Source organism: Mastigoproctus giganteus, chromosome 9 (genome assembly GCF_048544385.1).
Source record: "Mastigoproctus giganteus isolate SK-2022 chromosome 9, ASM4854438v1, whole genome shotgun sequence".
Taxonomy (NCBI): Eukaryota; Metazoa; Arthropoda; class Arachnida; order Uropygi; family Thelyphonidae; genus Mastigoproctus; species Mastigoproctus giganteus.
The window spans coordinates 183,682,252-183,937,379 of record NC_143583.1 but is presented as its reverse complement, the minus strand read 5'-3'; the positions used below and the strand labels follow the sequence as shown (position 1 = coordinate 183,937,379).

At 37.0% G+C, this 255,128-nt stretch overlaps 2 protein-coding genes across 2 annotated transcripts in view; one reads left to right on the top strand and one right to left on the bottom strand.

Annotated features, from left to right (window-relative positions):
* Window positions 1-22,679: 22,679 nt before the first annotated feature.
* RluA-2 (RluA pseudouridine synthase 2) lies at window positions 22,680-160,281 on the top strand. The gene is made up of 13 exons (XM_090381048.1): window positions 22,680-22,815; window positions 39,044-39,116; window positions 65,619-65,740; window positions 78,243-78,343; window positions 85,114-85,201; window positions 85,344-85,422; window positions 89,980-90,121; window positions 103,910-104,046; window positions 120,435-120,488; window positions 136,945-137,036; window positions 147,623-147,680; window positions 154,454-154,716; window positions 160,170-160,281. The coding sequence occupies exons 1-13, from the start codon at window positions 22,690-22,692 to the stop codon at window positions 160,233-160,235; spliced, it is 1,401 nt and encodes a 466-aa protein (XP_090237174.1). The 5' UTR covers window positions 22,680-22,689; the 3' UTR covers window positions 160,236-160,281.
* Window positions 160,282-179,224: 18,943 nt separating this feature from the next.
* Window positions 179,225-255,128, bottom strand: part of Pgi (glucose-6-phosphate isomerase) — a 251,466-nt gene continuing 175,562 nt past the window's right edge. The window contains exons 11-17 of the mRNA XM_090381526.1: window positions 248,766-248,849; window positions 236,425-236,587; window positions 218,584-218,660; window positions 198,513-198,641; window positions 198,207-198,282; window positions 184,476-184,542; window positions 179,225-179,382 (exon numbers count right to left, since the gene is read on the bottom strand). Coding sequence (XP_090237652.1) covers window positions 179,262-179,382; window positions 184,476-184,542; window positions 198,207-198,282; window positions 198,513-198,641; window positions 218,584-218,660; window positions 236,425-236,587; window positions 248,766-248,849 — 717 coding nt within the window. The 3' untranslated portion in view covers window positions 179,225-179,261. The remainder of the gene's footprint in view (window positions 179,383-184,475; window positions 184,543-198,206; window positions 198,283-198,512; window positions 198,642-218,583; window positions 218,661-236,424; window positions 236,588-248,765; window positions 248,850-255,128) is intronic.

Genomic DNA, 255,128 nt, shown 5'->3' with positions numbered 1-255,128 from the left:
ACGGCAGTTGAATGAATGAATAAATGAGGAAGATGAAAAGTTGGTTCTGTGAGTTTGAAGTTGGACAGTAAATGGATGTTGGCTGGTGTCGGCACGTGTTCGGACTATTTTGAAAGAGAGAGCAGGAATTATAGAAGCAAATTCGGAAGAGCAGTGCCATGCAGAAGAAACAGTATGTCTATGAGACAGGAAGTGGAGAGACTCTGTTAGACATGAATCATTAATTAACCTTACTGCCCTCTTCTGAATGGAATCAAGAAGCATCAGAGAGGTTTTGGGGGCACCACCCCAGAGGTGGAAACAATATTCCATGGCAGGGTGGATTTGCGATTTATACAGAGTCAGCAGCTGTTTGTAAGAAATGTAACGCCGAGAGTGAAAGAGAAAACCAAGTTTTTCAGATGTAGAGGAAGGATTTTTGGAATGTGCTTGTGCCAAGAGAGAGATTAGAAATCAGGGTAATCCCTAAAAGAGATATATCATTTTCCCTAGAAATCAGAGTGTCACTAAAGGTAAGCATAAGAGCAGAAGAATCCTTTTTGCGAGATATAAGACAAGACTGAGTTTTAGAAGGGTTGAAATCAACTAAGTTGTCTTTGCCCCACTGGAGAATTACTTGAAGATCGGCATTTAAGGAATTGGTAGCAGATTTTCGAGAAGTTAAAGCTGATTGAACAGGGTAAGGTTTCACAAAATGGAAAGTTGAATGCAATGTGCTATCATCGGCAAAACTATGGATAGCATTTCCAGTCAATGGAAGAAGGTCATTAATATACAAGTGGAAAAGAGTGAGGGAAAGAACTGAACCTTGGGGTACGGGCATTAGTGGAGAATTTAGAAGACAGAGAGCCATCTACCATCACCCTCAATGAGCGATCAGAAAGAAAACTGGATAACCAATTACTAAAAACAGTTGGCAAACCATAAGATGGAAGATTGTTTAGAAGACCTTTATGCCAAACACGATTGAAAGCCTTTGAGATGTCAAGAGCAACTACTTGTGTTTCACCGAACCTTTCCATTGAATTAGTCCATAAATGGGTAACATAAGCTAGAACATCACCAGTGGATCGACACTGACAGAATCCATACTGCCAATCGTTGATCAGACGGAAGGTTTCTAGGTAGTTTAAGAGTTGGCGGTTAATTGATTTCTCCATTACTTTAGAAAAAGTAGAAGTAATTGCAATGGGATGATAATTGGATGGGAGGAATTTATCACCCTTTTTAGAAACTGGCTGGATATGAGCAAATTTCCAAGCAGAAGTAAAAACACCTTTGGAATTAGAAAGTGAAAAAAGGCGGCAAAGAATAGGAATAAATTCAGGAGCACAGGTTTTAAGAACAAATGGAGAAATATCATCGGGACCTGGAGCTTTCTTAGCATCAAGATTCTTCAAAATCCTTCTGACGTCCTTTTGACGGAAGACCACAGGAGGCATTGAATGGAGCGTGTTGGGGGGGGGAGGTGTTTTACCAAGATCATTAATACATGAGTTAGAAGAAAAATGGGACGTTAGCAGGTCAGCTTTCTCCTTGGCTGAAGTGACAACAGAACCATCTGGTTTGGACACAGATAGGAGCAGAGATGGCAAAAGTTGCGGCCAATAGCTTTGACAAGGGACCAGAATGCTCGGCTGCCATTAGGGCAAGAAGCAAGTTTTCTTCTCTTAGCCTGTTCAAACTCTGGTTTGGACTGATCAATAACTGCTTTACAATGGTTGCAAGCTTTGGTGTAAGCAGAAAATGAAACTGAAGAATTAGAAACAAGCCAATAATGATATGCAACATTATTCTCTTGAACAGCCTTAGCACATTTATTGGACAACCAAGGTTTAGATAAAGGACGAGATTTTGAAGTGGAGTGTGGGATAAAGGGTTCCATTCCTGCAAGAATAATTTTACTGACACGATCTGAGCAAAAATTGACAGAAGTTCTGAAACAGTTATCCGACCGAGGAAAAGAATAAATCTTGCAGGTCATCCCATTTTGCATTCTTGTAATGCCAAACAAAACAAGGTTTGGAATAACTATGAGATAAAGGCTCCATTGGAGAAGAGAATCACCAAGTTGTGATCTGAAGGCCTAAAGGACCACTCACTTCAACCGTGTACTTAGAAGGGTTGTTTGTGAGAAAAAGATCAAGCGTCTTGGCTGTATGATTAGGATTGTCTGGTATTCTTGTAGGTAAATGAACAATCTGTGCAAGGTCATTAGTAACTGCAAAAGCCTCAGCATCTCGACCAGCTGGGTCGGTGTGACTAGAAAACGGAGGCCAGCTGGAGTTGTGAACATTAAAATCACCAAGGAAAATTACCTCACTGTTATGAAAGTTGGACTGGAGAAAGTCAAGTTGCAAAGAGAGGAAGTCAAAAAGTTCCAAGTGATTAGTGGAGTTGGGAGAACGGTAGAGACAACAGATGAATTTTACACAATGAGCTAGAGAGATTTTAAGCCAAAGAAGATCAAAGAGAGGAGATTCCAAATTAACAAGTCTTTAACGGAATATTAGAACGGACCTATGCACAAGTACAACCTTTGAGGCGAAAGGAATCATACAGCGAATAATTTGGGCATCGGAGATGAGCAGTAGTTGAATCAACCGATAACTGAGATTCTGTCAGAAAAAGTATATGGGGTTTGGCAGACTGAAAGTGGAAATGGACATCGTTAAGATTAGAATTGAGACCACGTGTATTTGTGAAATTAATTAGGATATGCCTGGGAGGTTTAGATCTTTTCACAGATAAGCTTGCTTTATAAGTTTGACAATTCATGGTGTATTCAATAGTAAGAAAAAGTGGGTGGGACATGCTGTATGAAGTAATGAAATTTTTGGATATGCCGTTCACATGGTAAGAATATACCCAGATCCTTGATATACCGTGGCTTCGACAATGCTCCCCGAATACACACTACTCGGACTCCCTCCAGTCACTATCTGGCAGAGTAGAGGTAGCAAGATTATACACTAACTGATCCAGAAGCCTCCTAGAGAGTTACCAATTGGTTCGGCCCGGTGTACTAACTAGCAGCCAGCCTGTGAATACTGTTTTAGAACTGTACCCTCGAAATGTAAGGAATATTGGATCTCGCCATGATCTTCATCATAACTTCAAAAGTCATCAATCATTACTGCATGATGGAAGAGATAGGGAAGGGTTGACCGGAACTTAGCTGTAGAAACTAAACATGAGCTGCTTTATGGACTGCATTAAGCCTGTTATACCTTTATCAATATCGTTAGTAAATAAAGAAAACAACAATGGACCCAACACTGCACCCTGGTCAACTCCACTAACATTAGTCCATGAAGAGCAGTGTCGATTGATTACCACTCTTTACCTTCTGCCATTCAACCATCCCTTTATCCATAGCAGCAACTTACCCTTAATGCGACACTGCTCCAATTTGTACTGCAGTGTTCCATGTGGAACAGTATCAAAGGCTTTCCTAAGATCCAAGTATATGATATAAAAATTATTTTTTGCATCCAGTTCCTTTTTGACCACATCACCACATTTGATAGTATCCAATCAAAGTGGTCAGACAAAACTTCTTAACAAACCCATGCTATGTCCGACTATAACTGAAGTCTTGTCTAGATGATCCTGCAGTGCTTCTTTAACCTGTGCCTCCATTAATTTCTCTGTAGCAGAACTTAAACTAGCAGGTCTGTGATTACTTGTGTAACCTTTTGAACCCCCTTTGTGAATTGGGTTACATTTGCACATCTCCAGTCTGTAGGTTCCTCCCCTGAGTCCAAGGAAGATTTCATAATTATGGCTAAAGGTTTGCTTACTTCTATTTTTGCATCCTTTAATATAACTGGATAGATCCTATCCACCACAGGTACCTTATGTTTATTTTCAACAATTTCTCCTCCACCTTACCCTCAGTTATTACAAAATCATTTGGCTTTCTGCTAGAGTTTGATAAGCTTTTGTCCTCCACTTCCCTAAAAACTTCCTTATGTGTGAATGTAGACTTAAAATACTCATTCAGTTTATCAGCAAATTCATCAACGATCGAACCATCAATATGAAGTGGACCAATCTGATTCATCCCCTTCTACAGTTGACATAAGTAATGAACTCTTTGCTCTTTTTCTTTGCAACCTTTGCCAAAGGTTTCTCATAATCTCACTTTACCTGCCTAACCTCCTTTGTGACTTGATTACAGACCAGCTTATATCTATCATAGGCTTCTGTGTCACCTGTTAATTTATATGTATCCCATGCATATTTCTTCTCTGCCACGTCTCATTAGTCCATCTGACATACACTTAAGCCTGAACCTTGAACAATATTTCTTAGTTGATAGGAAAAGCCTAGTAACTTCAGGGATTGATTCTTTGAATGCTTCCCAATTTGAATTTGCTATTGGTAACATCATCAGTTGGTCACTCTGTATAGAATTTAAAACCTGTCTTAGACCACCGTAGTCACGTTTTGAAAAGCAAAAACCCTTCCCTTTACCCCTGATGGTATTGACCTAAATCCCACGTGAGCACAGTGTGATCACTGCCACCTAGTGGTTCCTTTATCTGCAGATTCTTAATTCATGATGAATCACTATTGATGATCAGTTCAAGCGTATTACTCCCCTAGTTGCCTCCCGAACATGCTGCTGTAGAAAACGTAAAATAATGAACCAATGTATATTCTCCACCATGACTTATGGACAGAAGCGGATTAAGGTCGGTTGAGGCCCCAGGCGCAGAAGAAAATATTGGGCCCCTTAAAAACAAGAGAGAGACAGGGAAAATAAAAATACATGTTAACCATTTTTTAAAATAAGTAAAAAATATTATGTACTATTAATGTTTTATTTCCAATAAAAATTGAATATAATATATGTATTATATTATATTCGCGTCTTTTTTTTAATTTCTTTTTTCAGCCCATGATAGATGTCGTTTCATTTTTCTAGCTACCATTGGTAGCCTATCAATGAAAAGAAAAATATAAAATTTAATAGTCTGATGATTAGAATACTAGAGAAGAGATTTTTCGTTATAGTGCAATAAATTAATGATTAATTAAAATTCAAAAATTATTCATAAACTACGAAAATCCAGACGCTGATGTAACAACAGGAATTAATTTTATCTTAATATAATTTCAACAATATACGATATACGCAAATACGCGTATATCGTAAGTCTGTACTGCAGGAGAACCTTTGTAAGTACAAAGGAGCAAATACGATTCTATTCCTCTAATGAACTGTAGCGCAGCCGCGCGGGGCCTATGCAGCGTAGTAATGAAATAATGAAAATAAGCGAATATAAACGTACTATCAGGTTTTACCGCCGATTGTAAACTTGTACGTAATTAAAATTGCACATATGAAACCAAACTTGGTGTCATTAGAAAAAAGTGTAAAGTTGGGGTTTTGAGGGGTCCTTCAGAAGTCGGAGCCCAGGGCGCGCGCCCGGTGTTAAACCCGCCTCTGCTTATGGAAGTGGAACTTGGGCACTCACCAAAAGAATGGAAGAGAAGCTTAAAACTACACAGGAAAGAATGGAAAGAATTATATTAGAAATCAGACTGTTAGATAAGAGGAGAAACACATGGATCAGACAGCAAACTCAAGTAAAGGACATTCTTATCGAAACTAAAGACCTAAAACGGTCTTGGGGAGGACACACAGCTTGAAGACATGATGACAGATGGACTAAAAAAATAACAGAATGGTACCCAAGGAGCTAGAAGAAAACCTGGAAGACAACGACGGAGATGGACAGATGAAATTCACGAGTTTGTGAGTTTGTGAAATGGATGTCCATTGCACAAAACAGAAGGAAGTGGAAAGTTGCTGGAGAGGACTTCATCCTGCAGTGGATTGAAAATGGCCAATGATTATGATGATGAGCCACAATTCGAGCAGTTAATAAAACAATAATATTTTTGGTTTCTTCGGTAAATTTCTGAGAATTCCAAAGGGCAAGTTAAGAAAACACACTGCACATTTAGAAATTACACTTTCAGTTGCCAAAATCATTGAGGGCAACAAATTGGGCAAGTCTGTGAAGGTAGCAGATATTGATGGCCATATGCTAGTGGAGGAAATGGAAGTACTGAAACAATTCTTCCAGAATTGTGCTTTGAAAATCCTTTAAATATATTTATTCATATTGCTAAGAAAATTTTAATTATTACAGTGACTGTAGCATCAGGGGAAAGAATCTTTTTCCGATTAAAGTTAATTAAAACACATTTGAGGTTGCAGACACTTCAAGAGAGACTCGACAGCCTTGCAATTTTGTCCACTGAAAGTAAAGAAACAAGGAATTTAAATTTTGAGAGAGTCTTGAAAGATTTTGCCAATAAAAAGGGAAGAAAAATATCCTTCTGATTAGTTTTGTTTAAATTATCAAATGTCTGGTCAGTTGTTAACAAATTGTAATAAAATAAAAATAATAAAGAATTATTAATATAGTGAGTTTTTCATTATTTCAAAATATTGAGGGGTTAATATTGAATTTTTCAAGGGGCCCACCAATATGCTCCAATCAAGCCTCGCATTTGCTAAGGCCGGCCCTGGGTATAAATTGATCTGCAACCATACTTAAGTTGGCAAGAGTACATGATAAATCACTAGCTAAGAGAGCACAGAACAGGGGACAATGAGTTTTTCATATAAATGAATACAAAGAAGAGAAGGACGAATCAGACTGTATCCTTATGCAATGTGTGCAGAAAAGTCTTAGATAACTGTTTCTTGCTTTTTAATGATCTGGATAATAGAGTACAGGAGAAATTGTAAAAGTCTAGTAATGACTTAAAGATAGGAAGAGTGATTATGACCAAAACCAAGTAGTTTTGATTCAAAAATGACTTCGATCAGTTGCATAAATGGTCTGAAAAATGATATGAGTTTAATGCTTCTAAATGTACGATTTTGCACCTAAGGTACAGAAATCCAGGAGATACAAACTAGGCAGAGTACAGTTAAAATTGCTTTCGGACGAAAAAGACTTGCATTTACAATTTAGTTATACACGAAATTATCCATGCAGTGTAAACAAGCAATTAGGAAAGCAAGTGCTATCTTGTCTATGATATACAGAACCTTTGCAAGTAGGGAAAATGACGTCACTGTCTCTTTATATAAGACAAGGTGAGTTACTGCATTTGAAATACTGTGTTCAGGTCTAAAAGCAATACTTGTTAAGTAAGACACGGGTTCAAAGAAGGACAATCAATCTGGTAAGAAGTGCTAATCAATGTCGTGTCCATATGAAAAATGGCTTAGAAGGTGTAAAGTACAAAGCTTGGCCACTAAAGATCATGGGACAAGCTGACAAAGGTATCAAAAAGGTAAAGTGCAGCCATTATCAACCCACTGCAGGATGGAAGCCTCCTCAACAATTCATGCTGAGGGAAATGGACCATAATCTGCCACGCTGGTCCAGTGCGGGTTGGTAGATCGACCGTATTCAGCAGTCAGGGGCTTGAACCCCGGTCTTCTGAAAGTGCATGTGCTACTGCACTCCCGCTCCTGACCACTCGGCTACAGAGGCCTCCTTTTAATCAGATCAAGCGTATTACTCCCTCTAGTGCCTTCCGATCATGCAGCTGTGGAAAACCATCTAATAAATCTAAAAAAAAAAAAATGTGTGAGCGACTAACCCAGACATTCCAGTCAATATCTGGGAAATTAGAATCCTTAATTATTAGAAAATCTCATTTAGAGGCCCACTTTATTTCTCTGTACAGTTGTTCTATCGGGTAGTAGAATTTGGATGCCACTATGTCTATTACATCAAATATTTGCTTTTGGTGGCCCTGTTCACAATAAAATATTTATGAAAAACACTTTGTTCTGTTAATTTTATCGAGCATTGTAATAATAATGAAATTGTTCATTCTCTGCCTTCGAGTGGTGCCATGTCTCAGTTAACGTTTTTAGCCTTGGAGGACGTAACGAAAATTTCAAAGACATCTAATAAACACTGCGTTTCATCCAAGTAAATGCGTTGCACGTGTAGCGTAGTGGTTATTATTGCTACTCTACCTAGTCAGGTAGGAAAACGCAGGTGCGACTCACGTTAACGACGAAAGAAGTTTTATGCTTTTTTTTCGCTTTCTTTTTTCCTTTCATTCTGTGCTTGAGTTAGTTAGTCACAGACAGCAATGGAATTTACGTTTTTCAACATTCAAAACAGACAAATCAACCAGCGAAACGCATGCAATTTATAGACTTGTATGTGGGATTAGAATATGATAGTATAGAAATACAGTACATTGCCTTTCCCAAACTTGGTGGAAAAAGCCCGGAGGAATTTTTTGGGTTTTTCCACTCCATGGCTGTTAGTCGATCTACTGTCTTTCCCCATAAACTCTTTTTTTTTCTTTCTAGCAAGACAGGAAAATCAGCCAGAGAACACTCGAAATATAGACATAATACTAATTCTTATAAGAAACAATTCTCGGGTGACCAAAATATGACAATTTCTATGCAATTTGCTTTATGATTTTTCTGGGTTTTCTCATCCCTTGAAATTTAGGGAATCAGAAGCTGCTAAATTTCAGAAAAGCTGTTAGCAAGTCTCCCATTTTTAAATACGTTACGGATTCATTTGGAAATAAATAATTAATGCATTTAATTAAGAAGATATCAAATTTGGCAGAACCGTATAACGGTATTTTCTCAAAATTGAAATTATGCTGAAGCCTTATACGTATTTCGGAGTTATCAGCCACAGTCATAAGCATTAGTAGTAGTAGTAGTAGTGGCACATGATGCAAGAAAGCAAGTGTAGGAGCTTATGCCGCATCAGCCAAAAAAAAAAAAAAAAAAATCACACCATTCCCTCCAAATGCCTGTCCAGTTCCTCCTTTAATTTATTTAACCTATCAACTTCCACAACGACAGATGAAAGTTTGTTCCAGCAATTAACCACCCGCTGGCTAAAGGCAAATTTCCGCACATCTATTCCACATCTGTCTTTTCTTAATTTGAACTTATGTCCCCGTAGGTTCGTAATCTGAACAAGTGGAAGGATCCCATCAGAATTCAGCGTGCTCAACCCATTCAAGGCCTTATAGACCTCAATCATTGCGTCATAGTCATTGCGTTACAAGTAAACACATGGGTTGTGTTAGGGTAGCTAAGAATAGAAACAGGTGCATGTATACCTGCGTGTACACCAATGCTAGGAGTTTGGTAAATAAATTTGATGAATTTGAGGTATTGCTCAAAACATCAAAGGCAGATATTGTTGGGATATCAGAGACGTGGTGTCACACAGATATAAGTAATGCGGAACTGGAATTTGGGGAATACAATGTATATAGAAAGGATAGACAGGACAGGACAGGAGGGGAGGAGGGGTTATGCTATTAATTAAGAAACACATAAAGTCAAAGGAAGTGAAGCCAGTTGACATCGATGGACAGGGCAGTGTCGAGTCAGTTTGGTGTGACATAAGCATAGGGAAATCAAAATTGAGAGTAGGAGTGTGCTATAGGCCTAATGACTCTGATGAGTATAATAATATATTGTACAGGGAAATAGAGTGGGCCAGTAAATCAGAGAGTCTTATAATGGGGGATTTTATTTTCCCAGATATTGACTGGAATTTGTGGGTTGGTCACTCGCACACTAGCAAGGCTTTTGTGGATTTATTGGATGATTGTTTTCTACATCAGCATGTTCGTGAGGCAACAAGAGGGAGCAATACTCTTGATCTGATTATCAGTAGTGATTCTTCATGCATTAAGAACCTGCAGATAAATGAACCACTAGGTGGCAGTGATCACAGTGTGTTGAAGTGGGATTTACTCAAGGAGGTAACTACCATCAGAGGTAAAGGGAAGGGTTTTTGTTTTCGTAAAGGCGACTATGATGGTCTGAGACAGTATTTAAATTCTATACAGTGGGACCAACTGATGATGTTACCAACAGCAAACTCAAAATGGGAAGCATTCAAGGAACAAATCTTGGTGGCTACCAGGCTTTACATACCAACTAAGAAATATTGTTCAAGGTTTAGCCCTAAATGGTTGTCAGATGGCCTAATGAGACATGTGGCAGAGAAGAAAAATGCATGGGATACATACAAATTAATGGGTGACATGGACGCCTATGATAGATATAAGTTGGTCTGTAACCAAGTCACAAAGGAGATTAGGCAGGCAAAGGCAGACTACGAAAAATCCTTGGCAAAGGATGCAAAGAAAAACAGAAAGGAGTTCTTTACATACTTGAACTCGAGAAGGAAAGGGATGAATCAGATTGGTCCACTGGATATTGATGGTTCAACAGTTGTGGATCCTGCTCAGGTGGCTAACAATCTAAACGAGTATTTTGCATCTACATTCAAGCATGAGGAGTTATTCAGGAAGGAGAATGATGTAGGTAAAGTAAACATTGGCAGTGAGCTGGATGATTTTGTAATAACTGAGAGGAAAGTGGAGGAGAGATTGTTGAGGATAAACATAAAAAAGGCACCTGGGGTGGATGGGATCTATCCAGTTATATTAAAGGAGGCAGCAAAGGAAGTATGCAAACCCCTAGCCATAATTATGAGAGCTTCTTTGGACTCAGGGGAGGTACCCATAGACTGGAGATGTGCAAATGTAACCCCAATTCACAAAGGAGGATCAAAGGCTGACACAAGTAATTATAGACCTGTTAGTTTAACTTCTGTTCCAGGTAAATTAATGGAGGCACTAGTTAAAGAAGCACTGCAGGATCATCTAGACAAGAATTCAGTTATAGCTCAGACGCAGCATGGTTTTGTTAAGGGCAGGTCTTGCCTGACCAATTTGATTGGATACTATGATGTAGTCACAAAAGAACTGGATGCAGGGAATAACTTTGATATTATATATTTGGATCTTAGAAAGGCTTTTGATACTGTTGCACATGGAAGACTGCTACACAAATTGGAGCAGTGTGGCATTGGAGGCAAATTGCTGCTATGGATAAGGGGATGGTTGAGTGGCAGAAGACAGAGAGTGGTAATCAATGGACACTGCTCAACGTGGACTAATGTTATTAGTGGAGTTCCTCAAGGTTCAGTGTTGGGTCCATTGTTGTTTTCGGTGTTTATGAATGATATTGATGATGGGATATCAAGTTTAATGTCTAAGTTTGCAGATGATACAAAGGTTGGCAGGGTCGTTAAGGACACTACTGACGCTATGCTGCTGCAACAGGATCTGGAAAGGTTGACCAGATGGGCTGAGAGGTGGCAAATGAAGTTTAACATTGACAAATGTAAAGTACTACATATGGGTAACAGTAACCCCAGAGCAATGTATCAACTCTGCGGTACTACCCTGACAGTGGTGGAGAATGAAAAGGACCTGGGGGTAATTGTGCAGGCAGATATGAAGTTCTCTGAGCAGTGCAGACGAGCTGCAAGAGTAGCTCATGGTGTCTTGTCAATGATATACAGGAATTTTTCTAGCAGGGATAAGGAGGTGATTATTCCCTTGTATAAGGCAATGGTCAGGCCACATCTTGAGTACTGTATACAGGTCTGGAGGCCTCATTTCAAGAAGGATGTAGAGCTGCTGGAACGGGTACAGAGAAGGGCAGCAAGATTAGTAAATGGAACAAAGGGTTACTCTTACGAAGAAAGGCTTAAGTTTTGCAAATTACAGAGTCTGGAGACTAGGCACCGGCGAGGTGATCTGATAGAGGTGAATAAGCCTTTGAATGGTTTGAGCATGCTCAATGCCAATGGGATTCTTCATCTTTCTCAGAATAATCACCTCAGAGGGCATAAATTCAAATTGAGGGAGGATGGATGTCTGATAGATGTGCGGAAATTTGCCTTTGGCCAGCGGGTGGTTGGTTGGTGGAACCGACTTCCATCACTTGTTGTTGAAGTTGATAGCCTGAACAAATTTAAAGCTCAACTGGACAGGTATTTCGAACGAACGGAGGGGTGAAATGGGAGAGGTTTTTTTTTTTTTTTTTTTTTTGGCTGATGCTGAATAAGCTTGCTTTGTTGCATCATATGCCTCTACTAATGCTAATGCTAATCAGATCACCGCGCAGGTGCCTAGTCTCCAGCCACTGCAATTTGCAGAACTTAAGCCTCTCTTGGTAAGAGAATCCCTTCATTCCCCTCACCAATCGTGTTGCTCTTCTCTGTACACGCTCAAGCAAATCTACATCCTTCCTAAAATGAGGCCTCCAGACCTGTACGCATGTACTCAAGGCGTGGCCTGACCATTGCCTTATACAGAGGGACAATCACCTCCTTTTCCCTGCTAGCAAAATTCCTATATATCATTGACAAAACCCCATGACCCGCCCTAGCAGCCTGTCTGCACTGCTCAGAAAACTTCATATCTGACTGCACAATTACTCCCAGGTCTTTTTCATTTTCTACCACCTTAAGTGTAGTACCACACAGTTGGTACGTTTCTCTTGGGTTACTTCTACCCATATGCAGTACTTTGCATTTGTCAAGGTTAAACTTCAGTTGCCACTTCTTAGCCCATCTCCCCAAATTATCTAGATCCTGTTGCAGTAGCACACTGCCATTACTGTCATTAACAACCCTGCCAACCTTTGTGTCATCTGCAAACTTCGACATTAAGCCTGATATACCTTCATCAATATCATTGATAAATACACAAAACAACAGTGGACCCAACACCGAACCCTGTGGGACTCCACTAATAACATTAGTCCACGAAGAGCAGCACCCATTGATTACCACCCTCTGTCTTCTCCCACTTAACCATCCTTTTATCCATTGTAGCAACTTACCCTTAATACCATTCTGCTCCAATTTGTACAGTAGTCTTCCATGCGCAACAGTGTCAAAAGCTTTCCTGAAATCCAAGTATATGATATCAAAATTATTTTTTGCATCCAGTTCCTTTGTGAGCACATCATAATAACCAATCAAATTTGTCAGACAAGACTTTCCCTTAACAAACCCATGCTGTGTTTGAATTATTGCTGCAGTCTTGTCTAGATGATCCTGCAATGCATCTTTAACCAGTGACTCCATTATTTTACCCGGAACAGAAGTTAAACTAACTGGTCTGTAAGTACTTGTGTCACCCTTCGATCCACCTTTGTGAATTGGGGACACATTTGCACATCTCCAGTCCGTGGGAACCTCCCCTGAGTCCAAGGATGCTCTCATAAGTATGGCTAAGGGTTTGCTTAGTTGCTTTGCCGCCTCCTTTAAAATAACTGGATAGATCCCATCCACCCCAGGTGCCTTTCTTATGTTTAACTTCAACAATTTCTCCTCCACTTTGCTCTCAGATATTACAAAATCATTAAGCACACTGCTACAATTTGATAACCTTCTTCCATTTTCAAACTGTAATAATTCCTCACGTGTGAATGTAGATGGAAAATACTCATTCAGTTTGTTTGCTATCTGAGCAGGATTATCAACAGTCGAACCATCGATGTCAAGTGGACCAATCATATTCATCCCCTTCCTTTTAGAGTTTATATAAGTAAAGAAATCCTTTCTGTTTTTCTTAGCATCTTTTGCCAAAGATTTCTCGTAATCCGCCTTCGCCTGCCGAACCTCCTTTGTGACCTGATTACAGATTAACTTATATCTGCCATAGGCTTCTGAGTCGCTTGATAATTTATATGCATCCCATGCATTTTTCTTCTCTGTCACGAGTCTCATTAGTTCATTTGATAACCATTTAGGCCTAAACCTTGAACGATATTTCTTAATCGGTATATAAAGTCTAGTAGCTTCCACGATTAATTCCTTGAATGCTTCCCACTTAGAATTTACTGTTTGTAACATCGTCAGTTGATCCCACTGTACAGAATTTAAAAACTGTCTGAGACCACTGTACTCCCCTTTACGGAAGCAAAAACCCTTTCCTTTACCCCTGACGGTAGTTACCTCTTTGAGTAAATCCCACTTCAGCACACTGTGATCACTGCCACCTAGTGGTTCCTTTATCTGCAAATTCTTAATACACGAATAATTAGTAAAGGCATATGATACAAGAAAGCAAGCTTATACAGCATCAACCAAAAAGGAGAAAAAAAAAAAAAAAACAAACTCATTTCACCCATCCATTCGCTCCAAACACAGGGTGGCCACTGAAAGACTGAAAGGTTTGAAAAAGTCATAACTTGTTCATTTTTAATCTTTTGTATTTTCTTTTTTTACAGGTTATAGATCATCCCTTGGAGATTAAAATGGCTACGTATGATGTCCAGCAACGAGTAAAACTCGGTGGGTTTTTCTATTCCAGTGAAAGATCAATTATTGAAACTCAGAGAAAATACCGGCAACATTTTAAAGTCATAGGTATAACATGATTCGGAACCTAATCGCCCAGTTTGAAAGAACTGGATCAGTCGGCTATCTTCCGGGAAGAGGTCCTAAGCGCACTGACGCAGCAGTGGAAGCTGTACGGAAGAGTGTCCTTGAGGATCCATCTGCCTGTACTCGTCGTCGCTGTGTGAGCAGGTAGCACAGTGGTATCGTCACCGTCCCCCCCACACCGGGTGAAAAAGGCCTGGGTTCGAATCCCGTCGATGACGAGAGGAACGTTACTGAGCTTTTTTCACTCCGTGGCTGAGTTAGTCGGTCTCAGGCGTAGATAGCAAGATTTTTCTGCCCAGTAACTGGGTTTTTCCGTCCAGCAAAACAGGCAAATCGACCATAGAACATACGCAATTTACAGACACAAATACGGGTTAATGTATTTAATTACGGGCAACCCTAAAATAATAATAATAATAATACCCGTCGTCGCTCTGCTCAACTAGGCATCGCCAGAACATGGCTTCAGAAGATTCTGAAAGGGTGATCAGTCTTTCAGTGGCCACATTTTAATCTCCAACGGATGCTCTATAATCTGTAAAAAAACGAAAATAAAAAAGATTAAAAATGAACAAGTTATCACTTTTTCAAACCCTTCAGTCTTTCAGTGGACACCCTATATTTGTCTAGTTCCGCCTTGAACCTATTTAAGCTATCAACTTCTATGACAGACAGAAGTTTGTTTCAGCAATCAGCCACCAGCTGGTTAACGGCAAACGTCCGCACATCTGTTCTACAAATGTCTTTCGTCATTGTGAATTTATGCTCTCTCAGGCGATTATTCTGAACAAGAGGAAGAATCCCATCATCATTGAGCATGCTCAAACCATTAAACGCACCTATACACTTCAATCAGATCAACTCGCAGGTGCCTAGTTTCCAGACACTGTAATTTGCAAAACTTAATCATCTAGCTCACTGCAAGAGTTTAATACACCTCTGGCATTACTCTCCCTGAACAACTATTTAAATTCTATATGGTGGGTCCGACTGATGATGTTACCAACAGCAAATTCAAAATCGGAAGCCCTTAAAGAATTTATCTTGGAAGCTACTAGGCTTTACATACTAACTAAGAAATATTGTTCAAGGTTTAGGCCTAAATGGATGTCAGATGAACTAATGAGACATATGGCAGAGAAGAAAAATGCATGGGATACATATAAATTAACACGTGACACAGAAGCCTATGATAGATATAAGTTGATCTGTAACCAAGTTACAAAGGACGTTAGGCAGGCGAAGGCAGATTACAAGAAATCTTTGGCAAAGGATGCAAAGAAAAACAGAAAAGAGTTCTTTACTTATGTAAACTCTAGAAGGAAGGGGATGAATCAGATTGGTCCACTGGTGATTGATGGTTCAACTGTTGATGATCCTGCTCATGTGGCTAACAAACTAAATGAGTATTTTGCATCTACATTGACACATGAGGAATTATTCCGGTAGGGGAATGCCAGAGGTAAGTTAAACTCTGGCAGAGAGCTAGATGATTTTGTAATAACAGAGGAAAGTGGAGGAGAAATCGTTGAAGATGAACATAAAAAAGGCACCCGGGGTGGATGGGATCTATCCAGTTATATTAAAGGAGGCAGCAAAGGAAGTAAGCAAACCCTTAGCCATAATTATGAGAGCTTCTTTGGACATAGGGGAGGGTTCCCATGGACTGGATAAGTGCAATTGTGACCCCAATTCACAAAGGCGGTTCAAAAGGCAACACAAGTAATTATAGACCTGTTAGTTTAACTCCTGTTCCAGGAAAATTAAGGGAGGCACTGGTTAAAGAAGCACTGCATGATCATCTAGACAAGTCTTCAGTTATAATTCGGACACCGCATGGTTTTGTTAAGGAAAAGTCTTGCCTTAACAATTTGATTGGATACTATGATGTGGTCACAAAGGAACTGGATGCAGGGAATAAATTTGATATTATATATTTGGATCTTAGAAAGGCTTTTGATACTGTTGCACACGGAAGACTGCTGCATAAATTGGAGCAGTGTGGCATTGGAGGGAAATTACTGCTATGGATAAAGGGATGGTTGAGTTGGAGAAGACAAAGAGTGATATTAGCATTAGCATTAGCATTAGCAGAGGCATTTGATGCAAGAAAGCAAGCTTATGCAGCATCAGCCAAAAAAAAAAAAAAAAACCCCCACTTCCACTTCACCCCTCTGTTCGTTCAAAATACCTGTCCAGCTGAGCCTTAAACTTATTTAGGCTATCAACCTCCACCACAAGGGATGGGAGTCTCTTCCACCAACCAACCACCAGCTGGCTAAAGGCAAATTTCCGCACGTCTATCCTACATCTGTCTATCCTCAATTTGAATTTATGCCCTCTCAGGTGATTTTTCTGAGCTAGAGGAAGAATCCCATCAGCATTGAGCATACTTAAACCATTCAAGGCTTTATACACCTCTATCAGATCACCTCGCTGGTGCCTTGTCTCCAGACACTGTAATTTGCAAAACTTAAGCCTTTCTTCGTAAGAGCACCCCTTTGTTCCATTCACTAATCTTGTTGCCCTTCTCTGTACTCGTTCCAGCAGCTCTACATCCTTCTTGAAATGAGGCCTCCAGACCTGTATACAGTACTCTAGGTGTGGCCTGACCATTGCCTTATACAATGGAATAATCACCTCCTTATCCCTGCTGGAAAAATTCCTGTATATCATTGACAATACTCCATGAGCTACTCTTGCAGCCCGTCTGCACTGCTCAGAGAACTTCATATCTGCCTGCACAACCACCCCCAAGTCCCTTTCATTCTCTACGACTGTCAGTGTAGTACCACAGAGTTGATACGTTGCTCTGGGGTTGCTGTTTCCCATGTGTAGTACTTTACATTTGTCAATGTTAAACTTCATTTGCCACCTCTCAGCCCATCTGCTCAACCTTTCCAGATCCTGTTGCAGCAGCATAGTGTCAGTAGTGTCCTTGACAACCCTGCCAACCTTTGTATCATCTGCAAATTTGGACATTAAGCTTGATATACCATCATCAATATCATTTATAAATACAGAAAACAATAATGGACCCAACACTGAGCCCTGAGGGACTCCACTAATAACATTAGTCCACGATGAGCAGTGTCCATTGATTACCACTCTCTGTCTTCTCCCCCTCAACCACCCCTTTATCCATAGCAGCAATTTGCTTCCAATGTCACACTGCTCCAATTTGAGTAGCAGTCTTCCAAGTGCAACAGTATCAAAAGCCTTTCTAAGATCCACATATATAATATCAAAGTGGTAATGAATGGACACTGCTCATCGTGGACTAATGTTATTATGGAGTCCCTCAGAGTTTAGTATTGGGTCCATTGTTGTTTTCTGTATTTATAAATGATATTGATGATGGTATATCAAGCTTAATGTCCAAGTTTGCAGACGAATCGGAGGTTGGCAGGGTTCTTAAGGACACTAATGACAGTATGCTGCTGCAACAGGATCTAGAAAAGTTTCTGTTGCAGGAACCTTTCGAAGAAAGGCTTAAATTTTGCAAATTACAGTGTCTCGAGACCAGGCACCTGTGAAGTGATATGATTGAGGTGTATAAAGCCTTGAATGATTTGAGCATGCTGAATGCTGATGGAATTTTTCCTCTTGCTCAGAATAATCATTTGAGACCGTATAAATTTAAATTTAGGAAAGACAGATGTAGGGTAGATGTGCAGAAGTTTGCTTTTCGCCAGCGGGTGATTGGTTGGTGAAATAGAGTTTTATCCTTTGTTGTGGAAGTTGATAACCTAAATAAATTTAAGGCTGAGCTGGACAAAGTAATCTAATCTGAACTGGACTATTGTGATTGTTATTAAAATATGGAAGACTACGTGATACTTCAATCAAACGAAAACTGCTCCGTCTTACTAACTAATGGAATATTTGTGAGGAATCGCCTAGAGGATAGGTCAAATGTCACTTATTTTGCTTGTGGAAAACATCATGGGAGGGATCCAAGAGGTCACAGGAATATTTAGCAACTATGCATCGGTAAGTACAATATTTCATTCAATTTTTGTGTTTGCTTGTGTGGAGATTCCCTTGGCGTTTCCTATTAGAGATTGTATTGAAGTGATTTCATAGCATATTGTTTGAATTAGTTCTTGCCTTTTCGGAACTAGTTGGAACAATGCGAAGAATTGGGCTCTCTAAATATTACCATGCGAATGATCTAAAAGTAAATTTTGACAGTGAATTGAAATGTTGAATTGGTTGGCTTAGAATCCAGATCTCGACTCTTGTAAACACCGTTGTGACGAATTGGAGAGCCAGATTAGTCTTCTAACAAAATGGCCTTCTTCTTACCTGACTAATTGCAAACTTGTCGAGTCTGTACGAATACTTTTGGCCGTGTTTCTTAAGAATTAAAAAAAAAGAAAACATTAAACGTGTTTTACTTACTTGGATCTCTCAAATGGATAGATTTGATAGCTCCTAGTGAAATCAGAAATTAGTATTAATTGATCAAGAAAAACAAAAATAAAGTGTGCCCATTGCTCATTCTTTTCCTGATGCTTTACCTAAGAATAAAACACGATTTAAATTATAAAAGTCGCCGTACTAATTTTTTATTTATTTCTACCGATTTTCTTGTGGGTTGATCAAAACTAATCGTGATGGTGATCACGATTAGTTTTGATAATTGTTTTTTTTTTGAAATTGTAGACCTTTGGCACATGTAGAAATTTTCTTTGTGGTATTGGCTTTCACGTTTTACAAGATAGCTCTTACATGTTTCAACATATGACTGTGCAGTTAGGTAATTTAAAACAATATTCTTGTGTGATTTATATCCTTCATTCCCCACCACCGTTCAAGTGCACCTATGGTGTGAACAAGTCCAAGTTGGATTCTGTTTTCGAAAAGTTGGATTGGCTGGCTTAGAATCCATATCGTGATCTGGATTCTAAGCCAGATCGTGACTTTATGAACAGTGTTTCATGAAATGGAATGGAATTTTTATGAACCACTGTTGCTGAGTTAGTTCGTAATACGTAATTTTTTTTTCTTTGAGTCAGTTTTAGCTTCCAGATACATAAGAAAATGCACTGGACAATATATGTACCTTCTCGGTGGCACAGTGCCTATTATCACTATCCTCCCCACATAGGTTGGATAGGGTCAGAGCCGTTCCGAGGGTGAGGCGAAGGAGGCTCTTGCCTCAGATTAAAAGCTGGAAGGGGCGCCAAAAGAAAGATTAAATAATTGCCAACATTGCCATGATTAACAGAAGGGCGCAATTTTTCATTCTTGCCTCAGTTACTAAAACGGCTCGGCACGGTCGTATCATAGGGTTACCAGATCTCCTGGGCCAAGAAAGAGGACAGTTAGGAAAATTATAAGTATACATTATAAGCATTACAAATATACATTAAGCATTTATAACCATTAATAATGGTAACCAGATACTAGCATGAATACAAGACGAAACAAACTTGATTTTATTAATCACAAAAATTTTCACAATGTAAAAATAGCAGATTTCAATGTGTGGCAGTATAAGCTGGTATTAATAGAAATGGGCTTAAGTAAAAAATATAGTAGGAATGAATATTAGTATAAGGTAATACAGGCTGGCTTTATTTAAATTAATATTTCGCCTTACTACGCATTTCTAATAGTGGAATCTTATTTTGTGGACAAAATATAAAATTGCACACAGTCAAATTTTGATTAAAATTAAATTTTATCGCCAACAAACTTTTGAAGGTATTTAGGACAAGTATGTTTCTGTTTTCAGTTCCCTGGATCGTCATTAATCTGAAAACTCTCACCAAATTTGAGTTCTTAGACTGCACCTCAAAACAAAAATTATAATTTTTTAAAATTTCGGATGATGCCGCTTAGTTTTAGCTGTTCTTTCCCTAGTCCAGTGATTTTCAACCATTTTATAATAACGGCACCCCTAAGTAATTTATTTTATTTTGCGGCACTATTTTTAACAGGCACTCAATTTTCTGCCTGTTAGATCCGATTCTCTCGCTCTCTCTCTCTCTTTCTCTCTCTCTCTCTCTGTATGTATATACAGCAGACTCTCGATTAACCGGGATCGGATTAACCGGGAAACTTCAAGACTCAAATTTAAAAAAAAAACACCAAATATTCAGTTTGTTTCAGTGCGTCGCGTCGATTGTTGTGTTCCATTGCAGCGCAAAAGGACAAATTTTGTTTCGTTATTTATGTCAGGGATGTCAGAATTTTTTTTATAGTAATTTTTTTTTTGTTTTGTTTAGAAATCGCGAAAATGATGAGTAAACGCAGAAGAGTTGCGTTTTCAGTTAAACAAAAACTTGAAATTATTCAAAAGTTTGGAAACGGTGCATCTGTTAAATCTCTAAGGAACCATTATAATGTTGGTGACCAACATTATAATGGTTCCTTCCCTTTATTTTTTACGCAACATCGTAAAAAATAAAGGGCAGCATCGTATTGGATACGCGAGTAGTGCTGGTAAGTTTTTTTTTTTCGTTTTTCATCTATCGCCATATTTTTTACGCAGGTTGCTGAACATTTTTCGATACAATAAGTCCCCGACTTACGCAACTACGGATTTACGTAAATTTTTTTTCGCTCAATTTTTAATTTTTTTTTTTTACGATTATAAAATTTATAACAAACAAAAATAATAAACAGATAAAAAAGCAATCAATAACGACGATCACGGCACGTACAAATTGCTCAAGTGAGATACAGAGTAACAAGCAAAAAAATAGGAAAGAAGAGAAGATTCTTACAATTTATTTATGTTTTTTTTTTTTTTTTTTTTTCATATGACTGAAGATTTCAGTGAAGGGGACACATTTCACCATAATAACGTAAAAACCCACACAATTCCAGCTATCTGTATTATCTCAAATACAATAAGATCGAGTTTAGTATCTGTGCGTTTATAATTAGACGCACGAACAGAAAAGCCCAGTAACCCGGAAGGTGCAAATTGTTTAATGGCAGTGACCTCCAGAAATGTGCTTTAGTAAAATGTGAGTTGGCGTCAGCTGATGCGACTCTGTAGCCAGGAGCAGCAGTGCGTACCACACGCTTCATTAGACCAGGGTTCGAGCCCGTGACCACCAAATGCGGAGGATGCGGATAGGTCAGGGAATGACCACCGCATATCCCCAGAGCAACATGGCCTTAGTTGCTAATGCTCCTAAAATCCAAATAACAACAACAACGGCGTCAGCTGATAATAGTGTGATTTCCCCCTTAACTCTGTGAAGTTCTTTTTAGAAAATTCCATTTTGACCGTTATCATGGTGCCGACTAAGAGAATAAGTGACAGCGCTACTAGTAAAACAACCAAGAAAAGGAAAGCCATCGATTTGGATCAGAAAATTAGACTAATAAGGATGTATGAAAATGGCCAAACATTAACAAGTATCGCGCGGAATTCAGATTTGTCAATAATAATATAATAGCAATATGTTACTAGTCATTCCCGAGTTACGTAAAACTCGACTTTAGAAATCCTGGAACGTATCTCTTACGTATGTCGGGGAATTTGTATTTTTGGATTAACTGGGAAATCGATTATCCGGGAATTGTTTTTTACCATCTATCCCGGAAAATCGAGGTCTACTGTATATATATATATATATAAATATATATATATATAATATTAAAAATATATATGTTATATGATATTTATTACAATAATATAATTATAAAAATTACATTTCATAATACAAATTATATATATATATATACACAGTATATAATTTTATTCTTTATATAGAGATACAAAGCAAACACCAATTATAGATTATCAAAAAATTAAAAAGGTACTGTACACCTTTTTATAATGAAATAAACATATAAATTAAAAAATAATAATAAGTTTAAGTAAATTAAAACCAAATTACGTGGCACCCCTGGAATGTTGTTGCGGCTCCGTAAGGTGCCGCGGCACCCTGAGTGAAAACCACTGCACTAGTCTTTCGAATTCTAATTATATTTTCAATCAGTAAAGGTTATTTGTATGACATGAAATAGTTTTATTCGAATTTTGTTCCTAGATGGCGCCCAGTAGGTTCTGCACTTAAGTTGGTAATCAGTCTCAGCTGAACGAGTTTTAAACGTCTGATTTCTTCATGCGTGTTCTGTCTGTTGTGCTGTTTTTTTAATGGGTAATGCAGTGGACTTATTTTTAAATAGTGCATAATAGACCAGCTCTTCTGTTATTAAATCGTGTGTTTTGACATGCGGTTGATAGCAACTTCAATTTCTATCTGTTTTGGCATGGTGATAACAACAACAAAACAGCATGTTTTTTGTTAAATTATTAAGTTTATATGGTACGCTTGATGTTTAGTTTTTATTTCTATCTTTGACAGTCAGGGTAAATTTTAAACTTCCATTACATCACAAAAATTAAAAAAACAAAAAAAAAGACATGATTAGTTCCAGCAAAGAACACTTATGTGTGGAAGGTGTTGCTGTAGAACAGAGCAAGGATTTAGATACCTCTAAAAAGTGCTTAAAGAGAAAGTGTGAAGATGAAACTGAGATTTCTAAGAGAGTAAGTTCTAGATATTCAGTGTTAGTTAAGATCTAGATATTTACGCCAGGTTGTACACCGTTGTAATGGCGGGGGAGCAGAATTTGTATTTTCGTTTCCAGATGTTCATAGTAATTTGCATAATTATCAGTGTTATAAAAAGTGGTAAAACTTGGTTACTAGTCCATATTTCGACAGACGGACAGGAACAAAGCAGTGGTTGGCAGGTGCCACTCACAGCTTTCCCCCGCCCACTGACCTCCTAGGTTGATATGCCTAGGGTGTTTATTTCCCTACTTACCGCTGTTTTAAAGTCTGGAACTTGTTTTCCGATTTTAAAACAGCGGGATGGGGGGTATAAACATCCTGTCTAAGCTAAGCACCCCCTGATCGACACAAAACAATCAGAAACAAAACACCTTTACAATAATTACCCAATCACAGAACTTGACCCGGTAAATATTCTGTTCTTGGGTACAAGTCCATATTTCGACTAACAGACAGAAACAAAGCAGGGATTGGCAGGTGCCACTCACTGCTTTCCCGGCCCACGTGTAACACACCGAAAACGTTGTAATGCATCAAGGTCTAGATAAAGAGAAACAGCAATATGGAATTAAAATAAGTGAAAATAATTACAGATTTTCAAAAATAACCACATTTTTTGCTTAAATCCCTCCCGAAGTCACGTAAAAACTAATCTTTGTTAAAATATCTCTTACTTCTGTTTTCAAATAGGGAACTCGTTTTCTGTTATAAAAACAGTGGTAAGGCAAAGGATAAACATTCTAACTATAAAATTAATGATAGCGAGAGCTCGGAATAATCTTTGGTTAAAATATCCCTTGCCGCTATTTTTGAATAGGGAACTCGTTTTCTGCTAAAGAAACAGTAGTAAGGTAGGGAATAAACACACTAACTAAGATTAACTATAGTGAAGGCATTCACAATAATCACCCAATCGCAGAATTCGACTGTACAATATCTCTGTTTAAGACCATGCCCACTGCGCAGAGACAACTTGTATCCAAGATCTGGAATTTAGCCCCCGACTACCATCACTCCATTCTATGACCATGCCCACTGCGCAGAGACAAGTGGTACCCAAATAATAGATTTTAGCCAAACTTTGAAATGAAATGATCAAATGAAAATAGTATTGTTTTGGGAAAATGATGTGAGGAAGCTAATGTACATAGCTGGGGTTTGGGGGGATGGATGGCAGTTATTACAGAGGAACCTAAGAAATGTTTTCAGTAACCCAGAACTTTTTTTTTTTTTAAATGCACTGTTTTTTTGGCTACTTGTACAAAAATAAAATGCACTAAACCACATGAACCCTCAAAAAACCTAAAACAAGAACAACTGTACTGTGGTAATAAATTTATCTTTTCATCAGCATTTTTCTTAAATTTTGCCGTGCCAGCAATCCAATCTACCCTTGTATGCAGCACCAGTGAGGGGGGGGGGAGAGAGAGAGAGAGAGAGAGAATCCGATAACCGGTGCCACCTTCTTTCACTCCTTGTATCTATTTCTTTGTGTCATTTCTCCGAAGGGCAGCAAGATTGGTGAGGGGAGCAAAAGAATGCACTTACCAGGGAGGGCTTCATTCAGGTAGGGACTGGCTAATTTATAAACCAGTTATCTCCATGAATTGAAGGTTGCCTTTCCAGCGGTTAGTACCAGTCCAGATCCGGGTGGTGTAGTACCAGTTCATCTAAGAAACATCCCTTCAAAGATTCTTATTGATCTCTTCCATGTATTTTTATGGTCTGATTGTCTGCCAAGGTCAATGCGTGATGCATATACTATATTTATGCCTAAGAAATTGCATCAGTTAATCCTTCAGACTTTCGATCTATTACTGTGTCCCCAGTGTTACTTCAAACTTTTCACAAAATTTTGACTCTGAGGAAAATGACAGTGAATACTTTTGACCCACAACTGAAAGCCTTTCTTTCTGCTAATGGATGGCGTTGCCAAAAATGTTTTTCTGTTCCAGTCTTTGCTGATTCAAGCCCGTAGGAAGCTAAAACATTTCCACTTGGCTTCACTGGATCTGCAAAAGGCCTTTGACAAGTTATCTCAGAGGCATTTTTGCAAGAAGAAATTTCAGTAGTCCTTTATAAGTTATCTTTGCAGACTGCAGGATTGTTGTTACACCAGCATGAGGTTTTCAGGCAAATGTTTGAGACTGCACCCAGCACAAGGAGTTAGGCATGGGGACCTTTTGTCTCTCCTGCTGTTTAACATGGTGTTAGATATGTTTTGTGATTTGCCTAAGCATGTTGGCTTTAATATTAATACTCATAAAGTGAATAGTCTCGTATTTGCTGATGATCTCATCCTGGCAGCTAACACTACTACTGGTCTACAATGCTTGTTAGACCAGACGTATAGTTTTTTATGGAAGCGAGGATTGCTAATAAACTTAAACAAGTTATGGACCTTGTCCCTAGTACCATGTGGTAGGAAGATGAAGATTGAGTGCGGTAGCTTTTTAGTTGGTGACCAGAGATTACCATCAGGCAAGGTAGACAAAAAATGGGTTTACCGTGGTATTTAGTTCACTCCTTCTGGTAAGGTGCTCCCTAGTGCCTCCCTGAATGACCTGCTGGTGAGGCTTAGAAAAGCACCACTCAAGCCCTGCAGTGGCTGTTTATCCTCAGGACTTATCTTTTATCTAGGTTTTACCATCGTTTTGGGGAGAATAACAGCTGCCATACTTAAAAAAGTCATAGCCCATCTGGAGAAGGTACAGATAAGAGCAATAACATTAGTTAAAGCCACAAAGGGGTATTCTCATCAAGAGAAACAAGTTCTGGTAAGGCTTGATGCCAAGCAATAGTTGTGCTTTCCGAAGGATGTGTTTACTTAGTATTTTTGTGCAGTTATAACTGAAGGGGACTTGGTATCCCATTGTTAAGATGGATTATCCCTCTGATGAAAAAGAAACACCTTGAAGGGCTGTGAGACTTATATCTTCATCTTTAGTAAGATCTCTTGCAGAAATTCCATCTATCCAGCAAGAATTACATGGAGTTAATAAACTGTCAATAGATGAAAGAGTTATGCTTGAAACTAGGACATGTGTGAAGGAACAGTGGGCCATCTCTTACACACGTCCTTTGATGGCCCCAAGGAATTGTGCAACGTCCATCCCCAGCATTGGTGGGTGAGGGATGGTACCAAACTGTTATCTGGGCATGCATTCACTGACCTGATTAAAACCAGGATTAGTGCTCTACCTACCCTCTCCAGAACATTTAGAGGTTGAAGTACATATAAAAGTTGCAGGGCTGAGTGTTTGGCTACTGAGTCTCTCGCCCTGTGTGTTCTATGGCACAACGATGCCATAGAACACACGGGGGTGTGAGTTAAAAGACATTAGCATTAGTAGAGGCATATGATGCAACAAAGCAAGCTTATACAGCATCAGCCAGGAAAAAAAAAAAAAAAATCTCTTCCCATTTCACCCATCCATTCATTCCAGATGTTTGTCTAGTTCTGCCTTGAATTTATTTAAGCTGTCAACTTCCACAACGGCAGTTTTAAGTTTGTTCCAGCAATCAACTACCCGCTGGCTAAAGGAAAATTTCCGCACATCTATTCGACAGCTGAATTTCCTCAATTTCGGTTTATGCCTCCTCAGGTTAGTAATCTGAGCAAGAGGAAGAATCCAATCAACATGATGCCATAGTAAATATTATTGAAAATAAGCTCAGTCACAAAGGATGGGAGGTGCATAAGGAACCTCTATATCAGACTGAGGAAAGACTCAGAAAACTTGACCTCTGTCTAAGGAATTGCTCTCCATTCCTTCTGGATGTACAGGTGTGGGGCAGAGCTATGACCTGGAGAACTGTCATAGGCTCAAGACTCGATATTATAATGAGAACGATAGCCTTAAGAATTTAATTCAACAGGAGTATGGTAGGCTACCTTTGGTATCTTCTGTGACAGTGTCCAAGGGAGTCTGGTGCAAAACATCTGCTAGCTCTGCAAGGCACGTTTAGCTGGGTGTGGGGGTTCATCAGCAAATAACTTCTACCATAGGCCATTATGTAATACTATGGGAATAGAGAAATAAAAATAAATATAAAAATTTGCAAATTGCAGCATGTGAAGACTAGGCACATGCAAGGAGATCTGATTGAGCAATTTGAATAAATTCAAGAAAGAACTATATAAACTGTTAGAGGAGATGGACAGGTGAAATGGAAGTGTTGACTTTTTTTTTTTGCTGCTAATTCTGTATAAACTTGCTTTCCCATATCATATGCTGCTGCTACTACTTTTACTACTACTATTAATAATAGTAATATAATAATAAGAACCTAGCAGCAATAGACCTCCCAGAGAACATTACATGGAACTCCAGAAAGCCTTGATCCTGAACACCTGTAGGATAGTAAGAGAGTTCCTTGACCAACAGTAATAATAATGGTAACCAGACAAACCGACCACCCCATGCACTTAGTACTGGTACCTGATGCAGGGTGGAAATGATCTCGTAAAGGAGAAAAAGGTTTTTTTTTATATAATAATAATTTATCTCTAAATTTACATAAACTTTCATCCTCCATAAGAACACACAGAAGTCAATTTAGTTTTTGATTAAAGGAAAATATATCAGTGGACTATGCACTTCTTGTGGAAGTGTGTAGTGTTAATTTCAAAATGTGTATATTTGTAACTATATACAATACCTCAGGATAACAGCCAGCCCTAAGGGTACCTGCAGCACAGTTTATCCAACTGTTTCGAAGCCTCATAACAATGAGATTTTTCAGTCAGATTGCCCTGGAAGTGTTTGGATTTCAAACATTGAAACTTACAGAACTTGTTTCTCTTGATGAGAATACCCCTTTGTGGCTTTAACTAATGTTATTGCTCTTATCTGTACCTTCTCCAGATGGGCTATGACTTTTTTAAAAAGGTTTTTCAAAGGCTGTGTACAGTGTTTATATTATTAAATTGTAACCTGTGGTGGTCCATCGAGGTCCTTGAGAAGGTATGAACTCTACTTGTTATTTATGTCACAAACAAGTTATGTAGCAAAAAAGATACAGTAAAATAAAGATAAAGTAAGATAAAGATAAAGTAAGTTTAAATGCCTTACTAATTTTGAGAAATACGGTGTTAGCGTTTTTGTAGGCTACGGTATAAGCAATTGCTTATTGATTGGACTGCACACAAACAGGTGGATAGATTTTTAATTTTATTTTTAAAATTTGTATGCTTTGAAATGTGGAAGAAACAATTTTGAAGGTGAGTCTGAAATACTTTTTGTTCGTTGATCACAATGTTTTATTATTCAGAAGAGTAAAAGAAAATATTTTATTTTAGGCTTCACTGGCAGAGGCTTAAAATAAAGTTATATTTTATTTTAGGGGTCTGCCAGTAAAGCCAGCAATCAGAAGCAGTCCAAGGCTGTGCAAGTGTTCATGACACTGCTTTATATAATGGAATAGTAGTTTTCTGACCCACCTAACACTGCCTCGATTTCCTGTTGCTGAGGCAGTGTTAGGCAGGTCAGAAAACTGCTAGCTTGGGGGGGATACATGAACTAATAAATTAACAGTAGCTGCTGGCAGAGGTGAAAGTGATTCTTGCACTGCTTCTATTGGAATGAGCAGCAGCCTGGAAAACAAGGTGCTGGGGATTTCAAAGACTGCTGGGAGTCATTGCGGAACAAGTAAATACATGGGCTGTGTTAGGGTAGCTAAGAATGAGAACAGGTGCATGTATACTTGTATATACACCAATGCTAGGAGTGTAGTAAATAAAATTGATGAATTTGAGGTTCTGGTCATTGGCAGATATGATGAGAGCCTTGTCGAACAATTCGGCCCTGGAAAGATTGTGCAAGGCTCAAGGGGTAGAATTTTTTTCAGCCTGGACTGTACTTGTTAACAGGAGAGATTGCTTCTACAGGGATGGGATACACATAAATAGAAAGGGTGCAAGAATATTTGCTGATGCTATCGAGGCAGTGTTAGGTGGGTCGGAAAACTGCTAGCTTGGGGGGAGACAAAGACCAATAGATTGACAGTAGCCACTGGCAGAGGTGAAAGAGATTCTTGCACTGCTTCTATTAGAATGAGCAGAAGCCTGAAAAACAAGATGCATGGTATTTCAGAGACTGCTGGGAGCCATTGCGGTACAAGTAAACACATGGGTTGTGTTAGGGTAGCTAAGAATAGAAACAGGTGCAGGTATACTTGCGTGTACACCAATGCTAGGAGTTTAGTAAATAAATTTGATGAATTTGAGGTATTGCTCAAAACATCAAAGGCAGATATTGTTGGGATATCAGAGACGTGGTGTCACACATATATAAGGGTTGCAGAACTGCAATTTGGGGAGTACAACGTCTACAGAAAGGATAGACAGGATAGGAAGGGGGGAGGGGTTATGCTATTAGTTAAGAAACACATAAAAACCAAGGAAGTGAAGCCAGTCGACATCGCTGGACAGTGCAGTGTTGAGTCAGTTTGGTGTGACATAAGCATTGGGAGATCAAAATTGAGAGTAGGAGTGTGCTATAGGCCTAATGACTCTGATGAGTATAATAAGGAACTGTACAGGGAAATAGAGTGGGCCAGTAAATCAGAGAGTCTTATAATGGGAGATTTTAATTTCCGAGATATTGACTGGAATTTGGGGGCTGGTTACTCACACATTAGCAGGGCTTTTGTGGATTTATTGGATGATTGTTTTCTACATCAGCATGTTCGGGAGGCAACTAGAGGGAGTAATACTCTTGATTTGATTATCAGCAGTGATTCTTCATGCATTAAGAATCTGCGGAGAAATGAACCACTAGGTGGCAGTGATCACAGTGTTCTGCAGTGGGAGTTACTCAAAGAGGTAACTACCATTAGGGGTAAAGGGAAGGGTTATTGCTTCCGTAAAGGCGACTACGATGGACTGAGACGGTATTTAAATTCTATACAGTGGGACCAACTGATGATGTTACCAACAGCAAATTCAAAATGGGAAGCATTCAAAGAACTTATCTTGGAAGCTACTAGGCTTTACATACCAACTAAGAAATATTGTTCAAGGTTTAGGCCAAAATGGATGTCAGATGAACTAATGAGGCATATGGCAGAGAAGAAAAATGCATGGGATACTTACAAATTAACACATGACACAGAAGGCCTATGATAGATACAAGTTGATATGCAACCAAGTTACAAAGGAGGTTAGGCAGGCGAAGGCAGATTACGAGAAATCCTTGGCAAGGGATGCAAAGAAAAACAGCAAAGAGTTCTTTACTTATGTAAACTCTAGAAGGAAGGGGATGAATCAGATTGGTCCACTTGATATTGATGGGTCAACTGTTGATGATCCTGCTCAGGTAGCTAACAAACTAAATGAATATTTTGCATCTACATTCACACATGAGGAGTTATTCAGCAAGGGGAATGCCAGAGGTGTATTCAACTCTAGCAGTAAGCTACAGAATCTTGAAATAACTGGAGTAAAGTGAAGGAGAAACTGTTGAAGATAAACACAAGAAAGGCACCCGGGGTGGATGGGATCTATCCAGTTATATTAAAGGAGGCAGCAAAGGAAGTAAGCAAACCCTTAGGCATAATTATGAGAGCTTCCTTGGACTCACGGGAGGAGGTACCCATAGACTGGAAATGTGCAAATGTGACCCCAATTCACAAAGGAGGATCAAAGGCTGACACAAGTAATTATAGACCTGTGAGCTTAACTTCTGATCCAGAAAAATTAATGGAGGCACTGGTTAAAGAAGCATGGCAGGATCATTTAGACAAGACTTCAGTTATAGCTCAGACACAGCATGGTTTTGTTAAGGGGAAGTCTTGCCTGACCAACTTGATTGGATACTATGATGCAGTCACAAAAGAACTGGATGCAGGGAATAACTTTGATATTATATACTTGGATCTTAGAAAGGCTTTTGATACTGTTGCACATGGAAGACTGCTACACAAATTGGAGAAGTGTGACATTGGAGGCAAATTGCTGCTATGGATAAAGGGGTGGTTGAGGGGGAGAAGACAGAGAGTGGTATAATCAATGGACACTGCTCATCGTGGATTAATGTTATTAGTGGAGTCCCTCAGGGCTCAGTGTTGGGTCCATTATTGTTTTCTGTATTTATAAAGGATATTGATGATGGTATATCAAGCTTAATGTCCAAGTTTGCAGACGATACAAAGGTTGGCAGGGTTGTCAAGGGCACTACTGACACTATGCTGCTGCAACAGGATCTGGAAAGGTTGAGCAGATGGGCTGAGAGGTGGCAAATGAAGTTTAACATTGACAAATGTAAAGTACTACACATGGGAAACAGCAACCCCAGAGCAACGTATCAACTCTGTGGTACTACACTGATAGTGGTAGAGAATGAAAGGAACTTGGGGGTGGTTGTGCAGGCAGATATGAAGTTCTCTGAGCAGTGCAGATGGGCGGCAAGAGTAGCTCATGGAGTATTGTCAATGATATACAGGAATTTTTCCAGCAGGGATAAGGAGGTGATTATTCCATTGTATAAGGCAATGGTCAGGCCACACCTAGAGTACTGTATACAAGTCTGGAGGCCTCATTTCAAGAAGGATGTAGAGCTGCTGGAACGAGTACAGAGAAGGGCAACAAGATTAGTGAATGGAACAAAGGGGTGCTCTTACGAAGAAAGGCTTAAGTTTTACAAATTACAGTGTCTAGAGACTAGGCACCAGCGAGGTGATCTGATAGAGGTGTATAAAGCCTTGAATGGTTTAAGCATGCTCAATGCTGATGGGATTCTTCCTCTAGCTCAGAAAAATCACCTGAGAGGGCATAAATTCAAATTGAGGAAAGACAGATGTAGGATAGACATGTGGAAATTTGCCTTTAGCCAGCGGGTGGTTGGTTGGTGGAACAGACTTCCATCCCTTGTGGTGGAGGTTGATAGCCTAAATACGTTTAAGGCTCAGCTGGACAGGTATTTTGAACGAACAGAGGGGTGAAGTGGAAGTGGGTTTTTTTTTTTTTGGCTGATGCTGCATAAGCTTGCTTTCTTGCATCAAATGCCTCTACTAATGCTAATGCTAGATACTGTTGGGATATCAGAGACATGGTGTCACACAGATATAAAGAATGCAGAATTGGAATTTGGGGAGTACTATGTGTACAGCAGGAAGGGAAGGAGGGGTGGTTATGCTATTATTTAAGAAAAATAAAATCTAAGGAAGTGCATCCAGTTGACATGGGTGGACAGTGTAGTGTTGAGTCAGTTTGGTGTGACATAAGCACTGCAAAAGCAAAATTGAGAGTGCTATTGGCCTAAAGACTCTGATGAGTACAATGAACAGCTTTACACAGAAATAAAGTGGGCCTGTAAATCAGATTGTCTTATAATGGGGATTTTAATTTCCCAGATATTGACTGGAACTTGTGGGTTGGTCATTCGCACACTAGCAAGGCTTTCGTGGATTTATTGGATGGTTGTTTTATATACAGCAGCATTTTTTGGGAGGTAACCAAAGGGAGTAATACTCTTGATTTGATTATTAGTAGTGATTCTTAATACATTAAGAATCTGCAGATAAAGGAACCACTAGGTGGCAGTGATCACAGTGTGCTGATGTGAGATTTACTCAAAGAGGTAGCTACCGTCAGCGATGAAGGAAAAAGTTTTTGCTTTCGTAAAGGTGACTACAGAGGTCTCAGACAGTTTTTAAAGTTTATACAGTAGGACCAACTGATGATGTTACCAACAGCAAATTCTAAATGGGAAGCATTCAAAGATATGATTGAAAAGCATATTATCTTGGAAGATACTATGCTTTTCATACCAACTAAGAAATATTGTTTAAGGTTTAGGCCTAAATGGATGTCAGATGAACTAATGAGACATGTAGCAGAGAAGAAAAATGCATGGGATACATATAAATTAACAGGTGGCACAGAAGGCTATGGAAGATATAAGCTGGTCAGTAATCAAGTCACAAAGGAGGTTAGGCAGGCAAAGGTAGATTACAAGAAATTTTTGGCAAAGGATGCAAAGAAAAATAGCGAAGAATTCTTTACTTAAGTAAACTCTAGAAGGAAAGGGATGAATCAGATTGGTCCACTTGACATCGGCAGTTAAATTGTTGATGAGCCAGTAGGTAGCTGACAAAATGAATAGGTATTTTGTATCTACATTTACACATGAGGAGTTATTCAGGGAGGGGAATACCAGAGGTGTATTAAACTATGGGAGTGAAGTAAATGATTTTTTTAATAACTGAGAGAAAAATTGAGGAGGAATTGTTGAAGATAGATATAAAACAGACACCTAGGGTGGATGGGATCTATCCAGTATATTAGAGGTAGCAAAGGAAGTAAGCAAACCCTTAGCCATAATTATGAGAGTTTCTTTGGAATCAAGGAGATGTGCAAATGTAACCCAAATTCACAAAGGCAGATCAAACTGACACAATTAATTACAGATCTGTTAGTTTAACTTCTCTTCTGGGGAAATTAATGGAGGCACTGGTTAAAGAAGCACTGCAGGATCTGTAGACAAGACTTCAGTTATAGTTCTGCCACAGCATGGGTTGTTAAGGGGCAAGTCTTGTCTGACCAATTTGATTGGATACTATGATGTGGTCACAAAGGAACTGGATGCAAAAAATAATTATGATATCATATACTTGGATCTTAGGAAAGCCTTTGATACCGTTGCACATAAAAGACTACAAATTGGAGCAGTATGGCATTAAGGGCAAAATGCTGCTATGGATAAAGGGATGGTTGAGTGGAAGAAGACAGAGTGGTAATCAATGGACATTGCTATTCATGGACTAATATTATTAGTGGAGTCCCCCAGGGTTCGGGGTTGGGCCCACTGTTGTTTTGTATATTTAACAATGATATTGATGAAGGTATATCAAGCTTAGTGTCGAAGTCAGATAATACAAAGGTTGGCAGTGTGCTATTGCAATAGGATCTAAAAAATTTGGGCAGATGGGCTGAGAAGTGGCAACTGAAGTTTAACATTGACTTATGTGAAGTATTGCATATGGGTTGCAGTAATCCTAGAGTAACATATCAACTGTGTGGTATTACACTCAAGATGATACAGAATAAAAAGGACCTGGGGTAATTGTGCAGTCACATATGAAGTTTTCTGAGCAGTGCAGACCGTCTGCAAGAGTAGCTGATAGTGTCTTGTCAGTGATATATGGGAATTTTTCTAGCAGGGATAAGGAGGTGATTATCCCCTTGTATAAGGCAATGGTCAGGTCCCACCTTGAGTACTGTATACAGGTCTGGAGGCCTCATTTTAGGAAGGATGTAGAGCTGCTGGAATGAGTATAGAGAAGGGCAACAAGATTAGTGAATGGCACAAAGAGTTGCTCTTACGAAAAAAGGCTTAAGTTTTGCAAATTACAGTGTCTGGTGACTACACACCTGCGAGGTGATCTGTTTGAGGTGTATAAGGCCTTGAATGGTTTGAGCAAGCTCAATGCTGATGGGATCCTTCCTTTTTGCCCAGATTAATTGCCTGAGGGGACATAAATTCAAATTGAGTAAAAACATTTGTAGAATAGATGTGCAGCAATGTGCCTTTAGCCAGCGTGTGGTTTACTGCTGGAACAAACTTCCATTTGTCATTGTAGAAGTTGACAGCTTAAATAAATTCATGGCAGAACTAGACAAACATTTGGAGCGAATGGATGGGTGAAATGGGATGTTTTTTTTTTTTTTGGATGATTCTGTATAAGCTTGCTTTCTTGCATCATATGCCTCTACTAATGTCCTATATTTATCACTGACAATTACAGACCTGCTATTCTAACTTCTGTTCCAGGAAGTGATGCAGGAGCATCTAGACAAGACTGCAGTTATATTTTAGATGCAGCATGGGTTTGTTAAGAGGAAGTATTGTCTGACAAATTTGATTGGATACTATGATGTGATTAAAAGGAATTGGATGCAAAATTAGAAATAATTTTGATATCATATACTTGGATTTCAGGAAAGCTTTTGATAATGTGGCACATGGAAGACTAATGTACAAATTGGAGCAGTATGGCATTAAGGGCAAGTTGCTACAATGGATAAAAGGATGGTTGAGTGAGAGAAGACAGATAGTGGTTATCAATGGACACTGCTCTTCATGGACCAATGTTATTATTGGAATTCTCAAGGTTTCGGTTGTTGGGCCAATTGTTGTTTTCGGTATTAATGAAGATTAATGATATTAATGATGGTATATCAGGGTTAATGTGTAAGTCCACAGACAATACGAAGGTTGGCAGGTTTGTTAATGACAGTAATGATAGTATGCTACTGCAACAGGATCTGTAAAATTTGAGCATATGGGCTTAGAGGTGGCAACTGAAGAGTAATTGACAAATGTTAAGTACTGCTTATGAGTACCAGTAACCCCAGAGTAACGTACCAACCGGGTGGTACTACACTCAGGATAGTGGAGAATGAAAAGGACCTGGGGTTAATTGTGCAGTCAGACATGAAGTTTTCTGAGCAGTTCAAAAAAAGACTGAAAGAGTAACTCAGGTGTCTTTTCAATAATATACAGGAATTTTTCTAGCAGGGATAAGGGGGTGATTGTCCTTTTGTATAAGGTAATGGTTAGGCCACACCTTGAGTTCTGAAAGGCCTATAGGCCTCATTTTAATAAAGATGTAGAGCTGCTGGAATGAATACAGAGAAGGGCAATGAGATTGGTGAGTGGGACAAAGGGTTTTTGTTACCAAGAAAGGCTTAACCTTTCTTGCAAATTTCTGCAAGTTAACCGTTCTGCAAATTTCATCTTCTGGAGACGAGCCATGTGCGAGGTTATCTAATTGAGGTATATAAGGCCTTGAATGGATTGAGCAAGTTCAGTGCTGATGGGATTCTTCCTCTTGCTCAGATTATTAATCTGATGGGGTGTAAATTCAAATTAAGGAAAGACAATTGTAGAATAGGTGTGCTGAAATTTGGTTTTAGGCAGCGGGTGGTTGATAGTTGGAACAAACTTCCCTCTGTTATAGTGGAGGTCAACAACTTAAATAAGTTCAAGGCAGAAGTAGACAAACATTTGAAGTGAATGAATAGGTGAAATGGGAAGGTTTTTTTTTTGGCTGATGCTTTCTTTAATCATATGCCTTGCTAATGCTAATCATTTAACAACCTGTCACACAGTCAGAACTTCATATGAGATTATCATTAGCAGTGTCAAATGATACAAGGAAGAAAGTTCATATAGCATCAGCCAAAAAAATCAAAAAAAATCATCTGTCTCTCCTCTTCTAAAATATTTTTGTTTCCTTATTCAAACCATCTATTTCCTTTTTACTAGATGGGACTTTGTTCCGACAGTCAGTTACTCTCTGCCCAAAATCAAATTTCTTCACATCTGTCCTTTTTTTTTAGTTTAAGTTGTATGTTTTCTGGGATAGTTATGGATGCTATTAGCATATAATTTACTTAGTCCACTGAAAGCCTTAAATATTTCAATACGTCCCCTTGTAGGTGTCTAATTCCAAGTGCTTCAGTTTGCAAAACTGAAGTCTTAACCTTTTTCAAGTGAGGTATCCTGACCTGTTTGGATGCTTCAAAGGTATCTCCTAACCATTGCTGCCTACATTGGGGTAATCATCGCCTTGTCCCTGCTGATAAAATTTCTCTCTCATTGACAGAATCTCTTGAGTTGTCCTAGCCTGTCTGCACTGCTCAAAGAAATTCAGGTTGTACTATACAATGACCCTAGGTCTCTTTGTTCACCACCTTGAGTGCGGCATCACCCAAACATTACATCATTCTGAGATTACTGCTATCCATTCCCAAACCCTCAAAGCGAGAGATGGGCAGTTTGACCTTCCTACCAGATTTGACAAGACATGGACTTGACAACCATCACCGATGGAGACATACTGCAGCTTTGCTGCCAACATGCCATTTGGCGATCTGAACTGGGTACTCCAACCTGGTTCCATTTAAAACCCCATCCCCAGGTGCGGGGGGAGATAGGTTTCTGTCTCCTCCCTCCTTGCCTCCCCCATACCTCCCCTTGTGGGGCTTGTCCCACTGACCTCTTTGGGGATGCCTACTCTATTGTCCCCATCCTTCTACCTGTTTCCCCCCAGTCTCCAGTCTTCCCACACTCTAACTAAACTGACCGAGTACACACCCCTAACAATGCTGCCCAATTCAAATCACCATAAAAAAATTCAACTGCCTTCACATAAATCTCTTGCGGCCTTTCCAAATTCTAGTGTTCATCCCCCTTTTTTATATATATAGGTCTTGCCACTGAAATCCTTGGAAATTAGGTGGTGGAGCCTGCCAGAGTACTTAAATAATCTACTGGGTGCCTGACTTGCCTCCTTATGGCAAAGTGTGTGCAACGGTGGGCCCAACAGCTAAATGGTCAGAGAAACAACAGAACATAACACTACACAACAAACCACTCCCCACATACTTTTTAAATCTCTGGCCTCCACAGAGTTCTGTGTCACTTATAAAGAATAGAAAAATCACCTGAGAGGGCATAAATTCAAATTGAGGAAAGACAGATGTAGGATAGATGTGCAGAAATTTGCCTTTAGCCAGCGGGTGGTTGGTGGGTGGAACAGACTTCCATCCCTTGTCGTGGAAGTTGATAGCCTAAATAAGTTTAAGGCTCAGCTGGACAGGTATTTCGAACGAACAGAGGGGTGAAGTGGAAGTGGTTATTTTTATTTATTTATGTTACTTTTTTTTTTTTTTTTTTTTTTTTTGGCTGATGCTGCATAAGCTTGCTTTCTTGCATCAAATGCCTCTACTAATGCTAATGCTAATGCTAATATGACACAGAGATGTCACCACCAAATACTGAGGATGCGGAAAGGTCAGGGAATGACCACCGCATATCCTGGAGCAATATGGCCTTAGTTGCTAATGCTCCTAAAAACCAAAATAACAATAACAATGCAGAGATAGGGGAAACCCCCAGTGCCATCAAACAACTAACACACTTGTCCATTTGCAGTACTTTGCATCTATTAGTTTTATCTAAGTTTAACATAGATTAACCTTCATTAATTAACCACCGTGTTAACTGCTGTGTCATCTTCATATTTAGACATTTGGTTTGATATTCTTTCATCTTTCACCCACTGCAGGATGGAAGCCACCTCAATAATTCATGCTGAGGGAAATGGACCATAATCTGCCACACTGGTCCAGTGTGGATTGGCAGATCGACCGTATTTAGCAGTCAGAGGCTTGAACCCTGGTCTACTCAAAGAGCGTGTGCTACTGCACTCCCGCTCCTGACCACTCGGCTACGGAGGCCGGTTCTTTCATCGTTATTGGTAATAAATATTGAAAATGGTAAGGGGCCCTGCTCCGAACCCTGGAGATTTATCGAATAATATTAGTCCAAGAAGGGCAGCACCCACTTTTAACCACCCTGTCTTCTGCTACTGAACTACCCTTTTATCCATAGCAGTAACTTGCTGCTAATGCCACACTGCTCCAATTTGTATAGCAGTCTTTCATGCAAAATCAAAATTGGTGTCAATCTTTACAGAAACCTAAGTTAAGAACAGGAAATACAACATTTCACTGTAACAAATCCATGATGTGATTTTCTTGTGAGTATTCCTGTCAAGGTGATCCTGCATTATTTCTTTAACCAATAACTCCATTATTTTCCCTGGAACTTGACTTCTGTTCCAGGTACATATTGCCCACATCATCCTTTGATCACATGGTGTATAGGACTTAGGAATTACAGAGGTTTTGGGGACACCACCTCAGATGTGGGAACGATATTCCACGTTAGAACATATTTCTAATTTGAATGGGAGGTGATTAGAAGGAAAGAATGCTGAGAGTGAAAGATCATAGTTATTTTGGTGCAGAAGAAGGCAATATTTGTAATATGATTATGTTAAGAAAGTTAAAGTTAGTTATTCTTAGTAATTAAGTTTTGTTGAAGTAGAAAGCAGATGTAGAAAGAAAAGTAGAAAGCCCTCAGTAAAGGGCGCCGAAAAATAATTCTGCCCATGGTGCAGAAATACCTTGGTCCAGCACTGAATACCTCTTATAGTGGATAGGATTTCCAGTCAGTAGAAGGTCACTAACATACTGGAGGGAAAAAATCTTGGGGGTTCTGCAGCAATAGAGTGAAGTTAGAAGACAGAGCAAGTAATAATTTAAGTTTTGTGTTCATAAAACTGTAATTTATTCTTTTGGCTAGCTGGAATTTTATGGTTATAAGTGTGACTTCTGTTTGCTTTTCAGGTAAAGAAGAGGATACGCCCTTCAGGATTTGGGGAATATTGTTTTTCTGAAAGTACTTACTATTTTCAAAATGGTAATCTTAGAAATTAGATACAGATAATTTCATTTATTTTCTTTGCCTTTCTTCCTTCTCCCTTTTGAAGTTAATTGCTGAATACAATTTTAAGGATCATGTTTTGTTGTTTGTTTACATGTTCTAGAAATTTACCAGGGAATATTATTAAATTGGAAGTAATATTTTAAACATAATACATTGTTTTTTAAACTAGTATTTTTATTTATGCATATTTTACTTATAATTGTTCATAATTTACTGAAAATTGTGCTTAATTTACTTAATTATGCATAATTTTAAATTTACTTTTATTGATACATAATTTACTTGATTTACTTTTATTGATACATAATTTACTCGATTCACTTTTATTGATACATAATTTACTTGATTTACTTAAAATATCAGTAGTGCACAGATTGCAGTATATAGAATAGTTGGTGAAAATTATTCTCCTTAACGGTAGTTATCACTTATTTAGGGAGGTTTCGGTTTGAGTCTCATTGATGATTGGAGGAATTACTTAAGGCCTCTCTGATTGGAGCTGTAGTTAGCCAGTCTCACGTGGGGGTGTATGCTTTTTCTTTAAGTTTTTCTGGGTTTTTCACCTATTCAACCTGTGAACACACTAAGTGATGTAATACACAATGCTGCAGTATGGTTTAAGTCACTGATGTGCATAAAATCCATCAGTAGTATCAGGTGCTAGCTCTTGGTAATATATGTGTTCATGTATTGCCAAAAACATGTGAAATACATGTATTTTATATATCAAAATTCTGTCTTTTAATAAAATCGTTAAAAGCTGTCCTACACAACACTGTTATTGTATTACTTATTTCCACTTTGGGATTAACACAACACAGTATTTTGGATGCCCATAAAATTTTAATACATTGAAATTTAAAGTCAATGTGGGCTGCTTAATCAGTGGTATTCTAATGCAGTAGTTGTCCCAGGATTTTCTAAGTGGGGGGAAATCATAGCCTTTTGTCCTTTCTTGAGACCTCCACATGACTTTGTACTGTCAATGTGCTTTGTACTGTCAATTGCAAGTTAAGAGCAAGAATTGTGTTTATGTGGACCTAGTAAAAAAAAGGGCAGCAAGAAAGGTCATCAATTCTCAGAACTCATAAATTGTGGCTTCAGCAGATCACAAATAATTAGCTACATTAGGCAGTAGACACTACTTCATGGTGCATGTGTTTTTCATTGTAGAATACAGTGGGGCCTCGACTTACGATGACATCGACATCTGATGTTCTCAGGAATCGATATACCTTCCATATGATCGTTTATTTTAAGGCCCAATGATATTTGCGGGTACCAATGGCTTTCCGATGTAGCTGGAATGATACATGCGTGAAAATTTTCAGACACGTGGCACACAGAACATCACTCATACGATTGTTCTCAACCAATTAGTCTTTTTTTTATTGTTCAACAACGTTATTGTTCAACATGTGGCGTGCGGAACATCACTCATACGATTGTTTCAGATCTACGATGATCAATCATAGATCTGAAATTTAAAGCTCCATCAACCAGTGGCAGTGCTGTGCACTTTGAAGACTTTAAAGCCAGCAGAGGCTGGTTCGAGCGCTTCAAAAAAAAGAGCAAATATCAAAAGTGTTGAAAGGTATGGAGAGGCATCCAGTGCTGATAAAAAAGCAGCTGAAACCTTAAAATTGAATTCCAAGAGTTTGTTGATCAGGAGGGTATCTTTCCCAGCAAGTTTTTAACATTGATGAAACCGGCCCCTTCTGGAAGCAAATGTCCAGGAGAATGTACATCACTAAGGACGAGGCTAGTTTACCCGGCATAAACCTATGAAAAATAGACTCGCTCTCCTGTTGGGTGCCAATGCGTCTTGAGATTTTAAGCTGAAGCCTTTGCTTGTGTATCACTCTAGCATCCCCAGAGTATTTTTAGCATTAGCATTAGTAGAGGCATTTGATGCAAGAAAGCAAGCTTATGCAGCATCAGCCAAAAAAAAAAAAAAAACCCACTTCCACTTCACCCCTCTGTTTGTTCAAAATACCTGTCCAGCTGAGCCTTAAACTTATTTAGGCTATCAACCTCCACCACAAGGGATGGAAGTCTGTTCCACCAACCAACCACCCGCTGGCTAAAGGCAAATTTCCGCATGTCTATCCTACATCTGTCTTTCCTCAATTTGAATTTATGCCCTCTCAGGTGATTTTTCTGAGCTAGAGGAAGAATCCCATCAGCATTGAGCATGCTTAAACCATTCAAGGCTTTATACACCTCTATCAGATCACCTCGCTGGTGCCTAGTCTCCAGACACTGTAATTTGCAAAACTTAAGCTTTTCTTCCTAAGAGCAACCCATTGTTCCATTCACTAATCTTGTTGCCCTTCTCTGTACTCGTTCCAGCAGCTCTACATCCTTCTTGAAATGAGGCCTCCAGACCTGTATACAGTACTCTAGGTGTGGCCTGACCATTGCCTTATACAATGGAATAATCACCTCCTTATTCCTGCTGGAAAAATTCCTGTATATCATTGACAATACTCCATGAGCTACTCTTGCAGCCCATCTGCACTGCTTAGAGAACTTCATATCTGCCTGCACAACCACCCCCAAGTCCCTTTCATTCTCTACCACTGTCAGTGTAGTACCACAGAGTTGATACGTTGCTCTGGGGTTGCTGTTTCCCATGTATAGTACTTTACATTTGTCAATGTTAAACTTCATTTGCCACCTCTCAGCCCATCTGCTCAACCTTTCCAGATCCTGTTGCAGCAGCATAGTGTCAGTAGTGTCCTTGACAACAATCCAACCTTTGTATCATCTGCAAACTTGGACATTAAGCTTGATATACCATCATCAATATCATTTATAAATACAGAAAACAATAATGGACCCAACACTGAGCCCTGAGGGACTCCACTAATAAAATTAGTCCACGATGAGCAGTGTCCATTGATTACCACTCTCTGTCTTCTCCCCCTCAACCACCCCTTTATCCATAGCAGCAATTTGCCTCCAATGTCACACTGCTCCAATTTGTGTAGCAGTCTTCCATGTGCAACAGTATCAAAAGCCTTTCTAAGATCCAAGTATATAATATCAAAGTTATTCCCTGCATCCAGTTCTTTTGTGACTGCATCATAGTATCCAATCAAGTTGGTCAGGCAAGACTTCCCCTTAACAAAACCATGCTGTGTCTGAGCTATAACTGAAGTCTTGTCTAAATGATCCTGCAGTGCTTCTTTAACCAGTGCCTCCATTAATTTTCCTGGAACAGAAGTTAAGCTCACAGGTCTATAATTACTTGTGTCAGCCTTTGATCCTCCTTTGTGAATTGGGGTCACATTTGCACATTTCCAGTCTATGGGTACCTCCCCTGAGTCCAAGGAAGCTCTCATAATTAGGGCTAAGGGTTTGCTTACTTCCTTTGCTGCCTCCTTTAATATAACTGGATAGATCCCATCCACCCCGGGTGCCTTTCTTGTGTTTATCTTCAACAGTTTCTCCTCCACTTTACTCCCAGTTATTTCAAGATTCTGTAGCTTACTGCTAGAGTTGAATACACCTCTGGTATTCCCCTTGCTGAATAACTCCTCATGTGTGAATGTCGATGCAAAATATTCATTTAGTTTGTTAGCAACCTGAGCAGGATCATCAACAGTTGACCCATCAATATCAAGTGGACCAATCTGATTCATCCCCTTCCTTCTAGAGTTTACATAAGTAAAGAACTCTTTGCTGTTTTTCTTTGCATCCCTTGCCAAGGATTTCTCGTAATCTGCCTTCGCCTGCCTAACCTCCTTTGTAACTTGGTTGCATATCAACTTGTATCTATTATAGGCTTCTGTGTCATGTGTTAATTTGTAAGTATCCCATGCATTTTTCTTCTCTGCCATATGCCTCATTAGTTCATCTGACATCCATTTTGGCCTAAACCTTGAACAATATTTCTTAGTTGGTATGTAAAGCCTAGTAGCTTCCAAGATAAGTTCTTTGAATGCTTCCCATTTTGAATTTGCTGTTGGTAACATCATCAGTTGGTCCCACTGTATAGAATTTAAATACTGTCTCAGTCCATCGTAGTTGCCTTTACGGAAGCAATAACCCTTCCCTTTGCCCCTAATGGTAGTTACCTCTTTGAGTAAATCCCACTTCAGCACACTGTGATCACTGCCACCTAGTGGTTCATTTATCTGCAGATTCTTAATGCATGAAGAATCACTGCTGATAATCAAATCAAGAATATTACTCCCTCTAGTTGCCTCCCGAACATGCTGATGTAGAAAACAATCATCCAATAAATCCACAAAAGCCCTGCTAGTGCGTGAGTAACCAGCCCCCAAATTCCAGTCAATATCTGGGAAATTAAAATCTCCCATTATAAGACTCTCTGATTTACTGGCCCACTCTATTTCCCTGTACAGTTCCTTATTATACTCATCAGAGTCATTAGGCCTATAGCACACTCCTACTCTCAATTTTGATCTCCCAATGCTTATGTCACACCAAACTGACTCAACACTGCACTGTCCAGCGATGTCGACTGGCTTCACTTCCTTGGTTTTTATGTGTTTCTTAACTAATAGCATAACCCCTCCCCCCTTCCTATCCTGTCTATCCTTTCTGTAGACGTTGTACTCCCCAAATTGCAGTTCTGCATCCCTTATATCCCAGATATAAGGGATGCAGATCCACGTCTCTGATATCCCAACAATATCTGCCTTTGTTTTGAGCAATACCTCAAATTCATCAAATTTATTTACTAAACTCCTAGCATTGGTGTACACACAAGTATACCTGCACCTGTTTCTATTCTTAGCTACCCTAACACAACCCATGTGTTTACTTGTACCGCAGTGGCTCCCAGCAGTCTCTGAAATACCATGCATCTTGTTTTTCAGGCTTCTGCTCATTCTAATAGAAGCAGTGCAAGAATCTCTTTCACCTCTGCCAGTGGCTACTGTCAGTCTGTTGGTCTTTGTCTCCCCCCAAGCTAGCAGTTTTCCGACCCACCTAACACTGCCTCGATAGCATCAGCAAATATTCTTGCACCCTTTCTATTTAAGTGTATCCCATCCCTGTAGAAGCAATCTCTCCTGTTAACAAGTACAGTCCAGGCTGAAAAAAATTCTACCCCTTGAGTCTTGCACAATCTTTCCCGGGCCGAATTGATCGACAAGGCTCTTAACATATACTCCCTCCTATCGTGAACAACAAAACGTTGACAAACGTTGACATTTAAACAACAAAAGGTTGACAAAGGCATACTGGGAATTCTTCAAATAGGCCTCTGGGGTTGGGTATACTCATACTATAATTTTTAGTGTTTTCCACCAACCATGGAATAAAACGAAAGACGAAAAACCCAAATTTTTAAAATATTTAATATTTACAATAAATGATTTACAAACAAAATATTACTGATAGTAATTTTAAAATAAAATAAAACAACTGTGATATACAGGATAATGATAAAATGCCGAATTTAAAATGCAATAAAATATACTGGGTTAAAGCGCTAAAATACTAACTGAAGCTTTCAAAGGCTTCTGCCTTCTTTCTCAACAGTGTAATTTCTGTTCTGCGGTGCATCATTAAATACCAGCAGGTTCACGGTGCATCTCACGTGAACGTGTACTGTTCCCGTCAGAACCGGAAGTGGCTCGGGAGCGTTTCAGGCAAAAACGTTCATCCCCTCCAAGGATTGTCGCCTCAAAGAGGGGATGAATGCGTGTGCCCCTATCTCTATTTATATTTTTCTCAGTAGAACTAATTCGCAAGCTCTCGAGCCACTTGCGGTCCCAAAATCTATGTGCCCGATCAGTGATGACCGCTGACCGTTGTTTACCTGCATCCCAATTGACCATGGGATACATTGTGCGTACATGGCTTTAGAAAGAGACACCACCTTGAATAATAGGACGCAACTAAACTTAGAGGACATATGTAAAGGAATAGAGTTGTCTTTCGAGTACTACCATGGTGTTTAATAACACCATGTACAAGCAGGTTAACGGTGCAGCTATGGGCTCCCCCATCAGTGCCATCGTAGCTAATTTAGCGATGGAGGAGCTCGAGTCCAGACTATTTAACACTACAGTTCTCCCTATGCGTCCGTGGAAAAGGTATGTTGATGATACGTTTTCAGTTATTCGGGAAGGGAGTGAGGATGATACGTTGAATTTTCTTAATAGCTTCTCCCCGTTCATACAATTCACCTCTGAGGTAAAGGAAGAAGGGGTTTTGCCGTTCCTGGATGTGCTGATTTGTAGAGAAGGCCAGCATTTGAAAACAAAAGTATTTAGAAAATCTATGTGCAGGGGCCAATATTCATACTACAACTCAGCGCAGACTAATTATCACAGGAACAGTGTAGTAAGAGCATTAGTGGATAGGGCAAAATCCCATTGTAGTACCTCAGAGGATAGAAACTTGGAGTATGAACGTGTTACGGCAGATCTTTTGAAGTGTGGCTACCCCCGGAGGATCATAGAGAAATACATTAGTGGAGGGCAGAGTAGAAGTGAGTCCTTCACGCCAATAGCCACCGCATACATTCCCTACTATCCGGGTTTATCCGAGTGTTTAGCTCGCGTATTAAGGAATTACCAGACACGTTGTGTGCAGCTCCCAGGCAGGAAGCTGCACACAATCGTATCACAGATGAAGGACCCTGTCTTAAATGAAAATATAAGTGGGGTCGTATACAGTATTAAATGCCCGGAATGTGGGGAGTGTTATGTGGGAGAAACAAAACGGCGTCTCAAAGATCGTCTGGGGGAGCATGCAAATGCGATAAGAAATGCAGACTATGGCAAATCCGCCGTAGCTGAACATTTCTGGGAGAAGCAACATCAAATCTCCCCAGATGAAGCGGTCATCACTGATCGGGCGCATAGATTTTGGGACCGCAAGTGGCTCGAGAGCTTGCGAATTAGTTCTACTGAGAAAAATATAAATAGAGATAGGGGCACACGCATTCATCCCCTCTTTGAGGCGGTAATCCTTGGAGGGGATGAACGTTTTTGCCTGAAACGCTCCCGAGCCACTTCCGGTTCTGATGGGAACAGTACACGTTTACGTGAGATGCACCGTGAACCTGCTGGTATTTAATGATGCACCGCAGAACAGAAATTACACTGTTGAGAAAGAAGGCAGAAGCCTTTGAAAGCTTCAGTTAGTATTTTAGCGCTTTTAACCCAGTATATTTTATTGCATTTTAAATTCGGCATTTTATTATTATCCTGTATATCACAGTTGTTTTATTTTATTTTAAAATTACTATCAGTAATATTTTGTTTGTAAAGCATTTATTGTAAATATTAAATATTTTAAAAATTTGGGTTTTTCGTCTTTCATTTTATTCCATGGTTGGTGGAAAACACTAAAAATTATAGTATGTGCATACTGGGAATGTTTCGGCACAGTAATAAGAAGGCATGGTTTACAAGATATGTCTTCAATGAATGGGAGCTTGAACTTTTCTGTCCTTCAGTGAAGAGTCCTTCTTGAGAAAAATAAGCTTCCTGTGAAGGCACTGCTCCTGCGTGATAATGCACCAGGCCATAATCCCAACCTTGTTCAATCTTTTGAGGCACAATTTGACTTTGTTCAATTCAAATTTTTGCCAACCAACACCACTCCTCTTCTTCGACCAATGACCAGCAAGTGATTGCAAACTTCAAGAAAATCTACACCATGAAAATGTTCACAAGTTGCTTTGCAGCGACCTCTGGTGAAATTCTGTCACCCTCAAAGATTTTTGGAGGTCAAAGTTCAACATGCTGGTTTGTGCGAGGATGATTGTAAGTTGTTGGAATGATGTTTCCACCAGGTGCTTAAATTTAGCACCATAACATTGATGGATTTGAAGATGGTGTTTTGACAAATGATATTGTTACTCTTGGTAAATCAGTGGGTCTGGAGGTTGACGAAGAGGATGCAGAGGACCTTATTGGCACTCATGGACGTGAGCTAACAGCAGAGGAGCTACAAGAGCTGGAGAAAATTACAGAGAGTGACACTGGAGGAGGAAGAAAAAGACACCAAAAAGTGTCAGCTGAAGAGTTAAACTGTTATTTCTTGTTGGGAGCATTTAAGAGAAGTGGTAAAAAAAAACATCCCAACATTGAAAACACTGAACTCATGCAAAATGGAAGACAGTCATTTCTTACTTCAGGAAGCTACAAAAAAGTTGTAAAAATAGTCCACTTTGGACAGTTTCTTTGCCAGTACTTAGCAACAAAAAACATGAAAAGACACTTGATATAGTCCCACCACCACCACTGCACCACTATTGATTTCATCAGCTCTGCACTTCAAGTCTAAGGTAAATGCTAATTAACAGCTTAAAACAGCTTAAAATGCTATTTTAAGATGTTTTATGACTATTTATTAAATCTTTATAAAACACTAATTTTTAATGTAAAAATGATCTATAACATGTAAGAAATACCTATTTTATGTGTTGTTAGGGAACGAATTACAGGAAATCAATGTATTATTGGTTACAACTTACATTGTTCAACATACAATGGGTTTTGTGGAACAAATTACCATCAGATGTTGGGGCCCCATTGAATTGTGGGTTTGGTTTAAACAAAAACTAATACTTATAGTAAGGTTACTTATAATAAGTAGAAGTTTTTTTGAATTAATGTACTATTACTTATAGTAAGTTTACTTACTATAAGTAAATAATACATTAATTCAAAAGAGGGCTGCACTAATTTCATTGGTTTTTTTTTCACCAATTTTTCAGATTTTTGCAAAAAAAACCCAGTAAAACTGTATTAAAATTGGAATAATTAAAAAATTCTGTGAAGTTTTTATTAATTTTGCTGTGATAAACAACTGAGAATATAGTTTACCATAGTTGTTCAATTAGCCATTAAAAAAAAGAAGCAAACTTTACCCTGCAGATTTTCATTTCTAATGCATCATAAGTAATGTCTCAGGGATGATATCATATCACAATTTAGAAAGCAATAAAGATTAATAAAAGAACTTAGTGTATAAAAAACTAATATAATTAAAGATTTATTTTCAAAGAAAATAAATTACAGCAGACTCTCGATTTACTGGGATCGGATTAACCGGGAAGCGTTTTAACTGGGACAGTTCGACTCCAAATAAAAAAAAAATAAATAAAAAATCGACCAGAAATCATAAAATTCAAGTAATAACTAGGATAAACCAGAGTTATAGTGTTCCTTTCTCTCCAGGTATAACCTATCGAGGAAGGAAAATGGTTTTGCATTTTTTCTGTTAAATTAATTTTTTACTTTATTTTTAATTGTGTTCATTTGATTTTTAATTATTGTGAATTATTTCTTACTGTAATATAAAATTTTTGATTTTTTTAAAATTGTTTTAATTTCTGGAGAGTATCATACGGAAGTGTTCTATGTATCACATCGAAGTAAACTTCTCTTATTCTTTTACAATTAGAATAGGTATAAACAGATATTTTGCAAGTCATAAATAAGTGACAAGAAGCGGCGTTATAAGTCATCATTAGGAGATTATTGTTCCTATTACCTTGCAACCCTGCTGTCTTCACACCCACCATTCAAAAAAAAAAAAAAAAAACCCAGAGAGAGAGAGAGAGAGAGAGAAGAAATGTTTAGTTTGTTTTAGTGCTTCGTGTCGATGATTGTGTTCCGTTGCACCGCAAAGAGACAAATTTTGTTTTGTTATTTATGTCAGGGATGTAAATTTTTTTTTTTTTTATAGTAAATCTATACAGCTGAGTTTCAGTCAACCCTTCCCCATCTCTTCCATCATGCAGTATGATTGATGACTTTTGAGATTATGATGAACATCGTGGTGAGATCTATTATTCCTTACATTTCGAGGGTACAGCTCTAAAACAGTGTTTGCAGGCCGGCCGCTAGTTAGTTCACCGGACCGAACCTTTTGGTAACTCTCTAGGAGGCTTCTGGATCAGCTAGTGTATAATCTTGCTACCTCTACTCTGCCAGATAGTGACTGAAGGGAGTCAGAGTATTGTATATGTGGGGGGGGGGGCATTGTCGAGACCATGTTATGTCAAGGATCTGGGTATATTCTTACCATGTGTACACCATATCCAAAAATTTCATTACTTCATACAGCATGTCCCACCCACTTTTTCTTACTATTGAATACACCATGAATTGTCAAACTAATAGAGCAAGCTTATCTGCAAAAAGAACTAAACATCCCAAACATTTCCTAATTTATTTCACAAATATACGTGGTCTCAATTCTAATCACAACGATGTCCATTTCCATGGAGGAGGGCGCTGACTCTCTTTAAAAATTACAGCTGTGAAATACAGACTTCGAAAAAGTGATAAGTGTTTGCCTTTTTATTTACCTAATTGTTATTTTATATTGTACTTTATATGTAGGCGCCTCCGTAGCCAGGTGGGAAGGAGCAGCAGTGCGTAGCACATGCTTCTTGATTAGACCGGGGTTCGAACCCGTCACCACCAAATACGGAGGATGCGGAAAGGTCAGGGAATGACCACCGCATATCCCGGAGCAATATGGCCTTAGTTGCTAATGCTCCTAAAATCCAAATAACAAACAAACTAACAAACAAACTTTATATGTAGTCTTAGTTATAGTTACGCTGGTTATTTTTAATTTAGATAAAAGAGTTTTTGTAGATTACTGCTTAATATACATAAAACCGTTATTTTGTTCGAATCTTGCAGCCATTGTTTTTGTATAGAGTGGTAGGGAATTCAAATTTTTAATTGTGGTAACTAGGTAGCTCTAACGTATAATTATATAGCATAATATGCATCACTGCATTTAAGATTCTATTAGATAGCATAGTATTGACAATTAATTAATTAAATTTATTGATCTTATTAATTTAAAATATAATGCCCCAGACTAGAGCAGCAAAGCAATGGGCACAAAGTGGCAGGAGTGCTGTGACTCAGTGGAGAACTGAGGGGGCGATTCTCTAATGCATCACAGTCTAAAAAATGTGCAACTTGTGAAATGTTTGCCGAACTCTCTGGAACAGAACATGATCTAGCCAAGGAGGATGTCTTTGTGTGTGCCAGGTGCAGAGAGTGTCTAGAATTAGGCATCAACTCAGCATTCTACTGGGCGTCTATGAGAGCTTGAGGTGTAGGGTAGATGCCCTCGAAGAAATTAATATGAGGGGCATGTCAAGTTCTTAGCTGCCCAACACAATGCCAGAGCTCACTCCTGGGCATCAGGCAACACAGCGGCAATCTCCAAGGCAGAATGTGCTGGCCCCAATGGAACTAGTTATTGTTGGTGACTCTATTGTCAAGGTGATGGGGAATATATTGTGTAAAAAGGATAGATGGACCAGGACCAGGGTATGTCTGCCAGGGGAAAAAGTTGATGACGTTGTAAAGCATATATCATCTTTTAAGGGCACAAAAGGTGCCCTTAAAAGGGTTAAATTTGAAAGTGTCTGCAATTCTCTCCAGACACGATAGGAGGGAGTACATGATGAGAGCCTTGTCAATCAATTCGGCCCTGGTGGGAATGTGAAGACTCAAGGTGTAGAATTTTTTCCAGCCTGTTCTGTGCTTGTTAACAGGAGAGACTGCTTCTACAGGGATGGGATACACTTAAATAAAAAGGGTGCAAGAATATTTGCTGATGCTGTCGAGGCAGTGTTAGGTGGGTCGGAAAACTGCTAGCTAGGGGGGATTCACAGACTAAAAGGTTAAAAGTAGCCGCAGGCAGAGGTGAAGGTGATTCTTACACAACTTCTATTAGAATAAGTAGCGACCTGGAGCGAGGGGTGCTGGGGGGAGGTTCAGGGACTGATGACAGTCATCCTGAAACAGGTGGGTATATGGGATGTGTCAGGGTGAATAGGAATAGGTGCATGTATGCTTGCATGTATACCAATGCTAGAAGTATAGTAAATAAATTTGATGAATTTGAAGTGTTGGTTAAGACATCAAAGGCGGATATTGTTGGGATATCAGAGACATGGTGTCACACTGATATTAGGAATGCAGAATTGGAATTTGGGGACTACAATGTGTACAGAAAGGATAGATAGGAAAGGAGGAGGTGTCATGCTGTTAATTGAGGAAAACAAAATCAAAAGAAGTGCATCCAGTTGATATAGATGAACAGTGCACAGTTGAGTGTTATAGGCCTAATGACTCGAATGAGTACAATGAACAATTGTACAGAGAAATAGTGGGTTAGTAAATCAGAATGTCTTATAATGGGGGATTTTAACTTCCCAGATACTGACTGGAATGGGTTAGTCACTCACACACTAGTAAGACTTTTGTGGATTTATTGGATGATTGTTTTCTGCACAGCATGTTTGAGAGGCAACCAGAGAGGGTAATATTCTTGATCTGGTTATCAGCAGTGATCATTTGTGTATTAAGAAGTTGCAGATAAAGGAACCACTAGGTGGCAGTGATCACAGTGTACTGATGTGGGATTTACTTAAAGATATAATTACCATCAGGGGTAAAGGAAAGGGTTTTTGCTTCCATAAAAGTGAGTACAGTGGTCTCAGACAATTTTTAAATTCTGTACTGTGGAATCAACTGACGATGTTACCAACAATAAATTCTAAGTGAGAAGCATTCAAGGAATTAATCGTGGAAGCTACTAAAAGTTTCATACCTATTAAGAAATATTGTTCAAGGTTTAGGCCTAAATGGTTATCAAGTGAACTAATGAGACTTGTGACAGAGAAGAAAAATGCATGGGATGCATATAAATTATCAAGCGACTCAGAAGCCTATATCAGATATAAGCTAGTCTGTAATCAGGTCACAAAGGAGGTTAGGCAGGCGAAGGCAGATTGCCAAACATTTCTCGTAATCTCATCCTGCTCAGAGAGCAATCAAACTGAATGAGTATTTTGCATCTACATTCACACGAGGAGTTAAGGTTTGAAAATGACAGAAGGTTATCAAATTGTAGCGGGGTGCTTAATGATTTTGTTATAATATCTGAGAGCAAAGTGGAGGACAAATTGTTGAAGTTAAACATAAGAAAGGCATCTGGGGTGGATGGGATCTATCCAGTTATATTAAAGGAGGCAACAAAGCAACTAAGAAAAACCTTAGCCATAATTATGAGAGCATCCTTGGACTCAGGGATGTGCAAATGTATCCCCAATTCACAAAGGGGGATCGAAGGGTGACATGAGTAATTACAGACAAGTTAGTTTAACTTCTGTTCCGGGTAAAATAATGGAGTTGCTGGTTAAAGACGCATTGCAGGATCATCTATACATGACTGCAGCAATAATTTAGACACAGCATTTCTCTTAACATTTGTTAAGGGAAAGTCTTGTCTGACAAATTTGATAGGATATTATGATATGGTTACGAAGAAACTGGATTCAAAAAATAATGGAAGAGTATTGTACAAATTGGAGCAGAATGGTATTAAGGGTAAGTTGCTACAATGGATAAAAGGATGGTTGAGTGGGAGAAGATAGAGGGTGGTAATCAATGGGTGCTGATCTTCGTGGACTAATGTTATTAGTGGAGTCTCACAGGGTTCAGTGTTGGGTCCATTGTTGTTTTCTGTATTTATAAATGATATTGATGATGGCATATTAGGTTTAGTGTTGAAGTTTGCAGATGATACAAAGGTTGGCAGGGTTGTTAATGACAGTGTGCTACTACAACAAGATCTAGAAAATTTGGGCAGATGGGCTAAGAAGTGGCAACTGAAGTTTAATCTTGACAAATGCAAAATACTGCATATGGGTAGAAGTAACCCCAGAGAAACGTACCAACTGTGTGGTGCTACACTTAAGGTGGTAGAAAATGAAAAAGACCTGGGAGTAATTGTGCAGTCAGATATTAAGTTTTCTGAGCAATGCAGACAGGCTGCCAGGTCAGGTCATGGGGTTTTGTCAATGATATATAGGAATTTTTCTAGCAGGGAAAAGGAGGTGATTGTCCCTCTGTATAAGGCAATGGTCAGGCCACACCTTGAGTACTGCATACAGGTCTGGAGGCCTCATTTTAGGAAGGATGTAGATTTGCTTGAGCGTGTACAGAGAAGGGCAACAAGATTGGTGAGGTGAATGAGGGGATCCTCTTACCAAAAGAGGCTTAAGTTCTGCAAATTGCAGTGGCTGGAGACGAGGCACCTGCACAGTGATCTGATTGAGCTGTATAAGGCCTTGAATGGGTTGAGCATGATGAATTCTGATGAGATCCTTCCACTTGTACAGCTTATGAACCGAAGGGGGCATAAATTCAAATTAAGAAAAGACAGATGTAGAATAAAAGTGCGGAAATTTGCCTTTAGCCAGCAGGGGGTTAATTGCTGGAACAAACTTCCATCTGTCGTTGTGGAAGTTGATAGGTTAAATAAATTTAAGGAGGAACTGGACAGGCATTTTGAGGGAATGGTGTGTGTTTTTTTTTTTTTTTTTTTTTTTTTTTGGCTGATGCTGCATAAGCTCATACACTTGCTTTCTTGCATCACATGCCACTACTACTATTGCAGTCTGCCAAACCCAATGTACATTTTCTGACAGAATCTCAGTGATCGGTTGATTCAACTACTGCTCATCTCAGATGCCCAAATTATTCGATGTATGATTCCTTTCGCCTCGTGCATATTTCCGTTGATATTCCCTGTCAGAGACTTGGTAATTTGGAATCTTCTCTCTTCGATCTTCTCTGGCTTAAAATCTCTCTACCTTATTGTGTCAAATTCATCTGTTGTCTCTACCGTTCTCCCAACTCCACTAATCACTTGGAGCTCTTTGACTTCCTCTCTTTGCAACTTGGCTTTCTCCAGACCAACTTTCCTAACAGTGAGGTAATTTTCCTTGGTGATTTTAATGTTCACAACTCCAGCTGGCCTCCGTTTTCTAGTCACACCGACCCAGCTGGTCGAGATGCTGAGGCTTTTGCAATTACTAATGACCTTGCACAGATTGTTCATTTACCTACAAGTATACTGGAGAATCCTAATCATACAGCCAACACGTTTGATCTTTTTCCTCACAAACAATCCTTCTAAGTACATGGTCGAAGTGAGAGGTCCTTTAGGCACTTCAGATCATAACATGGTGATTATCTCTTGTCCAATGGAGCCTTTATCTCATGGCTATTCCCAACCATGTGAATTCCCAACCAATTACAAGTATGCAAAATGGGATGACCTGCGAAATTTCTTTTCTTCTTTTCCTTAGTCTGACTGTTTCAAAAGTTCTGATGTCAACGTTTGCTCAGATCGTGTCAATGAAATTATTCTTGCAGAAATGGAATCCTTTATCCTACACTCCACTTTAAAATCTTGTCCTTTATCTAACCCTTGGTTTTCCAATAAATGTGCTAAGGCTGTTCAAGAGAAGAGAAGAATGCATATCATAATTGGCTTGTTTCTAATTCTTCAGTTTCATTTTCTGTCTACACCAAAGCTCACAACAATTGTAAAGCAGTTATTAATCAGTCCAAATTAGAGTTTGAACAGGCTAAGAGTAGAAGACTTGCTTCTTGCCTTAATGGTAGCCGAGCATTCTGATCTCTTGCCAGAGCTAGTGGCCTCAACTTTTGCCCATCTCTGTCGAAACCAGATGGTTTGGTTGTCAGTTCAGCCAAGGATAAAGCTGTCCTGCTGGCATCCCATTTTTCTTCCAACTCATGTATTAATGATCTTGGAAAAACACCTTTCACAACTCCCATTCAATGCTTCCTGTGGTTTTCTGTCAAAAGGATTTTGACGAAACTTGATTCTCGGAAAGCTCCAGGTACTGATGGTATTTCTCCACTTGTTCTCAAAACCTGTGTGCCCGAACTTACTCCTCTTGTTTGCCACCTTTTCACTTTATTATTCCAAAGGTGTTTTTCCTTCTGCTTGGAAATTTGCTCATATCTAGCCAGTTCCTAAAAACGATGACAAATCCCTCCCATCCAATTATCGTCCCATTGCAATTACTTCTACTCTTTCTAATGTAATGGAGAAATCAATTAACCACCAACTCTTAAACTACATAGAAATCTTCCTTCTGATCAACGATCACCAGTATGGTTTCCCTTAGTGTCGATCCACTGGTGATATTCTGGCTTAGTTACCCATTTATGGACTAACTCAATGGAAAGGTTCGGTGAAACACAAGTAGTTGCTCTTGACATCTCAAAGGCTTTTGATCGTATTTGGCATAAAGGTCTTCTAAACAAACTTCCATCTTATGGTTTGCCAACTGTTTTTTGTAATTGGTTATCCAGTTTTCTCTCTGATCGCTCACTGAGGTTGATGGTAGATGGCTCTCTGTCTTCTAACTTCTCCACTATCGCCGGTGTCCCACAAGGTTCAGTTCTTTTCCCCACTCTTTTCCTCTTGTATATTAATGAGCTTCTTCCATTGACTGGAAATCCTAGCCATAGTTTTGCAGATGATAGCACATTGCATTCCACTTTCCATTTTGAGAAACCTTGCCCTTCTCAATCATCTTCAACTTCTTGAAAATCTCCTACTAATTCCTTAAATGTGGATCTTCAGGTAATTCTCCAGTGAGGAAAGACAACTTAGTTGATTTCAATCCTTCTAAAACTCAGTCTTGTCTTATATCTCGCAAAAAGGATTCTTCTGCTCCTATGCTTATCTTAGGTGACACTCCGACTTCTAGGCAAAATGACATACAGGTGGTGCCTTGCAATTCGACAGTCAGATTTCGCGGGCCAGCGAAAACGCTACATGATATTGCACGATAGAATTCTTTGCTCGACTACGTAACTGCGTTTAACGTTACTAAATAGCACTAAATAGTGATGGCTGCTCCATACATTTTAACCAATGGTATTAAAGAGCGAGAGTAACATTTGACCAATGATAGATAAAGCGGGAATAGATCCTTCAATCGTTCAGCTACGTTAGCCGCCCTCAAAGATAGCTACAGGTATGCCGTCAGTTCTTCCTCAGTTATGAGACAACATTATCTCGTTAATAATTGTAGTCTGAGTTCACGTTTGCTCTAGTTGTTTGTGCTAATTTATAATTCTGCATTTCTCATAAAGTAAAAAATTTTGTGCTTTGGCAGTTATTTATTTTTTGAGTGAAATTTGGTAATGGGTCCAAAGAGAAGTGAACAGCGGAATAATTCAGGAAAGAAACACACTTGTTTGAGCATAGAAAAGAAGAAAGAAATTATAGAAAAAGTTCAAAAAGGTAGAACAATTTCAGATGTAGCTCAAGAGTATGGCGTCCCTAGGTCAACTGTGGCAACTTTTTGGCAACAAAGAGACAAGGTTATAGGTGCTAAGGTGTTCGCTGGAGCAATGAAAATTTCCGGCAGAAACAGATCTTTAATCAATGAAGAAATGGAAAAGCTGCTTCTTACCTGGATTAGAGGAAGACAGATGAAAGGAGATCCAGTAACTCAGGCAATGATCTGTGAGAAGGCTAGGTTCATTTTTGAACAATTGCAGAAGAAAATTCCAGGACGTATCTCAGATCAAACTGATGAATTCAAGGCAAGTCACGGGTGGGTTCACAGATTCAAAAATAGAACAGGTATCCATAGTGTTCTTAGACATGGGGAAGCAGCTAGTGCAGATAAAAAGGCTGCAGAAGAGTTTGTGAAAAAATTTGAAGATTTAATCATGAAGGAAGGCCACTTGCCACAGCAAATTTTTAACAGGGATGAAACTGGGTTATTTTGGAAGCGCTTATCAAATCGAACATACATCACGCAAGAAGAAGTGACGCTCCCAGGACATAAGCCTATGAAAGATAGGCTTTACCTTGTTATTGGCAGCAAATGTAAGCAGAGACTTTAAAGTAAAGCCACTTCTCGTTTACCACTCTAAAAATCCTCGCTGCTTTGGGAAGAAAATCATCAAGTCCCAACTGCCAGTGATGTGGAGATCCAATGCAAAAGCCTGGGTAGACCAGAAAGTCTTCAAAGATTGGATTTTTGAGGAGTTTGCCCCGACCGTAAAAAAAATTCCTCATTGACAACAATTTACCTTTGAAAGCACTGCTGATTCTTGACAGTGCTAGTGCCCACCCCCAAGACTTGGCAAACATTCTTGAAATTGACTTTGATTTCATCAAAGTCTAGTTTTTGCCTCTAAACACCACATCACTGATCCAACCCATGGATTAAGAAGTAATTGCCTGTTTTAAAAAACATTACACCAAGGCTTTGTTTTCACAGCTTTTTGACGTAACTCATTCTTCTGATAAGACACTGAAGGAGTTCTGGAAGACTGAGTTCAATATTCTTCATGCCATTTCCTTTATTAAAACTGCCTGGGAGGGCCCTCCGTGCATCATGGAAGAAACGCGTTCCTTCCTTTTTTCGGGATGACAACAATGCAGTCCATGCCGCTGAAGAATCAGAAGCAACTGCGGTCATGCGAGAAATCATTTCGACGGCGGAGAACCTCGACATAGGAGAAGTCGATGAGGCTGATGTGAAAGAGCTTGTGGAGGATCACAATGACGAACCAACCGTGGAAGAACTCAAAACACTCAGCGAACAGGAAGCAAAAGAGAGAGAAAAGGAAATTTCACTTGAAGAAGAAGACAGGGAAAAAGGGCCGATGCCAACAGCTGCCATTAAAGAAATTTTATTCCATTGGGAGAAGGTGCAGTCTGCTTGTTTAAAATGGCACTCCAACACTGCTGTTGTAACTAGAATGACAGACTTGTTTAACAACACTACTATGCATCACTTCAAGGCTATCTTGAAAAAGAGGGAGAGAGACAGTCCACCCTTGATCAATTCCTCATCCCCATTCAAGCCAAGAGGAGAAGAGAATGGGTAGAACAAGATAAATAAAACATCCTTCCAACATCTAAGGCTCAATGAAATGTATGTACTCATTATGTATTTTGTAATTTCGTTTGTTATATGGTAGAATATAGTAAAGTCAATAATACTGTGTATTTCTCTCCGACAACGAATTAATCAATTTTCCATAAACTTATATGAGAAATATTGACCCGCAATTCGACTCTAATTCGGTGACGGATTATAGTCGAATTGCGAGGCACCACTGTATCTCTTTTGGGGATTACCCTCACTTCTAATCTCTCTTGGCACAAGCACATTACAAATATTGCTTCCTCTGCATCCAAAAAACTTGGTTTTCCCTTTCACTCTTGGCGTTACTTTTCTTCCAAACAGCTGTTCACTCTGCATAAATTGCAAATCCACCCTACCATGGAATATTGTTCCCACATCTGGGGTGGTGCCCCCAAAACCTCTCTCAGGCTTCTTTATTCCATTCAGAAGAGGGCAGTTAGGTTAATTAATGATTCATCTCTAACAGAGTCTCTCCACTCGCTGTTTCATGGACATACTGTTTCTGCTGCATGCCTCTTCTATAGATATTTCCATGGACACTGTTCTTCTGAATTGGCTTCTATAATTCCCGTTCTCTCTTTCAAAACAGTCTCAACACCTGCAGCCACCAGCCAACATCCATTTACTGTCCAGCTTCAAACTCACAGAACCAACTTTTCATCTTCCTTGTTTATTCATTCAACTGCCGTTTTCTGGAACAACCTTCCTTCATACATATTTCCTGAAAATTACAGTCTACAGAAGTTCAAGTCCAATATCAACAAATATCTTCTTTCGTCTTCTCAACCTCCAACCCATTCACGGTACTAAGTACTACAGGTTCTAATACCTCTCGTGTACATTAAAAAAAAAAAAAAAAAAAAATTTTTTTTTTTTGGTTAGAAATCGCGAAAATGGTGGGCAAATGCAAAAGAGTTGCACTTTCAAACAAAAACTTGAAATTATTCAAAATTTTAAAAACTGTGCATCCGTTAAATCTTTAATGAACCATTATAACGTTGGTGACCAAACCATATGCGACATTGTAAAATATAAAGGGAAGCTATTCGATTTAAAATCGACATCGTAAAAAATAAAGGGAAGCATTGTATTGAACATGCGAATAGTGCGTGGTAAGTTGTTTTGTTTTTTTTTTTCTATCGCTATACTTTTTACGTAGGTTTCTGAACATTTTTCAATACAGTAAGTCCCTGACTTACGCAACTTCAGACTTGCGTAAATATTTTTTCACCCAATTTTTTTTTTTAGGATTGTAAAATTTAAAAGAAACAAAAAAAAAAATAAGAAATCAATAATGATGATCACGGCACACACAAATTGCACAAGTGAGATACGGAGTAACCAGCAAAAAAAAATAGGGAAAAAGAGATGATCTTTATAATTTATTTATATTTTTTTTATATGACTGAAGATTTCATTGAAGTGGGCACATTTCACCATAATAGTGTAAAATCCCACAGAATTCCAGCTATTGGTATTATCACAAATGCAGTAAGATCGAGTTTACTACCCATTTATAATTAGATGCACTAACAGAAAAGCCCAATAAACTGAAAGTGCAAATTGTTTTTATTGTTTTATGGTAGTGACCTCTAGAAATGTGCTTTAGTAAAATGTGAGCTCACATGGTGTGATAATAGTGAGTTTTTGCCTTAACCCTGTGAAGTTCTTTTTAGAAAATTTCATTTTGACCATTATCATGGTGCCAACTAAGAGTGACAGCGGTACTAGTAAATCTACCAACAAAAGGAAAGCGATCAATTTGGATCAGGTTTGTCAACAATAATATAGTAGCAATATGTTATTAGTCATACTCGACCTACGTTAGAAGTCTTGGAACGTATCTGTTATGTATGTCGGGGACTTCTGTAGTTTTGGATTAACCAGGAATTCTATTATTATCATCCGGGATTTTTTTTTTTTCCATTTATCCTGGAAAATCAAGAGTCTACTGTACATGCTTTCAACTCCTAACTTTGCATTGCCAATATTTATCCAAGACCCAAATTACTAAAGGCTGCTTTTCTTGTCAATCACAAAAGACCAGTGAGAAATGATACATGTTGAACACCCAGGTTGTTATTATTAGTGCTACATAATGCAAGATGCATCAGCCAAAAAAAAAAAAAAAAAACCCTCACATCTTTTGTCCACCCTTCCTTGAATTTATTCAAACTGACCAGTGCCACAACACCAAATGGAAGTTTTGTTCCAGCAATCAACCACCCACTAGCTGAAGGCAAACATCTGCACATCCATCCTGCAATCCATCCTTCCTCAATTTGAATTTATGCTCCCTCATGTGTGTAGTCTGAGCAAGATGCCATCAGCATTGTGCTTGTTCAATCCATTCAAAGCCTTAAACACCTCACTCAGATCACTTTGTGGGTGTCTAGTCTCTAGATGCTGCAATTTGCAAACTGAAGCTGGTCTTGATAAGAGCACCCTTTTATTCTATTATCTGCACCTCTTCTCAATCTATCTGTATAATTCTTCTCAGTCTACAAGCAGGGTGGTTAATAACAAGAATCAAATCATGCTGCAGTATGCTGCAGGGTGGTTAATAACAAGAATCAAATCGTGTATATATATATATATATATATGCTTGTTGCAGCAGTATGCCGCAGGGTGGTTAATAACAGTTCTTGTCATTAACCACCCTGCTTACCTTTGTATATCATCTGTAAACTTAGATGTTAAGTTTAATCTGCCTTTATCAGTATTAATAAACAAGTTAGTTAATGTATCCAGTGCAACACATTTCGGGCATGTTAGCTAATGGCAATAATTCATATTTTAAAATAATATAAGTCAGCCCATTGACAAAAGTTTGTTACAAAAATTCCTAAAATACTGCAAGTAAGCAGCGAAATTTTGAAATGGATCAGAGCTAATGTTCCCGATTTATAGGAATACTTTTTGTAGGGGGAAACTGAGCAGGGAATGCTTTGAAATTGAATTTAGAACCATACCAGGAGCCAACAGAATATATGTTGAAAATTTGGTTAATACAAAAACATATTTTCATTCATGCAGATGTTTTGTGGAAAGGGAGAGAATGAGGGCTGTGAAATCATAACTGGACTTGAAATTTTCCCAAGGACCAACAGAACAGGTTGAAAATGTGGTCTAGATCCAACTTTTCATTCTAGAGTAATTTCATTTATATGGATAGAAATTTGTGGTTAATAACAGTTCTTGTCATTAACCACCCTGCTTACCTTTGTATATTATTCTTGTATCATATGCCTATGCTATGGATCTGGTTCAGAAATATAAGTTCATACTTCAAAAATGATATTTTCTAAAATTTTGTACAGACATGATAAGAGGGATCCTATGATGAGAGTATGGTTGATTAATTCCAAACATTAATTCTGCAAGGGCTTATGGCAGCGGTTCCCAAACTGTGTACCATGGTGCCGCATCGAACTCACAGAGGCGGCGTGGGATATTTTAAATTTTTGAGGGGAAACACAGTGATATTTGACATCTGTCGGACAACCTGCGAACTACTAGGTCAAGGTAGTTCACAGTTTCAACATTACTATTAAATTGTTTGGACCTAACTGCTTAATAAATGGAATTGTTAGGTATTTCTTTTAGCTTAGGAGTGCAGTGAAAAAATTACTGAGACACTAAGGGGCCATGAACCGAGAAAGGTTGGGAACCTCTGGCTTATGGGGAGAAATTTTTAGTTAAACAAATTTATTTAATAGAGATGGTGTTGATTTGAACCAAGAAGGTGCAAGAGTGAGTCTTTGCTGAAGTCACAGAAGAGACATTAAAGGTTCAAGGGAAGCTGTAAACTTTGAAGTGAGGGAGATAGGAGATCCATTAGAAACTTAATCAGAGATGTGTATCAAGATTTTCATGTGCACTCCTCAAGGACATTTATGAGAGATCTCACTATAATATATGTATGGGAAAAGAGCTATCAACCCAACAAACAAAACCCACTTAGCAGTTATTATTATTAGCTACATGGTGCAAGGAAGCCTGAGACTTATGCTGCATCAGCCAAAAAAAAAAAAAAAAAAATCCTGAGTTACCTTGAGAGAGAGAGAGAGAGAGAGAGAGAGAGAGAGAGAGAGAGAGAGAGAGAGAGAGAGATAAAAGTAGAAGGGAATCATCAAGAAAGAGAAGAATGATGATATCCAGCTCAGGCCCTTGGTGTACCAAGCACATACTCACCAGATGTGAGTACCTGGGGTTAATGCTGGATGTGTAAGAATAGTTAAGAGTAAAAATTTAGCCTGTTTATATAGAAATGCCACCAGGAATTGTTTGTAGACTGAATCAATTTGAGCTGCTGGTCAAGACTGAAAGTTGATAATTTGGGTGTGCCATCTTGGGATTGGTGGTAAGGAATTTCGCTATGGTGATTATAAAAATGGGGGAAAGAGTAGTATGCTTCTTATTAAAAATGAGCTTAATCAGATTCTAAATCTAATTGCTTTCAATAAAAAAAAAAAAACTAGTCAGATTTAGAGTCTGATGAAGTTCAAATGGATGTAAAATCATTATGTTGGCAGCTCTCTAGTGATATTTAAAATTGATAATTGAGTACTTTAACATCATGGCCCATCTAGTTTGTGGATGAAACCAGGTCTAGGATTATGAGGAATACGAAAAATATGTTTAGGCAACTTGAATGGGCACGAAAAGGTGAACGACTCATTAAGGATGACTTTGACTTACTCCTTATTGATTGGAATTTTTAGTGATGCATCACACCTAATGGGATCAGGTTTTTGAATCTTGGAAAACTGTTACGTATTTCAGCATGTCAGAGGAAGTGCAAGAGACCTCAGCATCCTTAACCTAGTGCTCACACAGGATCCAAGCATTTCAAAGATTAACAGTGCAAGAACTGCTAGTTGGCAACGTTATAAAATGGTTAGTGTACAATTTCAGTGGACAAAGGATAGGGATTCAAATTTTAAGAGGAGGGGCTCCAGTGAGTTGAGTGTATTTTTAGGCTCTTCAACTGGGGTAGTAATTTCAGGTCATTAGATATGAATGCGCTATGGAAAAAAATTTAAGCAAAAATCTTAGAAGCTACAAATTCCTGTGATAAAGTATCACAAAAGGATTTCAAAATGGATGACAAGAGTTGACTAAACTTGTACAACGAAAGAAGGAATCATATCAGGCTGAAAGCAAGTAAGGCTCTGTAAGGAGTAGGTAGAATGCATAAATATGCAGAAAGGGAGTGCATTAGGATTATTACTGAGGCCATCACTGGAATCTTGGGCGATTCCTCTAGACTGGAGACATATAAATGTTTCACCCGTTCATATAAGGGAGGGGCTAAGTTGGAAAGGGTAACTGTAGACTGGTAAATTGAACTCTGTAGTGGATAGGATAATAGAATTGCAACACTGAAGCACCTTTATAAGAATGAAGAAGCACCTTTATAAGAATGAAGAAGCACCTTTATAAGAATGAAGTCCTAGAGGGATCATGCTGGTGATCCCTCTAGGATTTGTGAAGGGAAAGTCTTGGCTGACAAACCTGGTTAATTACTCTGATAAAGTCAAAGCATTTTGATGGTGCAAACAATTTTGATATTAGATTTTAGTAAAGCTTTTGATTCAGTTTCCCCGAGAAGCTACTGTACAAACTGGAGTGAGTAGGAATTAGTGGGAAGATTGTTAAGTGGATCAGGGGCTAGCTAAGTGAAAGGAGACAGAGTGGCAATTAATGAGCATTCTTCAGAGTGTACTAATTGAGCGAGTAGGGCCCTCAGGATTCAGTGTTGAAGCCTTGTCTTGTTTCTGATTTTGCTGGATGATATTGATGATGAGAGTATACAGGGAACACTGTTCAAAGTTTTCTGATGATTTAAAGGTAGATAGGATGGTAAATGATTAGAACCAGATTATGCTGCTTGAGAATGACTTGCATTTTATGTATATGGTTTTAAAAATGGCTATAGAAGTTTAACCGTACTAAATGTAAGGTTTTGAAAAAATATGGGGAAAAAGAAATCTGCAGGTGATATACAGACAAGGGACACAGAATTAAAAGTGGTTTGGGTTAAGAAAGAGTTTGTGGGGTTAGGATACAAACTGATATAAAGTTTTCATATCAACACTTCCTGGCTTCCAGTGTGAGCAGAAGGCCAGGAAGGCTCAGGATATACTGCTAGTAATCAATAGGACCTTTCCTAGCAGAAATAAGAATGTTATTATTTCTTTTATAAAATGATGGTGAGATTTCATTTTGAACCATTAGGGTCTGGAGGCCCGACTTAAATATAAGTGCTAAACAGAAATGTCCAAAATGATTATATTAGAGAAAATTCATCGTTTTATACCTTTAAAGCATAGACCAGAGTGGATGGCCACTGTATTGTCGAAGTTGTTAACAAAAAAGAAAGCTCATGGGATGAATATAAATTATCAAGAGGCACTTAATGTTATGATAAATATAAATTAATCTGAGCTATAATAAACTGTCTTACTTAGAAGTAAGACAGGATATGAAAGACTTTGAAAGGACTTGAGTGAAGTGCTGTATCCTTTTTTTTTTTTTTTTTTGTATATGTGAACACTAGAAGGATGGGACTGAGCTGTGTTAGTCCACTACAGGATAATTCTGGTAGCATCAATGATGAGTTCTTGGTTGACAGTAAAGTGGTTTTACCACTTGTTTGGAGAATGTATTTGATTCCTTTTGACAACTGGATGATTTTCTAGCGCTCTTCAGTTGAGACATAAAGGTTGAGAGGGTAGCAAATGTTGCAAGACTTACATAAATTATTATTTTATTACAGTAAATTGTATAAATGATAAATCAACAAGACCTAGATAAATTATTTAATTGGCCTTAAAAATAGCACAAAGTAAAATATTGGATAATGTAAAGTTCTACTGTTTTTGTAATAGTAATTCTCATTGTTTTTTGGTAGGCAACAATTTAAGGTACTTTATAAAGAAAAAGATGTGGAAACAGTTGTGCAGTCTGACATGAAATTCTGTTGGTAGGGCCAGTACCCCACCAAGGAGAGCACATTGTATTTTATCTGTGATATGCAGGAATTTTCCTATTAGGGAAAGAAGAAATTAGTCCATTATGTAAGGCATTGGGTGGGTAAAGTGCCTGCCTGGTAACCCAAAAATTGCGGGTTCGAATCCTGCCTCGGGCTTGGATCAGAGTAGAAATGCAAAAACCTTGAGAGGTGCAATATGGCTACAGAAACCAATGCGCTAACAACTAACAAAAAAAAAAAAAAAAAAACTTGTAGGGGCTTATATAAATTAATGAAGGGCGGAAGGAAATACCTGAAATATTCTTTTGATGCGTTATCCCAAAAGAAATATCCTTTTGGGATGATGCTAAATAAACTTGGCTACTTTGCTTCATTTTGTCTTTAATAATACTAGTATCGCATAGAATGCCCTCCATCCCCTTTGCTGAAAAATTAGTCTTTCAAGGGGATCATCCTCAATATTAATTCCAAGCAGGTACATAGGATGCAACTTAGGTGTGACCCCCATGGGTGAACAAAATGTGGGATATACTTGGATTGCAAACTCAGGCTTGGCTTTTGCACCTGCCAATACTGATCTCACAAACTCTAGCACTGGCTATGGTCATCTTTTTCTTAATTATATCTATTGAGAAAGTCATTAGCTGTATTAAAAACTTTAAGTTAAGCATAATTATATAATAACTATAATTATTTTTTTATTTGATATCAGTACTGTTTCTTTAGGTCTGCGTAAAGTGTATCCATATTATTATGTGTATTCTACGTTCTGTAAAGGACGTTGGGTTGGTAAGCTACTTCTTGATGTTTTTAGCCAAGAGTTCCGTGCTCATCCAAGAGAGGAATATGTAAGTAATATTCCTGATAGTTTTAATTATTTTGAATGCCTTAATTATTTTGGCCTTAAATATATGGAATTATAACTTGTAAGTTTGAAATATTTAAATTATTTCAAAACAAGTATAGTCAAAGTTCAGTATGTCATGCTTTGGAGAACATATTGAACAAGGTTTGACAATTAAGTTCCAGGAATAAGTCAATTTAAAGAAAACTGGAATGGTTAAAAAAAGCTAATAATATTTTACAAATTGCAGGGGATCCTTGTTATTCGAGGATAATTGGTTCCAGAAAATTCTACTTAAAACAAATCCACTTAAAATGGAGACCAATTTTTGTAATGTTTATTATTTAAATATGCAACTAGGCATAATATTTTAATTAGGCATAATATTATTATCTAAATGCAACTAGGCATAATATTTTAAGAGTTTAAGATTCTATATTTATATAATATCGGTGTAGATACACCATAGACAACTCTTATTAAAGAAAAACTATGATAGTAGTGTGAAAATCATAATTTCATCTGTATCTCATATTGTGTTCATACTTCACAACAAGTTGCCCATGTATTGCACTATCTCAAATAAGTAACAAAAGAGAAGACTATTGTTACTTATTCTCGGTGGGTGCCACCACCCAGACCACATCGTTTCAAAGCTAGTTGGCTTTTCATTGGTGGGTGGGCAGATACCCTGGTATTGCAAGTGAAGTGTTACTTATTCGAGGTGGTGCAATACATAGGCAACTCATTGTGAAAGATGAGTAGATATGGCATATCTATACTGATATTATATAGTAATGTGGTGAAGATAAAGAAAGCCTGCACGAGAAGTACGCAAAAGTTCGATGAAATTTACCAGTAAAAGGACTTTGCCGTAACGGCATTTGTATTGTTGCTCGCTTGGTAAACAGATGTTAGATGTTATTGGTCAGGAGTAGAAATTGAATCCCATGGGAGATTGAAACCCTCCTGAAGTGTAACCTGACCCTTTTTCTTTAGAATCACTGGTGGACTAGTGGATAAATTGTTTATTAAGGGAAAAAAAAAAAAAGGCAAAGGAAGCACACATGAGAAGCACGGCAATTTTCGAAAAAGTTTACTTGTGAAACTACGCTACGAACATTTTTTACGATGGCAGAACTTTCAATCTGACTCTGTACGTGATTCAATTAGTTAATTCACTTAGTTTATTTAAAGAAAAAAGGTCAGGTTACCTCTCTCCACTTCGGGAGGTTTCAATCTCCCGTGGGATTCAACTTCTACTCCAGACTGATAACACCCACCATCTGTTTACAGAGCGAGCAACAATACAAATGCCGTTATGGCAAAGTACTTTTACCGGTAAATTTCATCAAACTTTTGCGTGCTTCTCGCACAGGCTTTCTTTACCTTAGCCAGTAATGTTTATTATGCACTTGTACATAGTAAAAAATGGATGAAGGAACTGAAAAATGAGAAAATTATTTTATTAGACTTTTTTTTATTATAATATGTTACACAATGTAAGGTTAAGTAAAGTTTATTGAAGTTGCACTATTTTCCAGTTGCATGAATAAAGAATGAATTCAGAGTTGTTCGTGTTTTTTTTTTTTTTTTTTTTTGTTGTATTTTTTCAGATAAAATTGTGTCGTAGAATTTATTTATGTCTTTAAATTTGCGCTTAACATTTGTTGCACAATCATGAAGAAGATCGTTCTCACAAAAAATATTCAAGTGCTTGTTCAATTTTCTCAAGAGAAAAAGCTGTAATTCTTTAATTTTCAAATCCTCGTAACTGCAGGAACTTGGATTCCGGGGACCCCCTGTATTCTTGTTGAGCAGCTGCATGCTTATATGAATGCTCCTGGCACTGGTGTGTGCCACAGAGTGCCTAATGAATTAGTGCAGTTCTTCTGTTTTGCCAAAATCTTCTGCCAGAATTGCACAAATTATTTTTCTGTTGGTGTGAAGTTTTTCTTTCATCATTTGAAGAGACATTTGATGATCAGATGCAGCTTGAACTTTTTTTGACTGTTACTGGAGTCCAACATGTTTCCAGGATGTTCACTGCACTTATTTTTCAGATTTTCACAACTGTCAAATCTTAAACTAGGAAAATTTTAAAGCAAAATAACCCATTGTTACCATATGCTTGTTTTGCCAATTCATAGCTTTCAGTTGCACTTTTTCCTAACTTGAAACAAAATTTAATGTTTGCTTTCTTTTTTGTTTTATCACTTAATAGCATGACAATGCCTTAACAATACATGAGCTCTAACATGACTGTGTGAATGATTAATGATATGGAAATGACCTTATAGAGGGCAGCAGTCATGTAGGTCAGCTGCCATGGCAAGTTGTATTATGCTCCTATATGCTTTGACATGCATGTATTGGATTTGGTTCTAGAATTTAATTGACAAACCAATTGACAAGTTGACAAAGTTGTTGAAGTGCATTACCAATGTCATTAACGGGGGTGTGCTCTTACCAAGAAAGGCTTCAGTTCTGCAAATTGCATCATTTGGAGACCAGGCGTCTGCAAAGTGATCTGATTGAGGTATTTAAGGCTTTGATTGGCTTGAGCAAACTCATTGCTGATGGGATTCTTCCTCTTACTCAGGCTATGCACTTTGAAGGAGCATAAATTCAAATTGAAGAAAGACAGTCACAGAATAGATGTGCAGAAATTTGCTTTTAGCCAGTGGGTGGTTGATTGCTGGAAAAAACTTTATCTGTCATTGTGGAAGTTGATAGCTTAAATAAATTCAAGGAAGAACTGAACAAAGTTTTTTTTTTTTTTTTTTTTGGCTGATGCTGCATAATCTTGCTTTCTGATCACATGCCTCTACTAATGCTAATAATTTTATTTGAATGTGTATGTATGAATGTGTGTATAAATAAGTATGTATGCAAGTGAGTGTATGCATAAGTATACACACGCAAGTGTGTATGTGCCAGTTGTGTAAGTATAAATTGTTTTGATACCTGTGCATGTCTTAAATGAATGGTGTTATTGCCTTATGTGAATACATGCACATGTGGGTAGCAAATGTGCTGGGTGAGAAATGAGTCTGCTGAACCTAGAGGAAAAGAAAAAAAAATGTGTGAAACAATTTTATTCAGGATACTATTATGAATGGGTTTATTGTGCATAGATGAGGATTGAATGTCTCTTACATATTGACTGTTGTATTCTGAATATATATATTATTATTATTAGCCACATGGTGCAAGGAAGCCTGAGGCTTATACTGCACCAGCCAAAAAAATAATTTTTTTTTTTAACCCTGAGAGAGAGAGAGAGAGAGAGAGAGAGAGAGAGAAAGAACAAGGGTCAGAAGTAAAAGGGAATCACCAAGAAAAAGATGAATGATGATATCCAGCTTAGGACCCTGGGTGTGCCAAGCCCATACTCACTGGATGTGAGTCCACACACACACACACACACACACACACACACACACACACACACACACACACACACACACACACACAGTGCTACCACTTTATTAGGTACACCTACCTAGTAACATGTTGAGCCTCCTTTAGCCTTAAAAACAACCTGAATTCATCTAGTCATGGATTGAACAAGATGCCGAAAATATGCAGGAATGGAGTACCATGCAGACATGAGTGTGTCACGCAGTTCCTTGAGATTCGACGAAGGTGTAGTCCTGCATCGAACAGCCCTTTCCAGCTCATCCCAAAGATGTTCAATAGGATTGAGATCTGCGAACTGAGCAGGCCACTGCAGCAAAGAAAAGTCATTGTCATGTTCGTGGAACCATTTCATAGTGATTCGGGCTTTGTGCACCGACACATTATCCTGCTGGAAGTAACCATCTGACTGAAGATAAACTGTCAACATGAATGGCTGCACTTGTTAAGCAACAATGTTTAGGTCCCCATTCTTGCCCCATTCAGACATGAATCTATGGGTATCAATGGACCCAACGTGTGCCAAGAAAATATTCCCCACACCATAACACAGCCCCCACCACCTTGCACAGCAGTTGTCAGACATGATGGGTCCATGGATTCATGTTGTTTTTGCCAAATTCTGAGCCTTCAATCAACATGATGCACCAGGAACTTTGACTCGTCAGACCAAGGAACTGTTTTCCAATCTTCGATAGTTTGGTGCTGGTGTTACTATGCTAACCAGGAGGCGTGCTCTCTTGTTCTTCATTGATAACAAAGGTACACGATGTGGCTGTCGGCTGTTGTAGCCCATTCGTGACAAAGTGCAACTAGTGGTCCGTTGCAATATTTTGTTCTGCGCACCAAGGTTGTATTCTGACTTGATACGCAACATTATGGCCTGTCTGTTTGCTTGCACAATTCTAGCCATCCTCCTGAGCTCCCTCATCAACAAGCAATTTTCTTCCACAGGAGTGCCATTGAGAGGATAGTTTCTGTTTGTTGCACCATTCTCGATACACCCTTGAAACTGTGGTGCTTGAAAAGTTCAGGAGAACTGCCGTTTCAGAGATGCTTTGTCCAGCATGCCTTGCACCTACTACCATACCACATTCAAAGTCCATTAAATCATTCTTTTTCCCCATTCTTGCTACAGTTTGTATGCTTAACTGATACTAAAAAGGTTCTGCTGCAATTATATGCACAACTGTGGTCATGTGACTTGCAACATTGTGGGACAAACCATGTGTGCACAGCAGGGGTGTACCTAATAAAGTGGCAGCACAGTGTGTATATATATAAGTTGCAATAATATTAATTTAATTAAGTATGCATAAATAGATGTGAAAGTTACACAAGGTGCCTGTAACTATAAGGGTGAGGAAAGTAGAAAAAGAAGAGTAGTAGATTAGTGAAAGAATGTTAATATCCTAGAGGTTATGATGAATTAAGTAAATTATGTGCTGAATTGCCAAACCAATATAAAGTGGGGGAACTATAAAGTAAAATTAGTACAACAAAATACAGTACTAATAAAATTCAAATAAAATGACATAGCTGTCATCAGATATGGAGGGAACATATTTAGTAAATGGTCTAATATAGGTAATGCAGAAAATGCTTGATCTGATGTCAGCTGAAATAAATATTGATACATCAACCTTGGCCATACTGTATTAGAAAATGCTAATTTCTTTTCATTCCTTTTTGGCCTTTCACTTTTCTATTACTATGGACAAGTATAGAAACACAGTTCATGATACATGGTCAGGTGTAGTCCCCTGATGAAATACCTGATCATGTATCAATATTTATTTTAAGCTGACATCAGATCAAGCATTTTTTGCATTACCTATATTAAACCTTTTACTAAATATGTTCCCCCATATCTGATTACAGCTATACCATTTTCATTTTATTAGTATTTTGTTGTACTAATTTTACGTTACAGTTCCCCCACTTTATATTGGCAGTTCAGCCCATAATTTACTTAATTCATCATAACCTTTAGGATATTAACATTCTTTCACCTTTCACTAATCTTACTACTCTTCTTTTTCTACTTTCCTCACCCTTATAGTTACTGGCACCTTGTGTAACTTTCATATCCATTTATGCAAAATTAATTAAATTAATATTATTGCAACTTACATATACTCTTGCATCCTTTAATGCTGCTTTGCACTTTTAGGTGCATCTGTCATATCTAATTTATTAAACTTGCTTTCACTGAAACCATTTCATGTACTGTATACCTCTTTTCTGTGTAACTCATTTAAACTTTTCCTTTAAAGAGTTACCTTGAAAAACTCATTTTTATATATATATATATATATATATATATATATATATATATATATATATATATATATATATATATATATATATATATATATATATACAGGCAGTTCTTGCTTTGCGAGTTCCCAGGTTTAAGAGTTTTTTCTCCAAGTATCAACAAAATCGAAAATGCGAAAATTAATTGCGAAAAATGAATGTTAAACATTCATAAATACTGCATTCCAAACCATGTGTGTAGCTATACAATGCAGTGTACCCTGCTTTACGATATTAATCAGTTCCAGAGACACCATCGTATCGTTAAAATATCGTAATGTGGACCCAATACATTGTTTTTTGGTAATTCGTTTCAAGATCTCAGAAGTTGAAATTTTTGCTGTATAACTAAGCTATTTATCTCTCTAAAATGTCATTTTTAAAGTCATGAATGTGACCTGAAGGCCTTATAAAATGTCATGAAGTATGGTTTGTAAATTGTATTAGTTACCAATTCAAATCATTAAATGCACTACACTTTCATCGTTATCATCTGTTCTGTTATAACAACCAATTTTGAATGGCTTTGTGATATTTTTCTAAAGCACATTTCTGGAGGTCACGACCATAAAACAATAAAAACAATTTGCACTTTCTGTTTTATTGGGCTTTTCTGTTACTGCAAGCAATTATAAATGGGTAGTAAACTCGATGTTATTGCATTTGCAAAAATAAAAAATACCGATCGCTGTAATTGTGTGGGTTTTTACGTTTTTATGGTGAAATGTGTTTTCCCCTTTACTGAAATCTTCAATCATATAAAAACATAAATAAAATTTCAGAATCTTCTCTTCATTTCTTTTTTTTTTTAAGCTTTGTGAACTTGTTACTCCGTGCAAATTGTGTTAGTTGCAATTTGTGCGTTCTGTTAAAAAATGCTATTGAAATGTATAAAGAAAAGAGAAGATTATCATGGAAACAAGTGCCTCTTGAAGCATTTCTGAAGAAGACGACTCCTTCTGCAACAAACCAACGAGTGTCGAGCCAATAATGAGTGATCAACGAGTGTGCATTTAGTTGATGATGATGAATAAACATCCTTTAACATTTGTAAGTCGTAAATAATTTCTCTATTATTATAATTTACTTGATTTACTTACGTTTTCATTTCTTTCGATAAATCATCATTGTTTAAACAAACTAATTAGTTAACTAATTTCATTGTTGAGAATATAACCCCCATTTTTCACCTTATGTCTATGGGAAATGAATTCCCGCTTTACGAGCACGCGTTAGGAATGAATTAACTAGTAAAGTCGAGAACTACCTGTGTGTGTGTGTGTGTGTGTGTGTGTGTGTGTGTGTGTGTGTGTGTATATATATATATATATATTTAAAATATTGAGGATAATAATAGAAAAGGTAAATCAATCAAATAATACCATTCAAGGATTTAGGAAAACGCTAAGGATTTAAAAAAAAAAAAAAAAAAAAAAATTATCGCTTTTTACCCACGATCCAGATGACTTCAACTGGGGCCAACCACCCTTCTTGTCGTTTTTTGCTTTCAGTCTGGGTGGTTGGCCCCAGTTGAAGTCATCTGTATTGTAGGTAAAAAGCGATAATAATATTTTTTTTTTTTTTTTTTTTTTTTAAATCCTTAGTGTTTTCCTAAATCCTTGAATGGTATTATTTGATTGATTTACCTTTTCTATTATTTTCTATTATTATCCTCAATATTTTATATACATTATGGTTGGTTGTAATGCATGATTGCTTTGCAACTGCATATTGACCCATAAATATTAGTTACAGTCATTATAATTATTAATTTTCTTTTCTATTACTAATACACACACACACACACACACACACACACACACACACACACACACACACACACACACACACACACACACACACACACACACACACAATTAAAAGAAAAAAATTCTATATGTCATCTCTAGTTAAAGCAGTACAAATAAGAATGTAAAGCTTGGTCACCTGTGTAAACTCTGTGGTGAATGTACTTTGTTTTTGTCATTAAAAAAAATGTGCTGTCTTCATTTAGGTGGCACCTGTGTCCTGTTTGAATGTGTGATGATGGGTGAACAAGATAAATGATTGAGTGAGTGTTGTGTGCTATTATAAACCAGACTACCCCTAAATAAGTTTTATAAAAAAAAATTGTGTATTGATTAATTGTTAGTATGATGGCTTACTTACTTGTTAGTATACTTGAGAAGAATAAATGGTTAGTGTGTGTGTTGTTCTAGCGGGCCCCCTACAAATTAGACTGCAGTGGAGGCAGCCTATGTGGAAACTGCACTTCCCCCACTTTGATAACATCACCCCCTCTAATTTGTGGCATTGTGTGAGATATGCTGACACTGGCTACAACTGGTCTGGCTGGTGTGGGATTATTTGTAGAGAATCGCAGCCCTCAGTGTGATTTCGCACAAACTTAGGGCACCCTGGCCTGCTTTGTTCCCAAATTACCTATTCTCCCTTACCCCACCTCCTTTACTTTTCACCTGGTGGATCCTACTACCACAAATCTTTTACTTTTCTTGCCAGACTCCCACCCTGTGTGGAGGATTGACTTCTTCCACAGGGGTGCTCTTCTATTCCTTTAACTTTTTTCTTCTTGGTGGACAGCCATCCTGTTGACCATCTCTCTCCCCCTCTACTGTCACCCCTTTCACGTCTTCTGATTCTAAAGGTTTTTTTTTTTTTTTTTACTGGGGCCCCTCCAAGGCAATTCCAGGCACAGTCCAGGGTTTGCCCCCACCAGAGTCTTTCTCCTATTGTACCTGGTGGCTAAATGCTGGAGGAACAATAGGCCAACACTGCACTATGCAAACTAACACAAATACATTTAGTCCTCATATAGCATGATAGTTGTGTTCCTAGAAACCCTCGTGCAATATAAACAGGCCCTATGGGAAAAATAGGGTTAGGTGCTGACCACCCAAGATTGAACACACATTTGTAATCAAAACATTACCAAACACAATAAATAATCGTAATAAAATACTTATGTATTTTATTACGACTATTATGTAATAAAATATTGCTAATGCTTTTGCTTCTATTGTAAGCAAACTTGTTCTTTGTTTGATTTTCTATCCAAACAGATGACAGCCGTTCCATCTCTTCTAATTCTTTGTCTTGATCTAATGGATTTTAATTACACTGAGTTGTTCCTGCTATGAAAGTTGTTTTTATTTTCTCTGCATTCTTTCTAATTCTTGGTGTTGCCTCATTTAGGCCTATAGCATGTGCAATATCACATGGTCTTTCATTTTGCTCAAAGTGTTTCACAATTTCATATTTTTTTTCTCTATCGACAGAGGCGGACTGGCCATAAGCCTTAGAGGGAGAAACCCCGGTGGACCGGAGGCCAGTGCTTTTCTTTTTCTCTCTGAATCTGTAGTATCTTCACCAGGACGCTTCCTTTTTACTCATTTTTAAGGAATAAAGCACAATTACAAAATGAGGAGGCACGTTTGATACGCATAAACAAAGCTGCGCATGTGTAGCAACTGAATAAACAACACCGTAAGGGCAGAGACACACTATTAACACCTCACTAGCGCACATTTTACTAAAGCACATTTCTGGGGGTTACTACCATAAAACAATAAAAACAATTTCCAGTTGCATTTCTGCTAGTGGAATCTGTTATAAACGGGTAGTAAACTCGATCTAATTGCATTTGTGATAATACTGATAGCTGGAATTGTCGGTTTTTATGTTATTATGGTGAAATGTGTTTCTCCTTCACTGATATAAAAAACATAAATACATTTTCTGAATGTTCTCTTCATTCCTATTGTGTTGTGTTCAGTAGGGGTGATTCCGCGTTTGACTGCCATTTCTTGTAAACACAAAGGCGAATCGTGCATAAGCAAATTTGGTTCATGTTATATATGATATCGTTCCCCTATTTATAAATCGTGTATGATTGAATTCGTGTAATGTAAACACATGTTATACGAGGACTGACTGTACTTACACTATCTCTGGCATTTACAGAGTTCGTATTGTGTCACAAAACATACTTTGTGGTTTGTAGTGGGAACCCCCGGTGCCACTAGACAAGAAACATTATAATCAATGTACCCTTCCTGTCCTAACATATGGTTGTGAAACATGGACATTGAATGCCAAAGCTTTACAAAGACTGAGGGTCACTCAGAGAAGTATGGAGTGTCAAATTTTTGAACATAACCAAAAGAGACCAAAAAATGTGCATGAATTTGCTAACAAACCAAGGTCTGTGAAATCATTGAAAGAACAAAGTGCTTAAAATGGAAATGGGTTGGTCACATATTAAGAACTGATGATAGATGGACCAAATGAATTTTAGAATGCTACCAGTTGACACTAAACGCCGAAGAAAAAGACCAAATATAAGGTGAATCAATGAAATTTTGAAATTTGCTGGAATAAAATGGCAACAGAAAGCACAAGACTGCTGTTTCTGGAAACGTTTTGAGGAGGCCTTCATCCTACAGTGGATCAACAATGGCTGAAGATTATGATCAGATTATTAGGTTAACTAGGCATTCCTTACAGTTCCTACTGAAATGCCACCAAGGAGCTTTTGTTTCATGTTATTATTATTAATAGCCATATGATGCAAGGAAGCCTGAGGCTTATGCTGCACCAGGAAAAAAAAATTCAAGTTACCCTGAGAGTGTGTGTGTGTGTGTGTGTGTGTGTGTCGAAAGTAGAAGGGAATCACCAAGAAAGAGAAGAATGATGATATCCAGCTCAGGACCCTGGGTGTGCCAAGCCCATACTCACCAGATGTGAGCCCCCAGGGTTAATGTGGGAGTTTGTTTATTGCAAACTGAAAAGAACTAGACAAACAAAAATACATTGTATTGTAAGTGGTTCCAGCAACACTCAGCAGCGTGAATGAAATTCACAGGCAAAGCATATGATTCCATATCAGTAGATATATTGACAGTCAAAATGTGAGAATTTGTACAGCAAAAAATCTACATGTACTAACTGAGGTGCTGTTTCATTCCTCAAAAGTTGGTGTGTGGTGCACTGTAATTTCATTGCTGGATCATTAGCCCTATTTTCTCTACAGAAACAGTCAGCACTGAACAATATCTGCAGATGTTTGAGAGGTTCATAGACCAACTGGTTGGTGGTGAATGTCGAGAATGAGTATTTCAGACAAGATGGTGTAACTGTGGTGGTGGTATTACAGGTAGGAAAAAGTGTGTAAAGATCGTTTAATCTCTAAGGGACTCTGGCTGCCAGTGTCAAAAGACATTGCCTCTCCTGTGATTCCCCTCCCTCACCATAGAGATAGCTTAAAGAATAGGCATTTGTTAACATGTCACTCATTTGAAGAACTAAAGGAGATCATTTCCAAGGACATGCTTCTCAGCATTGGGAAAAGCATGTCCTTGATTGGCTAATGTCACCCATGTCACATGGTTTGAGCATGATTGAGTAGCACAAAATTGACAGGCACTTCAACTTCTCATATAATGCATTGTGATCTTATGCAATAGATGCCACTACATCAACCAAATTGTATTGTTTCCTCAAGTGTAATTGGAGACATATGCAACTATGGATTTAGAATAGTAAAATGAATGAAGATGAAAATTTCACTATTAATGATTCCAGAATTAGGATACCATAAATTAAAATTACAGGGAAGAGGATTGGATTGTAGACAATTTTTTTTTTTCCTTTTAGCTAGCAAGTTGTTAATTACTAGAATAAGTTAGCTCTCTGTGGCTGATTTGGGCTAATGGCTTGGGGAAGCCAAGGTCAGCTGGATAAGTACTTATATGAAAAAGGAAACACATAGGTAGTTTATTTATTTATTTATTTTTTTTTGGCTGGTGCAGCAAAAGTTTGGAGCTTCCTTGAACCATATAGATAATATTAATAGTGTTGGAGAACAGCCACTTTTATCTTAGTAGTAAAATAAGAGCATGTTATGTATTTGTATGACATGTGTTCTTACATCTAGCAAGTCTTGAAACAGAAGCCTTGCTCATTCTTGTTGAAATACTATTTGCTTGAACCATATATATATTTTTTATTTTTTTAAGAATTTTTGAGAATAATCTTTTGAAGAGTGTTCTGTAAATATTCTTACCCAAATTGCTACTGTTTTTATTTTATTTACCATGTTTTGTCTTTTCATGTGGGTATGCTTCTTTACTAAAAAGGTAAACTGCAGCCATTATCAATTTACTGCAGGATGGAAGCCTCCTCCTCTTGGCGCCTCCGTAGCCAGGTGGGAAGGAGCAGCAGTGCGTAGCACACGCTTCTTGATTAGACCGGGGTTCGAGTCTGTCACCACCAAATACGGAGAATGCGGAAAGGTCAGGGAATGACCACCGCATATTCCCGGAGCAATATGGCCTTAGTTGCTAATGCCCCTTAAAAAAAAAAAAAAAAAAAAAGGAAGCCTCCTCAGTGATTCATGTTAAGGGAAATGGACCATAATCTGCCATGCTGGTTCAGTGCGGGTTGGCAGAACCGTATTTAGCAGTCAGGGACTTGAACCCCGGTCTACTCAGAGAGCGTGCACACTCCCGCTCCTGACCACTCAGCTACGGAGGTCTTTTTGCTTGTTTACTACTATCTGTCAAATATTTAGTCTGTAAGAATATAACAATTTCACATTGTTTCATAATGGTTAATATTTTGAAGTAATACAGTAAAGCATTTTAGTTTTCCCATTCTTGTAAAGTTCATATGAAGTGTATCATTACATATTCTTATTTTTACCACTACCATCGCTACTACTACTACTACTACTATGTTTCTTTCCTTAGGAGCGATGCATCAATGCTGGAACTTTAAATGTGAATGATAAACCAATTAGTGTTGATTACAGATTGCGAGATTCTGATTTTGTTACTAATAAAGTTCATCGGTAAGTTTGCATGAAGTGTACAAGAAATACTATTCCCGTTAATGAGTTTATATGCTCTACTGTATATTTCCTAAAATATATATTAATTTTTCATTTCCAGCTCACTTCTCTCAATGTTTTGCATTCTACTGTGACAACCTTAAGGGTATTGGGTTGTCAGTTTTAGTTTTGATGCTAGTTGAAGGTCTTCTGGACTTTGCATCATTTTCATGGCTGCCATTTCCATGATGGAATCCTGATATAAGTCTAGTTTTTAGACTTTATTAGGTTCGTTTGTATATATATATATATATTTATATATATATATATATTTATATACACACACAGTGCTTTTTTTGTAAGAAAAAAGGTGCCGGAACTCACATCTTGTTAATCTTTTATTAAAAAAATTATATATTCAGTTCTTAACATAAATTTAATTTATCGTATTTAAGGCAGATGTTCATAGTAAATTCCAAAGTTTTGTCCAATTTTCGTCCCACAAATCTTCTCGACTACTTTCCTTGCTGTTAGTATCTGTGGCTGAATGTCGTCCTCTGAGTAACCACAGATCAACATACTTTAAAGGATCGAAAAGTCTCAGAGGTGGTTTGACAAGTTTGATGAACAAAAGTGTTGAAATTGTCTTAGTCTTCAACGAAGCTCTTGTTCGAGTGGCAATTGGATTCATCTGCGAAAACCCACATTCACTTGAACAAATAGGAATGGTATTCAGAGTCTGTATCAAATGCAACAGTTTTTCTGGATATGTCTTTTCAAGAATGTATTCACGGAATCCACGAATCATTTCTCTTTCATTTAGTTGCAGTCTGATTGACAAGTTTCTAATTTCCACTTCTCCAAATGTCAGTTGAGTATTAACATCTTCAGGCCAATGTTTTTGATCAAGTATGTGAGACCAATACGCCAACTCATCATCTTTGCTATCAAGCAATCTTTTTTCAATTGACTCTTTCAATTTTGTATAAAATGTACTTGGGTCAATGGGAGGATCCTTTCTTGAATATTTTTTGTGAAGTAAAACTCCACGAAAGTGAAGATCACATACAGCAGCAACAGCACATTTATAATAGGGCCCAAAGTTCTGTGTTCTTTCTTCAAAAACTTGTACCAGTATTTTTATTTTCTTATTTGCCTTGTACAGGTCCATGTTGCAGTCCTGTAGGTCCAAACTTAATTCTGATAATTCTTGGAGAGGGTCACTCATCAATCCTAGGTCCAATAAAAATTCTGTAGATGTGATTTTTCTTTTCAAGCCATCATAAGCGAATTTATAATTTTTATCTCTTGTAGGATCATGCATTGCTTCTTAAAAATGATACACAAGGGATTCAAAATTATTCCACAACTGTACACAAACTAGATGACACCCATCGGGTACTTAAAATTCTTCCAATTTTCAGCAACTCAGTCCCCAGTAATTCTGCACATAAATGCAACTCTCCACTATTCTTTGCCAAAGCATGGTATATGACGTAAAATTTATCAATAAATGATTTCAATCTATTTATTCCTGAAGTTCTCTTGACAGCATCACCTACTGATAATTCTAGTATGTGATTAGCACAATGCCAAACGTTCTGACAGCAATTTTTTCACTCCACTTTTACACCCTAACATCACAGCAGCGCCGTCGCACGCCAGAGAAACCAAATACTTTTTTAAATAATCTTCTATCATCCCATAAGAGTGAAGACATCGGAGTAAGGAATCAAATACTCCTTCTGCCTTTACTTTTTCAAGTTCTACCAAGTCCAAAAACAAATTTATCTGTGAATTCATTCCAACACCTTCGATACTGCATCGAACATATACTATGAGGGTATTTTTTTGCTTATTGTGGTTGATTCATCAGTTATCAATGAAATTTTATTATTAGATTGAACAATTTCTTTAACCATAGTTTTCCTCATTTCTTCACTTGTATGATTAAAAATGTTAATATACGCATTTGTAGAATGAAGGATACGACCCATTTCAACTCCGTTCAGTTCTTGCAGATCAATTTCAGTTTTAAAATGATGGAATGATTTTCCTTTGCTACTTTATATGCAGTTTGAAAAATTTTGCAGTTATTATATTTTTGTGAGATAATGACGTTAAAAAAACATTCTCAAGAGTCATTTTTTCGCTTTCAGCAACTATTTTTAATGCTGCTTTATGTGCAGCAGATTCTCTATGATCAAAAATTTTTTTTCGAAGTGAGCTCAACTATTGCTTCCTATCTTTGCCAGAATAGGTTATCTCATTGTTGGTCCATTCTTTGGAAAGTTTCATTCCCATTTTCGTTTCATCTCCAAGAGTTCCAACTTTTCTACAAGGCATCCAGCCAAGTTTCATTTTGCAAACACAGAGCCATTCATTTTTCAAGCAAAAATCATTTTTTGATCATAGGTCCAGCAGTCCGGCCAGTTATTTGTAATTTGGCTTTGCTTCTCAAGATCAGATTCAGAAATATCAACAGGTGTCGTTATTTTCGTGTGTTCTGTTGTTGTGTCTGTTAATATTCTGGCCTTTTTATTAGCAGGACCTGTGGTTGAGAAGTAATTAGTAATTTTTTTCATTTTTAAATTTGGGGTCACACTTTTACACTAAAAATAAAAAAAAAGATTTTCAATTCACCAACGATTTTTTAAAATAAAGAAATTATTTACCTTTTTGCACATAGTCAATCACTGTACACACACCCACACACGTCAGTTGTTTAACGAAGCATAACGGTCGCCGCCTGCAGTAAGCACTCAGCATGTTACCACACGACCAATCACAAGCCGAGCAGTGCCATCACAACCAGCACGGACGAAGTACGCATGCATCAGACTTGACACACAAGCAGCCTGCATGCGCCATTTTAATGATTTTGCCGCCGACCTGCTATGTTCGACAGGGTGATTCAAGTCCATGTGGACCAAACATCAAAGTTTCAAAAGTTACTTTTAAAACTTGGAAATTCCGTCGAAAAAAGGTGCTGGAACGCTGTTCCTGTGCGTTCTATGACAAACAACGGCATGCATATATATATATATATATATATATATATATATATATATATATATATATATATATATATATATGCATGCATGCCTAAGTGCCTCTTGTCTTTACCATGTCCATCCTTCTGTCCAATGTAACAACTCATTTCCCAGTGGATGAATTTTCACGAAATTCTGTTTACTTTTTTTAGAAAGATTTGGTGAGCCATTCACAAATTTCATTCAAATCGGACAAATAGAAATCAGCAATTATTTCTTTTCCATACAATTTGTTTGTAAAAAAAATTATAGATTAAATGTAGTATTTAGACAGTCTGTTCATGCTTTGCGTGTATTGTTATGTAAGTCTCATGAACGTAGTGAAGAGATATGTATATACAGGCTGACCTCAATTAACGCAATTAATTCGTCCCACGAGTGCATCATGCAAAATGGAAACGCGTTAATCAAATATAATAATTAATAGGAAAAATTATAATTGGTCCTTGACCTTCAGGAATGTCCATAAAGAATTTTAAAAATACCTTTTAAATAACTTTTTAACCGTATATCACGTTAAAGATAATGAAAATAGTTATGGAATTAAATGTTTATTGCATAAAACAGCGGTTCCCAAACTGTGGAATATTTTAAATTTTCAAGGGAAACACAGTTATACTCGACATCCGTCGGACACCGTATGAACTAGCTCGAGGTAGTTCACAGTTTCAGTTTTCTTATTAAGTTGTTTGGACCTAACTACTTAATAAACAGAACTGTTAGGTATTTCTTTTGATCTAGGTGCGCTGTGAAAAAATTACTGAGACACTAAGGGCACCGTGAACTGAGAAAGTTTGGGAACCTCTGACTTAAAATGCACAATGAAGAAACAATTTGTTACGGAAATATTTGAACAGTGTTGACTTTCTCTTTTCATCAATCAATTTCCGATACCTGACAACAATCCTCTCTCGGCCCTGGCGAAATAAGTATCGCAGAGAACCTCAAACCTTTTGTTTGAGGTTCTCTGCAATACGAAAGATTTCATCTAGTTCTTTTACCATTATCTCCTTCATGGTAATATATTCATCTGGCTCATTTAATAATTAGAATTTTTAAATGCAAATCTGCATTGACTTCATTAGCGGGACACAAACAAGTAACACGTCTTCTTCCAATGGTTGATGGAACACACTGAGGGGGGTAGCAGGCAAACGTTTATTTCCCATCTGACGCATGGTAAGCTTAAAAAGCGATTCAAATCTTTTTCGACTATCACATAAAAAGTAAAAAAAAGATTGCGTTAACTGGAAATTTGCATCGTGTAAAGTGAAAAGTGGTATAATTTTTTCAAATAATGGTAACTAAAAAGCATGTTAATCGAACTCTCATTATGTGAGGCCTGGCTGTGTGTGTGTGTGTGTGTGTGTGTGTGTGTGTGTGTGTGTGTGTGTGTGTGTGTGTGTGTAGAGAGAGAGAGAGAGAAAAGAGACAAAGTATGTGGAAGAAGAGTGATAAATATTATGTAGTTATAATTAAACTGAATGACTAATTTTAAAGAACATAAAACTATAAAGTTTATTATGTGTCCTATAAAGTTATAATCTTAGAAATTAATTGATAAGGGGATAACTGTATTTATGTTTCACTACTGTTAATCTTTTAATGCTAGAACTGCTGGCTAGCAAAAATACCTGAAACTGCTGTGCTTGTCATTCATTTTGACCACTGTGTTTGAAATAGACTGTTGCATTTGCAACATTTTATTATAAGCATTGATATAAAGTAACTGGTAACGGTACATAGTGTCATGCTTATGCTAATACACATAAAAGTAATATTTCTGATAGCAAAAATTTGAACACAACTTTTTTGTCCAGGAAATAAACTGAAGTTTAAAAATTAATTTGCACAACTTAAACAAATGACAGTTTTGCAACAGTTTCTTTATACTTTCTGCATACATACTTTTTACATGTAGTGTACATTTCTGTAGTTTTGTTTGCATTGAATAACCTAATTTGGCATTGACGCCTTTTGAGAAGTTTGTCATTGATGCCTTTTGGGAGGTTTGAGCTGATGTTTTCTGTGAATTTATATATTCTTTTCTGAGTTCTTCATCTAGATTCAGTATAAAATCTCTTTGACACAACTTCAAAACTTTATACCAAATTTGTTCTGGATTTTTGGCCGTATATTGGGCGAATTGGCATCTAGCTTTAGTTGGAAATTGCTGCCCATCTATTGTAATGTTTACTCCATGTATATGGCAAATTTTATATTGTAAATAAATTTGCACCATATTTCTGAAGCTGAAGCAAATTTATCATTTCATAGACACTCCTTCTTTGAAGAACATACGTTGAATTTTATTAGCCGCCTTAATTTCACAAAAGCTTTGACATTGTTCATGAAAAAATTGAGGATGCCATACAGTTGACTGAAAACTATCCAGTTCTAAATTTCTAGCATTGTATGCTCCGTGAGCTAAGAGTACAGCAATAAAAGTATTAAGTTCTTGAATGGATTATTATCCTTCAGTTGACTTTGTGCTTTGATTTCAGTGAAGTTCTGTATGTGTTTTATCAAAGTGTCTACAAATAAACAAAATGCACATACCACAGAATCCATATACATGTTTTGTCTTGCATAAGGAGTTGGCCCAGGGTTATTATGAATTATGTTCCTCTTTAGTGCACATCCAGCTGAAAGACCACCAGATTTTATAGCTTCCCATATGTGCCCAGATTTTGAAGTATATTTGCTGTCCACCGAGAGATACATATAGTTTTTACAGTTATGATGTTGCGTATTATCATTTAAAGTATCACTTTATGTACAAGGATCAGAAATATTATTTTCACTAATACTACTAGATTCCTTGCCTCTTTCATTAGCAATCCATTTGTCACTTTCTTCTATATTAAATTCATCTAAACTCTCCTCTCCAGACTTATTTTCAAAAAACTTTTCTAATTCCTCTAGACATTTTTGAATCTGCTGTTGGGTAAGACCAAAAGATCACCACATTTTAGTAATTCAATCAAACTAGCACTGTAAAAATTGTTGAAATACCTTTTCACATATAAAGTTTTACCCAGACTAAACTAAAATGGCACATTGCAGTAATACATAGTAGTGACTCCTACACACACACACACTGAGACATGCACATACATGGAAACATATGCATCTGCACAAACCATAGGGTGATTCAAATTGCAAATGTTTGCCACAAGGTAAATAAATGCAAAAACTTGATTAACTGTATAAAAATTAGCTAATTTTATTGAAATTTTACAGACAAATTTTGCTTTGGTTGTTTTAAGTATAGAGCTAAAATTTGAAAGAAAATGTGTGCAAAATTATTTGCAATTGTGCATGCTGAAAGTTAGGAAATGTCATGTACTCACACTTTTGTACTTCAAAACTGCAACAATTTAAAGTAGGCAAATCAGATTGACAGTTGTGGCAGTTCTAGTGTTAATAGAAGTGAAAAATAGAATGAAATTAATATTTTTATATTAATTAAAAAATTCAATTAAATTAAGAAAAAATTGAACACTCCTGAAATGTGTGTGTATATAGCCAATAATTGCATATACAATATGGTATAGCCTTTAATTTGGTCATTTGGTATATATAAAGAATGAAATATTATGCAACAGAACATTTATGAATTACAGTCCTTCCCCACCACTTTTTTTTAGTTAGGTTCAAACTTTTCAATTACCTTTCATAATTTATAGGATAATACTGTGAATAGATTTAACTGTCAACTATTTTATTGTTATTCAGACATGAGGTTCCAGTATTAGGTGTCCCTCTGAAGATCATACACCTTTCTGATGATCTGATTGTTATTGACAAACCACCTTCAATTCCAGTAAGTAAAATTCATTTGAATTCTACAAATGCCACTTCTAAAAATATATTTTAATAGTTCTTCCTTCATTTTTGCACATTAGTTTGTATTGGTGCAGCAAAACAAATGTTCTTGATATGAATGTACATATTTTTTGCTATAGGTTCATCCATGTGGACGTTACAGGCACAACAGTGTTGTATTTATTCTTGCAAAAGACCATGGTCTTAAAGATTTACACAGTAAGCATTATACCTCTAACTAGAATATACCAGGTAATACTTTATAAAGAAAAAAATTTTAAATCATTATTAGCATCAGTTGTATTGTATTAGCCTTTGTGTACTTGTTTCTGATAAGTTAATGTGCTCTTTCAGCTGTGCTGGAAGGATGTAACCACACATTAATATTGATTATTGGTGTGCAACCTAAATAACCCTTTCCCCTTGGAGACATTGTGAAATAGTTGTAGAGAAATTTTTAAAAAAAAAACAAATTATTATTGGGGGAAAAGTATTTATCTCCTGCTGATCCAAGTTTCCTCCTCTCCTATATATACACCAGGTGTGACAATAAAGTTCCTGGACTGGTGCAATAAAAAAGAAAACACAAAATGAAGGACCTCAAAAATGGTTTTATTCTTATTCAAAGTAATCAACACATGACTGAATGTATTTATTACACTGTTCTGAGAGTTTCTGAAAAACATTAGCAAAGGCATCCAAAGAAATGATCAGTGCGGCTATGTTTTTATTTATGTCCTTAAAATTCCTGAATATTTTTCCTTTCAGGGCAGTTTTCAACTTGGGAATGAAGAAGTGTGGGTGCTAGATTGGGAGAGTAGGGTGGATGGTTGATCTGTACAATGCCATGTATCATCAGAAATGCTTCATAACAATGTGGAATGGGTAGGGACATTGTCATGCAACAAGAACCATCTTTTGAAATTGCAGCCTCACCTGGAAAATGCACTTCAGTAGTTTGAAGCACCTGTAAGTAGAATGCAGGATTGACCCTCTTCCCTTCAGCTACAAATTCCCTGTGAATCACACCATTTGTCGAAAAACGTGATCAACATTGTTTTGATCTTGGACTTCTGTAAACAAAACTTTTTGGGCCTTGGTGATAATTTTGAAGTCCACTGCGTGCTATGATGCTTCATCTTTGGGTCATACCTAAACCCCCAACACTCATATCCAATGATAATGCAGTTGAGGAAATTAGGATTATCTTGACAAGCCTGGATGAAGTCTTTGCATGATGACACTCTCGCTTTATTTCTTCCATCCATCTATGAGCCTGTGCAGCACAAATTTTGCACAACCTTCCTTTTCCCTAAATCTAAAACAGTTTTTAACATTTCATATATTATGATTAATAATATATGAAATCTGCAACAGAATAATCTTCTGTTGCAGATTTTCCCAGTTTATGGCAAAATTTGATATTCGTTCATTGCTATTGCAAAATCATAACATGGAACATTAATTCTACTGGTTGTTACTTGCAACCTGTCAGCCTACTGGACAATCTCTCCCACCATCTGTTTGAGGAAGTTTGAACTACAACATACTGCTTCAGTTTATGTTCCTACTCATCAAAGAAGACTGCAACAGCTCCAGTCTGGGAACTTTATTTGCACACCTCATATATGAGGTGTTGCAATAAAGTGAATGTACTATTAAATTATAAAATATATGACAATTATTATATCTATCACTAAATTATACAATATTGTTTGATGTGCATTGACCCAACAAATAGTTTTGTGGAAAAACTATGGATATTGTTTCTTTAAAATGAAATCAGTGGACAGCTGAAAATAATTTCAACTGTCCAGTGTGTACTGAGGCATTTTGTGTTGGATTTGTAATAATAATAAGGTAATTTCATGTTGACCAGTATACCAGCCTCAAGCAGCTGTCAGAGCTGGTTTAGTAGAAGGCTGTTTTGACCACAGCCTAAGCTATTTCATCCCAGTCCAGGTTTTCACTAACATTGACTGAAAACTAGTCTTCTTTGACCCTTGTTGCATGATACGGAGATTCTCATGCTGTGGTAGTGTCAGGATTATTTCCATAGTGTGCCTTAGTGTCCAAATCATCCACAGAATTCTTGGTTTCAGATACCACCACCAGGACCTAGTCCAAACCATTTTAAACAGCCTGATACCATCACACTGCTGCCTCTATCTTCATTTTCAAGATGATACACTCCAACTCTAAAGTTTGTGCACTTTGGAGGACCATGCTATACCAATTTTGCATTGGTGTACCCATAGTATCAGATTTATATGCAGCTGGCCTAGCATTGAATTCATTCAAGGCTATGCAGCTCCCCACAGGTGGTTGATATATTGATGGATGTTTCTGAAGACTCTTGGACCTGCTTCGTGATGTTTTCCACAGAGTTTGTGGGTTGTCCATATTTTTATTTCATTGCGATATCATCTATGGTCTTCCATCTTTGTATAATATCCGCCACAATGGATTTCGGGATATTCAGCAAAGTCACAGTTGGTCACACAGAAAGGTTATGGATGTGGCATCCAAATGCCACCCTGTATTGAAAGCCTGCGAGTTCTGATCCATAATGCATACTGGTTTCTAACATATACTGTTGCGCATGTAGACCAACCAGATTTGCATTGGTATGTCTGAATCTATACATATGCACTAGAGATTGCATGCACAATATATAAATATTCTGGAGGAGTGTCCAAATTTTTGTATATTTGGTCATATAGTGTATATATATGGAGTCCAACTTTTATTCTAATCTCCAACCTTTCATCCAAATTATAGTGTGTACATTTTCATTTGAAAAACACTTATTTTTGAGATTTTGCAGTCAATTCCCCAAGCATACTAAAAATGATCAGGATTATTAACACTATCGATGTTTTTCTATTTGTGATATTAAATAGCTATCTGGTATAAGATAGTCAACTGGAAATGATTTTCATATCAAACATTGACGAATTAATGCCCAACATGACAATCTCCTGTTGAATGATATTTGGTATTATATTATCATTATAATATAACTTTTGTCAGATGTGAATTTTTTTTCCCCCTCCTCCAGTAATCATACCACATTTTCGCAATCAGGATATAAAAATACACTGCCTAAAAATTACCTAATTTTACAAAGGAGAGATCGTTAGTAGGCTGCGAAGCACCACAAAGTATTTTTTTTTTTAATTTAGGCAGAGCACCGGTGTGTGTGTGTGTTATTGTATATGAATATTGCATTAGTGTTAAAACAATGTAGAAAATGAAGCAAATAAGATCATTCATATTTACAGTACTTTTAAGTAAATTGGGTAAAAATTTATTCCTCAGCACGGAATCTCAAGTGATGAATACTTAAAAGAGCACTAGTTGAGAAACAATGACTTGAATGAGGACCAAATGGTAGTTGAGATATCCTGATCAGTTATCTCATTCATAATAAATGCATAAGTTATACATATTTTATTGAAGCAAAGTATATAACTTATATAGTTTTGCCTTTTACAACACAGAAGCAAAATCTGGTTATTGGACTGGAGCACCCCATCCATCACACGTTGAAATGGAGGTATAGTTGTTCATGACTGCACCTGGGAACTTTCAGCTGTTGGCTAGTTGGAGAGGTGTATTTTTTTTGTGTTTGTCCTAGAATTTCACTGTATGGTTGATTCTTAAAGACAATAATCAAACTGGTGTCAGTGTTTAGAAACCTTGATTTCTTTTGAGACATTTATTTGGACATAATGGGGATGGATTTTTGGTTAGGAGGGATAGGACTGAATTGTCAAAAGTTAATTTAATTTAGTATTTGGTGAACACAAATACTAAATTAAATTAAGTCTTTTTATTAAGTCTTTTTTAAGGTTTTGTCTTAAAAGTGTAGTCTTTTAAGGTTTTGCTTTGGATTATGCCCTTCATTGTTAAAGTTGATTGTGTTCACCAGTAAAATAAATCAAATCCAGAGAAGTTTAAAAATCTTCTTGAAATATGCAGTAAATAGAATAAAATTATTTATAGCACTGGTTGCTAGTAAAATTATAAAAATATAATAAAATCACAAAATTTCAAAAAGAAATTTGTAAGAAATATATTCTGATAAAAGGAACATATAATATAATGTTGTCATAGCAAAAAAAAATAAATGAATAAATAAAAAAAAATAAAGGGAATCATCATTAAAATATACTTTTCTCCAAAATGCACTGGAATACTAAATGAAAAACATCTGTTAGAACAAAAAAAAAAAAAAATAAAGAAAAAAATTAATGAATATAGTGTCTGGCCCTCCAAGGGTTTAGTAATTTCAATAAATCAATTTTGTACAAGTTTTTGCTATGTAGAGTTGAATCTTGCTCTATTTATCCCATAAGGTTACAGCTAGTTCTCTGCTTGAACTAGAATGTCTTGTTTTAGTCCCTGAGTGCTAAGCAGATCTCTAATATTCCTTATGATGTAGCTGTTCTATAGTGAGTCCAGAACCTGACTCTTTATTTAGCTCTCAAAATTCTGATAATACTGCAATGCCACTTTGTTGCAATATTCTGCTTTTTTCTTCTTCTCACTTAATTATCTGGTGGCACAGCACATGCTTCCATGTTGTGGGGGTTGATAACCTGAGACAAGATTATCTCACTGTCTCAGTGTTTAAAAGGAGCAAACATGGAGTTTGACTCATTTCTTCTGCTAGAACCTCTGAGCACATCTTGCTTATGGTTTCAGTTGCTGTTGTAAGTGAAATGAGCACCTGGTGTAGCTTTGGATTATAGTTATTTCTTTTTCTTGCAGCTATTCATCGTTTAGATCGCTTAACATCAGGGTTACTGTTATTTGGAAGAGAAAAGAAGATAGCACAAGAGATGGATAAGCAAATTCGGGAAAGGCAGGTAGAAAAGGAATACTTGTGTCGAGTGGAAGGTAATTTTCCAGAGTAAGTGGACCTTTTGATTTTTGGATGTCATATATTGCAATTTTAGAAATCATTCAGTTATTTTAGTAAGCAAATCAAGATTTCAACTTTGTCTGATGTGTGAAGAATTGTATAGGAATTAATCATAAGAAACTGTATGAGTATTTCCAGAACTTTTGTATTTTTTGTCTCACTAAGTGAAATGGGTACCTTTTGTTAAATTGATTGTACTGCTAATATTAGTACCATTATTTTGTTTGCTTTATCGATGTATAGGGTGAGGCAGGGACATGGACAATTTTAAAAACTCAATAATTAAATAAAGAATTTGTATTTTCCAAATTACAAGTATGCCATCTTAATGTACTTATTTTTTGAAGATAATAGCCTTGAGGTGACCTCCGTTTCTGTGTACGATTCTTCTAATCTTCCACATGCACTTCCCATGATTTAGCATAGCATCTCCAAAGGAATTCCAGCAATTTTTTTGCAAATCCCTTCTTTCAGCTTTAAAGTATTGTGTAGGAGATGACAGTACCTCCCATAAAAAAAAAAAAAAAGAAGTCACATGCTGAAAGCTCTAGGGATTTTGGAGGTCAAGAAATGTCAATTCCTGTAGATGATGTGGTTTTCAAAAAGCAGTCATACAGCGTCCTTTGACATCCTGGTGGTATGAGATGTGTCATCTTGCTGAATCCAACTGCCTTTATTAACTTGAGGGAACCTAGTAGCTAGTTCATCATTAAAGAATGTTGTGGTTATGTTAGCATAAGTGGCTTGGCATCACACTTGTAATGCCCTTACATTTACATTTCCATCTTAAAATGCCATGAGATGAAATTGCACACCACACTGTTATTACCTGGCCATTGTGCAGTGGTTGTTGGTGGAATTGGCAAGGGTTTTCTTCTGACTACTAACAAAAGTTTTTTTGTTTATTCACAGAACCATTTAAATGAGAGTGAGCTTCATCGAACACCCATAGATTGTGAATAAAGTCTTCATCATGATCCATTTGAGTTAACATTTCTTGACAAGAATTTTTAAAGATAACGAGATCATTAGGTTTAATTCTTGCATACCTATACCTTGTTAAGGATGGAAATATAAGTACTGGTGCAATATTCATGCAGAATGCTATGGACCCTGTTTGGTTGATTGATTTGGTAGTTGTTGGCGCATCGGCTTCTGTGGCCATATTGCACCTCCTAAGGTTTTTGCAGTACTTTGATCCAAGCCCGAGGCGGGAATCGAACCTGCGACCTTTGGGTTGCCGGGCAGGTACTTTACCCACTCGGCTAGCCCGGTCGGCACCCTGTTTGGGAGCAACCCTGATAGCTGCATTGTTTTCTGGTGTACAGGTGCTTCTTGTTTCACCCAGTAACTTCTTTTGGAAAGTAGAACCAGTTTCTTCAAATTACACACCTATGTTTTAATGGCATGAACAGACAGTACAGGATCTTGATGCTTAAACTTAGCATGAATTTGAAATAAATGTTGAGTGGCCTTGTTTTTGTTGATTTTGTAAAATGCCTTGATGGCAAAAGCATGTTGTACATTATTCCACTGTTCCTTGGTTACTAAATGGCATGATGGGGCAAGGGTATGTCAAGTAACACAATCCTCCTCCTCATCACTCTGGTATCCAGAAAACCAGTTTTTAAAATCGCCCATTTACCTGCCAACACTGTATTTGATCAATTAAACTGGTAATGGTACACCATTTTACTGGATAGCAGCAAAACATTTAATGGGTTCCTTATATACAATAAATTGAAAAATATTAACAAAGCTATGCATTTATATACCCCCTGACATGAGAACTTCATTAGGGAGCACACAACAATTTAAGTATTTACAGTTACATTTCACTGTTTAGGATATAATGTTGTGTAGGATATATAAGGTTGATAACAAATATTGGATAACATCACTCAAAACAGTTGAGTTACATCCTGACATCAAGAGGAATTTGTCAATTAATTTGGCAGAAACAGGGGGTATTGTCCTAGCTGGGCATATGGGAGGAGATAATTTGGTTGTTTGTTAAAAAAAAAAAAAAAAAAATAGCAACGCATGAAAGAGACAGGCTCTCTCTAGCATCTATCTCATACTATCTCATCTATATCATATCTCATGGAATATCCTTAGAGTTAAAGACAGCCAAATGCCATTAATAAAGTCACTACTCCTGTGAGGGACTTTAGACAATATCCCACCAAATAGAAATCAAATAGAAATTGCTTCCAAGTTGGTACTTGTGCATGCATCAGATCTGACATTCCCTGTTAGAGACCTCAGTAATTTGGAACTCCTCTTTTTGGTCTTCTCTAGCTTAAAGGCCTGCTGTGAGTCATGAAACAAGTAAATAAATAGGCTGTGTTAAGGTAACTAAGAGTAAGAACAGGTGTATGTATACTTACATATACACCAATGCTAGGAGCATAGTTAATAAATTTGATGAGTTTGAAGTCCTAGTCAATTCATTAAATGTAGATATTGTGGATATATCAGAGACAGTGTCACTCAGATATAAGGGACGCAGAATTTGAATATGGAGAGTAAAATGTGTACAGAAAGGATAGACAGGATAGGAGTGGGGATATGCTCTTAGTTAAAAAGTGCATAAAATCTAGCACAGTACATAAGGTTAATATGGGTGGCTAGTGCAATGTTGAGTCAGTTTGATGTGATATAAACACAAGGAAAGCAAAAATGTGTTATATTCTTAATGACTCTAATGAGTACAGTGACCGGTTGTACTGAGAAATAGTGGGCCATTAAATCGTAATGTCATATAATGGGAATTTTTACTTTCCAGATATTGACTGCAACTTGTGGGTTTGTTGCTCAAACACTAGCAAGAATTTTGTTGTTTTATTGATTGACTGTTTTCTATAGCAGCATGTTAGAGAGACAACAAGAGAGAGTAATGCCCTTGATCTGATTATCAGCAGTGATTATTCATGCATTAAGAATCTGCAGATAAAAGAACCACTAGGTGGCAGTGTTCACACTGTATTGATGAGGACATGTGCATATGTATTCATTAAGGGTGAAGGGAAGAGTTTTTTTGCTTTCATAATGGTGACTACAGTGGTCTCAGAGTTTTTAAATTCAATGCAGTGGGACCAGCTGATGATGTTACGATCAGCAAATACTAAATGGGAAGCATTCAAGGAAATATTCAGGGAAGTGAAGTTAACTAGGCTTTTCTTACCAACTAAGAAATACCATTCAAAGCTAAGACCTAAATGATGAACTAATGAGACTCATTGCTGAGAAGAAAATTCTATGGTAGATATAAACTAGTCTGCAATAAAATCACTAAAGATGTTAGGCAAGTGAAGGCAAATTATGAGGAATCTTTGGCAAAGAATGCAAATAAAAATAGAAAATACTTCTTTATTTGTGTAATCACTAGAAGGAAGGGGATGAATCACATAGGCCACTTGTTACCAATTGTTCAACTGTTGTTGACAAGCTGAATAAGTGTTTTGCCTCTAAATTCACACAAGGAATTCTTTAAGGAAGTGGGTGCCAGAAATCTATTAAACTATACCATGGAGCTAAATTATTTTGTAATAACTAAGAGGAAAGTGGAAGTGAAATTGTTGAAGATAAATGTAAGAATGGCACCGAGGGCAGATTGAATCTATCCAATTATATTAAGGGAGGCAGCAAATGAGATAAGCAAACCCTTAGTGTAATTATATGAGCATCCTTGGATTCTGGGAAAGACCCATGGAGACTGAAGATGTGCAAATGTATCCTCAATTTATAAAGGGGAATCAATGAGTGATGTGAGTAATTACAGACCTGTTAGTTTAACATTTATTCCAGGGAAAATAATGGAGTCACTGGTTAAAGTAGTAATGCAGGGCTATCTAGACAGGAGTGCAGTTACACTTCAAATCACAGAATGGGTTTGTCAAGGGGCAGTCTTGTCTGACCAGTTTGGTTTTATACTATGAAGGAGTAACAAAGGAACTGGATGCAAAAAATAATTTTGATATTATATACTTGGATTTCACAAACTTCTGATGTTGTGGATGTGGATAGCCTGAATAAATTCAAGGTAAAACTGGACAAACTGTTGGAGGGAATGGATAGGTGAAATGGAAAGGTGTTTTTTTTTTTTTTTTTTCTCTCTCTCTGACTGATGCTGTATAAGCTTGCTTTCTATCATTTGCTGCTACTAATACTAACACTAATATTTCTCTGTCACATTCTGTCAGCTTTATCATCATCATCATCAGCCATTTTCAATCCACTGCAGGATGAAGGCTTTTCAAGTAAATTTCCAGTTCCTTCTGTTTTGTGTAATGGCCATCCATTCACTACCCACAAACTCATGAATTTCATCTGTCCATCTCCATTGTTGGAGATGGACAGATGGACAGACACTCCCAACCACACATCCAAACCTTGGGATCTTTATCTCAGGAACAACTCTTCAAAGTACATGGTTGAAGTGATGGTTTTCTAGGCATCTCAGATCACAATTTGGTAATAGTCTCTTCTACAGTGGAAGCTTTGTCTCTTGGCCAATTTTAGGGTCATGTTGTTTAGCATTACAAGAATGAGAAATGGAATGATTTGTGAAATTTCTGTTCTTCTTTTCCTTGGTTGGATTAGTGATTTGAATCTTTTGATGTCAATGTTTGCTCAGATTATGTCATTGAAATTATTCTTGTAGGGATGAATTCTTTATTCTATACTCCACTTTAAGGTCTCATTGTTTATCTGAATCTTGGTTTTCCAATATGTTGCTAAGGCTGTTCATGATGAATGTTGTATATCACAATTGGCTCAAATCCATATCTCCAGGTTCATTTTCTGCCTACACTACAGCTCACAGTGATTGAAAGCAGTTATTAATCAGTCTAAATTAGATTTTGAACAGATTTTTGAGTAGAAAACTTGTTTCTTGTCCAATCAGTAGTTAAGCATTCCTGTCTTTTGCCAAAGCTATTGGCTGCAACTTTTGCCCATCTCTGTTAAAATATGATGATTTTATTGCTCCCTCAGATAATGATAAAGTCAGATAGCATCCTACTTTTGTTCTAAATCTGACAATTGTGGCAAACCACCTACCATTCCCAGTACACTCCACTCAATGCCTCCTGTAACCTTCTGTGAAAAGTATGTCAGAAGAATTTTGAACAATCTTGATGCTAAGAAAATTCCAGGTCCTTATGAAATTTCTCCATTTATTTTCAAAACCTGAGCTTAATCCTGTTCTGTGTCACCTTTTTGCACTTTCTTATTCTACTGGTGTGTTTCCTTCTGCTTGGAAATTTGTTCATATCCAGCCATTTCCTAAAAGGGTGAAAAATCCTTCCCATTCAATTATTGGCCCATTCCACTTACTCTTTCTAAAGTAATGGAGAAATTATTAACCACTAACTCGTAAACTATCTTGAAACCTTTCATCTGACCAATGACCCTCAATATGGATTCGTCAATGTCAGTTCGCTGGTGATATTTATGCTTATGTTACCCATCTATGAACATTTTCAACGGAAAAGTTTCATGAAACTCAAGCAGTTGCTTTTGATATTTCTAACGCTTTTGATTGTGTTTGGCATAAAGGTCTTCTAGAAAATAAATTGACAACCATAAGATGGAAACAGGCTTCCATCTTATGGATTGTCAACTGTTTTTGAAATTGGGTATCCTGTTTTCTCTCTGACTGCTCGCTGTGGATGATGGTAGATGACTCTCTGTTTTCTAACTTCTCCACTAATGCCCATGTACTCCAAGATTCAGTTCTTTATTCTGCTCTTTTCCTCTTGTATATTAATGACCTTCTTCCACTGATTGGAAGTCTTATCCATAGTTTTGCTAATGATGGCAAATTCCACCTTCCAGTTTGAGAAACCTTGCATGCACAAACAGCTTCAACTTCTTGAATATCCATCCCCAGTTTATTAAGTGGCAATCTTCTGGTAATTCTCCAGTTGGACAGAGATAACTTAGTTAATTTCGATCCTTCTAAAACTCAGTCCTGTAATATCTCACAAAAAGGAGTCTGTTGTATCTATGTGTATTTTTGATGATACTCAGATTTCTAGGCAGGATCATATCTCTATTAGGGATTGCCATGACTTCTAATCTCTCTTGGCATAAGCACATCACAAATATTGCCTCTTCTGCATCTAAAAAAAAACTAGGTTTTCTCTTTCACTCTTAGCATTACTTATCTTTTAAACAACTACTCGCTCTTTACAAATCTGAAATCTGTCCTACCATGGATTATTGTGTCCACATGTGGTGTTGGCGGCTCTAAAACCTTGCTCATGCTTCCATGATCTGTCTCATAGTTATTCTGTTTCTGCTGCATGTGTTTTCTATAGATACTTCCATGGGCACTGTTTCTCTGAATTTGCTTCTGTAATTCCTCATCTTTCTTTCAAACCATGTTCGAAAACATGCAGTAACCAGTCAACATCCATTTGCTGACCAACTTCAAACTCACAGAACCAACTTTTCTTCTTCCTCATTTATCCCTTTAACTTCAGCTTTCTGGAACAACCTTCATTCACATATTTTAAAAAAATTACAATCTGTAGATATTCAAAACTGATGTTAATAAGTATATCCATCTATATATGCATATATAGTATTAAAATAGTGGCAAATTATGCAGGAAAGCAAGCTTTTACAAAATCATAAAAAAAAAAAAAATACCTATCTATCTCCATTGATTCATCTAGTTTTCCTTCTGAATTCATTCAACCTACCTACCTCCACAACAACAGATGGAAATTTCTTCCGACAATAGGCTACCCATCTGTTGAAGGCATATTTCTTCACATCTATCCTACAATCATTCTTTCTCAACTTGAATTTATACTCCATCATGTGCGTAGTCTGACCAAGAGGAAAAATATAGTTGGTGAAGGATGTTACATGGTTGTTTTCCACTTAAGATTTCAATATATGATTACTATCACAAGAAAACCTATGGAATTATAAATATGTTTACAAGAAAGCAACAGATACAGGAATCCTACTGAACTTTCGTCGAGTGAGTGCCACTCTCACTTGACTAAAGTCGGAATATTGAAATCTTTCATCTTAAGAGCTTACTGGATCTGCAGTAAAGAAAACCTCCAACAGGTTATAGAAAACCTCCTCTATAACCAGACTAGCCCTTAGAAATGGATACCTCTATATATCAATAGAAAACAGTAGAGTACTGTGACAATATGAACCAACTTCAACCAAGTAATAGCAGGCCCACCATTTGCATACCATATATACCCAACATGCTTGTTAAGATAGAAAAATAAGCAAGGAAATATGGAATCAGCATTTGCTTCAAGGGATTGCATCTGTAAAACAGATTCCAAAACACCAGTCCAACTACTCCAACAATCCTAGAGGCCTTATTTACAAAATAGATTGCAAATGTGGCAGTACGTACAGAGGAGAGCCAAACAGAACACTTAGTTCCAGAATTAAAGAACACAAAAAGACATTCAATATGGGAGGATACAAAAATCTGACACAGCCCTGCATGCATTGCAATCGGGGACATGTGGCAGTTCAATAATGCTAGAGTCCATTTCACAGACTGCCAGTAAAAGAAAAGAAAATTTATGGAAGCGTTCTTTATAAAAATGTTTGAGACCACTTCTGTAAACAGAAAACAAGGGATTGAATTCAACCAACAATACTTTAAATATATTTAAAAAGACATTGGTGCTTATTTTGCATAAAGCAGGAGACTACACTTTAGGCAATACCAGGTACCTACCTGCTCACCCAAGAGAGGCCTTGCATAGTCTCATCTATGTTCTTCAACAAATGTATTTACTTTTCTCCATGTAGGTATATATGCAAGTATACATGCACCTGTTCTTACTCTTAGTTATGCTAACATATTTATAAATACATTGTGGAACAAGTAAATACATGTATTTACTTGTTCCACGATGACCCACAGCAGGGCTTGAAATTCCCAACACTTTGCATCCAGGCAGCTGTATTGTTACCTCTGCCTGTGACCCTAGTTAATCTATTAGTGTCCTCTTCCTCCAAGATATCAGTTTTCTGATCCATCTATCACTGCCTTGATAGCATCAGCAAATATTCTTGCACTCATTCTATTTAAAAACACTCCCTCCTTTGAATGAGTTGAGACCATACTGAGAAAAATTCTACCCCATGAGCCTTGCATAGTCTCACCTGGGCCAGATTGGTTAACAAGACTTTTGACTTGTACTTTCTCCTATTATGTCTGGGCAGAATTGCAGACATCTTCAAATTTAATCCTAACTTATGACCTTTTCCAACTTTGCCCTGTATTTGTTAAGTCGTCAGGTTCTTCTTTTCTTAATATCATTAGTGCTAACATGTACAACAATATCATCATCTATTTTTGGAACTAAGGGCAAGTTCCTTTCTTTATCCATTACAGTGGATAAAGGAATGGTTAAGTGTTAAGAAACAAAGAATAATTAGAAATTGTTGCTGCTCTTTATGGATGTTATGAGTTGGTGGGTCCCCTTACAGTGTTATGTTTTTGTTATGTATTAATTATTCACATAGGTATTACAAGTTTGCTAATGATACAAAGGTGAAAGTAATCAGGTTATGCTACTTCACTGAGATAGAAAAGTTATTTGAATATCAGCTAAATTATAATAGTGGAAAATGGAAGGTCTTGTATATAACATTACAGTAATACTAGAGCAGGTTATTTCTTGGATAGCACCAAACTCAAGATAATTGATAATTAAATGGACTTCACAGTTAACTATACAGTTTGATGTGAAGTTCTCTGCACTCAGATAGTTTCTGCTAGGCAACAAAGAGGTGATTATTATATAAGGTAATGCTCATGCCACATCTTGAATATTGCAGACTAACTTGAAGACTACATTTTAGGGAACATGTGGACCTGTTAGAAAGGATATAGAGGAGTTTGGTAAAAAGCATAAATGGTTATTATTGAGAGAGAGACTTGTTTTATAAGTTATAGTGTTTGGAAACTAGGTATCTGCAGGGTGACCTGATGGAAGTTTTTAAGACCTTATCCATAATCATGTGGCACACATTGGGGGACAAAAATTTAAAGAATAGAAGGGATAATTGCAGAATAATATCTGAAAATTTTCCTTTCATCAAAGTGTGATTGACTGTTGGAATAAACTACCTTAGAATTGAAGTTTATTCCAGCAGCCAAGTTTATCTAAATTTGAAGAGTCTTGGAAATATTTGAATGAAATGAGTGATATTATATTGGACTCTGTGAAATGACATATGCCATGGGCCGTCTTGCACAGCACTCTCTTCCAGCCATCCCCCCCACCCGCTACATATATTAATAATAATATTAGCGTTTTTCAGTACTAATTACGCCACTCTGCGTGGTTTTCGATTTTTGTAAACTAATAGCTGTTTTTAACTCAGTTTTTTTTATGCTGGTTTCAGAAATGTTTTTTTTTTTTTTTTATCACATACCATTTTTTCCCAGATCATTTAAGTTAGTATCAGTTTGTATTGTTGAATGTATTTAGTTAGGAGTATACACTGGAAATTTGTAAACTAAATCTTCACATGTTCCTAATCACAGTCGTTTGTGTCTTGACCTTGAACGCCATGCAGTGTTAAAGCAGTGTGAGCTCAGTTTATTTTTGCGGTTATCATGTCAAATTTGTGCTGAAAAGTGAGTAAAATGTCCTCACACAAGTGTTTGAACAATCTGAATTTATTTTGTTATATTTGTGGAAGTTATGTAGTCCTCAAGCAAAGACAAGGTATTACAGAATTTATACAAAATATGTATTATACTTATTTTGGAGTGAAACTTGGTGACCAGGATAAAAAATAGGCTCCACATAAAGTTTACCAAACGTGTGTTGAAGCATTGAAATTGTGGAAAAATGGTACAAAGAAGGCTGTGCCATTTACAATTTCCATGATTTGGTGGGTGACCACAAATCACTGTGATGATTGTTACTTTTGCTTAGTTAATGTAGAGGGATACATGTAGCACTGTATTAGAAATCTGTTAGCTTAGTATAATAATAATTTATTTATCAATGGCTTTTTAGGGGGTGTTGCCTTAAAAAAAATTATGAATGTACAAATATACAATTGAAAAATGTACAGTTCTGAAATTGTACAGGTAATGTTCAACAGGAAAGACATAAATAAATTGGAGTTTTTTGTACATTTCTTTACAGAATACTTCGAAAAGCATCACTACTTATAATATCATTGTGAACATTTTTACAATTAAATGAGGAGAGAAAAGAAAAATGATGAGATACACGCACAGGGGTAGTATAGTATTATCAATTAATCAGTAAAATTTATTAATCTTATTAAATTTCATCAATTAAATTGTACTTTTTAACTATATTTTTTAACTATAATGACCTAGATTTTACAAATGTAACAGTATAAATTAATACATAACTTGACAGGAAATATGAAAGTCATGTAATGTAACTTGGAGATAATACTCGATACTGAAATATATACAGGGTGTTTCGGTTAAACGTTTCAGAACTTCTAAGAGGGGTAGGGTGCATCCTGACAACTCGAAATCATATAGCAATGTGGGGTCGGAAATGCTTTCCTGAAGCGGTGTTGTACACAGAAGCACCATAAAGAAAAGAGACCGTAAGTGAGAAATCGTTTTAATAATACATGAAAAGAAGCAAAAAGGTACATGGATTAAAGTAAGTGTTCGAAGTTTCTTCCACGGGCTACAATGCACGCCTCACATCTCCGACACATGGACATCCGAACATTCTGGAATACTCCAGGCGAATTTCGAATTTCTTCGGCAGCTACTGCGATTCTTGCAACCAGCTCCTCAGCATTGTCAACAGGGGTGTCATAAACTAGCGATTTCATATGACCCCAGAAATAAAAATCAAGACATGATAGGTTGAGTGACCGAGCAGGCCAACGCACGGGACCACCACGTCCGATCCACTGTTGACCAAATGTGACATCCAGGTAGTTACGAACATCTCCGCTATAATGGGCAGGGGCTCCATCGTGTTGGAACCACATTGTCTGTTGCGTCGATGCAGAAATCTGTTCATCTCTCAAAAGTTGTGGCAATACTTGCTGCAGGAAGATCAAGTAGATAGGTCCGGTTAGACGACACGGTAACAGGTAAGGTCCGATGAGGTGATCTCCCATAATACCGGCCCATACATTGACCGAAAATCGAATCTGTGCTGCACGACATCGTATTGCATGCGGGTTCTCGACCGCCCAGATATGGTCGTTATGCGTGTTGAAAATTCCTTCCCTTGTGAAGGATGCCTCATCGGAAAACAACACTTCAGCAGGAAAAAGGGGATTTGTAGCACATTTTCCAAGGTACCACTGTGCGAAAGCAATACGAGGTGCATAATCCTCCGGTTGCTGTGTCTGGACACGCTGCACGTGAAACGGTTGCATGTCTTGTTCTCGGAGAATCCTCCAGACGCTGCAATGGGAAACCCCGACTGCGTTTGCTAGACTTTGTGTACTCGTTCTTGGATTCCCCTGTGCATGCAGCAGCACATTCTGTTCGACGGCTGGAGTCCGTGCTGTTCTTACCCTGTCCCTGTCAGCTCTTTCAAATGAACCTCTCTCAGCTAACCTCTGGTGCAGTCTTGCAAAGAAATTATGACTGGGAATACGCCTCGCCGGATATCGTTCCGCATACAAACGCTGTGCGGCTGGCCCACTACAATTTGCAGCCCCGTACGCCAAATGCATATCTGCTAACTCTGCGTTCGTGTAATCATCCATCCTACTAACTTGGCGTTCTTGTTCAAGAAATTCGAAATTCGCCTGGAGTATTCCAGAATGTTCGGATGTCCATGCGTCGGAGATGTGAGGCGTGCATTGTAGCCCGTGGAAGAAACTTCGAACACTTACTTTAATCCATGTACCTTTTTGCTTCTTTTCATGTATTATTAAAACGATTTCTCACTTACGGTCTCTTTTCTTTATGGTGCTTCTGTGTACAACACCGCTTCAGGAAAGCATTTCCGACCCCACATTGCTATATGATTTCGAGTTGTCAGGATGTACCCTACCCCTCTTAGAAGTTCTGAAACGTTTAACTGAAACACCCTGTATAGTGTTATAACTGCATTGGGATTATAAGTTTAGGGTTATATTTTTTTTTGAAATTTTATTTGAAATTGAATTGAAATCATGACTCAGATATTTGCTGATGCTAATATTTTTAATAGTGTTTTCAACATGTATTTAAATATAAAAGTCTGGTAAAAGTAGCATTTTGTTAATTTCAGTGTGCAAATTCTGCCAAAATTAAAAAAAAAATTGTGAAAAATCAAATTTTCTTTCATGATTTTTGAAGAAATGTGTGGAAACAAATGGACGTCATTTTTGAAACCAGCATTAGAAGAAAAAAAAAAAAAAAAAATATATATATATATATATATATATTCAGAAACAATTTTCTGAGAAATTCTCTTTTGAGAAAACAGTAAATTTTTTCATAATGCAGAGGTAGTGAATTTTTTTCCTACCAGTTATTAGGAATACTAATGTAATTATTATTATTTTTTTTATGTTTTTATTCTTGCCTTCTAGCTGTCTTGAGAAGAAGCCACTTAATATTTAAAAAAAGAAACCCTTTATTTTCCCCAGTAATTTGTCCAGACCTTTCTTAAATATATTCAAACCCACCTCAATATCTTTTGCCGAATGCAAATTTCAACACATCTGTTTTGCATCCATTCTTTTCCGATTTAAATTTATGCCTCTTAAATTGTTTTATCTGAGAAAAAGGTACAGATTCCATTGGGATTTAGTTTAATTTGCACTTTTAAAACTTATACACCTCAGTTAGGTCACATTGCAAATTGGCAGTTTCTCGACTGCATTTTATAAAACCCAAGTTTTTCTTGGTAAGAATAACCTTTTTGGGTTCCTAACTAATCTTGTTACTCTTTTCTGTATTCTTTCCAATGGATACTAATGTACAATGGATACTATATCCTTCCTAAAATGAGATTTCCTGACCAGTATTCTAGATTTGGTTTAATCACTGCATTATAAAGGTGATTATCCCACTTTTGCTAATAGAGGCAAAAGTGGTATAATCACCTTTGCCTCTACTGGCAAACTTTCTGTATATCCTTGACAGAACCCATGGGTTGTTCCATTAACTTTTTGGACTGTACAATTATACCTAAGATCTTTTTCATACTAGATCTTTTTTTCCTACCATGTGGTACCACTCAAATGGTGTGCTATTCTGGGATTATTGTTTCTCCTGGTAGTCCCTTACATTTATTACTGTTAAACCCCAGTTGTCATTTTCCAGTATGTCTGCTTAGTTTATCTAGATAAAAAGTTTTTAACCTGTGGTCCATAGGCTCCCTGAGGATCCATGCTTGTGCTTCAGAGGTCTGCTAACCTGACCCAGAAACATTTTTTATCTCTCTTTTAGCAGAACAGACATTGCCTTCACAACGAGTTGCACTAGTATTATTAGTATTGGCAAATAATGCAAGAAATCAAGCTGATACAGCACCTTACCTGACCTGATCTTTAATCTTGTTCTTCATTCATGTAGGTACACACAAAAGAAATACACTGCAGTTCTTATATCAGAAAATAATTTTGTAGACTGGGATAAAATGAATCTAGCCTTGGGTATGTGGCAGCTAGTCAAAGATTTACTGGAATTATAAGATTAACAAACACTAGAATAAAATTACATTCTTAGAAAACGTTACTCACCAGTTAGTTTGTACTGAAATTTAAGTTTGCATTTTATTAAAATGGATGATGTTTGTCTTTTGTTTTTAGTGAACCAGTGACATGTGATAGTTCAATTGAAATACTTTCCCACAAAATTGGAGTTTGTATTGTGAGTCCTACTGGAAAGGAATGTTCAACCAAATTCAAAAAGATAAGCTATAATGGAAAATCAAGTTTGCTACTTTGTATGTAACTTTAAATATATTTTGTTTTATTAACATGTCAGTTTAAATTAAAGCTAGAGGTACAGTCATTTAATTTTTAACAATTAACGCTAACACTTTAAATCACATGGGAATTTATTATTAGTAGTAGTAGTAGTGGCAAATGATGATTACTTTATCTTCCTTCATGGATTAGGCGATCTACCTGTTCCAATCTCGAAGAGGTCTGCCCATCTTTTCTTTGGTCTTCTGGCGTCTCTGTAGCCAGGTGGACAGGAGCAGCAGTGCGTAGCACACGCTTCTTGATTAGACCGGGGTTCGAGCCCGTGACCACCAAATACGGAGAATACGGAAAGGTCAGGGAATGACCACCACAACATATCCCCAGAGCAATATGGCCTTAGTTGCTAATGCTCCTAAAAACCAAATAACAATATCTTTGGTCTTCCTCTGTCTCTTTTTCCTTTTGCTCTATATGTATAAGATAATTTAGGGAATCTATTATCTTCTATTCTTTCTACATGTTCTTTCCATCTTTGTCTATATTCTATAATTTTTCCATTAATTGAGTAAATCTTTAATTCCTTTCTAGTATTTACATTTGGTATTTTATCTAATTTTGTACATTCTTTAACATATCTTAAAAATTTAATTTCTGCAGCTTGTATTCTATTAATGTCTCTTTGTTTCGGTATCCATGTTTCAGAACCATAAAGAAGTGTTGGTATTGCCATTACTTTGTAAAATTTCAATTGTGTTTCTTTCCTTGTTTTCTTAGCCAGAGTTCTTTTTATTGTTCCACATATTTTAAAATTTTGCCAATTTCTGGTTCATATCTTCTTCAACATATGTTATATCACATCCTAGATATTTAAAATGTTTTAATTGTTCTAATATTTTATTGTCTATAATTTTTGTTCTCACTGTTATTTTTCCCCTTAAAAGCCATTGTTCTAGTTTTCATCGTTGATATTTTAACTTTATATTCTTTTGTTATTTGGTTTAATTTAAATACTGCTCTTTGTAAATTATCTTCACTATCTTGAATAATTACTAGATCATTTGCAAATAACAGTGTATTAATCCTGTTCTTTGTATTTAAATATATACCTCTATTAATTTCTTCTTTCCATTTACATATCATATCCTCGATATATATGTTAAACAGCGTTGGTGATAAGCTACATTCCTGTCTAACTCCTTGATTTATTATACTTTCTTCTGCTAATTTATTACCTGTATCTATTACTATTTTTGTTCCTTGATATAAACTCTGTATTTTTGTAAGATGCTTTGAGTATCCTTTATTACTCAATATGTCCCATAGTTTTTGTCTGTTTACTCGATCAAATGCTTTTTCATAATCGATAAATGCATTTCTAAATTAAACTATTTTCATTTTTCTATTATTTGTTTTAATATAAATATATTTTCTGTACATGATCTTCCTTTTCTGAATTCTGCCTGTTCTTCTATTAATATTTCATCAGAGATAATTTTAATTCTATTATTTATTATTTTGCTATACATTTTATATACTGTATTTAGTATGCTAATCCCTCTATAATTCTTTGTATCATTTCTATTTCCTTTTTTAAATATTGAAATAATTTTTGCTATCTTCCATTCTTCTGGTATTTTATATTGTTCCCAACATTTATTAAATAAATTTAGTATCCTGTCTTTTAAAAAACTTCCTCCATACTTCATCAGTTCTGCATTTATACCATCCATTCCTACTGCTTTCCTATTTTTTGTAGCTTTCAATGCCTTTTCCAATTCTTCCTTCGTTATCGGATCTATGTCACTAACTGTATCTCTTCTGTTTGATGTGTTGAGTCTTTCCACAATTCTTCATAATGTTTTTTCCATTATTCTTCCTTTATTATATTTATTCTTGAAGTGTCTTTCTCTGTGCTATTCAAGTGTTTCATCATTTTATATGCCAAATTTTGTCTCCCATGAACATCATGTTTTGTTGTGCTTATAAATCTGCTTTAGCCTTCCTTATTATATCTTTAGTTTTATTGCGTTCTTGTTTGTATATTTCTTCATTCTCACTTGTCCTATTTTGTATATATTTAAGATATTTATCTTGTACTGCTTTAGCTATTTCTTTATTCCATATCTTTATCCCCCCCCTCTTCTTATAGTTTTTCCTGAATTGTCCTATTGTCTCTTTTGCTATCTCTTGAATTATATTTCGTATATTATTCCATTCTTTTTCTATTTGTTCTTTCTCTGATGTTTTACTTATTTCATCTTTTTTTTTTTTTCCCATATAAATTTTGTATATTTTCTTCTTGAAGTAGATATACTTTATAACACAACTCCTCCTTCCCTGTTTAATAGCTTTTCTCTTCTTCCATTTAGCCCATAACTACACTTTTGAAGCCACTAAAAAATGAACTGAATTAATATCATATCCTCTAAACACCCTAGTATCTCCACATTGTTTGGCTAATTTTTGATTTACTATTACATAGTCTATTATTGATTGGTACCTGTTGCTGACCATGTATATTTATATATATCACATTTTCTAAAAAATGTATTTGTTATCTTTAAATTATTAAATGTTGCAAAATATCTTAATTTTTATCCATCTCCATTTACTTTATTTTCTCCATAACATCCCATAATATTTTTTTTTGGCTTATTCCCTACCCGAGCATTATAATCTCCCAAAATAACATGGTCTTTTTTTATATTCTTATCTAGTTATTTTTGTAACTCTAAATAAAATTTATCTGTTTCTTCCTCTTTTCCATCTTCTGGAGCATAAATTCCAATTATACATAAATAACCTCTGTCTAATTTAAATCTTACTGTTATTTATAAATGTTTAGCTCTGTATTTTGGTTTCCATTTCCGATCTAGTAATATTGCTACCCTCCACTATCTCTTTCCTTTTGATCTACTCCACTGTATATCATTGTATAAGAATCATAATCTTTCGTACCTTTTAATTTTTTCTTTGTTTCTGTTATTACTGCTATATTTACTTTCTTCTGTTTTAAATATTTAAGTAGTTCGACTTAGTATTAGCTAAGTATGATGATAGGGTTAGCCAAAATAAAAAAAATAAAGATCAGCACTTCCCATTTCACCTATCCATCCCCCTCTAACACTTTATCTAGTCCTTCCTTGGATTAATTCAAACCACATATCTCCAAAACACCAGATGGGAGTAGTTTGTTCCAACAATCAACCAACCACCATCAATCAATCAGCTGAAGGCAAATTCCTGTATAATCCAACATGCAATTATCTTTCCTCAATTTGAATTTATGCCCTCTCCTGTGTATAGTTTGAGCTCGCAGAAGGATTCTATCAGTATTGAGCTTACTCAATCCATTTAAGTCCTTAAACATTTCAGTCGATCTCCTCGCAGATGTCTGATCACCAGATGCTGCAGTTTGTAAAATTGAAGCCTTTCTTAGTAGTAACACCCCCTTTTCTCTGCTCACCAATCTTGTTGCTCTTCTTTGCATCCATTTGAACAGATCCACGTCCTTCCTAAAATGAGGCTTCCAGATGTGTATGCAGTATTCAAAATGTGGACTAATCATTGCCATATAGAAAGGGATAATCACTCTTTATTCCTGCTGGCAAAACTCCTGTATACCATTTTCAAAACCCCACAAGCAGCCCTCCTGGCAGTTTGTCTGCATTGCTCTGAGAACTTCATATCTGAATGCATAATTACCCCCAGATCTTTTTCATTTCCACTGCCCTGAGTGTGGTACCACACAGCAGGTACCGTAATCTGGGAATACTGCTCCCCATATGAAGTACCTTGCATTTTTAAATATTAAACTTCAATTGCTACTTCCCATCTGTCTGATTTGTATAGACCTTGTTGTGGTAGCATATTTACTTTGATTAGCTATCCTGCCAGCCTTGATATTCACCACTGAACTCTGGGAGATTCCACTAATAAAATTAGGCCACAAAGAGCAGAGTCCATAAATAAACCACTCTGTCTTCTCTCACCCAGCCATCCCATTATCCATAGCAGCAACTTTCCCACAATGCCACACTGCACCAATATTTATAGCAGTCTTTTATGTGCAACAGTATGAAAAGCTTTTCTGAAACCCAAGTATATGATGTAAAAATTATTTTTTGCATCCAGTTCCTTTATTACTGCATCATAATATCCAAAGAGATTGTTCAGGTAATCCTGCCCCTTAACAAATTCTTGCTTTTTTTCCCTGCAGTATAAGTGCATTCTTATTTAGATGTTCATGCATCACTTTAACCAGAGACACCACTATTTTTTCCCTGGAACAGAAATGAAGCTAACAGGTTTAAAATTACCAGTATCTCCCTTTGATCCCCTTTGTGAATTGGGGATACATTTTCACATCTCTAGTCCATAAGTACCTCTCCTGAATCCAGGGATGCTTGCATAATCAGAGCCAAAGGTTTGCTTGCTTCTTTGCTGCCTCCTTTAATATAACTGGATAGGTCCCATTCACTCAAGGTGTCTTTATGTTTAGCTTCAACAATTTCTCCTCTACTTTCCTCTCTCATATCACAAAATCATTTAGTACCCTGCCAAAATTTATTTGACTCACTTCTGGCATTTCCATCCATAAAAATAACTGCTATGTGAATGTAGATGCAAAATATCCATTCAGTTTGTCAGTAACCTGTGCAGGATCATCAACAGTTAATCCATTCATATCTAGTGGACCAATAGGATTCAGTCCCTTCCTTCTGCCAGTTACATAAGTAAAGAATGTTGTTTTTCTTTGCCGGAGACTTTGTAATGTGCACTAGTTTACTGAACCTCCTTTGTGACTTGATTGCTGACTAGTTTATATCTACTTTAAGCATCTGTATCACCTGATAATTTAAATGCATTGCATGCAGTTTTCTTCACTGCCAAAAGTCCCATCAGTTCGTCTGATATCCACTTAGTCTATGCCTTGAAATGTATCTCTTAGTTAGTATATAAAACTTAGTAGCTTTTATGATAACATCCCTGAATGTTTCCCATATAAAACTTGCTGTTGGTAACTTCATCAGTTAAGTCCCACTGCATGGAATTTAAAAACTGTTTTAGCCCACTGTAATCATCTTTATGAAAGCAAAAGTCCTTTCCCTTGCTTTTGACAGTAGTTAAATCATTAAGTAAATCCTCCCATCAATACATTGTGATCACTGTCACCTAGTTGGTCTTTTATGCAGTTTCTAAATGCCAGAAGGGTTGCTGCCAATAATCAGATCAAGAATATTGCTTATTTTTTGTTATCTGTCCAACATGCTGTTGTAGTAAATAGTCATCCATTTGTAAATTTAGCCGACCGAGCTAGCCGCGTGGGTAAAGTGCCTGCCTGGCAACCCATAGGTCGCGGGTTCGAATCCTGCCTTGGGCTTGGATAAAAGTACTGCAAAAAACCTTGGGAGGTGCACTATGGCCACCGAAGCTGATGCGCCAACAACTACCAAAAAAAAAAAAAAAAAATTTGTAAATTTACAAAAGTTTTGCTAGTGTGTGAGCCACGAACCCACAAGATCTAGTTAATATCTGTAAACTGAAAGTTCCCCATTATAAGACAGTTTAACTGGTCAACTCTATTTGTCCGTATAGTTTTTTACATTCATCCCAGTCATTAGGGGCGCCTCTGTAGCCAGGTGGGAAGGAGCAGCAGTGCGTATCACACGCTTCTTGATTAGACCGGGGTTCGAGCCCGTCACCACCAAATACGGAGGATGCGGAAAAGTCAGGGAATGACCACCGCATATTCCTGGAGCAATATGGCCTTAGTTGCCAATGCTCCTAAAAACCAAATAACAACAACAACAACAGTCATTAGGCCTATAGCACACTCCTACACTCACTTTTGTTTTTTCACTGTTTATGTCAACCCAAATTGTCTCAACATTGCACTGGCCATCCATGTCCACTGGATGCACTACCTTAGATTTTATGTCCTTCTTAACTAAGAGTATAACTCTTACCCCCCCCCCCCCCGTCTGTTCCTTCTGTACTGGAAGAAAGCGAATTTAAAAATACTGCTAAAACACCTGGATAAATCAACCAACGACCTGTCTTCTTATAGGCTGATCACCCTGCTCCCAATCATGGAAATTTCCTGGAAAAATTAATTGCCACAGATTTATAACAGCCTATAATAGTAGAAGTTTGCACTATCCAAGGAAATTTGGATTTACTAAGTGACATTGCACTGTAGATGCCATCAAAGAATTAATGGACATAACCACCTCTAGCAACTCCAAGTACATCCTCAGCCTCTTTGTGGACTTCAGAAGGTCCTTTGATACTATATGGTGGAAAAGCATTGAGTGGTTCAGGAAGGCTGGGGTCTCAGCTCCAATATATTGACTTGTTGCAAATTACTTTGAGGAAAGAAGCCTGGTTTTCACTGCAGGCACATATAAAGTAACCAGAGAAGTCATGAGAGGCTGCCCACAGTAATCAGTTCTATGCCCCTATTGTTGGAATGCAGTCTTTTTATGAGTGGTTAACACTACAACATAACAAATGCTTAAGTTAGCCTGTGCAGATGATCTGGCTGTGTTCATATTTGGAAATTCTAGGTGTGACCTGGAGGCCTACGCCAACACGATCCTAGCTGATCCATCTGAATGGTGCAACACTTAAACTCCAAATTTCAATGGAAAAATCCAAACAAAATGTAACACACATCAATTGCACTAGTCAGGAAATACAAATAGCTGGAAATAATCCTAGATGACCAACTAAACTTCATAGCCCACGCTAAATACATTGTCCAGAAAATAAAGAAGATAACAGGCCAACTGGTCAAAATCACTAAAACAGCCTGGGGAATCAAGCCATCTACTCTGAAGCTCTATTATGAGTGTATTCTCGTCCTGATAATTTGCTACACAGCCAGTGCCCCGGGGCCAAAAGATTAATCACAGCCTAGGAAAGAGATATCTGCTCCAGGCCCAACGTTTTTTCCTCCTTGTTATTTGAAGGGCCTATAGGACTGTCTCTACAGTGGCTCTCCAAGTCATCAATGGCAAAATACTGATTCAGTATGATGTGGCTTTCTAACAGCCTATAATAGTAGAAGTTTGCACTATCCAAAGAAATTTGGATTTACTAAAGGTCCATCTGAATTTTCCAAACTTTTTTAGTCATGGAACACTTTTCATCTCACAGTATATTCATGGAACACTTACGAAACACAAGTTTAGCGTGAGCCAAAGAACTGTTTGCTAATATTTTATTACGTGTGGCACTCTGTGCATCAGGAGCATTTTTATTTCCAACACATGTAAAGCCAAATTTCAAATAACTGTCATCATACTTTCGTTTTGGTCTTTTATTAGTTGGTTCTTTTTTTTTTTTTTTGGATTTTTGGGGAACAAAAGGCTGTGATTATTCATCCACATTTTGAAGTGTGACAATATTGTGTTTGTTTTCATCGACCACAGTTGCAATACTAGAAGTACTTGTTTCTCATTTTGAAGTTTCTTTTTTCAATCACAAATCCATGGTCACATATATTTTAATAATAATATTTCAAAATACTAATAATTATCAAAAAAAATTTTTTAACAAGGAAATGGGTTTAGTTATGATATCAGTTCGCTTCCTCCTCTCCTTCAACCCGTGTACTCCAGGCATAAATTGCATATGAATGGCATACTAGATCACCACATTGCTACTTTTTCCGTAGGTGTCATTGCCTCTACACATACTTTTCTATGCAAAGCTTGCCAAAATAAAGTGTTCCGCAGTCTATTTGATTATTAGTCTATGCCAGTATATTAATAACCGAAAAAAAATTGTTAAGTATTACAGTAATACCCCGAAGTTACGCGATAGGTGGGTCCGACGAAAATCGCTTAAGTCGAATTCGCGTAAGTCGGGGTACAACTTTGCATATAAATACATATAAATTTTGCTTAATTGGGACCAAGGACTAACAAAAACACTAGTTTAGAAGAAAAATATTAATAAAATTGCAGTTCTTTATACATATTAATACAAAATATGTATTAAAAAACAAATGACTTACGTTAAAAAGTTATTTTGATGTCGATAGCTTCATAAAATCTAACAAATTCGTCTGACGACACAGCGCGTTCTTTTTTTCACGCAGAATTTCTTTGTAGCAAGCTAATAATTTTTTTATTCCTTGCTTTGTAGCTATAACGCGTTCTTCGTTGGAGTCTATGTTTTCTAAAATTTTTAAGCCCTTTACAATTGAGCCCTTTTCAATTTTCAACCTGTCAAGTTTGCAATTGTCATGTGCTTTTCGCCGTTGCTTCGTTTAGGCCTGTAGCACGTCAATATCACATGGTCTTTCATTTCGCTCAAAGCATTTCACAATTTTATATTTTTTCTCTATCGACAGAGGCGGACTGGCCATAAGACTTACCGGGGAAACCCCGGTGGGCCAGTGTGATTTTGGCCATAAACCATAGTATGAGGCCACTATAAATTTTTCCGGGTAAGAATTTTTGATCCAGTCCGCCTCTGTTTATCGATAATTGCTTTTCTTTTTCTCTCTGAATCTGCAATGTCTTCACCAGGACGCTTCCTTTTCACACCTTTTAATTAAGTATTTTACTCATTTTTAGGGAATAAAGGACAATTACAAAACGAGGAGGCACGCTTGATACGTATAAACAAAGCTGCGCGCATGTAGCAACTGAATAAACAACACCATAAAGGCAGAGATACACTATTAACACCTCACATTTCTAGGGGTTACTACCATAAAACAATAAAAATCCAGTTGCGTTTCTGCTAGTGAAATCTGTTATAAACTGGTAGTAAACTCGATCTAATTGCATTTGCGATTATACCGATAGCTGGAATTGTGTTGGTTTTTACGTTATTATGGTGAAATGTGTTTCCCCTTCACTGATATAAAAAACATAAAAGCAGCAAAGTTGAATTTTGTTCATCTTTCGCTCTCATTCTCTGCTGTCGCACCGTATATCGATAACATATGAAAAACGACCTTGAAGATAGTGGGCGGCAGCGTTGCCAAACGAAAAAATCAAGAACCGCGTAACTCCGAGTTCGCGTAAGTCGGGGTATTACTGTATAATGATACAAAAGTGGTGTACGATACAAATATGCAAAATTTATTTTATTTTTTTAATTATTAATTATGATTTTTTGCGGAACACTTGTTCACATCTCACGGAACATGGTTTGAGAAACGCTGACTTACAGTATCACAGAAGAAGGCAAATACTGGCTAGGATAAACAATTTCAGCATAAATCTAGAAATATCACCAAAAGAAGATAACACCAGCATCATAAAAGCAATGACCGAGGCCTCACAAGAGGAATGGACTGAATCAGACTTGGGAAGAACTATGTTTCAGTTCCTTCCAGTGGTTAAGAACTTTACAAAACAGGAAATTCAATAGTTTTGCTCAGGCCTAAATCTTCCTGCTGCATGAGAGCATCAACTCCAAGCTATTTGCTCTGTCTCTCTGACATTCAGAATTGCTCCTGTGGCCTCCCAGAAACAGTGTCTCACATATCTTTGATTGTCATCTCTACCTGGATATCAGAACAGAACTACATCTGGAAACAAATATTTACAGCTTGGAAGAAGCACCACAGGTGGTCTCCAGTAAAGAGACCTTCATGGCATTTTCCAATTTTGCAGACAAGGTTTTCAAGAGAAGACGGAGGATACTGCACTCAGCACCCAACTGAAGAAACCTACCACCTTCTCTCGCTGTCCAACTACTTTCTACTTCTCAAATCCTTTGCAGGGATGCCTCAACTATCTCCCCACTCTACCACCCATCACCTATTCCCACTCCCATACCCCACTTCTCTCTTTGGTAACCCACGCTCCTTTCAGGATTTTTTTTTGGGGGGATAGGGGGGATTCCTCTCTGAAGGAACCTCTTCCTGGGCATACTGTCAGTTCACTGTGTATTTGCTTTTTCCATAAGGACCCCCAACAGGTATTGAAATCTCTGATACCTTTCTTTCTTTGCAGGCTTCTGCTTGTTCAAATGGCCGACCGGGCTAGCCGAGTGGGTAAAGTACCTGACCGGCAACCCAAAGGTCGCGGGTTTGATTCCCGCCTCGGGCTTGGATCAAAGTACTGCAAAAACCTTGGGAGGTGCAAAGATGGCCACAGAAGCCGATGCGCCAACAACTACCAAATCAATCAAGCTTGTTCAAATTTAGCTTCAGTCCTCTTATATTTAAACTGCCTGAAAAACAGTAAGGAAAATGATAAAGAGAAGAAAGAAAAAAATTTTATTGTTTCTTTCTCTTTAGTATTTTGCTTTGTTTGTTCAAGCTGTTTAATTTACAGCATGATTGTAGGTAGTAATAGCATACAAACATGATCCGCTTGCAGTTTGCAGCAAAATTCCCATGTGATCAAAGATTAACAATGATAGCTAAAGTGTTAGTTGTAATTGTTAATCTTTAGTTGATTATACCATGTATATCTTTATTTTTCCAAATTTCTTATTTAATTTTTGTTTTTTTTTTTTTGGTTTCTTGTCAGCTTCATTAAGTATTTCAAGGTGTAAATTCTGAGTAAGGTTTCTGTGTGATGTATTTTGTGTTTCTCAAGTAGAGATACAACCTTCCTACCATTGTTTGGCGCATAATGGCCTTTAGCTGCCATTGCGCCGTAAAACCTCAAATAACAACAGTTACAACCTGGTTTGAGCATACCATGTTCAAGCTCTGGGTGCTATAATTTCTCTGGGTTGTAGAATGGTACAGAAAAAATAAAAATTTGGTGCAATATCGCATTTTCATTTTGAGAAAAATGTGATAATTGTATGTTATATTATATACTTTTTTTTTTTTTTTTTTTTTTAACGTATGTAACTTGGTTTTTAGGAGCATTAGCAACTAAGGCCATATTGCTCCGGGGATATGCGGTGGTCATTCCCTGACCTTTCCACATCCTCCGTATTTGGTGGGTCACGGGCTCGAACTCCGGTCTAATCAAGAATCGTGTGCTACGCATTGCTGCTCCTGCCCACCTGGCTACGGAGGCGCCTGTATGTAACTTATAAAATTGTTTTTATGCTTATTTTGTGTATCATTGAGTTTTAAACAAGGGTCCATCGATTTTTCCCTGCACATGAGTTAACTTTAAAATAGTCATGAAATCAACCTATCACAATTTTTTTTTTTTTCCAAGTGTATTTTAATAAAATAATTGTGGTTTAGAATTGTAATTTTTTTACTATAAAAAACACATTAGGTAGGTGCATAAAAATTAAGTGTACTTGAACTAAATCAACAAGTAAAGAGATTTCTGGAATTATTCTTCAGAAAAGTATATTTTTATTTCTATGCACCGTAATTGACCTTTTGAAGGACAAGGCCCAGTTTTAAATTATTGCATCGATAAGTTCCTAAATTGTTAATTAGAAATCTATATAAGTAAAGAGTTATATAAAAAAAAAAATCCTGCTTAGTAATTTTCTTTCCTAATAAATAATGTTCAACGCCATAGAAAATTTTAATTACCTGGAGAGGAGGGGTCTATGTGACTGCACTTATTATATTGTGTAGGTCAAGTAATTTATTAAAATTACTTGATCTACTGTGTATTATTAATTTAAATGATATAATTTAAGGGAATAATTGAATCACCTCAATGCCAAACACTTAAACTATTTATGGCTATGTTTCGGGAACTCACTATTTCCTGTCTTCAGACCTCTGGGGGGGGGGGAATAGAACATTGTTTGAGGAGTGGTATTGCAAGTTTTCAATATGATAATGATATTTGATTATTTACAATACAATGTATTCTAATTATGCTATACTTCTTTGCATATACAATTTTTGTATAATTATTAACTTTTTCTTATAAATTTAATTAGCTCATTAATTAATTTATTAATTAATAAAGAGAGCTTATGAAAAATCCCTAGAGTTACTCTCTAATCTAATTGGAGGAGCTTACTTGATAATGTGATCTGGGACTGGAGACTTGGTCTGGTTGGGAAAGACTGGGGTGGAAAGAGTGGCCTGACTGTTTATACATGGAGTTGATGGTATAGCCAATGGGGAGTTGTTTCATGAAGACCTGGGGGATTTTGGGTACAGGGATATATTATGTAGGTAGATTAGGATGGTTCTGAGGTTAAGAGGAGACGAGCGGAGAGAGAGTGAGAATTGGCTTGACAGTATATCTGTGGATATTTCTAAACTTTTTAATCTGTTATGGATTATTAGATCGACATATGAAGTATTTAATAATTGATTGTGTTGTACTACTATTAAATTAAAATTAAAGTAAATTAAATTACAATGTCCCTATAAAACTGCCATACAGTTGCCAAATTGTTATGATTATTATGTTAACGATAATTATTATTATTATTATTTTGTTTATTAATTGCTGATTAAATTTAAGTTAAGGCTTTAAAAATTAAATTTTTAATTTTAAGTTAATTTTAATTTTGACTGGGACTCCCTGGATTTACTTTTCCTTATTAAGAGGTTTGGGATCTTTTTTTCCGAGAATTTCTTTAGGATATCTGTATGGAATAGGTATTAATAAGCGACATGGAAGTTAACTCCTTACTTCTTGATTGCAGAACTTCTGAAACATTTTATGAAGTAAGCTTCTTTGACTGTTCTTCTGGTGTATGATGAATCTGTTGTTAGAATTATGGTGTTGGAGAAATCCCATGTGCCTTTGCAGGAAAGGGCATGTGCAGCTGTTTAAGACTTTTTGATTCTGCCGCATTGAGTGTCTTGCTTATGTTCTCGTATCCTTTTGTTGAGTCTTCTGTGTGTTTCTCTGACATATGTTGAGTTGCATGAGCTTTGGATAAAGTACACAGGATCTCTAGGATTAGATAGTTGATGTTAGTTCCTGGGTAGTTTTTATTTCAGAGATATGGGGATGTGGGTTTTTGCTGCTTTTGCTATGAAGCTGCTAATTCCTGGATGTATAGATTAATGAGCTTGGTCTTAAGTTTGTCTTCTTTCTTCTTTGAAGGTCTGGAAGTACTGTTTAGAGTTTCAGTGATGATACTGTCTGTTAATTCTGGAGGATATTGATTCTTTAAAGCTATTGCTTTTATGGTTGATATTTCCTGTTCCATTAATTGTGGTTGGCTGCAGATTTTTAGGGCTCTGTTGAGTAGGGTTCTGATGATGACTATTTTGGTGGAGAAATGATTTGAGGACGTAGTTTAGGATGCATCCTGTGTTTGTGGATTTTCTATATACTGTCTGTCATCTGTGTACTATCATCTATATTTTATGAGGGTTTCTTGAGATGAGGATGTCCAGCAATAGGAGTTGTCTGTTTTTTCTATTTTAATCTTAAATTTGATTTTGTGGTGAAAACTGTTGAGGTTTTGGTGGAAGTTATTGAGTTGGCTTTTTCCTTGATTCCACATGAGGAGGAGGATGTCGTCTGTGTATCTGAACCAGAACTTTGGTTTTATTAGTTGTTGGTTTAGAAAATTTTCTCCAAAGTGGCCTATAAATGTTTCTGTCAGGAGGGGGAGTCCTGCCGAAAGGTTGAGTAGATCTAAGATATCTAACGAGGTTATGAACTTGGTGAATCCAATGTTTATGTTCCTGTCTAGATTATCGTATGTGATGGATTTGGTATTTTGCAATGGAAGGGTGGTTATACATGGATTCTACATCGAAGGATAAAGGATGTCTTCAGTTTCTCTTGTTAGTTGTTGGAGTCTTCGGATGGCTTCTGCTGATCTGTGGATTGAGTAGGTGCTTCTGGGCAGTATGTTCCTGAGGAGCTTTGTTAATGAGATAGAGATTTGTTTCCCTGGGTGGAATCTTCAGTTAATAATGGAATTAATCAGTGGGGGGAATCCTGGTTTGTGGACTTTGATATTTACAAAGAATGAGGGGGGGCTTCTGAGTTGTTGGCTTTGAGTATGTCAAAGATGTCTTGGTTGTTCTGTTTTGTTTAAGGAGATAGATGGGTTTCTTCTTTATTTTTTGTTTCCAGTGATTTTGCAGGGTCCTTGTTTATGGGTTTGTAGGTTTCTTGGTCTGAAAGGTGCTCACAAATTTTCTGGTTGTAGTTCAATCCACAATCTACTTAATCCTACTCAATCAACAACCCAGCAGAAGCCATCTGAAGACTCCAACAGCTAACAGTAGAATCTGATAACATCTTTGTATCCTTCAATGTAGAATCCATGTACACCACCATCACGTTGCAAGATACGAAATCCATCATATATGATAATTTAGACAGGAAAATAAATATCGGATTCACCAAGCCCATAACATCATAGACCTTTTGGCAGGACAATCCTACTTCATCTATAATGGATCCTTTTTATGTCCAAATCTCTAACCTTATAAGGTACGTTCATGTCGGATGGCACCTGGGATTTCTCCCATCTTCGCGTGTGTTTCGCTGTATCGAGGACAGTACACTGTCAAGCCAGAGACTTGAAAGCGTGTGGGCCGTGTCTGTGCAGTGTGATGTGTTGTGCCCATTGTTTATCCGGCTTATTGGCCGCCAGGCCCCTAGTGGGGCCCAATGTTGTCCATACCCTGCCACGTGGAGGCTAGTCGGGTGTATCCAGTATCACAACAAATTGCTCTGGCAGGTCCTGCCACCTAGTTTCCTGGGATTTCAGTGGCTAGGACCTATTTAAAAAAAAAAAAAAAAAAAATTGCATTTGACATTAATGCTTAATGGGATTGCTGTTAGGAAATCACTGGTTGGGGCCAATTTGCATAGGATTCTCTCTCTTCATATTTTACCAGGAGGAAGGAATTTCAAGAGGATCTATTTTAAGTGCACATTTCTTGCTGTCAAAATAAAATATAACAGAACAACTTTCCCTAACTGTAAACAACACTCTCTACATTAGTGACTTTAACATATTTTGTCATTCATGCAATGTGAGGGGTCATTGAAAGGCAGCTACAAAAAGTCATTGATCAACTTGCATCCTGGACATTGGCTAATGGGCTCAGATTCTCAGAATCTGAACCCATGCATTGGAAAATCCATATAACACCTGTTTGAATTCTACTTGACCTTTGTATGGAATGGCAACTTCAAACTTACATTATCAATGGAATCTAGAAATAAAATCTAAAACATCAGTCTTCCCCGTCAATAAATTTGTAAAGGCTGCCCTTTTTGTCACTCATAATTATAAAAGGCTTGTGAGAGATGGCAGGGATGCTAATGTTGGGAACATCAATACAGCTGGTGGATGATGAACTCATCAGTAATATACCACAACATTCATTGCAATATTTACTGTGTTTTATACATGTGGAGGGGGGGAAGAGAAGAGCTAACTGTTCTACTAATGTTATGCTGTTGCAGAAATTTGTGTGCTGTTACATTCCAATGAAGTATTATAACTCATAGAAGCTGTATGACTTCATAAATAAATTTGTAAATTGTGCACTTAATTTGGTGGCCACCTGACTTTCTATTGTGAATTCCTAAGCTCGAAGCATGTTTCTTTATGGCAATCAAAAGTTTGCTGACTCCAAGCAATTCACAGATAGAAAGATGCCAACCTAATTTTCAGAAGTATTAATTTAAATATTATTTAACTTAATTATAATCTTATTTGGAGAACCAACTTGTCATCCAAGAGCACTATTTGGAGAACTAATAGCACTATTTGAAGAATCAATTTTTTTATCCAACAGCACTATTTAAAGAACAAGTTTTTTTGAACTGAGTTGAAATGAAACAATTTTGCAAATAAAAAAAAATCCCCCATACTTCTCAATATCATTAAAAGTAAAGAAATCAATACATTGAAGTATCAGTTTTGTCAGCTTCAGTCTGAGGATCTACTACATGCTACTATGAAAGAAGGAAAGATTGATATACAGTGGTTCTTGTGGAGCTTATAAGTGCATAAAAGAAACTTGAAATATAACAAATTGTTCTGAAGGATGCTAAACATTTTAATAATCCTTCATAGTAATGCTGAGTATTGCTATGAGAGGATATTCAGCCTGGTGAAAATAACCCAAATGCTCTTACCACAACATTCTTTATATAACTTTATGTAATCAGTTGATGTTTAACAGATAATGTAAACAGAAATCTACAGACAGAAATATCCTACGTAAATTATGTTTGAAAGCTTACTTTATTGTAAACAAATATGTGTTGTGTGTGTGTTGTTGCCAGTGAAATTTAATTTCTAGTGCAAAAAAGCAGGACTTAAAAAAAAAAAAAAAAAAGTCCTGTCCCCCCCCCCCCCAAATCTAGTTTTTCCCTCCTCTTTTGGACAAAAAATCTTTTTTTTTTTTTTTCACTCCTGCTTTGTGTCCCAATTTTGAGCTTGTCAAAAGTTGGTAGTGTGAAAATATATTATTTTTCATTTATTTTATTTTACATTTCATATAGAAATTGTGTTTCCACTCCTTTTCAGTTACACAAGTTATATTTTTCATAAACAGGCAGGCCATTAACAGGAAGAATGCATCAAATCAGAGTTCATCTTCAGTATTTAGGTAAGTCTTGAGAAATATTTCTTTACTTAAACTTACGAGAAAATGTATGATTCACTAGGATTTTTGTCAGTGGTCTTGAATAAGATACTCAATAACTTAGCCATGCAAATTGAAACTCATAGAATAGGGTGCCTGTTCTGATATCTCAGTGTAAAGTTAGATTAAGTATCCTCTGATATCCTAGCCTAAGTTTGCTGTGTTGACTTCAAAATTGACACCCCCCCCCCTTTTTTTTTTAGTAATTTATAAAAAAAGGAAAACTTGTTTTTCCATATTGGTAACACAGCTATTATACATCATGGAATAAATTCCATGAGGTGCTGGAGGTTGTTCGCAGGTAATCCATGCCAACAACAATGCATAACATAGTTTCTGGTTATTCAGTAGTACTAGATCCGGGTGCCAATTGGCCTATTCGATGATATTCCACACATGTTCAATTGGGGCTAAAATTGGGCAGGTTGTGACCGTGGGAAAGAGAACTTGTCAGAATGCATTCTTAACTAGTCCAACATCATTATAGCTTTCTGATATAAAATGTTGCCTTCTTGAAGGATGCCTTGGTTTACCAAGAATGCAGCTGCTATAAAACAGGTGCATGGGGTCAGAAATTATCAGCTTGTATGAGCCTCCCATGCAGACATTCCCAGAAAATTATACTGTCCCCACTGGCCTGTGCAACTCCTAGCTAATTTAGGTTTTGAGAACCTCATGGTAAATATGCCATACCTGTCTGTCTGCAGTTTGTGTAGATGTGGATTCATTGGAATAGGCAATCACTTTGCAGCCACTATATGGGTTCATTTTCTTGCACTGACCATCAGCAATATTTGAATGGGCCATATCAGCTGCAGTAGTCCAACCTTGATAATGGATTTTCCTCCTATCAATGTATCTTGCCTCTAGTTGGTAGTTTCTCCGCTTCCACCGTTGGTCCACTTTTGATACCCCCAGAAATTACTTTATGGGAATCCTGGATTAAATACATAGGATACGGAATACTGGACAGCGATGGTAGTGTCTAAGATGTTTATCCCTGAAAATTTGGCAAGGTGCACTATATCCCCAGCAGCTCGTGCACCATTAAACTCCCATCACACACACACACACACACACACACACACACACACACACACACACACACACACACACAAATTTGGCATCAAAGATCATCCCCAGTCACCCCCCCCCCCCCAAATGGCTGTAGTGTTTGGGGTTGTGCCTAATTCAAAGCTCTCTCACTGTTAATAAAATTGACAAAATTCACTCAAAGTGAAGAATTTGGTCTCAAATAAACATTCTGTACATTTTTACTTTTATTCATTATGCTAGACATCTCCCTTTCCAAAGACTAGCATAAGTCTGTCATCATGTTCTGTTATTTCTCTGGTTTCTTTTATATTTTGATGGAATTGCATACCATGTTTCTCACTGGCCAAAATTTTCTGGATAAAAGTATATGGGAGTGCAAGATCTTTGACCTAATCTTACCTTCTAAATTTTGAAATTTATTGAGGTATATTCTGAATGATGCTATCATAATTAGCATCTTTATTTTCTCTGAGAAATTATGAACTTAAAGCCAAAACACAGAGGGACAAGAAGCCTGTCCCTGTCTCTGCACCTAGTGTGCCTGGTCATTCTATGACTGCATCCACATATTAGTAAAAAAAAAAATATATAAGAAAAAAAATGTATATTCTTAACAGTAAATGGTCTGCTTGATGAATCTTATTGTATGTTAATCAAATCATCCAAATATCAAGTATTCATCAGGATGATAGAGAATGTTAGTCATTGAAATGCTTTTATTTTGAAATGCACTAATAATTTATGACATAATCGGATCATTTTCTGTCACCATTAGTTTATTTTTTGGTGATATTAAGAAATAGAAATGCAATGCTCTATACCATATATAAACTTATGTCAAAAGTTCATATATGGTATATTGCATATAACGGTAGCCAAACACATCTCACAAGCTGTATATGGCTGTCAGAGACAGTGACTTAAAAAAAAAATTCATGCCTCAAAATAATACTTTGATTAACAGGAAATGGGAAGGAGTTGAGTAGCAACTGAATATTAATTTATTTTAATACCAGATAAATTGCACAAAATTTGCATACTTTTTTTAACTTGGATCATGAGTACTCTCCTGTTTGGGCTGATTTTATTATTATGTAGTACTTGAAGTTTTTGCAAGGAAGCAGACTTATACAGCATCAGAGAGAAAATGCACACACACACACACACACACACAGCCGCTGATCCCTCATCTGTCTGTCTGTCTGTCCTTTCTAGTAATATGTCTAGTTATTTCTTAAATTTTGGCATTGGAGGAACTTTCTACACACTTGCAGCATCTGTCAACTACATGCATTTATTCTTTCAATTCTCAGTTAGCAAATATAACTGACAGATCTGGTAGAATGCAGTATTTTATTCCATAGAATTATTTGCAATTCACCTGGCATTGGAACACAAATTCTTCCCCCCCCACTATCAGACCTTCATACTGATTCTTTGAGTTTGGTACCTGCCTTGAAAACAACTCTCTTCACATCCCATTATGAAACAAATGCAATCCCAATTAGGGCACTTTTAGTCCATCTAGTCCTGTTTGATCCTGGGCTATGCTTACATTCCTCTCTCAGTTATATGAATATGTTCCCCTGTATTTTGAAGTCAGGAAAAAAGGAAGTAGCTTTTTTTTGCAGTGACATTAATATACGTAGTATTAGCAGTCACAAATAATGCAAGAAAGCAAGCTTATACAGCATCAGCCAAAAAAATTTCACATCACCCATCCATCTGCTCTAATAGTTTTTCAGGTTTTTTCTTGAATTTATTATTCAAACAATCCACTTCCAGAACAACATTTGGAAGTTTGTTCTGACAATCAGTCACTGCTATCTGAAGACAAACTTCTGCACATCTGCAGTCATTCTTTCTCAATTCTGAGCAAGAGGAAAAATTCCATCAGCATTGAGATTGCTCAACCCATTCAAAGCCTTAAGCACCTCAATCAGATTACCTTGCAGGTGTCTAGTCTTTAGCTGTTGCAGTTTGCAGAATTGAAGCCTTTCTTGGTAAGAGCATCCCCTTTGTTCTCCTCACTAATCTTACTGCTCTTCTCTTCACCATTTCCAGCAGATCCACATCCTTCCTAAATTGAGGCCTTCAGACCTGTATGCAGTACTTAATATGTGGCATGTTCATTGTCTTATACAGTGGAATAACCACTTCCTTATAAATATATTACACATTTGTAAAAACTAGTCTCTTGCCACATAAAATGTTAAAACATATTTATAACATCATGTCAAGAAGAAAACAAACACATAATACAAAGTATTTTCTTTGTTTTCTAGATTTCTTATATCATAAGTTATGACAAGTATGTTTGCATATTTTATTTTTCGTTAAGATTTAACTTTTAATATCTTAATATCAGCATTTTTTTTTTTTTTTTTTTTTTTTTATAAACCCTAAACACGAGAGGTATTAGAACCTATAGTACTTAGTACCGTGCTTGGGTTGGAGGTTGAGAAGATGAAAGAAGATATTTGTTGACATTGGACTTGAACTTCTGTAGACTCTAATTTTTAGGAAATACGTATGAAGGAAGGTTGTTCCAGAAAACGGCAGTTGAATGAATAAACGAGCAAGATGAAAAGTCGGTTCTGTAAGTTTGAAGTTGGACAGAAAACTGATGTTGGCTGGTGGCTGCACGTGTTCGGACTGTTTTGAAAAAGAGAGCGGGAATTATAGAAGCCAATTCAGAAGAACTGTGCCCATGGAAGAATCTATAGAAGACGCATGCAGCAGAAACAGTATGTCTATGAGATAGCGAGTGGAGAGACTCTGTTAGAGATAAATCATTAATTAACCTAACTGCCCTCTTCTGAATGGAATCAAGAAACCTGAGAGAGGTTTTGAGGGCATCACCCCAGATGTGGGAACAATATTCCATGGTAGGGTGGATTTGCAATTTACAGAGTGAGCAGCTGTTTGGAAGAAAAGTAATGCCTAGAGCGAAAGAGAAAACCAAGTTTTTTAGATGCAGAGGAAGCAATATTTGTAATGTGCTTGTGCCAAGAGAGATTAGAAGTTGGGGTAATCCCCAAAAGATATCATTTTGCCTAGAAATCAGAGTGTCACCAAAGGTAAGCATAGGAGCAGAAGAATCCTTTTTGCAAGATATAAGACAAGACTGAGTTTTAGAAGGGTTGAAATCAACTAAGTTGTCTTTGCCTCACTGGAGAATTACCTCGAGATCGGCATTAAAGGAATTGGTAGAGGATATTTGAGAAGTTGAAGCTGATTGAGCAGGGTAAGGTTTCTCAAACTGTAAAGTGGAATGCAATGTGCTATCATCGGCAAAACTATGGATAGGATTTCCAATCAATGAAAGAAGTTCATTAATATACAAGAGGAAAAGAGTGGGGGAAAGAACTGAACCTTGGGGGAAACTGGCATTAGTGGAGAAGTTAGAAGACAGAGAGCCATCTACCATCACCCTCAGTGAGCGATCAGAGAGAAAACTGGATAACCAATTACTAAAAACAGTTGGCAAACCATAAGATGGAAGCTTGTTTAGAAGACCTTTATGCCAAAAGCGATCGAAAGCCTTTGAGATGTCAAGAGCAACTACTTGTGTTTCACGAACCTTTCCCTTGAATTAGTCCATAAATGGGTAACATAAGCCAGAATATCATCAGTGATTCGACACTGACGGAATCCATACTGGCGATCGTTGATCAGACGGAAAGTTTCTAGGTAGTTTAAGAGTTGGCAGTTAATTGATTTCTCCATTACTTTAGAAAGAGTAGAAGTAATTGCAATGGGACGATAATTGGATGGGAGGGATTTGTCACCCTTTTTAGGAACTGGTTGGATATGAGCAAATTTCCAAGCAGAAGGAAAAACACCTTTGGAATAAGAAAGTGAAAAAAGGCGGCAAAGAACAGGAGTAAGTTCAGGAGCACAGGTTCCAATGGTATTTCTCAACAAGTGGAGAAATACCATTGGAACCTGGAGCTTCCTTAGCATCAAGATACATCAAGAAGATCCTTCTGACATCCTTTTGACCGAAGACCACAGGAGGCATTGAATGGAACGTGTTGGGAATGGTGGGAGGTGTTTTTTTTTTGTAGATAGCATTAATAATTCAAATGCAGTTTAGCACATTTTTGCCATTGGTTGTCAGTGATGTGCTGCTCCATTTGTAAGAGTTATCATAGTGCACTATAGTTGACTTCAGCTAGGTCATGTAATGTAAAGGTTTTGAAATGCCAATGCACTGAAACCTCTCTAAAGCAGTTACTGTGGGGTCATGGTGTGTATTATACAGCGGTAGCTACTTTACAGAGGTCGGTATAGGCAGTTTTAATAATTTGGAAAAATGAAATTCACTGTAACTGGTTGATGCTTAGTATTTTTTTTTTTTTTATTTTTTTTTTTATCAATTATCATTTTACATATTTATGTATCAATTAACTTTTAATAAATAGTAACTTTTAGTAAAAATGAATATAAATTCCTTTGTTTAGAGTATTTCATTTTCATTATGGAAAATTAGGTCACTTACTAGTTTTAGCCTATATTCATGGGAGAGGTTTTGATCCTTAAATGGATCAAAACCTCTCCCTTTTTAGATTTTTGGACATGGCTCTGCTGTAAACAGAATTTCATTTCTTAAAAAAAATGAGCTTGCAATCAATGTAAAGCATATATACAAATACATAGCTAAATTTTTCCTCAGTCAGAAAAGTGGAAATAGTGGCATAGTATTTAGGGTCAGGCGACACCAGTGGTTTCTCACATCTGCGCCGTATGTACTCTGTGATGGAATGCAGAACTACTGCAGAGCCAGAAAAAGTGTAATGTCTGGTTTATGTATTATTGTGCTTTGTTCTGTTGTGTCTCTGGCTGCTTGGCCACATGCCCCCCCCCCTCACCCATTGGGACCCTACTCTGGCACATTTTTGAATGTAGGGTCCCACTGAGTAGGGTCCCATCTGAGCTTCCTGACAGAGGCCATTAAAAAAATAATATATATATATAGAAGTCAGAATGTGGGGAACAGTAGTTGGAATGGACCAATAGGGAAGGCAGTCCACTCTAAGTGAGGCGAAGGTAAGTGATGTAGAAGGGAGTTGGAAGTCACAGGAGCATGTGCTCTGTGCACGCCATGCTCTCTCTGAATATCCTGCACTCTGAGGAGAGCTAGCATGAATCCTACCCTTATCTGGTTAACAGGGCAAATTGTTTTTGAAATCCTGCACCCAGGGTGCTTGCGTTATCCTATCCCACTCGGGGTTAGCAGGGGTGGTAAAAACTAGTCTCTTGCCACATAAAATGGTAAAACATATTCATAACATCATGTCAAGAAGTTATTCTGTTTCTGTTATTCTGTTCTGTCCTGAGTTCCACAAGTCTAGCTCTTCTATAATTGAATGCAGCCTCGGTGTAACGTGATAAGGCTAGGTATGTGGCCTCTTCTTGTAGTAAAGTTGACTCCTGATTGCGGGGGTTTCCTCTTATCTCTGTGAGGAATTGAAGTCTGGTGTTGTCATGAGACATTCATACATAAGGTATTCCCAGGACTCCTCTTCACCACAGTGGCAATATGCGTTATTTTCTATTCCCATGGCTGTCAGTTTTTGCTGAAACGATCCATGTCCTGTAATCAGGAAGGTGACTTGCAATCCAGGTGAGTACCAGGGAGGAGGGTTCAGGAAAGTGCAACTTATTGAGGGAATAAACCTTTTGGTGATTGCTCCTTTCGGCATTATATCTCATGTTTCTCACCAGAGGTTTTGGTGGTCTGCAAGTTTTCTTCTCTCTTGTTTAGGGTCATTTGCATGGTCCAACTGCAGATTTAACAACTGCGTTGGGATTCCCTTCTTTAGGCACTGGAAGAAACTTCTCTTGACAACTTTTAGATAGTCAATATCCTGCATTGACTTGTAATGCAGGGGTGCTGACAGTACAGCACACCCTGGTAACCGATAGTAACATAAATCTTTGAATGGATTCAAGCTTGCACTTGTTCCTTTCCAGGATTGCCTTTCCACACCAGATGAAGGCTCCATAGCACGCAATTGGGACATATACTACCTTATATATTAATGATAGAGCTTTATTCTTTAGGCCCCGATCCGCTGTACTAATCTGCCTTATCATTGCAGTGTAATTTTGGATTTTAGCTGTCAGCTATTTTAAGTGTGGGGTGGAAGGATAAGTTGGTGTCTAGATACAGAGCCAGGTACTCGATTTCTGTGTAGAGATGGATCGGGGTGTTGTTAATTTTCATCACTAGTGGCCTTCGGATTTGGAGCTTTCCTTTTAGAAGGATTGACTTTGTTTTTTCACTGGAGATTGTTAGTTTGTGCATGGCGGCCCAGTCTTGCAGCTTTCCCCGTGCAAAGTTGGTTTGTACTTCCAATGTGGCTCTTGTACCAGAATGAACAACCAGTACGAGATCATCGGCAAAGGCCATGGGCTTGACCTTGCTGAGATCCATCCCCAGGAACTCATCCAAGACAATGGACCAAAGAAATGGCCCAAGGACAGAGCCCTGAAGACAGCCTCACAGTATATTCCTGGTGTCTGTTTGGTATTTAGTAGTTACCTGCACTGTTCTATTACTGAGGTAGGACTTTATACTGTTATAAAGTAGGCTGGACCACCATAGTTGATTGAAGGCCCCAGCAAAGTCCACCATTATGGCTAGAGAGTATTTAGATTCTTGTCTGGGTAGCTAGGGAGATTAATCTGTGGATAGCATCATCTGTACTGCAGCCTGTTTTAAATCCAAATTGATGCGGAGATGGTAATTGTTGGTGAGGTGGGAGAGCAAAAGTCATTCTTGAAGTTTAGCCAAAAACAGAAAGCAGGGCTATTGGTCTGTAAGAAGTCAGGATTTTTTTTTGGGTGTTTTAGGATTTACTTGAGTGTTGCAACTTTCCAGAAGTTGGGAAAAGTTCCTTCAGTAAAGCATATATTAAATAAACTTAAGAGAATTATAGGATAGTGTTCTGCGAATTTTTTTTACTATGTCAACTTCCAGCAAGTCCAAGCCTGGGGTTTTACCCTACTTCGTTTTGGTCAGGGCCAAATTCATCTCCAGGGATGTGAAGGGTGGTTCACTAGTATCTGATATGTATGCCCTGTTTCTGTAAATGATTTCTTGTTGCTCCAGTGTCGGTGCCAGGTCATCATTTGGGTAGATATTATCCAGTACGTTGTTGAGAGAATCAGACCAAGAGTATGTTGAGGTTCCATCTGGCTAGTGTGGTGTCCAAAACTTCACCTCTGGGGAGCCTGTTTATAATGATCTTGAATACAATGCCCTATGGATTGCCATTTCCCACTGTGGAAACTAGAGTTTGCCATGACTCCTTACATCTGCATATTTCTTTGGAGTATGCATTTCTTATCACACGGTAAGCCTCCCATGCTGCAGCTCCCTCTCTGGGGGGGGGAAGGTGTACTCAGACTGATTGAAACATCTTCCTGGCTAGGTGGACTCTTCTTCTAAGATCTCTCAAGTTTGCATTCCACCAGGGGACCATGTACCTGTATTGCCTTCTATGCGTGATGGAAGCATCACAGGCACTCCTGATGGCAGTTGTTACCTTGGTAACGCATTCTTCAGGTGTGAGTGTAATAGGTAGTGGGATGTCTTCTGGGAGAAACTTGCCCAATTCCTCTTGGAATCAGCGCCAATCTGCTTTTTTGTTGTATCTCACTATGTCCCTGGTGGTGTGCATTCCACTGAATGAACAAGAGAGAAGGTGATCGGTCTGCGGTCTGACGTCCATGACTTGTGAACAGCCCATGGCCCCAGGTGCCAAGTGTTCCATGGCCAAGCGATTTCAGTGCGTTCGTTAAAGCGATCCTCCTAAAGAGCTTTTGCCAGATATAATTCTTTTTCGTTCTAAATACCGTTTTCCTCATTTTCTATTAGAGTAGCTCTTTCGCACTACAGGTAGTAGGCAAAGGCCCAGAAAGGAAAGTCACCTTTCTGTTTCTTTTTTTTCTCTCGCTAACACAACTAACAGCTGCTTGGTCACCTCTTGGTACTGCTCCTGCCTCCCCGTGGCGGGGCCGGAATCCTGGAAGAAAAAGTTATCCTTCCGGGGCCAAAAGGAGCAATTATGGAAACCGAAAAATTTCCACCTCTCAAGACTGTAAAACCTGCTTCTTTGGATCTGCAACAAACTGACTCTGACTATCAAACACGGAAGAGGATGAAAACAGATGTACCTCAAATGGAATATCCATCTTTCCTCATACTGCATTCCCTAACGAATCAGTCTTTGGGTACTTTGTCTCCTTTTTATATCACACGAAATGTCTAGAAAGTGTAGCTGAATCACCAAAAATGGTAAGAAGACTGAAGCCTGGCGACCTATTAGTCGAAATCGTAAACATTCTGAGTCCCTTCTGAAACTTACATCGTTTGGTGGAGTTCCTGCTAAAGTATCTCTTCATGCTACCCTGAATAGTTCCAAAGGAGTAATTTCCGAATGGGATCTGTTGAACGTCAAAGAGGAGGAAATTGTTCAAGAACTCCAAGACCAGAAAGTTACTGAAGCAAGACAAATAATGGTGAAGAAAGATGGAGAATTTGTTCCTACTCGTAGCATCATTCTCACTTTTTCTACACCAAACCTTCCTTCATCAGTAAAAGCAGGATACTTAAACTGTCGCATCCGTCCTTATATACCCAATCCTATTCGATGCTACAAGTGTCAGAAATTTGGACATTCCCAAACTGTCTGCCGAGGAGATTCAGTTTGCTCAAACTGCGGATCAAAAGAACATGTCCGTACTGATTGTAATGCTGAATCATCACGGTGTCCAAACTGCAAAGGCAACCATTCATCCTTTTCTAGATCCTGTGAGCAATGGAAGCTGGAGAAAAAAATCCCAAAATACAAAGTGGAGAACAAGATCACATACCCTGAAGCTAGAAAGAACCTACTACAAAACATGCCTAAGCGTACATATGCTGAAGCATCCAAAAGACAACAAACAGTTTCAACGCAAACAGATATATCTGTCCCACCAAAAGTGTCAATTTCTGATTGGGCTCGATCATTGCTATCACCTGCATCACAGTCAACAAAACACCAAATAGTAGATAGGACAAACAATATCCCAATCTCAATACCATCTACTGCTAAATTAGATCCAGTTACTGCAGATCAGAAGGAAAATTCAGTTCATGTTAGAAAGAAATTATCTGATAACACAGCTATGGATATTGCAGAAAACAATACTTGTAATGAACCCATTCTAGATCTTCATGCAGAAGACGACATGGACACGTCCATTCTTTTCAAAAAAGGACAAAATAAAAATTGACTGTCACAAGCTGAGCAACATTAAAAAACAGACAGATTCAACTTCTAATTCAAAACCAACACAATGAACAACATAGTTCAATGAATTGCAGAGGCTTTCGTAGCAACATAGACGACATATATGAACTAATTGATCGTTATCATCCTGTGAGCATATGCCTACAAGAAACAAATCTAATACCACAAGTGTCCGTGTCAGTTAAATATTACACTCTTTTTCGACAAGACAGGACAAACAGTGCTCATGGTGGAGTGGCCATACTCATAGACTCAAGGGTTCCTTGTAAACAAATTCCTCTTCAAACTGCCTTAGAAGCTGTTGTGGCTTGTGTAATGATTGGCATTTCTTTAACGATCATTTCAATATATCACCCTCCCAATCAGCAATGTACGATTCATGAACTAGAAAACCTTGTTTTGAAATTACCGTCACCAGTTTGCCTGTTAGGAGACTTTAATGGACACCATCCACTATGGGGATCCCCCGTCTCAGACAGATGCGGAGAACTCATTGAGACACTACTAGACAGAGAGAATTTAACATTACTGAACACAGGTTTACCCACTTACATTCATTTTCCTACTGGAGCACCATCTGCAATAGACCTCTCAATCTGCTCTCCGATCCTCTTCCCAAGTGTCGAATGGACAACACTTGACAATCTTCTCAACAGTGATCACTATCCAGTAATATGCAGAATTCAAACCACGAATTCCAAAACAACTGATCCACAAATGAAATGGAAATTTTCTAAAGCAGACTGGACAAAATATAAAAGTCATATCTCTTTTGATGATCACATCATTGAGTCTTCCTCTATCAATACTGTCACAAAACATATCACAATTCAGATACTATCAGCTTCAAAGGTTGCCATCCCACAGTCTCAATTAAGAAATCGTAGACATACCAATCACTGGTGGAACGATGATTGTAATAAGGTGAAAAGAGAAAAGAATGCAGCATGGAACTTATTCCGAAAATGCCCTACCACTGCCAACCTTATCAATTATAAGAAACTTAAAGCCAAAGCACAGTACATCAGGCGAAAGGCTAAAAAGGACTCTTGGATAAAATTTGCTTCATCAATCAATAAAGACACTGAAGCCAGAATAATATGGAAAAAAATAAGGCAGCTAAATGGTAAATACCCTACATTACCTGCACCTATTTTTAATTGGAATGGGAAGGAGATCTCTAATCCAGAAGATATTGCAAATGCTTTAGGAACTGTGTTCTCTGAATTGTCCGCCTCCATTGCGTATCATCCATCATTCCAAAAAATTAAAGCCGATGCTGAGAAATTCAAACTAAATTTCAAAACTACCTACTGTTTACCCTATAATCAACCGCTCACACTATCAGAATTGAAAGAATCTATAAATATTTCCCACAACAGTGCCCCTGGCCCTGATGGAATTTACTGTGTAATGCTTAAAAATCTAGATCAGCAATCGTTATCCTCTCTACTAAAATTTTACAATCGGATATTTTATGAACACACATTTCCTAGCTCCTGGCAACATTCATATGTAATTGCTATCCCTAAACCAGGAAAAGATCATTCGATCCCTAACAACTACAGACCAATCTCTCTAACCAGCTGCTTAAGTAAAACTTTAGAAAAAATGGTGCACCGTCGATTGATGTGGTACCTTGAGTCTAGAAACATAATCAGCAACAATCAGTTCGGCTTTCAGAAGAAGAGATCATCCTTAGATCTCATGATAAAGGCTGAATCAAACATAAGAAACACTTTTATCAGGAATCAACATCTCGTCATGGTGTGTCTCGATATAGAAAAAGCTCGATACCACATGGCGTTATGGAATCCTAAAGGATCTCCATTCTATAGATATGAAAGGGCATTTACCATATTTTATCCAAAACTTCCTTTGCCACAGGACATTCCAAGTTCGATATCAGCAGGCTCTGTCTCACACATACAGACAAGAAAAAGGTGTCCCTCAAGGCTCTGTCCTCAGTGCCACTCTATTTGCTATACGAATTAACAATATCACAAACAGCATTCCAAACACTGACTCATATATTTATGCTGATGATCTTACCTTGTCCTGCCATTCTCAGACTATAAATTATATTGAGAGGCAATTACAAATATCAATAAATAATATTGAACTATGGATGACACAAAATGGATATAGACTATCAAAACACAAATCTATGGCCATGCACTTCTGCAACAAGCGCAAAATGCATCCAGAACCCGAGTTACACTTGGCCAATCATCCTCTTCCAATCGTTAACAGTATTCGTCTCCTAGGGCTAATTTTTGATAAGAATCTAAATTTTCAGGAGCATGTTAAACACCTACGAACCACCTGCCTTAAGAAAATTAACATACTTTGGGTCGTCTCTAGTACATCCTGGGGTGCAGACCGGTACACCCTGCTCCACATGTATAGGTCTCTAATTAGATCTCGCCTAGATTATGGAGCGCCTGTCTAGTACTGTGCTAGAGAGAGTACTTTGGCTCGTCTTGCTCCAATCCAGCACACTGCCCTTAGGATTGCCCTGGGTGCATACAGAACATCACCTGTTCAAAGTCTGTATGTTGAGGCTCACAAACCTCCACTCTGTATCAGGAGAAAGATGTTACTGTTAAACTACTTGGCTAAAATTAAAAGCTTCCCCACTCATCCTATTTGGCCACTACTGTATGATCCGCAGTGGAGAACACACTATGGAAACAAACCCAGAACAATCCGACCTGCTGGTATCAGATTACAGAACCTATTAGAATGCTGGAATATTTCCTTTCATAATATCATCAGAGATTTAAAAGACCAGGATCCCCCATGGATTACCTTAACTCCTTCATATGATGATTACTTTGAAAAATGGGGAAAAGGTGCTGTAGCAGATGTTAACATCAGACAGTTGCATCTTGTCCATGAAGAAAATTATTCCCACTTTTCTAAGATCTACACTGACGGTTCAGTCGGGCAATAAAGTGGGTGCAGCTGCTGTCTTCCCTAATACAACTGTTTCTATTCCACTTCCAGCTGAATGCAGCAGCTATACTGCTGAACTCTATGCAATTAAACTTGCCTTGGAAAATATTTCCTTCCTGTCAACGAATAAAAGGATAGTGTATACTGATTCCAAGAGTGCTCTCTTAGCTCTCACAAACACCTCACTTTGCAATCCTTTGGTAAAGCTAATAAGACAAGAACTGATACATCTCCATGAGCAACATTGCACTGTTGTCTTCTCCTGGATCCCAGGTCACAGCGGTATTCCTGGAAATGAGTGCGCTGATCATGCTGCAAAGCATCCCTCCAACGTAACCTTATCAAATGATCTTGTTCCCTATCCTGATTATAAACATAAAATACAGGAAATATGTATGGAACAATGGACTCTTCTGTGGAAAAAGCAAACACATAATAAACTGTTTCAATTGAAACCTGAACCACAATTATGGACCTCTAGCCTCCGTAAAATCAGAAAGGAAGAAGTACTTCTAGCCAGAACCCGAATTGGCCACACTCACCTTACTCATATGTTTCTGCTCACAGGAAATGATCCTCCTCAGTGCACGCACTGTTTGCAGCCGCTATCAGTGAAGCACATTCTGATTGAATGTAGCTTGTTCGACACTGCCCGACAGTCTACTTTCAGCTCCATCTCAAACCTCTTGTCACTCAACAGCATCATAGGTAATGACGCAAAACTCTCCGAATTTTTCACCTACTTGAAAAAAATTAAAATGTATGACCAACTCTAATTGCTCCCAGAGCAGTTATCACATGTATACTTACTTACTTTGATAGGTGCAATATGGCCTATGTAGCCCTTGTGCCAGAAATCCCATAACAACAACAACAACAACAACAGCCCATAATTCACTTTCAATGTCAGGTGTTGCTATAGTGACATCAATTGTGCTCTTCCAGAGGGAGCTGCTAAAGGTGGAGAGGTGACCTGGATGATTCAGAATCCACACATCAGAAGAAATGATGTAATCTTCAAGTCTTGTACCATTTCTGGTTGGTGTTCTGTCTGGAGTTAGCTGTGCCAGTGTGCTTAGTGGCAGTTAGCATCCATGCCTATCAGCAACCGCCCACCTGGGAGGAGATGAGGTGCTTCCTGGATGACGGAGACTGCAGTAGAAATATTCTCACCTGGGTGAGAATATAGTGAAAGAAGATATAGGGACTCGAGAGATGTCATAATCTGTGCACAGGCGCTGATGGAGGTACATAATGGTGCGATTTTGGTCACCGGACTCCTCACAACAACAGCTACCTATGAATAATGGTCTTCAGTGCAGTGAATGATTTTATATGAAGTGGGATATACCACAACGTTCCCAGAGTGGACGTAGGGTTCCTGCAATATCATTGCATCAATTTGGTTTTCTTCAGCTTTGATCTTTAGTTGTTCTGCAACTATTCTCACTCTCTGTGCATTTAATTGCAGTAACTTGAGCTCTCGTTGTCTATTTTTTGTGGGGTATCTGTCCATAATTTACTCATTTGGTAAAGGCTCCTCACTTTTTTGTATACTGGACAGTTTGTGTCATGAATCGAATGATCGTGTGGTGCCCTAGCAGCCATGCAGTTTGTGCAGGTTGGTGACTGTTCCTTGTTCGGGCAGTCCTTAAAAACATGCGCCTTTTGAGCACAGTGGCTGCAGGTGGTCTCACACTGGTTGCAGGTATGGGACATATGCCTAAAGTGGAGACACCTGTAGCACTTAGGGACCGATATGTGCTTTTTAAACCTATGGCTGCCCCAGCCAATAGAAAAGTGCACACTGCCGTTGCTGAAGCAGTTATGAAAATAATGATCATAGCATATATAAGTAGAGTTATAATAATTAAGCTAGAGGCAGCGTGCTGTCTGATGAAAATGTAAAGAACACAAGGTGCCAAACTAGTAGATAACTATCTACTAGTTTGGCACCTTGTTTCTTTCTTTCTATCCAAACTAGGATAGAAAGAAAGAGAAGTATTTAAGACAAGGAAAGAAGGCAAAAAAACCTAAGTGATGCATTGAATTATAAGAAATTAAAGGCTGAATTAGATGGACTGAAGCTACAAAAAAAAAAAATATTTTATCTAATAATATTTTAGGGCAGAAAACCTCAAACTATGACATTAGTTAGTGCATTTGCATCATTACTACATAGCTGAATTTTTTAGACAAATCATATTGTGAAATTGCGATTTCACAATATGATTTATTTGGTTTGTCTAAAAATTCAACTATGTAGTAATGATGCAAATGTACTAACTAATGTCATATGTGTAACTTCTAATTCTGCTGGACCCAAGCTTTGAGTCTTTGAAAAGTATTCGTTAAGAGATGCTTCACTGCACTATGTAATTGAGCATAATAAGCAAGAAATCACAAACAGGCAAAGAACTTTTAAAGTACAGTTTATTGCATTTCATGATATGCATAATTTGCCCATTGCTGTATATGATATTCGTTCAATGTATGCTCTGTCTACATAGTTCTTAAGGATTCTCCATACCTTGATATGATATTAATTTGGAAGAAAAAATCCAGGAACACTGTTTGGACATTGTCATACAGTTTTGAAGCATTCTGCCTTTAGCCTGATCAATTAAAAAAGTCATCTGATTTTTAATTTCTAAAAGTTATGCATTGTACCCTTATTTGGCACAACTAACCATTGTTTTCCTGTTGTTAGTTGTGTCATTCATTTGCCATCAGTTTTGCACCACAGGTTTTGTTCAAGCTGCTTGTTTTGCCCTTTCTGCCATTCTTGTTAATGTTCCCCCTCCCAGCTGTAGCTTAGGAAAAGCCCACTGGATGCATTATTTTGGAGATGAACACACCTCCTTCCAAGAATTATGTTTATCATAATACAGACTTTTCTTGTTTGTCACATTGTATAATTATGTGCCAGCTGTACTTGTGGCCATGCAATGCCTAATTGTTTGCCCTGCCAAGTCCCCCCCCCCCAAATAGGTGGTTTTATTTTGGTTCCTTTCAGCATACTTCATAATTTCAGCAAGTGTTGCCTTTAGTTATTGATTTGCAATTGTAAATTGTGATTCCTTTTGCTTTCCATTTAGGTTATCCTATTGTCAATGATCCTTTATATAACCATGAAGTATTTGGACCAAAAAAAGGAAAAAATGGTGATATAGGAAAAACAAAAGATCAGGTATGTATTATTTTATTTTTTTTGAAACATGAGTTTATGACAGTTTAATTCAAGAACAGAGTCCCCCAAATGAACAATTTTATAACAGTCAAGTTTATGTATTTTTTATGCAGCCATAAAATGTGGTATAATTTGTATAGACTGGAAAAAGATCAAAGTGATGTGAAAATTTATCTGTAACAGTGTATAATTTGAAGTCATTCATTATTGGTGTTTTGCCAAGTTCATGCATACACTCAATTACTTCTCCATATTTTTGTAGCCCTTCTCTTCATCTCTCTATGTTCACTCTCCCCTCTCAATTTATCTATTGTAGGTTTCCCTCAGTCTCCCTCTGGGCCACTTCCTCCTCAACTTTTCCTTCAGTTCATTGATTCCTCACCTCTCAACATATCCGGTCCAATTTCTCTTCTGCCTTCCAATTATTTCAGCCAAACATTTCTTATCACCCACTCTTTTCTATACCTAATTTCTCGCTTTATCAGCCTGGCTTATCTTTTTCATCCTCATCTCAAAACTTTCCAATCTTATATTTTTCATTCTCAGCGTCCATATCTGTGCTTTATAAAGTACTACACTTCATACCAGATATCATACCAATAATTTTCCTAAACCAATTCCTAATCTCTCGCATAATACCCTTATTTATTTCTCAAAAGCTTTCTTTATCTATTGCTATTCTTATTCTTTTTTTTCTCTGCTGCTCTTGGCTTCTTTCACCATTAGCCTTTCCAATTATCTATACTCACCTATTCTATTTTCTTTCCTCCCATTTTCCAGTATTGAACTAACATCTTTCTCTTTCTGCTTTCATAACTTTTATCTTCTCAATATTTGTTTTCATCAAAAAATCTCAACTTTCCTTTAGCCTATTAACCAATTTTTGTGATCTTTCCTTAGAATCTGCCTTCATCTTCACTCCATAATGCAGTTCTCCCTCATCAATATTACTTTAGCAAATGCCTCTAACCAATTTTTTTCTATGTTATATATTAAATCGAGTTGGGGGCAAATAAGACCCCCATCTTACACCTCATCCTGTCCTTATGCTTCCAGTGTCACCTTGTCCTTTTCATTATTCTTCAGTTCTTTGAGTGCACTTGTATCCTTTCCAGTATATTCAGTAATTTAACCCAATCTCTTTGTTCGCTTTCATGTGTCTTTCTGTCAACATTCTCATTGCTCTTGTTACATCCCTTGTTCCACTGTCCTTCCTGAAACCAGACTGTTCTTTTCCCACATTTTCCTCTATTCTTTTTAATCTTTCTATTTAATATTCTTAGTATTATTTTTGCTGCATGCTCTACCACTCTATAAAATCATTACATTTCACTGCTTGGGTGTTCTTTTTCAGTGATATCATTAAAGTGTCTGCAATTCTGCCCAGACATGATAGGAGGGAGTACATGATGAGAGCCCTGTCGATCAATTCGGCCCTGGAAGGATTGTGCAAGGCTCGAAGGGGTAGAATTTTTTTCAGCTTGGTCTGTACTTGTTAACAGGAGAGACTGCTTCTACAGGGATGGGATACACTTAAATAGAAAGGGTGCAAGAATGTTTGCTGATGCTATCGAAGCAGTGTTAGGTGGGTCGGAAAACTGCTAGATTGGGGGGCTACAAGGACTAATAGATTAACAGTAGCCACTGACAGAGGTGAAAGTGATTCATGCACTGCTTCTATTGGAATGAGCTGCAGGCTGCAAAATAAGATGCAGGATAGTTCAGAGACTGCTGGGAATCATTGGGGTACAAATAAACACATCGGTTGTGTTAGGGTAGCTAAGAAAAAGAACAGCTGCATGTATACTTGCGAGTACACCAATGCTAGGAGTTGAGTAAATAAATTTGATGAATTTGAGGTATTGCTCAAAACATCAAAGGCAGATATTGTGGGGATTTCAGAGACGTGGTGTCACACAGATATAAGGAATGCAGAACTGGAATTTGGGGAGTACAATGTCTACAGAAAGGATAGACAGGGTAGGAAGGGAGGAGAGGTTATGCTATTAGTTAAGAAATACATAAAATCCAAGGAAGTGAAGCCAGTCGACATTGCTGGACAGTGCAGTGTCGAGTCAGTTTGGTGTGACATAAGCATTGGTAGATCAAAATTGAGAGTAGGAGTGTGCTATAGGCCTAATGACTCTGATGAGTATAATAAGAAACTGTACGGGGAAATAGAATGGGCCAGTAAATCAGAGAGTCTTATAAAGTGGGATTTTAATTTCCCAGATATTGACTGGAATTTGGGGGCTGGTCACTCACACACTAGCAAGGCTTTTGCGGATTTATTGGATGATTGGTTTCTACATCAGCATGTTCGGGAGGCAACTAGAGGGAGTAATACTCTTGATTTGATTATGAGTAGTGATTCTTCATGCATTAAGAATCTGCAGGTAAATGAACCACTAGGTGGCAGTGATCACAGTGTGCTGAAGTGGGATTTACTCAAAGAAGTAACTACCATTAGGGGTAAAGGGAAGGGTTATTGCTTTTGTAAAGGCGACTACTATGGACTGAGACAGTATTTAAATTCTATACAGCGGGACCAACTGATGATGTTACCAACATCAAATTCAAAATGGGAAGCATTCAAAGAACTTATCTTGGAAACTACTAGGCTTTACATACCAACTGAGAAATATTGTTCAAGGTTTAAGCCTAAGTGGATGTCAGATGAACTAATGTGACATATGGCAGAGAAGAAAAATGCATGGGATACATACAAATTAACACGTGACACAGAAGCCCATGATAGATACAAGATGATCTGTAACCAAGTTACAAAGGAGGTTAGGCAAGCGAAGGCAGATTACGAGAAATCTTTGGCAAGGGATGCAAAGAAAAACAGCAAAGAGTACTTTACTTATGTAAACTCTAGAAGGAAGGGGATGAATCAGATTGGTCCACTTGATATCGATGGGTCAACTGTTGATGATCCTGCTCAGGTAGCTAACAAACTGAATGAATATTTTGCATCGACATTCACACATGAGGAGTTATTCAGCGAGGGGAATGCCAGAGGTGTATTCAACTCTGGCAGTAAGCTAGAGAATCTTGTAATAACTGAGAGAAAGTGGAGGAGAAATTGTTGAAGATAAATACAAGAAAGGCACCTGGGGTGGATGGGATCTATCCAGTTATATTAAAGGAAGCAGCAAAGGAAGTAAGCAAACCCTTAGCCATAATTATGAGAGCGTCCTTGGACTCAGGGGAAGTATCCATGGGCTGGAGATGTGCAAATGTAACCCCAATTCACAGAGGAGGATCAAAGGGCGACACAAATAATTATAGACCTGTTAGTTTAACTTCTGTTCCTGGAAAATTAATGGAGGCACTGGTTAAAGAAGCACTGCAGGATCATTTAGACAAGACTTCAGTCATAGCTCAGACACAGCATGGTTTTGTTAAGGGGAAGTCTTGCCTGACCAACTTGATTGGATACTATGATGCAGTCACAAAAGAACTGGATGCAGGGAATAACTTTGATATTATATACTTGGATCTTAGAAAGGCTTTTGATACTGTTGCACATGGAAGACTGCTGCACAAATTGGAGCAGTGTGGCATTGGAGGCAAATTGCTGCTGTGGATAAAGGGGTGGTTGAGGGGGAGAAGACAGAGAGTGGTAATCAATGGACACTGCTCATCGTGGACTAATGTTATTAGTGGAGTCCCTCAGGGTTCAGTATTGGGTCCATTATTGTTTTCTGTATTTATAAATGATATTGATGATTGTATATCAAGCTTAATGTCCAAGTTTGCCAACGATATGAAGGTTGGCAGGGTTGTCAAGGACACTGCTGACACTATGCTACTGCAACAGGATCTGGAGAGGTTGAGCAGATGGGCTTTGAGGGGGCAAATGAAGTTTAACATTTACAAATGTAAAGTACTACATATAGGAAACAGCAACCCCAGAGCAACGTATCAACTCTGTGGTACTACACTGACAGTGGTAGAGAATGAAAGGGACCTGGGGTGGTTGTGCAGGCAGATATGAAGTTTTCTGAGCAGTGCAGACGGTCTGCAAGAGTAGCTCATGGTGTATTGTCGATGATATATAGGAATTTTTCTAGCAGGGATAAGGAGGTGATTATTCCCTTGTATAAGGCAATGGTCAGACCACACCTAGAGTACTGTATACAGGTCTGGAGGCCTCATTTCAAGAAGGATGTAGAGATGCTGGAACGAGTACAGAGAAGTGCAACAAGATTAGTGAATGGAACAAAGGGGTGCTCTTACGAAGAAAGGCTTAAGTTTTGCAAATTCCAGTGTCTGGAGACTAGGCACAGGCGAGGTGATCTGATAGAGGTGTATAAAGCCTTGAATGGTTTGAGCATGCTCAATGCTGATGAGATTCTTCCTCTTGCTCAGAATAATCACCTGAGAGGGCATAAATTCAAATTGAGAAAAGACAGATGTAGGATAGATGTGAGGAAATTTGCCTTTAGCCAGCGGGTGGTTGGCTGGTGGAATAAACTTCCATCCCTTGTCGTGGAAGTTGATAGCCTAAATAAGTTTAAGGCTCAGCTGGACAGGTATTTCGAACGAACAGAGGGGTGAAGTGGAAGTGGTTATTTTTTATTTATTTATTTATTTATTTTTTTTTTTAGCTGATGCTGCATAAGCTTACTTTCTTGCATCAAATGCCTCTACTAATGCTAATGCAGTCCTCAAATCTTTTGTCCCTTCCTCCTCGAATCCTTCTACTCCACACTCATACATTAACCTATATAATTCTGTTAATTCTCTTAAGCTCACTTCCCCTAATAACCTTTTAAACACCACTGGACTTCATCCGTATGTACTGACTTATTTCCCTTCATTTCCTTTAACACTGCAGTTATCTCCTGCTCTGTTATGACTGACCCCAAACTTGATCCATTATTATTATATTCATGATCTCATTGAGACATGTGAAAACTATACAAGCATCATTTGAAGCTGGTTAAACAACACCTATAGCTATATACTAACTGTTACAGTGTTAAGCAGCAATTCATTCTTCTCTGCCCTCTCATATAGAGATGAAGAACTTTGTAAAACTGATATCAACACGTACAGACAGATATTATTTCCTTTACAATGGCTCCTTTTTAAACTGTTTTATTGTGGGATTGCTCCTCTCCCAGCATGTTTGTACAGAGATGGGGGAATGCAGATGTGCCTTCGGGCAGCAAAAGCCAACCCATGCCAAAAAAATATATAAATAAAATTTTATATACTTTTATACGAAAGGAAATTTATATTTTGCTTTCAGTGGTGAAAGCTAAAGATAAATATAAAAATATTCTTTCTGACATGGTCAGTTTCACACAGGCTTGCCAGCCACAAAATGAGGAAGTACCCCCTTCTTTAAGTTTAATATTGCTTATGAGTGAGCATCCTGAAGGGGAATTTCTATAAGCCTGATCTCACTGAGATTTGTGAAAATTCCACGCATGTGTCACCCCATTGAGAGAAAAACAAGGATGAGCTCTTTCAACAAACATCAGTCAGCCAAAAGGGCATGTTATAGTGCAAAACCAATTGCTCTATAATATATTGCAGTATGTTATAGAGCATTTGGTTTCCAGTTGCTCTGTAACATATGTATGTTACAGAGCAACCTCATTTTGTATGTTAAGTTGCTTACAATAAAAAAGTTTGTTTAATATTTCATGTCTTTTGTTCATTGCTATTTTCCTTCCTCCTAATGAACATAAAGATGATTAGGGAGACAAGTGCACCTACTGCAGAACAATCGCTGTCAACAACTTTGATGTCACACAATTACTTTCTCTTCTATGTTCATTGAGGGAGAACTTAGAATAACTGGCGCCTCCGTAGCCAGGTGGGTAGGAGCAGCAGTGCGTAGCACAAGCTTCTTGATTAGACCAGGGTTCGAGCCCATGACCATCGAATACGGAGGATACAGAGAGGTCAGGGAATGATCACCACATGTCCCCAGAGCAATATGGCCTTAGTTGCTAATGCTCCTAAAAACCAAAAAAACAACTAGAATAATTATGTGCAAACAGATATTTCATTTCAAATAGCTCCCTTTTACTGTTACTGAGATTCCCCTGGCACATTTTAGCTGACAGGCTACTGTGTGATATGAGGATTTGAAGGCATGACATGGCAAAAGTTGATCAATGCCATGAATAAAGATAAAATTTGTTATGAAACTACATAAAATATCTTTTGGTGTGAAAACAAGAGATAAATCCATATTAATTTGGATATTTTACATGTGTTTGCCAGCAATAAAATGACATGTGCTAATCATTCCCACTTGGAACTGAGTGAATGGGGAAGAGAGAGTTTTTCAGAAGTGAGAGAAAATTTAGGCATGAGAGATTTTTTCAGGACTAAATTTTCAGTTAAAATTTGTCTAACTGCTTCTGTGTCCATACTGGGTTCTGATGCAACTATTTTAATGCTTAAATGATGGTCACTTCTAATCAATGTCCTCACCCAGTCCATATTTTCATCGGTTTTTCATGACATTTGTTGTCTTCCATGTTTTCTCTTGATATATGAAAAATTTAACCCATTTTGTTCACTAGTGGTAAAATAAAAAAAAAAAAAAAAAAGAACATGAATGAAATTTGCTTGTAATAAAAACACTTGCTTAATATTTTGTGCCTTTTGGTCATTACACATTCATATTACAAATTAGGGAAAAAAATGGGATAAATTTTATTTTTGGCTATAATGTGGGTGTTTAAGATCTTGACACTCCTGTTATATCATGTTGCACTGCATGTATCAGTGCATTTTTAAATATTAAAATCCTTATAGTAAAGAGAACTGATGACAAAGATATTTTTCCTTTAATCCTGCAGTAGTGGTGCCTCTGATTGTTACAGACATGGTGGTGGTGCTACATCTGACATTTATTTTTTTTCTACTTTCATTTTAATTTCTGGGTTTTTTGAATTCTGCTTGGTGTAATTGATATTTTTTCCTTTCTATTGTAATTATATGGTATTGGTATTATAATTGGTATTGTATATTGGTATTTTTTACTTTCTTAATGGATGCAATACTTATTGTATGCATTTTTTTAGTATTCAATAAAAAATTAAATATTTAAAAAACACCTTTCTCGTTTATCCCTTCTATTTCTGTTCTCTGGAACAATCTTCTTTCTTTCCTTCCTTATATATGTCTCTAGGTATCTTCTGTTTTCTTACCCACACATTGCATTAGGGTACTGTAGGTTCACATTTCACATTCTGTCAGATTAAAAAAAGAGTATTATAGGAAGGTGAAACTGTTAGACTCATACAAAATTTAAAATTTAACATGCGCATACATTTCTGTATATTATATTTATGAATAGTTTTAAAAAATATATGCACATATTAGGTGCTATTATTCACTGCCATATACAATTTTTTTAAAATTTTCCATGCTGTGAAGCACACAAAATTTGAATATTAGACATGGCCTCTAACTCACTATTCTAAGTATTATTACTTTTTGTATTTATTATACAAAAATAATAATGAATTTCAAGTGAATCTTTCAAAAAAGATGTAGTTTACAATCGTTACAAGCCATCATATCACATGAGATGGTTTTATAAATAATTTGGGCTAGAAATAAACACTATTTTGTGTGGTTTCACATGCTTTAAAAAAATATTTTTTTTTTTCTGAAAAATCTCCAGTCTGTTTTCTGCAAAGATCTTCCCCCCCCCCCCCCGAAAAAGTTCCTTTTGTTAATTATTTTGCCTGTTTTGGCCCAAAAAAATGACCACTGTTTCCCTCCTGCTTGCAGTTAACTTCTTCAGATTTTGTTTGAAGTGAAAAGTTTGTGTCTATGTCTTTCTCATTTATCCCTTCTATTTCTGTTCTCTGAAACAATCTTCCTTCTTTCCTTTCTTATATATGTCTCTAGGTATCTTCTGTTTTCTTACCCACACATTGTATGAGGGGTAATGGAACCTACCTCCTGAAAGGTAGATTCCATTACCTTTCATGTCAAGGGGGGGATAAAAGCTTTGACACATTGGTGCAAAGAGAAACCACATGAACACACACAGAGAATACATTTGACTTTTAATTTCCCTATTCAGAATTGTGTGCAACCCTGAGGAAGCTATGATTGAAATATTTGAAATTAATTTTGTAAATTTTTTTAATGTTACTTCCCAGAAATATTCCATTCTCTTTTCCTTTATGTTAAGTTGATAAGTGGGATAGAATATAAAATTTTGAGAATGAAAACATTTCCCTAACAAAATACTAAAGGATCAGCACATCCCAAAATGCAGGTGTCTTCTTTTGAATCTAAGTGGAACAGTATATCACTTAGTAATGTATAAACATAATTTGTTTTTGAGTAGAGCTGCATAGTAGAACTGTCATCATTAGTGTTTTGCTGTGGGAAAAGCAAAAGAAATATTCATGAAAGGTATGATTATTGAGTGTTCCAATAATCATTGCATGATTATTGGAATACTCAATAATTCAATAATCATGCAGTGCTGCCATTTTTAAGCATCCCTGGTGGAGGCCTTCACTGTTGAGTGAAGGCAACACAAAAATCTGTGCTGTCTGTTAATGGTTTGTAATCTGCTCAAATACCTCAGATTGTCTTGAAGTAGTCAGGCAGATGGTTGTAGCATTGGATGTACTTTTCCAGTAGGTCCCAAACATGCTCAATTGGGTTGATATCAGGTGAGTTGGGCAGCCATGGGAGGATGGAGAATTCATTGTCATGTTCCTGAAACCAGTTAGCAATGTGAAACCTTGTGGCATGCAGTATTGTCTTGTTGATAATTTCCGGAGTAGTCTGGACCACTGTCATCACGAAGGGGTGTACTTCGTTTGTGACAACAGAATAGTGGGCATTCCCATCAATTCCCATTGATTAACAGTGATCAGATGACTCAGACATGCCATGAAAACAGGCTCCAAACCATAACACCACACCACACCACCACCTCCAGCCTATCAAACACCAACAATGCATCCAGGTACCATGTCTTTTGTCCAAATGCAGATTTATCCATCAGTTGGAAATGGAATTCACCAGACCAGGCAGGTTCCATATGTCCATTGTTAGTGCTGATGTGCAGTTGCTTGTGTCTCACAGTAAGCATGGGTATCTGTGACAGTCTTGCTGTTCCTATATTGTACTAGGTGATTAGCTCAGCACTGTGCTGCATTGCTGCTGTGTTATGAGACAAGGTATGACACTCACCATGGGTGTTGACCACATGATGCTGCCCATGTGACCTTTGTCTGGTTGTTTGACTGCTGTTGGGCTAGTCATGGTAGACTCATGACACCGTAGAACGGAAGCATTTAACCATGTTGGCCATTGTTGAGATACTGGCACCTGCACATCTTGTTCCTCCACAATCATTCAATGTTTGAAGTTGGAAAGATCTTGATGCTGATCATTCTTCCTTGAATATTCAAAAAGTGGTTGCTTGTGCGAACTACAATCTTATATTTTCTGTTTCTTACTGTAACCAGTCCATTCCTGTACAATGGGGTTTGCTAATGCAAAGCAAACTCAGTCTATATTCAAGTTATTACAAATCAGATTGTTTCTATTATATCCAGTTTTTTTTTTTTTTTTTTTTTTTGTAGTTGTTGGCGCATAGGCTTCTATGGCCATGATGCACCTCCCAAGGTTTTTGCAGTACTTTGATCCAAGCCCGAGGCTGGAATCGAACCCGCGACCTTTGGGTTGCCAGGCAGGCACTTTACCTACCCGGCTAGCCCGGTCAGCCTATATCCAGATAATAATAGAATGGTCCGAGATGACAATGTCATCATACACAAGCAGGATTTTTGCAGGGATATGTAGGATTCATGGTTCCCACAGTCACCAGTATGAACACAGTAGCTGTTGACTGAGAAAAACACTTGGAAAGATGTAGCAGAATGTGATAACAGCTACCATTGAATATGGGCAACATATAGAGCCACACTCCTAAAGGAATAGGTAAATGGGTGTGCATTAACTTTAAGGAATGTACATCATGTAAAATCAGTGCCAAGCAGGATGATGTGCCTTACCAAGTTTATTTTTGCACCTCCAGAGGACAAGCAGAATGCTTTGATCTATTAACTTTAGTTGATGAGAGGTTAAAGCCACTTGTTGAAAATTGTGAAAGTTGAAAGTTGTGTTTTTTTTTTTTTTTTTAAGATGTTATATGAACCTCATGTGACAAGAGCTGTAGAACACTTATGTTCTTTAGCTCTCATAGAATGAAGCATTTGTCTCTTTCATTTTCTCCCTTTGTATCTCAATGGGTTGTTTGGGTCTTCGTTTCTACTTATCTGCCAGTGAATCCCCAAAATAAGCTGAAACCACAGCATTGGTAATGACATACACTCTAAATACACTCTTCTTTCTTGGAGCAATGCTTTTTATTTAGAGTACTGCAATACTGAGGTGACATGGTGATGTGCCTCCATAATGAGATTGATTCCTTAAGTAGCAAACCTAGTTTGCTCACTATGTAAAAAATAAGGCTGACTAGGTTCATCCTGTCCAATTGCATGTGTGATAGATCAAAAAACAGAATAAAATCATGTGAATAATAAAATGGATTTTATTTTCTCCCTTTTTAGCTTTTAGAAGAACTTCTAAGAATACATACAACTGAAAATTGGCTGGGAATAAAATCAGGTAATTTTATTTATTTTTTGCTAAATTCTACACACTTTTATTATCCTACTTTAGTGGATTGTTCTTACTTTGAAATGAGAACAGTCATTTCAGAATATACTGGTCAGACAGTTCTATGTGTGAAGCTTTTTTATATGGAGGCATATTGATGACTTAAAAAAAAAACATAGTGCCCATTCCAGATATGAAAAATAATTTTGGTAATAAGTGGCTTTAACCTCTCATCAACTAAAGTTAATTGATCAAAGCATTCTGCTTGTCCTCTGGAGGTGCAAAAATAAACTTGATAAGGCACATCATTAAGATCATCATCAAAAGCAGACTGGATGCACTTTACATTATCTGTTGTGATAAATTAGAATGTTATTTAATTCTGCATAATGTCTTTGTTCTAAATTCACATTGAAAATATAATTTCGAAATGTAATCTTTATTCCTTTGAGATCTTGCTATCCATAAAAAAGACTATAAAATGCTGACTATTAATTCATAAACAAAGGAAATGTTCTTGGGCTCAACTTTATTGAATTTTATGAGTATGAAAATTTCTTTTCAGAATACAGAAATTAATTCAAGATATTTGTAAATTGAAAGCACTTAACAGCTGGTGCTTGCTGAAAAAAGGGTGTTTGAATAATCAGGATTATAACATAAACATATTTTATGCAAACGTATTGTTAATTACATATGTATGTATTATACACTATAGTATTCACTTCTAAGTAAATTAGACTTTTTTTCTGTTTTACTTTGCTTGGTCTTGTCTCTAAAGGGGACTGACATAAAACCAGGATGTAGTAAAGTTGTGTAATTTTCTGTAGCCCATTCAGTATGTGTATTAAAGAATTAACTTTTTGCATTCATTTGAATGGCTACTTCATCCTTTTCATTTTATTTTTCTTCATTTTATGAGATATATATAGTAATACTATAGGTTTAAAATTGAAATTCATTTCATTATACCATTGATCCAATCTATAACCCCTTCGGTGAAGACAGGATATTAGAGCTGGAAAAAGAATTAGAAAATGTGAATTGGAATATCATTGGTTTGGCTGAAACAAGAAGAAGAAATGAATCACTTATAAGTTTATCAAGTGGAAATCTGCTGTACACCAATGGAAACAGTGAAAGGAGTGAAGGTGAAGTTGGGTTTCTGGTCCATAAAAATTTTAAAAACAACATTTTGAAGGCGAAGCAGCGTGGGAAGGAGCAGCAGTGTGTAGCACTCGCTTCTTGATTAGACCGGGGTTCGAGCCCATCACCACCAAATACGGAGGATGCGGAAAGGTCAGGGAATGACCATCGCATATCCTAAATTCATAAACAACATTTTGGAATTCAAAAGTACATCACCAAGGGTGTCAAGACTAACACTAAAGATTTCTAAGAGGTACAAGCTAAAGATTATAATGATTTATGCACCAACATCGAGCCATGATGATGAAGAGGTTGAAGAAATGTACACCAAAATTGAGTCTTCTAGATGAGCAGAAAACCCACCCCACTATTATTATGCGGGACTTCAATGCTAAGGTTGGAAAAAGGCAAAACAGCGCAGAAAGAGGAACTATAGGAAATTTTGGAATTGGTGAAAGAAATATGAAAGAAAAGAAAGGTAAATGTTGGAAGTGATCACAGAATGGTAAGATGTACACTTGATATAGATGTAGGAAAGGAAGGAAAAAACTGACTCGAGTAAATAATACAAAGGTCTTTGAGATAACAGAGGAGGAGAAAAAGCAGTATGTACTGGAACTTAAGAACAAGTTTGAGCTTCTGCAGACTGCTCAGGACCAATATATCGACGAGGAATATTACAACTTTCTGAAAGTGAAAGCCCAAGAAACCTATAGAGAAAAAAAAATCCAATGAAGAAAAAATTAGTCAAGAAACACTTATGATGAATCGAAGACGACAAATGAAGAGCAAAAAAAACACTGACAGGGAGAAAATTGAGTATACTGAGTTATGCAAAGCCATTAGAAAGAGACTCAGAGAGGACATAAGAAGATTTAACACAAGAAAAGTAGAACAAGCATTAAGGGAAAACAAAGGATTTAAATCAGCAGCCATGAGCAGTAATACAGAAAGACAAATGATACCGAAACTGAAGAATAGTGATGGTGTACTTATAAACAGCAGAGAAGGCATAATTCAAATAGCAGAAGACTACTATAGAGAATTATACAAGGAGCGAGGGAATGATGCCATCAGTGGGGAAGATGGATTGCAAAGTAGCAACACATACGACATACGCGATATTCTTCCTGATGAGGTAGAACATGCATTGAAGAAAATGAAGAATCGGAAAGCCCCGGGGGAAGATAAAGTTACTGTAGAGTTGTTAAAATTGAGAGGAAGAGACATAACACAAAAACTGGCAAGGCTCTTCACAAAGTGCATTAGAAGAGGTGTGATGCCTAAGCAGTGGAATAATGCAATCATAGTTTTGCTGCATAAGAAAGGAGATAAATCAGAAATTGGAAATTATAGACCAATTAGCTTGTTATCCCACATCTACAAGTTGTTCACAAGGGTCATTACTAACAGATTAGAAAGAATACTTGGTGAGAATCAATTGAAAGAGCAAGCTGGCTTTAGGACAGGATCCTCAACTATGGATCACCTTCACATAATATCACAGCTAATGGAGAAAGCAAATGAATATAAAACATCATTATGCCTGGCATTTGTGGATTATGAAAAGGCATTTGACTCCATACAGCATAAGGCAATGTTTCGGGCACTGGAAAGACAAAGGCATAGATACCCCATATATTATCATTTTGAAGAAAATATATGAGAGTGCTACCTCCTTCATTAGACTAGACAAGGACAGTAGGAAATTTAAAATCGAGAAAGGAGTTCGACAAGGAGACACAATATTGCCGAAGCTGTTTACTGCTGCCCTTGAGGAATCTTTCCGAAGATTAGACTGGTCGCAGAAAGGAGTCAATGTGAATGGAGAGTACCTAAACCATTTACGATTTGCAGATGACATTGCGGTCATAAGCCACAATCCCAAAGAATTAGAGGAAAATCTTAATCAGTTATGCACAGTTAGTAAGGATTTTGGACTAAAGATGAATATGGCTAAAACAAAAGTAATGATGAACAAATATGCCACAGAAAGGGAAATAATGATTGAAGGAGCAGTAATTGAAAAGGTGGAGTCATATACTTATCTGTGACAAGTTATTAGCTGTAATAATGATAAATGGCTGGAAGTCAAGAGAAGAATAAATTTTGGATGGATAGCATTCAGGAAATAGTCACATACTGAAGAGCAATATCCCAGTTTGTCTGAAATGTAAAATAATGAACCAATGTATACTCCCCACCATGACTTATGGAAGTGAAACTTGGGCACTCACCAAAAGAAAGGAAGAGAAGCTGAGAACTACACAGCGAAGAATGGAATGAATTATATTGGGAATCAGACTGTTAGATAACAAGAGAAACACATGGATTAGGCAGCAAACTCAAGTAAAGGACATTCTTATCAAAACTAAAGAATAAAATGGTCTTGGGCAGGACACATAGCTCGAAGACATGATGACAGATGGACTAAGAAAATAACAGAATGGTATCCAAGAGGAGCTAGAAGAAAACCTGGAAGACAAAGGCGGAGATGGATAGATGAAATTCATGAGTTTTTGGGTAGTAAATGGATGGCCAGTGCTCAAAACAGAAGGAACTGGAAAGTTGCTGGAGAGGCCTTCATCCTCCACTGGATTGAAAATGGCTGATGATGATGATAACCCCTTCTGAGTTATTTCACTTTCTTGGCTCATTTGGTTTATCAGATCAACAAATGTTTGGACAAAAGACTTTTCTAAATCTCTTAGAAAAAAAATAAAAAATGCAAATAATTTTTTACTAATGTGAAAAAAAAAATTATTTCAGCTATAATTTTTTGATTAGGTCTCATAACTTTGAGCAGTGCAGAATCTCAGACTTCAGCGAGAGCATACATCTTTTAGCCTTCCCATCTGTCATCCCCTAAATGGAACAGACTGTCACATGGTATCTGGCAGATCCCCCCCCCCCCAACCTCCTTTTCTAATAAAAATTAATTTTTGGATTTTTTGTGAATTGAAAACTATTTTATTAATTAGGATTTTTCTGATTTATTCCACTTTTTATTGTTTGAAATTTAGAGCTGTATACCCTTCTTTACCCATATTCTATTATATCTGCCCCCATAACAACCTTTTCATCTTGCAAATCCCCTTAAAAAGAAAAGTAGTCTTTTTTATAAAAATATGCAAAATGGGTAGTGCAGATGTATGGGTAATGCAGATATATCTGCTGGTGATGTATTTCCTGTAATTCACACCTTACACTTCAGGGTGAAGTTTTGAGGGGGAGAGTGAATTAGCTGACAGTTTGTGTGCGTACACACACACACACAGAGAGAGGGAGGGAGGGAGGGAGAGAGGGAGAGAGAGAGAGAGAGAGAGAGAGAGAGAGAGAGAGAGAGAGAGAGAGAGAGAGAGAGAGAGAGAGAGAGAGATTTGCCATTTACGCTTTGTAAATATGTGGTTATTTGGTGACGTATAGGCAAATAGTAATGATTGTTCACATCTTGAGTTCTGCTTTGCTTGCAACGGTCAAGCTGATGATAAGGTGTGTGAAGGGTAGTGATGTTTCAAATGAATGGGAAGTTATTGCTAATTCAAAGAGTGCATCAGAGTAGTAAACTATACATGAATACTTAGTCTTAAATGTGTGTCAATAAAATGAATGAATTTGAATGAATGAGTCTACAGGAGTGTCAGTAAAATGAATGAATTTGAACTCCTGCTTAGGACAACTAACACTGATATTATAGAGCTAACTGAAACACGGTGTTACCCAGAAATAGGGGATGACAAGTTTCATTATTGTCTGTACAATGTATTGGAAGGATAGAGAGGACAAAAGGGGTGGGGTGTGGGGTCATGCATCTTATCAAAAGCAGCTTAATAAGCATGATCCCCAAAAGCTTTTGCAGATTCAGAATTTATTCATGCTAGCATAAAATCTGTGTGGTGTGAAGTAGTTGAATGCAAAGTTAAAATGAGAGTGGGCATATATTACAAGCCAGAAGATTGTAATGCGAACCTCATTAAGTAACAGATAGTTGGGTGAGCAAATATGCGTGTCTTATTATGGATGTTTTCAATAGCCCCTTGCTGATTGGAGCAAATACTAAGAAAATACTAGGAACAATACTAAGGGTAAGAATATTCCTAAATCTGATCGTTACCCATGAACTAGATGACACCACAGGACTCATAGTACAGGAAACATTATCAGGAGGTGATCATGCAATTCTTAGTTAGAAGATGAAGAAAGAGGTTGCAGTTGGGATTCTTGAGGCCGGTTGGATTAAAATAAAACAAAATAATCTTATCAACACAGAGCCACATCTCTGTCTTAAGCTTACCAACACTGAGCTGGAATATCTCTGCCTTACTGTCACATCACAACTGGCAGTACCACTCCTCATCTTGAACAGCTTGTTTTTTTTCTAGGACTGTAAAATTTAATGATTATTACCTTGAAGTAGTAAAAACAGTAAAGGCTGTGAGGTAAGCCAAAAAGAATAAAGGCTGTTGGCTTACCCAATAGCATTTTCATAACTAAAACTTAAAAGGGTAAACTGATTCTGATATAATTGACAGAGAGGTAATGCACACAAATATTTTAGGGTTAGGAAACATTGTACTAAAGAATTGATTAATTTTCATCCATCCAAAGTTTGAGGGTGTATTGAAAAGTGATGCCTCTTATTGCATTCTTTGAAGGAATAGAGATAAATCAGATAGAAAAAAAAATGTACTTGAAAATAAAAAAAAAATTGTCTTTAATTTGATTATTTGTTTTCTGTATACATCTTGCCTAACTCAATACATTTCATCCTGTACTTATCAAGTTTTGTATACCATTCTGTAAAATTCCTTCAGTTGATTGGCCAGCTGTTTCTTTGTGGCAGATTTAACTTACTCATTAGAGTCATATATATTAACTCAGATGATTTTTAAATTATGAGAACAAAAAAAAAAAAAAAAAAAATTTGCGTAGGGCCACTTTAGACTATAGGGTTGATGTAGAACAACTTCAAATTCCAGTGACTGATGAAATTATTTCCATTGTTGCATGGCTGCAGTAAGGTTGTATATTATATGTTGAAGCAAAATTTGCAGTCTTACCAGTCCTTGTTTGATTTTTTTTTTGGGAGACTGAGAGGTGGGTTGTTCAATGGACTTAATTGATTGATTACTTTTTCAAAAAATTCATTGTGGTATACCCATAGAGTCCCAGAAACAATCTCATGGCTTCATCAGTTGGTGCTTGGACTTTGAATATTTTTATATGTGGAGATGTTTTATGGCAAAATTCCATGGACTGTCTTTTTTTTTCCCCAGTTCATAGTGCCAAATTCAGGATATAACTTATTGGTAGTCAGAAACTCACTAACTGCATGCTCTTTGAATTGCTTGTTTAAAAATTATTCCATTATGAACAGTGTAATTTATAAACTAGCAACCACATAAGAAATGCTAATGTGATTGCTTGGTAATGGGGCTGTGAATTTTTCCCATTCATCAATAGTAAGATAACTGAAGTTACATAGTGTAACATACTGCAGTACTAAAAACTTCTATAAAAAAACAATTGTAATAATAATCATTTGCATTCTTTTCATTTATTTTAGTATTAGTGAAGTCAGTTAATGCAAGAAAATAAGATGTGCGTTACAGTATCTAATGATTACCTTACAGGTGATTCAGCTGTAACTGAAGAATCTGAATGTGGAACTACTGCTAATTGTGTTCTAGATTTGTGTAGAACTGCCAAAGACAATCCATCAGCTCTGTTTATTCAGAAATATACAGATTATGATTACTATCAGAAGCTTGCAGAGCAGTATATATTTGATCCACAGAAAGTAACCAAAGATCCATACTGTGTAGATTGTTACCGCACATATAGAGATCCTCTGCCACAGGATTTAGTCATGTATTTACATGCTCTCTCGTATAAGGTAAGGAAAAGACTGGATAGTAGTTGACTTTCTTTATGAACTTAACTCACTGATGGTCATTTTAGGGAATGGTTCATTTTGACCACCAATTTTTTTAAAAATTTTATTTATTTATATATTTTATTTTCTTTAAATAATGATGTAGAAAATCTGATGAAAGACCTGTTTCATGAAAGACCTTTAAAACCTGTTTATTGCAAGAAGCATGTTAAATTATCTTTGAGGGTTACATACAGATTATTTTGCATTCCTGTTAGATATAAGTTTAGAAAATTTCACAAAGTAAAATTTTCTTAACATATATCTAACAGGAATTTTTGTTTCATAGTTGTGTAAGTAGGACATAGACTCAGTAAACTAAGTTTACTACTAAGTGCATATTAGGGATACCCTTCACCAGAGTTGCCACAATATGGGCTGTGAATTTTTCCCATACATCAATACTAAGATAACTGAAGTTAGATACTGTAATACTAAAAACTTCTATAAAAAAACAATTGTAATACACTGGTGTGCAAAACTTAAGGATCAACACTATTTCTAAAGGTTACAACCACAAAATCTTTACTTAAGGTACTCTTTACTGATGAGAGTAGATTGTCTTAGCAGCGATTCTGGCTTCTAATCTGGCGAGAGGTTGGCACACAGTATCACCCCGCAAACATCACTGAAAGGGATCAATATGGCGGTCGAGGTGTTCTTATCTGGGGAGGCATTATCTTGGATGGACGTACACAATTCCAGATATTGCAAGGCAGTACTGTAACCAGTGCATGCTACTGTACTGAGGTAATCCTTCCCCATACGTGTCTGTTCCGAGGTGCCATTGGCCTCAAGTTCGGGTTTATGGATGACAGCGCCACACCTCATTGCACTGCAGCTGTTGATATGCTTTTGGAAAGTGAGGACATTGTTCGTATGGATTGGCCTGCCCGTTCCACCATTCTAAATACCATTGAACACATGGGATGCTCTGGGGAGATACCTAGTGGCACGTCCACACCCACCAGAAAATCATCATCTGAAGATGGCGCTGACAGAGGATTGGACAATGTTACTGCAAGAACTTATCAACAACATTGCTCTAAGTATGGACAGGTGGTGCAAAACCTGCATTGACATTAGGGGTGGCCATATCTCCTACTGAGGACCACCTCTTCCTTTTGTTCCATCTTTGGCAGTGATGCATCTGTACCTTAGTAGAAGCATCAAAAGGAATGCTTCTGCTCTTAATACTGTATTACAAAACAGATGGTATATGCAGTAAATATCTCCATTCCACAGTCATCATAATTACATTGAGGAGTTTAATGACTATTGGAATCAGGAATCTACATAAGTTAATGAAAAAAAAATCACGGAGTTAGTTCGACAGATATCTTGCTCTCACACACACACACACACACACACACACACACACACACACACACACACACACACACACACACACACACACACACACACAGCTTTGAGCAAAAACCTGGAAAATCAGCAGAAAATCAAAGAATTGACTTCTAAATTTGGTTTCCTTATAAAATGTACTAGTAATTATTGTAATATATAAATTTCTAGTTCAAAATCAAATATTGTATGGTCAAGTTGAGAAATCTGATTTAATTTAGTCAATGTCCTATCTTTATTTGCAGCATCCCCCCCCATACAGAACCCTGCCATTTTTGTTTTTTTGTGTTTATTCTTCTTCCTTTCTTATTTTCACTAAACAAGAAGCAAATAATTTTTGTAACTGAGTATTATTTTTAGGTTGATATATGTTTCATTAAATTTCTCCTACTCTTCACCTGTTTAATAAGTCAAAGAACACAATTTGTTCTGGAATGAGTCAAATGTAATAAATGAATGAGAATAGTTAGAATTTATATTTTTAACAAATTAAGAACATCAATTTCACCAATCATGATTTTGTATAGCAAATTTTTGTTTAGGAATGCTCCAGCAGCTTTATCCCCTGATTTATTTACTGATGTAGATAAATTATCTACATCAGTAATTGTAACTACTGTTGTAGCAATCAGCCTTGTTTTTAAAACAAAATATTTTGCTAATTTATTTATTTTTTTTTTCCCAATTTTCTCCAAACTGTTTCTTGAAGGGTGGTGAGACAATACCAGAGTATTCTAAGTGTGGGATAATGTACATTTTGAAAACTTGAAATCAAATGTTCTCTCTCTCTCCTTACACACACACACACACACACACACACACACACACACACACACACACACACACACACACACACACACCTCTATAGTTTTTTAATAAAGCCATTTTTTTCCCCGAGTTTAAGTATTAATTATATTTTGTTTAAAATTTGTTTTGATGTAAATCCTAAGAACTAAGGAATATATCAGCATTAAGCAATATAATTCATGAGCTTATCAAGAGGAAATAAGGAATTTTCTTTAATGAAGAACAGATTCTGTCTCAATGAAGAAAACCAGTGTCCATCCAGAGCTGGAGATTCCAGGGTATTAGAACCCTTGAAGTAGGTACCCTAGTACAACAGCAAAATGCCATCCATTCAGAAGACTGTGGGATAATGTACATTTTGAAAACTTGAAATCAAATGTTCTCTCTCTCTCTCCTTACACACACCTAGCCCAAAATGGAACAAGAGTTTACAAATGTTGATATTTAATATACAGCCACTCCCCGGTTTATGTAATACTTGACTTATGGAAATTCGACTTTACGTAAATTTTTGCCGGCCGGTACAAACTTAAAAAAAAAACAAAAAAAAAAAACATGGAAATGTATTTTTCATCCCATAGGAATAAATGGAGGTATGAAAATATCATAATGTGAACCCAATAACATCGTTTTTTTTTGGTAATTTGTTCCAAGAACTTGGAAGTTGAAATTTTCACTATATAACTAAGCTATTTATGTCTCTAAAAGGGTCATTTTTATAATGGAAATTGCGCTACACTTTCATCGTTATCAATTTTGAATCAATTATAAGAATCAGTTTTGAATGCCTTTGTGATATTTTTCTAAAACACGTTTCTGGAGGTTACTACTGTAAAACAATAAAAACAATTTGCACTTTCCTATTTATTGGGCTTTTCTGTTAGCGCAATCTATTATAAATGGGTAGTAAACTTAATCTTATTGTATTTGTGATAATACCGATAACTGGAATTCTGTGGGTCTTTACATTATGGTGAAATGAGTTCCCCCTCCACTGAAACCTTCAATCATATAAAAACAAATAAATTTTCAGAATCTTCTCTTCATTCCTATTTACTTATTATAATGGTGAAGGGAAAGGGACCAACAGAAAGTGGCAGTGCTAGGAAACAAAACAAAATTGATTTAGAAATGAAGATGATTAAGTACGAAGCAGGAAAAAATTTGTTATCTATTGAACAGAATTAGGTCTTGCTTTTTCAACAGTGAATACTATTTTAAAGGACACTGTGCATATAAAAGAACATGTTAAGGGATCAACAGTGATCACAAAACAGTGTTCAGGTGCTATATCGAAGATGGAAAAGCTATTAATAATATGGATGGAAAATCAGATTCAGAAGCGAATGCCTCTGAGTCCAGTGGCCATTCAAGCAAAAGCAAGAAGTATTTATGAAGATATTAAGGATAAGTATGGCGAACCCCAAGCAAGTTCATGGCAAGCAATGGGCGATTTAATATGTTCAAGCATCGTGCTGGTTTCCACAATGTTAAAATATGCAGTGAAGTCGCCAGTGCCGATTCTGAATCAGCAGAGAAATTTTGCAATGAGTTGGAAAAAACCCCTTATAAGTCTCCACAGCGGTGTGCTAATTAGCTGGAGAGTTAATTCTGGCAACTATGCTTGAAAGGTAAAACTTGCTGATGTTATGCCTGTCTCCTCTCTCTTTTTGTAATTTTGAACGTTTTTGTAATTTCTCCTGCGCATGAGATAAAAAAAAAAAAAAAAAAAAAATAGAATAAATAATTCTATTTATAAGTTCGTCGAACATTTCTTTTTTGCTTCAATCAAATTTGCGAGTGCTGCATAAGCATTTAGGGAAATTCCGACTTAGTAGAGTTCCGCAGACCGCAACCCTTATGTAAGTCGGGGAGTCGCTGTAATATGTTGCTAATTTTTTTAAAAAAGCATCCCTTTGAACTCTTTGTCAAAAATTTGACCACAGAATCTAACCTTTCTTCTACCAAGCAAGTGTGGTGTCTAACTTTCATTGCTGACAGGTTCTTCAGATGCAATAATATATATATCACAAAACTCTATAATTAGGTTATTATAGAGTGCTACTCAATTTATATTGGGCAGAATCACTGACCAGTCAATATGTATATAATTTATTTATACAATATTGAAATTTTGTACAAAACACAATTTTGTACAAAATTGTACAAAAATAAATTGTACTATTCACTGATATCTTGAAGCATGTAACCTCAAATATAGGTTCTGTTATATTTATATATCGTGTATAAGTTTATTTCTCATTATGAACCTAGTTGAAGTATTTAGGTAAATATACTTGAGAAAGAAGTGTGCAAGAACTGGTCACCTGAAGATGGACCTTGGTTACAACTATCTCTTAGAGGTGGGACTTTGAAGTATTAAAAGTTTTGGCATGATTAGCCAATGTGTTTTTCAGGATGATCGATTTTGGAAAAACTTAGAGCAACTTTCATTTTGGAATGATGAAAAAGCAGTGACTGTTTTTAATTATTGGGTATGAAGCAACTTACATTTATGCTTTTTAAAAACATATATGATGATATATTTCTTGTTTTTAGCTTTCATTTATTTTAAGATATTAAGTGTCATTAAATGATTCATTTATTGGATGTAAATTTAAGCTTGAGGGTAAAGTACAGTAAAAGTCCACTGTAATAATAGTAAAGAAAAACCTTAAAAAAATTAAATTCATATAATGGATTGTTGTTAGAGCTAATGGTTAAAAAAATATATAAACAGTGATTGAAGCACAAGAAATTGAAAAAAAATCTTATGTTAAAATTTTTCCTCTCATCATAATGCTCTTCCAGTATAGATTAGCAGCAACTTTTTTTTTGTGTAACTCAGGAAAGTAGTTAAATAGTAAATAAGAAACAGCAGTGTAAGCTTAATTTATCATTTCATTTCACACCATACAGAATTAATGCAGTTAATAAGTTGTATAATGCCACATTGCCAGTCTTACATCATAAACGAACTGCCTCAGAATTGTACTCCAAGTAGTAACAGTCAAAGGTTCTTAGGAATCGCACCCCCATGTTGCTTCCTCTTTTTTTACCCCCCACCCTTGACAAATAAATGAGATGCATATGTTTATGGCAAAGTGGCATAGTGAACTTTTACTGGACTTTACATGTAAATAAATACTCACATATTTTCAACTTAGTATTTTTCTAAAAATATAAACTTTGTTTTGGAATTACAGCAATTATTTTGAAAGATTTACACAGATTTAAATTTTCAGGGAGAAAATTGGGAATTCAGAACAGAGGAACCAATTTGGGCTAAGGAAGACTGGACTGAATCTTAATACTTTTTTTGTGAAAAATAAAATTTTGTTTATTAAACTGACTAAATTTTTCTATAATTATACAGAATACTAATGGTTAACTGATGAAATGGTATGAAGGATCATTAAGTAACCAAAATTTTGTTCCATTTCAGAAATGATGCTAGTTAGTTGAACTTGCAAAAAATGTTTGTTATATTTGCATATTGCATTGCTAGATGTTGGAAAATGGCTAAGTTACTGTACATGGAAAGTATGTGAAATGCTGTTCAGTTTCTCTGAGCCAAAACTGTTAAACCACCTGGTAGACATTTATGACAAGAACTCCATGGAACATGATGTTGCAATATGCAGGAAGAGATCTGGTTGGAAAGGAGTGAAATATCACTCCCTCAAATCTACATTTAAATGAGTAGCTATAAAACAAATGCTCTCAACATCCATTCATCCAAGTTATCCATTGTGCTTGGCAGTTGCACATATGTTTATGGTGACTATTTTGAAATTAAATACAGTAAACCTCGTTAATTCAAAATTCAAGGGACCAAAATACATCTATTTTGAGTTAAACGGGTTCTGAGTATCTGTACAAGATCAGAACATGGTGATATTAATTTTATGTCAGATACTCCTATTAACATTGTACTAAATTTTCATAATTCTCATTTAAAATAGTAATAATCTTTTAGTTTTGTTGTTTTAAACTTTTGTGAATAGATGGTTACAGTTGTGTTGTTCAGTAAATTTCTCACACATAACAAGGTTGCTGTTTTGTTTTTTCCACCAAAACAGGCATGCAGCTCGATGTATATGAGCTATGTATAATTGGACTTGTATAATAAACAGCACCTTTTGAAGAGAGTGGGGTATCTTTATTTTTGGATATTATTTGCTGTTTAATATTGTAATACAGCAGAAAAGGGCTAGAAGTATCACTTTTTTATATTTTTTTTGCTTTATTGCTTTCAGTAAACTTTGTAACTAAGTGTGAAGTGTTCTTGCTAAACAAGTCTGATCAGCTTGATATCACTTTAGAACAGCTGAGAATGATAGATGGAAAATGCGTAGTGTCTGAGTACAAGATGAAGTACATTTAGTTACAGTTGCAAAATTTTATCTGTTTATGGAATTTTTTTTTATTTATTTTTTGTATTTGTAAATAAATTTTAATTTATGAAAAAGAATTTGATCATGGAGGTTTTCAAATCCTTTGTCTTTTAACTTGGTTTGGCAAAGTATTATTGAAAATTAGAGAAAAGTGGCTAAAGGAGCTTCAAGGTTAATCTCTGCCATGAATAGTGACTTAATTTATGCACACAAAAAAAATAGATTTAATGCCACACAAGTTAAAATTTCACAACTACAATCAACCACATATTTTTAAGCTTACCCACACATTTTTTCATGCAAGCACTTTATAACCAACTTACATAGTTATAATTAGCAAGTGTAATTTAGCATTAGGTTACAAAGTTTACTGAATGAACGGCAGTGCTAGAGGGAAGAAATGCCACCCCTTTTTTTGCATGGATTACAAGTATTAAACATCATATATCAAAAATATGGTTTCTCTCTCTTTACAAGGCATTTACATATAATAAATAAAACAGTATTTGTTTTAATGTTTAGCTCACATACAGTGAGCTGAATTACTACTTAGCAGAAAAAACAAATTTGGCAACCTTTGTTATTAGGTGTGAGGAAAGCAATTTCATATACCTCATTGTGAATAACTTAAAAAGAATCCTTAATTTTTGTAAATTCTCAATTTTAAATTTCATTGTAGATGCGTATTTTGAATAATCCATACAAACGAAAATGCATATTAAACCTATATCATTGGTTGGGAAACGAATAATGACTTTGAAATACATCGCATTTTGTGTAATCTGATATTGAATTAATGAGAATATACTGTATCACTTTACAGATAAATTCTGGTTATTTTATAATCCTTCATTGTCTATGTAGAGTAAGTTTAATACAAAAAATGGCAAATAATATTTTATTACATGTGCTTTTCCGATACATTATGAACATATTAATATAATTAGTTTACAGGAAATAATGACAGTTACTCAAAGTAAAACTTGTTGACACTGCAAACAAGTATTATTATTACTTATTTGAAAACATCTAAAAACGATTTTTGATGTTTCCAGCCTGACTAGGCCAGGAAATATGGGAGCAACATTATTTGACACTAATAAAATTTCAGGTGCTCTGTGAGGTGGTGAACCAGCAGAATGACCAAAATTTCTGTTTTCTTACAAGTTGTATGGATGGATGGGGGGGGATACATGCTTTCATACATGCATAGAAGAATACATGCTTTCAATACATACATGTTGTTTACATTCTTAATAATGCAAAGAGCAGTTTCACATGGATACCCTAAAAAATTATGCAAAATTAAACCCATCTGTTGAAAAAGAAATGCACAATCCCGAAATTGGAGATTTCATTGTAGTCAGTAGCATTGTTGTTGTTCATGCAGCAGCAGCATGTGGGCTGTTTGGTTATGTCACTTTCAATGCTTGAATTGGAAAATATTAACAACTTGAAGTCCATTGTAGTGGTTTTGCCACTTGGCACTTATTTGAAGAGGTTTGGGTGTGAATCTTGTTGATCACTGTAGAAATTTTTAAATGCTTATTCAACAAAATAATTTTCATGTAATATTCTGTGTGCTCAACAGAGTTTATATGTAAAAATAATTCAGGAGAATTTTATAAACAGACAGCATTGTTACAATCCTGAAAAATATTTTTTTATTATGATTACGGTTGGTCTGATGGACTTCCTGATGTGGCTATAAAATTCAGAAAAAAATCTTTTATAATGAAATATTAATGTTACAGGATCACATCTTACCTACAGACAACAATACCAAGAGGGAAAGACAAGTTACAGTTCTCTGGTTTAACGTTATTTCACTTCATCTGCAGACCAAAAGTGGGCATTATAGGTTGAACAGTGATTGATTGAAATCCTCTCTGAACCTAATATGGCTTAAGGAATTTTACCAATAGATGAGGGGCAGATGGATAACACTTTATGTTGGATCAAAAATTATTCACACTCTGCTTACTGTGGCATCAAATCACAAATTTATCTGATTCCCTTTAGGCATATAATGATGGGCAGCACTTCCAAATTCTAGCATGGTCTTACACGGTATATAAATGTTGCTACCCCCCCCCCCCATAAGATAAAACTGGAAGTAGGCCTGTCTGGCATAAGATCCAGCAATCTGCCTTGCTGATCCCCCTTCCCCATTAAGTTCCTCTTCAACCAGACTTGCTTCAATTTTCAGTAGGAATTTTACCTCTGGAAGTTAAACATTGGGAACCTTCTGTTTTCTTCTTGCTGGCATCTTTATGGCTGATATAAAATTGGAAGCACTGGCCAACAACTATTACATTTATAAATATGGACTGGATATATAGATGCTATTTTTATGATTTGGGAGCACAGTAAGGAGAATTTAGAAAAAATTCAACTCCTACATAAATAACATTCATTTAGACATACACTTCTCCCTTGGAGTGGAAGAAAACAATTATCTACCTTCCCTGATGTGCTTTTAACAAAGATTAACATATCATGCAAGCATGCATAGAAAACACACAGATACTGTATCCATGATATGCAAATCTAACTGTATTCCCCCCCCACACTGTAGAGGCAGGCATAATAGAGTACAGTCAGTCCTCGTATAGCACGATAGTTGTATTCCTAGAAATCCTTGTGCAATATAAATAACAGGCCCTATGGGAAAAATAGGGTTAGGTGCCGACCACCCAAGATTGAACACACATTTGTAACCAAAACATTATCAAACACAAATAATCATAATAAAAAAGTATTTTATTACTACTGTTACGTAATAATATTGCTAATGCTTTTGCTTCTATCGTAAGCAGACTTATTCTTTGTTTGATTTTCTATCCAAACAGATGACAGCCATTCCATCTCTTCCAATTCTTTGCCTTGATTTAATAGATTTTATTACACTTTGAGTTGTTCCTGCTATGAAAGTTGTTTTTATTTTGTCTGCATTCTTTCTAATGCTTGGCATTGCCTCATTTAGGCCTGTAGCATGTGCAATATCACATGGTCTTTCATTTTGCTCAAAGTGTTTTACAATTTCATATTTTTTCTCTATTTACAGAGGCGGACTGGCCATAAACCTTACTGGGAAAACCCCAGTGGGCTGGAAGCCAGAAGATGATGGAGGCCACTGTGATTTTGGCCATAAGCACTAGTATGAGGCCACAAATTTTCCCGGGTAAGAATTTTTGACCCATCTGCCTCTGTCTATCGATATTGCTTTCCTTTTCCTCTGAATCTGTAGTGTCTTCATCAGGATGCTTCCTTTTCACACCTTTTTAAGTATTTTACTCATTTTTAGGGAATAAAGCACAATTACAAAATGAGGAGGCATGCTTGATAGTACACATAAACAAAGCTGCACATGTGTAGCAACTGAATAAACAACACCATAAAGGCAGAAAGACACTATTAACATCTCACTAGCCCACATTTTACTAAAGCACTTTTCTGGGGGTTACTACCATAAAACAATAAAAACAATTTCCAGTTGCATTTCTGCTAGTGGAATCTGTTATAAATTGGTAGTAAACTCGATCTAATTGCATTTGCGATAATACCGATGGCTGGAATTGTGTGGGTTTTTATGTTATTATGGTGAAATGTGTTTCCCCTTCACTGATATAAAAAATATAAATACATTTTCAGAATTTTCTCTTCATTCCTATCGTGTTGCATTCAGTTGGGGTGATTCCGCATTTGACTGCCATTTCTTGTAAACACAAAGGCGAATCGTGCATAAGCGAATTCGGTTCGTGTTATATACGATATTGTTCCCTTATTTATAAATTGTGTATGATTGAATTCGTGTAGTATAAACACGTTATACAAGGACTGACTGTATATGTTTGAGAACTTCTCAGACAGAAGTAAAGATAAATAAAATGAAACAACTTTCTCTTGTGGCTAATACCCCCTCAACTTAATGAACAGGATAAGTTGCACTAAAGAACAGCCCCCCCCCCCAAATAGAAGTTGCTCGGGAAGTTCCTTTTACTGTTCTCCTTGCACATATGATGAATTGTAAGCAGTACAAGACTATTTGTGGGGCAATAAAAGCATACATATTTCAAGAAGTAATGACTTCCAACCCAAGACTATATACCAGGTTGATTGAAGGCAAATGTTACAATAAGACTAGTGCAATTTTACATTGTACCAGTTTAGGGAAGAAGATTACTGTCCTCCCCCACTGCACAGTTAGCTGTTTCACAACATTATTGTTGTTAATCCCTGAAAGCTTATTTTTTTTCTTTTTTTTTTTTAAAATATATATATACATTCACTATGTATGCCACTTACTGTAATTGCAGATAATGTTATGATTCGTGTACGGTTATCACTTTTATGAAGTTTTAATCAGGCATTTACTAATACAGGTTGACCATCACTAATCCGGCCACCGGTAATTCGGACATAATTTCCGCGAATGTAATTTCAAATTTCCAGGGGTCGGCGCACCGACCTGCCGCTACTATTTTGGTGGCGTTGGTTGCAGCATGTTGTTACCACGAACTTGTAAACACTGGCAAGCCATTCCCACTTGTTTTTCTGCATTTATTATTATAACCTGCTCGCATTTATCCAAAGCCACGGTTCCAATTCCAATGCATAAAGGAAGTGCCTCTCGTGGTGTAAAGTGCTAACACCGTACATTGTCCATAACAGATAAAGTTGAATTTCTGAGAAAACTCGACAGCGATGTGTCTGTGAGAAGTTTAACTCCACTCAATTGTAAATTCCAGGAATTTCTTTCAGTTCCTGTTATTTTAGTAATTTTCTTTTGGCCATTCCTTTTTAGATTTTTTTTTTTTTTTTTTTTACAACACTTATACAAACTTGTTGAAAAACAACACAATATGATGGCTAATATAGCTTGCAAACGAACTTGTTTTCACAAAATCTCTTAACAATACTGACAAACTTATTGCTATGTTTGAGTTTATTTTATCGTAATTAGTTTTATTGCAGCGCTCGCCGCACTTGCAATAAGCTAATCACAAACGACCTTCATATATATATGCCGTAATAGTGTCACATGTGGCTGACGCGGCTTCTCAAGAAAAAAAGTAACCAACATGTGTGACATAAAAAAAAAAAAACTTTTTTTTTTTTTTTTTTTTATATATTTTAAGCGAAAAAACAACAACACTAACATTACAAATATTTATTTTAGAATTACTAATCAAATTATTTCCTAAATAATTTTTGGCCCCTGGTGAATTTTTTTCTTAAAGCTTGGCAGTCAACATGTTAAAGGCAGAAGGTTAGCTGTTGGGTAAAATGTGTGTGCTAAAATAATCACTGGTGATCTGGCACCCCACAGGTCCCAATGCTGCCGGATTAGTGATGGTCAACCTGTATATAGAAAAAATGCATTTTATTGTAATCAGTGCTTCAGTTTATTATCGCTTCTTTGCCCTATCACGGTTTCATAAGCACTTCCACATCTGCAGTTGAAGTATTACCTGACATCCTGATATGGGCTTGAACTCTGACACATTGTTACTTCATATAGTTTGCTTAGTTGTCTGTGTAAAAAAAAAAAAATATTGTTGGAAAAAAAAGGTACTGTATCTGTACTGCCAATCTTACTGTTTTACAATAGAGCATTAACCCCTTTCTAATTCTTGATTTTAATATAATCTTTATTTGTGTTTAATGCATTTCTAGTAACATTATGACACCGAACATAATAGATTAGTGCATTGGCATCGTTTTTATCATATCTCATATTGTGAATATCTTCACGAGTTGCCTGATATTGCACTATGTCGAATAAGTAATACATCACCAGTGGAGAAGGCTGTTGTTACTTATTCTCATGGATACCACCACCACCCAGACAGCTGTTTGGCTTCTCATCAGTGGGGTGGGTACCCTGGTGTTGCAATAAGTGACAACCCAGTTGTGAAGTATAACTCCACAACATGAGATGCCAGATGATGTACAACAGTATAGACTGAAAGAATTTAGGGCTAAAGCCTCAACTTATGGGAAATTGCAATAAGGAAGCTTACTTATTGCAACACCAGGGTACGTACCCACCCACTGATGAGAGGTCAAACAGCCTTGAAATGGCCACCTGGGTGATGGTATCCACTGAGAATAAGTAACAATAGTCTTCTCCATGGTGAAGTGTTACTTATTCAAGGTAGTGTGATATCAGGCAATTTGTGAAAGTGTTCACAATATGAGATACGATAAAAATGATGCCATTTTACCATTTTCGGTAATTCACTAAAAACATGGTACTAATTCACTAACCTATTACGTTTAGTGAATTTCCTGAAGTTGAGGCTTTATCCCTAAATTCTTTCATTTTTATTGATAACTATCTTGTCGAAATAGTGGATGGCCAAATTAAAGTACAGCAGATTCTGGTTATTTGGGCCACCGGATAATTGGGATAAATCTCAAAAGAACAGAACCCAATCAAGAAAATAGCCAGGGTTTACTTTGCTTAATTGGGACATGCCATTTAATCAGGGCAGGAGACCACAGCACTGGAGATGACCCTACGATTGTCTCCGACTGAACCTCATGGTTCAGTCGGATTTCTGAAGGTCACAACCATAAAACAATTAGTCGCCTGTTTAATGGGCTTTTCTGTTAGTGCAATCTATCATAAACAGATAGTAAACTCTATCTTATTGAATTTTCAATAATACTGACAGCTGGTATTCTGTGAGTTATAATGGCGAAATGTGTTTACACTTCCATGGAATCTTCAATCATATAAAAAAATTAATTTTCAGAATCTTATCTTCATTCCTATTTTTAAAGCTTTGTAACTTGTTACTCTGTTTTCACTTGCCTGGATAGTGTTACTTGCAATTTGTGTGTGCCGTGTTCTTTGTTATTGATTGCTTATCTTTTTGTTTTAAATTTTAATCCTCACCTACAAATGTCAGTGAACAGAAATGTCAACTAGTTAGTATGTACATATTACAGTACGTATTAATTATTCTGATTATCATGTATCATTTAATTGGTAAGGTAATAAAGGCTAAATTTGTGCTCAATATATCTACTTTTATAGCCTGTGGATAATATTCCTCCTATTTTCACTAATTAGAATCACTGTTTAATAGAATTCAATTCACAAATGTAATCACAATGACCGGTGCTTAGTACGCATCGTATATGGTGAGGCCATCGTAGCATGATTTGATTACAGCAAACCAATTGTAAAGCTGGGATCCATTGTATTTTTAACTATTTACGTGAAACTTTGCATAATTGGGGCAGCCACTTAATCAGGCCAAAATGCACTAGTCCTGATGTGCCCCAAATAACCAGAATCGACTGTATTTGATATTGCTTGATTTTAATGGTTTTTTTTCTGTCCACTTTCACCTATTTTATGTACACATCTGCTCTGCATCAGTAAACAGCACTGAGCAGTTGCATTCTTGTTTCATAAGTTATTATCACTTAAGTTGATATCACTTATTATCACCCAAAGTGATCACAATAAGCAGTGTCAACTCTATTTTTATTTTATTTTTTGGCTAGTGCAACCAAAATGTGTGGCCTCCTTGCATTATATGGCTCTTTCACAGTATAGGGAAATTCAAAGTTAAACTGGATTGGCACCTGAATTAGGATGGAAAAACTGTGGAAGTGGTTTTATTATTATTATTATTATTATTTTTTTATTTTGTTTGACGCAACAAAAGCCTAATGGTTCCTTGACCTATTTGCCTAATACTGTGTTGACTAAGTTGGCTTTAGTCCCTCTGTTGGCTAGTTCTCACAGATTGCTACTGGCAAGAAAACAAACACTTGCAACTATTCACTGTTAAATCTACAACATGTAGACTTAGGTCTGCATTAATAACATCCAGCCAGACTATAGCAACTTTCCTTTTCCCCTCAAAACTGACATTTGCAGCAACTTGGTTATACTTTAGTTTTATTATGCAAGTTTTTCTGGACTTGATTTTAATATTAGCCAAAGATTCTTCCTAGATATTTGATTAATTATGTGATATTTTATTAATTACTATTTCTTTCTATTTTATTAATTACTATTACTTTCTATTTCTTAAATAGAAAGATGCTTGAATGTATAATTTGCAATGCCCAAGGTAACAAGCATAAATCTTTGAATTATCATAACTAAATATCATATCAACCAGCGTTTCGAAGTTTTTAGATGTAATGAGGAAATTAATTTAATGCACTGAACCTGAGTAATACATTTTAGACATACTATACCATATTTTGTTTAATCCTTTCATGAGTGTTTTTACACACACACACACACACACACACACACACACACACACACACACACACACACACACACACACACACACACACACACACACAGGTGCATTCCAAAAGTTTCCGGACTGGTTGAGTGGAGCACTAACTCCACGTAGTATAGCACTGCACCGTTTGATACTGTATAACTAATTTGTTGTTGTGAGTTAGTGTTGCAAGTTTTCTGCCAATAGGATATTGTGCTTTTGCAATTGGTGTTTAAGTGTATTTCTGTTGAGTGCTTGCAATTATTATAGCCAAGATGGAAGACATTAAGAGCAGCATAAACAAGAATTTGGTGATGATGCTATGGATATAACACAAACTTTTCAATGCTCACACCATTCATCGTCAACTCATTTATCAGGACAGGTGTAACATGATTAATGAAATTTAAGACATTCTAGGCCTATGATACATGCTGACACATTTCAATCGAAATATGAGGTGGATTGCTGCAAAATTTGTGTCCTGTTTGCTTGAGCGATTAACAAAACAGAACCAGCTTTGTGTGCAGGGACCTGAAAGCACAGAAATCTCCTATCCAAAGTCATAACAGGGGATGAAAGATGGGTTTATTGTTATGACCCAGACACAAAGCAGCAGTCCTTCCAGTGGAAAAGGCCATCTCCATGTTAAAAAAAAAAAGCAAAGCAGGTCATAGCAAACATCAGGAGTATACCGATTGTTTGCTATGACCTGCAAAAACTGAGAAATCGATTTGGAAAATATTTTCCTTTTTCATACAAAAAGGATAAATCCAAGACTGAGAAAGCAAAGCCCTAAGCACCTCAGGAGCCATCAGACAGACCCACAAAGCCCAAATAATGGCCAAATTCATACGGTGGAATTGCTGTGGGTCCTACATCCTTTCTGTTCTCCCATACTGGCCTCCCATGACTTCTTCCTGTTCCCCAAAATAAAAATCCAATTAAAAGGACAAAGATTTGAAGAAATTGTGTAGATTCAATCCTAATAACAAAAATTGGTGGACAGTCATGAAACAGGGATTCCAGAGGTTCTTCAAACAGTGGGAGAAGCACATGGGGTTGATGTATAAATTCTGGAGGGTACTACTTTGAAGGGGACAATGCCAATGTGTAACTAACATGTCTAAATTGTCCCATTCCAGAAACTTTTGATGTGCACCTTATTTGTGTGTGTGTGTGTGTGTGTGTGTATATATATATATATATATATATATACACACACACACACTGATGAGCCAAAACATTATACCACCTATCTAATACGATGTTGGTCCTCCATGTGCGGCCAAAACAGCCCGGAGAGGCATGGGCACTATAAGATTTCTAAATGTGTCTTGTGGTATCTGGTACCAACACGTAACCAGCAGATCCTTTAATTCCTGTAAAGTTTGTGGTTGAGACGCCGCAGATTGGAGTAACTGTTCCAACACAAACCACAGATGCTCGATGGGATTGATGTCTGGAGAATTTGGAGGCCAGGGCGATACCTGGAAGTCTTCCTCATGTTCCATGAACTGGTCATGAACAATCTGAGCGGTGTGGCATGGCGCATTATCCTGCTGAAAGATGGCACCACCAGAGGGGAAGGCTGTTGCCATGAAAAGGTGTACCTGGTCAGCAATGATGTTTAGGTAAGTGGTAGACGTCAGAGTGCCCAGCACATGGTTGACTGGACCCAGGGTATCCCAGCAGAACACTGCCCAAGCATGACACTGCTGCAACTGGCTTGTTTTCGTCCCACAGTGCATCCAAGCGGCATCACTTCCCTGGCCGTCCATCACTTCCTTTCACATGTGTCCAGCCGTCCACACGCAAAAGAAACGTGATTCATCGGACCAGACAACCTTCTTCCAATCACTGAAGGTCCAGTTTTGATGCTTGCATGCCCATTGTAGGCGCTGTCGACAGTGAACCGTGGTTAGCATGGGCACTCGGAGTGGCCTGCGGCTACACGGCCCCATTTTCAGGGTTCAATGTACCATGTTGTGACATTACTCCCATTACCGGCGATTTGCGCCACAGTCACCCCTCTGTTGCCATGTACCATCTGAGAGAGCCTTTGCTCACCTCGAGCATCAACTAGTCATGGTTGTCCAACACCTCACTGGCAGTTCATGGGTTTCCCCTCCTCAGACCACTTTTGGTGGCTACTAACCACGGCAGACAGCATCCCCACCAGCTGTGCCATTTCAGATATGCTTTGACCCAGTCGTCTGGCTATTACAATTTGGCCTTTGTCAAACCTGCTTAATTCTGCTGCCTTTCCCATCTGAAGAACAAGAGTAACACATTAATAGGCGCCTCCGTAGCCAGGTGGGAAGGAGCAGCAGTGTGTAGCACACGCTTCTTGATTAGACTGGGGTTCAAGCCAGTCACCACCAAATACGGAGGATGCAGAAAGGTCAGGGAATGACCACCGCATATCCCAGAGCAATATGGCCTTAGTTGCTAATGCTCCTAAAAACCAAATAACAAACAAACTGATTAATGGAGCTCAGTATCAGGTGTTTTTCATACCGTGTCCTGACCTGTGCCGTAGTTCACCTGCAGTTGCTTTGATTTTCATAACTCGCTGGTCATACTGTTTTGGCTAATTGGTGTATATGAACTTTCCTATGTGAATTCTGCAGATTAACTTCTTATATACACATTTTGAAAGTTATTTCAATGCAATTCAATAAAGCACATCATAGGTAGAGATTGTCTTGAAACCCTACTGGGCCATGGTGCCATCTATTAAATGTTTTTATATTTATAATAGTTTCAGAAATCCACACAAGAGGGCACAAGCTGAAATTGAAGAAATTCTCTGGGATTCAGGTAATAAATGCAGAATATATTATAGCATCAAAAATAATGTTTTATTTTATTTTGATCGTTTCCTTATTTCCTTCATCACAAAATTTTGATCTTGATTGTATTTTGAGGTAAATTTTATTTTGTATACAGAAGATTGAAGTTTATACAAAATACAATATTGTATTTTGTATAAAGCAAATTTTTTCCCCCCTACAAAATTAGTTAACCCTTCCTGCAGTACATATGTAGATTTTCCAAGGTAATTTCAGATATGATTAAAATAGTTTTGAAATCTGCTACCTTTTATTTGTATTTCCAACTATTAGATAGTTTTAAGCAAAACATTTGCCACTACTAAGTATAACAATGGCCAGAGTTTAGATCTAGTAATATGAAATCAGATTAAATAGAGAATATTACTACATTAAAAATAACTACTTTTTTTTTTTTTTTTAACTTCTGATTTCACTTTGGGCAATGTAAGAACAAATTAATATTTAAATGCATCTGGAGACAAAATTTTAATTCTTCAAGTTACAAAAAAATTAACTGCACACAGCAGATAATAGTGGAAAGCTCACTACCTGAAATCCACACACATACAGCAAACATCCAAAAGCATGGATTCTGTAATGGCTCCCAACATTGCAGAATATGCTACATTATGTCATGGATTATGTCCTGTATATCTGCGATAGTCTGTGACAGAGGATCTAAATGTTGGATCTGTCAATCCATTAATCTCAAAGACATTCTTTGGAATTCATATATGGCTAATTCGGTAACCATGGTAGCACCTGAAAGTCACTTTTCTGTTCTGTGAACCACCCAAACAATATCAATAATGTGGCAATGTGTATTATCCTGCTGGAACAAACCTGTACCATCTGAAAGACACCATGAAGGATGTACCTGATCAGCCACAATGGATAGGTAGTTTTTAGTATTCAGAGTGCAGTCTAGGGGTACGGGGGCTCCAAGAGATTCTCAGCTAAACACCCTATACAAAATACTGTCATAACCTGTATGTTTCACTCTGATGTCCCATTCGCCCAGGACATTGGAGTGAGTCACCTCTGCAGTTTGTTACCATACTCTCCATCTACCATTAGTATGGCATAGAGGGAAGTGTGATTCATTAAAAAAAAGAGAAGTTTTTTCCAATTAATGATCCAATGATGCTGTTCAGATTCAAACTTTAGGTGTTTTTGGCGATGAGAGGCCACAAGTATGGATATCTACTGTGGATGTAGATATGGTGTAGGATTCACTGGGTAGGATTCACCTTGGAAACACTGCTGGTCATCCTTGGTTAAAGTCTATGATCAGCTGTTCCACCATTTTCCAGCTACCATCTTGCACAAGGTGGGGCGACCTATGTTCACCACGACCTTCAAAATGAGACATGAATGGTTGCCATTGGCCCAGCGATTGCTGCTCTGTCTACTATCCATCCACCCTTGGAACACCTTAGTCACAGCACTCAGCAAATAGCCCACAAGGTTCAGTTTATAGGCATGGGGTGGGAGAATATTTCTATATACAGCAATGATCTTAGAAAATCAGAGCTCCTGGAATTAGTAAAAATTATATTTAATGTGTGTTTGTTATTTAGTTTTTAGGAGCATTAGCAACTAAGTCCATATTGCTCCGGGGATATGTGGTGGTCATTCCCTGACCTTTCCGCATCCTCCGTATTTGGTGGCCATGGGCTTGAACCCTGGTCTAATCAAGAAGCGTGTGCTGCACACTGCTGCTCTTGCCCACCTGGCTACAGAGATGCCGACATATAATGTTGACAATTTTTAGGCTATGTGGGCATACCATTTCTACCACCACAAATGCTATGAAAATTGAATCCATTTGACCTTACCTATAGAGAAAGTAAACTGTTAACTGAAACTAATACCTTTGCTGCCGGCTTGACCTATGACCATTATGAATCAAATCCAAATTTTATGGGATTGTCAATCTGGCTGAATTAGTCAGCTGCTGGTAAAGGCTGCTCAACAAAAATATTTGGTTTTTCTTCTGTCAATCAGAAGAAAACTGTTCTTAAAGTCAGGCATTTTTTTTTTTTTCATCCAACTAGATTAAAAATCCCATGTCACAACATGCAGTTAATGTGTTAAAAGCAAGAGCAGAAACAGTTTAATTAAAGGAGTAGGCAGGAACAAGGGCAAAACTGTTCCACAAAACATTGTACTAATCCCACATGCTTTTGATTACATGCTAGATAAATGGAAAAAAGTGTTGCAATCATGTAATTAAAATTGTAAGTTGATAAAACAATAATAATAATACACAACAAGATGCACTGTCATCTTGCACCTCAAAGTGGCCACCTGTACATACTAAGGGATCTTTCAGTGACACTACCAGCCCTCCAGATTGGCATTGCTGGGATCCATAGCCTAGGCTCCAGGCTATTGTCAGTGAATCTAGCATGTTTGCCAAGTGCTGTGATCCATGGAAATAGACCCTGGTGGTTGAGGGACCCAGCTTAACACACCACTTTGGCCCTTGCTTTAACAAGATGGGTGGTCCTGGATGGCTAGGCTGGGATCAGTTGGCTAATGGGTTTGCCATGTCCAGGCCCTTACCCCCAGGCTGGAAGCAATGGGGGTATAGTGTCTGGTTAGTTCTGGCAACCCATTGGGGCTTTGTGGTGGGTGAGGAGCCTGGGCACTGAACCATAACAAAGTCTCCATGAATCCTGATAAAGAAATTTCTTCTGGGCCCCAACCCGGTCCATACCAAAAAACAAACAAAATTTAATATCCTTTAAATGTGCACATGCCAAAGCATGCTCTGTTTAGCATTACAGGCAAAGGGAATCTTGCATAAGTATTCTCTCTCTCTCTTCCACAAGATTTGAAAAATGAAGGGAAAATAATCATTCCTTCAGTTGTTGTCCAATTGCAAATCTAGGTGAAACACTTAAAACTTAATTCCCCAGAGTTATTGGCCCCAAAAGAGGTGGGGGGGGAAGTGAGAAATGTGTGTTAAACTTATCTTTAAAAGGGCTTGAACTATACAACCCCTTTACACAGAGAGTTAAGCACAGCACTCATTGGCGCATTATGGCCACAGCTGCCAATGTGCCATAAAAAAACCAAAAACAAACAAAAAAAACACAGCACTCATTCTTTCAATACAATCTAAAGATTGTCTTGAAAGGTGGTTTATTTCCTAGATTTATTTAATAGTATCCTTCTAGGCAAAGAATTTCTGGATTCCTGGAGGAAGGACAATTATTCTTGTCTTCCCAAAACCCAGGTAAGGATCCTAGAAATCCAAGCAGCTATTGTCTCATTGCTCTGACAAGCTGTTTATGCAAGGTTCTGGAAAGAATGGTTAATGCTCACCTTATATAGTATTTGGAAACTAATGGTCTGCTTTCCAGGATACAGTGTGGCTTCTGAAGAAACATTCACTTTGGATCATTTAATCTGACTTTAAACATACATTCGTGATGCTTTTATTAAATCGAATATTCAATATCAGTTTTCTTTGATATCTGAAAAGCATACAACACAGCCTGGCAATTTGACATATTGCAAGATATCCATAATTATTTAGGAGTAACCTTCCCATTTTTATTAAAAACATTCTAATCATTGAGTTCAAGTAAATGTAATATCTGCACTCTTGAGAATTTTTCCAAGAGGGAGCCCCACAAGGATCGGTTCTAAGTGTCATGTTTTTGCCATCAAACAATGCCATCTACGTTGTTTTTATGATATTCTGCCATTGAAAGGCAACTGCAAAAAACCATTTATCACCTCACATCTTGGTCTTTGGCTAATGGGTTCAAATTTTCATTGCAGAAGACCATTTGTGTACACTTTTGTTGCAAACAATCTTCATCCTGACCCAGAATTAAGGCTTGGGCAAAACAGCATCCCAACTGTGCAGAAATCAAATCTTATATTCAACAAAAAACTGACATTTCTAGGACACATTCATCAGATAAGGACAAGGTGTGTCAAAGGGCTTCACATCCTTTGCACCCTTCTTTGGCTCTACTAAGCTCTTGTCCATTCCAAACTCGATTATGGTTCTGAGGTTTATGCTTCTGCTCCAGATAGTGTACTTCAGTGGTTAGATCCAGTCCATCAACATGCCATCTGGACTGCCACTGGAGCATTTCACACATCTCCCATCCAAAGCCTTTATGTCGAAGCTATTGAACCATTTCTGTATTTTCGATTTAAGCAGTTGTCCTTACAGTATGCTTTTAAATTGAAATCCCTGCCTGACAACTTCACACGAGCATCAGTTTGAGTCATGATGGGAAAATCTGTATATCACCTGACTGCCAACTGACCTTTTGCTATTAGAATCCAAGTGCTGTTAAGCAAACTAAACATGATGGTAGACAATGCCCAGTCACCAAGACAGTTCCTTCCACTCATGCCCATTTACTAACTTGTAACTGCTCCCTGAAGATCTGAGAGCAGGCTGCCACACCACCAGCTGTCTACCAGCAACATTTTATATCACACTGAGCACAGAATTCTGACTTCCCGCCAATCTACACAGATGGCTTAAAGTCGGAATCATATGCGGGATCAGCTGTCTTCCTTTCACAAGAAACTATCATATATACTGCAGAGTTACATGCAGTAGAAATAGCCCTTGATTATATTAAAGATAGTGATTACCAAAGGTATATGATGTATACTGATTCGTTGAGCATTTTATAGGCTCCATTATCAGTGAGGTATAAACCTCATCCAGTCCTCCAGCTTCTGCAAATGATTTGATGATTTTTTTCTCTTGTTGAATCAGAAATTGACATTGCTTTTGCTGGATCCCAAGCTACTTTGGGGGGAATGAACTAGCTGATACTGCCACAAACACCCATTACCCCAAACAGCCATTGCCTGTTGATCCCCTATACAGACTACAGGCAAATAATATGCACAAAATTATGTAATCAGGCAATGGTGGTTTTGATTGGCTGCACATAGGTCACAGTCATTAGAAACACTCCTTTTTTGCTGAGGGTAGATGACCCACCTATGTGTTGAAATGTGAAACTTAACTATTTATCATGTTTTTGTTGAATGTCCTATGTTTAAGGATGCACGCCTTTTATGTTTTACTGTGTTTAATAATCTGGCTGACCCTTTTACTCTCAGCCAGATTTTAGATGACAGAGACAGTATATGTGACATTAACTTTCTACAGTCTGTTAATCTATGCACAAAGATTTAAATTTATACTTTTATACCATATTATTTTATATGATGTCTTAGGACATCAATGGTGCATTATGGCCTAAGCTGCTAATGTACTATAAAAAAATAAAACCAACTTTCATGACATAACTTTAATAAATGATGATATAACTTAATAGAGTTACATGCATATATGTTAGACTTTGTCACTGGTTTCTCTATAACTCAACGTGGAAGCAAGTTTGCTATAAGAAATTTGAAAATCCTCTAAGTTTACTTTTTTAAGCAACATTGCTGGTTTTTTCCTGATTATTTTTAGAAAAAAAAAACTGTAGTTAATTAATAGTTTACAGTTGGTTTTTGTTCACATGGATGAGAGAGGATTAACCCTGAATTTAGGATTATTAATCAATCCTAAAATTTTAGGGTTGATTCTTTGATACACCAGATAGTAGCAGTTAGAATACTTATTTTATTTATCCATATAAGTTTCTCCTGAAAGAAATTTTTATTTACTGTTTCAATGCATGACTTATAAAAGTGACTACAATTAGATGGTCATATAACCTTAATGAATAAACTACACCTTGTCATTTGTACTCTCCCCTTTCTGTTATCACATAACCTCCCCACTCTGGTCAAGTTCATTTTATCTGGCTGAGCAAAGGCCACCATTTAAGATGTTCTAATCCATGCTTCCTGTTTATTGTAGGAATTTTTGATATTTAAATGTTTAGTGACACTTCTAAGAGATGGCATGTAGTATCTGTTGTTGTGGAAGTTGAGCACTTATATAAATTTAAGGCTAAACTAGACGAACATTTAGAGTGACCGGTTGGGTGAAATGGGAAGTTTTTTTTTTTTTTTTTTTTTTGGCTGATGTGGTATAAGCTTGCTTTCTTGCGTCGTATGCTAATATATCTGAAGGTAGTGCAATATAAAGGTGAAATGAACAATAGGCACCAATATGAGAACTTATTTTAGACTAAAGTACGATGATACCTGTGTATAATCATATTAGCACAAAAGATACTTGTATTTTACAAATGTCTTATGCTAATATGAATTGCTGTAAATTCTAGATGAAAGGAAAAAAAAAGCACGATTCCACGACACAAGTTTGAAATTATTTTTCTTTACTTTGAACATCACATATACAAATAATCTTAGAGTACAATTCAGACACCTTTAATGTCTGAATAAACTATCTACAGGGCAGGTTTACAGATTTTTTTTTCTATAGTGTCAATATTTTTAACCCTTGGCACTTTGCCAACATACTATATCTTTAAAGGCACTACGCTAACTGATGAATATTACTTATAACTTTGCCTGATTTATTCCAAGATTCCAGATATAACAAAAAATTTATCTGAAATAAATAGGTAGCATTTACAATAAATGAAAACAATGTTTCACAGGTATTAAATTATTACCTGAACATCCTCATTAAGAAATAACACAGTTTAAATGTAACAGCAACATAAATGTGTATTCTGTATTACAGATTTATGTTGCTATACTCTCATCATATTTAAGAGATATTAAAATCAACTCCATGTCTGATTATAGTTCAATAGCCTCTTATTTCTGAAAAAAGTACTGAAGATAAAATCAAAAAAAAAAAACAAAAAAACTGGGGAGTGAAAAGGTTGAACACATTTTCTTACTATAAGAAACATTTACATTCAGGTGTTTTTCTTAATAAAATTGATGAGTCCATTTGTTGAACTGTCATGAGTAGACACTGGATCTTTTCCTTTTAGTTCTGGTTGGATCACCTTAGCAAGTTGTTTGCCAAGCTCCACCCTAAAGATATCAATTAAAATATATTAATGAATAGGGATCCATATGGAATAAAAACCAATATTTGTTTTTAATGTAAAATGAGGTCAATTTGTTGTCTTAGTTTAAAAATTTTTTTTTTTTTCACTTAAAGATATAGAGAGAGTGTTATGTTTCTATATAGATAATACTTAACCATATGAAATATATATCTTAGGCAGGATTTTAGGCTAATTATGTAATACTGTTTGTCTGTCTGCATTCTGCTCACCCACATATGCAGGTCACTGTGAAAGTAATGCCTCCACATTTTTTTCTTGACTACTAGTTCAAGTCTCTGTATTTACATTTTCTCCACTACTGTACCAGAGTGATCCTTTTGCCTATCTGCCTTTGTATATGCAGAACAAAGGCAGATAGGCAATTAAAATGATTAATAATTGAGACAGACACATAGTATTATCTTATGCGTATCATCAGCAAAGTGTTCTCCATGATGGGCAAGGTCAGGATAGTAAAAAGGGCATGGCAGAAGAGCCCACCACCCAAATTCCACAATAATCTCTCTCGTTATGATGTAATTATGGGGGGGGGGTAATAGCATTGTCATGATGAAGGAAAACATTTTCTACCTTTTCTGGCTCTTGAAATTTATTTCTTAATTGTCTCCACATACTGTGCAGAATTAATTTTTGAGTGGATTGATTTTCCTCTATTGGTGAATCAATGGACTTTGACTTCAGTTTATAGTGGTGTACTCTCAGATCTCATCTATAACAGTGCTGACAAAATTGTCGTCAGTTGTCTCGTTATGCACCAATCAATACAATCCTCCACTCGTTATTTGTAATCGGGCATTAGCATTTATGGACCTTGCACACAATTTTCTGTGTCCAGGCTTGCCTCAGAATTGTTTTTATCGCATCAAAGCTAATTCCCAATCTCTCTCTCACATTTTCTGTTAATTGTTGCAGTGCGAGGAAGAGTTCACACCTTGGCACAGCCGTTAAACCACTACCCCCAAATGAACTGCTCTTTGCCACATCAAAGCCACCTTCCATTTTCACAGAGTGCTAAAGTTCTGAAACATGGCATACAGTGTTGATTGCAGTAATATTTAAATCTTCACTGCACACCATTACATGAGTTGGAGGGGGGGCAGGACTGAGGCATTTTTTTCAGGGCATGGAGTGACTGGAGCTACAGTTTAAAATGTACATCAATACCGTCACAAACTCTAAAGTTAAGTCCCCGTAGTTTATTATACACAATTCCACAGCCTTAGAATTCAGCATTTAATTCCTTCCAAATGCTCTTTTATAAAACAGATGCTCCATAATTTCATGTTCACTTTCTTAACTGAAAAGCATGTTACATTTCTATTTGGCAGTTCTGGTTTTTCATCCAGCAAATCAGACAAGCCACTACATGCATGTAAATCCCAATACACTGATGCTTGGTTGCTTTCGACAAACAACTAAATTTTATGCATTTGGTGAAAACTTTGCCAGCCACAAAGTTTTGCGTTTGTTGGCCTGAAAGAGCTCTATTAGCAAATGTGTAAATTACTAAAACAAGCTAAACATCAGCTGCTCTAAGAGTTTTTCATTTTTGTACAAAAGATCTCTGACCAACAGAAAACACAAATTCCTGGTCTGAAAGATGTATTACTGTAATGGAGACCTTCCATTATAGAGTAAAAAAAATGATGGAAAGTTCTACGAATGGCAATGTATATTGGACGTGTTTTTTTACATATGTAGATTTTAAGGGACAGATTAATTTCAATGGTCATATTTTTTGACTTGGCAAATTAATTTGTTTCCACTTAACTATTCACTGAAAATGAACATCAATAAAATATACATTGTACTGTGTATTTTACATTGTACATTGATCTTCAGATGCAAACCACAAAGTCTGAAAAGAATGCTGTTGCTTCTATCTTAATACAGTTCATTATAACAGGGCAAAAGATCACTCAGTTCTCAACAGAATTTGCTGCTCTATTCCATCTTCAACAAGAATGGCCATCCCTTTCTTGAATGAATGAAAGGTTTCATACATCATTTTAGTTGTGAGCATCATCTTCCTGTAATCTTATCCTCTGTTGCTGCAATTGAATCAGTTTCTTGTTGGTCAACTCAGCATAATGTGATAATGCTGAGTTATTGGTAAGGCACATCATGTATTCCACAACACAAATCATTTGCTATAATAGGCTTTAACATTTTTGCTGCCTCGTAAATTTTAAGTTCCCTTTCTATCTGCCTTTAATTTAACTTATATTTTCAAAATTTTGATACAATATCATTCTTCAATTGGATTATTTCTCTGGGGCTGAACAAGTTGGCACTGCTGTTTAGAAAATAGAACAAGGTTTAGAATCCACATCATTTGAATAGAATTCTATTTCATTATCGGATATAGGATAAAGAGCTGATTCTATGTCATCAGCTTCAACATGCTGTCCAATCCCTGTAGATCCATTATAACAACCCTCTGGCATAAAATTTTATAGAAAAACAACATTGATTCACACAATTTTATCAGTAGATACACATTAAGGATGTAATTTTTTTTTCACAAACTAAAGAGTTAAAATTCAGCAAGCATAATTTTCAAAATTTTTTTTCCTTTTCTTGTGGAAAATATTGAACTAGATAAAAATAACTTCAACATAAGCAAAGAACATATGAAACTGTGAACTAAGTATACAGTTTTCATATTGCTCTCTGGACAGTGTGATTGATGTAAGCAAAATCCCAGCTGTAATGCTAATAGCCCAGGGTTCAATTAGTGTACTGATATCGATCAGTTGCTTGTTTCATGTGCCTTTCCTTAACACAAATATATGTGTTCATTCAATTGCAGTCATTTATTGACTGAAACTGAATGGACACATTTGTGTTAAGGCACAACACTTGCAGTTCATTTTGATATAAGTTTGTGTTCTGGCAGCAAATGTGTTAAATGTCCTGAAGTCCAAAGGTTGCAACAGAGAAGTCACATTTGTTGGCTTTAAAGTGGGTGCGGTTCATCCAGGGCCAGTTATGTTCAAATTTTGTCACTTAAAATATTCAGTGAAAGTCAAGAACAACAAAATGGCATAATTGGGTTACTGTCTGTATTATGATAAGATATCACTACACTTTTATCCATATTAATAATGTGTGAATTGTTTTTATACAAAATGCCCACTTTTTGCATCATTATGATATTTTATATAAAGAGGTCCATTAAGGCATTATTAAAGCAATACAGAAAATGCAGTCTAAAAAAAACAATTTAACTCAGCTGAATTAACTAGACTGAATTACTAGGCAAAACTTGCACAATTATGCAATACTGGTAGTTCCTGACTTTACGAGTTAATTCATTCCTAGTGCAAGCTCGTAAAGCGACAACTTGTAATGCATAAATTTTTTCCCATAGACAATGTGCTGGCGCCTCCGTAGCTGGGTGGGCAGGAGCAGCAGTGCATAACACATGCTTCTTGATGAGCCCGTGACCACCAAATATGGAGGATGCGGAAAGGTCAGGGAATGACCACCACATAGCCCGGAGCAATATGGCCTTAGTTGCTAATGCTCCTAAAAAAAAAACAAATAACAAATAACCATTGACAATGTCAAATAAAGGTCAACAAAACAATAGCTTAAGCTTAAATAATGATTTATTTATCCAAAGAAATGAAAAAATAGCCTTTAAAATCAAGAAAATTATTTATGTCAAACAAATGTTAAAGAACATTTATTTTTCTTCATTATTGGCTTGGAACTCGTTGGTTTGTTGAAAGCACAAGGAGTCGTTTTATTCTTTGGAAATGCTTCAAGAGAAAATAGAACAATGAATAGAACAGTCTTCTTTTCTTTAGAAATTTCACGATTGCATGCATAAGCATTTTTTTAAATCTATAGCAACTTGTGTAGTGTGATTGAAATTTGAATCTTGTGACTCAAATCTCAATTGCCCTTTCTATGTGTTGAAAAGCTTTGTCAAACTCCTTGAGAGTAAAGTAACAAACAGGAGTTTCATCTGCTAAATCTTTTTACTCAGCTTCTACACATTTTGCCATTTCAAGGTCTTGATTTGTCAGTTCTCCATTGTGTGTTTGAAGCAGATCAGTGATGTCTTGGTTGTAGAAACCTCAAGCTGCAATTGGTTACCAAGATTAATGACTGCTTCTATTTCATTTTATTCAAGAAGCTGCATACAATCTATGCTGCTTCTTGAAATCCTTCAAAATTATCAATAAAATGATGAGTTTAAAACATGTTATTCTTTGTAATTTTGTCCCAGGCTCATTTTATTGTTTTGATTGCATCTATTATATGGAATTTTTTCCAAAATTCTTTAAGAGTTGGACCTCCCTCCTTATCTCTGCCTGAACAAATAAACACATGCACAGTAGTATGTACTGTATAGCTATGCGCATGGTTTGAAATGCCGTATTTATGACTGTTTAGCATTTATTTATTGCAATTAATGTTCATATTTTTGATTCTGTTGATATTTGAAAAAAGAACTTGTAAAGCAAAAACTCACAAAGCAGGAATATATATGTGCATATAAATTAAACGGTCAAAATCAAAGTAGATTCTTTATCGATCAGTTCTGTGGTCTCACACATGCACTTCTCAATAGCAGAATATAATTCAGATGCAGAGACATAACGTTAGCATTATTCAACACAATGCCTGGAATGGTCTCAACTTAGTGGTCAGTCTGTGATGGTATACAATTCACCTTAAAGAACAAGACATTTTTACAGCACTTGAAGAGATACAATATGCTCCTCTGCAAGTGCATAAACACATAAGTCGAGGCTTAAGCTCTGGAAATAGTGGGTGGATATTGGACACTTTGAAGAGGATGCTGCACTATGAATGGAGTATAAGGATGTAGAATGAGAGAAGGATTCTGATTTTGAATGAAATCAAATATTTTGCTATAGCCATTTCCATCAGCTGACTGTATGCAATTTTTACTTTAACTTGACAGGCAATTTGACCTATTTCGTCATGATTAAATCATTATGCCTAATAATCTTTTAGGCCACTTATTTTCACAGCTTCAAAGAAATAAGGAGATAATCATGTGAAATTTAGACTTACCCCCACTGATCATAGGAATTGACATCCCATATAATGCCTTGAGTAAAGATTTTATGTTCATAAGCAGCTGGAAAGAAAAATTCACTGTACTTTGACATTGAACAGTTATGCAATTCTAAATACTTCTATTTAAAAAATTTTAAATAAGATTAAAAAATGTGCTAGGCAAGTAGTTCCTATTTAAAAGGGCAAAAACAATCACACTGAAATAATGATTTGTTGTGGCTCCAAGTGAATGGAGTCGCTGATGGAAAAGAACTAGTCTTTTCCATCAGTGTTTGTCTAGAAGGAAGTGCTTCAATATATGAAAACATGATTCTCAATGACAAGAGAGACTCCTCTTTCATAACAGCTGAACTGACAGATAATTATACATTCCTCACCTACCGTCAGTGTACTAACACTGACTATAAGTGAGGAGGGACTCATTAACTGTTCAAAACAGTAGTGCAGATCTACAGAACTGTGTAGCTTGGAAAACTAGTGTTATTTGTTTCACTGTGGATGCGTCAATTTGGCATTCCACTTTAAACAGGTCCAAACATCGGATATAGCTAGCTGTGGAATGTTAAACAAAAGAGAATGAGAAAGCTAAACTGATACTTACTTATCACCATGATTTATTTAATCTAGTGCAGTTTCAGCAGGCACAAAGATTGTGGGAGAGAAACAGCTGAACAACACTACATGAGCACCCCGACTTGTGTATTACTTGACTTATGGAAATTCAATTTTACATAAGTTTTTGCTGGCCAGTGCAAACTTAAAAAATTCTTGGAAACTTATTCTGCACCCAGTAGGAATAAATGGAAGTATCGTGAAAATATAATGTGAACCCAATAGCACTTTTTTTTTTTTTTTGTTATTCGTTCCAAGTCCATGGAAATTAAAAATTTTGCTATATTACTAAGCTATTTATTTCTCTAAAAGATCATATTAAATAATGGAAACTGCACTACCCTTTCATCATTGTTATCATATGTTCCCGTTATAAGAATCAATTTCGAATGCTTTTGTGATATTTTTCTAAAGCACGTGTCTGGAGGTTACGACCAAAAAACAAATTGCACTTTTTGATTTATTGAGCTTTTCTGTTAATACATCTAATTATAGTTTGTTTGTTATTTGGTTTTTAGGAGCATTAGCAACTAAGGCCATATTTCTCCTTCTAATTATAAACGGGTAGTAAACTCAATCTTATTGCATTTGCAATAATACCGATAACTGCAATTGTGTGGGTTTTTACGCTATTATGGTGAAATGTGTTCCCCTTCACTGAAATCTTCAATCATATAAAAAACAAATTTTCAGAAACTCCTCTTAATTCCTATTTACATATTAATGATGAAGGAAAAGCAACCAAAAAAAAAACTCCAAGTTGTGGTAGTGCCAGGAAACGAAACAAAATTCATTTAGAAATGATGATAAATGTGATTAAAAAGTACGAAGCAGGACAAAGTTTGTCATCTATTGCAAGGGAATTAGGTCTCGGTGCTTCAATAGCGAATGCTATTTTATAGGACAGTGTGGGTATAAAAGAACGTGTCAAAGAATCAACGCACTTAAGATCAACAGCGATTACGTGCTATATCAAAGATGGAAAAGCTATTAATAATATGGAATGGAAAATCAGATTCAGAAGCGAATACCCTCAAGTCTAATGACCATTCAAGCAAAAGCAACAAGTGGTTTAATAGATTTGCGCTGGTTTCAACAACGTTAAAGTATATGGTGAAGTCGCCGGTGCCGATTCTGTAGCTGCAGAGAAATTTTGTGATGTGTGGGAAAAAATTATTGATGAAGGTGGTTATTCAATGCGGCAAATTTTTAATGTCGACGAGACTGCTCTGTATTGGAAAAAAATGCTGGATCAAACATACATTGCAAAAGAGGAAAATACAATGCCAGGTTTCAAGGCGTCAAAAGATAGGGCCATGCTCTTGCTTGGGGCTAATGCAGCGTGAGGTTACAGATTAAAACCACTGCTTATGTACCATTCTGGAAATCCTCTTGCATTTAAGGGCATCAATAAAGCCACCCTACCGCATTTCCAATCGAACCAAAGAGCATGGATAACAATATCTCTCTTTGAGGATTGGTTTATATAAATGCTGCTTCATTCCGGAGGTTGAAAAATATTGTAACGACAACGATGTTTCTTTCACGATTTTGCTTGTATTAAGTAATGTTCTTGGACATCCTATGCATCTAAATGATTTCAATTTGAACGTGAGAGTCATGTTTCTACAGCCAAACACGACTTCACCCATCCAACCTACAAATCACGGTGTTATTTCGAATTATATTATTTATGCACATTTGCTCAGGCATTGTCTGCAGTAGACGGGGAGAAAAATTTTACGTTAAGAGACTTTTTGGAAATCTTAAAATATTTACCATGCCAACTTAAGGCAATTTACAGGAATAATAGATGCAGAATTAAAGTAGGGTCAGCTTTGTCACCTGAATTCCACACTTCAAAAGGCTTATTACAAGGTTGTTGCATGTCACCAACACTTTTAAAAATTTTTTTATCGCCATCTGCCTAAGATCCTGGTCAAAAAAATGTAATAAAATGGGATTGCCGATTAATAAGAACACCTATATTGACAATTTACGTTTTGCAGACAATCAGTTGGTGATAGCACAAGACTTAGAAGATGCAAAGCATGCATGTCGTCAATTGTTTGAGGAATATAAACAATGGAGTCTAAAAATCAATTTTAGCAAGACTGAATGTTGTCTTCAGGGCCAGGACACGTTCTAAATATTGCAGGTTTTAAAATCAAACAAGTCGATAAATTCAAATATTTGGGATCAATCTTACAAAGTGATGGATCATCCCAAGGAGAGATCAATAAGAGAATTACAGACAGCAGAAAGGCTATCAGCATGTTAATCTCTGTTCTGTGGAGCAAAAACATTCTACATAAAACAAAGAAACTTATATTTCAAACGATTGTACAAAGTCTTCTATTGTATGGAGCGGAAACCTGGACATTGAATAGACGAGTATTCACTCGGGAATTAAAATCATTTGAGTGTCAAAATTAAATATCTTATTTAAGTTACCATAGACCAATAATTTTAGTGTTGTTATAATATATTTTGTACGAATTATTTCATTGTACTGAAATTATTTTTTCAATAAAAATAATGCAGCAATACTTCTTTTATTTTACTGTACCAGTTTCATAATGAGTTCCTGCAGTAAAGACATTTTTAACGGCTGCCACCGTGACATTGAGTCTCAGAGTAGAGTGGGAGCAACTCATTATGTACCTGGTACATAATTTTTATTTATTTTTTTGGCTCATGCTATATAAGCTTGCTTTCTCGCATCATATTCCTCTACTAATGCTAATTCACATATAAAAAAAGTAATAACAAATTTGATTTTTTTAAGGCTCCAATGTTTGGCTTAAATTAGCATTAGCAGAGGCATATGGTGCAAGGAAGCAAGCAGAACCTCAGCCAAGAAAAGAAAAACAAACCCATCCATTCACTCTAAAAGTTTGTCTAGTTCAGCCTTCAATTTATTTAAGCTGAACCACAACAATAGTTGGAAGTTTGTTCCAGTAATCAACCACCCACTGGCTAAAGGCAAATTACCACACATCTATTCTACAACCATCTTTCCTCAATTTGAATTTATGCCCCCTCAGGTGTGGAATCTGTGCAAGAGGAAGAATCCCATCAGCATTAAGCTTGCTCAAACCATTCAAGGCCTTCTACACCTCAATCATATCACCTCCCAGGTGCCTAGCCTCCAGACACTGCAATTTGCAGAACTTAAGCCTTATATCTTGATAACACAGCAACCCTTTGTTCAGCTATTCTTATGTTTAACTTTAGTAAAATCTCCTCCAAATCATTTAATTCACTGTTAGAGTTTGATAAATTTCTGGCTTCCACTTCCCTACAGAATTCCTCATGTGTGAATGTAGATGTAGATAGATACAAAATACTCATTCAGTTTGTCAGCTACCTGAACTGAATCATCAACAATCAAACCAATCTGATTCATCCCCTTCCTTCTAGAGTTTACATAAGTCTTTACTGTTTTTGTTTGCATCCTTTGCCAAAGATTTATCATAATCTACATTTGCTTGCCTAACCTGCTTTGTCACTTGATTACAGACTATCTTATATCTACCATTGGCATCTGTGTCTCCTGAAAATTTATATGCATCTCATGCATTTTTCTTCTCTGTCACAAATCTCATTAGTTCAGCTGACATTCATTTAATTTAGGGTTGAATTTGAAAGTGTCTACAATTCTGCCCAGACACGATAGGAGGGAGTATATGATGAGAGCCTTGTCGATCAATTCGGCCCTGGAAAGATTGTGCAAGGCTCAAGGGGCTGAATTTTGTTCAGCCTGGTCTGTACTTGTTAACAGGAGAGACTGCTTCTACAGGGATGGGATACACTTAAATAGAAAGGGTGCAAGAATATTTGCTGATGCTATCGAGGCAGTGTTAGGTGGGTCGGAAAACTGCTAGTTTGGGGGAATACAAGGACTAATAGATTAACAGTAGCCACTGGCAGAGGTGAAAGTGATTCTTGCACTGCTTCTACTGGAATGAGCAGCAGCAGCCTGGAAAACAAGATGCAGGATATTTCAGAGACTGCTGGGAGTCATTGCGGTAAAAGGAACAGGAACAGCTAAGAATAGGAACAGGTGCATGTGTATGTACACCAATGCTAGGAGTTTGGTAAATAAATTTGATGAATTTGAGTTATTGCTCAAAACATCAAAGGCAGATATTGTTGGGATATCAAAGACGTGGTGTCACACAGATATATATATATAAGGAATGCAGAACTGGAATTTGGGGAGTACAATGTGTACAGAAAGGATATACACGACAAGAAGGGAGGAGGAGTTATGTTATTAGTTAAGAAACACAAAATTCAAGGAAGTGAAGCCAGTCGACATCGCTGGACAGTGCAGTGTCGAGTCAGTTTGGTGTGACATAAGCATTGGGAGATCAAAATTAAGAGTAGGAGTGCTATAGGCCTAATGACTCTGATGAGTATAATAAGAAACTGTACAGGGAAATAGAGTGGGCCAGTAAATCAGAGTCTTATAATGGGCAATTTTAATTTCCCAGATATTGACTGAAATTTGTGGTTTGGTCACTCACAAACTAGCAAGGCTTTTGTGGATGATTTTTTTCTACATCAGAATGTTCGGGAGGCAACTAGAGGGAATAATACTCTTGATCTGATTATCAATAGTGATTCTTCATCCATTAAGAATCTTCAAATAAAGGAACCACTAGGTGGCAGTGATCACAGTGTGCTGAAGTGGGATTTACTCAAAGAGGTAACTAACATCAGGGGTAAAGGGAAGGGTTTTTGCTTTCGTAATGGCAACTATGATGATGGTCTGAGACAGTATTTAAATTCTATACAGTGGGACCAACTGATGATGTTACCAAAAGCAAATTCAAAATGGGAAGCATTCAAAGAACTTATCTTGGCAGCTACTAGGCTTTACATACCAACTAAGAAATATTGTTCAAGGTTTAGCCTAAATGGATGTCAGATGAACTAATGAGACATATGGCAGAGAAGAAAAATGCATGGGATACATATAAATTAGTGGGTGACATGGAAGCCTATGATAGATATAAGCTGTTCTGTAACCAAGTCACAAAGGAGATTAGGCAGGCAAAGGGAGATTATGAGAAATCCTTGGCAAAGGATGCAAAGAAAAACAGAAAAGAGTTCTTTACCTATGTAAACTCTAGAAGGAAAGGGATGAATCGGATTGGTCCACTGGATATTGATGGTTCAACAGTTGAGGACCCTGCTCACATGGCTAACAAACTAAACAAGTATTTTGCATCTACATTCACACATGAGGAGTTATTGAGGAAGGGGAATGCCACAGGTGAAGTAAACTCTGGCAGTGAGCTAGATGATTTTGTAATAACTAAGAGGAAAGTGGAGGCACTGGTTAAAGAAGCACTGCAGGATCATCTAGACAAGACTTCAGTTATAGCTTGGACACAGCATGGTTTTGTTAAGGGAAAATCTTGCCTGACCAATTTGGTTGGATACTATGATGCAGTCACAAAAGAACTGGATGCAGGGAATAATTTTGATATTATATATTTGGATCTTAGAAAGGCTTTTGATACTGTTGCACATGGAAGACTGCTGCACAAACTGGAGCAGTGTGGCATTGGAGGCAAATTGCCGCTATGGATAAAGGGGTGGTTGAGGGGGAAGAAGACAGAGAGTGGTAATCAATGGACACTGCTCATCGTGGACTAATGTTATAGTGGAGTCCCTCAGGGTTCAGTGTTAGGTCCATTGTTATTTTCTCTATTTATAAATGATATTGATGATGGTATATAAAGTGTAATGTCTAAGTTTGCAGACGATACAAAGATTGGCAGGGTTGTTAAGGACACTACTGACAGTATGCTACTGCAACAGGATCTGGAAAGGTTGAGCAGATGGGCTGAGAGGTGGCAAATGAAGGTTTAACATTGACAAGTGTAAAGTACTACATATGGGAAACAGTAACCCCAGAGCAACGTATCAACTCTGTGGTACTACACTGACAGTGGTAGAGAACGAAAAGGACCTGGGGGTAATTGTGCAGGCAGATATGAAGTTCTCTAAGCAGTGCAGACGAGCTGCAAGTGTAGCTCATCGTGTCTTGTCAATGATATACAGGAATTTTTCTAGCAGGGATAAGGAGGTGATTATTCCCTTGTATAAGGCAATGGTCAGGCCACACCTTGAGTACTGTATACAGGTCTGGAGGCCTCATTTCAAGAAGGATGTAGAGATGCTGGAATGAGTAAAGAGAAGGGCAACAAGATTAGTGAATGGAACAAAGGGTTGCGCTTACGAAGAAAGGCTTAAGTTTTGCAAATTACAGTGTCTAGAGACTAGGCACCGGCGAGGTGATCTGATAGAGGTGTATAAAGCCTTGAATGGTTTGAGCATGCTCAGTGCCAATGGGAATCTTCCTCTTGCTCAGAATAATCACCTGAGAGGGCACAAATTCAAATTGAGGAAAGACAGATGTAGGATAGATGTGCAGAAATTTGCCTTTAGCCAGTGGGTAGTTGGTTGGTGGAACAGACTTCCATCCCTTGTTGTGGAAGTTGATAGCCTAAATAAATTTAAGGCTCAGTTGGACAGGTATTTCGAAAGAACAGAGGGATGAAATGGGAGCGGTTTTTTTTTTTTTTTTTATGCTGATGCTGCATAAGCTTGCTTTCTTGCATCATATGCCTCTATTAATGCTAATGCTTAACCCTGAACAGTATTTCATTGTTGGTATGAAAAGCTAGTAGCTTCCAGGATTAATTTCTTCAATGCTTCCCATTTAGAATTTGCTGTTAGTAATAACATTAGATGGTCACACAGTAGAGAATTTAAAAACTGTCTGAGACCACTGTAGTCACCTTTACGAAAGCAAAATCCCTTCCCTTTATCTCTGATGGTAGTTACATCTTTAAGTAAATCCCACATCAGTACACTGTGATCGATGTGACCTAGTGGTTTCTTTATCTGCAGATTCTCAATGCATGAATAATCACTGCTGATAATCAGAACAAGAGTATTACTCCCCCCGCCCCCGGTTGCCTCTCGAACATGCTGCTGAAGAAAACAATCATCCTGAATCCCCTCGTTATAAAACAACCTGATTTACTGGCCCACTCGATTTCTCTGTACTCATCAGAGTCATTAGGCATATAACACATTCATACTCTCAACTTTGCTTTCCCAGTGCTTATGTCTCACTGATGCACTTCCGTAGATTTTGTGTTTCTTATCTAACAGCATGACTCCTCCTCCCTTTCTATACACATTGTACTTCTCAAATTCCAATTCTCCATTCTGTGTGTTTGTGTGACACCAAGTCTCTGATATCCCACCAATAAGTGCCTTTGATGTCTTCACCAGTACCTGAAATTCAAATTTATTTACTAAATTAGGGGAAGGGGTGTTTGCTATATACAGGGTGTCTCAAAAATATTGGTATAAACGTTTAGGGGAGGTAGGTAACATCTAAAGGAATGTGAAACATCACAGGAAAGTAGTAGCAGAGGCACAAGAAGCAGAAATGACACAAGACAGTAATTAGTGGCAAATGTTTATTTGACATAATATTAACAATGGAGTACGAGATGGATGCATTTCATGATGTTACAACAGATGCTCGAAGGTTCCACCATGAGACGCGATGCATGCGTGACACTGACGCAGCATGGATTGGCAGACACTGTCGAACACACCTGGAGTTTCTTTGACAGTAGCAGCAGCGCAGATGAGTCTCGCCACGAGATCTATTTCCGTCTCCACAGGCGATTCATACATGATAGATTTGAGGATCCCCCGCAGAAAGAAATCAAGGCTCGATAAATCAGGTGAGCATGGGGGCCAGGCAGCAGGTCCACCAGGGCTAATCCACTGACGCCCAAAACGCCTGTTCAAATGGTCACGAACACACCTTCCATAATGGGCAGGCGCCCCGTCATGTTGAAACCAAATGTTGCATCTCAGATTTACTGGAACATCGTCAAGTAACCCTGGTAGAACTTGTTCAAGAAAGATCCGATATTTAGAGGAGTTCATGCGGGATAGTAACAGGTATGGCCCGACTAAGCAGTCACCGACCATACCTGCCCACACATTTATCGCGAAGTGATGTTGTGCCGCATTGGGGCACACACTGTGTGGGCCCTCTGCTAATCCATACACTAGGTGCATGTGTGCCAGCTCACAGTTCGTATATTGATGCATGCTCTTCGTGCAGCGACTACTGCTTGAATGAGTAAACCAGAAATTTTCCCTCTTGTGAACTGATGAATAGCGCCGTGTACTGACTTACGGTGACGTTGCCGGTTATGGGTTCCTATGCGATTCACATTCCTTTAGATGTTAACTAAATGTTTCTACTCCCTAAACGTTTGTACCAATATTTTTGAGACACCTTGTATATATATTATTAATAATATATACAAATAACGAACTTACAGTGTACAAGATGTATTAAAATATAATTATAATGTATAAGTATGAATAAAATATTATTATATTGTACATTGAGTAATTTATACATGCCACTAAAACATCTTTTAAAAATATAAAAATAAATTCAGACAGGAATAAAACTATTTTAATTAAACACATCAAAAACTATACTATGTAACTAATGGAGTGTTTCCACCACTTTTTTTTTTTTTCTTAAAGCTCACACGAAGTTGTTTTCAATGTGAACATTAGTTTTTTCATTTAAATCCATTTTAGTGGGAAAAAAATACTTTAAAATTCTTAAGCTCCAATGAATAAAAAACATACAAAAAAAAAAATATATTATAAAAAAAGATACATAATATTCAATATTAATATTAATTTAATTGAAAAAAATCACAATTTTCAGAGAAAGAAACAACTGTCATATGGAGGGAGAGGTGTTAATTCCTTGCTGGCAGAGGGTTCTGGTGAAACAGGTCTAGTTGATGAAGTGTTCTTGAAGAAATCACCAAACTTCAGTTGTCTTACATCTTGTTGTTGCTTCCTTTTTACTGTAGATTGAAATTCTCTAAAATGCAGATCAAAATTCCCTGATGTGCTTCCTTATTCATAATAAGGAAGCACATCAGGGTCTGATGATGATTCAATATAATATGTTGTCTTATTACAAACAATTTAGGACGAGATGCAATTGATTTTTTGTCATCATCATCCTCTTGTTCTCCACGAAGAACATTTTCTGCAATCTCTAACTCAGAAAAAATTTGATAACCTGGATCACCTTCATTTTCGAGTCACTGTTCCACATCATTCTCAGCTGCATTTTTGTTGCCTGCCCTCAGAAGAGTGTCCTGAAAATTAAATGTCTTGACTCCTTCAAAGTCCATTTCAGTTTTTACATCATACAACTTCTTCCAAGCACTGGCCAAGGTAGTAATCTTCATATCTTTCCCACACAGCTGCTGTGTTGAAGACAGCAGATCTGATGTTGTATGCATGTAAATTTTGCAGTATCCTGGTGCCTCTTGTATTGTTTTTTGTTTCTTCCAAAAACTTTTTATACAACCTCTTACATGCAACGATTACACCCTGATCCATTGGCTGTATCAGTGAAGTAGTGCTAGAAGGCAGAAAAACATTTAATTCTCCTATCCCTGCCAACTTACCTCTCAGCATTAGGGTGAGCAGGTGCATTATCTAGCAGTAAAACAGCCTTTATTTCATGAGAAGGAATTTTTCAGCACATCTGTCTGATAGCATTGCACATCAGGAATAAAACGGTTAAAGAACCAGTCACAGAAAATATCCATTGTAAACCAGGCATTTTTTGAGTGGGAATATATCACAGGTAATTGGTTCATTAAATCCTTTAAAGCACAAGTTTTTTTGTCATACCAGCTACCATAGGTTTATGCCAATGCAAGTCATCAGCATTTGCACCTTATTTAGCTTACAACCAGGGGTGCTTGTTTCATGCTTGTAAGCCTGGGTATTTTCAGGAACAGCATGATACAAAAGCCCAGTCTCGTCAGCATTATAAAGCTGTGATAAAATGAGGCCCTAATTTTTAATGAGGTCATTTAGATATTTTCTGAAAGACTCAACTTGTTCTTCATCTGTGCCTAAAGATTCACCACAGGTTCTTTTATTAACAATGCCGTGGCACTTTCAAAAACGTCACAGCCATTCATCACTCCCCTGAAATTTTAGGTCCATATGCTCAGCAAGCCTTTTAGCAGCTGACTTTAACTCAACACCTCTAACAATAACACCACTTGAGCTCTGCTGAACAAGCCACTTGTACACTGCTTCCTCTAGGTTTTTATCTTTGGCCACTTTCATATGTTTTCTACTACAACTGTAGTAGTCTTGGAAGAAACATCTACACTGTATTTTAATGCAAACTCCTGAAGTTATTTTTTATTTTTGCGAATGACTGAAACTTTGCTTTTTTGACTATAAATCTCGCACATGTGCAATAGTTACACCACCTTCAAGCTTCTCAATCAGTTCTAATTTCTGTGCAACACTCAAGTTAACACACTTACTTCTTTATCCTGCAAGGCCATAAGGTAGACAAATATTACCTATTTATTATAAAATATGTAAAAATTACAATTACATAAGACGCAAAATGTAAATAATAGAATAGGATTTGCACCAGAAGACTGACAGTGTTGATGCACATCACTAATCACTCCCCCTCTATTAACCCCTTCCTTCACCTACATGGCGTAATACCCTGAACCCAAAAACAGATGCATGATAAGATAATGTTGACTCATTAACCCAACTTTTTAGCATGCTTTATTCGCAAATAAAAAAAAAAAAAAGGTTCTAAATTTTTCCTTTAGGACAAAAATTTTTTGTCCATTAAATCGAAGGCCTACTGTATTTAAATTCAAAATTCATAAAAACAGTCCACTCCAGGTGACTGCAGTGTTATTTGCATGTAAACTCATTTGCAAAAGTTAACGTGGATTCTCTGTCTTGAACTACCATAATATCTTGGCTTTCATTACTCACCTTTCATAAAGTTTAATGGAAAAGTTCGGAGAAACTCAATAAGTTACTTGACATTTCCAGTTTTTTGATAATGTCTAGGATAAAAACTTTCTAAATATGCTACCAGTTTTCTATCAGTCTTCTAACTGCAGGTGATGGCTCTTCCCCCCCAACTAATGCTGGAATTCTCCAAGATTCTGTGATTTCCCTTACTTTTTTACCTTTTATTTTGTATATTAATGGACTTTTCCACTAATGAAATATTTCTTAAATGTCCACAATTTAAATGCTGATAGTTGACTTCAATCCTTTTAAAAAAACTCAGTCCTGTCTAAGCTATGTTTTCCTTTTCAATCTTGATATCCCCTTCAATTTGAACAAATACCGACTCCATAAAAACTCACCTTTGCCATATCATGGAATGTTTTTCCCCAAATCACAGGTGGTTCCTCCAAACCTTTATCAAGCTCTAGCCTATTTAGATCATTCAAGTTAAGTAATGATCTCTCTCTCTCTTATAAACTTTGTCCATTCTTATCGTGCAGATGCTCACTTTCTGTTAAATACCTCAACTAGTCAACATCTATTTGCTCATCAACTGCACACTAACGGAGGTAACTTTTCCTCATTTGAAGAGTGAACATGCAAAAGAGGTTAAATCCATTTATGAACAGAATTTCAATGGATTTATGTAAGCTTTTTGCTGCTGCTGTATGGTTCAAAATAAATTATATTCCAAGTTGGACAGTCAGTGAAAATTTTTTTTATAAAACAAGTTATATCCAGATTCATGTTTGATTAAACTGTGTTAAACCCATTACATGGTTTTGTGCCATCTAGTGATGACATAAATTGGTGGAGTTCATGCAGAGACCTACTGCATACCCATTCTTCTATCATATACTGTTTATTTTCTGTAATTGTTGCTATCAATTTATTTTTAAGTCAATAATGGCAGATTTGGGCATGCTGTATATATCTTCTGACATATTAGTTACTGTGAGCAAAGCTAACAGAGTATAAGAAAGTGCAAGAACAAAGAAAGAAAATTTGGTACAGTGATCCTTATATCAATATTGCAGGAACAAAAATTAGTATTCATCATTCTGATTAACCTGCATCATTCTCACAATTCATTTCAACAGACAGATAACCTCTTTCTGAAAGTATCTGGCTTGAATTTCAAGAAATATTCAATATTGTGATTTTACAATGAGCTGCTGCCATGATAACACCTTGAGGAAAGTGAAGACAAACTACATTATAATTCCAACTATTCAGATATTGAACCAGTTTGTTTGTTATTGTTACAAATATCTAAACTTGACAGAGAATTTTAAATAACTTTTTTCTATATGAGAAGCCTTTAGTTATATTATTATTAAATAAAATAATTTTATTTTAAAAAAACAAAAATTTTAGTTTTCAAAATTGCAAATTTTTTATTGTAAACATAAAGCTGTTTTATTTTTATAATAAAACTGAACTTCAATTACATCATGCAAAACAAGTTGTGTCCAAATTGTAAGTTACAACAATGTGGGTTATGTTAAAAATTGAAATCTGAGAATCTGCATAAACCTACATGATTAGTATGTATTCATTAAAATGAATACATAATAATGGTGTAGGATTAAATAAAATAAAATAAAAATTGCAAGTGTAACCTAGTAACTTTTTCCATTAGTTGAGTTCAGAAGATATAACTTGTTTTGCATATTTGCTCTTCATTTATCCTTTCTAGTTCTGTCCTTTAGAATAATCTCCCTTTGATGAAAATTACAATCTACAGAAATTGAAATTCGATGTCAAGTATCTTTTGTCTTTCAACCCGTATACAGTACTAAGTCCTGTAGGTAGTAATACTTTGCATTTGGGATTACCATGCCAGACAGTGAGAGGGGTGGTGGGGAAAAAAAAAAGAAAGAAAGAAGTGCAATGATGTTGCATTTGAATGAAGTATACACTTGGGGCTGTTTGACACCTTTATTCCAATATAAAAATAGATTTACTTTATATTGTTGAACTTATGAAATGATATATGACGACACATTTGAATTGTCCTGTGTAATATAATTTTTCTGCATTCAGATTCCTTTTGACTATTATATTAAAGAACCTTATGAATTTGAAATATCTAATATTCTAAATAAACATAAAAAAAAAAAGAAAAACAGAATTAGTGCATTATGATAAAAATAATTCAGAACTTACCAATTAATGCACCGAGAATGTATGGTGATATTTTCTCTACCATAATAGAGTTTGTAGGCTTATTTCCTTCAAATACCTGTAAGATAAAACAGCAATTAACTGAATGAATATTCTCATTACTATTGCAACTATTGGGAGGAACACTTACTCCATTTTAAAGAGTTAGTTTTTATCTGAATCTGGAATAACTAGTTATTATATTTAGTCCAATTTTCTGTATAACCTTTGTTTTATTAAATGCAGGTGCATATAATAGATAATTATTGATATAACAATGAGCAACTTCTTTACTACATAAAGACAAACCTTGTGAGGAAGAATTTTTTGCAGGTTGTCACCTGAAAGACCCCCTTTAGCAAGTTCTTCTTCTGCTTCTTCTTTTGTTTTGCCCCTCATCAATGCTTCTGTCTGTGCCAAAAAGTTGGCCAGAAGGATCTGAGAATGCAAAGAAATATTTTAAATCAAATTTTCAATTTCTTAAGATTATTTACTAGGTATATTATTCAATTATTACACTGTTTGATCAAACAGTTTGGTGAATGATCTTATAATTCTTGAACACAGTGGTAATTAAAAAAAAAGATTGTGAACAGGACATATATCTTTTGAGCATGCATATACTAAGTTTTAACTTGAGCTGCACTTGTGGAAAATTACTTTCAGCGAACTACTGTTTTTCTCATTTGAGGTGCACTGAAAAATGACAAAATTTGAACAATGCACAAACATTAAATTTTGTTGTGAACTTCAGAAGTTTGGCCACAAAACCACACAAAATATTAGTTTATGGAGGTATTATGATGAAAAAGACAGTTTAAGTGGTTTCAAAGGCATTTTTATGAAGAAAATGTTTCACTTGAAAATGAAACAAAGAGAGAAGCAACTGTCCATCAAAATCTCAAAACATCAATGAAGTCTGTACAGTTAGTCCTCGTATAGCACGATAGTTGTGTTCCTAGAAACCCTGGTGCAATGCAAAATCGTGCAATATAAACAACAGGCCCTATGGGAAAAATAGGGTTAGGTGCCGACCACCGAAGATTGAACACACATTTGTAACCAAAACATTACCAAACACAATAAAATATTGCTAATGCTTTTGCTTCTATCGTAAGCAAACTTGTTTTTTTTTTTTTTTTTTGATTTTCTATCCAAACAGATGACAGCCGTTCTTTGTGTCTTTAATGGATTTTAATTACACTTTCAGTTGTTCCTGCTATGAAATTTGTTTTTATTTTCTCTGCATTCTTTGTAATTCTCAGCGTTGCCTCATTTAGGCCTGTAGCACGTGCAATATCACACGGTCTTTCATTTCGCTCAAAGCGTTTCACAATTTCATATTTTTTCTCCATCGACAGAGGCGGACTAGCCATAAACCTTACTGGGGAAACCCCCGTGGGCCGGTGTGATTTTGGCCATAAACGCTAGTATGAGGCCACTATAAATTTTCCCGGGTAAGAATTTTTGACCCAGTCCACCTCAGTTTATCGATATTGCTTTTCTTTTTCTCTCTGAATCTGCAGTGTCTTCATCAGGACGCTTCCTTTTCACACCTTTTAAGTATTTTACTAATTTTTAGGGAATAAAGCACAATTACAAAACAAGGAGGCATGCTTGATACACATAAACAAAGCTGCGTGCGTGTAGCAACTGAATAAACAACACCGTAAAGACAGAGATACACTATTAACAGCTCAAATTTTACTAAAGCATATTTCTAGGGGTTGCTACCATAAAACAATAAAAATTTTATGATAGTAACCAGTTGCGTTTCTAATAGTGGAATCTGTTATAAACTGGTAGTAAACTCGATCTAATTGCATTTGCGATTATACTGATAGCTGGAATTGTGTTGGTTTTTACATTATTATGGTGAAATGTGTTTCCCCTTCACTGATATAAAAATCATAAACACATTTTCAGAATCTTCTCTTCATTCCTATCGTGTTGCATTCGACTGCCATTTCTTGTAAACACAAAGCAAATTGTGCATAAGTGAATTCGGTTTGTGTTATATAAGATATCGTTCCCCTATTTATAAATCGTGTATGATCGAATTCATGTTAGTGTAAACACGTGTTATACGAGGATTGACTGTACTATCATTTGACCAGATCAACAATTGAACATTTGAGAAAATGGTAAGGACACATCTCTTTCGTTTGGTTTAATTTTCCACACGAGGCAAGTCTGTTCGTTGCATTCTCACGATATCAAGGACAGTACCGACTCCTCATTTTATCTGAGCTGTTCAAGTAAGCTCTGCTGAATCCTGCATTTTTGATGAAAGCTTTGGGAAAACAAAAATGAGAGTGGAAATATGTTATAGGCCAAATGACTAATGAACAGCTATGAAGACAAATAAGAGTGGGCCAATAATTTAGAATATCTCTTATAATGCAGTATTTTAACTTACCAGATATTGACTAGAAATCTGTGGATTGGTCATTCACTCAATAGCAGAATTTTCTTGATTTATTGGTTTTCTGTTTTCTACACCAGCACATTAGGAGACTCAACAAGAGAAAGAAATACTATTGATCTCTATTGGACTACATGATCTCTTTTGGACCAGATTGGGCAATATTGAGTCAGTGTGTGACAAAAGCACTGGGAACACTAAAATGAGAGTAGGAGTGTGTTATAGGTCTAACGACAGTGATGAGTATAATGAATAGCTACAGAGGCAGATAGAGTGGGCCAGTAGACTGGGACTGTCTTATAATGGAAGACGCTGATCTTTGACATATGACTGGAACTTGTGGGTTTGTCACTTAGAGTAGCAGAAATTTTCTGGATTTATTGGATAACTGTTTTCTATAGCACCATACTGGAAAGTATGGTGCTATAGAAAAGAGAAATCAATATTCTTGATCTGATCATCATCAGTGACTCTTCATGTATTAAGAATACCCAGATGACAGGAATCACTAAGTGACAGCGATTACAATATAATGACGTGGTACCTATTTAAAGATATAAGTACTGCCAAGGGTAAAGGGAAGGGATTTTGCTTTTCTAAAGTTAACTACAACAGTCTCAATTCTTAAATTTTTAGTAGTACCAGGTGATGATGTTACCAACTGCAGATCCTAAATGGGAAGCATGCAAGAAGTCACTTAGATGCTACTATGCTTTTTATATCAACTAAAAGGTATTCATGGTGTAGACCTAAATGGAAGAAAAATGCATGGGATGTTTTATAAACTATTGAGGGCCACAGTAATCTACCGTAAGTACAAAGTAGTCTGCAATCAAATCACTATGGGTATTAGGAAAGATAAGGCAGATTATGCGATTATGAGAAACCTTCAGTTAAGCATGCAAAGAAAAATAGCAGAGCATTCTTTGCTTCCATTAATTCTAGAAGGTAATGGATGAATCACATTGGTCCACAAGGTATGTATGGCATGACTACTGATGATCCTTTTCAGATTGCCAATGAACTGAATAAATATTTTGCATCTATATTCAAATAGAAGTTTTTAGGGATGGAGATTCCAGAAGTGTACTAAATTTACAAGTGAGAGGAAAGTGTAAGAGAAATTGTTGATGCTAAAACTACATAAGGTACCTGGAGCTGATGTAATCAATCCCATTATATTAAAAGCAGCAACAAAAGAGATAAACCTTTATGCCATCCTTATGAGAGCCTCCTTGGGTTTAGAGGAGGTACCAAAGATTGGACATGTGCAGTTCTCCCCATCCACAAAGGAGGATCAAAAGACAAAGAGAGACAGGACAAAAGACCTGTGAGCCTGACTTGTATTACAGGGAAAATAATGGAGTCAATGGTCAAAGAAGTAATGCAGGATCACCTTGACAGGAATGGAGTTACAGGCAACCCCCGTATAATATGGTACTTCTACAACATGGTTTTGCTCTAACACGATTTATAAATTGCAGCAACCCTCGCACAACACTGTACTTATAAAACACGGTTTGAGAATTGCAGGAAATCTCGCATAACACTGTATTTTTGAGCTTTTGTGCTGGGAAAACCCTGCTATTATGTTAGATGTAATTTTAACGTTTCCATTCCTTTTTGTGAATCCCTCTGTTGACTTGCGAGTTGTTATCGCCTTCCTGGTACTTTTCTAAAGACATTTCTGGAGGTCACTAGCATAAAACAATAAAAACAATTTGCAGTTTCCCGATTATTAGTCTTTTCTGTTAGTGTAATCAATTACAAGTGGGTAGTAGTCTTTTCTGTTAGTGTAATCAATTACAAGTGGGTAGTAAACTATCTTCTTGCATTTGCTATCCTACCGATAGCTGGAATTTTGTGGGTTTTCACGTTATTGTGGTGAAATGTGTTTCCCCTTCCATGAAATATTCAATCATACAAAAAAAACATAAATAAATGCTCTGAAAATCATTACTCTGTATCTCACTTGTACGTATTTTGTTTGTTGAATGAACATTATCTGACATATAAGTATCACAGTTTACAAAGTATATGCCGTCCTTGCATATGCCATCCAAAAAGAAAAAGGAAAATCATGTTTCTTTTTTTTTGTGGATGGCATATGCAAGAACATCCTTTTAGGTGTACACTATCAGAAGCACGAGTGGCAGATATGTGGTGATTTAAAGGTAATCGCCATTTTATTTGGACTAAAATAAATTAATATCTTCATAAATACAGGCAGTTCCCACTTTGAGTTTTTTTTTTTTTTTCCCCCCCTAAGTATCAAGCATCAACAAAATTGAAAATATGAAGATAAATTGAAAAAAATGAAGGTTAAACATTCATAAATATTGCATTTCAAACCACATGTGTAGCTATACAAATACAGCGTAATCCAGCTTTACGATATTAATCTGTTCCAGAGACACCATCGTAACGTGAACCCAATAACTCGTTTTTTGGTAATTTGTTCCAACACCTCGGAAATTTAAATTTTCACTATATAACTAAGCTATTTACTAGGTAAAATGACATTTTTATAATGAAAATGTTTTAGTTACCAATTCAAATCATTAAAATGCACTATACTTTCATTGTTATATGTTCTGTTATAAGAATAAATTTTGAATGCCTTTGTGATATATTTCTAAAGCACATTTCTGGAGGTCATGACCATAAAACAATAAAAACTCCTCATTCCTTTATTTTGAAGCTTCGTAAACTTCTTACTCCACGCAAATTGTGTTAGTTGCAATTTGTGCGTGCAGTTAAAAAATGTTTATGCATACTATTGTGAAATTTATAAAGGAAAGAGAAGATTATCTTGGAAAAGAACGCTCCTTGAAGCATTTCTGAAGACGACTCCTTGTGCAACAAACCAACGAGTGCCAAGCCAATAACAAGTGTGCATTTTGTTGATGATGATAAAGAATAAACATTCTTTAACATTTGTAAGTCATAAATAATTTCTATATTATAATAGTAGCATTAGTTAGCCTTATATGATGGAAGAAAGCAAGCTTATATAGCATTAGACAAAAAAAAAAAAAAAAAAAACACACACCTTCCCATTTTGCCCATCCGGTCACTCCAAATCTATCAACTTCCACAACAACAGATGGAAGTCTGTTCCAGCAATCAACTACCCGTTGGCTAAAGGCAAACTTCCGTACATCTATTCTTCAATTGTCTTTCCTCAATTTGAATCTATGCCCCCTCAGGTTCTTAGACTGAGAAGTTGATGGAAGTATCCTGTCAGCAATGAGCTTGCTCAAACCATTCAAGGCCTTATACACCTCAATCAGATCATCTTGCAGGTGCCTAGTCTCCAGATGCTGCAACTTGCAGAACTTAAGCCTTTTTTCATAAGCATATATATATAATGTTTGTTTACAGGCTACGTTTTCATTTCTTTGGATTAATCAATCATTGTTTAAACATTGTCTATGGGAAAGATTTTTCCGCTTTACAAGCACGCATTAGGAACGAATTAACTTGTAAAGTCGGGCTAACTGTATTTCTTGGTTTTGCTTGAATGCCCATTAGACTCAGGGGTGCTCATTTCCGAATCTGATTTTCCATCCATATTATTAATATCTTTTCCCTCTTCGATATAGCAACTGAACGCTGTTTTGTGACACTGTGCATCTTAAATGCATTGATCCTTTAATATGTTCTTTAAAATAGTATTCACTGTTGAAGCAGCGAGAACTAATTCCCATGCAATAGATGACAAACTTTGTCCTGCTTCGTACTTATAAATCAATTTTGTTTTATTTCCTAGCACTGACACCACTTGCACTTTCCATTGGTTGCTTTCTCTTCATCTTTGTAATCAGTAAATAGGAATGAAGAGAAGATCCTAAAAATTTAAGTTTTTTTTATGAATGAAGATTTCAGTGAAGGGGAAACACATTTTACCATAATGACGTAAAAACCCACACAACTATCGCAAATGCAATAAAATAGAGTTTACTAATAGTTTGTAATACATTTCACTAACAGTCCAATAAACTGGAAACTGCAAATTGTTTTTATTGTTTTAAGGCCGTGACCTCCAGAAATGTGGCTTAGAAAAATATCATAAAGGCATTCAAAATTGATTCTTATAATGGAACATATGATAACGATGAAAGTGTAGTGCATTCTCCGGCCGGACCCGCGCAGACCTTCCACTCAGCCAATAGTACTGCTTTTAAACATGTTGGCCACTTGTTTTGTTCTTATTTGACATAAATTTATATAAAACTAAAACAATTTCCATTATAAAAATGACCTTTCAGAGATTTAAATAGCTTAGTAATATAGCAAAAATTTCAACTTCTGAGGTCTTGGAACGAATTACCAAAAAAAAAACGTGTTATTGGGTTCAATGAACAGTTCGAATTTGTCCTTAGTGATAACGAGAAATCGGCGTGGAAAGCCTTTTGAAATGTTTCAACTGGCTTTCTAGGAAATGTTACAGCTGGAAACTACAGGCAGCTTGTGGAAGATCTCATTACGTTTTACAAAAAATTGGGAGGCAACATGTTGTTGAAGATGCATTTCTTGTACTCACACCTGGATTTCTTCCTGCCAAACGGTGTTGCTGTCAGCAGCGAACATGGCGAGTTCATCAAGACATCGCAGTGATGGAACAAAGATACAAAAGCAAATGGAGTGCCACCATGTTAGCTAATTATTTTTAGATGGTGAAAAGGGACGCTCCCGAAGTTGAATACAAGAGAAAGATGAAAAGGTCCAGTTGTTTGATATGGGTATGTTCGTAGCTACATCTTACTGCCATATAAATAAAAAATACCTTGTATAAATATAGAAAACCACTATTTTCAAAAAAGCCAATCTGCCATTTTAAGCACCATTTCCATGTTTAGCACCCAAAAATCTATAAAGTAAACTTACTTAGGAAAAGGCCTTTTGCTTCAGAATAAGGAGACTACGTTGAAGGGGGCCATGATCTGGTCTTTGGAGAAGTGCAGGAATTCTAATAGTGTTGAATTCCTGCACCCTCACTGAAGACCTCACCATCTCCGAAGACCAGGTAATGACTTCCTTTGACATAGTCTCCTTATTTACCTCTGTTCCATGCAGCAAGCCATTACCTGTGCTAAACAACTTTTGGATAATGATACCACTTTATCTGACAGAACCTCGCTCACAACGGAGGATATTTGTGCTGCCCTCAACCTACGTTTGACCAGCAGCGTCATGTTTGGCAACTCTCTATTTCACCAGATCCACGACACAGCCATGGGTGCCCCAATCAGCTCAGTCATAGCAAACATTGCAATGGTGGAGCTGGAAAGCTGCATATTTCCCAACCCGCCCATCACCCTGCCAATACACAAACGACATTTTCGCAATCATCCCAGGGGTTCAGAAACCCAACTACTACAACACCCTCTACTTTCCAGATGTCTTAATGCAATGCGTGGACCCACAACTAAGAAATTCAGTCTATAGAAAGCCCTGGACCCATTCTAGCTCTATGAATGACAGGTAGACGGAAATTTCGAAAATAAAATAAGCGCCAACCTCTTAAGTTGTGGCTATCCCGCTAATATCCCAGACAAATACAACTTACAAGCTTGTGAACTTTCTACACACCCCAATCTGCCTCGGGTTAACGAAACTACTTCTATCGCCTACATCCCTCATTACCCAGATATTTCAGACCATCTTTCCAGAATCCTATGTGCCTATCATATAAAGTGTTTACAACTTCCAGGCAGAAAATTATGATTACTAATTTCTAGGGTGAAACACCTATCCCCTCCTTTTTACTTAGTGGTTCTGAATACCGTATTACATGCCCTGATTGCGGCAGTTGTTACGTTGAGGAAACTGCTAGAAGGCTCCAAGATCACATCTCAAAACATGAAAGGGCCCTATGGTCTGTTGACTCTGGGCACTCTGCAGTCGCAAAACACCACTGGTCTGAGCAACGTGACTTTGACCCCCGGCGAGATTGTTGACCAGTCACATAATTACCATCAGCGATCTTGCCTTGAAGCACTACATATAACCAGTTGCCGTAGTGTCTTGAATCACAATAGAAGTGTGAGCATGCACCCAATTATGGAGGCAGTCGTCTTGCAATACGTCGAATACTGGTATACATCCCATGTAAGCGCCCTACATTCCCAGCAGCAAGTGTCTGATTCTGCCAAGTAACCCATTTGATGTTACTTCCATTTAATGTTCACCAACTTCGTGCATGCGCTTCACTTGTCTAACGCATGACTATACCCGGCATTATTTGATATTTCATTGTAACATATTTGTATATATAACATTAGCTGATGAAGGGACCTATTGTCCCAAAAGCTCCTGTTTGTCTGTATAAAATATTTTAGTTCCTGCTCTTTTAGACAGATGGAGATAAGAAAATAAAAAGAAGATAATATTATTAATGGAGTCCCACAGGGTTTGGTGTTGGGTCCACTGTTGTTTTGTATATTTAGCAATGATATTGATGAAGGTATATCAAGGCTTAGTGTTAAAGTGTGCAGATGATACAAAGGTTGGCAGGGTTGTTAATGGCAGTGTGCTACTGCAACAGGATCTAGAAAATTTGGGCAGATGGGCTGAGAAGTGGCAACTGAAGTTTAAGCTGACAAATGCAAAGTATTGCATATGGGTAGAAGTAACCCCAGAGAAATGTACCGTGCGGGAGTAATTGCGCAGTCAGATATGACGTTTTCTGAGCAATGCAGACAGGCTGCCAGGGCAGGTCATGGGGTTTTGTCAATGATACATAGGAATTTTGCTAGCAGGGAAAAGGAGGTGATTGTCCCTCTGTATAAGGCAATGGTCAGGCCAAGCCTTGAGTACTGCGTACAGGTCTGGAGGCCTCATTTTAGGAAGTATATTTGCTTGAGCATGTACAGAGAAGGGCAACAAGATTGGTGAGGGGTATGAAGGAATCCTCTTACCAAGAGAGGCTTAAGTTCTGCAAATTGCAGTGGCTGGAGACGAGGCACCTGCACAGTGATCTGATTGAGATGTATAAGGCCTTGAATGGGTTGAGCACGCTGAATTCTGATGGGATTCTTCCACTTGTTCAGATTACGAACCTAAGGGGGAATGAATTCAAATTAAGGAAAGAAAGATGTAGAATAGATGTGCAGAAATTTGCCTTTAGCCAGCAGGTGGTTAATTGCTGGAACAAACTTCCATCTGTCGTTGTGGAAGTTGATAGGTTAAATAAATTTAAGGAGGAACTGGACAGGCATTTGGAGGGAATGGTGTGATTTTTTTTTATTTTTTGGCTGATGCTGCATAAGCTCATACACTTGCTTCCTTGCATCATATGCCACTACTACTACTACTACTACTTAGGACATCTGTCAGAGATGCTTGGTATTTGTAGTTCTGTGTGGCAGCAGTAGTATTGGCAAAATGATGCGAACTTATACATAATCCAACAATAAAACAATTTTACACACAATTTATTTGCTCATCATCTTAAAATTTACTAATCCTTAAATTTGAATAAATTTAAATCCTTTAAATTTATTCAAATATCTGTTCTACAACTGTCTTTTATTTTCCGGTTTAAACGTAGTTAAGTTCTCTTTCAAAATCATTGGAGAAAAAATAAAGATGCTATCAGCATCTTACTCTACCTTTTTTAAGTCTTAAACACTTCAATTAAGTCTCCAAATGCTGCAATTTACAGAATTTAGTCTTTCTTAGTGAGAAACTCTTTTGTGCTTGCTCTGCACAATTTACAACAGCTATACATTCTTAAAATTAGTTCTTCCTCTTAAGGTTAAAGGTATAGCTCTCACAGATGCCATGAAATGCCAAGTCACTCTCTCAAGTTGCTCCAATGTGTTCAGCAAGTGGTATGACAGCCAAATATAGTTTTTACCACACTAGAAGTCCACTTGGGCTACCAGTTCATGCCATATTGGGCATTCCATCCAGTAGACAGTCTATCAAGTTTATAGTCTAATGTTGTCCACTCAGACAGAGTCATGCACCTTCAGGGGACATGGAGGGATTCTTGTTGCTCTTGGCATCTGCTGAAGCTTGCAGTTGCCTGTAAAATATACCTTTATGCTTTGCTGTGCTGTTTGGTTATTTTAAAGATAATTGCCCTAATCCTGGCTATAGGAATCTATCTGTAGTAAAAGAATTGGGGAGCCACATCTGCAAGATGCAGTTTCTTCATGATGCAGTTAGTGAACTGTGCAGACATTGCTCCTTAAAGCTCTTCAAACAGAGAAGTTTTTCCTGATTTATTTTCTGCTTTATTAGTTTAAATTGTCATATTAACTTATTTTCTAGAGTAGCTTTATATTCCTACTTACGATACTTAGTTTAAAGTTTAACTTAGACAGAGATTTCGTAGATATTACTTAGTATCGGTAACGGTATCAAATCCACGTGTCACAAATTGAACGAGAGGTCTTTTAACCAAATTTAGTCGATTTATTAACCAATTGTTATATCAAATTATCTTCTATAAGTAGATTATAGACCTAGTCAGGATCCTTAGTTTATTCTAAATTGAGATAGCGAGATTTCGAAGCTAATCAATACTTACTTACGAGTCCGTAGAAATACTGTTCGTGAATTCCCGCCATTTTTACACGATAGCATAAGCTTAGTGTAGTATACTGCATAATATAATATTGTCAATTAATCAGTAAATCTATTAATCTTGATAAACTTTATTGTCAATTAAATTGTATTTTTAACTCTATATATATATAACGACTTAATCGTAACAAATAATTAATACATAACTATAGTGGTACACGTGATACGGAAGTTGTATAAAGGGAACACTAGATACCGAAAAAAAAAAAAAATATATATATATATATATATATATATATATAAAACATAACTGTTTTGGGATATAACTTAAGGATTTAATTTTTGTTTTAAATTTTATTGAATTAAATTGGAATCATGACTCTGACCAGAGCAGCAAAGCAAAAGGCTCAAGCTAATGGGAGTGCTGTGGTTCAGGGGAGAACTGAGGGGGGCAGTTGCCCTCTGAATCACAGTCTATTAAAATGCACTGTTTGCTTGATGTTTGCGGAGCAGTCGGGTATGGGACATGATACTGCCAAGGGGGATGTCTTTGTGTGTGCACGATGTAAGGAGTGCAAGGAAATCAGGCGACAACTCAGCGTTGTTATGGGCCTTTATGAGACCTTGAAGGACAGGGTGGATGCCCTCGAAGGAAATAAATTGAGGGGCCCATCAAGCTCTCAGCTGCCCACATCAACGCCAGAGCTTGCACTTGGTCATCAGGCAACACAGGGGCAGCCCCCTAGGCAGAATGCGCTGGTCCCACAGGAACTAGTAGTTGTTGGTGACTCTATTGTCAGGGAAACGGGGAACATGCTTTGTAAAAAGGATAGGTGGAATAGGACCAGGGTATGTCTGCCAGGGGCAAAGGTTGATGACGTTGTAGAGCGGATATCATCTTTTAAGGGCACAAAAGGTGATATAGTTGTACACGTTGGCACTAATGATATTAAGAGTAGGAGACCGGCGGAATTACTTAGCAAGTACAGGTCACTGTTGAAAAAAAGCCGTGAATTAGGGTTGAACTTGAAAGTGTCTGCAATTCTGCCCAGACACGATAGGAGGGAGTATATGATGAGAGCCTTGTCGATCAATTCGGCCCTGGAGGGATTGTGCAAGGCTCAAGGGGTAGAATTTTTTTCAGCCTGGACTGTACTTGTTAACAGGAGAGATTGCTTCTACAGGGATGGGATACACTTAAATAGAAAGGGTGCAAGAATTTTTGCTGATGCTGTTGAGGCAGTGTTAGGTGGGTCGGAAAACTGCTAGTTGGGGGGGGATACAAGGACTAATAGATTAACAGTAGCCACTGGCAGAGGTGGAAGTGATTCTTGCACTGCTTCTATTCAAATGAGCAGAAGTCTGAAAAACAAGATGCAGGATATTTCAGAGACTGCTGGTAGTCATTGCGTTACAAGTAAACACATGGGTTGTGTTAGGGTAGCTAAGAATAGAAACAGGTGCATGTATACCTGTGTGTACACCAATGCTAGGAGTTTGGTAAATAAATTTGATGAATTTGAGGTATTGCTCAAAACATCAAAGGCAGATATTGTTGGGATATCAGAGACGTGGTGTCACACAGATATAAGTAATGCGGAACTGGAATTTGGGGAATACAATGTATATAGAAAGGATAGACAGGACAGGAGGGGAGGAGGGGTTATGCTATTAATTAAGAAACACATAAAGTCAAAGGAAGTGAAGCCAGTTGACATCGATGGACAGGGCAGTGTCGAGTCAGTTTGGTGTGACATAAGCATAGGGAAATCAAAATTGAGAGTAGGAGTGTGCTATAGGCCTAATGACTCTGATGAGTATAATAATATATTGTACAGGGAAATAGAGTGGGCCAGTAAATCAGAGAGTCTTATAATGGGGGATTTTAATTTCCCAGATATTGACTGGAATTTGTGGTTTGGTCACTCGCACACTAGCAAGGCTTTTGTGGATTTATTGGATGATTGTTTTCTACATCAGCATGTTCGTGAGGCAACAAGAGGGAGCAATACTCTTGATCTGATTATCAGTAGTGATTCTTCATGCATTAAGAACCTGCAGATAAATGAACCACTAGGTGGCAGTGATCACAGTGTGTTGAAGTGGGATTTACTCAAGGAGGTAACTACCATCAGAGGTAAAGGGAAGGGTTTTTGTTTTCGTAAAGGCGACTATGATGGTCTGAGACAGTATTTAAATTCTATACAGTGGGACCAACTGATGATGTTACCAACAGCAAACTCAAAATGGGAAGCATTCAAGGAACTAATCTTGGTGGCTACCAGGCTTTACATACCAACTAAGAAATATTGTTCAAGGTTTAGGCCTAAATGGTTGTCAGATGGACTAATGAGACATGTGGCAGAGAAGAAAAATGCATGGGATACATACAAATTAATGGGTGACATGGAAGCCTATGATAGATATAAGTTGGTCTGTAACCAAGTCACAAAGGAGATTAGGCAGGCAAAGGCAGACTACGAAAAATCCTTGGCAAAGGATGCAAAGAAAAACAGAAAGGAGTTCTTTACATACTTGAACTCGAGAAGGAAAGGGATGAATCAGATTGGTCCACTGGATATTGATGGTTCAACAGTTGAGGATCCTGCTCAGGTGGCTAACAATCTAAACGAGTATTTTGCATCTACATTCACGCATGAGGAGTTATTCAGGAAGGAGAATGATGTAGGTAAAGTAAACATTGGCAGTGAGCTGGATGATTTTGTAATAACTGAGCGGAAAGTGGAGGAGAGATTGTTGAGGATAAACATAAAAAAGGCACCTGGGGTGGATGGGATCTATCCAGTTATATTAAAGGAGGCAGCAAAGGAAGTATGCAAACCCCTAGCCATAATTATGAGAGCTTCTTTGGACTCAGGGGAGGTACCCATAGACTGGAGATGTGCAAATGTAACCCCAATTCACAAAGGAGGATCAAAGGCTGACACAAGTAATTATAGACCTGTTAGTTTAACTTCTGTTCCAGGTAAATTAATGGAGGCACTGGTTAAAGAAGCACTGCAGGATCATCTAGACAAGAATTCAGTTATAGCTCAGACGCAGCATGGTTTTGTTAAGGGCAGGTCTTGCCTGACCAATTTGATTGGATACTATGATGTAGTCACAAAAGAACTGGATGCAGGGAATAACTTTGATATTATATATTTGGATCTTAGAAAGGCTTTTGATACTGTTGCACATGGAAGACTGCTGCACAAATTGGAGCAGTGTGGCATTGGAGGCAAATTGCTGCTATGGATAAGGGGATGGTTGAGTGGCAGAAGACAGAGAGTGGTAATCAATGGACACTGCTCAACGTGGACTAATGTTATTAGTGGAGTTCCTCAAGGTTCAGTGTTGGGTCCATCGTTTTTTTCGGTGTTTATGAATGATATTGATGATGGGATATCAAGTTTAATGTCTAAGTTTGCAGATGATACAAAGGTTGGCAGGGTCGTTAAGGACACTACTGACGCTATGCTGCTGCAACAGGATCTGGAAAGGTTGAACAGATGGGCTGAGAGGTGGCAAATGAAGTTTAACATTGACAAATGTAAAGTACTACATATGGGTAACAGTAACCCCAGAGCAATGTATCAACTCTGCGGTACTACACTGACAGTGGTGGAGAATGAAAAGGACCTGGGGGTAATTGTGCAGGCAGATATGAAGTTCTCTGAGCAGTGCAGACGAGCTGCAAGAGTAGCTCATGGTGTCTTGTCAATGATATACAGGAATTTTTCTAGTAGGGATAAGGAGGTGATTATTCCCTTGTATAAGGCAATGGTTAGGCCACATCTTGAGTACTGTATACAGGTCTGGAGGCCCTCATTTCAAGAAGGATGTAGAGCTGCTGGAACGGGTACAGAGAAGGGCAACAAGATTAGTAAATGGAACAAAGGGTTGCTCTTACGAAGAAAGGCTTAAGTTTTGCAAATTACAGAGTCTGGAGACTAGGCACCGGCGAGGTGATCTGATAGAGGTGTATAAGGCTTTGAATGGTTTGAGCATGCTCAATGCCAATGGGATTCTTCATCTTTCTCAGAATAATCACCTCAGAGGGCATAAATTCAAATTGAGGAAGGACGGATGTCGGATAGATGTGCGGAAATTTGCCTTTGGCCAGCGGGTGGTTGGTTGGTGGAACCGACTTCCATCACTTGTTGTTGAAGTTGATAGCCTAAACAAATTTAAAGCTCAACTGGACAGGTATTTCGAACGAACGGAGGGGTGAAATGGGAGAGGGTTTTTTTTTTTTTTTGGCTGATGCTGAATAAGCTTGCTTTCTTGCATCATATGCCTCTACTAATGCTAATGCTAACTCTGGAGATAATTGTTGAGAATAATGTTTCTAATCCAATCACATTCAGGGGCTAGGGGGGGACTAAAATGGTTTAGGCTTTAACTAATCTAGTCTTCATACTGGGTTTGCTGAAGGGAGGCATCCAAGTGCATCTCCCACCCCTTCTGGGGACTGGAGTGAATTGGAGACCCAGGTGGAGCACCTGGTCTGTATCAGAGTTATCTACTGTTAAATTTGAAGATCCTATTTGAAGGCATGTTGGTGGGAAGTTTGCATCATCAGATTGCAGTCATGACTCCATTTATAGAGTCAAAGCCATTTAGGGAGTAGGCTGTATTGTGTCCATATTTGAACATAACACAGTAGGTGAGGGCAATCTTCCATAGTCATAAATATTATTGGCCTATATTTCATCAGCATTTAGTTTATTCAATCCATTTAATGCCTTAAAGACTTCAATCGGGTCTCCTAATGCTGTTGCAATTTACAGAACTCAAGTCTTTCCTGGTTAGGGTACTCTTTTGTGATTTGTCTTCCCTGCTGCACCGGTTTCTACATCTTTCCTAAAATGAGGCTTTCAAGATGTTGCCCAACTATTTCCTAATAACAAGGAGATAATCACTACTTTGTGCCTGCTGGCAACATTCCTACTGACAAAGCTGTTCAGTAGAGCAGCAAAACTTCACAAGCTGTCCTAGCAGACCATCTGCCCTGCTCAAAAAATTTCGTGTTGGACTGTACAACTATCCATAGGCCTTTTGAGTGCGGCAGCCACATCATTGAGATGTTACAGTTACCAATAAAAACCTAAAAAGTTATAGGTTGGATATTCTTTTAATTCAACCCGTAGTTATCATCTCAGTTATCATCACATACATGCCAAACAAACATAAATGTTCATTTTGAATCTGTTTTTTTTTTTTTTTTATGTAAACTCCAAACAGGAGAGGTATTAGAATCTACAGTACTTAGTACTGTACTTGGGTTGGAGGTTGAGAAGACGAAAGAAGATATTTGTTGACAATGGACTTGAACTTCTGTAGACTATAATTTTCAGGAAATACGTATGAAGGAAGGTTGTTCCCGAAAACAGCAGTTGAATGAATAAACGAGGAAGATGAAAAGTTGGTTCTGTGAGTTTGAAGTTGGACAGTAAATGGATGTTGGCTGGTGGCGGCACGTGTTGGGACTGTTCTGAAAGAGAGAGCGGGAATTATAGAAGCCAATTCAGAAGAACAGTGCCCATGGAAATATCTGTAGAAGAGGCATGCAGCAGAAACAGTACGTCTATGAGACAGCGAGTGGAGAGACTCTGTTAGAGAGGAGCCATTAATTAACCTAACTGTCCTCTTCTGTATGGAATCTATTTGAAGCCTGAGAGAGGTTCTGGGGGCAGCGCCCCAGATGTGGGAACAATATTCCATGGCAAAGCAGATTTGTGATTTATACAGAGTGAGCAGCTGTCTGTAAGAAAAGTAACACCGAGAGCGAAAGAGAAAACCAAGTTTTTTAGATGCAGAGGAAGCAATATTTGTAATGTGCTATGCCAAGAGAGATTAGAAATCAGGGTAATCCCCAAAAGAGATATATCATTTTGCCTAGAAATCAGAGTGTCACTAAAGATAAGCATAGGAGCAGAAGAATCATTTTTGCGAGATATAAGACAAGACTGAGTTTTAGAAGGGTTGAAATTAACTAAGTTGTCTTTGCCCCACTGGAGAATTACCTGAAGATCCGCATTTAAGGAATTGGTAGCAGATTTTCGAGAAAGTTGAAGCTGATTGAGCAGGACAAGGTTTCTCAAAATGGAAAGTAGAATACAATGTGTTATCATCGGCCAAACTATGGATAGGATTTCCAGTCAATGGAAGAAGGTCATTAATTTACAAGAGGAAAAGAGTGGGAGAGAGAACTGATCCTTGGGGGAACACCGGCATAAGTGAAGAAGTTAGAAGACAGAGAACCATCTACCATCACCCTCCGTGAGCGATCAGAGAGAAAACTGGATAACCAATTACTAAAAACAGTTAGCAAACCATAAGATGGAAGCCTGTTTAGAAGACCTTTATGCCAAACATGATCAAAAGCCTTTGAGATGTCAAGAGCAACTACTTGTGTTTCACCGAACCTTTCCATTGAATTAGTCCATAAATGGGTAACATAAGCCAGAATATTACCAGTGGAGTGACACAGATGGAATCCATACTGGCGATCGTTGATCAGACGGAAGGTTTCTAGGTAGTTTTAGAGTTGGCAGTTAATCAATTTCTCCATTACTTTAGAAAGAGTAGAAGTAATTGCAATGGGATGATAATTTGATGGAAGGGATTTGTCACCCTTTTTAGGAACTGGCTGGATATGAGCAAATTTCCAAGCAGAAGGAAAAACACTTTTGGAATAAGAAAGTGAAAAAAGGCGACAAAGAATAGGAGTAAGTTCAGGAGCACAGGTTTTGAGAACAAGTGGAGAAATACCATCGGGACCTGGAGCTTTCTTAGCATCAAGATTCGTCAAAATTCTTCTGACATCCTTTTGACGGAAGACCATAGGAGGCATCGAATGGAGCGTGTTGGGAATGGTGGGAAGTGTTTTACCAAGATCATTAATGCAGGAGTTGGAAGAAAAATGGGATGCTAGCAGGTCAGCTTTATCCTTGGCTGAAGTGACAACAGAACCATTTGGTTTGGATAGAGGTGGGAGCAGAGATGGGCAAAAGTTGCGGCCAATAGCTTTGGCAAGAGACCAGAATGCTCGGATACCGATAGGTCAAGAAGCAAGTTTTCTACTCTTAGCCTGTTCAAACTCTAGTTTGGACTGATTAATAACTGCTTTACAATTGTTGCGAGCTTTGGTGTAGGTAGAAAATGAAACTGAAGAATTAGAAACAAGCCAATTACGATATGCAACATTCTTCTCTTGAACAGCCTTAGTAAATTTATTGGAAAACCAAGGTTTAGATGAAGGATGAGATTTTAAAGTGGAGTGTGGGATAAAGGATTTCATTCCTGCAAGAATAATTTCACTGACATGATCTGAGGAAACGTTGACATCAGAAGTTTTGAAAGAGTAATCTGACTAAGGAAAAGAAGAAAAGAAATCTCGCAGGTCATCCCATTTTGCATTCTTGTAATGCCAAACAACACGAGGTTGGGAATAGTCATGAGATAAAGGTTCCATTGGAGAAGAGACAATCACCAAGTTGTGATCTGAAGTGCCTAAAAGACCTCTCATTTCGGCCGTGTACCTAGAAGAGTTGTTTGTGAGAAAAATATCAAGCGGCTGTATGATTAGGACTGTCTGGTATTCTTGTAGGTAAATGAACAATCTGTGCAAGGTCATTAGTAATTGCAAAAACCTCAGCATCTCAACCAGCTGGGTCGGTGTGACTAGAAAACGGAAGCCAGCTGGAGTTGTGAACATTAAAATCTGGACTGGAGAAAGTCAAAGAGCTCCAAGTGATTAGTGGAGCTGGGAGAACGGTAGAGACAACAGATGAATTTGACACAACGAGGTACAGAGATTTTAAGCCAGAGAAGATCAAAGAGAGGAGATTCCAAATTGCCAAGCCTCTGACAGGGAATATCAGAACGGACATATGCACAAGTACCACTTTTGAGGCAAAAGGAATCATACAGCAAATAATTTGGGCATCTGAGATGAGCAGTAGTTGAATCAACCGATAACTGAGATTCTGTCAGAAAAAGTAGATGGGGCTTGGCAGACTGCAAGTGGAAATGGACATCGTTGAGATTGGAATTGAGACCACGTATATTTGTGAAATAATTAGGAAGTGCTGGGGGGGGGGGGGGTTTAGATCTATTAGTTTGACAATTCATGGTGTATTCAATAGTAAGAAAAAGTGGGTGGGACATGCCGTATGAAGTAACGAAATTTTTGGATATGGCGTACACATGGTAAGAATACACCCAGATCCTTGACATAACGTGGCCTCGACAATGCTCCCCACATACACACTACTCGGACTCCCTCCAGTCACTATCTGGCAGAGTAGAGGTAGCAAGATTATACACAGCTGATCCGGAAGCCTTCTAGAGAGTTACCAATAGGTTCAGTCCGGTGTACTAACTAGCGGCCGGCCTGCGAACACCGTTTTAGAGCTGTACCCTCAAAATGTAAGGAATATTGGATCTTGCCAAGATGTTCATCATAACCTTAAAAGTCATCAATCATACTGCATGATGGAAGAGATAGGGAAGGGTTGACCGGAACTTAGCTCTAGAGACTAAACATGGGTTCCACCACTTCAAGCCTCCAATAAGCAAAGTGATGGTATTGCACCAGTTGACAAGAGTCATCTACCACCTAGTACTGTCTGGTAACATAGAGGAGCGGCATTCCTCCATGTGGTGTGGATGCCACATCTTGACCCCTGCTTACGTTGGTTCACACCTGAGTGGTCACCCACCATGTACTTGTGCATGAAGGTTATACCCAGGATTACTAACAGTCCCACCATCGTGAAGTTGCAAGCAGAGGATTTGACTGTTGCATACCGCCTGGACTTCACCGAAATTGGGGCAACCTGTCTTGAGTGTCACCCGAATATCAGTTCCATCAGCGTTTTAGACTCCCAGGTAGCAAGTACAGCTTGTCTGGCATATCCGAGAGAATGTCTGTGACAACCTCAAGGACCAGTTGTTGTATTTACCAAGTGTTGTATTTTGATAATCAGTCTAAGTAGTAATAGTAGCAGGAGAATACGGCAGATTCATAAAAAATATTTAAATTTGACATTTATGCAAATTATGTATTTTTTTCAAGCTAATTATTGCTGTGGCATCTCGAATTCCAAATCTAAATGTGGGCTCACTATGGTTAAGAGTCATAAAGGACATAAAAAGTCTTGGTCTGTAGCATAGTCTGCAGTTAACCTTACACAGCAATAAAGATTATTATTATAATTACTACTTACTTTGCCGACTGGGCTGGCCAGGTGGGTAAAGTGCCTGCCTGGAAACCCAAAGGTTGCGGGTTTGAATCCCGCCTCGGGCTTGGATCACAGTAAAATGCAAAAACTTTGGGAAGGTGCATTATGACCAAAGAAGCCGATGCGCCAACAACTAAACAAAAAAAAAAAAAAAAACCCTACTTACTTCATGGTGTAAACCATTCTTGATTGGGTTGTGTGTCTTTACAGGAGCAATGAAGTCACAGGGAATTAGTCTAGTACCTAGACGAAAAAGAAACCAGTTATAAAAATTTTCTTCATTCTGTGACACAATAAATAGGCATTAACTGTGGCAATCAAATGTATTCTGCACACACATAGTATTAATATTAAATATAAAAATGTTTATTATAACCACTGAGCATTAAAAAAGTGTCTGTATATTCTAGAATAAATATAATGATTAGTATAAAAAACTATTATATGTTAATACAATTTCTTTCATGGATTACAAATAAAAACAAATAAGCTGGCTCAAAGTTAAATTTAATGTTTACAAAAACATTTTAACTTATGAACATACTTGGTTACAATAAACGTGCTAGCTGCAAATAGCCTCTTTTCCTTTACTGAACTTTTAAAATTAAAATACAGTTCTGTAAATCAGATGCTACCAAGCTTTTAATACTTTTATTCCAGTTTTGAACTTCAGTTAAGTCTTGATTTGTAGTGTGACTTCTTATAACATGCAGATTCCAGTAATTTTATTTCTACTTATTTTTTTTCCTTCTATAAAGTTCTTCAAAGTAAATACAGTGCAACCTCCATATAACACAGGTGTCAAGGCAACAACTTCAATTAATACTCTCATTATAGCTGAGAAAATTTTACCATTTTTTCTCAGTTCTTTTAACATAAATACACATTACTTAATAAATAAATACTTTATTTACTAATGTTTTATGAGTATACAGTAAAGTATTAAAGGTTAGAATCATTCCCTTTACATTCTACTATTACACAATGCTGTTATGGACTTACATTTTACACATCCATTCTGAAATAGTCATGTGATTTAGTTTGCCGGAACTGATGAAAGTATTTTTTTCAGTACATAATTCTTAATAGTGGTCAGATGCAATGAATGAAGATGTTCACTATCAAACCCTGACATTCTAACCATGCCACTCATTAATGTTTTCAGGCACTTTGTGTATCGATGTTAGTTTATGTATATGAATAAACTTTTTTTTTAAATTTTAAGATTTGTTCTGATTTACAGCTCAGCACGAAAGTAAGAGGTCGCTTTTTGCAATGAATTCCAAACTTTTAATTTTCAACCATTCAACTTCAATGCTGGTGATGTCGGAATGTTGACTTTTTTCAACATTCTAAAAATTATGGTGCACATTCAGCAAGTTCTCTTAAATTTAGTTGGCAGCAAAACATGTTAATTAGTTTACTGTTATTCAAAGGACAGTTGGTACAATCAGATGATCCCAGACAATACCAATAGTTAAATAAAATTGGCTATGTTTTGGATTTCAATATTGAAATCCATCTTCAGACTTGGATTTTTGAAACTTGAATGGGAGATCTAACTTTACAGCTGGAGAGATCAATCTCTAACACCTTAGTAAACTTTAATAGAGGTAGAGTTCCTCAGTGTAGTATAAGTTTTTTTTTTTTTTTAAATGTTATATTTGAATTCAGTAAAGCTTATGTCATTGCATTTGAACAACTACTGTACAAATTAGAGCAGTTTGGTGTGGGGGGAAAGTTACTGCTATGGATGGTTGAGTGGCCGGAGATAGTGGTGTTAATGGCTTTGTGGGCAGCACCAACCCTGAAGGACTCGAGTCCTACAGGGTTTGGTGTTGAACCTCTTTCTATTTTCAATATTTATTAATGATATTGAGGAAGGCATATCTAGATTTTTTTTTTTTTTTTTGTTAGTTGTTGGCGCATCGGCTTCTGTGGCCATATTGCACCTCCCAAGGTTTTTGTATTTTGTACTCTGATCCAAGCCCAAGGCGGGATTCGAACCCGCGACCTTTGAGTTGCCAGGAAACTAGTTGTGAAAAGGATCAAGCAGCAGCAGAAGCACACACAGATGTTTCCAACTTTGAGTCTAAAGTGTATATTTGAAAAACGACTGAGTATGCTGATTAATGCTGTGTGGCGGGGGATAATTAACTTACGAGGTGTGGCAATAAATTTCCCAGACTGGTGCTATTACAGTCATGTTTGATGAATTTGAAAATAAATGGAAATGCTGTAGTTCAAACTTCCTCCAACAGATGGTGTTACAGATTGTCCAGTAGGCTGACAGGTTATAAGTAACAACCAGTTTTATTAATAGCATTAATGTTTTATGTTACGAATTTGCAACGAATGAATGTCAAACTGGGAAAATCTGCAACAGACCTTGAAATAGGGGCAGAGTTGCAAAAGTTCAGAAAATGTACCGAGAGATAATCATTTGAACCTCAATGATAGCTGATGAATTTTATACATGAAGATTTGCGGAAAAGGAAAGTGTGCAAAATTTGTGCTGCACAGCCTCATGGATGAGCAGAAGCAATGAAGCATATCATCATGCGAAAATTTCACCCAAACTTGACAAGACAATCCTAATTTCCTTGACTGTATTGTCATTGAAGATGAGTGTTGGATGTTTCAGTACAATCCAGAGATCATCAAAGCATGTAGTTAACTTCAAAATCATCACCAAGGCACAAAAAAGTTTTGTTTACAAAAGTCTAGGATCAAGGCAATGCTGATCATGTTTTTCAACAACAAGGGTGCGATTCACAAAGAATTTGTACCTGAAGGGGAGAGAGTTAATGAAATGTTCTATGCACAAGTGCTTTAAAGGACATTTCCTGGGTGAGGATGCAATTTCTAAAGAAAGGCAGCTGGTTCTTTTTACACAACAGTGTCCCCCCACCCATTTCACAATTGTTGTTGTATAGATCAACTATTCATCCTACTCTATGGATCTAGCACTAGCAGATTCTTCCTCTTTTCCAAAGTGAAAACTGCCTCAAAGGAAAGATTTCAGGATGTTGAGGACAAAGAAAAATGTAACTGGCAAACTGAATGTCATTTCTTTGAATGCCTCTACTGCCTCTTTTCAGAAGCTTTTATAAGGTATAAAAGTACATTTAGCCAGATGATGATTACTCTGAATAAAAATAAAACCTTTTTGGGCTACTTCACTTTGGGTTCTTTTTATTGCACCAGTCCGGGAACTTTATGTCACACCTTGTGTGTGAAATTATTAAGTGATGATGTGTACAATGTGATTTGTATAAAAATGGGCAATTCAAAAGTACAAAGAAAAAGTTTGCAACAAGTTTTGTTTCAAGTTTGATAAAACAGCTTCAGAAATACACGTCGTGTTATGAATGATCTTTAGAGAAGTTGCTTTGTCAGAAGTTTGGACATTCACTTAGTGCTTTAATAAAGCACAACTTTGTGCACAACGGATTAATAGCCAAGAAATAAAGACCTCCACCCAACTCTTCAGATTTTGTACCCTGCAATTGTTTGTTTCCAGAGTTGAAATCAGAGCTCAAAGGAAAGAATTTAATGCTTGAAAATTAAGTAAAGATTTCAGAAGATACCAGTTTGTTTTACCAAAAAAGAATTTCAGGCCCACTTCTAATGATAATAGAATCGCTGGACTCCATGCATTAAACTTCAAGGGTAAGAGGATACTTTGAAGATGATATAATGAAAATCAAGTAAGTTAATATTAATTTAATGTGAATGTACATAAAAACAAATATAAAAGTATTTGTTTTTGCATTAACAGTGGAAAATGATGCAAGAAAGCAAGCTCATACAGTATCATGAAGAAGAGAGAGAGAGGAGAAGAAAAAAAAAAAAAAAAAAGCCCCCCATTTCGCTATTCATTCCTTCCAATAATTTGTCTAGTTCTTTCTTGAATATATTTAAACTTTAAATTATTTGTGCCTCCTCGTGTGTGGTCTGAGCAAGTGGAAAAATCCCATCAGCACTGAGCTTGCTCAATCCATTCAAAGATTTAAACACCTCAATCAGATCACCTTGCAGGTGCCTAGTCTTCAGAGACTGAAATTTGCAGAACTGAAGCCTTGCTTGATAAGAGCACCCCTTTGTTCCATTCACCAATCCTATTGCCCTTCTCTGTGCTTGTTCGAGCAGCTCCACCCTAAAATGAAGCACCCAGACCTGTATGCAGTATTCAAGCTTATTGGCCTGACCATTGCCTTATACTATGGGATAATCACCTCCTTAGGTGACAATCACCATAATTCTGCTAGCAAAATTCCTGTATATCATTGAAAAAACCCCATGGGCTGTCCTGGCAACCTGTCTGCATTGCTGAGAGAACTTTATATCTGACTGCACAATTACCCCAAATCTTATTCATTTTCCACTACCCTGAGTGTAATACCACACAGTTGGTATTGTTACTCTGGGGTTACCTGCTACCCATATGTAGCACTTTGGATTTATCAATGTTTAAATTGCCATTTCTCAGCCCATCTGCATAACTTTTCTAGATCTTGTTGCAGTATCATACTGTCATTAACCACCCTGCCAACTTTTGTATCATCTGCAAACTTGGACATTAAGAGTGATGTTTACATATATTCTCATAGCTTTTAGCAAACCTTGCCTATTATATATTAATATTATGTAGGATATCACATGCAGGTAATTACAAGTATAGTAGACTCCTGTTATAATCAACTTCTGAGTATACAGATTTTTTTTATATTCGAATTTTGTTTTAATGATGTCATTAAAAATGATTTTGAAAGAATTATTAATTACTCAACTAAGTTTGGCTTGTCGCAGAGACTAACAATACAATGCATGGGATACATATAAATGCCAGGTGATAACAAAAACCTGACATTTATATGTATCCCACGCATTGTTAGTCTCTTTTTGTCAATCAAGGCAAAAAGGAGGTTAGGCAAGCCGAGGAAGATTACAAGAAGTATCTGGCAAACAATGCAAAGAAAAACAGAAAATACTTTATTTATGGAAACACTAGAAGGAAGGGGATGAATCACATTAGTTCACTTGATATCAATGTTTTAACTGTTGATGAAACTGCTCAGTTTGTCAGCAAACTGAATAGGTATTTTGCATTTACATTCACACATTAAGAATTTTTATGGGATGGAAATGCCAAAAGTTTATCAAATTCCAACGGAGCTGAAGAATTTGTGATAACTAAGAGAAAATAAAAGAGAAATTGTTGAAGTTAAATGTAAAAAAAGGCACATGGGGTGGATGAGGTCTAGCCAATTATATTAAGAGATGCAGCAGAAGAGGTCAGAATACATTTAGTCATAATTATGAGAGCATCCTTGGATTCAGGGGAGGTCCCTATGGACTGGAGATATTCAAATGTATCCACAGTTCACAAAGGAGGATCAAAGGGTGACATCATAATTAGACCTGTTAGCTTGATTTCTGTTCTATGGAAAATAATGGAGTCGGTTAAAGAAGTACTTTCTAGACAGGAATGCATTTATACTGCAGTCATAGCATGGATTTGTTAAGGGGGCAGTCTTGGCTTACCAATCAGATCAGATTGAATACTACAACACAGTGAAGCAAAATATAATTTTAAAATCATGTATACACTTAGATTTCAGAAAAGCTTTAGATACTGTTGCCCATAAAAGATTGCTTTTATGGGCAAAAGTTGCTGGACAAATTGGAGAAGTGTGGCATTAAGTGCAAGTAACGCTATGGATAATGGTTGAATAGGAAAAGACAGCAGCTCATCTTGGACTAATATTACTAGTGGAGTTTCCCAAGGTTTACATGCTTAGCCTTGTTGTTTCAATGATTATTAACGATAATAATGAAGGCATATCAAGCTTAATGTCTAAATTTGAGATGATATGAAGTTTGGCAAGGTAATCACAGGATATGTTAGTGCAAAATCTAGACAAATTAGGCAGATGGGCTAAGAAGTGTCAACTGCAGTTTAATATTGGCACATGTAGGGTACGTCATATGGAGAGCAGTAATCTCAGATTAACATATCAGCTGTAAATTTTAGGCAGTTAAGAAGAAAAAAGACCTTGGGTTGTGCAGTCAGATATAAAGTTTTCTGAGCAGTGTAGACAGCTTGAAAGGACAGCCCATGTGGTTTTGTCAATGATATAGAGGTATTGATCCTATTGTATAATAAGTGCAATATGGCCTAAGTAGCCATTGCACTTAAAATCCCATAAACAACAACAACTATTGTATAAGGCAATAGTTATGCCACACCTTGAGGACTGAAAGCCTCGTTTACAATAGGATATGGATTTATTTCATTAGGTGCAGAGAAGAGCAACAAGATTAGTGAGGAGAACAAAAGGGTGGTCTCACCAGGAAAGGCTTGAGTTCTGCAAATTGCAGTATCTGGAGAACACTGCAATTTGCAGAACTAAAGACACCCAGGAGGAGATATGACTGAGTGTTTAAGGCTTTGAATGGATTGAGTAAGTTCAATGCTAATGAAATCAACCCCTTGCTCAGGCTATACACATAGGGGGGCATAAATTCAAACTGAGTAAAAAATGGTTGCAGTTTATGTCAATGGAAATTTGTCTTCAGCCAGCAGGTAGTAACCCTTGCACCAATAAATCCAACAAACAACAACAATAACAATCAAGGAAGAGCTAGACAAACTGTGAGAGATGGAAAGTTCGTCACAAAAAAAAAAAAAAAAAAAAAAACCCACCTTTCCTATGAAGGGTTTTTTTTTTTTTTTGATGCTTTATAAGGTTACTCTTTTGCACTGTCTGCCACTACTAATTTATGCTGCACATTTCTAACACATAAAGTAACAATTTCCATTTTATTTTATTTTATTTAAATATCCATTTTATAACAGTGTGTGGTGTGGCATGGATTCTATAAGGTGTTTTAGTGCATTTTAGTCTAATTGTAACCATTCTTCCAGCAAAATATCATGTAGCTGAGACAAACCTGAAAAAAAAAAGAGGTTGTTGCCAAATAGCTCTCTCCAGTAAATTCCACACATTCTCAATAGGATTGAGATAAGGTGAATGTGGGGGCCAGAGAAGACAGTGGTTCAGAGAACATGACATGTTCTCTGAACCATTCTTGCATGATTCATGCACTGTTGGACTGTCATGTCCATAAAATGGCCATCGCCTTTGGGATAAAAGTTCAACACAGCAGGGTGCAGTAGACCTGACACAAAATTCAGGTACTCCCTGGATGACATTCAACCTTTCACTGATATCAACAGACCCAGTCCATTCCAACAAAGCATTCCCCATACCATAATGCCACTTCTAGATGCTTGCATTGTCTTAACAAGGCAAGTAGGGTCCACAGCTTCGTGAAGTTCCCACCTTCACGAAGCTAAGAATTCGTAGCTAAGAATAGAAACAGGTGCATGTATACCTGCGTGTACACAAATGCCAGGAGTTTGGTAAATAAATTTGATGAATTTGAGGTATTGCTCAAAACATCAAAGGCAGATGTTATTGGGATATCAGAGACGTGGTGTCACACAGATATAAGTAATGCGGAACTGGAATTTGGGGAATACAATGTGTATAGAAAGGATAGACAGGACAAGAGGGGAGGAGGGGTTATGCTATTAGTTAAAAAACACATAAAATCCAAGGAAGTGAAGCCAGTCGACATTGATGGACAGGGCAGTGTCGAGTCAGTTTGGTGTGACATAAGTATAGGGAAATCAAAATTGAGAGTAGGAGTGTGCTATAGGCCTAATGATTCTGATGAGTATAATAAGATATTGTACAGGGAAATAGAGTGGGCCAGTAAATCAGAGTCTTATAATGGGGGATTTTAATTTCCCAGATATTGACTGGAATTTGTGGGTTGGTCACTTGCACACTAGCAAGGCTTTTGTGGATTTATTGGATGATTGTTTTCTACATCAGCATGTTTGTGAGGCAAAAAGAGGGAGCAATACTCTTGATCTGATTATCAGTAGTGATTCTTCATGCGTTAAGAATCTGCAGATAAATGAACCACTAGGTGGCAGTGATCACAGTGTGTTGAAGTGGGATTTACTCAAGGAGGTAACTACCATCAGGGGTAAAGGGAAGGGTTTTTGTTTTCGTAAAGGCGACTATGATGGTCTGAGACAGTATTTAAATTCTATACAGTGGGACCAACTGATGATGTTACCAACAGCAAACTCAAAATGGGAAGCATTCAAGGAACTAATCTTGGAGGCTACCAGGCTTTACATACCAACTAAGAAATATTGTTCAAGGTTTAGGCCTAAATGGTTGTCAGATGAACTAATGAGACATGTGGCAGAGAAGAAAAATGCATGAGATACATACAAATTAATGGGTGACATGGAAGCCTATGATAGATATAAGTTGGTCTGTAACCAAGTCACAAAGGAGATTAGGCAGGCAAAGGCAGACTACGAAAAATCCTTGGCAAAGGATGCAAAGAAAAACAGAAAAGAGTTCTTTACATATTTAAACTCAACAAGGAAAGGGATGAATCAGATTGGTCCACTGGATATTGATGGTTCAACAGTTGAGGATCCTGCTCAGGTGGCTAACAATCTAAACGAGTATTTTGCATCTACATTCACGCATGAGGAGTTATTCAGGAAGGAGAATGATGCAGGTAAAGTAAACATTGGCAGTGAGCTGGATGATTTTGTAATAACTGAGAGGAGAGTGGAGGAGAGACTGTTGAGGATAAACATAAAAAAGGCACCTGGGGTGGATGGGATCTATCCAGTTATATTAAAGGAGGCAGCAAAGGAAGTAAGTAAACCCCTAGCCATAATTATGAGAGCTTCTTTGGACTCAGGGGAGGTACCCATAGACTGGAGATGTGCAAATGTGACCCCAATTCACAAAGGAGGATCAAAGGCTGACACAAGTAATTATAGACCTGTTAGTTTAACTTCTGTTCCAGGCAAATTAATGGAGGCACTGGTTAAAGAAGCACTGCAGGATCATCTAGACAAGAATTCAGTTATAGCTCAGACGCAGCATGGTTTTATTAAGGGCAGGTCTTGCCTGACCAATCTGATTGGATACTATGATGTAGTCACAAAAGAACTGGATGCAGGGAATAACTTTGATATTATATATTTGGATCTTAGAAAGGCTTTTGATACTGTTGCACATGGAAGACTGCTGCACAAATTGGAGCAGTGTGGCATTGGAGGCAAATTGCTGCTATGGATAAGGGGATGGTTGAGTGGCAGAAGACAGAGAGTGGTAATCAATGGACACTGCTCAACGTGGACTAATGTTATTAGTGGAGTTCCTCAGGGTTCAGTGTTGGGTCCATTGTTGTTTTTGGTGTTTATGAATGATATTGATGATGGGATATCAAGTTTAATGTCCAAGTTTGCAGATGATACAAAGGTTGGCAGAGTTGTTAAGGACACTACTGACGCTATGCTGCTGCAACAGGATCTGGAAAGGTTGAACAGATGGGCTGAGAGGTAGCAAATGAAGTTTAACATTGACAAATGTAAAGTACTACATATGGGAAACAGTAACCCCAGAGCAACGTATCAACTCTGCGGTACTGCACTAACAGTGGTGGAGAATGAAAAGGACCTGGGGTAATTGTGCAGGCAGATATGAAGTTCTCTGAGCAGTGCAGACGAGCTGCAAGAATAGCTCATGGTGTCTTGTCAATGATATACAGGAATTTTTCTAGCAGGGATAAGGAGGTGATTATTCCCTTGTATGGTTAGGCCACATCTTGAGTACTGTATACAGGTCTGGAGGCCTCATTTCAAGAAGGATGTAGAACTGCTGGAACGGGTACAGAGAAGGGCAACAAGATTAGTGAATGGAACAAAGGGTTGCTCTTACGAAGAAAGGCTTAAGTTTTGCAAATTACAGAGTCTGGAGACTAGGCACCGGCGAGGTGATCTGATAGAGGTGTATAAGGCTTTGAATGGTTTGAGCATGCTCAATGCCAATGGGATTCTTCATCTTGCTCAGAATAATTGCCTTAGAGGGCATAAATTCAAATTGAGGAAGGATGGATGTTGGATAGATGTGCGGAAATTTGCCTTTGGCCAGCGGGTGGTTGGTTGGTGGAACCGACTTCCATCACTTGTTGTTGAAGTTGATAGCCTAAACAAATTTAAAGCTCAACTGGACTGGTATTTCGAACGAACGGAGGGGTGAAATGGGAGTGGTGTTTTTTTTTTTTTTTTTTGTTTTTTTTTTGGCTGATGCTGAATAAGCTTGCTTTCTTGCATCATATGCCTCTACTAATGCTAATGCTATCAGTGAAAAACAGTGTATTGTGATTCCTCTGGACATGACTTTTTTCCATTGTTCCACTGTCCAATCACAATGTTCTCAGCACCACTGTAAGTGGATTTTTCTATTTTTCTCTGAAACAAGTGGCTTCCAAATAGGCAGACAACTGCCAGTATCCAATTTCTTCAATTCTCTGCTCATGGTACGGGTTGAAATAAGGCAGTTCTGGGTTTGATTATTTGCTGCACACTGGATGTCCTATTTTTCTGTACAGTCCTCTTTAGAATAACTTTTTCAAAGTCTGATAGATCACATGTTTTTCCCATTCTGGCTTCAGATTATTGCAGTCAAATGGTCCTTTGCAGTCTTTATATTCAATGAGGCAATATATCATCAGCCCACATCACAGTTTTCATTGCATCTATTTTCATTTATTCACATTTTTTTTGCATTTCTTCTGTCTGTTACTGTCTTAATATGAAGGTTCATATTTTTTTTTGGTCAGAGAGAGAGAGAGAGAGAAAGTGTGTGTGTGTGTGCGTGCGTGCGTGCGTATATATATACACAGTAAATCCTCGATTTAATGGACCGGACAAAAAAATAATACAGCAATGTACATATTAACATAGACAATATTATTTTTTTTTTAGGTTAAACAAAACATCAGTGTTATTAAAAATTAATAATAATTACCTACTTTTATTTTTATAATCAAATTCAGGAAATTATTTTTTATTCTTTCTGAAAACGTGTTCAAATAGCTGTTTTCCCAGATTACAGATAAGATCAGGTGGTAACTAGAAAGCTGAACGTGACTCGGGACACTAAACTGCAGCTGAACGTGACTCGGGACACTAAACTGACTCACTTTGTTTTGGTCTCAGTCTGCCTTGAGCTATCGTGCGGCAGGTTGTATACAGAGTGTTTCTGTGATTTCCGAATTGTGACTTTATTTATTAAATAATTTTGCAATCCTTACAATTAAAAATGGCATCAAGTGATAGAGGAGTTAAAAGAAAGTGTGTGAACTTAAATGTGGCTCAGAAATTAGAGCTAATTGAGAAATTAGAACAAGGCATCTCAGTAACACGTGTTTGTGAAATTTACGGCATAAAAAAACAAACTGTTACTGATATCTGTAAATCAAAGGCCAAATTGCAGCATTTTATATTTACAACAGAATATTACACATTCTTTATTATAATTTTATATTGTACAGTACTGTATATTGTATTAAAGCTTTTTTTTACATTAAGAACAATAAAAAATGCACCCAGGTTACATTCAATTTAATGGACTTTCGGCATTAATGGACACCCTTTCTCCCCTATTAGTCTGTTAAATTGAGGGTTTACTGTGTATTTATACATAAAATGGTAAGATGCACACTTGATTAGGAAAGGAAAGGAAAAAACTGACTCAAGTAAACAATATGAAGATCTTTGAGATAACTCAAGAGGAGAAAAGTATGTACTGGAACTTAAGAACAATTTTGAGCTTCTGCAGACTGCTCAGGACCAAGATATCAAGAAGGAATATTACAACTTTCTGAAAGTGATAAAGCCCAAGAAATCTATAGGTAAAAAAGAAATCCAAAGAAGATAAAATTAGTCGAGAGACATTAATGATGAACCAAAGGCGACAAATGAAGGGCAAGATAAACACTGACAAGGAGAAAATTGAGTATACTGAATTATGCAAAGCCATTAGAAAGAGACTCACAGAGGACATAAAATTTAATACAAGAAAAGTAGAACAAGCATTAAGTGAAAACAAAGGACTTAAATCAGCAGCCATGAGCAGTAATACAGAAAGACGAATGATACTGAAACTGAAGGATAGCGATGGTGTACTTATAAATAGCAGAGAAGGCATTATTCAAACAACAGAAGACTACTATAGAGAATTATACAAGGAGCGAGGGAATGATGCCAGCAGTGGGGAAGATGGATTGCAAATTAGCAACACATACAACACACCCGATATTCTTCCTGATGAGGTAGAACATGTGTTGAAGAAAATGAATCAAAAAGCCCCGGGGTGAGATGAAGTTAGTGTAGAGTTGTTAAAATTGGGAGGAAGAGACATAACACAAAATGCATTAGAAAAGGTGTGAAGCCTAAGCAGCGGAATAATGCAATCATAGTTTTGCTACATAAGAAAGGAGATAAATTGGAAATTATAGACCAATTAGCTTGTTATCCCATATCTACAAGTTAGTCATTACTAACAGATTAGAAAGAATACTTGATGAGAATCAACTGAAAGAGCAAGGTGGCTTTAGGACAGGATTCTCAACTATGGATCACCTTCATATAATAGCACAGCTAATAGAAAAAGCATATGAATATAAAACACCATTATGTCTGGCATTTGTGGATTATGAAAAGGCATTTGACTCCATACAGCATAAGGCAATGTTTCAGGCACTGGAAAGACAAGGCATAGATACCCCATATATGATTTTGAAGAAAATATATGAGAACGCTATGTCCTTTATTAGACTAGACAAAGACAGTAGCAAATTTAAAATCGAGAAAGGAGTTCGACAAGGAGACACAATATCTCCGAAGGTGTTTACTGCTGCCCTTGAGGAAGCTTTCAGAAGACTAGACTGGTCGCAGAAAGGAGTCAATGTGAATGGAGAGTACCTAAACCATTTACGATTTGCAGATGACATTGTGGTCATAAGCCATGATCCCAAAGAATTAGAGGAAAATCTTAATCAGTTATGCACAGTTAGTAAGGATTTTGGACTAAAGATGAATATGGCTAAAACAAAAGTAATGATGAACAAGTATGCCACAGAAAGGGACAATGATTGAAGGAGCAGTAATTGAAAAGGTGGAGTCATAAACTTATCTGGGACAAGTTATTAGCTATAATAATGATAAATGGCTGGAGTCAAGAGAAGAATAAATTTTGGATGGATAGCATTCAGGAAATATAGTCACATACTGAATAGCAATATCCCAGTTTGCCTGAAACGAAAAATAATGAACCAATGTATACTCCCCACATTGACTTATGGAAGTGAAACTTGGTGAACGAATTAAATCAGGAATCAAACTGTTAGATAAGAAGAGAAACACATGGATTAGGCAGCAAACTCAAGTAAAAGGACATTGTTATCAAAACTATAGAACTAAAATGGTCTCGGGCAGGACACATAGCTCAAAGACATGACGACAGATGGAATAAGAAAATAAATTAAATTAAATTAAATTTTCTGTTTATACTCTGGCACGACAACCAAGTCAGTAGAGTTTACAATAAATCGTCAATAAAAATATTTATCGTATTTAGTAGTCACGGGCTTGAATCCAATTCCACTCAAGGAACGCGTGCTATGCACTCTTGCTCCTGACCACTGGGCTACGTCAGGCCTAAACATAATGGTACCCAAGAGGAGCTAGAAGGAAACCTGGAAGACAACGGTGGAGATGGATAGATGAAATTCATGAGGTTTGTGGGTAGTAAATGGATGGCCATTGCAAAAAACAGAAGGAACTGTAAAGGTACTGGAGAGGCCTTCATCCTGCAGTGGATTAAAAATGGCTGGTGATGATGATGATATATATATATATATATATATATATATATATATATATATATATTTTTTTTTTTTTTTACTTTAGTCTAAAAGGGAATGTATGCATACAAACGACAGAGTAAGGGGTGGAAATGGATTTGAAAAATTAGGAAAGCACAGAGGATTGATACTGAATTCTTTTCCTTTATTTTTAATGCTTCCATTTTGTTCTTCAAGTATATCCTTCCATAGCTGTATTTACAATATGGGGTACATGGTGTTCATAACTTCCACACAGTTCTTTTTCATTTGTTGTAAACAAACATTTTAGATATAAGCAGACTTTTACAGTAATTTAGTGCTGAATTTTTCATCAAAGCTATTTTGCCAAGCACTAATAAGTCATTCAAAACCTATAAATATTTTCATTATTATTATTAGTAGTAGTAGCATATGATGCAAGAAAGCAAGCTTATAAAGCAACAGCCAAAAGTGGTAGGGGGAGGGACCTTCACACACTGTCTGAGACAGTATTTAAATTCTTTACGGTGGGACCAACTGATGATGCTACCAACAGAAAATTCAAAATGGGATGCATTCAAAAATAATTACAGAAAGGGTGCAAGAATATTTGATGATGCTATCGAGGCAGTGTTAGGTGGGTCGGAAAACTGCTAGCTTGAGGGGATACACAGAGTAATAGATTAACAGTAGTTAATCTATTACTCTGTGGCAAATTAATGGAGGCAATGGTTAAAGAAGCACTGCAGAATCATCTAGACAAGACTTTAGTTATAGCTCAGACACAGCATGGGTTTGTTAAGGGGAAGTCTTAGGTCTGACTAATTTGATTGGATACAATGATGTGGTCACAAAGGAACTGGATGCAAAGAATAATTTTGATATCATATATTTGGATCTTAGAAAGGCTTTTGATACTGTTGCACATGGAAGAGTGCTGAACAAATTGGAGCAATGTGGCACTGGAGGCAAATTGCTGCTATGGATAAAGGGATGGTTGAGTGGGAGAAGACAGAGTGGTAATCAATGGACACTGCTCTTAGTGGACTAATGTTATTAGTGGAGTCCCCCAGGGTTCAGAGTTGGGTCCATTGTGATTTTCTGTATTTATTAATGATATTGATGATGGTACATTAGGCTTAATGTCCAAGTTTGCAGATGATACAAAGGTCAGCAGGGTTGCTAATGACACTAATGACAGCACCAGGTTCTAGAAAAGTTGAGCAGATGGGCTGAGAGGTGGCAACTGAAGTTTAACATTGACAAATGTAAAGTACTGCATATGGGAAGCAGTAACCCAAGACTAATGTATCAAATGTGTGGTACTATACCGACAGTGGTAGAGAATGATAAATACTTGGGGGTAATTGTGCAGGCAGATATCAAGTTTTCTGAGCAGTACAGATGGTCTACAAGAGTAGCTCATGGTGTCTTGTCAATGATATAGTAATTTTTCTAGCAGGGATGAGGAGGTGATTATCCCCTTGTATAAGGCAATGGTCAGACTACACGTTGAGTACTGTATACAGGTCTGGAGGCCTCATTTTAAGAAGGATGTAGAACTGTTGGAACGAGTACAGAGAATTGCAACAAGATTAGTGAATGGAACAAAGGGTTGCTCTTATGAAGAAAGGTTTAAGTTTTGCAAATTACAGTGTCTGGAGACTAGGCACCTGTAAGGTGATCTGATTGAGGTGTATAAAGCCTCGAATGGTTTTAGTATGCTCAATGCTGATGGGATTCTTCTTCTTGCTCAGAAAAATCGCCTGAGAGGGCATAAATTCAAATTGAGGAAAGAGTTGTAGAATAGATGTGCGGAAGTTTACCTTTAGCCAGTGGGTGGTTGGTTGCTGGAACAAACTTCCATCTGTCGTAGAAGTTGATAGCTTAGATTCAAGGCAGAACTAGACAAACATTTGGAGCGAAATGGGTGAAATGAGGAGCTTATTTGTTTATTTTTTTGGCTGATGCTATATAAGCTTGATCATGTGCCTTTACTAATGCGAACATCACCTGTCCATTTCCACCAACAGTTTGTTTAGTTCTTTCTTGAATTTATTCAAACTACCCACTTCTATTACAACAGATGGAAATTTGTTCCAACAATAAACCACCTATCTATCTCAAATTTGAATTTATGCCCCCTCATTTGCAGTCTGAGCAAGAGGAAAAATGCCATCAGCATTGAACTTGTCACCTAATCTCCAGATGCTGCAATTTATAGAACTGAAATTTTTTCTTGCTAAGACTACCCTTTAGTTCCCTTCACCAATCTCACTGCCTTCTCTGCACCCGTTCTAGCTAATCTATATCCTTCCTAAAATGAGGCTTCCAGACCTGTACACAGTGCTCAAGGTGCAGTCTAACTATTGCCATCAATGGAATAATCACCTCCTTATCCCTGCTGGCAAAGTTCCTGTATATCACTGACAAACTACCATGAACTGTCCGGGTAGCCTGTCTGTATTGTTCAGAGAATTTTGTATCTAACTGCACAATTACTCATCCCCCCCCAGGCCCTTTTCATTTCCCTCTACCCTGAGTATACTATCACACAGTTGATACCCATATGCAGAACCTTGCATTTGTAAATGTTAAACTTCAGCTGCCATTTCTCAGCCGATCTGCCTAATTTTTTTATATTTTTTTGCAGCAGCTTACCGTAATTACTGTCACTAACCACCTTGCGAAACTTTATATCATCTAAATTTAGATGATATAAAGGCAAATTTAGATATTTAGTCGGATATGACTTCATCAATATCATTAATAAATATAAAAAACAACAATGGACCCAGCAATGAATCCTTGGGAACACCACTAATAGCATTAGTCATTGAAGAGCAGTGTCCATTAATAACCACTATCTTCTCCCACTCAACCATTTCTTTATCTATAGCAATAACTTCCACTTAATGCTACTCTATTCTAATGTACAAGTTAGCGCATTTGCATCATTTCTGTACAAAGCTAACTACATAAGTAGTTATAAATTGGCATTATTAAGAATATCTCATTGTGAATACCTTCATGAGTTGCCATGATATTGCACTACTATGAATAAGTAACACTTAACCATAGGAGTAGCCTATTGTTATTTATTCTCAGTGGATACCATCACCCAATATTTATATCTGTTCATTCACCACTCCTATGGTGAAGCGTTACTATTCGAGGTAGTGCAATATCATGGCAACTCGTTGTAAAGGTATTCACAATGAGATATACTTAATGATGCCAATTTATAACTTATGTAACCTGAGGTTTTAGCCTTAAACTATACCGTGCTACACTATTCAAATTTGTAGTCTTTCATGTACAATAATATCTGAAGTTTTCCCGAACTCCAAGTGTATGATATAATTATTTTTGCATCTAGTTCCTTTGTTAATGCATCATATCATCCAGTCAGATCGGTCAGACATGATTGCCCCTTAACGAAACCATGCCATGACTGCAGTATAACTGCATTCTTTATCAAGAGATTAACTCCATTATTTTCATTATTTTGTATGACATTAAACTAACCGGTCTGTAATTACTCATAGCACCTTTTGGGAATAGATTTGCATATCTCCAATACATAGGAACCTCCCCTGAATCCAAAGAAGCTCTCATAGTTATGGCTAAGAGTTTGCTTACCTCTTTTGCTGCCTGTAATATAACTGTATAGATGCCATCCACCCCAGGCACCTTTTTTAAGTTAAGCTTCAACAATTTCTCTTTCATTTCCTCTCAGTTATCACAAAATCATTTAGCTCACTGATGAATTTAGATTCTGATGAATTTCTGGCATTCCTTTCCTTAACTAACTCAGAAGTTTTTATCACATGGTTAATACTTTGTGCAATAGGTGTTTAACTTTTTTTAACAAGTGTATCCCTTTAATTTCAGAGTTTCAGCTTATATAACTATTTATATTTCTTCCTTTTTTTAATGGAACTAAATTAAGTGGTATCTAATGAGTAATGTAAGCTCTGCAGATAAAATTTAAATGCATTCAAGTTAATTTTAAAGCAGTAAATTTTATATTTAAAATTTTATTTAAATATAAATTAAAATTTATATTTAAATTTTATTTTTAACTTTTTTTAGGTATTCATAAAGATAAATACATGATTGCACCAACTGACAACCACTGATCCACAATATTTATATCTGTTCATTTAAAAAAATATATATTTATATATCCTTTTTAAAGTGTACATTTTATTATTAAACTTACCTTGATGAATAAGCTGATAGAATGCATGCTGACCATTAGTGCCTGGTTCACCCCACACTATTGGTCCAGTGGTATAATTAACCCGACTGCCACCTCGAGTAACATATTTCCCATTTGATTCCATATCACCTTGTTGAAAATATGCAGCAAACCTATGCATATACTGTAACAGGTATGAAGTTTAATAAATCATTGCAAAATGAAAGAAAAGAAATTCATGGAAATTTATTTAGTCATGTTATCAAATAAATAATTATTCGCTGCGCAGGCGCGCACGCACACACACACGCACACACACACACACACACACACACACACACACACAGAGAGAGAGAGAGAGAGAGAGAGAGAGAGAGAGAGAGAGAGAGAGAGAGAGAGAGAGAGAGAGAGAGAGAGAGAGAGAGGAGAGAGAGAGAGAGAGAGAGAGACTACATATATGAATGTTGGAATTTTTTTTTAAAAATCCCAACAAGAATGCAAAATCTTTTGCAGCATAATTTTACTATATTAATATTATTTACTGTACAATATTCTTCTTCTGAATATTTACTATCAACTGGGTATTTAATACATTATAAACTAAATTCCTGTCCTTTTCATGCTGTTAAAATAGTATACTTGTATTACAAAAACAAGTATTTTTAAGACAATAACGTTAAAGAATTTTCATGATTAAAACTACATTAAGTTAGAACATTTGAAGCTTTATAGTTTGACCTATGTATAATCTTAAATCACTATTTTGTAAGCTATAAACTCAAATTCAAGGACTATAACATTTAATCTTTAACAGTCCAAGGTGATTGTTGCACTACTTCTATTGGAATAAGCAGTGGCCTGGAGCAAGGGGTGCTGGGGGTTTCAGGGACTGATAGCAGTCATTGTGAAACAGGTGGATATATGGGATGTGTTAGGGTAACTTAAAGAGTAAGAACAGGTGCATGTATACTTGCATGTACACCAATGCTAGGAGTATAGTTAATAAATTTGATGAATTTGAAGTGTTGATCAAGACATCAAAGGTGGATATTGTTGGGATGTCAGAGACGCGGATATCATTCCTAATATCACACAGATATTAGGAATGTAGAATTAGAATTTGGGGAGTACAATGTGTACAGAAAGGATAGGAAGGGAGGAGGGGTTATGCAGTTAATTAATAAAAACAAAGTCCAAAGAAGTGCATCCAGTTGATACAGATGAACAGTGCACTGTTGGGTCAGTTTGGTGTGACATAAGCACTGCGAAAGCAAAAATAAGAGTAGGAGTGTGTTATAGGCCTAATGACTCAAATGAGTAAAATGAACAATTGTACAGAGAAATAGAGTGGGCTAGTAAATCAGAATGTCTTATAATGGCGGATTTCAACTTCTCAGATATCGACTGGAAGTTGTGGGTTGGTCAGTTGCACACTAGTAAGACTTTTGTGGATTTATTGGATGATTGTTTTCTGCAGCAGCATGTTCGAGAGGCAACCAGAGAGGGTAATACTCTTGATCTGGTTATCAGCAGTGATCATAATGTACTAATGTGGGAATTACTTAAAGATGTAACTATCATCAAGGCTAAAGGGAAGGGCTTTCGTAAAGGTGACTACAAGGGTCTCAGACAGTTTTTAATTTTTACAGAGAGATCAGCTGATGATGTAGCCAACGTGGAATTCTAAATGGTAAGCGTTAAAGGAATTAATCGTGGAAGCTACTAAATGTTTCATACCTATTAAGAAATATTGTTCAAAGTTTAGGCCTAAATGGTTGTCAAATGAACTAATGAGACTCGTGGCAGAGAAGAAAAATGCATGGGATGCATATAAATTATCAGGTAACAGAGAAGCCTATGGCAGAATTCCTGTCCTGATGTCAGGACAGGAATTCTATGGCAGATATAAGCTAGTCTGTAATCAAGTCACAAAGGAGGTTAGGCAGGTGAAGGCAGATTATGAGAAATCTTTGGCAAAGGATGCTAAGAAAAACAGCAAGGATTTCTTTACTTATATAAACTCTAAAAGGAAGGGGATGAATCAGATTGGTCCACTTGATATCAATGGTTTGATATTGATGATCCTGCTCAGATAGCAAACAAACTGAATGAGTATTTTGCATCTACATTCACACATGAGTTATTAAGGATTGAAAATGCCAGAAGGTTATCAAATTGTAGCAGGGTGCTTAATGATTTTGTAATAATAACTGAGAGCAAAGTGGAGGAGAAATTGTTGAAGCTGAACATAAGAAAGGCACCAGAGGTGAATTGGATAGATCCCATCCACCTCGAGATGGGATCTCGAGGCGGATGGCGCCTCGAGGTGCCATCCGCAGGTTTATCTGCAGGCGCCATCCGCCTGCAGATTTATCTGCAGGCGGATGGGATCATCAAAGGCGGCAAAGGAAGTAATTTTGATATTATATACTTGGATTTCAGTAAAGCTTTTGATACTGTTGCAAATGGAAGAACTGCTATATAAATTGGAGTGGTATGACATTAAGAGCAAGTTGCTACAATGGATAAAGGGATGATTAAGTTTGAGATGGCAGAGAGTGGTAATCAATGGACACTGCTCTACGTGGACTAATATTATTAGTGGAGTACCCCAGGGTTCGGTGCTGGGCCCATTGTTGTTTTGTGTATTTATTAATGATATCAATGAAAGTATATCAGGCTTAATGTCCAAGTTTGCAGATGATACAAAGGTTGGCAGGGTTGTTAATGATAGTAAAGACAGTATGCTACTGCAACAGGATCTAGAAAAGTTAGGTAGATGGGCTGAGAAGTGGCAACTATTGACAAATGTAAAGTACTGCATATGGGTAGCAATAACCTGTGTGGTGCTATACTCAGGGAAGTGGAGAATGAATGAAAAAGACCTGGCAGTAATTGTGCAGTCGGATATGAAGTTCTGTGAGCAGTGCAGACAGGCTGCCAAAGCAGGTTAAACAGTTTTGTCAATGATATATAGGAATTTTGCTAGCAGAGACAAGGAGGTAATTATACCTTTGTACGAGGCAATGGTCAGGCCACACCTTGAGTACTGCATACAGTCTGGAGGCCCCATTTTAGGAAGGATGTAGGGTTGCTAGAACAAGTACAGAGAAGGACAACATTGGTGAGAGGAACAAAGGGTTTCTCTTACCAGGAGAGGCGTAAATTCTGTCAATTCTGTCATTTGGAGACTAAGCACCTGTAGGTGATCTGAATGAGATGTACAAAGCCTTGAATGGCTTGAGTAGGCTCAATGCTGATGGGATACTTCCACTTGCTGCAATTAAAAATCTGAGTTGGCATAGATTGAAACTGAGAAAAGACAGTTGTAGAATAGATGTGCGGAAGTTTGCCTGTAGCCAGAGCGTAGTTTATTGCTGAAACAGACTCTGTTGTTGTGGAAGTTGATAGCTTAAATAAAGTTAAAGCTGAACTAGACAAACATTTGGATTGACTGGATTGGTGAAATGGGAAGTATTTTTTTTTTTTTTTTTTTTGGCTGATGTTCTTTAAACTTGCTTTCTTGCATCATATGCCCCAACTAATGCTAATGCTATTCCACTACAGTCATCACAGCGTGTGGTTTTTGTTTGATGGACTGATGGACCTGGGTTGCCACGGATTGATACTGGTTAATGCACAGCCAGGTCGTATATAGGTGAAAAAAAAAAGATATGATGCCCTGCATGACTTGGTTGCCACTTTTGTGCAGGAATATGAGCAGGTAGAAGACAAACGGAAATACTTGCAGAGATTGGCTAACTTACAGTAATGAAAATTCTATTCAAATCCTTGACAAAAAATAATTTATTTTTATAAATAAAATAAAAGGCTTTCGTTGCAATAAAACCAGAGCATTTTATTTCCTGTAATTTCCCTTTCCCCTGAAGTAGAAATAAAATATATAAATTCAACATTTTGTTGCATTTTTAAATATGAAATAATGTTTTTTGTAAACTAAAAATAATATGAGCTTTCTTCCGTGTGAGCATTTATCCGTGTGTGCAATTTTCCGTGTGGGTATTTTTCATGTGTGCCACCCCTACAGTCATATAATATATGACTGTAGGGGGTGGCAGTGAGCCTACAGTCATATAATATATGACTGTAGGCTCACTGGTTGCTTCACAATAAGCATGTGAAAGGTTATTGTTCTTTTTGAATTGTCCTTTATATAAAGGACTAACTATACACATAGGAATTGGTTTCAGACTTTAAATACTCTGTCAAAATGTGCTGTTTCAGTGGGAGAGAACATTTTAAAAGAGAGTTATGAAGGCACATGATAACAGTTAATTCGCTTTTAGTTAGGTCATACTTTATAAAAAAACTACATACAAGTTCTAATCCTTGTAGATTCTTCCTCTTCATCACTACAAATATCAGAACCTGACATTTGTAGCGATGAAGAAGAGGAATCTACTGAGATGATTCTCTTCATTTATGCATACCTTGAAACATGCAATGTGTACATTCACTTTGGCATTGTCTTCAAACATATTCCTTCTAAGTTTAAGCGATGACACACATCCTCAAAAAATTCTTCACTGTTATTGGACTGGTCTTTGCAATTAGCAAAACGAAAAAAAAAAAAAAAAAACAACGCAAAGCTTTATCTGTTGTATCATTCAAGGTGGCAAATTCAGCATGTTTGATGCAGTCATCAATCACTTTTTAATCTCATCTTATGTTGAAAGTCATAAACACATTGTCTGCAGCATATTGATTTTGTACTGTGTTTTACTTTCAAGGCACAACTCAATTTTGTTTAACAACATTCTTCAAAGCACTGGATTACACCTTGATCCAGTGGCGGAGAAATGAATGTTATATTATATGGCACATACTCAACAGTGATTGCACATATGCCATTCACTTGGAAATGAGGGGTGCAGTTATCTACAAACAATTTTTCCATTCTCTCTGCTCATCTTGCAATCTAAGTCTCTTATCTGTCCTTAGTAGATTCTTAACAATATCCAATAGGCTTTTAGTTTGTTCGATACACAGTCAACAACATCTTCAGACCTATAAAGTATCTGGTCTGCTGGGCTTTTCCATGATTAAGAGATGGAACTTCTCTGTGGTGGACATGATTGCCACTAGAAGAATTGTAAGTTTTGTCTTTTTTTTCATCACTACACTTTTCACCTTTAAATGTAAGCATTTTATCCAGTAGCAAATTAAATTAACAGTCCAGTCTGTCGAATATCAATTAAACATTTTTTAATTCTCCTTCCATTCCTTCATACTCATAGCTTCAGTGTCAAAGGCCACACTTTTTGTGAAAGACAGCGCATGACAGACCTTAAATTTTTTGAACCATCCATTGGATGACTTCCTTGGAAGTCTTCATTCATCTGATACAGAAAGATTCAGCCTTAGTTTTTAAAAGATTTCTGCCCACAGGAACTTTTCTGCACCCATCTCATTAGCCATTCCTTTTCAAGACCTGGACACATTGCCTTTCATACTCTGGTCCTACCCGATGAATTTCTTTAAGTTTTCAATCTTTTTTGATCTTTCAGAATGGTGAACAGTGTGCTCTTAGGAATACTGATCTGTTTTAGTAATGTCAGTATCACAATGCATGTTATCTACAGGCTTGTAAAATCTTAATTTTTGTCTGTAATATTGCCATATCGATAAACATATTGTATGATGGAATGAACTTCTAATCAAAGTTAATTTCATTATGCTAACAAGTTTGGGAATTGCCAAGGAGTGATTTCTCATGGTCAGCCTGCAAGCCTGTCACTGGCTTCAATAAATTAACCTCCTTTCATTTTGAAATGCAAATACTGTACCAAAAAAAGTAAAAAGCATGATAGGGTAGTAGAAATTTTTTGGTTAGAGAGAATCTGTTTGTCTTTCAAAGTTATTATAAATGAATGTAAAATAGCATTAGGTTTATAGTAAATGGATTAGAGGTCCATTTACTGTGTAAAATAGCATTAGGTTTATGGTATAGTGACCCTCTTTTTAACAATTCATGCTGAATGTAAAAAAGACTGTCACTATAAAGAGCTTCGACTGTATATTTAATAGAGCACCGATGACCAGCAGTGAAAATATAAACTCTGCCCCCTCCCACCCCAGCAAGATTTGCAAATGGTCCTCCTGTGCTTATTAAAAACTATATGTAAAAACTATAGGTAATGTAGCACTGCTAATGAGCACTATAGCACTGTTGAGTAGAACATATTTAGAGTAGAGTACTACTCTAAATATGTATCACTCAACGTTTTTGAAAATAGAACCACATAGTACTTATAAGCTCTGAGGGAATGCTTAGAATGCTTAGAGAACACAAAATACATACAATTCTTATAAGTTATCCAAACTATTAGTTTTTATCACTGAATTTTGTACTTCTGATGCATGTGAGAAAGATTTTTGGTCTATAATTATCCAAGCCGAAAACTAATCAAAGCTAAGAAATTAGCATGATGAACACTACATCTGACACAATTAAAAACAAAAACAAACCCATAAACAGTAACTCCCCTAAACTTTACTCACTTGAGGGGAAGTGTACTTAAAGTGAATGTCCTTTAACACCTGTCAAATGAAATTATCTTCCAAAAAATATATATATATATATAAAATAAAAAAATAATTTAAAAAAATAGAAGAGTATTTTTCTAGTAATTCAATGCAAACTGAATTGAATAATTCACAAAAAAGCATATGCATACTTCTGAAGTGTGCAATTCAAATCCCACTCAAAATATTTTGTCTCCATTTACAAAGCACAATTCTAGTTAATTCCGTTAGTAAGGTAGTCCTTTTCATCCTTTATTTTATTCACTGAACAGCATAATTGTTTTGATGATTGTCTTTCTTTATATATTTTTTCAGAAAAATGAAGCAAACTCAATTAGCTTATAATTAACAAATGTTGAACCATTTTGATGAACTCACTTTTTTTTTAAAATTATATTGACCAACATTATGTCCACAACAAACAGTAAAACATGGGGACATCAGCTAGTGAGAAGAAAAACAGCCAGTAGAGGCTGGCAGCACTGCTTACATGTTTCTGTGACTCTGTTGAACCACAACATTATAAAACCCCTCTGCAGTGACAAAATTAACAAATAAAGAAAACAGAGATGAAAGGGCTGAAAATTACCCTTGAATAATAGTGCCCACTATTCAAAAGTAAATTTTAATCATTTTACCTCTATTCATACTGAATTTAGATGTGGAGTGTCCAGTAAACAGTGGCACTGTGACCAATAATGTGGGCAACCACCACAAATTCCAGAACTGAACAATATTTAAGGTTCCATCAATGAGATTTTATTGAGAAAGATGATGATTTTTACATTTTTTTTAATGTCTGTTTTTTAATGAAAGAGGAACAGATAGCAGTTTGTTTGCAATAACAAACTCTGTTATTTGATTCTCCATCTCTTCTTGACCAAATACCTTTCACTATATCCCACCTGAATTCTCAATATAAAACTTATTTCTCATTGCCTCTCACTTATACTGAATGAGTATTTGCTAGTTCTGTTTCCTTCACATAATAAATAATCCCAATAATGATTACACATTTAACCCATTTATGCATAAGAAATTATTTTTTTCATCCTGTTTTTTAAACCTGATTTTGAATAAATTTTAACATATTGCACTCAGTAATTCTCAGTTTTTCTCATTCAAGTTTAGGGTTTGCACACCTTTAGATGGTAGCATCTTAATGCAAAAGAAAAAAATACCCAAGACATTTTTTTAAATTTGCAAGATAAAATTTAGAATTATAAAATATTGAGAAAGATCATTTATTAAAATTTGATATGGCCTGCCCTTGTGCAGACATGACAAGAAATGTGAGCATCTTTTTGTAAACAATCTGATGAACTAACACCGTGCTGATGTTATCAGATGAGATTATTTGTTTCATGGAGATTATCATGTCAATATTATTACTGTAAATGCATTTTATACATCAGATTTTTCACTTGACATAATTAAATAAACTATGTTTTTTTTATCTCTTTTGGTTTGGTGGCCATTGTATTACTCTGCATTTTACTTTTGTGTAAAACAACAATAACATTAGATTTGCAAAAAAGTCCAAAAGAAAATGCTCATATTCTTGACCATTCTATCAAAACAAATGTGATTTTGTTTACACATCAGACCTTCATTCATTAGTGGCTTCTGATGTAGCCAAAGCCAAGTGGTTGGTATGGCTTCAAGTTTTTTATTCAATATGTATAGTTGTTTAACTATTCTCAAGAAATTGTTATTTATATTAAATAACATTATATAACAACATTACACGTTAATGTAATATGAAAAGCAAACATTTATCAACTAAGATGTATCATTAATTTGCTATAAATATTGTACAGTATATTGTTTGATGGATTGCAAGGCAAATCAGAGCCAGTTGACAAACTGGGTAGGCAGATGTACTTATATATTAATTATAACAAATCTGTTTATGGTGTTTATGTTTCAACCTTAGTCTATCTGACGAATCATGTTTTTCTCTTCAATTTTATTGCAGAAAGTATATTATTATCAGTAGCCTTTTCTGATGCTATCTTCTGTACTGCTGAGACATGTACCCAGAATTAAAGTTCTCAGGATATTGCTACTCTTGGTGAGCTATAGTTGTTTAGGAAGGGTTTAGGAAGAGTTAAGTAAAAATCTAAGGTGAAGTTTATCTCTTTGGATCTCATCTCAGGAAGAATCTCTTCCTGAGATGAGATCTATCTTTGGATAATTCCATTGAATTATTCCCTTGAATAGATGAGATCTACCTATTTTTTGGACGATTCCTTTCCGAGATGTAAACCAAAAAATAAATACCTTGACTTGGACTAATTTCACTCTTTTTGAATTTACATCAGCTCTTGATTACAAATTGGTAAAAATGGAGTTGGAACCAAAAATAAAAATTAAAATAAAGTCAACAAAAATTGTTGTGCTACTAGTGTTTTTATTACTTCAACATGTATGGGCACATAAACACAATTAAGCTGTCAACTGAAAGGAGGGTAGCTCAAGTCCACCCTAAGGTGAAATTATTTTGTATTATTTATTTTCAAAATTCATGTCATTTGCATAAATGGCTTGGATTTTGAAAATTAAATGCAGGCACACTGAAGAACCAAAAGTATAATGAAGATTTTATTAAGTCTGGTTTTACCCAGACTGGTAATAAAGATGAACTTTTTTGTATTGTGCATTGAATGTGAGCAAGTACTGAGTAACAGTAATCCAAACCTTGCAAAATTATAGATATCTTCAAATTAAACATCTTTACCTAAAAGATAAAGATTCTGAATATTTTAAAATGTACTGAACTTTGTAAAAGAAAAGTAATCACAGGGTGTTAATTCCAAGAGTGCAGTGGCCATTCGATGGAACACCACCATTCAATCCACAGACCTGGTAACTCATCTTAGAATTCACAGGTAATTTTCCATAGTGAACTGGTGCTTCATCATTCATTAAAAAAAAAAAAAAAAAAAAAAAAAGGCAAAAATTGAATTTGGACTGCATTAATGGAATGATTTTGTCTTTTAGCAATCCCAAGTAGCTTTCTCCTGTTGTGCTTCTCTTAAAGAAAAAAGAGCTGAAAACAACTCCTGTTACAAATTCCAGTCCAGCCTGTCAAGCTAGAAACTTTTAAATCCTTGTTAAAGAATAAATAAGGGTTCTTAAGAAAATAATAAACACAGTTATGGTGATTAACAGTACCCTTTAGCTTAAATGTGTCTTCTCATAAAACACCGTTAACAATATCTGTTCAACAAATTTCAATCTTCTATCTGGGTTGCCCTCAATTCAAACTTTGTAGCAACATGAGTGATAAACCTTGCATTTAACTTTCTTTGTGACTCTGTTTAAGCTTGCTTTAGGTGTTTTAAGTTCCAAACTTATTTTCTTTGAGATATTTTTGGACTTCTTTCAATATCCTCTCTTACAAATTGGCAGGTTTCTTTGGGATTGTTTATGTCCAAAAAACTTCTTGAACTAGCAGGCAACTTCTGTGGAATTTTCACATTTTGCATGCCACTTGTAAAGGATTTACAATTTAAATCCTTTCCTTCACTGTGAGGCTCATATTTTTCCTATGTTTAAATTATTCTGAAACAATTTAAAAGAGATTACAAACTATTTTTCAAATAACTTACACATATTTATATTCAACTGTTATTCAAAATAGCATTATTAACATTATATTCCACTATTTGTAGATTTAAAACTTAAGGTTTGATACCAATGAACTGACTAAATGCACATAGCATAGTCTGTTTTTGTTTGTAGATTTAAAACTTATTTGGTAATATATCAGCAGCCTTGTCTGGCCAACATACAGTTTCTTCTGGGTGTTTACTTTATTTTTGATTTATTCTACCACAGTGACCTGCATACTCACTGGATATAACAGATTTTGATAATGATGTTATTATATATACACTGGTGTTCAAAGAAAGTGCATCACCTAGGAATTCCACATTTCTAACCCTTTTTCAAATTGGTATGTTACATTAATGACTAGCATCACAAATAGAAATATAAACAAAAGATATTTATTAATAGTTAAGGCAAAACTAAGTAATATTTGACAGGTGCTCTCAAAATATTCCAAAATGAGTATTTGCAACCTTTATAACAACAGTTTTGTTAAACATGACAATTATGGCTGAAATGTTATCAGAAGCCCTCATTTGCTTCAGTTTATCATTTTAAATGGAAAACAAAATGAAAAGTTCACCAGGTGCAAACTAATATTTAGTTGAACCACTTCTGGCCCTGATGACAGCAGCACACTGTCGATGCATTGACAAGATCAATTTCCGAAGATAATCGACTGATAGTTCGTGGTTCCAAACACGAATTATGGCTTCCCGAAGTTCAAGAAGGGTCTTTGGTTTCTTTTTGGCAACTGCAGATTCCACATAATGCCAACAGTTCTCTATAGGATTCAGGTCTGGGCTGTTTCCTGGCCAGCTAAGAGTTGTAATGGACCATTTTTTCACCTGTAACAAATGTAAACACATTAATGTCGAACCTCTAATGCAGAAATGAAGCTAACGTAACTACAGAAGTGCCTACTTATACTTTTTGCCTGATGACAAAGAGCAAAGTCGTCCTGAAAGATGCAATTACTTGGCAGGTTGAAATGGTCTCTAATGGTTGGCATTAATTTGCCTTCCAATATAGCCAGGTATCCATTGGCATTTACGGAACCTTTTATAAACTACAGGTAACCTACTCCGCGATATGAAATGCACCCCCATATCATTTGGCTGGTAAGGAATTTCAATGTAGACACCATACAGTCTGGATGGTATTCTTCACCGCATCTACAGCGAATCGTTTGTCTCCCATCAGAGCCATGCAGGTTGAATTTCTTCTCATCTGAGAAAATAACTGACTTCCACTGCTCGGGAGTCCATTTGAGATGCTCCTTACACCAAATTAATTGGGTGATTGTGATTTGGTTTTTTTAGGAGCATTAGCAACTAAGGCCATATTGCTCCAGGAAATGCGGTGGTCATTCCCTGACCTTTCCGCATCCTCTGTATTTGGTGAAGGGGTCAAACCCCGGTCTAATCAAGAAGCGTGTACTATGCACTGCTGCTCCTTCCCACCTGGCTACGGAGGTGCCCCAAATTAATTGGGCAGTTTTCATTTTTTGTGTGAGGAGGGGCTTCCTCATAGGACGACTGGCTACAAGTCCATTTTTGAAGAGGCGTCTTCTGACTGTTACTGCACTTGCTACAACTCCTGTACGTTCTTCCCATTCTCTTTTCAGCTCGGATGAAGAAGCTTTACGGTTTTTAAGACATAAGTGCTTCAAAACACTTCCCTGTTTTGGCATAGACACTCATTTGCATCTGGTTCCTTTTTCCCCTATCAGCAGAACCAGTATTCTTGAGTTTGGAAAGAAATCTACTCGCTGTCGACTGATTACAAGACACTCTATAAGCAATATAACGGGAAGAACATCTTTCCTCACATAAAGCAACAATAGCACTCTTTCTTCGTGGTGTCAACTGCACATAACTCGCCATCCTGACACAAGTAAGGAATGACTGCAACTCTTGCAGAGCGTGCTTATATAGCCGAAAGTAACAGCTGATGCAATATTACATCACCAGCTAAGTGTGTCAATCTTATCCGATGCAATCTGTAAGGAATATTGCCATATACTTATGTTGTGGACAACAATTACAATTTTAAGGGATAATACACTTTCTTTGAACACCAGTGCACATAAGGCTGTTAATGAAGATGGTTAGCACTGGCAATAGCTCCTGAAATCTGAACACCAAAAAAAAGTCACTTTAGATCTCAGAAAATAAAATATACATTAAAAAATATTTTACCTGGTCATAAGGAAGTAAAGTGTGACTCTCAGCACCATACAAATTATGATACCATATTCCAAGTAGAGCCAAAATTACAGGTATCTGTGTATAAAAAACAAACAAAAAAACATGAGTTATCAGCATGCACAATGTATGGAGTCATCAAGCAAAGATAAGTTTTGGATGCCTATGTTTTTTTGATATTGCACTAGTATCGGTGTGTTTGGTGTTATTAAACAAGACACAGAAGGATTTTATTAAACTGACAGTTATGCTACAGTGCATCATGAGTTTAAAATGTTTTTTTTTTTTTTTTTTTTGGCTGCAGAAGATTAAAAAAGATCAAAAATTTTGAGGTTAGTAAAGAAATTTGAACATGGGTCTGTGATAATCAATGGGAATTGTATTGTTGTTAGAAAGACGTCCATGATGACCCCTGAAAATATTACATATGCACAAGAAGTTTACATATGTGTCACACCAGCAGGGTTTAAAGCATCCATTTTAAGTACTGTTCAGTAAGACAAAACTGTTTCCTTACAAAATGCAAATAAAAAAATCCCCTGACATTGGCACAGAAAGGAAATTTGTCCTTTTTTATTATTTATTTCATTAATACGATGCAAAACATCTCAATATTTATTCACTACATGCTAAAATGTGCACTTTCACCTCAGGATCCAGGTCAATAAACAGAATATACATATATAGTGCAATGAGAATCCCCCACACAGTTATGGATATGGCTTTGCATCTTGAAAAATGCATAGTGCAGTGCACAATTTCATCAGTTGGAAATATCACACCAGTCTTCCAAAATGACACAGTTAATGGTTCTGCTACCTAAAACTCATACAAGGCTACTTTGTTCCAACTCTTCCAAAGCATGGGAGTGAACATGGATGAGACATTTTCCAACATGAGCAAGACCTAGATGGCTAATGCAGTATTTGTCATATGGGTCTTGACCACTGTGTTGTGAATATTCCATCAGAAATGCAGTTTTTCATTTCTGATGGAATATTTGACACATTAACTGCCACAATTTAAAGGAAAAATTTTTACATGGAGCCTCTACTTTTTTTTTTTTTTTTTTTTTTTTTTTTTATGGTGCCCAAGCTTTGTACTTGATACTTAATCATATGGAAAAACGGAAAAAACCAGTTTGTGTGCGTTCGTGCGTGTGTTTAACTGTAAAAAGTCGCTTCTGGTCATCTGAAATGTACAACTTTGGTACCCACCTCACACTACTCGACTTATATGCTTATTTACATTTATGCCTACAGCTGACATGATTTTGTAAAATTGTATGGTATAAATGGTACTTATGATAACATATGAAAGAAAGAAAAGCAATTGCAGTGTGAGGTAATATTCAAACTCTCCAGGCCACAGATTCGAAATGTCTCTATGACACAATGGCCAACAAGAGACATGGGTCCTATCATAGAGTGAAAACTGACAACAAATATGTTGTCTGATGGCTTCTGAAATAAATATAAATAAAAAATATATATATAACAATACTTTGATAAAAGTTTTATTGCTTCAAGTCTGTATTTACTCATGTCACCCTATGATCCCCTTTTGTAAATTTGAGATACAATCGCACATCTCCGGTCTGCGGGAACCTACCCTGAATCCAAGGATGCTCTCATAATTATGCTAAGGGTTTATTTACTTCATTCACCACCTCCCTTAATATAACTGGAAAGATCCCAACTGCCCCAGGTGTCTTTCTAATGCTTAACTTCAACAATTTCTCTTCCACATTCCTCTCAGTTATTACAAAATCATTTAGCTCGCTGTTAGAGTTTGATTAACTACTGACATCCATTTCCCAAAAGAATTCCGTGCATGAACAATACACTGCAAGCTTGACAAACAATGTGATGGAACATTATAGGATAGGAAGGATTATGCAGTTAATTAAGAAAATCATAACATCTAAGGAAGTGCATCCAGTTGACATACACCAATGAGCCAAAACATTATGACCACCTACCTAATATGATGTTGGTCCTCCATGTGCAGCCAAAACAGCTTGTACCCGGTGAGGCATGGACGCTACAAGATTTCTAAACGTCTTGTGGTATCTGGTTATTATTGTTTTTTTTTTTGGAGCATTAGCAACTAAGGCCATATTGCTCCGAGGATAGGCGGTGGTCATTCCCTGACCTTTCCGCATCCCCTGTATTTGGTAGTCACGGGCTCGAACCCCGGTCTAATCAAGAAGCGTGCACTACGCACCGCCGCTCCTGCCCACCTGGCTACGGAAGCGCCATGGTATCTGGTACCAACAGGTAACCAGCAGATCCTTTAATTCCTGTAAAGTCCGTGATTGAGACACTACAGTGTCCGTGATTGAGACACTGCAGATCAAACTTGCTGTTTCAACACAAACCACAGATGCTTGATGGGATTGATGTCTAGGGAATTTGGAGGCCAAGGCAATATCTGGAAGTCTTCCTCATGTTCCGCGAACCAGTCTCGAACAATCCGGGCGGTGTGGCATGGCGCATCCTGCTGAAAGATGGCACCACCAGAGGGGAAGCCTGTTGCCATGAAAGGGTGTACCTGGTCAGCAATGATGTTTATGTAGGTGGTAGATGTCAGAGTGCCCAGCACATGGATGACTGGATCCAGGGTATCCCAGCAGAACATTGCCCAAAGCATGACACCACCAACACTACCGGCTTGTTTTTGTCCCACGGTGAATCCAGGTGCCATCACTTCGCCAGGAAAACGACGCACACATACCCAGCTGTCCACATAGTGCAACAGGAAATGTTATTCATCGAACCAGACGACCATCTTCCAATCACTCAAGGTCTAGTTTCGATGCTTGCATGCCCATTGTAGGCACTGTGACCGGTGAGCTGTGGTTAGCATGGGAACTCAGAGCTGGCTGTGGCTACGCAACCCCATTTTTAGCAGGGTTCGATGTACTGTGTGCTGTGACATATTACTCCCATCACCAGCATTTCAATTACCGGCTGGTGATTAGGCAAGCGAATGGAATGCCGGTGATGCAATTAAAGGCGAGTTGCACCACTGTTGCCCTTCTGTTGCCATGTACCATCCGGGAAAGCCTTTGCTCACCTCAAGCATCAATGAGCCGCAGTCATCCAACACCTTGCTGGCGGTTCGTGGGTTTCCTCTCATCAAACCACTTTTGGTAGGTACCAAAGACGGCTGACCGTGAGCACCCCACCAGCCGTGCCGTTTCGGATATGTTCTGACCCAGTTGTCTGGCCATTACAATTTGGCCTTTGTCAAACTCGCTTAAGTCCACTGCCTTTCCCATCTGAAGAACAAGAGTAACACTGATTAACAGAGCTCAGTATCAGGTGTTTTTTATACAGTGTCCGGACTTGTGCATGTGCAGTTGCTTCGATTTGCATAATGACTAGCTGGTCATAATGTTTTGGCTCATTGGTGAAGATGGACAGTGCAATGTTGAGTCAGTTTGGTATGACATAAGCACTGGGAAAGCAAAAATGAGAGGAGTGTGTTATAGGCCTAATGACTGTAATGAGTATAATGAATAATTGTACAGAGAAATAGAATGAACCAGTAAATCAGATTATGCTATAATGGGGGATTTAACTTCCCAGATATTGACTGGAATTATGGGCTGGTCACTTGCACACTAGCAAGACTTTTGTAGATTTATTGGATGATTGTTTTTTTTACAGCAACATGTTAAAGAGGCAATCGGAGAGAGTAATACTCATGATCTGATTATCAGCAGTCATTATTCGTGCATTATGAATTTGTAGATAAAGGAACCACTAGGTGGCAGTGATCACAGTGTAGTAATGTTGGATTTACTTAAAGATATAATTACCATCAAGGGTAAAGGGAAGGATTTTTGCTTCCGTGAAAGTGATTATAGTGGTCTCAGACAGTTTTTAAATTCTATAAAACTGATAATGTTATCAACGGTGGGAAGCCTTCAGGGACTTAATCTTGGAGGCTACTAGGCCTTTCATACCAACTAAGAAATACTGTTGAAGGTTTAGGCCTAAATGGATGTCAGAGGAAATAATGAGATTCATGACAGAGAAGAAAAATGCACGGGATGCATATAAATTATCAGGAAAAACAGAAGCCTATGGCAGATATAAGCTAGTCTGTAATCAAGTCACAAAGGAGATTAGGCAAGCGAAAGCAGATTACGAGAAATCTTTGGCAAAGGATGCTAAGAAAAACAGCAAGGACTTCTTTAGTTATATAAACTCTAGAAGGAAGGGGATGAATCAGATTGGTCCACTTGGATATCAATGGTTCGACTGCTGATGATCCTGCTCAGATAGATGGTAATCTGAATGAGTATTTTGTGTCTACATTCAGACAAGAGGAGTTATTAAGGGAGGAAAATGCTGGACATTTATCAAACTGTAACAGGGTGCTTAATGATTTTGTAATAACCGAGAGCAAAGTGGGGGAGAAATTCTTGGTGTTAAACATAAGAAAGGCACCTGGGGTGGATGGGATCTATCCAGTTATATTAAAGGAGGCGGCAAAGAAAGTAAGCAAACTCTTAGCCATAATTATGAGAGCATCCTTGGAATCAGGGGAAGTCCCCATGGACTGGAGATGTGCAAATGTATCCCCAATTCACAAAGGGGGATCTAAGGGTGAAAAGAGTAATTACAAACGAGTTAGTTTAACTTCTGTTCTGGGTAAAAAAATGGAGTCGCTAGTTAAAGATCCACTGCAGGATCATCTAGACAAGACTGCTGTAATAATTCAGACAAAGCATGGCTTTAAGGGAAAGTCTTGTCTGACAAATTTGATAGTGGTTACAAATCTGAAAAATATGTGGTTACAAAGGAACTGAAAGGAAAAAAATAATTTTGATATTATATACTTGGATTTCAGGAAAGCTTTTGACACTGTTGTGCATGGAAGGTTATTGTAAAAATTGGAGCAGTATGGTATTAAGGGTAAGTTGATACAATGGATAAAAGGGTAGTTGAGTGGGAGAAGACAGAGTGGTAATCAATGGACACTGCTGTTCATGGACAAATGTTATTAGTGGAGTTCCCCAGGGTTCATGTTGGGCCCACTGTTGTTTTGGATATTTAACAATGATATTGATGAAGGCATATCAGGCTTAATGATTAAGTTTGCAGATGATACAAAGGTTGGCATGTTGTTAATGACAGTAATGGCAGTGTGCTACTGCAGCAGGATTAGAAAATTTGGGAAGATAGGCTGAGAAGTGGCAACTGAAGTTTAACGTTGACAAATGCAAAGTACTGCATGTGGGTAGAAGTAACCCCAGCGAAATATACCAACTGTGTGGTACTACACTTAGGGTGGTAGTAAATAAAAAAGACCTGGTCTTTTTTATTTACTAGATATAGAGGAATTTTGCTAGTAGGGAAAAGGTGATTATCCCATTGTATAAGGCAATGGTCAGGCCACGCCTTGAGTACTGCCTAGAGGTCTGAAAGCCTCATTTTAGGAAGGATGTAGAGTTGCTTGAGTGTGTACAGAGAAGGCCAACAAGATTGGTGAGGGGAATGAAGGGATCCTCTTATCAAGAAAGGCATAAGTTCTGAAAATTGTAGTGACTGGAGACTAGGCATCTGCAAGGTGATCTGACTGAGGTGTATAAGGCCTTGAAACGGCTGAGCGTGCTGAATTCTGATGGGATTGTTCCACTTGCTCAGATTATGAACCTGAGGGGGCATAAATTCAAATTGAGGACACTGTTGTAGAATAGATATGTGTAAATTTGCCTTTAGCCAGCAAGTGCTTAATTGCTGGAACAAACTTCCATCTGTTGTTGTGGAAGTTGATAGCTTAAATAAATTCAAGGAGTAACTGGACAAACTTTTAGAGAGAATGGATATGTGAAATTTTTTTTTTTTTTTTTGGTAAATGTTACTTAAGCTCATACACTTGATTTCTTGCAGCACATGCCTCCATTACCATTACTATTATGCTGCTGAGTAAGTGCTTTATATTTTTTTATCATCTGCAAATGGCAGCATAGTTAATGACAGTATGTTACTGCAACAGGATCTAGCAAAGTTAGGCATATGGGCTGAGAAATGGCAACTGAAGTTTAGCATTGACATATGCAAAGTACTGAATATGGGTAGCAGTAACCCTAGAGTAACATACCATAGGTGTGTTACTACCCTCAGAAAAGTGGAAAATGAAAAAGACCTGCGGGTAATTGTGTAGTCAGATATGAATTTTTCTGAGAAATGCAGACAGGCTGCCAGGACAGCTCATGGGGTCTTGTCAATGATATATAGGAACTTTGTTTGCGGTGATAAGGAGGTGATTATCCCTTGTATAAGGCAATGGTTAGGCCACACCTTGAGTACTGCATACAAGTCTTTAGGCCTCATTTTAGGA

Coding starts and splice junctions, on each gene's coding strand:
- RluA-2 (XM_090381048.1), top strand. CDS start 22,690: ATGATTAGTTCCAGCAAAGAACACTTATGTGTGGAAGGTGTTGCTGTA. Junction 65,741..78,242: donor CTCATCCAAGAGAGGAATAT/GTAAGTAATATT, acceptor TTCTTTCCTTAG/GAGCGATGCATCAATGCTGG. Junction 120,489..136,944: donor AGTTCATCTTCAGTATTTAG/GTAAGTCTTGAG, acceptor CTTTCCATTTAG/GTTATCCTATTGTCAATGAT.